Here is a 211,439-nt window from a genome sequence, read left to right as displayed (position 1 = left end):
CCAACACAAGGCCCCCTGCCAGCAGCTCGAGGCGCCCATGTCCCCTCACAGTAACAGCTCTGGAGGTGGTCGTGGGGACCCCCTGAGCTGCTCCCATGTCACACACGAATAGGGACTCGACAAAAGCTCTGGTGTAATTTGGTGACTGCTTTTATCCCGCTCCCCCTGTGCTCCCTTCACACTGCCCAGCGGCACGCAGGCACACAAGCAGCTTGTGTGGTGTTGGTTGAGGCATGGCCTCTGGCACATGACAGGCCAGTCCTGTCCTCGTCATCGCCTGCTCCTCACCCTTTCCCATTTGTCCCCCGCCCCGTTCTCACTGCTATAATTAAGGGCAAATCAGGTGTTGGCTCGCTCTGCTGGACACAGCCTTTAAAATTCTTGGCATACAGCTTCTCCTTTCAATGCTTGAAGCCAAGCTGTGGAAGATGGGAGGGAACAAGCTTGTCATGGGGTCAGAGCATTCCCCATTTTGCTGCTTGCTTGAAATGGGCTCCATTTCCCCAATACGTGTCTGCCCACCTAAATGTCTTTGTGTCCACCTACATATCTGTGTGCCCACCTATGTGTCTGCGTGCCCACCTAAACATCTGTGTGCCCACCAGGTTGGGCTCACAGCCCTCGAGGCTGGGCATGACCCCTGTGGGGCAACACGAGCGCATCCAAAATCTGATGAGCCTTATCATCACAGACTTGCCTGCAAGACACAACGTTCATCTAATGAAGAACCACCCAATGCCATTTTTATGAAGACCTAACCACTTCCCCACAGCCATTGAACAGCAGAGAAGACATCCAACTTGATCGGTGCAACACAAGGCTCAAGGGGAGGGTTGGAAAAGGGGGCTTGTTCTCCCTTGAAGGGTAGCTAAGAAACAAGAAAAAAGGCAAAACAAAATGAAATAACAACAAAAAAAAATTGGTTGGGAAGGGGAGGAAAGTTGTTAATGATCTCTCAAGTTGCCATGGAGTGGCTGTGGAGCACTGAGGAATCAGGGTCACGCTGCTTGTGGCCAAGTTTCTAGCTCCCATCCCTTGAAGGATCTTTCAGCAGCAGAAAGAGGCCCCATGGAGTGAGATAACTGCACTTCCAGGCCAGCTGAGGCCACCAAAGGCCCCCAAAGCCAAGGTAGTCTCATAGTGATCCTACTGAGGCACAAAGATGCCACCAAATGTTGGCATCGCTTCATTGCAGAGGTTTCTGTGCTGACCTGACAAACCACGGGCCCGTTTGGTGGTTGAAGACCTAGTCCGGGTGGTGACTCCTCCTGTGGGTCTGGTTAATCATCTCAGGAGGATTTTGGTAGCTGACAGACCACCAGAGGTGAGGAGGAGAGGGTTGCTCAGGCCTCTCGTGCTCCACCTGGTCAAGCAGAGCTTGAGTAGACATTTGACTGGCAAGTAATTAGAAACTAAATGTACCTGCAGAAAGACAAGGCGTGCATTGGAGCATGGTGAACCTGGCAGTGAGAAAGCACACAAACCGGTTAAGAACAAGATTAAAGGATTATCAGTTCTCTGGTTTCTCCACCAGTAGACTGTGGGTTTTTCTTCATGAGTCATAGATCTGCAGGAGAACAGAGGCTGGTGGAGGCCTCTGGAGCTGCGACCTCTCCCAGTTGATCCATGTCATGTGCCCTGTGCCGTGTCCTCGGTCCTACCCTTGGGGAGCCACCTGAGAAACTGGGACACGCCACTGGACCCACTGGTTGCTTTTGAATAGTGTCACTGTGAGAGGGTGAGAAAGATCCAACAAAGAGCCATAACCAAAGCTGCTGCTGCTTCCCAAAGCTTCACCATCAACATGGGGCTTCCCAACAGCCCAGTGCCACACCATGCCTTCTTCTGGTAGATGTAACATGTGGTGTGAATGCTGTCTGTGTGAGGTTGTTCTGCAGCAATTTCATAGTAGAGGAATGAGGCATCCCCAGTGAGATCTGGCAGACTCTTGCTGGAACAAAAGCCAGGATGGCCTCAACAAACCTGGAGCCCCAGCTTACTGAGGATGTCCTGCCCCTTCGACCTGCTGCCTCTCACAGTTAGGAGAAACCTGCAAGAGATATTTGGTCCCTGTGTCCCTGCTGTCCCTTTGGGTGCTTATATTTCAGGAGATGTAGGAGGAAGTCAAGAAGTGTCAGCTGCTAAGCCATTTCAAGTGAAGGGTTTGTCATCATTGACTTAGTGCTTTTGGTTTTAGTTCTGCTCATTTGGGGCACGTTGAAGTCTGTAGCAGAAAGGAGAAGATTGTATCTTTATTGCTACGAGGGAGCATGTTTCTCTTCTCTTCTGTGTCTCAGAGTTTCAGCCAAGTTTGTGATCTCCAGGTGAGCCTCCCAGAACCCCCAAAACCACCGCAACATGTGTCGTTTCCATTTCTGTCTTCACAATTTTTGTGGTTGGAAACTGCACTGTGTTTTTCCCCAGCACAGTAACTCCCCACAAAGCCTGCACCGCTCCTTTCCCCATTCTCTGAGGGAACATGGCGGGTTTCATCCTTTTGGTTCTCTTCTGCCCCACACCAGACTTCCCTGCTCACACATGCTTCATCTCAGCTGAAACAAGCTTGTTTCACTAGGAAGACCGCTTAGTAAATCCTCTTAATTAATGCCATGTTTTCTTCCCTTTCTTAGTTACAGAGGAACAAAAGGCTTCAGCTGGAACCCTGGCTTTTAGTTTTCTTTACAGTACTAAATATTCACAAAGAAGCTAAATGAAATGCCAGAAGACAATTTATTTCTAGTGCTTACAGTACATGTAGTGACACATGCAACTTCCCCTGTATCTCCTTTTGGTGCCAAACGCGGAGTCTCAAATTCATTTTAATGACATGTTACCATTGCTCGGGCTTTGCTGGTGGCAACACACATTGTCCCAGAGCCATTCCTTTGCTGTTGGATTCTAAATCTGTCTGTGGAATACAAATCACATTTACTGTTTTGGCAGTTTTTCAAGGAGAGGCTTAACTGTTGGATTGCCCACACTTTTGGTGAGGTCCTGAGGGCCACAGTGGTCCCTCCTCTGGAGCCAGGTGGTGGCTGTACGAGGGGAGGAGAGGACTGCAATGAGACCAGCAAGCAACCCTATATCACAGAGCGGGGCTCTTCTCCCCACCAAAGCTATACAGGAGATCTCCAGCAAAAGTGGGTGAGAGCGACCCATGTTTGCACCTTGAACCTTCTTGAGAAGGTATCACAGTATCTCCCAAGAGAAGGGATCTTCCTTTTTGTGACCAGAAATAGAGACTCCAAAGCTTGTGAGTCCTTTCCATGCTTTTCTGGGCAGCAAGGGAGGGGGCTGCGTCAGCACCCCATTTGCTGAGAGGTGTCATGTCCTGGGAGGAGGCTTGGAGAGGAGCAGTGGCATATTTTCCCCATTACTCAACAATTTCCCGCACGGCAATGTTTTCTTCTGCAGAGGCGGACAGTCCCGGTGCACATATGTTTCGGTTTTCTGCAGCGCTCCCAAGTGATTTGCTGCCTAACATAGTGCGTGAGTAAGAGATGCTAAAACCCAGCCAGGCGCAAATTAGGTCTGTGCTCCACTCCTCATCCTCCATGGCAGGGGAGCCTCTCTCGGGCGGGTCCATCCCTGCCTCCTCTGTCACAGCAGACCCCAGGAAGGCTGCTGAAAGCACAGCCAGCAGCCTCTCCAAAGCCAGCCGCACCACCATGGCCCAAATCTGGGAATGAAAGGTCACAAACATGATGCAAAACCTTTCCATTCCTGGTGCAGTGTTATTAGTACGGGGGCTCCTAAAATCCTCAGTGCAGGTTGTGCAGCTACTAGGGCAGGCACACAACAAGCCCAGGAGAAGTCTTACTCGCCCCAAAAAGCCCCTTATCAAGGGAAAAAAATATAGGGGAGGATTGAAAAGCAGGCCTCCGAGCGTGTGACTGCTGGGCAACGTGGGGCCAGTGGGCAGCCTGAACCACCACCTCAGCACCTGGCAGCGAGACAGCTAAAGCTGCTGAAAGAAAGGACACCCGGGGTCATCTCCAGGTTCCTCACAGCTGCCTTGGGCTGTACTTGTTACTGGGAATGTATAATGTGGTGTGCTCTGAGCTGTGTTTTGCTCCATCAGCATCATCAGCAATAGCATTTGTTATTCTGCAGTTGGGTCCTGATCATACCAAAGTGGGTCCTTCAAAGCCAGTCATCCCACCTCAACCTCACCTGATCTGTCTGAAAGCACTTTTCATTTTTACAGTTTCTATTATATGGTGAAACATAACTGCTACACAACTTTTCTGGAGAAATCCAGAAATAGTCAGAGATGTTTTACAGGCTTATCAAGGGCAATGTGAGGTTGTCTGCTTCAGTGAAGAGGCTTTGGCAGAAATTTCGGTCTAGTTGGTGGAGGAGCTCAAAGCATTCCCTGAACGCAGACTGCATGCAGAAGCCAAATCCTGCAGCTTTCAGTGAAAACCCTGGAAACCGACTCCTTAGGAACAGCAAACAGAGGGTTTTGCCAGCTGGAAGCCTCCAAGAAGGAAAGCAACAAGTTGATGTACTGCTGTGGTGAACATGCTGGGCCACGTTCCCGTGTCAGCGGTGAGGGGACAGCACTGCTGTGGCTGTGAGCCACACAGATGTGACCTGGTGCTGGGTCAGGCAGCAGCTGGAGGCGCTCTGTACGGGCAGCGAGGGCGACCAAGCCAGCCCAACCATTGCCATCTGTTGTACTTGCATTGCCACACTGGGCGTTAAGGCAGGGCATGCCATTCTGCTTCTCTGGGAAGCACAGGGCAAAAAAAGTAGGGAAAAAAAAATGGAAATTTATCTCTTAAAGGAAAATAGACTGAAAAAATCAAGGTCAGAAAGCTGGCATGACCATGCAAGAGGTTAGACTGGCAGATGCTGTGTTTCCACAGGATGTGCTGGTTTTGCCTCCATATGCCACCAGCCATTCACCACATCCCTCCAGCCTGGTGCCAGCTTGTCCTCCAGCCTGGTGGCAATGCAAAGGTGGCTCGGCTCCAGCAGGTGTATGTCACAGTCACACCTTACCTCATCAGCCGGTCACAAGTGGCGAGGAGCTGCAAGTATGTGCAAGGATCCCACACCTCGCGGACTTTGCTTTACTTTATCAGCTTCTCATCCTTTCCCTGGGCCTCTCCCAACATGCGCATTCCTGTGTAGTACTTGCATGACCCTTTTTGTATTCAAGAACTTCCTCCTTTCTGCTGTTCACCTTCTACTGAGGTCAAACAGATGGCACCTGGGAAGCTGCGCCACTTGGCAATTGGATCTTTTAAAGCTGATTTAGGGAGACTTCTGATCAGGTGAGAATAGAGGCAGATCTGGCTTCTGAACACATCGGATGGCTTAAAAAAAAAAATAAATAGGATGCAGTCAGCACATCGCCAGTGAAACCTGGGACAGGGTAAACTTTTTAACTGCTTGGCTCTTCCCTAAAAAAGGCATGATATATCTCTGCCTTTCCCTAATAAGAGAGCAGCTCTAGCATGTTGCCCTTCACCTTCAAGGTTTGTCGACAAGGCTGAGTCATTGCTGCAGCTAATTAGAGCCTTCAAGCTGATTATGAGGATTGCAATAAGTGGAGTTATAAAATCGCTGGGTCTGATACTCGGTAATACAAAAGCCACTTTACTCTGACCTGGCCTTAAAATACACCAGGATAATGTAAAGTGCTCTGTGAGCAAATGGGAGGAATCCGTTTGCGGCCCAAGGGGCCAGCCTGCACATGCTACTGACTGCTGGCATCCGATGAGGCTCTCAGAGGCCTCATCTGCCCTCGACCAAGCTGAAAGTGTCTTTCTCTTAACAGAGGGCCAGGTCTTCCACCAAAAACTTTTATAAAATAAATAAATAAAAATCAGGCAACCACCTGAAGGGCTGACTGTTATCGATCCGACAACTTCTTAAGAGAGATCTTCTTAAGAGAAGGCCTCACTGACTTGGTAGAACTCCTCCCCAGGTCGATTTTACCACATCTGAGCTCTCCCTAAACTTCAGGCATATTTTAAACTCGATATAGACCTGAAAAGAAGAGCTCAACTTTTCTACATCAGTGGCACAGAGAAAGAAAACGACCTGCTGAGTGGTTTTAAAATAACTCAAAACAACTGTGGACACTGTTGTCTGCAGAACAACTTCTGGGAGAGGACCCCACCAGCCCCAGCAGCACGAGAGCTGCTCCATCCCATGTCCCAGGGCGTCCCAGGGTGGAGACCAGGCACACAGCAATAATCTTGGTGGGAAGGGAGCTGCAAAAGGAAGCCTTATCTCCGGGTGAAGTGCAGCTCCAAAAATACGACAATAGTCATGAGACCCGGTGTAAGGTTACAGCTGCAGTGACATTTGGATTACAGCATCATCTGTCACGGCTTTTATTCAGCGACTAGGTGCAACCAAGGGTTTGTGTTTCATTGCCAGTAAAACCATGCAAAATTTGGCAGGGTGCAAGGTTGTTTTTCAGCCAGGCCGGTGCCCCAAACCGTGCTGCGATGAGTGGCGGGAGCAGCACCTCCATTCACCTCAGGCACCACCAAGTCCTGGGTGCCACCATCTGGGTGGGCATGGGATTTTTTGAGGAGAAGCCCAAACTCTCCACACTGCCTCCCACTCACTTCTCAGGGCAGAGGCAACGCTACTTCACCAGGGGAACCCGTGATAGGTGCAAGAATGTGGAAAACCTGGCCAAACCAGTATGCCCAGCTGGCAGTATCAGGAAGAGTGGCTTGACCCTGGCTGGTGGAAACTGGGACTCCATCTCCTTCAGCCCAGACACGTGACCTTTCCCCAGAACCAGTGCTTCGGGCAAGGAGGGGTGCCAAAATCCTCTGTGGTCACCTTTGTGCATTGGTAGATGAGAGGCCTGAGGAAGGACTTTCCTCACGAAATGGGGCGTTTTGCTGGGGGGGCCTGTAAAAGCTGTGGGATAAAATGGAGTGGCAGCCCCACAGCCAGACAGTTAATGGAGGGGACAGGATGAGCGTGGATGCCTCCAACAACAAAGCAACTAGAGCCTGGATCGCAGCCACAGCTCTTTTAGGAGAAATTGTGGGTTCAGTAGGATGAAGCACCAGGTTTCTGCATGGCGAAGAGGTGCTTGTGTATAAATACACACATCCATGTATGTGTGTTTGTGTATAAAAGCATTTCCTGGTTTAGAGATGAATACATGTTTGCATGGCTTGTAATCTCATATTAAAACAAATAAGAAGATATAAAGATTTCTTCATGCCCTGCTGCCCTCACCTGTCTAAGCATCTGGACCGGGAGAGATGCTGCGGAAGGATGCAGGCTGGGTGGACAGGGGTGAAGGAACCTCGCAGCTCAAGCTCAAAACACTTTCTACTGCTGTAGCTGCAACTGAACAGTCACATCCTGGGTGCAGCCAGCACAGAAAAGCACACTGTGCTTTCCTTCTCTGTTTTCCCTGGGCAGCTCCATCCTTTTCATCTGCAAGGTCTCTTCCCTCTCCGTTTCCTTCTCCCAGATCTCTGCTTTATGGGCTGCAGCATGCTTGGCTTTCACACACTGGTGCTGGCCCTGTTGCACCAGTGTGTGGGCAGTGGTGTCAATGTCTTCCTCAGCTGCAGCCCTCTGTGTAACGCAACATTTTGGGGAAGAGCAGAAAAGCCTCCCTCATAGCCCTCGTGCTGGGTGGACTGCACCCTGCAGAGGACAGAAGCCATACCAAGCCCTAAAGCACAGCAGCTGCAAGGTCAGAGAAATGCTACAGCAGCCATCTAAATTCAAATCGCTCTTCTCCCACACATGGGATGCTCAGATCCTGATTTGGAGTTTCTGCTAAAACACGGGTCCAGCTGCTCATTTCTGAGCCACCTCCTCCGAAGCTTGGGAGGGTTTAGATGTTTTATAGACCCGGCACCAAACCAGGAATGGAGGCATATAACAAAAAGTGTGTTAGCGAGCAGAAAATATGGAGACTGAATTTAAAATATCAGGATTTAAGATATCAGATTTATTTATTTTTATTTAAAATACCAGATTTAAAATATCAGAATTTAAAATATCTGCCGCTTCTGTAAAACCTGCAGTTCTGCTGCAATTGCATCAGCAGCACCGGACTTTGTCCCAGCCCTTCAGAGCGTCCCACTCAGCGGCGTGGCCGGAGACCTTCCTCCCAGGCAGCTTGGATGCGATCGGGGAGGACAGAGTTTCAGAGTGGGGGTGCAAGCTGACTTTGCTGCTGGCTCCCAGTGCCAAAGAGCACCTGAGATGCATGTTCCCAGCCTGGACAGGACAATCATAAAGCCGCACCTAACCAAAGCTTCATGTTTTCCAAGGGCATGAGGTGCAGGCTGCCCGGTCCCTCACCAAGAAGATGCATTTGCAGGAGGAACTGCTCCAAAATCCCAGGAGGGAAAGGTCCAAACCAGCCTGGTTTTACACCAGCACAGCAAAGATGGTCAGGGGTAATCCCAAGCACAGGATCCAAGTCCCTTCTGTGGGTAAATTGGTGGCACAGCTCCAAGGGGAATTTTTGCATGTTTGCATCTGCTCCTACAAACATGTATAAATAATGGTAAACCAACATGGAAAAAACATCCAGGGTTGCTAGGCATATTGAAGTTTCAGCACAAACAGCAAATAGAAATTAGCTCAGGGCTCTCACTTTGCGGGGGCATGGGATGCTTCAGAGCTAAATGCCAGACCAGGCAGCAATGCTTGGTGGGAAGGGAAGTTAATGCCCTGTTGTTGTACGAGCGCGGCCAGGCAGGAGGGATGCCAGACAGGGAGGAGTCTGGCAGTGCATCCCTCACATTAAATCTTTCCTGTATGTGTTTTGAGGGGAGCTTTGGCCATCTGAATGTCTCCATACCTTTTTAAATTTATTTTTCCCCCAAGCCTGTGATAACATAATGGCTTACAATTCCTCACACCCCTCTTTCTACATCTTCTTAAAAATATATCCTTGCTGGACTCAGCAGTACGCTGGGATTTAAGTGGAATATTTCCAGTGGCTGTGAGTTGCTGTCCTGTGGTTAAATAATAAACATGACAATAAACCTCTAGCACATTTTCCTAGCGCAGGAGACAGCATGTCTATTGTCATCAGTTCTTAAGAAGTGCTATTTTTAGATCTGGTTTTATCCAGCTGCCTTCTTCAAATACTTTACTGGGGACAGACACTAAATATATGTCAGCAATTCTTACCAGATATTGTTCTTCTGATATTCAGCTGCTGTTAACTTTGCTAACAACTTTTCATTTCCAGATAAATGAAAACAAAATGGCCAGTAATCTCAGTTATAGAGAGCTCATTTCCTAATCTTGTGAATGAGGATATAAGCAACCAACTGAGTCACATTAACAACTGCAGGGACCGAACCCAGTTCCTGCTGTAAAATTCTGAGAAAGTGAGTTATTCCTGCCTGCAAGCATTTGCCATATAGGCGTTACGCATGATGCAAGGACAAAGCTGCGAGCACCAAGAGGAATTCTAGTCCTAACAATGCTGTAGTTTTAAATCTTTTCATTGCCTCTCTGCTCTGTGCGTTCCTGCCAGTCTACTAGGAGTTTTTCCTGCTAAGCACAATATATTTTTCCTGCAATAAAACGACCATCTTGTAAATCCAGCCCATAACGAGACCCACCGAGAGATTTGCCTCTTCCCGTAAGACAGACCTGCAACGCACATCCTCAGACACGTGCCTCTGGGTCTTCATTTCTAAAAGCACCCTGCATCTGCAAGGCTCCACGTTGCTTTTTCTGACTGAAACGTACAGCACGTACCCAGCGTACGGCGACATTTCCTGCCCCCGTAGAGGAGGGGCAGTCATCGGGGCTGTGATTCTAACAGATGCCTGTTTGTCGCTATGACTTCTGCTCAGCCTCCGAGGCTACCACCTCTCCCAAACCACAGTCTGCCCCAGATGGCCGCACACCTAAGACCATGCAGAAATCTCAAGCAGCAGTAATGCAACATCTGCTCATTGCCTGTTCTTGGGTTTGGACGTTGCTCTTGCAAATAGAGTGGCAGCAGAGATGCTGTGGGGCCGAGCAGGAGGAAGGATGAAGGATGTTCACATGTGGGTAGGGGCATGGAAGAGAGGCAGAAGCTTCACAGAGTGAAATGGAACAATAAAATTGATTTGTCGCTTTTTGTCAGCTTCTTGAAAAAGTCCTGTGGGCAACAGCCAAGGCTAAGAGTGCTCATGACCCGTGCTGTGGAGTGGCTTGTCCCTGGACAGTGAGCTTAAAATACAGACTTCCTTGCCATTTTTTCCAGATGTGCCTTTTTACTTGTAATTGGGCAGCCTCCTGACACGATGAGATATCTACAATCATCTAGGTTGGAGAAGACCTTCAAGATCACTAAGCCCCACCTGACCTGCCGAGTCCCATCACTAAAACAGGTCTCTTAGGGCCACCTCCTGCCTCAGCCAAGACTTCATTAACTTGTAATTATCTCAGCACCTCAAATCTCCTCTTTTGTACTTTGTCTGGCACTGCAACTAGTTAAACAGCTCCCTGGGAAAGGGAACAAGCACCAAAAACACCTTCTCCTTTCTGATAACGTCTTCCACTACCTGCCCTCCCTCTTGAAGCCAAGCCAGGTATTTTTGGCAGCGGTGACATCAGGGCGACTTATGACTGCTGGCAGTGCTTTACAAGTGCCTAGGTGGTTGGCTCAGGGCAGGTAGTTTTAGTTTCTCTGTTCTTTTTTAAGAAAACAAGCGAGCTCCACAGGCTTTTACATGGAAAAGTGACTTTATCCCAAGGGGTGGCAGATAGGCGATGCACCTTGCAGCATTGCTGCTTGGGGCTGGAAACGGCAGCATGAGAGGTGCTCGGGCTCACTGCAGTGTAACCCAGGCTGGAGCCTCTGCTGCTGTGCTGGTGAGAGCCCGAGCGGGAACCCAGCCCTTTCAGAACTTCCTTGACCTTTTTTTTTTTTTTTTTTTTTGTCTGTGACAGCAGTGCTGAGCCAATTCAACTTATCAAAGGGACTTTGGTACTTTCTACAGTGTGAGATTTCGTCCTTGACAGGACAGCATGTGCACTCCGTGAATGGATCCCAGTGCATGAGCTCAGGCCTCTGATGTTGCATGTGTCGGCACGCTGGTGAGCCCGTGCCATTAAACATTAACACTTATCTCAATACTCCTGCTTTGCCCTAGGCCCGGTGCAGGCTCCTTCTCCCCAGAGTGCAGTGGCTGAACGGCGTGGAGCTGCTGCAGTGCCCAGTGCTGGGTGTGGGTGAGGCCGTGAGCTCATGCCCTGCTTCTGTTTGGGATGGCCTTAAGAGCGTAATGATGGCATAATTTATAAATAGCATGGCAGCATCCAGCCTTCTCTTCTAGCTCCCATTTAACGCCTCCAGACTGATTTATAGGCTCTTGGTTATTGCTTTTCTTCTCCTCATCTGCTCGGTGACTGCTCGGGAAGGGCTGTCACATGCCTTTGAGTGAAACTGTCCAGGCAGATAGACCCAAACCACTCCTCTCACCGCTGGCAGGATGATTTCAGTTTCTGTATTTGTAATGCTCTTCAGTAAAGCACCGGTTGCAGCTTTTTGTGTAGACAAAATTTTTGATCACCTGCAGAACAGTGAGAGAAATTGTTGGCCTCTTATCTAAAGAGGCAAATTCGGGGTAGTCATTAGAAAACCACAGGAGAAAAAGAAACACCTGGAAAGTGAGGGCTGCACTCACAATACCCCGATAGGCACTGGATGCAATTGCAGCTAATTTCTATCTCCTTTGTATTTGGCAGATCTGTTGAGAAGCGGCGAGCGCGTCAACAGCTCGACTTCAGCAGTGATTACACAGTTACACAAGGATGCCAAAAGACTAACTCTGAGGGGATGAACAGGATTGTGGAAATTCACCCCCTGCATCTTCTGCAGGTTGGTGGAGTCAGGAGAGGTGGGGATGATGGGGATTAATGATTTGCTTCTTTTCCCCTCTCACACAAACGTCAGAAATCTCTGAAGAACTATGCTCATGTACAAAAGCTAACACAAATGTGTGCACTCAAGGGAGTCTGAAAGGGAAACAGCCATTTGGCCAATTTGTCTTTATAATATTGATTCAGTCAAGTGCTATAAATGGAGGAGAAGCCTTTAAGTCTAAGTACCAAAGCGCTGTGCCCATTTGATGTAATGAGCACACTTTCAGGAAACCACCTGCTCTCCAGAATTCTGGGAGGTCAACTCATGGGCTCAGATAAAACTTTTTAGGTGGTAGATGCCTGAAAATTAAAGAAAAGCCTCTTCTTTCAGGTATGCAAATGTGCAGCAGGATGTGGTTTTGCTGTGGGTGAATTTCCAAACAAGCCAGAGCTAGCAGCGGCGGGTCCTTGCTGGGTGCCCAGACGTGTCCCGCCATGATAAGGTCACATTGACATGCCTTAACCAAAAGTGTTGGCTCAGTGGTGGTGGAACTGGAGGTGGAGGAACTGCCCCTTTCATGAGTATTTCACAGAAATTCATAAACTCTGTGCCCTGGATCTCCTCCAAGCTCCACCCCTCCCCAGCTGCCAGTGTCTCCGTCTTGATTTCTGCTCCACATGATTTCCTCCTAAGCCTTTCCTGCAACCTGGCTTTTGCCCTGGCAGTGAAAATCAGAGTTGCCTGAGCAACATTTTTTCTCTGTCCCTGCCTCCTTGCTGCGACTCCAGCAGGGCGAGATAACCCCCCTTACAACCCCCTCCCCCCAGTCAGGCTGGCTGGCTGCCACTCGTGCTCTGCTTTTTGCAGTTATGCTCATTTGCCTCGCCAAAGCAAACACGGCAGAGGCACCTCGTGGCAAAGGCACTTCTCATGCCTCGTGCACTCGCAGCTGTCTGGTCATGGCATTTGCTGAAGCCTGGTCCTCTGCCAGCTTCCTTCAGGCATCAGGCGTGACGGCACTGCCTCAGATCTTGCACCTGCCCAAGTGCTGGGCTGGGTGATGGGATGGACTCCATCCACCCCACGTCTCCAAACACCCAGCTCTTCTCTGCCCTACATCTGCCTCCCACCACCACTTTCTGTCCCTTCTCCCTTCCTGCTTTTTCCTTACTAATCCATCCTTCTTTCTCTGCTGACCTGATTTCTCCCTATTTCTGCCCATATTCCCCTTCTCCCACACTCAGATTCTCCCTCAGAACAGCCTGGCTCTCCTCCCTCTCCTTCTATCACTGCCATTTCATCAGCTCCTCATAAGTTGAGGTGACCTTCACGTCCTCCCTCCCAGCCAGGTTGCTTTTCTACAGCAGTCACACATTTCCTTTTCGCATCTTCTCTTTTTGGTGTTCAGCCACTGTTCTTGTGAGCTTCAGGCTACTGGTTCATTTGGCTCACCTCCTCGTTTTCTCCTGTCTCCCCTCTCTTGACATTCATGCTGTTAATCACTCTTCCTGACTAGTTTCCCTCACTTCACTTCCAAAAAGTAGGTTAGCCTGTGCTAGAGTCAAAAACACACCTTCTGTTGAGAGAAAAAGTTAGGAAAGCTCTTTTTGTTAATAAATGTACACAAAACACAATATTCTCAGTGCTTCCTAAAAGAGAAGGAAAAATAATGGCAAAAGAACATATCTTTCATCTGAAACAATTGGAAGATAATGGCACAGAATGCTAAAAGAAAAGGAAGGCTGAGGAAGGATGCTAGGACTGAAGACGAGAGGTCTCATTACAGCTCTCTTAAAAAATAAGTTATCTGGGCAGAACAATGTCTACCTGCTGGACAGGCAAAAGGTATCTTAAGATGAAGCTCATGAAGTAACCAGGGTAAGATAAATACTTGTCATGATGAAAAATACGTGGTGCTATCAATAGTACATAATGGACTGAAAATAAGGGTGAGAAGAAGCATCGATTTTGTGCCTGGCCATGCTTTTATTGAAGTCCATGACCAAACCCCAGTCAAAATCAATAGCAAAATTCATTGGGAAACCACAAGACAGCTTTGATCAGGTTGCATCTTTGTGGCATTGATTTTCATTTTGAGGTCACTTGACCTTTTTTCTGTTTTCTTGATTTTTTGCAATTAGATCTTCCTAAAAGAGTATCCAGAACTCAGTCTGTGCCATGTTACCCCAACATTTACCTTTCTAGCTCATTTAAATAAAAGAGCCAAGGTAAACTTTGAGTAATCATTTATGGCTTCTTCTGCTACTCTTCTGTTTGTTTAAGTGTGTGCCTGAAGATATACGTGGATGGATGGATCTTCTGCAGTCACTTCCCTGACCGTTTCCTTGTGCCTCCGCAGTGCTGCCCGCATAATGGGCCAAGGAACTCCACGTAGGAGCGCTGTGAGTCAGACTCCAATTTATTTGCCCAGGTATCACTCCCATTGCCTTGGGAGAAAATTTGTGCCCAAGTAGGTGTGGACTTCATCAGCGCCTTTGTGGACCTATCGGGAATCAGGCGGCTCATTACGTGAAAAAATGTAATAAGCCTTATGTCTTTAATGGATAATAAAGGTCCAGAACACAGCAGCCCTTCTCTCACTGCTGACGTATTTGGAGATCTTTTGATTGGTGTTTTCAATAAAGGTATGTAGCGCATGTAAGTAGGTGAACTTTGTAGACAATATTTCCAACATTTCCTTTTTTTTTTTTCCCCCCACAGAATTCAAGCAGTTTTGCCCAAATTGTCTCTATGCCAGGCATAGTTAGGAGTCAGGTATATGGGTAACAGCTGTGTTGATGAATATCTGAATATAGTTTGGGTGCTTCAAGAGGGACACGTGCCAGTTCCCAGGGTTTTGGCAGTGTCATTGATGCTTTGTAACAAGACCACCAGGGATTTGGAAGAGGAGCTGCAGCAACTCTTCAGCCTTGGGTACCTCTGTCTGGCCCACAGCAAATATGGGAGGGCAGTCACCCTGCACACACCATCCAGCTCTGCTTTCGCTGAACACATCGTCAGCAATTTCCATGCCAAATCCCAAGATAAGGGGTTACTCACAGTCCCTCATTGCATGACCAAGGTCATTATCCAGGTTAAAGACCTGGTTAAAAACCCAAGGACTTTATTCAGCATGGGTTACTCAGAGCCATGTCTTAAAGCAGCTAGCTTGTAGGTTTGGAGAGAGGCTTCAGCAGACAGATATTTTTTGGTCAGGTTTTGCTCAGTTTTCCTTCTATCAGCTTTTCTAGTCTGGAAGGGGAAACAGTGCTGAAGAGCATCAACACCAGCCAAAATCTTTGTTATGTTTTAGGATAACAACCTCATTAAATTAATACCAGTAATGGAGGAAGGGCCAGTTAGTGAGGTACGGAAGTGCAGAAACATGAATGCGGCGCCACCATTTTTCCTCCTTTCACCAAAAATAAATTAAATGTCTGGGTTTTTCGTCCAACATCAAAGGCTTCTCTGTGAATCAAAATGAAGCATTTTGTTTCAGTGCTCGGATGAAAAGGAAAAGAAAGGAAGGGCTAGTTTCACATAGTAGCGGTGCTTTAGGTTGTGCCTATCAAGTAGCTCAGAACTTAAAAAAGAGCTCTTGCTTCTGCTGTCCTCTTTGCCTGAGAGGGTTTGAATTGCTCAGGAAGATGCCCAGACTCCTGCATAATTTGGGACACAAAGGGAACCTCTCCTAATCTCACCCTGTAGAAATAGTCATGCAGTTGCAGGAACCTACTCAAAAACACTCAAGACTCATTTACTACAATCTTCATGAGGAGTTAAATAGCCTTACCCCACCTTTTTGCTCTTTGGATCAGAAGAATGGGAACTGTCATGGAAAATTTCTGCACCAAAATGATCACTTTTTGTGAAGTTACTGTTTAGCCAAGAAGCATCATTTCTTCAGATCACTTCCCTGCCTCTGCCTGGCTGCCACCTGGGGAAACCAGGGCTCTGGGAACAGGGGAGGACAAGGCAAATGACACTTCTGCTTTCTCCTGCACCTGTGTTTCACCTACCCTGGTTAGGTGTCCAAGGGAGACTGGAAAAGATTGAGTATTTTTCTCTCCAAGTGAAAGGGAAGCACCATTTCCACCATAATACAAAATGAAAACATTACTCCCCTTAAAAAATAATTTAAAAATCTCTGAAATATCAAGAGGTAGATCTGCATGTCCAACACTGCAGGGCTGAGTTCTCTCCTGTGGCTTCCCTCTGTGTCCTTCCCAAGCCCATGTAGCTGCCCTGTGGGGACACCTCGTGGTTCAAGAGGCACCTCTGGTTTGGGTGCTGTTGGCTGGCTTCAGGGAAACTGCACCTCTTTCTTGGCTCTACAACCTGCACAAAACATTTTAACTGTTGGTTAAAACTGTTGGTCCCATCTGGGAGGAGAAACATGAAGTCAAATTTGGAGGTGGGATCTAAATGGGACAAGTCTGGCCTATAATTTCTGCCAAATGCTTACTCTTCTCCTATTGATTTTTAGCTGCTAACACCCATTTCAGACAAAACCCAGCATGAGAGATTTGGTCTCCCTGAGTATCTGCCACTTTTAGGTCACACCAACAGCCAGTTGATAGAGGGAGGTGATGTTCCACTTTCCTTGGCACTTGTTATCCCACTTCTGAATGCTGCAGCCAGTTTTGGGGCCTCTGAATCAAGATCAATGTTAACGAACTGGAGAGAGCACAGGGGAGACCACCGAGATGGTGTATGAGGAGAGGCTGGGGGACTGAGATTTTTTCTGCTTGGAGAAGAGGAGGCTTGAGGCGAACTTAAAAGTCATCTACCAACACCTATAAGGACGTTCTGAGAAGATAGAGGCAGGTGCTGTCTTCTCATGGATGCACAGCAAGGGCACAAGAGACAACAGACATGAATTGAAACAGGGGAGGTTCTCACAAGGTATTAGGGGAGAAAAAATCACTACCAGATTAATTAAGCACTGGAGGACGTTGCCCAGAGAGGCTGCCCAGTGTCCACCCTTGGTTTCAAGACTCAACAGGATAAAGCTCTGAGCAACCTGGTCTGATCTTGTCATTGACCTTGCTCTGAGCAGGTGTTGTACCAGGCAGGGACCTTTCAAGATCCCTTACAACCTGAGTGATTCTACAGCAATATGGTAAATGGACCTGGTGCTGGATAATAAAGCCATGAATCCATTTTCAAATTCCTAAGGTTTTAAGACACACATGTTTGAGAAATCAGCAGTTAGGCCAGAGAGTATCAAAACCAGACCAGAACACAGGCACTTCATTGATGAGACTTTAATTAAGTTATTTATTCCAACACACGTCTATTAGGCATAGAGGGAAAATTGTTATTTTTCCCTTCACCCTTTTTGTGTCTGTTTAAAAATTCTGCCCATCTTGAAGCTATACCAGCACTCATGTTACCCTTCTGGAAGAAGAAACCTTAATATTTTTCCTACAAAACACATCCCTTTCCTCCAAGGTCTTAGGAGAGGCAGTAGTCCCTCTGGAACCAACAACGTGTGCATGCATCCACAGATATTTTTCCTCTTCTAGAGCTGTGCTTGCCGTGTGTCTGTGGTAAACGCTGGCCTCTGGTTTGTGGTGGTGGCTGGCCGTGGGCAGGGATGTGACAGAATCTGGGTGAAGATCTGTGAGAGACTCACTGTTGTCATGCTGAGTGTGAAAGAAGTCTGGGATGACCTACAGAGGAGAAAATCTGTTTATTTTTTTATACTGGAGAGAGGTGACACGCTATTCATTTCTGGTGCATCTGTCATGCTGGCCTCCTGGTGGAAAGCCCATCTGTCTGATCTCTTCTTGCTGCTTTCTTTAGCACGAGAGAGACTAATCATCTGGGACCGTGTGTTGTTTTTATGAGATGTCTCCGGTGCCTGCACAAAACTTCCTGAGCTACAAAGTCTGCATGGGCATTTTTATCATGGGCATGGTCAGCTCAGGTGCAGTGTGACTTACAGAAGCCTTACTGGCTTCACAGAAGACAAATGGGTCCCAAGCAGGTCCCAGGGGCCTGGTGGACCTCAAGTGCAGTCTTCACACGCCTGCAGCTGATCCATTGTACGCATCCAGAACCCCACTATCAGCCCTCGTTGTCACCAGACCGCTGCCCCAAGCAGGAACCTCTGTCCCTCAGCATGGCTCACCACCTCAGCCTAAGGCAAACAAGCCGTGTGTTTGCTTTGCCAGCACTGTGTTGCAATGCCACCATCTCCCCGTGCGTCACGCAGCTCCAAGGATGTGGCTGAGCCAAGTGACGTGTGTGAACTCGGCCTGTTCGGGGGAAGTCCTGCTCCCTCTCTCTGCGTGACCTCGAGGTCTTTCCGTTCCTGGCATTGCCTATATAATACCATAATTTCTTTCCCCTCAGAGATTTACTAAAACAAATAATCTACTTGGGAAAAAAAAAAAAAAAGGATCTGTTTTTTCTGTGAAGACCTGTTTGCCTAACAGAGGCTGATTTTCCCAAATGCATCAGCAGCTACAATAAAAGACGTTGTCCCTCCCTGCAGTTATCGCTCTGCCTATAATCTTAGGTACTGCCTGGATGCCTGGACATCCACATGGAAAAACAGTAACTATTTTTACATTGTTTACCTTGTTTCTTACGCATATTTATAATGTGTGAGTAACTTAACAGAGTGCTTCTACAGGAACATCCAGAAATGATCTCCTCACCAAGGTGACAAGGCGGCCACGTGGCTAATGGCAAGAAGGGCCCAGAAAAGGCAAAAGCAGGGTGTGGTGAGGACTTGCTTCCCTCCCCTGCCGTAACAAAGACTGAGGGCAAGCAGCTTGGGCCTTTTCTGTCCAGTGAAGATAACCTCTGGCAGATACGTGGTGGAGATGAGGAGCGGGTCTGCCTTACCAGCCTCCCCCACAGCTCCGGCCCTCCGCCATTTTCTTTCACCACAGGTGTGACAGGCCTGCGCCCTGTTTTGCACAAAGGCTCCCTCAGTTGTCGGTGCAAAGTGGGCTCAAGAACCATAAGGTTTACATTTCCAAAATGCAGGAGAACAGATGACTCTGGAAAGGTCCTCTTCCCTCACCGCTAGCTCTCCCAGCCAGGCCCCAACCAGCAAGCCAGGAAAGCTCCATAGGGTTAGTAGAGAACATAATTTCTTCTGGTCTACTGCTCACCAGCTGGAGGGGGAAGGTTGAAGTGGGGTGGAGGGACAAAAAGAAGGCTGCAGGTCTTTCCAAGCCCACCTCCTTCATCGTCTCCCTGTGTCTGATGGTGCTTCTGGCTCGTGGAGCACCTGAGAAAGTGGAGGAAATGTGGAAGGGCCCAGATCCAGGCATGGTGGCCAAAGCAACACCCAGCTTGTGTGGCAAAGCCCCCGAGATGGCCCAACAGACGCCAGCAGACCAAGTGAATCAGCAAGCATCTGAAAGAAAAGCTTCATCTTCTTTGGCTCAAATTCTTGACTGGAGTATTATAGAGAAAACATGAGTGCCAGACCCACACATGTGGCAGGCAACATGAAAACAGCGTGTGTGTGTGCGTGGGATGACAGAAAGACAAACAGATACACGGCACCCTGCTGTTAAAGAAAACAAAGCTCTGAGAGCCAGAGCTTGGGAACCTGAGTGAGAGGAAAGAGATGGGAGGCTGGCGAGGGAGAAGAAAGCCTCGAAAAAACCACCCTGATGCCTGACGTGCTGCTTTCCCAAGGTACTGCAAATCAAAGAGGATTTCTTCTGGGAAGAACATGCTGAGCAGAAAGTCAGATCCTTCTAGCAAAAACAGTCACAGCAGTCCAGGAAAGCCTTCACTTTCCAGGTGAGTGGCAAAGGCAACCCTGGCTAGTGACTCCTTGTGCAAAATTTTCTGTTTTCCTAAGCAGAGATCCTGAACATGATCAAAATACGTGAACTTTACCACTTACAAAGACTCTTGCAGGTAAGTAGGTGTTTCTGCTTTATAACAAAATGGTACAGACTAGAAAATCAGGGAAATGTTGCACACTACAGTTGCAGTTAAAACATTCATTCAGACAACCACAAACCAGCTCCCTCAAACAAGGCTCACAATAGCAATCGGGTTTGGATGCTGCCATCTGATGCCCAGATACTTGCACATACATGCATGTGTGTCCATTTGTCCTTTCCCACATTTTATTTTTGCCACACAACCTCTGCAGCGTTGCTGGCAGACAGTCCCAGAGCTGGAGTGGGAAGAAGAAAGAAGCAGGTGTTTACTCAGCAATGGTTACACACCCCGAGCTCTGACAGATAAGCCTAGGCAGCTAAAGAGGGACTATTGCCTCCTGTAAATCTTTGAAGAAAAAGAACATGTTTTGCAGGGAGGATACTGAGGTCTGCTCTTCCAGGACAACATGAGTGTTGTTACAGCTTCAAGATGGGTAGGAGCTCCAACACAAGCAGAAAATTGACAAAAACAGGGGGATAACATCGTGAGCTGGCACAGCTTAGTCCACCAGGCTGTCCTAGACACTCGCCACTACTGCAGGAGCCTGACGACGGCAAAGCCACATGCCTTGCCTCCAGCAAAGGGCACGTGTGCCTAGATGATGACATAGGTCTCTTTCCTCCTCTCCACCACGAGAGAGAAGGATATAAAGGTGACAGAGGAAGGGATGGTATTTTAGAGACTGTGCACTTCTTGTCGTATGTGTCCAGTGTTGAAGCAGAGCAGAAGGCAATGTCGGTTTTGCTGTGCAGAAGTACAATATCCTCTTCCCAGCACACCTCCAAACTCCAGCAGTGCCAGGGAGATGTCCACTTATGCTGTGCTGGACAGAGATAAAGAAACAGAGATAGAAGCAAGCATGCCATTATTACACACTTTAGTGAACAACTGGCTGCTGACAAGCAATGTGACAATATACAATCATTGTATTTTTATAATGGCAAACAAATTTATAAAAGCAATGAAAGTCGCATGCATGAATTCAGAAATACTGCTACAGAGCTCTTCACGCTTCAGAAAACTTGTGATGATCTGCCAGAATATGATCCTAATCTTTATTTTGAAATATTCATGTGGATTTCAGGTTGGTTACATAAATTTCAGATGCATTTTGCATGGACATCGAATATGGAATTTAAATCAGAATAACTGTAGAATGCGTATGTGACAGAAGCCTTCCTAAGGGAACAATAATTGGCTGAGCTGAAATCCCCAAATTTTCAGGTGGAGAGGTGTGCCCCCTGCCACCAGCCCAGCAATGGTGCTGCGGGGGGTTCAGTTATGGGGAGCACCGGGCACTCGGGGGAATTGCTTTGTAGCAGCTGCTGCAAATGAAATGTTTGCTTGGATTTTACTGTTATCAGACTGAGTGCTCAAGAGAAACTTAATTTATCCCATGCCCAGTTTTGCAGTGATGGATAGTGCTAGACAGCAGCATTGCTTATGTGGAGCCTGTATTAATTATTTCTCTATTTGTGCAAAACACAGATGAATCACTTTCCAAAAAAGCCAACCTCATCTCCTGCGGCTGTACAGAGAGAAATGGGAATGGCTGGAAACACACCAGGTGCCTCCCCCCATCCTCTGGGTATTTCAGTGCAGCAATATCACCAGGACCCAGCCCTGCAGAGGTGGCCCATGGCCGTTTCTGAGGTGAGCTTTTCACGTGGGCCCTCTCCTCCTGCTGCTACAGGAAGGCACTTTATTATTATTATTATTATTGTTATTGTTATTGTTATTATTGTTATTATTGTTGTTGTTGTTATTGTTATTATTGTTATTGTTATTTATTTTTTCCTTAAAAGCCTGGAAAAGTAACATAGCCATCTTCACCATCTTCACCTGTATTTAACTTCTCCATATTTCTTTCTCTCTGTATAGCTCTTATGTCAGTGTTACCTGGTGCACAGCCACCCTGTCTCCTCCAAAGTCTTTAGAAGGAAACTGACAACACTCTTAATAACATCCTGCAGCTGAGGATTTCAGCTCATTTTGCAAATATCAGCTAACTTTTAGATACAGTTCACCCCATGTTATCATCTTGGTTTGGGAAAAGGAACTGAGGGGCAAAGACAGGTTATCTGGCTGCTGGTGGAGAGGATGTCTCCTGCAGACTCAGGAGCAGAAATAATTTCCTGAATTTATAACCTAATCTCAAGTACTATTCCTGCTTGGGAATGGAAGGGAGGGTCACCAGTACGAGTAACACACACACACACACTCACGCACACACACAATTTGTCTATCACAAAGTGTGTCTGAGTTTTATTCTTCTTGCCCAAGAGAATCTGCACCTCGTGCAGACTTGTCCTCCCTTGGCTGGAGGTAGGTGTCCAACCAGTGTGGACTTGGCACGGGCCTCTTCATGGTGGGGACACGGGGTAACTGATACCTCCCCTCTCCTGCTGAGTGTTTCCTGGCTGCCCCAGACCCGTAACTACAGAAGTGGAAGAAGATCTGCCTTTTTATTTTTCCTTGGTCAAGTATTTGAATTCTTCAGGCTCATGGATTGAGGGGGAAAAGTCCTCCCAGTGTAACTCCCTCTCTACTAGCTCCACCTGGAGGCTCCATAAAAATCTGATTTTTTTCATTTATTTATTTACCCGTTTATTTAGTTTTTTGGATTCAAGGCTGCCTTGGTGTTGAAAAACACTACTGCCAAAAAGCTTAATGCCCAGTCTTCAGCATACCCAGGTCCCAAGACTAACCAGACAAGAGGAGCAGCCCTGGCCAGAGGGGTTGTGGAACAAGGAGTCACAACTGGCTGACACAACCTTCTGGGATAAGAGCATTTGCTCTAGAAGTCTGGTGTCACTCCGGGGATGTGCCATTTGAGCATCCCTGGAAAAGGTGTTGCGTTGGAGGTTTGCTCTCATTACCAAAACAGCGTTGTCGCTTCTGCTCTGTGAACGGAGCAGGCGAGATCTCCTGAATCTTCATGCATAAAAATCATGTTGGTGAGAAGTGTACGTGCATCTAAACAAGCTCCAGAAGCTGTCTCTGCTGCTGTCTGATCCATGAAGCAGAGCTAGAAGCACTGTCTCCCATGCAGCTCAAAAATCCATGTTAAAATTGCTTTCCTCGACTCTATCCTGGCATAAATACCAGATTGCTTAATCACAAATTGTTTTTAGAGTAAAATCATATCAGGGACACATACACTGCCCTTCTCCAGAGCAGTCACTGATAATATCAAAGTGAGGAGGGCAGGGACCGTGCCAGACCAGCTGAGAGCAGAAGCAGCCCCTCCACGGTCCCTCTTTCTCCAAGGTTTTCCTGCTTAGGAACCACCTGCACAACCACCCGCAGCCTGTGGAGTTGTGCTTCTCACCAGGCAAAATGCTTAAGATGCATTGTGACTGATGGCCAGTACTGATGGCGAGAGAGCACCAGAAAGAGGGGATAAAGAAGGACCCTCCTGTCAATAAGGAATGACAATTCTGAATTAGAACATCATCCCAAAAGCTGGATGCGATGACCCACTCAGCCAGAGTAGCACCAGAGCGCTGTGTAACATACCCAGCGTGCTCCTAAGTCAGCTGCCAAATTTATTTTTTCTCCTCTAGCTGATAACGAATCCATGCTGGAAGCTCGTGCCCAACCCCGCTGCTCTTGAACTCTGAGTCTGCAAACAGCTGTGCGGTGACAAGTCTGTTAGTTTAGGCTATTTTGGGAAACAACCTGCCTTTTTTTTAGTCATGAAGCACGTGAAAGGCACAATGGCAAAATTTGGATGCAGTAAAATCACATCTTGAAATCGCCTAGACCTGCACTCCTTATCTTTTCCTGTCCTGTCGCAATGACACGGTGTAACCAGAAGCAGCACCCCTTTGGAGGCTCCCTGACCCCTGTTACAGCTTGAACTGCAAGCTGTCCTCCGCTGACCTCCTGCACATCCTCCTGGGACTCAGGCTTCCAGCTGGACTGCAAGGCTGGTGACCACTCTCCTCCTGCTGCAGCTTCCACTTCTTTACAAAGCTGGAGAGCAGCTATCAGTCCAGAGATGTGCTCCCCTTCTGGGGCCCTCACCTGAGGTACAGGGAAACCAATAGAAGAAGCGTATGTCCCTGAGAGGACCACCTGCTGATTTAGAAAGCAGAAACTTGGAAGAATCTTACCTTTTACTTCCTACTAAGCTATTTTTCCTGGTTTTCTCCCCAGTAGACCTGTATATTTTGAATCACCTAATATGTGCTGCCCTTCTCCATCCTTGTCCTGACTGACACCCCCATGTCCCTGGGGGATATGTGCACAACGTGGCTGTGCCCGGACGTGGCCTACGTTTATTTTGGAGTGAATTTTCGCTTTAACGTCAGAGATAAATTTAACTTTGCCTCTTGGACATTTCTTTTCAACTTAGATAAAACCTTTGAGAGTTTAAATTCTCTTCTACGTCCTCCTTGTTGCTGATTAAACCTCATTCTTTCCCCACCTTACTGTGCTCTTTGCCTTTCTGGACCAAACAATCTCCACAGCCAAAGAGGTGAGGTTTGGCCATCATCATGCGAAGGGAACACACGATGTGATCATGGACTAGATGCCGCACATACCATTTGCCATGCTCCTCCGCAAAGCTGACGCTTCAAAACTGTCAGAATGTTTTTCAACCAAAGTGGGTATTTAACACAAAATAGTTATTTGCATTTTGAGCTGCAAATAGTTATATTTACAGAAGTTCCACTTTCCTTTCGTCTGAGCAGTAGTCATACTTTGGGATTTGCTATTTCAAATGTAAAATGTCTCTATTGAAACAAACAAACCAAACAAAAACATTGGCAGCAAGGGGAAAAAATATTGCTAATAAACTCTTTTCAGTAGAATTGTCCTGATTTTTGTAAAATTAGGTACTTTGAGAGCATGCTGCATCTGTTTTACTTGCCAGAGTTCTTTTGCCTTACCTTATGTGAGATTCAAATCATGTTGCTTTACTATGACACGATGCCTTATTTATAAGCCCAACGTGTGAATCTTTATGGCAAGCATCAGCATAATGTTTAGATTCATTTATATGAGATAGAGTTTCTAGCTTCACCTGCAGTCACTGTAAAAAATAGCAAGAGGAGAAAAACAACAATGCAAGAAAAACTGAAAATCAGTTTTTTTGTTCATTGGGGAACAGTTTTATTTCTTCTCTCAAATAATTCTTGCTGGGAATGGAAAACTGTCAAGAAAGCACACACGAAGATCAGCTTTGCAGAACTGTCTTGATAAGCTTTCAATAGCACAGAAGGAAGATTTGGGATCCGCAAGGCTTTCCAGGTTCTTCTCATGCCAAACATCCAGGGACTTCACGACAAAGCATGCCAGTTATGCAGAACAGCTTCCTCTCCTCCCTGGGAGCCTTTCTGCTGATGCATGAGCTCAGCCAGCAGCCCTGATGTTCTTAGCTGCTCTATCTAGAAACCTTCCAGGAGTGGGTTTTGCAATTCAAATCTTGATTTCCCCTGGGGTTCGATTCTCAAGGAAGATTTATGAGTCCTCATCTTGGAGTTGCTGCTTGGAGCCCTAACTTTTGTTCTCTCGGGGAAGTAACCAAGCTAATAAAGTGGAAGTGAGATTCCTTGCTACCCAGGAACTCTGTGTTTACTGAAAGTACCCTCCTTGCTAACTGAAGAATGCCTTTTAACACTTACCCACTTAGAGTTGTTTAGAAGATGGAGGGGGTGTCTAAGGCTCAGTGGCTTTCATAGACTCATAGGTCAGAAGTCACCCAGCCCAAACTCCCGCTGAACGCAAGGCCAACCTGTACCCGTCTGCCCAAGGCTACGTCCAAGCTTCCACAACACCTCTGGTTGCTCCAGTACTTGATCATCCTCAGACTTGATTAAACAGTTTCTGGTGTTCCAGCTTGAATCTGTTGCCTCTTGACCCTCCACTACATGCTGCTGAGAGATCTGGCTCTGCTTTCTCTGCACCTTCCGTTTTAGTAGCTGTTGACAGTAACATCTCCTGAGCCTTTCCTTCTCCGGACTGAACAACCCCAGCCCCTTCTCATACATCATGTCCTCCAGCACATTACTACTCAAAAATATAATCCCAGAATAGGAATATTTCAATGAAAAGCAAGATGCAAGTTTCCTCTTGTACTAGAAAGCTGTAACAGCCTCTAGGCTCGAAGGAAAAGGGATGGCTACTACTCCTGGTTTCATCTGCGTATTTTCATGTGTCTGCTACTACAAGAGCAAAGCTGCCTGCAGAAACAATGCACTTCTTGTGGCTTTTGTCACTTTGCACAAGACATAGCTAACCATAGAGGGAGGAATCTCCCAGAAATCTAAAAACTAGAGAAAGTAGAACGAATGCAAACAATATCCGCCACTCACTAGTTTGAGAGCTTTTAGGTAGTAGGCTGGTAGTTAAGCATGTGGTCAATAAGAATTAGTAAGATTTCTGAATTATTTCACAGAAGTATGGAAGAAACACAAACAGTGCTTAAAACTCGTAACATGAGATCAATCAATTTAGGTAGCGTTAACTTGAGAGGGTATGATCAGATAGTCCATCAAGTACTGAGGTCAATTATGCATCTGTTCTGATGCACCAAGTGTTGTAAGCATCACTTTACGTGAATAAGTTTTCACCTGGAAAAGGCTGCTTTAAAACAACCAACCAAAAAAACACAACCTAGAAAGCCAGATCTTCCCTTTCTTTAAAAAAAAGTCTCCCCATATTGTAATAATTCTGTAGGTATGGCACAAAACATACTGCAAGATTTATCACCTCTTATTTATGATATTGAGGCACAGATCTGTACTTTTGCCTTTCATTATCCCATAGCCTTTTCAAGCAGAGTTGTGCAAAGTGTAGCTGTCCCCTGTAACATTTACTGTAAAACCTGTAAAACACACTGCCTTAAAACAAGATGCATCATGATAATTACTGGCATGAACACCTTTGATCCCTTGACTCACATTGAAATGAAATTTCAGTGACTGTGTATGGAGCACCAGAAGGCACTCATCACATTGGCAGCTTTCCTTACTTCCCTAATTCCTGCAGGAGTTCCCAAATTGTCATGAAAAGAGATGTATGAAATTTGCTTCTCATCTTTGCTCCATTTTCTGAAATGCTTGTTTTTTTTATTCCTTTTCAACTGATTATGTTTAGTACTTCTTTGCAACATACTGTCATTTTATTTAACAACTACAGTGGTGTTACAAGAGCAACTTATTTTAAGGATTAGCTTACTGGTGTTTGCTGACTTATTTCATATTCTAATTAATAAATCCTCAAAGAAGCCACTTCTTTTGCTTAGAATACATAAAGGCTTTTAGGTCTGGTATTTTTTCCTTCCCTCTCTAAAATGGTTATTTCTTCAATCCTTTTCTTGGTTTGTTGTCCTTAACTGATGGAAATGAGATGAATCCAGCTGTGACAGACTCAAGATTTACTTTAGTACAAGACAGATATTGGAACAGGGCAGAAAAAAATTAACACCAACATTGTTTAAGCAAAAATCCCATTACCATGAGAGTTTGTTCTCTGCAGCCATGGTGGGATGTACTTAGTGCTCAGAAAACAAGTAGAACGCATAGCACATCTAAGAAATTCCCTGAACAAACCTAGTCCAAGTCTTGTAATACATAAGGTGGGCTACTGTACTAGATACAGACAAAACAGGAGTCTAGAAGAGTTGCAGAAACATGCACTTGTGATTGCAAAGGAATAATTACAGTTCAATATATTTGAAAGAGCTTCCTGCAGTGAAGTGGTTGGAGGCTGCAGTAAGAATTCTCAAGCATATGTATTAACCTTTCTTGCCCTTAACCAAGCGAGGTTCTTGTCTCCTGGGACAAAAGGCTCTGATTGCCTTTGAAGCCACAACCAAATTAGTACTGAGCTACAGTACTAAAACTGCTTTTGAGCTGTAGTGCTGGAGTATAAATCTGCCTTCAGGCTTTCATGTCTGATGTTGATATACAGTAATTTTGCCTGGGAGAGACAAATGGAAGCGTGAGTTAACAAAGTTCTCATAACTAGCTTAAAAAATAAAATTTAATAACCTATTTTAGAAAGGAAAGTTGTACTATTAAATTCTTCTACCTACACAATTAAAAGATGCAAATAAAGTCCAACAGACTACTCTTAGACATTATGTGATTAAGCATTTTTTAATATTTTTATTGACAAACATTGTAAGCATGACCAGAGTGAACAGTATATATTTGGAGTATGTCCAGTGATAGACTTGTCACTGAACTACCAGTTCAAGAAAACCTATTGGCATTTTAATTTCCTTCCCAGCTGAGCCATAGAATGCTGAAGTGATGATAGACCAGGATATGTTCCAATAGTGCCAAATTCTAATCAAAACTGAAGTTGTGCGTTACTAGCCAAGGCAGAGGCAAACAATTACTCAATTATTTTATCATACACAGAAAGCAACTAGTATTGAACAGACAAAGTTTGGTCAACAAACTAGTTTCACTTATTTAATAATCTTTTTCGCTAATAACTCAATAGGCACAACAGTACCAGTGAGCATATGAACTTTAAAATGCACAATTGCCACAGACAGTTGACTTGAATACAGTAATAGTGTTGGTAGCAGACTTAGAGACGACTTTTAGATTCTGCCATTGTCAAGTGATCTTGTATTTCTGGATCACCTAGTCATGCACTAGAGAGGAATTCCACAGCAGTCTCCTTCTCTTCAGTTAACTCCTTAGCAGTCAGATCCATCTTCTCACGAGAAAAATCGTTAATAGGAAGACCTTCAACAAACTTCCAGGTCTTGTCCTGTTTGGGGAAAAAGAAAAGCCCTCCACGTGAGAACAAGCTTCACTCAGTGTGCACAAAGGAAACTTTACAGTCTATGAACTACAGAGAACTAAATGTCACCTTTGAGGAGAATTTTCAAATTGGCTAATTTAAAACTAGCTTGCTCTTAATGATGTACAACACTGAGTTTGTACCTTAGTAAAGGTGGTAAGCATTGTTCACAGCTAAATGAAAAACCCTATTTTCCTGCTGTTGGATAAAGATCTGACCTTGTAAAAGAATCGAGTAAGACTGCTTTTTCAAACATGATCTATGCAGTCAGAAAAAGTTTACAACAAGTAGAAGTGAATTTTGTTTTCAGACAAAGAATACTTCCAGAAGTATCTAGTCATGTCAGATTGCTTTGCTGTACTTATTTGACAACTACTTCCAAAACAGTGAACAACAGTCCTCTCTGTGACAGACTGCTAAAACCCTCAAGTCCCAGCCACTGCAGTTCCATACCAAAAGCACTGCTGTTAAAGCAGCTCCTATGACAACTTAGCTAGGACTTGCAGAAAACGCTTAGATGTAAATACAGACGAGTTACCTTGATCACAACAGGGAATGAGTATAGCAAGTCTTCAGGAACACCGTAAGAATTGCCATCAGAAATGACTCCCATGGAAACAAATTCCCCCTGAAAGAGAGAACAAAAATAATTTTTTCACTGCTAAAAGTAAGGGAAATTTTAACTTCCAATATATTGCACCTCCTGACACAGACTAGAAGAGAGTTTGATTATTCCCCTTCTCAACACACATAGATGCCTGAGTTCAAAGACACTGGCATGTAATCAAAGCATCAGGCAAACAAGGACTTACTCAAGAGTTACATCTTACCGCTGGAGTGCCAAACCAGATGTCCCTCACATGATCACAGATAGCTTTGGCAGCTGACATTGCACTGGACAGCTTCCTAGCCTTTATAACAGCTGCTCCACGTTGCTGAACAGTCTGCAATTAAGAAAATAAATAAATTATAAGCAGCAAAATCACGGTTTGGTCTAACTGTTGCTAGTGAATGCCATACGGAAAGTCCGCCTTCCAAGCGTGATTTAATTTCATCAGTCAAGATGCTGTTCTATCAGTAAACGAACATGGCATACAATGCAGAAATACTATTAGAGTTTTGCTAAGACAAGAACACGATGGAATATTTTAAAGGCTTACTCACTTCTTTATACCTGCTTTACTGTTAGCAGCCCACTAACTTCTCTTACTAACCAGATCTTTCAAGCTTTTACCACCGAGAGACTTCAAGCATGTCAATAGTAACAGATTTCTTAGAGCCTCATTGGGAATTTGGGTTTTTAGCTGAATGCCAACATGAACTATTTGATGGTCTCAACCCTATGGTACTTAATGCATAAAATTCATGTAGTCCCTGAAGATTCCTTCAGCCCCTCCTTATCTTAGCCAAACTATACTAGCACAGATCAGCATTACAATGTACCTAGAATGCAAAACCAGTATCTTGCTGTACTTTGCATGGCCAAGACAGGATCAAGGACATGTCAATGAGAAACTCCTGTAACAGGTTTCTGCTTACACACTGGCTCATGAACCTTGGTTGCTAGCATACAATCATTTTTTCTTTATCAGCAAGCATGGAGTAGAGTAAGTTGTATCCAAATCAAGATAGGACAGAGCACAGTCATATGACAAAACACACCCCAAGCCCCATACTAAACGTGTCTTGGCTAAGAAGTAGAATTTGGCTGTCAACATACCAGTAACACTGCAATACCAACCAATGGACATCTGCTTGGAGTCATGTTGAAAGGTTTTAGTAATTCTCTTCCACTTTATATTGCAGTTAGGTAGACTGTTCTCTGTCTATTACTACCATTATTTTGTTTTAATACCTTCATTTATTACTAACCCACATTAAAAGACTTGCATGTTTTCCTTTTTTTTTTTTTTCCAGATTTTTGAGAAACGTTGATGATGAGGCCGTAGATTATGATTTGCGGGAGGGGGGAACAGAGTGCACCACACACACAGTAGGGAGGGCTGCTAGGTTTTTTTGGTGGCTGGGCGGGAAGCAGCCTGCTTCATCCACAAAGCCACTACAGTGCGCTGCCAACAATGCTTGTGTGTCAGATGAGTTGCACCTAAGTTATGACCAAATTTTTTTTTTTGTTGAATCATTTGAGCAATCTAAGTGGATTTTTCTAGCAGTGTTTACACAAGTTTCATAACGGCTTGAATTTTCAAGAGCAAATAACTGATTAAGACAAGCTGTCCGAAGATGATTTACTCTAGATGAATGGATGTTCTGACACAGGAAGAGCTTGGTGGACTAAGTCAGTTAGGTATATAGTTTACAGTTTTGCGTGAAGTTCGGAGAAAGCAGAAGCACAGAAGGTTCTTTTTAAAAAATAAAATCAAGATCTTACCAGGATAAAGTCTCCCTTCAGCCAGCTGTCATCTTTTATCGCTTCATAAACTCCAACTTCCTTCCCTTTCACATTTACCTTCGCATGGTTAACATCTGGATATTGAGTGGAGGAGTGGTTGCCCCAGATGATGACATTCTTCACATCATTAGAAGTCACACCAAGTTTGAGAGCAATCTAATTGGAAATTAAAGACATCCACTGTATTAGCTTAAACTTCTCAATTCACAAACCTCTTTGAAAGCACTGCTCTGTTTGTATTTAGCAGACACAACAGAAAGCATTCTACTTTGAAAAGGTTCTTTTTACCTGAGATTTAGCTCTGTTGTGATCCAAACGAGTCAAGCAACTGAAGTTCTCCTTTGGTATTGATGGGGCTGACTTTGATGCAATCAGGCAGTTGGTATTTGCTGGATTCCCAACTACCACAACCTTAAAAAAAAAAAAGGGAAGGAGAATTATAAAATGATGAAGCATCAAAAAAATATACTTAGTCAGAAATACTATTTTTGCAAAACAACTCCTTCAAGTGAAATACAAAAACACTGTATATAGGAAATGGCTTTGCCTTTGACACAACAATCTCTTGGTTGTGTCCAACAAGATTGTTTTATAAGTGTTGTTCATTGTCACTGAGTCTTCTGTATGCGCACAGAAAAAAATTCTAGCTAGGTATTTCCTTTACAGTTCGACAAATGTGAAAGAACAAGACTTCCAGAGAGATCTGCACATTGACTCACAGCCTGGATTCAAATTCCATGCTACTGGATTCATGAAAGCCACGATATATAGATACCAGTCAGCCAACAGGAAATTCACTATCACCTTAAAAACTGTTCCTAGACTGGCTGTCACTGCTTTATATAATTGCTTTATAATTAGAAAGTCAGAACAGTTGCTTATCTCAATGTTCATAGGCAGAAGTAAAATATTGCCTGAACTTAGATCGATTTATTACAATGGGAAAACCGATTTTTATGCACCCTTCATCTACTAATATGCCTCAAATGATTAACGTCTAGCTCCATATAATCTCAATCACACAAGCTAATCCACAAACCTTCCTTTGTATTTCCCCCTTTTGAAAATAAGTTCAGTAAATTTTCCATTACTCTGCAATAGTTATATTGATAGTTTTTATTCCAACTGTATAAAGCAGCAAACAAGTCTTTAGAAGCAGTAGGAAGTTCATCAGCAGAGGAAGTAGACATTAAAAAGTCAGTTACAAAGCACAGTTGGAGTCTGGGTCCGAGATTAAGAGCAGTAGGAGAGCAGCCACATGATCCCATTAACTGTGCTGAAGCGATCTGAGAGAGAACAATTAAAAGCTTCCAATGCTCCAAAGACCAAGTCACAAACAACTAAAATAAAGCCAATTTTTTGTGCAACTGTAATTCCATATTGACACTGAAGTTAAGGGTCATTATGTTAAAGCCACAGATGGATACAAAGTAGGCAGCTGCATGCCGATAATACAGTTCTCCCAGAGAAGAGAGAACAAGCAGAACACTTTTTTTTTTTTTTAAATATAGGCTTTTATTTATTAATTAAAGAATTGCTGGTAACCACTCCAGAGTATGTGTGGAATATAGCGATACATTCTAAGACTTACCTTTTCCACTGAATGAATTAAGAACTAAGTCATCTACCTATTTAACATACCATATCTCAAACCTTGACTGTGGTATATTCTCCACGGCTTAAGAAAAGGAATGTGTTCACTGAATAGGCTCCACCTTGCACAGTATCATTTTACAATGTATTTAGATCTCTAAATAACTCACTAAAGAGTTAATTTTTAAAATTCAGTTTCTGTATTTACCTTGACAGTCTTTTTGGCATACTTGTCCAAAGCTGCACCCTGAGACTTGAAAATTTTCACATTAGCTTTGAGTAAATCCTTCCTCTCCATGCCCTCTCTCCTTGGCATGGAGCCAACCAAAATTGCTATGTCAAGGTCTTTGAATGCAACTTCCTCCTTGTCTGTTGGAATGACCTCTAAAAAAAGGAAAGGGGAAAACAAAAATCTGAGTAAGATAAATACTTATGGCAAAGCATTAATTGGATTATTCCTCAGTTCATAAATAATATGTAATGCAATCTGAAAACAGCAGCACCTTTCCTTTCCAAAAATACCAATACAGTAATTTGGCCTTAAAGCCAAAGATTAAAGACATGCTAGTCAACAGTTACTATATACAAATATTTAAAACTATAAATTCTAAGTACAGGAGAAAGATGTATGTCAAAAGATACCTTTTGTTTCTCTCTAAATACATACGTGTATACATATTTATAAATACATATATATGTTGCTCTTCACTGTTGCCAAAATAATTAATTTACAATGTAAAGTACCAAGTACCAACATAAATGAGGTTTTCCTTTACCTTTAACAACAATTCAAACTGAAGAAGGTTTGATTTGTACAAGAGCTGGAAGGCACATGTTCTTCAACTAAGTACTGCAATAATTACTATAGCATCTACTGGCTCCCTTTCTTCTGCTTGTTTAGAACAGATGAACTTAACTTGCTTATGTGACTTGAGGAGCAATTTCTCAGTTTGTCTCTTTATGAAGAAGGTATTTCTAAAGAAAAGCTTTTTCATTTGGTAGAAGCACGTAGCCATAGCCAAAGATTCAAAGTTATTTCACCTTTAGGCCAGAATGCAATGTATATGTAGAGGTTACTGATGATTTGTTGTACATGCTAACTACCAAGGTTTAGATTACGTAAACCAAAACTCAGATATCTACTTAGTCAATTGATGCACTTCATGACACTCTTTCTAGCATGCCGCCTAAGTCAAATGAATATAACTTCCACAAAACATAAAACCAAGAAAAGGATCGTCCAAATATTTCTTCTGGTTATCACCATTTAAAGAAACTTATAAATCCAGTAGCTATGTTAGAACATCTTGTTAAGTATACGAAGATATAAGAAAAACTTGTTTTGTCCACCTCTCAGCAGTGGCAAGGCACAGTCTTGCAGCTCCATCACTACACCTTCCAGAACAGTCATCATGGGGGTGATATCCAGCAGCACAAGCACAAGCGGCTGTAAAGGAACAATTGAATGTGAATTGGTCAGTCACCTACTTTGAAGATTAAGTTTCTAGCAGATAACAGGACAAATTATCTAGTGCAAGGGGTATCAACTTCAAATCCATTTACACAAGCTGAAAAACTTCTCCACAAACAATTACATAAGCTTGCCTAACAGAGCAGGACTCATTTTTCCTAAAGAATAAAGTGCTAGCATATTGGTAAAACAGAGTGCCTACAAAAAAAAAAAGCCTCTGACAGCTCTGCAGAACTCTGTAGTTTTGACATTATTCATTAGTGCACAGCAGAGAGGAGTGAAAATTCAGTTGACGTTTACCTGTTCTTTGCCAAAGACATCTCCCTTGGCAATACTGTAGAGCAGCGAGTAAGCAATCTGCCCAGCGGCTCCAGTCACCAGGACTCTGATAGGTTCACCCTGGAAGAAAGTTGGGAAGACTTATCCACAGCCACACAGTGCAGGCTCACACCACCTCAGAGCAGTAAAAATTAAGTTACTACAGAAATAAGGTTAAGATTATTTAACCTGGATGATATCATGTGCCTAAATGTGGATCAAGGCCAGCTCCTGGGATCACACTGGAACCACCAGCAACTTCTCTACCTGCCTTTACAGAAACAAACCACGCTTTCAAAAATATCTCCAAGAAGAAATGCTCCTGGAAAAGCTCCTAAAACGCCAGGAATGACAGTCTGAAAAACTCTGTATGCCTTTTAACAGTGCTATTTTTTTTAGCATAAGGTGTTTGCAACACGTACCCACTCATTAGACTACCCACTTGCACTTTAACCTCACTGCAGAAATTTCATAAGCTGTTGCACTTTGCCAGTTTTCAGATTCTTACAATACTGAGGGTTGATTTTATTAAGCATTTTGAATGCTTACTTGCAACCAAAGACTTGCTGAATGCCATAAGCCAAGGGATCTGTTGGACTTATAACTAATGCCTCTCTAAACTGTTACGCAGCAATTTAACAAATCCACAGACAAAAGCTACATTATGGACAAATAAAGACATTAATATCCATGATATAACTGTCCATTATCAAAGTAACCACAAACTCCACAAAGACTGGGAGAACACTGTGCCAACATGCTGCTATATTGTAACTAAGAACAACAACAAACAACAACCAGAAGGCTTACTCAGCAGCAAAAGTCCATTTTGTTAATCAGAACCAGAACACTGGGAACTCCAGAGGCTAGTTAATACTGAAAAGGCAAAACCTGCCAAAGGCTGTTGTTCATAATCTGATATTCTTTAAGCCTGCTTTTTGCATCTCCCTTTTTCCCTATAGGCATTACGGCTGGGGTAGACTACGCTAAGACAGGAACAAGCAGACTCTGACCAGTCTGCTGGAATTACACACTCAATTTTTTTCAAATAATTAAAAGATGATCGTTCAAGTTACAGACAAATCACTTTACACATTTAATTATGTCTGAAGCGATTTAGTTGCATACTGGGTTACATTACAAAGTACAGCTTGCAGACTACAGGCAGTTGTTTCGCTTAGCACTGGAGAAGCTGCAGCTAAAATACCAAATCCAGTTTGGGGGCCCTGAATTTTAGAGGAATGCCGAAAACCAGGCAGGGTCCAGGCAAGCGTGACTTGGATGGCTGGAGCCCAGCTCTCACGTGCTGTAAGATGATGCTGAGGAAGCTGCACATAGTCTGGAAAGGTAGAGGACACAGGGTGCTCCAACAGCAGCCTAGCATTGCTTCGAGGAAGGCTACAAAAATAACACTGCCAAATGCTTCTTCGTAATGGCAGATGGCAGAAAAGGAGGCCACAAATTGCAGGTTGGACAGCGTGGACATTACGAGAAAAATTCTTGGCTAAGGGGGTACTGCTGCACTGGAACAAGGTACCCGGAGAGTTTGTGCAAACTTCACCCTCGGTGGCTTTCAAGATTCAGATGAAAAAGCCATGCAAGGCCCAATTTAGCAGCAGCAAAACGGATTTGCTGTCGGGCTGCAGTGGACAACCTCAGAGCAAGGCAGAGGTCAGACTGGATGACCTCTAGACATCCTTCCCAACAACATTTCTGCTATGAATATTTATAGGGAGATAATTTAGGGATTTAAGTATATACTCTCTGCAGTAGTTACCAGCCAAGCACAGCTGCATCAAGCTAGCATTAGATAACCACAAAGATGAGGCCACCCAGCAGCCATCCCATTCTACCCCATAATAGATAAAACGAGAGCAGAAGTGATGAAGTTACTACTACTGAACACACAGATGTAGAACTCAACGTGACTTCACCTTTGTTTTGCATTACACTCTTCAAATATTTAGTTAAATAGCTGCCAGCTAAGGTGTTGAACTGCATTATTTTCTTTTGAGCCTGTCCTACTGGGAGACCTCACCTCAGACCTCACCAAAATGATGCGGAGAGAGAGGAAGAAAGCTGAAAATCAATTCTTCCCATTTTAAAATCTCAAAATTAGTTTCAGTGCACTGTTCTAGAGTAGGGAAGTTATACCCTACAAATGTACTATAATGTCTGAATGATGACGGGCAGCACAGACTAAGCAGGTTTAGCTGCCAACATTTCCAGGTGTTTTTAAGGAGAACCTACATTTTATTTAACCAAATGGAACAATGAACGCCGTTGTAAGGCAGCTAATCATATCAGTTTAGAAAATAAGTACTGGAAAAATTACTGCATTGCAAGAACTTGGCCTGGTAAAATCCTGTCTCAGTAGCATATAAAAACAGATCCTGTGTTACACGTTCTACGCCAGAACTCAGGGCAAAAACTGCCGAACGCATTTTCTTGGTGTTACATGGTAACTTAAATCAACATTGAATTTGACATGAGAATTTCTGCTGAAATAGAAGACTAAGAAGTTAGGCTCTTTCTCCTTCACAAACTGTGAGCCAATCTACACTGGTGTCACAAAAGGTGAACAAATTCAACAAAAATTTTTTCCACTATATGCTTTCCACTTTATATGTTAATGGGATTTAAACATTAAAAATTTCAATAAATCTACTAACATTATGGTGTATATTTAGCACAGCAACAGAACAGGAAGATAAAAATGCCAGAGGTAGGTCTATTTTTTCCTGGGACAGACTTAGCATTTAGCCTTGTTAAAAAAACCCTCAGTCTGACGCAGATCCACCCTCTCAAAAAATAATGCTTGTTACCATCCTTCCTGTTGTCCTCCCTCTATTTTGGGCTGGAAGAAATGCGACAGCTAACAAAGTGAGGAGTATTTCCTATTTATTTTTTTCTCTCCAAGCCCTCAGTATGTTGGATTAACAAGGTTAAGTATGTTGGATTAATAAGAGTTAACTCTTCCTAGAAAACTTAATGTCACATCACATCTAAGAACTGGTAGCACTGAGCATCTGAGGCTACTTTTGGAGTAGGGAGCTTAGAGAAGAATGCAGCTCTCGAGCTGACAGCTTCTCTGCATGGCAGTTGTAGGTGCCACACATTTGTGTTCAGGCACTTTAATCCGTGACTTGGCTCCTGCGCTGGGCTCCAACAAGAATACTTTCATGCTTTGGTAACTGCAGAGGTGACCTTTATTCACTCTCAGGTAGACATGAGCTAGAGAAAAAAATATAACAAATCTAACTGAGCTATTTAATTCCAAAGTTTTTTCCACTCTGCGTAAATCAGATATGTAATTTAAGAGTTTTAAGAAACAGAAAGAGAACAATCATAAGGAAGCAAAAAAGTGTAAATATTGCAACCCTAGATACGTTTGTCCTAATGTTCTAGTTCAACAATCATGTAGGATCCCCCTGCCTCCAAATCATCACAGATCAAAGTGAAGATTCTGTTACCAAATGATGAAACTGTGGGTTTAACACCTCTCCCAATCCAACTTTGGCTTAAGAACTCTATGCCTAAATTATCTTTGTGATTACTGCTGATATCAGCAGACCTAAAATATCAGTGCCATACATGACAATAGCACTACAGTGCAAAACAGATCAGCAGGTTACAAAGTTTGGTTGAAGAGCAATATTAAATAGCCCACTATATACCAGGTGTGGAAATGAGAAAAATCTATGGCCTGTTTACACTACTCGTGGACTTTGCATTACTAATTGCAATTACTAAAGAACTGAATAAGCATTATTGCTGCTAAACTTTACTTTCTGTAACACGCCACCAACTTTGCATTATTCCTGACTGTCAATGCCAACGAAGCTATCCCACCTTGCTTGACAAGAATGCTTCAAGTGTACCAGTGAGCTTAACTAACCACACTGCCTTAGAAACCTGGGGCCTCCCTTTGTGCCCCCAATGCAGCAGGGGAGCACTCACAATAAATCTGTCTGGAAATGCGGCAGAAGGAATCAAGATAGCCGTGTACTTTAGTAACCCAGCAGCGCTGTGGTTCACGGACAGAGTTCCAAAGGAATTCTTTCCTTCCCAAGTGACCTTCAGGAAGGTGCCCTTAAAAATTTTTTCCGTTTCATTTAGCTAACAGCGGTTGCATCAATAGAAGATTTTGTTTCAGAGGTTTGAAGCCTTTGCCCAACAGCAGAAGAATACCTAGAATGCTGAAAGAAAGAATGAAAACAGCAATACTCTGAAGGGTCTGAGCACCAAAGGAACATCTTCAACTAGGAGATCCTCTGGAGACCAACAACCTCATGGCAGCCAGCGTTTTGAAAGCTCAAGTGCAAAACAGAACATTTTGACTTGAGGTCACTCCTGACAACCCATACATTGAATAATAATAAAAAAAAAGGTAGAATAGACAAAGTTTACAGGCTTATGTAATCTTAGGATATAGCTGGAAAAAAAAAAGGCAAGTTTCAGGTCACGCAGACATCTTTTTTGTAGATAAATACTAAAATTAAACGTTTGAACGAGAAGATATAATGGCTAGGCGAAAAAGCAAAAAGAAATACTTTCAAGATTCTAAAGGAAAGCCAGGTCTCTGTACAAGATGCATGCACACGCATGTGCACGTACATACAAACCCAAGCACTCCCGTTCATCCATGCACCCTCAGAGCAGAGCTGGAGAAGCTCCTTGACAACTTGCAGAGCCTAGCGAACCCCTGGACCTCTGACAGCACGCAGGGCCGAGACCCGAGAGGCAAACACCTCGCCGGCATTTCTCCTTGAGAAGACAACCGCAGCGGCCCCTCGGACGCCCCACAAAACCGGCAAACGCTCACAGGCTTTGGAAGCGAACGCGGGGCCCGAGCCAAGGCGAGGGCTTTGGGGAAGCTCCGGGGACCCGCGGGGTGCCATTCCGCGACCACCTCCGCCTGAAGGAGCCAACGGCCCCTCAAAGGCCCCTCAACGGCCCCTCAACGGCCCCTCAACGGCCCCCCAACGGCCCCCCAACGGCCCCCCAACGGCACCGACCATGGCTGTGAGCGGCGGGCCCGGCAACTTCGAGGTCACCTCTACGGCGCGACTGCGACCGCCAGCAGCGCCGCGCTGAGGTACAGCGGCAAGGGGCGGGGCGCGCTGCCCCGCGCAGCCGCCTGGGGAATGTAGTCTCGCGTCCCTCCGCCTTCCGCGGGTGGCTGCCGGGGAGAAACTACAACTCCCAGCGTGCCTCGGGGCACGCGCGCCAGGCCCCCCGAAGCTATTGGCCCACCGGGCCCGTTCATTGAGGCGACGCAGCTCCGGGGCAGCAGGCGGCGACTGCGCATGCGCTCCGGAGAGAAGCGGGACGGGGGCTAGGGCAGCGCGGGCGGAGATTTGCGCATGCGCCAGGCTTGGGGGTGGGACGTGAGGTATGCCGGGAAATCCCCGGCCTGGAAGGAGGGGGGACGCAGTCACCGCGCGTGCGCAGGCAGCGGGGCTTCGGTGGTTGCTAGGTGACGAGCGCGCGCGAGAGAGACCCCGGGGCTGCCCACCCCCCTCCCCTCAGTCACCTCAGAACCCCCCCCCCTTCCCTCACAGCCAGGGCCCCGTCACCGGGCTGCGGGGAGTTAAAATAATAAAACCATAAAACAATCGGCGTGGTCGTGCTTTGTTTGGGGAGGGGGAGAGGATCCAGCCTTCCGTCCGTGCCCGCAGCCGGGCCGGCGGTGGCACAATTGATGTTCTCGTCCCTGGGTCCCCACAGGGCTCCTCAGAGGACAAATCCCATAATTCAGCCCAGGCTCGCTCGTCCCAACGCTTTGCGGCAGGATTATGTGTTAATCCTATTCCAGGCTTCGTAGGTGATTTGGTTTCTAATACTCCAGGCAGCGCGCAGGCTGACATCCGTCAGTTTCCCCCCAGGGAGCAGTAAATTGCTCCTCCAGGGCAGCGGGTGTAAAATGGAAATGTTTGTGCTAGTCGGGCAAAGTGTGCTCATTTTTAGCAAGTCTCATCGCTAATTGTCCTTATGCCACAATTCCAGGCTTCCTGTGGCTTGGCCGAGACTTTAGCTGAACCTCTGGCAGCTTCTGACGTACAGAAAACTGCGGTGTCAGAGTTGGAAAGGTATAGTTATGCTCAGTTTTATTTTAAATACCAAACTCCTCAACACTGTACTAACTTGTACCCGTTATTAACCATACGCTTTTACCATGAATGAAGTTTATACCCAAGTTCTGGGGGTGAATTTCAAAGCTAAATAGCTGCAAGCAAAGCTGGGCTCTGGCTTGCTGTGAAACGCAGAGAAGCCTGTTATGTAGAAGGGCCCCTAGTTTCAAAACATATTTCCAGAGCTTCCTAAGATGCTTTACACTAGTGGCTCTAATCTTTTTTTGCACCCAGACATTGTACAGACTTAATTATCGCTATTTAAGATTATTTAAGATATAAATTTACATAAAAGCTGGTGTGGACCCACATAAGGTAATTTCCACTTGCTATAATGAGTTCATTTTAAGTTGATTCCTTACCAATTTTCAGTTAAATCAATGTAAGCATGCTGTAAACTGATTTGCTTGTCAATGTGGCAGATTATATTGGTTTAATGGATTTCAGTTAAGCTAATTAAAATTTCTTCTGTACGTAAGGATCTGTTTTCATTCTCTGTCCTCTTCTGTCCAAGCTTGTGCTCCTTGGCTTATTTGTTAATAAAGGTAACATACGTAGTGTTAAAACTGATTTGTCAGAGATGTGTATATCAGTTTATTTTAAATCTGTTCCTTTTATAATTAGTCCCAGATAGTGCAGTCTTAAGCCAATTTAACTCTGTCTTTTGTGCTGACTTAACTGAAGGTATGTTAAAGTTTTGCCTTTTGTGAATGTGGTGTAATTTTCCTAGTTAGCAACATATAACAATTCTGCAATTTCCTTTTTTCTTGGCTTAAATTTGTTTTATATTTGCTAGGCTTTTATGTCTTCCAAGCAAAACGTAACTGCACTAAACTAAATGAGAGAAATGCGAGATGCTTCCTTCTTCTCCATCTGTTTTTTACACCTTTTTTTTCCTGATATTTATTAATTTTTAAAATCCTCTGCTTGTGGATAGAAACCTTTCTGGCGTTCTTGCCAGGAAATGTTGGTTCTTGGTTGTGTTCCTATTGCATTTAGCTCATGTCATCATCTTCAGATTGTTGTCACTGCAGGAATCTATGAACATACAGTGTTTGAGTTTCTGCATCCCATTCTTCCAAATCTGTGTGCTCTTTATCTTCAAGAGCTGTGATGTATTTGATTTCTTTTTGTTGATTTATTAGTCTTAACACCTTTTCAATATTTCAGATATTTTCACTCAAAATTTAATACAGTTTTTCTGGATCAATTTTGTTACAGTATTCAGATTTCCTCCAATTTGTTACTGTCTCATAGTTTTCTTGCCACTGTTTCATCTTCTATTTTTTGAGATGGTGAGATGTTCATGTAATTCTTTAAAAATTCTTCAGTGTGTCCCCCGTGTTTTATTAATGTATATCTCTTAAGTAGCGCTTTCAGACAATGAGCGGTGTAAATGCAAAAAATTAAGTGCAAAAGAAGTAATGGAACTTCAGCATGCGCACAGATTGGACTCTAAGCTGATTCTTGAAATGTATTTTACAGTTTTTGCACTCAGTAGAATTGAATTATGTGGAAATTGGTGTAATTAAACAATGCAATTAATACTCAAGATGTTTTAGTCTCCATCTTGTGAGGATTAAGTATTATTTCTCAACGTAACTACTAGTTTTGAAGGATACTCTTCCAGAATTCTATCTGTTTTATTTATATAAGTACACATATATATATTTCAATATTTTAAAATAAATTATTCTCTGTTAACAGGCGGCTGTGTTCTTTATATTTTGGATCAGATTTTCTTTTTCTTCATTACCATCTATAGAAATTATTGAATTATTTTGGGTAAGTTTTTACATTCATTTCCAATAATTTGTGAAGTTATCTATTTATTTTCTCCATTTAGAATACAGTTATTCTTTTACCTAATGCACTTGCTTACAATTTTTATACAGAAATGTGTCTCAGGTAGCTAAACCTATGTGATATAAGTAATTCCTCAATTGTTTAAGACTAAGTAAAAAAAAACCAAAACTATATAATTGCTGCTTTCAATCCTAGAAATAATAGTAGAATTTGAACAATTTTGGAAACCTACTCTCCATTATGATCCAAGGGAATAGTAAAGGATTTTTCAGAAATAAAGTGTTAAAAAAATAGTGAAAGGAGATTAAGAGGATCAAAACCTGTTTTTTTAAAATTATGAGAAATCTGTAAGTTTTTAAAAAAGATAAACATGTAGATATAAGCAAGAACAATAAAGATCTTAGCTTAGAAAATGAAAATAGATAAGTTGCATAAAGAACTGATGTTTTTATACAAGATTTTTTTTTTTATTCCCAACTCGAATGTCCGATTCTTCCTTTTTAACTGTTCATTTCTAACCTTCAGTTATGTGATACTGCATAGGTATTAAATGGTGTGAAGAAAGTCAAGTATCTAGACATTCTTCTAATAACCCTGACTTTATTTTATATATTTTTGCTGTGGTTCAGAAAACTTTCTTAAGAAGTTTTACTTTCTATCTATGGAACCGGTTTGTTTCATCCTGTAGCTTCATTTTTACTTAATAGTTTGGGTGTGCTTTTACGTAATTAGAGGTAATCGAACATTCATTAAGTTATTTATAAAGCTTCCAGTATGTTTTTAGTAGGTGGATAGGATGCCATATAACATTCTGTACTCATGTGCCTAGTGTGAAGAGACAAATGATGTATAACACACTTGTAACATCTATCAGTAATATTTATGAGCTATTCATGAGTTAAATCTTAACACAAATTATGACCAGAATGTTCTTTTTTGTTGCTTATTTCTGTGTACACCACCAGTACAAACACCTGCTACACATTTGACAAATAGTCTTCCTGGTTTCACTCCTTTCACGTAGCAGAAATCTGTATTTTTCTTGATTGTGCAGAAACTATGTATCAGCAGCACGGATTTTCTGCTCACTAAGGCTGACATGTGGAGGTTGACTGTGCTTTGTAACTTGGGTGAATTAGGTACTTCGTCCCATAGTCGGTGAGCTGTGGTGGTAGAGGTTTTTGCAAACCATTGGGAGATGGGAAATGGAAGGAAGGGAAGAGTAAGAGCATCCTTTGCAAGCAGGAGAATGGCATGAGTATGGCAGAAGTCGCTTTTCTGTATTTGTGGTCTGGCTCTCTCTGTCAAGCAGTTTTCCAGAGCACAGAAGCTAACTGTACATTAGTGACAAAAACTGCAAGTCCATAGTCGGGACATCATGGATTCTATTAGCTATTTGAAATGCTTGCAGTAAAGAGCATCTATTTTTTTTTGCTGTACAGATTTATGAGCATAATAAAGCAACTTCATTTGGAAATGTGATTTCCCAATTAAAATCTAACGAGAAGAATGTCAGATTAGGGATTCACGTTTAAAAAAAAAAAAGCTACTTAGGCATTTATCACAATAAGTGGTACATTTCCTTGTGTCATTTTGTTTTTTGTGTTATGAAATTGTTGTGTTTATGTAGTGGGCTTCCAAGGCATATCCATAGCATCAACGTTTTTGAGACATTTGAATGAAGATTATTACACCATCTTTTCCTTTGCTATTATACATTGCTATTCAGTAAAACTAACAGGTTAACATGCTACCTGAAAGCATATGAGTAATTGTAAATCTGTTGCGGTTGTTTTTATATAAATATTGGAAAACTATTGCTATTATACGAAAGTTTTTTCATTCTCTTTCCTCTAGTTTTATAAAACATAGTAAAACTGTTGATGTGTTTTAAATCCAATCAGAAGAGTAGGTTGGTTTTCCATGGAATAAATTATCTGAGTGACAACTGAAGTTGTGCAAAATCAAGCATGATACTCTTAAATTAATTTATTACAACAGCTTTAAAAACAAACAAACAAACAAAAAAATCCCACATTAAACCTCAACATTAAGCTGGTGTCCATGTAGTTTTTTTTCAAACAACATAAATATTTAATCAAGTGGTAAAACAGGTTCTACTGAAAATCAGTGCTTAATTTTTCTCATAGTGATTTTCTTTGGCATTTGTTCATGATAACCTGATAATCAAAGAATAACTTTTGATACAAAAAGTTACCAGCCATAATGGTTACTTCCCATTTTTTAGACTCAGTGCAGGTGGGTGAGTCCATTGGCTTTGTTTATCCATCCCATCCAAATGACTGATGGATGCTTTTCTATGTTGAACTGTTCTCATTATTTCCGTGAATTATGAACACAGTGTTTATTTAAAATATTTCAGCTTGTTATACAATATCCCTTTGTATTTGTTTCTGTATTTGCACAGAATTAAGTTATTAATAGCTATCATTATGCAGATTGAATTTCCCTCTTTTAAGAAATATTTTAAGTAAAATATCAAAAGAAGTATCGGGGAAGGGAGAATGATGGCTTATGCTATTGACTCTTAAAAGTTATTTTTTTTTTAAATCAACCCTTTACATAAGGGAAATACCAACAAATGTTAAAGGAAATAACCATAGTCAATATTTTTATCTTAATGACACTTTTTCTGTGTAAAACATAACTTTTAAAACAAGAGTTGATCAGTAAGAAGCGTAAGAGCAAGTTAAACTCTTTGTTTCCTGTATGGATGTTTTTTTCTGCAGCTTCATACATCCATTTTACTATCTGGCCTACTTTTGGAACCTTACCAAATTGATTTGTAAACAGCAGCAGAGCCTATGGATGGCTTTAGTGTTGCTCTTAGTAGTGTCCTTATTCAGAGTTTTAAATGATGTGTGAAGAAAGAAAGAAGAAATTGTATTTATTCATTCTGCTCACGTAAACCCAAGTACTCAGTTTCTGCACATGCTTGCCTACGATCAGTTGCACACTGTAAGGCTGAACTGCCTCCATCTCGTGATAAAAGTGAAAAGCGCTTGGATCCAGCTATGTGGCACCTAGTGGCTATACCCATGCTGCATAACTTCAGGTTTCCCATGGCTCTGAAACATGCAATATACATTGTTGTTGTTGGTGGTTTTTTTTTTTTTCAGTTCAGAGTGTCAAAAGGGGCTGTGCTGGACCCCATTAGAGTGGATTTCTTATAGCGTGAGGCTGAGGATCAATGTTACAAACTCTTGAGCATATCACAAAGGCAATTAGAATTGCGTTATCTTGCAGGGATGGTGTTGAGGAATTATTTCATATGAACTTGTGGTAGTCATGCTTTCTGAAGCAGTGTTGTGAACCATTTTGAGGGGAATTAAAAACCTTGCTATAGGAGAGCCAAGGAGTGAATCAGTGTGTGCCCAGGATGAATGATAAGGGATCCATGGCCCTGGAACAAAATCAAGAGCATCCTGCACATCATAGTGTGGACACAAATGATGGAAAAGAAAGTAACCTCATCTTTGGGTGAAGAAAGCTTCTCCATGAAGCAATCAAGCAAAGGGAATCATGATTCTGGTTAATTTTTTTCTAGTTTGTTTCTAGAGTGATACAGCTACATCTTTTTCTTAGCCTTAATTTGCAGCCTACCCTTAGCTCCTGAGCAGCCCTGGTAATTCACTAACACATGTATGGTGAAAAAGTTGTAACTTAACTGGATAAAAGCCTTTTGAATATTTTGAGTCCTATTGGGAAGATGTTACTCTTTCAGGATGTACTTCTATATACTTTTAATATAGGCAAAACCATGTACATTTATTTCATGGCAGGTAATCCCATTTATTTACAATAATGGGCCAGCTACTGTTTCAGTTGCATTCTGCCTGACTTAAAAGAATATAAAGTATTGCTATGCAATGGCCTTTTCCTTTTATAGCTGTCTGACATCCAGGGTCTAGCCTCAGTGTATTAGGCAAGGCAGCTAGAAATATGCTACAGTTAAATTATGGGTTTGAATCTCCAGGTGGTGCTTGAATTCAGGGTTGAAGACTGTAGAAATTAATTTTGCTAAAGCAAGAAACAACAGGACATTAAGCTACTATGCCAGCTTTAGATGTACGCTTCAAAAATTTTTTGCTGCTCAGCATTATTCAGTAATCTTTAACTCAAATTGCAGGAAATATTTGAAATTCCATTCTAACAATATCCAACAGAGAATATTAAAGAAGCATTAAATTTCAAATGCCTGAGGGAAAATGTTCTTTTGCAACACCATGGGCATTTGGATCTCACTAGTATATGCAGTATTATAGTCTAATATTATGCTTTGCTTGGTATAAAATGAAAGCCCAATTTTAATTCTATCTCCAAAAGCTTGGCATACTGCAGTGAAAAATACTTTATTTGAATGTTGTTTTTTAATACATTGCAACCAACTTTAAAGCTTCCTTATATAAGCCTCCCGCTATGGCTTTTTGTAATCTAACTCTTCATTAAAACTTCAAATGTACTCCCAGAGACTTATCTCAATGCTTTCCTTGTTAATTTAGAAGTTGTGAGATCCCAAAGTTACCGCAGAAGTTTTCCCTCATTGTATGCGATTTTTCTCTTAAGACAAAAGTTTAGTATTTTATAGTATCCGTGTAAATATATAAAATTCCCAGAGGATGAATACGCTCCTAAGGGACGGGTAATATTCAAATACAAAATGTAGTTTAATGATGCATCTACACAGTTCTGGGCGGGTTAATTTGTCAAACCTGTTTGTGAACTTAACTAAAAAGGTGCTGATTAAACCTTTAGGTTTTTATAGTTCACATATGCCATGTTTGATTGCAAAGCTATTTTGGCAATGAGTTCCCAGCTTGCAAATTCCCTGGGAGAGAGCAGAAGAGTAATTCCAAAACCTTTAGAGAATTTCTAACATAAATATATTTCTTATCCTATGTTTTAAGTATCTCAGTATTTGGCAGAGTAAGAAAGTGTTTCATTTCTGCTGGAAATTTAAGATCTATGCTCTTTGGAGAAATAGTGGTTTGTTTTGGTTTGGTTTGTTTTCTTACCTGTAGGTGACTTTTTTCCTGTTAGTACTTTTGACTGACGTACACATGAGCAGTGTCCATGCAAATGTCAATATTGTGATATTTCATATCTGCTCAGAGTTTCATGATAAGCAGGTTTTTTTAAACAATAGTCGACCAGTTGCCTGTGAAGTTGTAGCATTACGCCTTGCCTAATAAACCAGATGGGAGGAGAGGGGAACTTGTTTTAAAGGCTTAGAGACTGCCGAGAGAATTTGAAAGAAGAGTGTCCTCCAGGTGGTTTAAGATGCACGATAAATGCAGTTTAATAAACTTGCCTTTCATCATGTGGATGCTGTGACTGTGGGTACAGGTGTACACGTATATCATGTATACATAACATATTTGTACAATGAAGCTATGCGGGACATGAATTAGTGGAACTTCGTTCATGTTACCATTAGGCTAATTGTAATACTAGACTGCACTCTTGCCAAATTAATCATGCTTTTTTGTAACAAAAGCTACTGGAATACTGCAGCCCTGCTGCGAGATCTGCTCTCACTGCTGGGGCTCCGTGGCAATACTGGTGGACACCGTGTGCCTGCTGAGCTCTTGTTCTTGGGCTCTGAACAACCACGTACATTTTCATGGCAGCTGAGGCCCGCTGGAGGATGATGGACTGTTTTTCCATCACAGTTGGTCTCATGCAGTTGTACCCAAACTTCTGTGCCACTAGAGTGAGACTCTGTCTTGCAGATGCAGTTCCATTGTACGAAGTCTGAGAGAGACTTATCTGCTTGAATTCACCTCCTAGAAGACAAGAACATCCACCTCGGGGCAATAAAACCTGAGTACTCTCTAGCTTTTCATGGAAATGACCAAACTCTTAAAAAATGCACTTTTAGAGAATATTCAGCTTTTTTGGAGGAAAGCTAGATGGTTCTTTAAATGTTGAGCGTGCCTTCCCTGACAAATGGAAGGCTTGTAAAATGCAGTAGAAATTATTTTGAGAGAGTAAGTCTACGTGGACTTCAAAATAGGTCATATTACATGGTTTTATTTCCAATTTTATTGCCTTTTTTTTCTTTGTGATTGTATTTCTTTGCCAATGGTTATATGAAGTGACTGCTCTTAAATAATAGCATAAAGAAAAACAGAAGCAAACGTGAAGCTTAATGTGTGCACGAAGCTATTTCAGCACTTTCCTACCTGAGCTGCTATTTCAGTGGGTGCTTACCAATTCATCGTTCTGCCATCTTAGCTCTGATGGCTTGGCCAGCTTGTCCCACGAAGCAGAATGGTGGACAGTCTGTAATATCATGACATGTGAAGAAGCTGGCACCTTTTTTTAAGTATTGGTAACATTTAGGTACTTCAAGGAGTTGCATTCCTTTGTAAATAGCATTAATACATTCAAATTGAAACAAAATTCTTTGTGATGTAATGGCAGTGAAAGAGGTACAGCTTGAGACAGAATTTATGTGAAAGCTCAGATTGTTTGTTAGCGCTGTGCTGGCAAAGCTCCATACCTGTTGGGAGTCCTGTTAACTTCATTACAGTTTCAGGTGGCTGCAAAGGTCTCTTCATGTGGAATTCAGTGTAAGATTAGTACTGGAAAATTCATAACACAATGACATTCATGTGGTAAAATACAAAATTCAGACTGATAATGAAACAGTGGCGTCAGTGGCAGCTTCTCTGGAAAAATACTTAAGTAGTAAGTGGAACATATTCCTCAGGGGATTATTTGATTTCAGAATAACTTGATTACCTGACATTTCATCAAAGGGAAAACTGAGTATTGAGATTCCGTAAAGAACTAGCTGGACTACCTTCTTTAGCATCCGTCAGTGATGTTGTTTGACGGTATCACCTTTTTTTCACAAATTTTTTTTTGTTTGCCTTTTTTTTTTCTGGGTAGAGTTTTTTTTGGTTTTTTTTTTTGGTCTCTCTCCTTTGCAGTATATCAAGGTGTATCCCTTTTCAGTGCATGACTTAGCAAATTAACTGCACTGCTGTCATGCTTGTTTTCTGAATCTGATTGGCAAATCTGTGCAGTACATTCACTTCTGGTGCACAACTGAAATTAATTGTGGTGATCTTGAAATTATGCAAAATATGCAAGTAGTCGAACATTCCTTAAAAATCAACCTAGAGAACACACCACCTGTAATGCCAGTGAGTAAATGACAACTTTGGCATGAATTTTCTTTTAAAGTATGGGCTGTGCTGAGGTTACTAGTCAATCTGAATTCAAGGTGATGAGAGTGCCAACATTGCATAGAGCTGCAGGAGTGGCATACCTGTGAAGGTGCTGCTGCTTGATTTTCAGAAGATGACATTCTGTGAATTTTAAAACCCCCCAGTCATGGTTGAACTGTAGTAAATGTCGTTTTGTAATTGAGGCCATGTAAGTTAGTTATTCTACTTTTATTACTAACTTCATTTAAAAAAAAAACTCTTAAAAATTCTTTGCTGGGATCAAAGAAATGTAATTGCCATGAAAGGAAATACAATATTTGGTGAATGGGACAAGGAAGCAGAAGAATTAAAGCTCTGCATCTCTTTCTCATGTATGTAGTAATCATCATCTGTTTCATGGATTAGTATGGAGATTATGATGTTGGCCTTCTTTTGAGGACAGGAATAGTGACAATGGTGAAAATACTGCTGCCTCTCTTAACGTGTGAAGGTGGGTGAAAAGGAAGCATCATCACACGGAAGTGTAGCAGCAGACATAACTTTGAGCGACCTCAACTCAGACAAAGATTTTGAGAAAAGAAATCCGCAGGTAAGAGTGAGAAGGCCTAATGCTATATCAGTCATAAAAGATTTTTGTAAAATAAAGACTTATATACAAATACAGAAATCACTTAGCTCTGCTTCCCACAGCTGAAGCCATTTAATGGTTTGGTTTTGCACTGACAGTACTGTGGAAGATTAAACTTGTGTGTATGAGTTAATTTAATCATTTATTTTATAGGTATAGAAATAGAAATAAATAAATGTTGCAGCTAAATAGGCAGGTCAGTTAGGGCTCTCATTTGAGAGAAAAATCATTCCAAATTAATGGGAATTCCAGAATTCATGCATTTTTAACAATGTCCTTAATAAGCTAAAATGATTCTATGATTCTAAGTCTTTGAACTGATTAAAAATGGCAATTATGATCTTTCGTCATGAAATATCATACTCCAAATATTGTGAGTGATAAAAAAATTCTTGGGAATATATGGATTTACAGAATTACAAACACAAGGACAAAGACTTGAGAGTTGATACAGTTTTTATTTTTATTTGAATTTTTCTCACTTTTCTATTTTTTTTTCTTTTCCTTTGGAAACTCTGCAAGATCAAGAATTTTGCAAGTGGTTGGCTGATCCTGTAAAGGCATCCTTACACAGCTAGCTGCAGAACTACTGTCATGTAACAGGGGGTTTGCACAGTACCATTGTTTCCATTATTTTGCCACTTACCTTTGTTGTAAGTTGGAGTCAAATGAGAAATGGGTTGGTAGGGAGAGCGGATCAAACTGTGAAATGATTGGTAATTAAAGGATATGCATGATGCAGAGAGCAAACTTGGAAGCCATGAACACACCACTTGCACTTTTAAAAATTCTGTCTGATTCCTTTCATTTCAATTTTCCTTTTTGCGTGATGTTAAGGTATAGTCAAGCTGCTTTGAAAGCTCAGGTACTGTCTTCAGGGAAGGGAAGAGAAAGAGCATGTACCATTTTGAGGGTTGTTGATAATTTGGGGCTGCCAAACCAATGCTATTCACACTGACATCCTGTCTTTTCAGACAATGAAGTAATATATTGGGGTAATTAAAGACAATTGCTTGTAATAACAGAAAATTGCTATAATTGTTTTGTTTTCTAGATAACAAAGCATGTTTATAATTTCTGTGACTGCATCCAGAGTTTTACTACTAGAATTCACAGAGAAACCATAAACAGTCATTGTTCCGTTATAGTCTATGTCAGTGATAAGAATTTAACTCTATTTTATTTAGAAGTCAGCCAGGCCAGGTTTCATCCTTACATCAAACTGGTCGTATGTATTAATCACAGGAGAATCTTTCTAATAAATGTGCCTTATTTTAAGCGAGGTTATTATTTCAAGTGGACTGAAGATGTCTGTAATGGTCTGATTCCTCTCACCCCTTGTTTTTTCATGTTTTTTCATGTTTTTTCATGTTTTTTCACATCTGCTGATTGCAAATCATTACTTTTACTCATTACTTATGATTTTATATTACTTCTAAAATTTAAAACAATCTTTCCACAATTTCTTTTGAAATCTAGACAGGGTGTGATGCAACCAAGAGGCGCATTGGATTTTTAGTAACCTTGAAAGTTCTAACAAAATGTGCAACTTTGCCTCTACCATCGGATTGCCGTTCCTTTAGGCTTCCTTTTTCACTGAAAAGGTTCATCAGTGTAAATAGCTGTCATTCTTACAGAGGAGATTCATATCTGTGTTTGCTGATCTTTGATGCTTTTATTGGTTTAGAGATCACACATAGTGAAGTTATATACACACTTGATGGAGAATTAATAGTGATAATCCTGATATTGTTCGTGCTAATTGTACCACGACCAGTTTCCTTGTTATGTTACGGACTTGTTCTTTTCCTCTGTACTGTTGCAAGCTTTGTCAGTGTCATTTTGGGGTTTGTACATAATATTTATTATTTTTAAAACATTTCACTCATTGCTTTAAAAACATAAATATTTTACATTACATAACAATTTCTGTTTAATTGCAGCTTTTTATTTAAAGCATTTTAACCATCTCTAGTTTTGCCTGTTAGCAAGGTCTTTTTTATCTTAAGAAACTAAAAGTGAAAGACAAGTAAATGGCTCAAGATTAGGTGAATAATGATGTTAATGGTCATGAAATGGAACTTGAGGAATCTAAAATTTGTGATGCAGGAGTATCAAGATTGTTTTTTAAATGCTGAAGCTTGAGATTGGCTTGGATAGGACATGCAGTGTTATGACTAGTGAGATTTACAGCCTCTTGGAGTTCATTCTCTGACTTAAGCAGAAGCTTAACATATTTTGAGGATCTGAAGTTGTTTACTATTGCCTATATAGGCCTGATGTGTATGTATATGTGTATACAAGTCGTAGTCTTGATCTCCAGGGACAGTGCAGATCTCTGTCTGCAAAGGACCTGTGTTTGAAGTATGAAGACGTTCTCATTCCTGAGCTTCTGCCCCTGGTGAGGAAGCTGCTTCTCTGAACTCATCTCTCAAGTTTGTGGTGGGTTAGCAGAATGTGCCATTCATAGGGCTGTGTACTTGAGTTTGGGTCTTGACAGTAAGCAACTGTGGCATGGACATTCTCAGCCTGTGTTTCTTTTAAGGTTATACCAGCAGGTACAGAATCCACTTGTAAAAGGCATATGGACAAAGTGGATGCTCTTTCACAACTTTATTGCTAGAGGAAAACACATCGCACAAAAGCACCAGGGATGTATATCACAGGTGTCTATTGCATTAACATCAAGATGCACTAGAGGGCCCAGCCAGCATGTAACCATTTTCCAAGAAGAAAAATATAGTAAACTGAAGGAACTTCTGAGAAATTACTGCAAAATTAGGAGACAGGAGAAGTAACAGAAGCCAACAGGGCTCAAAATAGGACTGAATGTAGGGAAAGGTGATAGACTGAGAAATGCATTCAACCTGAAAATGTAATCAGACAAGTATGTTCCCCTGCTGGAGAAGGGATTTAGCAACTCTGAACTTGAAATCTTGTGATTTCTTCCTCCTCCTGGCTAGATTAAAGAGGGGAGTGATGTTTTTAATATTATATCATGCTTAACAAACCATTGTGTGCTGTGTCAAGTTCATTTTCACTATCAGCTCTGGCTAAAAACCATTGCTATCTGTAGTCTAGCCTGAAGGTGACAAGAGATTTGAAACATTGTAATTAGACACTCATCATACTGCAAAAAGATACAGCTATCTTGATGAATCAGTACAGAGAAAAAAAAAAAAGTGTGTTTTTTTTTTGTTTGTTTGGTGGCTTGGTTTTTTGTTTGTTTTGTTTTGTTTGTTTTTTGGTTTGGTTTGGTTTTAACTGTAGTTGCTGCCTGGGAATGTAAAAGTAGAAATGAGCTCAGCAAGAACTGAGATAGTTTCCTCAACGTGACAACTATTGTCCATTTCTCCAGAACTATTAATGGGCTTTACCCCTCCAAGTCCTGTTGACACCTTCAAGTGTTCTTGGGCCTTGCCCAGGTTTTACTTGACACACATTTTCACGAGTCCCGCTTCTTTCTGATTTTGAGAAGTACATGAGAATTCACTGTCCACACCCGAGGAAGAGGTATGAAATGAGTTATTGTTTGCCTTTCAGAGCTGTAGCTCCAGGGCACGCTTTTGTATGAAGTGCAAGTGATGAAAAAGTGGATCTGCCCAGCAAAGTCAGGATTGTGGTTGGATATGCCGGAAACTGGGTATAAGGAACTTTATCCCTCTGGGGAAAGGCATTTCCATGCACCCCAAAATGTATTTTTTCATGACCCCTATTACAGCTGCATTGTATTAATAATTAGGGTTTGTTTTCATTTTTTCCCACATTTTAGAAAAAGTGCAGAAAACATTCCTGAAATCCATTTGGCTGTCACCAGGTAAAGGTGCCTTGCAATTTTTACCTTTTCTTTCAGAGAAGAATGAGTTATTCTTCATGCTTTTTTTCTGAAGATACATTACTTTGTCTTATCACTCATCCATGCATCTTTCCTCAGAGCTTGGCTAACATTCCTTTTGATTATTAAAACGTTAAATTGTTCAAAACTGAATCGGAGAATGGCATTTACTGCCCAGTTGCATGTTTGCTCTGCAGTGGAGTCTTGTTATAACCACAGAGTGCTTGAATTCAGGGTCCTAATGCCAATTTATCAGTGCTCTAGATTTCAGAAGTCAGCTGCAAGTCCGGATTTATATACTTACATTGAGCAGTGGCAGGTGAAATGTGGTAATGTACTTTGGGAGGGGGGCAGTGAGTGACTTAACTTACAGCGATCATTGAGCCTTTAAGGAAGGATGGTTTTAATGAGTTTGTTGTATAGTTTTATAAACATATTTTAAAACTGCAATTTTCATAGTTAATGTTAACGGTAAGCAGATTTGGAATGTATGAAAATAGATTTCAAGCTGTAAAAATTACTTTTCTGGAATGAGTAAATACTAGTCCTGTTGGTCACAGAAACTTTGTCTCTATTGAGATTCGGGTTTAAATCAGTTAATCTGCAATGCCGAAGTATTAGAATGGGTTTGGGTGTCACAACGCTATTTAACAAGAAGTGTGAGAGTTTTCCTGTCTTCAAATTATGACTTAGAAGTAGAGTTAGTGCTTAGCTCAAGTAACAGCTGTAATTTCCAGGGAGACAACAGATGCAGGTATATTCGGAACAGTGTTGTTTCCCCTTTTTTAATGCCTTGACTACTGTAAGCAAAAACTGCTGAGTAAAGGGACAGCATTTTTCTTTGGTTACCTAAAGAGAGACAGACTGCTTTTCTGTTCCCTCACATATATTTTTGGAGCTTGTTGGCCCATTCCAGTGACAGATAAAGTAGAGGTCTGAAAAGCTCCAAATGCATGTTTTGTGAAAATCCAAGGACATCCAGATTAGAGTTGACTCCTCAGTAAAGGCCTGCAACCTGGGCTCAAAGATTTCTTCTGTTCAGCCTCCGAGATCAATATTTAAGTACATACTTACTGCTTGCTGAGAAGGTCTGTAGGTCTGGGCCAGCCGCAGCCTGCTGCTTCGTGCTTGGTTGCGTCAAGTGGCAGGGGAGGGGATGGGAAAAGGAATTGAAGTGCACGGCCAGGAAGAAGTGAATGAGCTGGAAGCAATGTGGAAAGAATTTGGGAAACTTGAGGGAAATGCAAGGAGCATAATGTGGAGGTTTGGGAGATAAAGAGGACATAGTAATGACACTGTAGATCACCAATCTATAGAAAATCGGGCAAGTTACAGTGTTGCTCATTATATATCTTTTAAATTACAACCTGTATGTATTGAGGCATACAAGCACATGGAAAATAAAATTTTAAGTACAGTGTAATACATGCTGCCTTTTTTTTTTTTTTTTTTTTTTTTAGTTTGATCGCTTACTCATCACAGGCAATGTTTTCCGTGTTTTCTGCTGACAGAAAAATGCTTCCCTGTTCTTACATGTTGATATATTGCTTCGTTTAAGGGAAAGTGTTGGTGTTGCCTTTAGCACAAATGATGTATGCATTTGCATTTCTGGAACACTCTCAGAGTTTCCCGTTTACTTTTATCTTCTCCACAGGATGAGAATCTGTTTTCTAGTTTTATCTTTTCTGAAGATCAGTATAGATTGTTGATTAAATACTGTAATAAATTAACTTGTCGACTTATGCCACATTTCATGTATATATTATATATCTGAATAACATTGAAGATTTATAGAAGACTTTAGAAATTAGTCCAGGACACACATGTTTGAGAACAAAAGCTTTTTTTTTTTTTATCTGACTTATTTCTAAAAATCTGCTATGTAAAACTGCACGCCTCTTTCTAAAACCAGCTTTGTATTTTAATTGTTCAAGGTTTTTTTTTTGTTTGTTTTTTGTTTTTTTTCCAGTGATTTACCAGGCTTCTGACTTTGTGTGGAAGTGAAAGTAAATCCTTGTGAAATTAGAAACTATAGTCATCTTTACTTGCCAAAAACAGATTAAAAAAAAAGAGAGAGAGAATTTGAAAATACGGAGGTTATTAAGTTAAAAATTTCAGGTTTTGTTGTTTTGTGTTATTAGCCTGCTTGTTTAAAAAAAAATTACTTCCAAATTGCTGTCTTGCAAAGTAGACTCAAAACTTTCCTGTAGCCATAACTGAATTCTAGATTAATTTGTTATCTGAATTTGTAAATTATGCTTTTTCAACAGAATTGGCTGAATGACTCTCTGTCCTATCCTGTGGGTAGCACACTGTTTTGTTTTCCAGTTACAATAAATAGGAACAGTTTAGTTCTTACCTCTTATCTGTTTTGGTATCTTAACCAGAACTAACATTGTGGACACGCCAGTATTTTGAGCTGGAAATATTACCTTAACTAAACATTTTACATACGCAAACCCTCAAGTTTGCCTCTTAACATAGTACTTGCTGTGTTCTTGTGGGCTTAAAGTGTACAAGCCAGAAGGTAATGGAAATGGGCCAAGTGCTTGCACAAGAAGAAAATACCCATTTTTCATTGTCAGTGACAGTCCTCCTTCAGCGTTATCCAGGCAGCGTTGGCCTGCTCAGAAGGTATCTGCTGTTTGTCTGTTCTGGACTGACAGAAAACACACAACAAATGCAAGAAACTTTTGTTTCTTTGGGCTTGCTAAAAATTTTTGACCACTTCATCGATGTTTTTCTTCTGGTTATTGGAGTAGTTCAGGACAGACTGAGGATCACACAGGTTATCGTATCTCCAAAGCATAAATCTGTCATCACATTTACATTTGTGTTGGGATACATGTAATGCATAACACGCACAACATGTCTGTGCAATAAAGAGCAGATCATTCCTTTACAAAAACATGTGAGCATCTTATTTGTTTTTGCCTGTGAGGCGGTTACATTATTCACACATCATATCTCTGTTGCTTCTGCAGACTGCTGGATGATGCAATGCCCAGGGCCTCTCGGTCTGCAGCGGAGTGCCATCTTCGGGCTTTTCCAGGCTGCTTTTACATGCTCTTTGTGAAGGGAATCAGTCCAACCACTACCATGAACTTTCTCCAAAGCAGTCTTTTCTGGTAGTTGGCTTGATATTTTGCAGTATGGAATGCTGGATGAAAAAAAAAAAAAAGAATTACTCTTTAAGTGTTGATAAATGTATCTGTATTAAGTAGCAGCTGCTTAGCATCTTAAATACGACTGACTTCTCAGAAAACATACTTGGTGGCTTCTTCAGAGAGGTTGGTTTGTAGAGATACCTTAGGATAAATGCATTGATTTTTGTCTGCAGTGGACTGTCAGAAGAGGAATCCTGACTTTCTCTACGTTATGTAAGTGACAATTACGTGCCGTACAAAGTTTGAGATGATGAGAACATCTGAAAACAGCTGTGCAAATAATCGTTGCACATGTCATTGGGTTAGTTTCTCCATTTCAGTACAGCAGACGGTTGGGAGGGATGTTTCTCTCCTAATCACCCTGACCCCTTGCCAAAACTAGCAGGGCAGAGAGAGACTTGGCCTCCTGTTAAGGTCTTCGTGTCTGTTTTTTTTTGAGGGGATGTTGCAACATTTCTTTATGCGGCTGTTTTTCTGATGCCTGGTACTGTGGGGTTTTGGTGGGCTCGCAGGAATTTGTATCTAGTGCCTGAACTGCCTTCCTTGCAGAGCACTCTGAATTCGGATATATCCAAATATATATCCAAGTATATCCTGAATTTGCAGTGCTCAAGGCACTCTGTATTGAGGAATAATATTTTGGAGATACTGATATTTAGCCAAATAGGGCTTTGTCTAAAATTAATATGCTTCTTATTTTAGAGGTCCTCATCATGACAATAGTGGAGCAAAGCAATTCTGTTTATTTTTGAAACAGACCTTTAAATTTAAAATAAACAGGAGTGTTAGATCATACCTCATGGCAATGTGGAAACAAACTGCCTAAGTCTTTCTCTAAGACTAGCTAGGTAATTTATCTTCTACTTAATTATAACATATGAATGCCAAGTGTTTCCACAGGTTTTTTGGAGTGAACTCCGAAATTCCACAAAAAGAAAACTAGGCCAACTTCTTTTAACAGGCAAGTTTTGTTTCTCCTAAACAATAAACCAACTCCAGTCAAGCCACCTGTTTTCCTCTTTTGTAAAGTCTTGGTCTGAGGGCTCGGAGAAAAAAAGTCCAAGGAAATGTTTTCAGGGTTCAAAGGAGCACAAAGTGATTAAAGAAACAACAACAACAACAACAAAAGGCTTGTAATTCATATGTCCTTTTTTCCCCCCATTGGTTTGTTATATCTACGATTTCACTGATGCCCTTTCAGATTTTAATAGATTCCAAGATAACTTTTTCTTGGTCTCTGCTAAGGAGATGCAGAACCTCTACCAAAAATCAGACACCATGGCTATGTGGGTGACTTTGGAATGATTTTATGAGAGGAAGCGTAAGGTCTCTTCTTCTGTTCCTCACCCGCCCCACTGCCTTCCCCCTCCCCAAACATTACCTTTCTTTTGGTCTTGGGCAGTTTTTTCCCAATTCCTTTACCCTATAAACTTGATAATAAGTCACTAGATGCAATTTAAGGGATCCCTAGACAAAAGATAGGGCAAGCCTAAAAAAGGAAGAGGATTACTGCTCCTTGGGAATGAGTTTGGAAGTTTGCCTATGTACATTCAAGGTAATTTTTATCTCTTTCAAAGGCGGCATTTTTTTCTGTGTGTAGTTTTTTCCATTTGTCCTGGAGTGTTCACCCCTAAGGGTCTCATAAGTTTCTTTGTTGAAATTGAAAGAGCTCCTCTGGTTGCATTTTCTCTGCCAGTGGTGGCTCTTTCCACGTGACTCCTTGTTTTGTAGAATTTGTCTTGAATTCAGACAGTTTTTCAGATATAAATAAATACCTCTTTTATATGTTTTTTAGGGGGTTGATATACTATAAACTATCAAAATACTTGAGTTTAGTGTGTGTTAATGATGTAAACTGAAAATTCAGTCTGTTTGGAACTGCGGCTTTCGAGAAATGCAACAGGGAGATGGGGAAGCATGGTCTCGAGCAGAGGAAAATTTCCACAGCTTGTTTTACTATAAGGTAAGATGTGACTCTTCTGTTTGTTTCATGTCTAAAGGCTCATTTAAAACTGAACAAAATTAGTTCTGCGCCATCTCTGTCAGTCTGCTAGCAGTTGCCTTTAACGTAAGCGATGTCTTACCAGAGACTGAAGAGCACCGTGTGTAAGTGGTTTGTGGCACTCTGCTTACCACCTGCAGAGCCGCTCTCGAGGTGACAAGTTGACATTCCCAGAATCAGTACAGACCCTCCAAAAGAGCAGGGGGGAGCGTGCTGTTGTTGAAGAGACATGTTTCAGAACTGCTTAATTACTTCTTCCCTTCTGATACCAAATGCCTGCTTCATCAAAGGCAGAAAGAGTGCTTTCATACTAGTTCACGTTTCAAGTGATAGTGGTTATTGTTGATATTTTACCAGTTGCACTGCCCAAGTTAAACTTAGAATGGGCGACATCTTTTCCGGCCACATTGCCAGCACAGGAACTATTTTGTGTTGTGACAAATAAATTTCTCTTTTAGTATACAGTGACATCCAGACTGTGTTTTATGGTTACCAGTGGGTGGGTGATTTCTGAGCCTGGAAGCAGAATACAGAGCCTGTTCTGTCTTGGGCTCTGCATCACTTTTGTCAGTGATGGAAGCATCCAAACTTGCTATTACTTGGTGACCTGTAAGAAATGGATGTGGTGGTCTTGGTATCATTTCTATTTTGCATGTGTTAAACAGAGCAAGCAAGGAAATGAACAAAACCCACTCAAATATTAACAAATAAAAATGGTTTGCATTATGGGTCTCCTCAGTAAGCCTTGTACAGTGGAAGCACACATGCATGAGAATTCTCAATGCATTGAAGATTTGATGCATGCATTGCATGTTAAGAATTGAAAAGCCGTAGGAAGTGTCACAAGTTTCAAAAAGAATGGTAGAAGTACCGATACATTTTTATTTTTTTAATGGCATGTGGTAACTCAGGTTGAGCAATAACAAGGACTTGGAGGAGAAAGTTGCACATTCCTTTACAAGGTAATGGACATTTTTTCTATTTTCCAACATGTAAATTCTAAATGTTCTTAAATCTTCTTAGGATTATCTTGAGAACAAATAAGCTAGGTTATTCCTGATGGCTTTTATGTTTTTGTTTGTTTGTTTGTTTGTTTGTTTTCAGTATCATATTCTTGTACTTCATGCAGCTCCTCTGTAATTATTGTGAACGAACATCCATGATCAGTTTTAGCGAAGTTTATACAATTGTGGGGTGGTGTAGGGTGGGGTGTGGTGGTGTAGACCCCACTGTCCTTGAGGTGAGAGTCACTCTGTATTGCAAGTCCATCAATTGCAGCATCCTCTTTGGGACATTGCTTACTAAGTGCACTCCTAACTCTTTGTCCTCAGCATGACAAACCATTCATGGCAATCTTTGTTCTCCGAATGTTATGACATGAGAAGCCTTCGCAAAGGTAGTGCTATCTCTTTTCCACCAAAGTTGGTTTGGAGGGGCTTCCTTCCCCTCTGTCTGCTGATCTTCATCGTGTTTTCTCCCTGTTCCACACATGCTCAGTAAGCAAAAGGAGGAGTTGAGCCCTATGGAGAAGAGATCATGTTGAACTGACTGGAAGTAAGAATAGACATTTACATTTACAATGTATGTTTTCTGGCATGGGACAACATCCTGGAAGTTCCCTGTATCCACGTGTTTGCTGGCATATGTAGCAAGTTAGCTTAAAAAATAGTAATAAAATAAAACTTCCTTATGAATTTCCTTTCACTTAAAGTAAGCTTCGGTGATATTGGTATTCTTGCTCTTGTGTTCATGGCAACAATATTAATATTAATGTCATTAATATAAGTGGCTATGGAATATTGATTGTATTGGAACACATTTTAAAGTCATCTTTGTGTTGTGAAAAATTCTATTTAAATTGCATAAAAGACATTCTTTTGCTTAATTGTAACTTGAAGACAGAAAAAAAAATAATTGAGACAGCCTTGAAAGAACGGTCTGTTGGAGGGCCAACTAAATCAGTTTGTGATTAGATGCATTGTCGTGAATTTATTAATAGGACCACTAAGAACAGTATTGCCGTAGCAATACTGAATTTAATCTTTTCTTTCTCTGTTCTTACTGGGCAAATAATTATCTTTGATGATTTGAAAATGGGAACTTCACCACACAACTTTGTTTTGTATAAATATGAAAGCATACATGTATTTAAAGGCGAGAGAATTGGTACCACTTGGTCTCCATATAAAACTCTGGTTTATGAGAGATGTATCAAGAACTGAGCTGTATAAACGGGTGCTGTGAGGCTTAAGCCGAAACCAAGCAAAAATGTGCAGCCTGCCTCTTTTGCCTATAATAGGGTCAATGTTGGGATCCGTGATTCCTTTGATCTTTACATAAAACAGATGAAAATGCATAAATTGCTTCTAATCAGAGATGAATTAAAGGAAAATAGCCTCCCGGAGGACAAAGCACCCCAGGCACCCATCAACAGCCTTACCAAATGACAGACCTGGAGGAGACTTCAAAGCTGCAAACACAACTGCCAGTGAAATCCACCAAGAATCTATATGCTGTTAAAAAAAAAAAAAATCACAGTTTACAAGTGCCCAGAACTCTCTCTTTAAGAAAAAGTGACAGAGACACACAACAAGGACTTTTTTAAGCTGCTAAATATTCTTTTTCTTTTAGAAGAGTTGATAAGGCAAGACATGCTTGTTTAATTCAGTCGAAAAATGTGTTTAGGCATGACAAGCATTGGTAATTTTTGTGTCAGGTAGGGTTTACTCAATTTGAGTGGCACGGGGTTTTGAAGCTGAAGTCTATATTTCTAGTGGAGGCAGATCAGACATTTATTGTAATTGCTTCCTTGGTTGTCATCCGTGTTTGTCACTATGAACACAAACATGGTTAACGTTCCTCAAGCTGCAGAAGAAAATGTAATGAATTATCAGGCTTGATTTTGGAGGTGAGGGGAGATTTGAGGGAAAAATTTTATTACGAAGCATTTTTTTCTTTGTGGGAAAAAAGTTTACTTTTTCCCAAGTTAAATCAGATTTCAGATACTTTTCTAGCTCATGTAACTTATTTTAATACTGTGTAGATATTAATACCAGTAATGTTAAATTAACTGTCGAGGGAAAATAACCCAAACAAAAATTTTGCTTTTTTGTCAGCATTCTCCTAGTGAAAAGATACCAAAACTGCATTTAACATTTTTAAAGATAGAGAATGAACACACTTTAGTGGACTACTAAAATACAGCTTTTAATAGAGACTATTGCAGTCCCTGTGAAATAAATGCTCTATTAGGAAGGATTTCACCTGCTGCCAACTGCAGACTTTGCCTGGGATTTGTTTACAGCATAACATTTATTTCCAAACCCACATAAATTTGAGAATCACTTAGGCACACGTAAGCAACAAATGACATGCCTAAATGCATAACTATATATGAAATTGTTCAGTGGACTGAATGATTTGCTGTAGGTGAGGTCAGAAAGGTTGCCTAATTCTTTGTTGTAAGAACTTACTTTCAGTTGCTTCTGACTTTAATTGCTGTAACTGCAGTGAATGTTATGAGTCTGTCTTGGGCTCTTGTTTTTTGGAAGAAGAAAGCAAAAAGATTTTGCCAGTCTAATGGGGGAGCTACAAAAAATTGCTGAGCATTTTCTCTTCAAAATTTGTAATGTTTTTCCTACATCCTGAGGTCACTGATACCTCTGTTCTTTGGAGCAGGAATTGTAAATTTTGAGAAAATTGAGTCTGCCAATTGAGTCTGCCTTACATCTTGTCAGACCTTCAAATTCAACAGTTGGCTTTCCATAGCTCATGTTCGCTAAACATGCTTGTCTCACTTTTGGGCCACTGACCAGGCTGCACATGAACTGAGCGGAGATTCACGCACCCAAGGGACACAGCTGGACTTTCTACATAAAGCCAGATCCTGACTAATCCTATCAATAGCTGGATTGATACAGCATTAGGCTCTCAGGCAGAGCAGGGAGTCTTATTCTGTCAGGTGGGGTGAGAGGTGGAGAGAGAGGCAAGTGGAGTTTGAAACTGGAGAAAAATCAGATGTTTTGAATAAAACTTGATGACCCATGACGGTGCAGAGCAACAGACTCTGATTGTTGACTTCCTTCTAGCATTAAAAAAAAGAGGTCTTTGCCACAATGTGCACAGGAAATCATCCCCATAGCTTTTGCACTAACACTGTTTTTCTGCCTAAGAGCCAAACTTTCCCTAATACTGAGTCATACTTCAGCAGCATACAAAGCCTAAAACCAAAGTCAGCTACTCTTTCTCTGAGTGCCTGGAAAATCGTTGCAGATGCCATGCTTCAGCACGGTCGTTTGGTTCTCCTCTCTTTCAGTTTTAATCACAGAGGATCCTCTGAATTAGGCTGGGCCTCATGTTGTTGGGACTTCCATGGGTATCACTCCCTTGTCTAAGAGACATCCAGAGGCCTAATGTCTTCGTTCTATACGACAGCAAGTAACGCAGGTACAAATTGATTACTACTAGGCAACACAACAGCTTTACGTGTGTTTTGTTTTAAGAAGTAAAGGAGCTCATTTTCTCCAATTGTCTTTCTGGATGCAAGGAAATTTTGGCTATACATATTTGCTATGTAACTCTACTTGGAAAAGGAAGATGATGCATGACCATCTGCTTTAAGCAATCAGCATGATAGACTCATCAAGCTCTCAGTGATATCTTCAGGCTTTTCTTGAGGTGGGAGTATGCATTAATCAACCAGACAGTGCCAAGTGCTTCTGCTCCTAAATGAGGTCTCACAGGGGCACGAGGTGCCTTGGGGTTCTGATTCACAATCCGAAATGGTTTACTTTGGGATGACTGTTCGGGTTAGTGCTCTGCCTCTGCTTCAGGGACAATTCAGTTGCTTATGTAGCAGCTCCTGCGCTGCTACAAATTACAGGTTGGCAAGCGAAGGAAAATTGAAATTGGTGCCAGTGTGCCATTGCAACCAAGCTGTGCCTTGCATCAGTTCAGAACTGTGAAACACTCATTTCACAAGGAGCTGAGCCACCCTGCAGCAGGGTGAGTACCCCTTGCCCCCAAGAAAAAGAGGATTAGGTGGGCAGCTGAAAGGAGAGCTGCTGCATCTGTCCTGTGATAATCTGCCCCGTTCAAGTATTGTAGCCCCGAACTCCACAGTGATCTTGTCCTTTGTCTTCTCCCTCATTCTTTCAGTGTCCAATCCCTCAAAAGCAAAGTGGGTGAGGGAAAAACAATTTCATCCTGGTGTGATGTCATGAGATCTTCCTTAGCCAGTCAGAGATGTCAAGTTCACCACCAAGATCCATTATCCAGCAACAAAAATGCTTTTAAAAGGGAATTTTTTACAGTGTTCCTCTACTTGTATGGAAATTAGTGTTTGTGCAATCAGAAGATGTTTCTGCCTATGAAGGACCCAAACAAGGACGTGCAGTTCTCAGAAACTTTTGAATGTCTTCAGATTTTATTAGGTTATTTGTGTTGGATGGCACTCATTGCTCTGACATGTATGCAAATGCACGTGCATTTTGCATGCAATGACAGTTCTCTCCAGTTACAAAATTTGATCAGGAATGTGTATTTGGTCATTCTGCTGTTTCATGTTTAGTCTGGGAATTGAATAGTGGCAGTCTCATGTGAAAGGCCTTCATCCCAGTGGGGATTTCAGCATAGTCCCTGCCATGCTTCCAAGTTTCACTGTGCAAGCCCAAGCTTGAACAGCCTTCAGTATGTCCGCTTTTCAAAATACCCTTCTCTATCATTGTCTTCATCACCTTTGTAAAGTATCTGTCACCTTTACGGCCCTTCAGTCCCCAGAGATGGAGTTAGAATGTGGTCTTATGTTCATTTGTGCCTAAATTTGCCTTTGTTTTTCATCTATCACAGTATATCTCATTTTCCTAGGCTGTGACCAACCAGTACAGGGAAACTAAATTTTGAAATTGCCTATAATTCCATTTTATTTAGAAAGAACAAAAACATTTGTCACAGTCTGCGTTTTGTTTGTGCCTTTCCCTTCAGCAGCTGAGCTGATAGCCTTCGTTGCTCTGCCTCTAGCTTCCTTTTCTTCAGAAAGGGGGAAAAAGGAGAAAAAGCTTCTGTTTACATGCCTATAACTCAGTACAGGATATATGAGGCTTGCTCATGTGCTGCTACTGCATTTCTCATTTTTATCCCTTTCTTATCCTGTAATCTGATCCATTTACCCTTCAGAAAAAACAGGTTATTTGCCCTCCCGGAGGAAGCGGCATGCAGAAAAGGTTGTTTTTCCCCCTCCTGCCATATGGAGGAGAGAATCTGAGAATAATGCTTGTAAGTACGGCTCAGCTTTTGAAGAAACATCTTCCTGTGAGATGGCTGTAGTTGTTCCAGATTATGCTGCTTATAAAAACAAGTGGAATTGTCCCAGATTAGTCCACTGCACTCATGTAAACTGTGACTGATTTTGGTTTCTCGTTGCATGCCAGGCTGTAGGCTGTGGTTGCTCAGAAGCTCTTACACAATGCCTGTGGGTATTGCAGCGCAGGGGAATGAGCAGCGGGTGAAAAGAACGAGGACAGATGTCTTGGGGTAAATCATTTCTGCCCAGTCAAAACTTTCAGATAATAAATACAAGATAGGCTCGCTTGGTGACACTGCCCGTCCTCAACTTCTGCTGATCTGCTGGGAAGCAAAAGCAGAGCTGTTGCTGTCACCTTCAAAGGTATCCTCTCCTTCTGGAGCTATTATGTCCAGCTGTCTGCAGCTGAAAACACCTTGTAGATGTCAGCGGTTCACATTATCTCTCTCCTGAGAATGCAGTTTCAAGAGGCATCTTTTTGGCAGCCCTGCCAGCTGACACAGCTCTTGTTTTACTCTTGCATCACTGCCATAATTGTGCTGGTAAATTATTTGTAGGGATGCCTGATGAGCTGGTTCAGGGAATTGAACTGGTTTTAAATCAAACATTTTCCTTGTATGGCCTTACAAAATGGTTGTAGGAGCACAACTGAGGGAGGATCAGCAGTTCTCTGTGTCTTTCTTTACAAGCTTCTTTCTCGGGACTGTCTGTGCTGGGGATCTGAGGGTAGCAGCACAGTTGCTGGTGGATCAGTTCTGTGCTTTCCCATACTGAACAAGGTAATGTTGTTATTCTTAAGGTTGAGAAGGTTTTCCAATTTAAAGAACATGTTGGGCTACAGGGTATCCCAACCTCTGTCCATTGAACAGCCTTTATTAGGAATCTATTCTGGAATTTTGGAGATGCCCGTAATGAACCCCATTCCTACCCAGCATCACCTTTTAAAAGTAAAATCAGCAATGACTTTTTGCCCTCCTATATACGCAACGCACCCCCATTCCCACATTGCTCTGCCCCCTGAAGCTCCCATGAGACTCTAATGCTAAAAAAAATTGGCAAAAGTTTTGCAAAGACTATGTGTAGAAGGTTTGCCCAGAAGGTTTTTAGATAGCTGGTGTTTTCATCATATTGGTGACTCGAGGGAATGTGGGACCGCTAAACTAGGAGGTCTCAGACGCTATGCAACTGAATCCTTTGTAAATGCATGGGAAATAATGTAGGTATTTTTGATAAATTTGCCTTTATTTATATTGAACAAATGTAACTTGAGTATAGCTAGTAATTTAAAAGGAAACTGTATTTGAAAATAACACAAATGCTTGCAGGAGGTAAAGAAGAGATTAGCAGGTGGAAGAGTAGAACAGAGAGGGACTGAGGCTGAAGCAAGGGTTAGGTGTGCAAGGAGGAACACAGGAGTATAGATAATAAGCGTTTAGATTGGGGAAATTAGGTGGGGTTGATGTGATGGGAATATTTCTGCAGTGCTAAGCCTTCAGTATTACAAGAAGGGCAGAGGATTTCTGAGCTGTATGTTAGGTTGGGGCGTTGAAGAAGAGAGGTTTTTTAATGTGGCTCAGGTTGCTGTAACCACCGAGTAATTAAATAAAAATTCATGGATAGAGACCATATCTGTGCGTTCTTTCAGTAGCACTATGTGTTTCAAAACACACCTGCCACCTAAAACATGGTACCTGAGGAGTGTGCTTGGGATCAGCTGTGCCAGTAATGGAGAGAAAGTAGCTGTTGGGGCTTGGGGATGCTCGGTTGGGTCCTTGTTCTGCCGCGGGCTTCTGGAGCAGTCTCAGCCTCAAGCAAAATGGGAAGGTTACTCTGAATCACTGCATCTCCGGTGTGTGTTGGACTCAGCCCATATGGAAATAAAACGGTGTTTTTATTTGAAATGCAGGAGTTTGAGGAGCGTGGTGCATAGTCCTTAGCCAGCACTAAGAACTGGGAGACTGGAGCATCCCAAGCATCCCATTTTGGACCTTACTTGCTAAAACTAAATTTTTTTACTGAGCTGTTGTGAACAACATGGTGTTTTTTTCCACTGGAGGTCAGAGATATTTTTCTAAGGTCCAGCAGAGGTATGGTGTGAGCTGTATTTCTAAAATAAAGTGCAGTGCTGCCAAATTTGAAGTTGTTTTAAAGAAAAAGGCAGCAGAATTTTAAGGAACTGAGACGCTTTTGCTGAAATGTTACCTCACCTGCAGAAAAGGAAAGTCATCAACCTAGTGAAGATATATGTGAGTACTTCAGCTCACACCGATGAAGATTTGCAAAGTTATTGAAAACTTTAAGTAAACTTGTAAAAGTAGTAACATGATTTGACACTTGTAAATAGCAAGGCTGCCAGCTTGCCCATGACAATAAAAGACAAGTCTGGGCACTGAACGATGCATTTTTCTGATCTGATAGCACCTGCTTTTAATCTTTTAAGTAAACATTTTTTCAAGATGTAAATTTTTATGGGATATTTACCAAAATCGATTTGAAATACATCGAGGTATAGTCTTATTTCCGCTTAACCAACCAGTGTAAATCTGCCTTAGAGACAATGATATTGACTTTAATCACAAAACAGGTCTTCCTCCAGTACGTGAATGTTTCTTTCAAATGAAAACCGAGTAGAAATTAAAATAAGAATATGCTCGCTGAGGTCACGTTGTGGGCAGTTCGGATAGAAAAGCACAAATGCAAACTGGTAGAAAGGCAGGTGAGCCTCGTTTGAAGAGGAGATGTGCTCTCTAATTGTAAAGTTAAGTTTTTCGTCAAATGTGATTGAAAGTAAAGCATTTGAGGTCAGTGTAAAGATTGAAAATGGGTGTTTTAAACACTAGGTGGTGCCATTGTGTAAAGTTGCCTTTCCTGACGACAGCGAAGGTGAAAACGATGTTATGAAAACTCGGGAGTAAGAAAGCGTACAGAGAAGTTGGCAGTTTCAAATCAAGGGTTTGTGGCACAGGACGAGTGGTTTTGTAATATGCAGATGGAGAACGAATAGCCTGGCAGAGAGAGCTGTATAAGTTTGATTATGTTAACCTTAGGTCTGCTTGAAAGTATTTGCCTTTTTTTATTTTATTATTATTTCACATGGGAATAGAGAACTTAACTCATACTATGTGAATCTACGAGCCATCTCCTAGCAGCTTTATATAGTGAATATATCAAAACAAGCTTCCCTTGTGTTACTTCAAATACACCCTAAAATGCCTTAGGATTAAAGCAATCATCTGTAATACAATATCTGTGGCTCATTGTTGATTGGCTCAAAACATGAAATACAGCTTTTTTTTTCTTTTCTTGGAAGAGCCTATGTGCTTCCTTCATTGTCTACTTCACCAAAATTCTGCATTCCTTGTCTAATCCTGAGATATTAAAATAATTAAGTGGGATAGTCACAGTTTCACTTAATGAAGCATAATTGGGGGTTGGGATACTTTGATATTAAAATCAAAAAGAAAACACAAAAAAATGGCTTCCCTGAGCATACGCAGCTTTATTTCTATTTATTGCTACCTGTTTTAAGCAGCAAACGGGGAGCTTGCTTGCCTAAGGACAGTTGGACTGTCCTGCTAACAACTCTTTTAGCGTGCTAATCTTTATCACAGAACGTGTGCAACCCTGTTTTATTGGACCCGTGAGAAGAGTTAGCTCTGACCAAAGTGATCATTATAATTTCAAGATGTGTAAATTTGATTACATCTATGTTTATTCTTTTAGTTAAAGTGGTTAAAAGAAAATCAAAGTTTCGCAATCACCATTCAGATAGAGTTGCTATATGTAAATGATGTATTATTAATTAACTTGTTGGGAGAAATGTGTTTAACTTTATCCAGCAAATGGCATAGAATGATTGTTCTTATTGAGTCAGATAAAATACGATTTCATGTGCTTTGTTATTTAAATATATAAGGTCCTAATAACAATTTATGTGACCTAGAAAACACCAAAGAGTTGGCATCAATTTTTAAATTACTTCTTTCTTTCCAACCAAGAACCCTGTTCTGTAATAATATCTTACACACAGGGTTGCCTTATTATAGATGTTGCATGTACTTTAACTGCTGTGCAAAGCACCTCTCCCATGTAATTACACAAACATATTCTTAATTAATATGACTCGTGTTAGCGTGATCGAGCAATGGAATATTTTTTTGGTGTGTTTTGCAACTCTGAAAGAAGGCTGACAAATGAGGAATGTGGTTACTAAATATCGCACATCTCATGAAGAAATCCTCAGAAAGGACAAGGCCGGGACACCTGTACTGACTTTATTGTGATGAATTGCCTTAAAAAGCCCTAGAACATGTGTTGGTGCAGGAATTGCAGTATCCTGTGCTCTTCTTGATCCTTAAGGATCTGTATAGAAAAGTGTTGTCAGATACAAAGAGCGCTTGGGGCAACTGGAATCGTTTGTTTCAATGTGGAACAGCTTGACTATATCAAACTGGGACCCCACTGTATGCTAAGGTAACACTTTTTGTGTTCCCTACATCTGTGATTTAACCACCGGCTACCCTGGCGATAGGACCTGTAGCGTGCTATTATGCTGCTCAGCTCTGTGCTTTGGATCAGTTGCTTTTTTATATGTTCATGCATTTTTCCATCTGCTTATGCCTGGAATACATGCAGGAATTTTAGGACTGGGAATGAAGCTAGGAAATGGATATGGCTCCTCTCCCTATGTCCAGTAATTTTGCCACTCCATTTGGAACTGCTGTAAGACAGCACAGAGGATATATCACGATCGTGATAATCATTAATGCAAATAAGATTGTGCACGTGCGTGTGTAGTCATGTAGAGAGATGATTTTGGCGCTGTGATTTCATAAAGCTTTTGAAGTTGTGGCCATACAGCTAATGAAGGAGGAGGAGTGGGTAGATTAAAAATAGCGTAGTTACTTCCCCAGGACATTTAGCTGAAGCAGCTTGATTTGGTAGAGTGCCACTTGAGAGGTAGATCAGCTAGCTGCATGTAGGGAAGCAGGGTAATGATGTGCAACTTGCACAACCAGTTCTGGAAGCAAAAATGAAGTGAGGCATAGGCCACTGTCCATCTCCAAACTCCCTCCATAATATATAGACGGGGGAGTTCGTGGCAGTGCCAGCAGGCATTTTGCCATACCTTCTGGAAGCTCATTACGCTCACTTGATGCCAGTCAGTTGCAAACTAGTTGAACATTGAGAAATCTGTTGGGACTGTTGTGGAAATTTCCAATGATTTTAGGGAGGAAAATGAAGCAGTTTCATAAATAGTGCCCATCCTCTCTCCCCTTCCCCATTACCCAATGTGAACAAAAATGTTGGTGAGAAAGAATACTTTTTAGGATGCCACAAGCAGACAGTGTCACATGTGGGCAAGTGGAGTCGAGCCCTCCAAGCTACTATTGCCAAGCGTATCAATCGGAGAGCAGGCAAGAGGAGAACAGATGCCAGCAATTTGGTCACTACAAGTAAAAGCCCTGTAAGGTGCATTGATGCTGGAGTGTGTTATCCTGAGGCAGATTTGGAAAACCATTGGACACACCAAGAGGAGATGGCAGTGCTGCTGGTTACCAGGATGGCAACTCTGTCTGGGGATGTGGTGGTGGAAAGGGAACTCTTAACCCACAAACCTTTGGGAAGGACGTGCTAGATCAGGCGGCAGGCATGCCAAACTCATGCCTTGTCTTCACCTTTATTCTCTCAGGATCTGTAGATATGAGGATGGCATGGCTGCTGCAATGGCTGTGTTTCTCACCATACTGAAAAGAGACATTTCTGGTCACCTTTCAGGGCTTTAAATAGAGAGGTTTCAGCTGGTCAAGACAGTCCTGGAGCTGTGGGGGGCACACAGGTATGCAGACAGGACCTGCTCAGATGTGAAGCAGTGCAGTGAGGGTGAAAAGTGACAAAAAGCCTGACGAATAGGTAGGGATGTGTCTGTGTAAAGCCAGGAAACCAACAAACGGCCTCTATAAAATTCTTCCCTTGCCAATAAAGATTATTTAAGGTGACATAAAACATCAAAAATTCAGCTCAATTAGAGCCTGAGGACATCACTTCGGGGAGGTCAGCTTAACTGCCCTATCTGCTTGAATGTCTTTTTTTAGACAAGCCCTGTGTTCTGGTGATTGCCCTTCCTCCTAGATGTATGGCTCCACTAGAGCCATACTCATTTGACTGTTTTCCCATGACTGCTCAATAATAGTACAGAGGGAAACCCACAGAGAATTAATCCAGTCATGGTTGTGCTAATTTCCAAAGAAGCAAGTGAAAATAAGGGGAGTTTGTAATAAATGCAATATAAAACCTGTTTACACGACCGATTCTTATCCCCACCCCCAGCACCCTGGCCTTACCTCATTCCAGATTCCTGATTGTAGCTGAAAGCATTTCTGTGCTTTCCTGTACCAGAAAAATTCCCTTTTTTATCTTGGCTATGAAAGACTTGTATGAAAGACCTTTCAGTGGAAAGAGGGAATCAGTCTAAATGTGTTGCTATTGAAAGAGGATGGGTTTATGGTCACGTAGTTTGGTGTTCTTAAGAGGACTATACATTTAATCTTTGATCTAGAAATGGTTTTAAGAGTCTGCACATAAGCTAAAAGAAGTCCTGTCTAAATGTGCCATCTTCAGCTCCAGGCGTAACTGGAAGGATTGGGGTCTTTTCTGAGTGAGTTTTCTCAGATACGATTTCACTACATAATTTCAGGGGGCTTTCTCTATCTTCATTTAGCTGGTATATCATTTTCAGAGAAAACAATTTGATTTTTCAGTTCTGTATTCAGGGACGAAGTAGATTGTCCTCTTTGAGGTTATAGTGTCTGTTTAGTTATTTCTAGGGATGATGCGGACAGTTGGGTATTCAGACTTCTTCCAATCTGATCTCTGGAAATAGTAATTTTAAGAAAGGCTAGGTAAATCTTTGCGTATGAAAAGAATGTTACTGAAGAAGTATTTACCAAATTTTAGAAAATTAATATGGTTTGAAGCAGTTCTCTGACTCGAGGGATTGAGTCACCTCTGAAATGCATTGGAAGCCTGAAAAAGTCTCAGTATATTGAAAGGTCAGCATCATTTTATGTCTTTATGGGCAGTAGCAGACCTCAGATAAATAAAGCATTTAAGCATGTTTAGTACCAGTGAAGCCAAAAATTTATAAACGTGAATTTTAGAAGAAAGAAGCGTTTAGAGCAAAGAAGTCATTTTGGCACTTTTTTAAAAACCGAACATTGACCTTGAAATGATATACTAATCTAGGCAAGTGGGCATCTACATTGAAACCTGAAAAATAGCAAGGGCATATTCTTGCAAGTGAGAGTTGAAGAGATGACAGAAACAAGTCCCCATTATCCCCCCCCACTTTTCAAAAATGGAGGGCAGTTTCTCTTTGTGGTCCTGGAAGCACTTCCCAGCTTCATTTTTTCCTGGTTAGTGTAACAAGCATCCTCCACCACTTGCCTCTGCCACTGCTTGCAGAGGCTTATATTACCCTACTTGTTTTGCCTTTCTGTAGGGATATATGGTTCCCATATATATAAGAATCCAGTATATATTCCAATTCTGTCAGACTAATGAGTTTCCTAAATACTGGCTTTTCATCAGAAATGTACCTACGAATACATGCTGTTCTTGCAACATGGAGTATTGTTCAACCTGTGCATTGTGTATTTAACTATGAGAGAAGTCTGACTCAATATATGTATTATTTTTGTAAAATAGACAATTAACTAAACTCGGTCTTTATGCAGTAAACATGCACTTTGGATAATCTTTTCAAAGTGAATAATGCAGACATTATACCAATTCTGATATGTGGAAGATGATCCATAGGGGAAAAAGATACATGTGCACGAGTCAATTATTTGAGAATAAAGCCCTTAATTTCTTCAGGCTCTATAAAAAGAATTTGGGCATCTGGACATATTTATTTTAGAGATATAGGGGTAAATCTTCAGCACAGAGCATAGGGAGTTAACCATGGAACATTCATTAACGTTAATGGGATTTCTATGGCTAATTCCCCACACACTGGCTGAAAATTTAGCCCAAAGAGATTTGAAAAGTGATGTTGGGAAGCAAGTTGGTCGGTTAGCCTGATTACTTTCATGTTATTAACTGCTCTATCTGCCACTGGCTTTGCATGAGCACTGAGATATACTTAACAGTTACTAATAAAGGACTGTATACTAGATACTGATTCTCATATGGTGGTACAGTAATGTAGTTATATGAGCAAATTTTAGAATACTCCTTTGGGGTATTTTCAGAAAAAAAAACACACCAACAACCAAACACAGCAAAGCCACAGAATAAAAAGAAATGTATATATATTAAGGCATGTTTTTAGACAGCAGAACTGGTTTATATTTCTGGTATCTTTAGTATAGCTTTAGCATAAATAGAAAGTATAACTTAAAAAAATAAAATGAATGCTGTATTACTAGGATCTAAATTCAGAGTTGACCAACTCTGAGCAGGGAGTTGGACCAAAAGACTTCCAAGTTCCTTCTAACCTAAATTATTTTATGATTTAGATTTAATGATGCACTTTTCTTAATGCCTTTTTGGACTAGTTTTCTTTAGTAGAAGATGAGACAGGAAAGTCAGTTTCTGTTTATTGTAAAATTTTGAAGAATGGTTGAAAGCTAGGCAAACTTAAAATATTTCATGTACTAAATTAATAATATTGTTTCAAAAGGAAATGCAGACTAATTATAAAGGTTTATCAGATTTCTGTTCCTGTTTTTTGCTGTGTTAAGAACATGCAACAGAGATTGTGCGTGAAATGTGAATGTGGGCATGCATTCATATGTATGTTCACATTTCTATTTCTCTTGTGCGTTAGCATAGGGGAGCTATTCCATTCCTTTTGCAGTTATTATTTAGAGCAATCAGTAGTCAGCCATTAGAGGGTGCTTCTGCACCAAGGAGCACGCTCTTCTTAAAACCTTATTTGCTAAACTTTAAGTGAAGAGTCATTTTATGTATCCCAGAATTACCCAATTTCTTCTTTAATTCGCCTGGTGCCATTCTTGGAATTCAGAGGATTAAAATGGGGATAACTATAGGTGATTCAGAGAGGGTGGAATGACTCAGAGCAGTTAATTACTACATTTTGTAATTGTTTATGTAAAAACAAAAAAAAATTTATATAGACCCCATGCAATTGAAAAATGATACAGATGAACATCTGTACTGTATAGCACTTGCTTACAATATTACTGCCCCTTTTAGAAATGGGCTCATTCATTGTAACTCCACTGAATGCAGTTGCAGTAGGAATAGTAAAATAGATATAATTCATAAGTTTTTGCTATTGCTAGAAAAGTTAAAACTCTTTAAGGAGGATAAATAGGTTTTCTGTCTTGAATTCTCATGACCCCACATTCAACAGCAAACTTAGAAATGATACATCTGTGCTGGAAGATAGCAGAACTGGGACCTGGTTTTATAACCATTTGTCCCAGGAATACCATTTTAAAGTTAGCGCTTCTGAACCTTTGAACATTGGTACAAAGTGAGGGAAGGAAAATGGAGGTAGGAAAATTTCTAAAAGAAAATTCTGCCATTGCAGAATTAATTCCCAAGACTGAATAAAAGTCACTACACTTCAAAAGTGGTCCATACAACAAAGCAGTACCTCTCAGTTATATGCCCAATAATGTTTAGATGATGAGTGCTCAGCAAAGAAATCTACCACCTGCAAATCTTTGTGAAAGCCAGTCCCCAGAGATGGTGACTGAAAATACTCCTGAAATACTGAAAATACTCCTCCCAGAGAACGTGGCTCTCCAGGGGACATCTTTGCACAAATTTCCAGATAGCATAGCTAAGCATTTCTGATATCCAACTGCTTTTGAAAGCTGACAAAACTTCCAAAGACCTTCTCTAGTAAAATGTACCCACCTCAGAAGGTGGGTAGAGACAGAAGTCTTTTTCAAGAGCTTCTTAAGAAGCCATATGTCCTCCTAAGACTTAAACATAAAAGGTAGCAAAATATCCCTTCAGGCGTAAGTATCCAGGTTTTTGTTGTACCTGTGTCTATTGCTGTGTTTGTGGTACCATCTCCGTGTCAAAGGCTGTGGGTCTTGCTGTCTCCAGCGTTTGGAGATTTTGTTCGATCAGTAAACATTCTGACATTAGCAAGACCTGTTTCATAATACTTTTTTCAACAAGTAGCATAAATCCATCAGTTAATGATGGGAGTAGAGCTACTAAGCTTAGTCATGAAAAGCAAGAACAGATGATAAAATATATTGGATATCTTAACTCATGAGCAAAAACACAAGGATGCACATATTTTGATTATGTCAATCTCATCTCCTTTAAATCTGTCCACTAGGAAAACAAAGCAAACTCTGTATTACAGCTGGAAAAGTAAGGCAGTAAGCCTGAAGCCAGATAGCACATCACCAACATCATCTAAAAAAGTAGATTGTCATTTTTATGGAGAACTACTTTACACTCCTCTCTGTAATTCAAGTACACATGGGGAAGATGCTGCAAGGTAGTTGGTTGTTTCTGAAGTATCAGGAGTTGACAAAAGTCCATTTTATATTTAATGAAGGTAACAAAATGTAAAATATATAAATTCCACAAATGCGTGTTCTTACAGAAATCAAGGAGAACTACTAGCCTACAGAGTCATATGCATGCTTTCAAGACATGAAACTGGGGCTGGTGAAAGAAACTACCTGTATGTCAGTATCAACATCTGGCACATCAAATAAAGATACTGTAATTCTCAGCTTTTTGAGGTGGGTGAAGCTGGTCATAATATCAGATCTACCAGTTTTTATCCAGGGGTGACTGTATTACTAGCCAGAGGAAAATCTTCCATAGGAAGCGTTGGATGATATCCTGGAACTCAATTCATCTTTACCATAAATACTCAAATTTATAGGGATGGTTTGGACTGTTACTAAATCTATTGTCATTTTGTTGTATGACAGGTTTGAGACTGCAACAGTTGCAATTACTAGGCAAAGGCAGCTCCGGGTATCTCATTAACAGCTTGTCTTACTCTGCTCCCATAATAGGTAGAATGATGTTGGACTGAGCTTTTGGCCCTTGAACTACTTATATTAATGTAGTTACTTCGGATCCTCTGCATAGTCAATGGAAAGAGGTTGATTGAGCCCATCAGTTTTTTCTGTCATGCGTGTGTTCCTGGACAACACTTAACGCTGCAATAGCCAAACGCCGTCATGTTTCTGTCCATCTTACAGAGAGCAGTCTGTAAGGGAAGCTCACACGGTGAGAAAACTGGTGAATAAACCAAGCATCTCTGGTTCATTCTGTTTGGCAGGAAATGTTCCTTTTGGTTTTGGTAACTGGATTCCTAAAATCATCATTTGTTGTCAAAAACACATGGCTTGGCTTGATCTTTCTCTTCTCTCCGTCTTTCCCTTCTGCCCCACCTTGCTGTTAGTGTCTCATACCATGCACTTGACCTGTTTTGTTTGTGTTTTTTTAATAAGGTAAATTTCTGAAACTGGCTCTACCTACGAAACAAGTATTTTACTCTCATGGCTCAATTTCCTCTCTCCTAAAAGTAATAGAATAGTTCCTAGTTCACTATTAAAATCTGTACCTTTTATTTTGTATATGACCCCACTGCTCAACGTATTCAAATGTGATTATGAAAATGTTTAAACAAATGCATTTTCTCTTCAAAGTTATTTTCTCTAATGCATATCTGTGTAATTAAAACATAACATAAACTATACTGTAGCATTACAATCAGAAATTAATTATTGTAACATGAAATTTTCGTTTTTTGTCTTACTGCAAAGGTGAGTATGGCTTAAAATTGAAAAATATTAGTCCTTTTCATAGAAACCTGTTTGAAGATCATAAGGGAGTACAAAAGAAGAAAAGCTTTTTGTTTGTGTTTGCAATCAAATCTTTCTTAAAAGGAAGTCTGACACATAGGCATTGTAGTGTTTTTTTTTTAATATTACATTGAAGAAAGCAAGATACAAGTCTCACTGGATTAGCTGGAATTCAAGTATAGCAGAAAAGCCATTTTTAAAAATAAATGCATTGAGCAAACAAGAATCTCAATGAGCCTCACAAATGGCTATTCAAAGGTAATTTTCAAATATTAGCAAAGCTTACTTTATTGCTGGCAACAAACAAAAACAGAAGAAAATGTCAACATAAAGAAGCTACTGTAAATTATTTAATTGGCAAAACATTCTGAAAAAGAATACCAAAAACATATGTAAGTATACTGTCGATCTAAATATAATCAATGTTTGTTCTAGTAAATTTATTCAGCTCATACAATGTACTTAGAAATTATATTTCTATTTTTAAAGACAGCTTGCAAATTTTCATGATTTGTATATCAAATCAATGTGTTTGCCGATGTTCTTTTGAAAAATTCTTGAAATAAATACTCATTATGCACATTATAAAATGTTAAAGGCAAGAGCTGTACAGGTCAGTGAGAAAATTGTTGGTACATCACATAATTAAAAGGAAAACTAAATAGATGTTCATGCTACATTTTCAGTGCTGCACTTATAAAACTTGACTGATGCCCTCACAGATCTGGTTAGTAGTTTGATAGCTAAACCTGAAGTACTGCATAAAAGTATGTAAGAACCTTATTTGTTTAGATGTAAGTACAGTTAAAATTCAGATTGCACTATGGTTAACTCATTGCTTTGGACTTAACTATTGCTCTGATCCTTGTTGTTGACAGTAGCAGCACATGCTGCATGACCAGGTGATGAACTAAAATACTTGTTACTAATTTCTAATTTGAACTGATGTTCACATTTTAAAGATCCACTGTTATAAATCTCCTTCCTTCCTTCTGTATAGTAGTTGCAGCAATGGTAGGGCAATGGAGCAAGGACTTTGCCTGTACTTGGATAATGTGCAGGTCCTTTCACCTATTGATACTCATTTCTGCTTAGCTTAAAAAAGAAATTTTATTATCTTTTCTTTCAGTTTGCAGTAAGAAATCACTACTGTGAGATTTTGTGACCTACTGACCTTTAGTCCTGAAAAAATGGTTTATTTACAACAACAATCACTATCTTAAAGAATAGTGTAAAACAGTTTGACATTTAATACTTCTGTAATTACCTTATGTCATGTGTCAGCCCTGGATATCTGTGGTTTGGATCACTTATCTACTATCTAGTTTATATAAAGGCCTTCAGGGTCTTTATCAAAATGTGTATATGAACTTTTCACTCTATGAAGTAAAAACCTGGGTCAATTATATCTATTTTCTGTGACCTTCTTAACTTTTCACACCCACTCTGTCAGAGTTGTTATAGATTGTAATACTTGCAGCAGTATCAATTGGAGAATGATTGCTAGCTTCATTAATGCTGTCAGAGGTGTGGCTGATACATAAACTAAATATCTTCTTGACAAATGGCATTACCTCCCTCAAATTCATTCTGTTTGGCTGTTGTTAATCTTATCTGTTCACTTAGTCAATAGCTGTCTTTCCAAAGAGACTACCAATAATATATATTGGAAGTCTGTTCCTGAAGGGAGGAGAGTCAGTAGAGTGGTTTGGGCAGTAGGCTAGAATTTACCAAATAAGAATTTAGTTTCTGTTCCTGTTATCATCATCTTGGGTGGCAACTCAGCAAAAATTGTGCCTAGGTTTTAACACATGAGCAAGCAATTAGAGGGAACAAGTTATCCCCATATAGATTTCCTGTAGTGTTTCTGCACATGTCCTTGAACTTCCACACCCTCTATCTAGTAAGTACAAAATGATTTTTGAATTTCCAGCTCAGAGAGTGAACATGACAGCTGTCTCTCATCCAGCAATTCACATCCTGAGCAATGACCTGCATGGCTTTTTGGCCATGTACAACTAATCTGTTTCAAATATATAGTAAGTACTAGTCTTTCAGATATTATGTCTGGCTACATTTTTTTATGGTAACTGTCTATGGACATGGTCCTACTATGAGTTTTGCTGAGGTGGCAAGCGCAAAACCAGTTGCAAGATCAGGGCCTCAATGCTTTGAATGCAATTAAAACAGATGAGTATGTGTTAAGCCCAAGATAATTGTGTTAAAAGTAATCTTAACTGATAACAACTGAAAATGAAATGTTTGTGTTTTTTTTCCAGCATTTACAGAATTTCAGTGTGTTAGCATATGTCAAATAGTCTTAATGTTCTTAAGGAGCTATGCAGATGTCTTGAATTATGAAAACTCTGTAAATGTAACTAACTGTCATTGCAAAAAAGGATTATTTTCAGACTTGTAAAACAGTAGAACAGACCTCATAAAAAAGTAATTCAGTGGAGCATGCTACAACTTCACAGCCTATGGGAATAAGTTTACAATGTATAATTTTCATGCCAGAATTCTTGAGTTATCAGATAATGTATTTCCTTTCAATGATTATTCTGTAAACCATATTTAGGCCTTTCTTATAATAGAAGCCTCACTGTGTGAGTCAATACAGAATGTTCCGTGTGTTGTTCACAAAACAGTTTTCTTATTTAGGTTGGGGAAGTTAGAATAAGGGAAAAATATTGCTTCATTCGTGTGTTTGGAATAAACATTCTCAGTCATCAAAGTCTGCTGCCTTAGAGAGAAAGGAAGTACCAACAGTAAATATTTGCGTTGAACTTAAGATTTATGATAACTGAACAACCTGTTATTTGTATAAGCTAAAAATATTCTTAAACCAATATTGTAATATGAATTATTAGCCACTGAGAAGATTTATAAGAGCATGTCTGTATTTCTACTTAAAATCAGAGGTTGGGCTTATGAGCAGAGGACCTGATTTTCATTTATACTACAAAATCTGCACTTCTTTTCTCAGTGGAAAAGGGATTTAAAGGAGAAGTAAATAAACATAAGAATAAAGCCCATTATGCTGCTAAAGAGAGTGAAGAACTCAGGCAAGGAGTTTCAGTGCCCGGTTCTGGAGATTGCAGTGGTGAGGAGTGGTTGGCCCAGGCTCAGAAAAAGCAGCAGCAGGCAAGGAAGTGTCTGGGTTCAACAAGCACCTAAGAAAGAGAAAAGACAAAGGTGACCCAGGTCTGCTCCAAGGGGGAAGGTGACATACTGAACTTAGGACCTGTACGTAAAAAAATCGGGGAGCAGAGAGCAGTGGCTGAGGTACCAGTGGGCCAGCTGCAAGGAGTCTGGTCATGGGTGTCAACACAGCGGAAAGGATGGAGACTACCAAAGCCAGCTTGAAGTTGCCATTAGAGAAGAATTGGTAACCCATTTGATCCAAATTTTATCAGATGTAAGCATTTACTTTGTGTAGCTATGGCGTTTTTGGTCTGGTCTTGAATGAGCAGCGTTCACTGTTGTGGTTAACCACAATCTTATTGTAAACAGGCCTCTGACCCTGACTGTCATTTATTCTGCACTGCAAAGTTCCTATTTACAATACACACATCTCGGGCTTTGCCAGTGCAAAGTGAAAAATGAAGACTAGAATATCTGCTTGTCAGAAAATGCAGTTAAGTTTCCACAATGAAATGAAAGAAACATTCAAGAATGAAATGAGAACAGCTCATTTTCTGCACAGGTGATACAATTTCTGACCTATGAAATCCAAAGGCAGGCTTGCACCAGGTGAAGACGTGTCAGAATGCCATCTTTGCAGGTGTTGAACTTCCAGCCAAACTAACTCTGCAATTTTGTGCTGTTTCTACAACGTCTTAAATCCAAACTTTTGTGAAATTTAAAAGTGCCGTGGCTAAAAATTCTGTGCTGATCTTACCAATGGACCCATGGAGCCAGGGCCTTAAAACCTCACTGGATTCCTCCCAACATCACTGGATTTCTACACAGGGACAAGAAACCAGTGACACTTACCTATTTGCACCATCTGCTCTGAACATTTGGGCCAGTGTCACAGATGAGAAGAACCTGAATTAGTTCTGCTTAATGCCAGAATACAGACTGAAGGTTTACAAATTCTGACTTCATTTCTGAATGTGTTTATATATCAAACAGGCTTCAGCTTCATATATCTGGAAAAAAGAAGAAATCTATCTTGTAAGATTGGAAGGCCATTTTGCAATTATCATCGATGGAAACTTGACTGAGCAAGGAGCTTTTAGTGGTTTATTTTTAAAGGAATAATCACTGTAAATTTTAATATAGCTAAAAATGTAAAAGTTTAGTGTGTTTAAAATTTTATTTTACATGCTTTACACAAAGAAATTTTATCTACTCAAAGTGTACAGCAAGTAGCTACTCATTTAATGTACATTTCTGGAAAAAAAAAAAAAGACCCCACAACATAAAAGCAAGCTGGAGTAGGACAAAGGTTGGATGTGTTGCTTAGTTTAGTGGGCGACATTGGTAGTAGGGGTATGGTTGGACCAGATGATCTTGGAGGTCTTTTCCAACCTTAAAGGTTCTATGAAAACAAAAGGGTGTCCTATGCTGACTCTTACAAAATAATTCCTACTATAGCTTTATAGCTTTATATAGTTTTTTTGTTTGTTTGTTTTTTCAAAAAAGGAAAAAGAGAAGTAAGTCTGTGGAAATGGATTTAGTAGCATTTTCTTTTATTTGGGAATTCTGTCCTGTAACATCTGCCCAAGCGCAAATCTGAAGCACCTAGTCCAGGATGCATACACACACGATACTGCAATAGATTAGTAACCTTGCTATGGCACAGAGGTACCCGCTTTCTGACTAGCTTTCTGTTTTACCTTGTTTCTGCTCCTAGGAGTGTGTCCCCTAATCTATAGAGATATTTTGGAGGAGACCCCCTGTGTTTCTCTTCCTTTTGCTAGGAGCACTGGATTTCTGGCAGCGCCTTGGCCCAGCTTCACTGGAACAGACACGTGGTTTTCAAAGCCCATCCCGTAGCCCGGACATGCAGCATTTGCTGTTAGAGCGGGGCTTGGGACCATGTTGGGGTGCTGAGCCATGCCTCCAGCACATAAATGACAAAGTTCAGATAACCCGTTGTCGTCAGCATTTCCTATTCTCTGGGTGGCTCCTCACAAGTTTTTGGAGGCCCATGTTCTTGGGATGCACTCGTGTTGGGAGCTGGGCATTGCCTTTCACAGGCACCCCACTGTGCCAGGTAAACCTACAGGAGGGAGAAATACAGTACCAGTGCTCTGAATCTCTCGCATAGGGCAGAGTTCTTAATTATTTGGCACAATAGCAGTTAAATTGAAGGTGTCAGAGCGGACCCTAGATATCAATTTCAGCATTTGTTGATGTCAGAAAGTGGCCAAATAGTTATTTTCTGTATCAGCGGCTAAACAAAGATTTACTAAACTGAGCATTTTTCTTTTTTAAACAAAGCACTCTGAGCACAGATACTGAAGCAGGCTAACCATTGCAGAACATCTCCATTTGTCAGTAAGCTTTCTACAGCCACCAAAATATCCCTGCCTATTGTTTGTGGAGATACTGTGAAGGCAGACAGCCAGTGTTGCGTGAGCCAGAGAAAGAACTAGCTATTAAATTGAATTCCAGTGTTACCTTAACAATAGAGTTATTTTAACCTATTTTTCCCAAATTCTACTCAGTTTTAAAGAAGGGACATGGATTCCTTTTATATGTTTTCATGCTGAACTTTTTGCAGTAGCAAACAACTCACATAGTTAAAGGAAGTCTGTGAATTCTGAGAGGCACTTTCTGAAGACAGATCCCTCTGCCGTTGTTGTCATCATTCCATTGTGTAGGAATATAGGGATGTGATAAATGGTGAGATGTGATTGCATAACTCTGAAAGTTGACCTGTATTCCTTCAAATGGAACTACTAAAAAAATTAATCTGAACAAAATATTCAGACTTTAAAATGCCATATTTTGTTACAGAGCAAATTATCTGTAGGCTATAACTAAAAAGTATTTCAGATTAGGCTATTGATAGGCTGGACTGGTATTTTGGGGGCAGACGGCTATTTTCACTGGCCCAACAGCAACCAGCATTCAAATAATTAGCAGATTTGGGGATGCTCAGAGCCCAAAGAAAGCGGGAAGCAAAAAGCTAAACTCAAGGGTAGATTATTTGACAAAATCTCTTTTACCTCATTAGAGATGCAGAGAATTTTGCTTCATCTGGGTTGTTCAGTACAGAACTGAAATACAGTTTTTAGGAAGTCTCTCTTTTTTTTTTTTTTTTTTTTTTTTTTACATTTACATACAAAGCTGTCTTTTTAATTTTTGGTTGCATTTTTTTTAAAGTGTCTGTCTGGGAAGAATGAATATGTAGTGCCTATTTGAAAGCTTCCCTCTCTTTTTGGAAGGTTCGCCCTGTATCTTTGACATTCAGTGAAAGAAATAGGCCTTGAAGATTTTCTGGAGAACACGATTGAAAAAGCTTGTGGTGACTACATACGACAGCTTTGCAGTCATTTTGGGAAGTTATGTTTGGTTATTTGTCATGCTAAAGTCTCCTAGTCTTCTTACCTTGACTTCTGGAAAGATATGCCTTCTCTCCAGCTGAACAGATCGTCTGCCAATCAAAGGGTTTTTTTTTCTATTTTTTTAGTCAAACCATGATAGGATTTTGAGAAGTTCACTCAATTCAGTGACTTCCTATTAGTGAGAGATCTAATCTAGGATCTCTGGGCCTTGGGGAATGCAAGTTTTGTTTCACTTGCTAAAGTAAGAAAGGAAAGAAAGTGGAATCAAATAAGAAAATTATAATATACAATCTCCTTTTATGGTAGTCCACATGGAAAATGAGGGTCTGCCCTCATCCATATTTATACCAAAAGTGGTTCCCATGTTCAACAGACCACCATACTACTAATCTCTTTGCATTTTTTTTTCCAAACCTCATTCTCACCCAAGGTGAGAGTATATTCCATTTACTAGATGTGCATTGTGAGCTTTTTTTTTTTTTTTTTTTTTTTTTTTTAGAGGACTATGGGATTTAGTAAGTCAGCAAGACTTTTTGTACGTTTGGGGATCAGTGTAAAGAAAATGCTATTTCCACTTGGTGCTATTTCAGTGGATTAGGCGGTGCATCAAAACATACATATTAGCTTCGGTGATAATACCTCGAGGTCTCATAGATTTGCTGGGACTATGATGGTTTCCTTGATGCTACCTGAGATTCTTGCACATATTTCTCATCATAGCACTCTTGACATAAACATCTGATAGTCTTTATGTGATGGGAATTCTGCAGTCGTATTCTAATTGGTGCATCCCCTCAACAACTGGACATTATCTAGGTCGCACTAATGGAAAGGGAATGAAAAGTCCACTTGCAAAAATAAAGTTCGAGTGTAGTACCATACCAATAGTGGCTCTGAAGTGTGTTGTATCTGTGTAAAGTCCCCTTCAGAGTCCAGCTTTCCTGGGCTTAGCGAAAGGAACGGAAGTAAGTGGTCTAGTGGCCCACTTATAACTATAGCCGTACAGGAAACTACACCAGCAAGTCTCTTGGTTATTGTGTCTCAGAAGATTTGAAATGTTCCTTTGAAATAAAACACATCCTCTAATGGGAATGTTCAGATGGATTGTTCAAAAAAGCAGAGCAAACATTTTATAATTGTAGTCTGTATACATAATATTTCAATTCATATATTTTGCTTCACATTGCCGTTTTGTCAGTTTTAATTGATGTAATATGCTGTGTTTTTATTTAGAAAGGCATCTTTTTTTCTATGTAGCATTATAACTAATGTCTGCAAATATCATGTGTTCAAGACTGTTTCGTGACAATATTGACATTTTCCGATGTACAGAGTTTAAAAAAATTAGTCCTGAAATTCAGATTTTCATGTCTAAGCCAGATCTTTAAGTAGGGGCTAAACTTTTTGCATGTGTCAAGGTAATAACTACAGTGAAAATAGCTTATAATATGTATATGAGAAGCATCACTCACAAAGTTGTTCACTGTGGTAAGAGCAGCTCTAAATTCAAGCAAGTATTGATTTCTTTCTATATACAATGGATATATGGAGATATATCCTTTTCTTATTCTATTATTTCCCATGCATCATTCGTTTTGTTGCAGTTGAAAACTACAACTTAACTACAACAAAATAGCACCAGTGGTAGGTTCTTCCAGGCTTAGTTTCCAAAATACTTGCAGTTTCAGTGGTGATAGAGGGTAATTAATTTGTTCATGCAGTTTCTTTCCTTCTTTTGATAGTGCTAAGGCGCCCATCTGCCATCAGATGACTTTCTTCCTGACTGAGATGCACCTGTGGTCTTTGAAGACTACCTTACATATTAGAGGTGAGCTGTTACCTGTTAATAAAAGAAGACAGCAAAACCTGTTGATGAATATTAAATTGATATAAAATTCCGCATAACCAAATTAAGTGTTTTTTGTACTTATGAGAAAGAAAATTGGACAGCATGATGATGTTTGAACTTGGTCAGCGTCTTTGCTTATCTCATCATCATAGAACTGGAGTATCCTTTCAACTTAGAAATGTTAAGATTATATTTAATTGGATGCATTTTCCCTTTTAGGAAGCTATGCTTCACTTGACTGTAAGCTTCAGTGTAATGACTAGTTTGGGTGAATGAAGATCAATAGTCTTCTTGATTTGTAGAGGCATTATGATTTGTACTTAGTATGAAAATTTTAAAAATGTTGCATGTTCTGGGTATTTTGCATGATTACTTGAAATTTTGTATGTGCAGGGACATATTTATCTTATTAATTGATCATTCCAGGAGACAAATGACTAATTACCAGCCATTCATTCATCTTCCCTTGCTATTACTAAAGTAAAATAGGAAAAAATAAACAAACAAAAACCACTGATCAAACACAAAAACTCAAACCACTGGTTTCTAAATGGATCATATAAAAATATAGTTTATGATGCTTCATGTCAATTGCAGTGTACTGTACTTTTGTTGAAAAACAATGCTAGTTTATTATTATTATTATTATTCAAATATTGACTCAGTATGCCATAGCAACCTATCTGTGTGTAAGAACTGGTCTGTTCAGTAACAAAAATAATATTAAAAACAGCAATAATATTTTAAAAAGTTGTATTTCATGGAAAAGTGTGATGGTTTAAGTAAACACATAGTTGTGGTTTGTTGTAATTGAAGGTGTACTGTGCCTATTTTCCACCTTTCACCTTCTTGCTTCCTCTATGACCATTTATGCATGGTCCACACGCCTCATTATGAAATCCTGAGGCAGAAGAGAGGACTGCTATCTTATTTTAAAAGCTACCTGCCACTGCATTGCCTTCCTACATTTCTCCAAATGAATTTTTCCCTGTAATATCTTTGTCTGAGTTTAGAATGAGACACATGCAGTGTCAAACTAATTATTTTGAAACAGTGCAACCTTAAATCAGACAGACCTACTTGGTGGAGCTTGCCATGGTCCACCTAAGCATTTACCAGACAGCCATGTCAGGAGCTGGCTCACAGTCCCACTGTAGCCCAAGCATCCAAATTTCTTTGCCATGGGACCAGGACAACAGAGCTGTGTGTGTGTGGTATACACTTGGGATTCATATAGATTCATATAGATTAAGAATATGGGATCCTTTGGAAGAGCAGCTTGACAGAGCTCATGAATGTTAAAAAGTAACCGTTGTCTTCAGCTTGGCTCAGAAGACATTTTAAATTATTCTCAGGTACAGCCTTTGTTGTGTTCTGTACCATTTTTCTTGTGAAAGAATAAAAAATATGATCATTAGGAAGGTGGTCAAAACATTTTTGCATGTTGGCAGCTGGAAAAGAAACAAAGCCTACATGAAGAAAATGGCAGCAACAAATAAATAGAGGACCTGTCACATACTCCTTCAGCCCTTGCTAGCTGGTTCTTGAAAGTCCTACAGGTATTCAGACTACATACAGTATTTTTTTACTCTGGCTTGCATTTTAACACCTAAGACTCTGCTCCAGCTAGCAAAAATCGTAATGCTGGACTTTGCTTGCTAAGTTGTGTTTTTGTTTCCAGTGTCACACCCATAATTAACTACATTTCTATTCAATTGCATAGATGAAGATATTGGGATTCACCAGTACTATGACAAGAAAGAACCAGGTAAAATATGTATAACTATAACTAAAACTAAACAAAACTTCCAAATGTTCAGTCTACTTTGACACAGACTGTTTGCTCTGAAAATATGCAACTCGAATTTCTTGCTAATGTATGCCTCTATTTCTATAGAGTAAGGAAGCACAGAAAGAGATTTTCTTTCCCAAGCTACATCAGAGTATTTAAAATCTCTCTATTCCACAGGGAAAAAAGAAAGATTTGGGGAAATAGTTACATAAAAAGTTACTGCATGTAACTTAATATCTCCTCAGTACAAACAAAATTATAAAATGAGCTTTGTGTCGTTAAAACCTCATTGAGATTTTCTATTTTTATTTTATATTCCGATTCTCTGTTCCTTTTGCCTGCTGCAGAGTACTAAACCACTACAAGGGACTGCTGCTCAGGCGGATGCTGGCTGTTGCAGGGTTTGCTGGCATCCCAGCAGAGGGCATCGTGGACGCGCGAGTGTGTGCCCAGCCTCCTGCAGCCCCAACTGCTATCTGAAATAGCCATTTCAGAGTGAATGATCAATTTTCTTTATCTGATTAATCCTGTTAATCCTAGAAGTTTCATGATGGGCCAAAAGGTCTGCTCGGCTAGAGTTGCTTCCTGTTTGCGGCCAGGTTGGAGCGGAGGCTTGTGTGGGCATCCCGTGGGCTTGGCTTGGCGGTTCGTGTGCTGTCCCCAGGGCTCTGCTGACAGACTGACTCAGCTTCTCTTCTGGGTTCAGTTGCAGCTCACTTCACTATCTGATGAGATTGGAGGCTCAGGAATACTGTCCCACCTGTTGAGCTCCATAAGCCTTTCTTTCACTGCAAATTTAAGATATCTGACTTACGAGGTGAAAACATCAGGGCTGTCTTAATTTTTTTGTAAATTTCTGTGTTTTATCAAAATGTATGACTCTTCTCTCTAATATTAATATTTGCTGACAGCAGTTGTAAGGATTATCATTCACCTTTTCATCTGTTCTTTCCTCTAGCGTCGCAGATGAAGCATGGTTACTTAGAAGACAAGCAAAAGCTAGCAGAATGTAAGGACATTTTCTCAGTTTCTTGTTATAGTAAGATGGAATTATTATTATTTTGAATTGGTGATGCCCCTGGAAAAACATTAAAATAATCTCAGACTTCTTCCAGAGTAACTTTCTGCACATGCCCTTTACAAAAAGACAGGCTGTCACAGAACTACAAAGCACAAAACAGTTGTGAAGTTGTACTTCGTCCTTCCTGGTATATTCGCAACTGTGTCATTAAAGATAGTACTGAATATTGCTTCTCAAATCCATTGCCAAGAGGAGTCACAAAAATAAGCATAATCCAGAGTTTTCCTTAGGACATTTACCCAGCAGATGAGCAATAAACATTTCCCACTCAGCTCCTGCATTGAAATACTAACTGCCTCAAAACTGAAATTTATAACTAAAATACTTTCATCCAAAATCAAATTACAGGTTAATAATCAGCTGCCTTCTTAGAACATTTTTAGCTTTCAAACATTGTACACTGTTCCTGCATTATCTGGTTAAAAGCAATTTCAGCCTATACTATCACATAGTAGTACTGTGACAGTTAAAAATTTTTATATTAGTACAACTTTTCTTAGCTCAAGTTTTACAGTTCCTGCATATTTATTATTGCTCAGTGTATGTGTTCACGTTCAAACATTATTACATGACCACTCTGAGAAATCAAACTGATTTTTAGAAGACTTCACAAAGTAATACATATGCTGTGAGAATTGCCTTAACATTTCATGTTACCATAATGTAAATTTGTGTGGGGTTGTGCATGTGTTTGAAGGCAGAACATGATCCAGAAGGACATGTTATTTGCAGCACCATAAGGTGTGTGTGGAGCAGGATGGAGCCCTGCTGGGGATGGGTGTAGAGGTGCACACAGCCACGGGGTAAATCTACACCTGCTGCAGAGGGTTGTGTTGTCAGAATCAATACAGCTTTGCAGAGGTAGGGAGGTGAGAAAGGGTTTTAAGTAGGGAGGAGCACGATGGATTTACATCCCTTGTGCTCCATGTAGCATTATGGTAGAGGTGCTGCCTGTATCAAAAGAGAAGCAGGCCCAGATAAACAGTTATACAGAAGCCCTGACTGTTATCTTTTATGCGTGTGGCATGCAGCAGAAACATAAGCTGCTGCACCTTGTGGCTGTAAATATTGGGGTAGCCTAGGCAGAAAACACCGTATAGTACGTTTCTTAAAGAGGAATACTGCATAACTTTATTCACAGCTGCTGATTGGTATATATAGTTTGGTATCTGTACAGGCAATTTCCCATTTTGCACATGTGGATAAATATTCCAGTATTTATGAAGGCATCCATTGAAAATGTGATCTTACATGCCTAATTAATATTATCATAACAGTTCCACCAACACTGGCTTTGGTCCAATAAAATACAAAGAGAAGTTGTATGTTGGTGTGCTCCTTTGTTGATATATGAAATCCTTCATTTTTTTTCACTCTATAGCACTTCTATTGTAAGCTCCTTTTTGCAGGGGGGTTTAAACACAACTGTTAAGTCATTCAGTCTGGAAGTTGGCATACAAACTGACAGCTCAGAGCTCAAAACTTTTCATCAGGTTTCCTTTAAATAGACTAGATTTTAAAAGACCATGTGTTCTAGTTTTTCATAGTTTTTTATTGTATACTTACGAACAGAAAACTGCTCACTTTTAAATGATGAAATTTCACAAGCTATTAGAGAGCCTCATTCTCAGCAATGAAACAAGCCAATTACTAAGCAACTCCAGAAGAAGCTTTGCCTCCTGGTTTCAGAGAAAAAATCCTATAAATCAAGTGTATTCTATAATATAAGTTATAGTGTTCACAATTGCCTGTTGTTAATACCTCTATATATGCATATATTCATGCATATATATTTTGCAGACACGTTAGTGCCTGCTTTTTGAAACTGGGCAATGAAATGTTAGTTCAAAAGATTAGTATCTGTTTAGGATTTGATAACTTGAATCTGAGTTAACATACTGAATATGAGATGCTTTCTCATTGCAAATGCTTAGCAGCTGGGTAGGATATTCCATCCTGAGAGCTTTGTGCACAATTGCCATGGTGAAGTCATGGTCAGTGTGGATATTTCATGCAAATGGTTCCTACAACAGAGTTTTTCAAAAGGATATCATTTGACAATAGAAAACATAGCCATTTCCTTCCAATTACAGGTATGTTTTATGTTTAAGGTAACTCCTAGAAATCTTAGGTTTGTGTTTCCAATGCAAAAGAAGCTCAAGTTGAAGAACTTTTTTTTGTTATATTTAATGTATGTTTGCACACACACACATATATACATACACATATGTACTCACTTATATATACTTTTTTTTTTTTGACATTTTTTCCCCACTTTTATTTGCCAGCTCGAGATTATCCTTGGATACTTAAAAACAAACGGCCAGAAAAACTGCGAGGTACTCTCAAGGAGGTAGAGGTACGTTTCGGGAAGTTTCAAGAACAGCAACAAATAATCCAGTTTTCAAACCTCTTTCAACAACTTTAATTCTCATAAAGATTCAACTCTCCCTGTGTTGATAAATGTGCTTTTGTCTGGTGGGTTGTTCCAAAACAGCTGCATCTTTGTGTGGCATGCTTCATCTATAAACTTGAAAATCAGAAGTATGTTAACTGATAGTGACAATGTGTACTGCCAACTCTACTCTCTGTTCTGTTTTCTGTTGTCCTTTAGGACTTAATGCAAAACAGTCAATGTGTGCTGAGCAAATGGAAGAACAAACGTATCTGTCAGGTAAAATGTTTTGACAAGCTCTTGCAATGTTCAGTCAGTGGAGCCGAACAGCCATTCAGTGATTGATATGATAGTGTTAAAATGTTAACTAATACTGAAGATCATTGTGTTTTTTTTTTAATGTACGGGGCTCTTATTACTTAGATTGTATTTATTTAAATTACTAATCTGCAGTAGATACTATGAGACAAAAGTCTGTTTTTTATCCACAAGAAAAATTATATAAAAGGGGCCTGATTCTCTGAGAGAATTATTTTGGGGGGAAACATCCTGAAAGCATCCTGAAAGCAGGCTCAGGGAGTGGTTGCAGTATATAGACATGTCTGGAATTTATGTTATATTACATTTTTATATCTTAATTATTGACATCTCTGTCACAAATCTTTTTACTTTATGCTTATGTAATATGTGAGGGAGACTATAAACCTAAGCTAGCTAAATCATAAATCAAGTCACGGAACAAAAGATATTGTGACATTCAGCACACATGTAGCTATGTTCTCTGTCTGTATAACTTCCATATATTGTATACAAAAAACAGCTTTTCACATCATCATCAACACAGAACAGTAAGGGAGGTGGGAGATCTGAGCACGAAGCATGTGCTCCAGCTCCTTAATCAAGAGCTTGTTCTGAAAAATGTGTAATGTATTTTATAAGTTTCTATAGTCTTCATTGTTCATGAGGAATGTGTATCGTATTTAAAGCTGGCTTGGCATAGGAAATACTTGTAAGTGTTATTAATATTGTTTCTAAAAAGAAATTATGTTCTAATTTCTATGCTTTTTCAGTTTCATAACTTTTTTTCTTCTAATCGAGGTAGTACCGAATGGGCGTCAGCTGGATGAATATTAAGTATTTGAACAATATACAGCTGAAATTTCAGAAACGTCTTTAGGAATAGCAAGTTTTTTCTAAACACCTGATACACCAAACACTATAAAGTCTTTTTGTATCAATAATAAAAATATTATTGTCTAAGTCTATCAGATTGTATTTGCCTATCAGATCTTATCACTAACAAGTGTATATCATTCATGTACAGATTACATAGTATTACTCTGTGAATGTTAATCTTCTAGAACTGATTTAAATATTAATTGGACACTAATTTAGAGGACTCATTTTTTCTGTTGTTATTGTTCTGATTAGGAAAGGAATTTGGTTAAGAAATACTGAGTCAGTTAGCCATGAGAGTGTTCATTTGCTTCCCAGTTTGTTCTCTTCATTTGCTTTCCCAGTCTCTTCTCCCTCTATCATTTTTCTTCCCCTCCCATCGGTATCTGCGTACACGTGCATTCCTTACCAATTCATGCTTTGGAACAGTGGACTTCTTGCCAAAATTTGATTGTCCTGCTTTTATAACACTTCTATTTGACAATCAATTGTGTTTTAAACACTTTTTGGTTTCACTTAGCGTCCTCTCAGTAGTTTCAGGCTTACGTAAACAGAAATGGGACAATACGAATTAATTCATTTCTTGTACAAGATGGGAAAGAAAAGAGATGGCTGTTTTTATCTTAGCATATTTGGTTAGGTCTGACTCTGTATTGGATTGAATCATATAAAGGGATAACTTGATAAATTAAATATATTTTTAGTGTTTTTTAGATGGCTTATATAGAAGGAAGCCAGAGTTGAAGTTATAGATAAAAAATCACAGTCATCTCTCCTTAAATTCTGCTTTTGGTTTCTGAATCGCAAAACAAATTATTTTTATATAATAATGGCTGATACCTGAAATTACCAGTGGGTTTATAATGTTCTGCCAAAATAATTGTTATTCCACTTTGTCTTCCTCAAAATATAAGCTGTCCAAGAAATGAAAATAAAACAGAAAAATGAATAGTTTGCAAGAGTCTAGATTAGAAAACCTGCCTTGTATCAATTTTCATGTTAAACAATTTATTTTTCTGCTGCTTGTGTCTCTGAGTATTTTGCAGGAGTATCTGGACTCCCTTTTTGATACAAATGTTCTGAACTTCTGAAAAAGAGGTTGTCCACTTTTTAATTTAAAATGGGAAGCTAATTATCTGTTTCAGCAGGTGTTTAGCCCATAATGGTGTGATCTGTGCCACAGCACAACTGCATTCACATGCTACTCTGGATAGATAGCAGAGCAGCAGTCAGTGGGAAAATGAGAGGCCATGTTTGCATTAACTTTCAAGCACAGTGGAAAGCATGAGCTGAATTATCCTGACTGTCATAATTTTCACCAATTTGGGCTAAATCTGAGTATATGGCTGTATTATAGTGTCTTCAGTTTTTAGCTCTTCATTTTGTAATAGCAGTGCAATGCCAAATAAATTCAATTATAGAAATGTATATATTTAACTCAACAACCATGTTACTTTTTAATAAATGTTCTATGTATCTGAATCTGCCATAGCTTTAGCTGAGCCAGGAGGAGTTCCCTTTCTTTTGTAAAAACAATGTGTTACATGAAAACTCAATGTCAGTTGTATCTTTAGCAAGACAGAATGAATAGAAAAAAAATATCTGACAGGAGATACAATGATAACAATACTATTATCTAAAAGAGTAACAGATTTCCCTCAGATTGTGTGAGAAACAAGCATAGGACTGCAGTTAGTGTGCTTTCTGAAACCTAAAAATCACTATTCCTAATCCCTCAGTGCCTCTTCCAAATCTCCCAGCTTCTAAATAGCCTGCAGGCAAAAATTAGGGGCTATAAATTTAAATGTGCATCTGCTAAAAATATGTGTGCTGTCATGTTAACTGTTTGTGTGCAAATGACCAATTAGACTTCATGCATATACCTCACTGACAGATCTAGTTAGTTTGCATGCAGGTTATCTTGTCCATTGTATGCATGTGTTTCTCAGAATTGGTTCTTGTAGATGAGATGAGTTTGGCGAGATCTACTGTAATGCTGGCTCAGCTTTCTACCTTTCTTAATGTGTCACTTTATGCATCAAAATTTCTCCTATTACTTTTTTTTTTTTTTACACAGTGCATTAGAAGTTTCATATTTACTTCCTTGTAATTTGCCAAAAAAAATCTGTTGACCTTTATTTTTGAGGTCCTAAGCTCTAGTACTGCTTACAGCTTCCGAAATAGAAGATATGCCAGTTCATATAAACATAACCTAGACTGTACAGAGATTTTTTTCAAGGAATTTGCTCTCCTGTTTAAAAGAGCTTAGTTGAGCCCTAAAGGACTGAGCTCTTTTCTCTAACCATGTTCCTAGTTCCAGAAGGACTTGAATGCACACTATTTCTATAAGGTATTTCTGAACCCCAATTTTGATGACCTGTGATGAGCTGCTGAAATAATCCTGTAATCTTCTGTTAGCTGGCGTCAAAAGAAAATACACAGACCATGAAAGAAGTATGAAGGAAAAAAGACAAGAAGTCTTTACAATAAAAGGCCGCTGAATTGTTTATAATTAAATTGGTTTTCTCTGTCTGGAAGCAATAATCTAAGGAATTACCTTTATCAATATTTTAGTTTACTACGAAGAAGCTCTGGCTTCTTCCCTTCCTCTGGTCTCCTTCTCTAATTCTTTGGAATGCTTTTAAGTTTTGCCACAAAATCATGAAATCAATCCTATGAAACGATGCCATTGGTTCAGGTTTGGTTTTACACTATAGGTTAGTAACATTAATGAGATGTAGCTGAAACATTTGATTTCCAACTTTTTTTTTTATTATTATTTTTACATTTGCATTACGGTGTAGAATTGAGCACATGCCAACACTGAATTATTTTGTTTTATAAATGCCAAGCACTGGATTTGAATCATATCTGTTACCTGCCAGTGTAAAAGATTTATATATTCTGTGCTTAATTACTTTGATTTAACTTGATTTGTGTTGCAATTTACATATGTATGTGAACAGTTTTTATGTTACCATCATTGACATGCTTAGAACTGGATCCTGAATTGAGATACACAGCAATATGTGCTGACATGGCTTGTTATATCGGCTACTGTGCCCATAAGCAAACTGATTTAGCAAGATATGTGGTGACATACAGGAGCACATCTGATATCAAAATCAAGACATTTGAGCTAGAATACATGAGAAGCCAGTATCCATCACTGGTTACTAAGAGGAACGCTGCCCTCATATTAAATTCTTTTGGTTGCTTTTGATCACAACCGTTAATGGGTTGTGTGGTTTGAGGGATTTGGAGCTAGAAGTACAAATGCATTGATTATTGTGAAACAGTAACGTGTAACAACAGTAACTTCATTTGTAATAAGGCGTGCAACAGAGTAATTACGGTAGGGTGGCTAAGAAAGCAATCTGGAATGAAGAGGTGGGGAAAAACCCTGGGAACCTGCTTGAACAAGAAATGCTTTGCAATTCTCTTCTCCTTTTGCATATTCCTTTGTCAGTTGGGATCTGTAAGGGAAAACAGTTTGCAGCAATATTTTTTACAGGCATATTTTCCTTCTCTTCCAATTTTAATCAGATAGAGGAAAATCCTGGCTTTGCTCTGGAGGTATCTTTTTGGTAGAAGGGCTGATAAGCAGCTAAGCTGCATGAATGGGGAGTCAAAGGCTAATGCTTCCGAGGATAAAGGAATCTGCTTAAATACATGCTTAAGTTCTACTGTTGTCCATAAGTTTGGAGCATGTACATTTTGGCACACAAAGTACATAATGACCTCTACCAAAATCTTCACATTCAGCTCACAGAAACTCAGTGACCCTTCCTTTCCCGTGTGTGATTTTACTCATACCAAACATTTTACTTGTACCATGTTCAAGCATAAAGACTATTCTTCCAATAGGTATGAAGCCAAGCTCTCATTTTTTGTTTAGGAACACCTTGAGACTCTTAAAGCTGTAGAGGTGTCTTTTCTGGTTTCCATTTTTCACACCATGGTATTTCAGTCTGAAAAATGTTGATGTATTGCATTACTGTGGGTTTCTTTTCCTAATTTGATATCTCACAGATGGAATGACTTTGTGCCTTGTGTAAATAACGCCTCTGACATTTGCTTTTATTCCTTAGTAATGATGGGCAATTCCCCTGAGCAGTACTTTTTGGAGTTGGATCACTGTGTATCTGTGTTCAAGCCAAGTTTGCAATCTTTAACATTTCCTCTGTATTCATTCATGCTTATCATTGGACTGCTCCCATCCACTAAAATATGAGCTTAACTGTGCAAGCATATGTACAACAGCACCTAAATCTTATTATCATCTTTCAGTCTTTGCATAGACTACACAGTGTGTAAGCATTTGAAATAGTGGAGTTTCAGTGTGAACAGATAAATATTTTGTTTTACAAAATATTGTTGATAAAAGATAATGTGTTTGTGCTTTCTTTAAATATCTGCTTGTATCTCATGGTAAACTTTAAGAAGTATTTTTAAAATATATATTTATTATCTGCACAGTATCATTTTAATCTCAGGCCTTTTCTACTAAATATTTGTTTTTCCTTTTAATTCCATTTCCCAGTGCTGTTTATCTTGTAAAAAAAACTTTGGTGTTCCTTGGTAATGTCACATTTATTTATTGTAAAATCCAGTTGAAATTGTTATGGTTTCATCTGAGAAAAGTTGAAGGGAGGGTTGTGCTGCACCTAACCATTTTCTTAAGATATACACAAATTCTGAACTTACCACTTTCTCTCATGCCACCGTCTACACTTGGAATAGACTCAGTCCTGAATTCCAGCTGATCATCTTGCAATATTGAAAATACATAACATTGGTTCGATGACTAGTTTCATACATGTAAAACGAAGGACATTCATTAATACAGCAATTTTCTGTTTATGTAACAGGTGTGCTTTATGTCATTAGAAGGAAATGAACAGATAGGCAGAAAGCAAATTTACACTCTGAAACACATTAAGACTTAAAGTAACCTAACCTTGTATTTATTTGTTGCTATCAAGCCAGGGGTTTGCAAGCATCTCTCTGCACAGCATATAGGATGGACGTATTAAATGTCAGCAGAATTATAAGCATATGGCCTCATTCCATAATGCAGTCATTCAATAATATATTGGCTATCTACAAATCAAAACACTTCTTTTTTCCAGGCTTTACCTGGAGAGGGGCAGTGTATATCCCTACTCTGTTAGGTAATCCAAGAGGCTACAGACAGACTTCTGATTCTCTTAGGTTATTCTCCCAGGTTAACTCCAGGATACTTTTCTCACTCTCTGCAAGGAAAAGAAGCATGAGACCAACCCTACCATTAGTGATGCTTTCTGCAGGAAGGGCATAGGTCCCAAGGAAAGGTGGTGTGGAAGAGGCGAGGTGGAAGGTTTATTTTAGTGACTGCACCAGCTCTCTTGTTGGTGCCTAACACTGAAAGATTTAGGATGGTGTTTTCCTTCTCTGGCTGGCTGATATTCACTGAGAAATTTAGAACTCCTTTTCCTAGAGTATTTATGTAATTTTCCTTGATAAATATGTTACTGCACAGTAGCTCGTCAACTTCTGTGTTTCGACCCTCACTTTTTCAACTAGGCTCTTTGGACAATTATAGCTAACCATAGTCAAGCCTTGCTGGACTTCCATTATCAAGTTGGAAATAAATTGTGATTTTATCTAATCTAACTTCAACATGAGGATAAATGGAAGTTTTGAAAGATTGTAATAAGAGCTGCATGAGTGTAACTGTGTCTAACATTTTTACTAGGACAAAAACTTAGAGGACATCTGTAAAGACAGGGAATACTGAAACACTGAATTTATGTGTTTTACAAACTAATGCATAATTAGATTTTATTGGGATGCGAAAAGATCAGTTGTTCTTTACTAATTAATTTCATGTCACGGCTGGTTTTGGCTTCTATTTCAGATATCAGTAGAATTTATTTGCAAACTACTGTGAGTTGATAGGAATATAGACTGGAAAAATATTGGTTAAAAATAGTAGTCAGGGCAAGAAGGTAATTTAAATAAACATATTTGTCCTGTTCTTTGGTACAGAGAGTGCAGAACTGTAGTAATACAGCAAAATATGTGTAACTGACAATTTTCATAGGTAAATTATTGGGAGCAGAACATTGAACAAGAAGCAGCTCAGTTAGATCACTACATTTTGGTTCCCAGCACTAGCGTTACTTTAGCACTGTCATACAATGGTTTTGTCCTCTTGACTTTGAAAAAGAAGCATGTAAAACAAAGAGAAAGTGAATAATATATCCACAAAAATAAAGGAGAATCAGAGAAATTATATTATGTCTGTGATGTGTATGAAAAAGAGAGAAGAGGTGTGGGGTCTTACCTAATTAATCTTACTACCAGCTCAGGATTGCTCCCAAAATTACATCTTCTTGTGCTTGTGCAATTTGTTTTAAAAGACTACCAAAACTGTGTTCCTGCCACTTTCTCTGGAGATCTATTTTACAGTCTAGTAGATCTCTCTGCAAGGAAGCTCTCCCGGTGTTTACACACTGTTGTGCTGTGCTAAAAAGCATATTGCAATCATGTTTGTCTCCCAGCTGTAGCATAAAGTAGACAGGGATTTTTATGCCAAATTCAACTGCAAGAGTAACTATTTGTCTGGCAGCAAGTACAGAGTGGTGTTAATAGTACAGAGATTTTGTTTAAAATCTGTTTTTAGGTGAGAGCTGGAGGCCCAGATTTCTGGCCTTTGGTGAGTCCTTGCTATGTTTCTTCTGTGGTCCTCCCACTGAGCATTCCTTGAGCAAAAAAGATTGTTCAAGTATAAGGCTAGCATAGCCTCTGATGAAGCGATGATTTTTATTATTATTGTTGTTATTTTTTACCAATTAGAGGGAAACAAACCTAGCTGCCAGGATGAGTCCTTCAGGATTCCTACCATGTAGAAGGAATTTGTTCTGGTCTGAAACATCTTTAACTTCCATGCTGAGGTCATTTAGTCAAGCAGCTTGCAGGATCAGAGGTGGAACTGGAAGACGAATTAAAATACGCAAGTGTTTTATGTTTTGCTAATGTAGATCAAAGTCACACTAGTGAATTTTTCATTGTTTTTACATCCAGGTTTTTGTAGAATCCAACTTTGGAAATGATTTAAACAATTATATGGTCAGGGTTTTTGTTTGTTTATTTATTTTTTAAGATAATAGCTTTTTTTTAGTAACGGTTTTTGTATACTCCTGCTACTGGAGTAACTTGGCAAAGTGAGGTCAACTCAAAAGGGAATGGGGAAATAGAAGTGTTTTGGTTGTTTGTTTTCTGAATTGTTTTGTAGTAGTAGTTGCATTCAGAAAGTTACTAAATTTAATGACTTAATTATGCAAAAAACAATGGTTTTCATGACTCTTCCCACCAAGTGGTATCTCTCTTATGCAAGATATGGCATTAGGAATAGCTGGTAAGTATTGTAACTTAGTCTTTGAGATTATATGTATCATTTAATTGAGATTAATTTGGCAAAAATACTTGGTTAACTCTGAAATAAGCACCTGACTATTCTGTCCAATAGTTTATATTTCTTCTTTCTAAGAGGAACATCTATGATGATATGTCAAGGAGTATCTGAATTTGTTAGGAGCTCAGAGTTATCATTGTGGTGAGGCACCATTATTTAAATTAAACAATATATGAATGATCAGAAATAACTGGGCTAGCAAAAAAGTGCTCTCTTTAATCTCTGAAAATAACAGAAAATTACATGAAGCACAACTTTATATGCTTTTTTATCCGGGCTATCCAGTTATATTTTTTAAAGAAAAATAAAGTGATGACAGGCACAGTATAAACACATCAGAAAAAAATGACACTCTGAAGGTCTGTAGATGACTTTCAAATTCATGTCCTTTTAAAGTGTCTGACGTTCAATAGCCAAAACCTGCAGTGTAACAAACATTACTAGACATATCGGAAATTCTTGACTCAGTGTCCACATACAGAAGCATTTAAATAACAGAAGACTGACTTGGCTGAGTTTTTTAATGATGCAGAAGAAGTAATAGCAGGAAATGTAATATAAATTATTTTTTGACAATTAAGGGTGAGCAGCATCATTCCCTTAATCATTCCGGACAGAATTTTAATTAAAAAAAAAATCAGTACATTTTATTCAACATTTGGGGACTTAGCATGCATCATCTTCACTTGTTCATCATTTGTAATTCTTGTAACCACATAATTCTGTGTCATATTACACCTCTCTTTTTCATTGGAAAAGCTTTCTAAGTCATTATAAGACATCTTCACATCTAAGATAAAAGTCTTTTTCGTAATTTTGAAAATTAAATTAGTAAGTAACAGACAGCCACTAATATGTACCTTGGAACGTTTCATATTATTAATGATTCCTGATGTCTTGTTTTTTCGCTTTTTGGATTTAGCTCCTCTTTCATTCAGGAATATTGGTGTCCCTAAGCCTTTCTGGGCCACAGCTGGAGAAAGTGGTGATTGACAGGACCCTGGTGGGGAAGCTCATCTCCAACACCATCAGTGATGGTAATTACACCCACGTGCAAATCAATTGCCTTACATTAACAATGGAGTAGAGAAACAGTATGTCAACAGGTAGACTAATTATTGCCACTGGGGACTTGCAAACACAACAAGTAATTGCATGTAATGCCATAGTTACAACCCTTAGGACTAAGAACACTTTAAGAATAATATTTAACATCAAAGTTTTCAGGCTTGTCAAATATTGAATAGGTTTCTAAAATTCAGTTTCTTATGCGTTTCAATCACTGGGAACATGCCATTTGAACTTGTGTTTATTTCATAACTGGGAAAATGGGACAGAAACAAACATTAGCCAACTGATTAATTACATGGGATAGTTATTATTAAAATATTTTCTTATTAGAACACTAGGTATGTGGAGGTGCTCTGATTTAGTTTCTAGATTTCCAGCATCTCACAAGCATGATTAACTAGTGACTAACTACAAAGATCTTGTTTAATGTAGAGGAAAACTTAAGTAAATATACCTGTCTTCAATAGTTTTATAGAATGGCAATAGCTTCTTCAGCTTGTCCCTACTTAGTTCCACTGAGCCTAACCAACTGTCACCATCTTGGCATCTGCATGATCAAGAATAAGAAAATTCAGTGTGAGCCACACTATGTGTGCACTGTCTTCCAAATTCTTAAAAAGTAGACCCAAATTACATCCTTTTGATATGCTTATATGCTAGGTTTAGCTTTGATCTTTAATGATTTATTTTTGTACATACCCATGCATCTATTGAATATTGGCCTGGTTATTTCAGAAAGCTGCAATGCCGTGTCCCTTTCATCTTTTCTTATCATCTTAAGTTTAGTCCTGCAAAATAAAATTAATAAAATTATGTCAGTAGAATCTTTAGTATCAAAAAATTTAACTAACTTCATTTGTTGTATCAACTAATTACAGAGTGAACACATTTAGCATCTTGACTCCTTTTTTTCACTCTTTGCCAAAGTTACTGCTAAGACTACAAATTCCAACTCAGATTTTTTCCCTTTGTTTCCAGGGGGAGGTTTTTGTAACTAGAGGTGACAAGAAGTAGGAAAGCATGGAAGCTAGGGTTATGCCCAAACTGAAATTGTTTGTAGAACTTATTTAGCATACACTGTCTTTTATTTTTTTCATAAAAAATAAATAAATTATACATATGTTGCATTATATTCCCTTAGTATGTTACATAAATACAACTTTAAAAAATATTTTTATCTAATAAAATTTACAACTAAAACAATAGTAGAGCAACAAATATGTTTTCCTTCAGTTATATATTCAAACTGCTATAAATGAGGTTATGTAATCATTTATCCTTGTATTCACTTATTCAAGAATTTCTTTTGCCTCTATGTTTGTTAATGTGCATGTCTGAAGGTGAAACAGGGCAGCTTCTGTTCAGTAAAAGCAAAACCACCAAATACTTGTCACTGTAATATATATTTTTATGGACAGCAAAAGAAGATAGTTTTGCTACCTACACAGTAGTGTTAAAATATATATATATATATATATATATATTGAACTAAGCATACTGAGAACCAAGACATAGTACTGTCCTAGAATAAATTAACTGTAATCCAACAAAATTGCACGTCCTTCCAAATCTAGGTTGGAATCTGGGTTGTGATGTTAATGTTGGCCAAAAAGAACTTGATATTTAATACAAGAGGTCTGTATAAAAATAATAGTTTGTTTTTTTAAAAAACAAATATGAAAGTGTGGTTAAAGGTTACAATCTGCCACAATTACCTCTGTAATGTTGTAATTCTAATTATAACTCAGAGTAGCATGCCCTCTTAACATGTGGAATAATAAAGGTCAGATTGCATGCACAAAATACAGAATGAAGATTGCTTTTGTAAACCACATGCCTCTTATAAAACACTGTTAATTTTTATTATTATATAGGTAAAATTTTAAAAACGTTTAATTGGAAAAGATAGAAAAATTGCCTTCTTAAAAGACAGTGGCATTTCTCATTTTGTAAATTAATTTGTGGCACTGAGGACTTGTGGCAGGAGTATGTAGGATATAATTTGCACTGCCCATCTCTTTAGGGTAGTCTGACCCTGCAGCATATGGGTTCTCTTCAGGGCACCTCTCCGAATAGTGGTATAACTGCCCATAGTTACATTCAAGTAGATTTAGTTGGCATCAGAGTTTCTAGGTTTGCTCTTCAGATGGGCGTATATTTCAATTATGGTTAGAGTCTGTTTTAGCTTCTAACTCACCATGTCAGATACTTTATCACCATTTATTTATTTTTTTCTCCCAAAGCTAGTGTTAATGTTACATTTCAAAGGCAATTATTTGGCTTTAAATTTTACCCTTTAGCATTTGCATACCAGATACTTCAGAGCTGTGCCAGTACATGACTATTGGAAAATGCAACTAGTTGTAAAACAGACTAAATCAAAGCAAAGCTGAATAGCCAGTTTTCACTGCTTATGTGCAAGACTCAACTGTCGACAGAAACTACTTAAGGATATTAAAAATACATTTAAGAATCTAGGACATTAGTCACAAATGCAATTTTTTGTTGTTTTTAAGGGGTTGTTCTGCAGGATTATTTTATTTTTTTAAATCCAGTTCCAATTTTCTTGTCATGTTTCTTTTAGCAGAGGTTTCTGAGTTTACTTTCTGAAAACAGCTTGCTAGCTTTACTTTAAACCTGATTCTCATTAGCAATTCTTCAGTGATCTGGTACTGGTTACCCCGATGCCTCATCTTGTTCTCAGACATCTCTTTAAATGTAGGCACTGTTTCAATAACTGGATAAGAAAACACTTGGGAAAAATCCTAGCTAGCACTGTCTAATTAATTTTCATTGTCAAATTAGTTAATCAGTTTTATATTGAACTATTTTGGTCTGTTAATCAGTTTTATATTGAACCATTCTACTGCACTTTCCCAGACTTCAAGGGAGTCTGTTCCGTCTTGGTTTTCTGTATTGCTTGAGTACCCACAAGTTAAGCTTTCAACAAGTTCATAACCCCTCTAACGCATAATTCCGTACGTAACAGCCACCCAGAGTCTTACGATGTCAGAATTCCAGATACACCTCATGTACTAATTTTCATTTATCATGCTCAATACCAGCAATGCTGTATGAGGTGCACTTCCAGAATTCCAAAATATGACGGATGCTACTGTAAGAAAAAAACCCCGAAGTCTGAAGCAAGATGAAAATGGATGTGGAAGGGCACGTATTTGAATGTAGTGGTAACTTGATACGAGATAATTTATTCAGGTTTATGTAATCTGAGTACTCCCTAAGCTTTATTTCTCACTTCCAAGAAGGTCCAGGCAGAATGACACATTGATGTCTTTTAGGAGATTACAGAGGCTTCAGTGTAATATTTAAGACACTGTCTCGAAAAAATTGCTTTTTGCAATGTCTCAGTGGAGAGTTCAGAAATTTGTTTTCTTACTAGAAACAGGTATTACAGTGGTGACTGTTTTTTTTCCAGCTGTTCTTGCAGACAATTTCATCATCTTGTCATTTGAGGACCATAACAAACTATGCTTCATTCAGTTTACAAAGAAGATGGGTTCTCCTGATGTAAACAGAAGGCTGGAAAAACTCTCTTGTTTGGATTTTAAGGTATAGCTGTCAATCGTGACTGTAAAGGCTATGGTATCTTTATATTACAAATCACTGGCACTCATGGATTCTTTATAGAAGTATAATTTAAAAACCTTTGTATAACTGATCAGAACAGCTCGAATTCTAAAAATGACAGTTATTGAAAAGTCAAGAAAAATGACATGGCATTCTGAGCTAATGAGTTAAAAATACTGTGCCAAGAGGGATCCAATTTTCTTCTGTATTTAGGTTGAGGGCTCAGACACACAGTTAAGTTACCTGCTTAACAGATTACCTTGTGTCAGTTGAGCAGCAGTAACTTTGCACATTCTCAGCATCTAACAAGCATGAAGTAAAATCTGCAATGGTAAACCTCAGTGTAAAAGATTAAAGCTAATGTGTTTTGCCTTTTGTTTGCTGTGGGCTAAAAATGCACGCATGGTCAATTACTATGGCTCAACCGATATACACGAACTTGTGAAGCTATGATAATTCAGTCATCTGTCTGAGTTCTAAGACTCTTGTAACTCCTTGCAGAAATGTTAATTTTCCCTCTAGTTACAGTAATCATATTGTTGGGAGAGTTGGTTTTACAATTAAGTCACAGAGCTAGGACTCAAGATACGGAAGCTGAGTTTCTCACCACTGCACAACTATGTGTATGATCTTAGGCAAGTGATTTGGTGCCTCTATATCTCAATTCCCCACTTATATCATATTGATTAAAATACTCCCTTTTTGCAGCATTTTATGTAGGGGTATGTCTATAGCACAGTCACAGCAGTAGCAAAAAGGTAGTTTACAGATCGTTGAGCTAGTTTTAAACTGACTGGCTTGGATGTCAGTAGAAACGAGTTCATCTCAAGCTAAATTATGCTGCATCTTGAGTGGGTTTGTCTATGTAGACATAACCTATTTGCACCACAAGCTCTTTGGCTTCAGGACGGTGTAACTCTGACCTTAGGTGGAAGTGCTTGGCACTACAACAGTATAACAAAATAATCAGCCAAAGGCAATTATCTTTAAACAGGTAGAGGAGGAAAAGGGCCAAGCTCAATCACTTCAAGAAAGAAGCAGAGGCAAGCCTTTACCTAAGAAAGGTAGAAAGATGTAGTGAGCAAAAGAGATAGTTTGTATTTATTTCAAATTGAATAAATGTTAAGGAAAACAATCTTGTGCTAGCAAATATTTTTCCCTTGACAACCCCTTAGTAATTTGCTTCCTCACGTAAGGGAATGTGCAACTTCAAGGCAAGCTTTTTAAGGAAGTGTTTAATTTAAGTTTTGCCATAGTACGTTTTAACTTGCTTGGTAGAAATACTTTCTGCTAGGATGAATATCTAATACATTTTCCAGGCTGTTTCAGTTCAGGGCCTCTTTTCAGCAATGACTTGTGTTTGCGAGATTGATCCAACCTCTATAACGTGGATTTGAGACAGTTCACTGTTCACCAGGAACTGAGCTGATACGTAGTTTACTTTAAAATGATGTGCACTTGTGCCTGCCCTATGGTGTTTGTTGTGCTTTAGAAGCAAGGTTGGTGGGTGGTGGTGGTTTTTGTTGTTGTTGTTTGTTTTTTTTTAACAGCACTAAACTCTAAGAAACTGTGGTGAGCTGAAGATTGCCTTCATTAAATTGTAAGGGCCATAGCTTCTTGCTTCATTTAGGTTTGGAAAATATGTTTTCATTGTAGGTATTGCTGTGCACATTTTGGATCTAATGGTTATGGCATTTTTTCTTGGGAAAAAAGAAAGCCTAATCCATAGAAAACTGTCTCTGCCGTAGTAAACCAGAAATATCTGCTGGACTCCTTAATAGGGTTGTTACGTTCAGTTCTTTGCTGACACAGCTGAGCTTCTAGAAACACCTCCAATGTTAACTTTGCTTTCTCTTGAAATCAGTGGGAATCACTATGGATTATTTCTTTACCAGCCAAAAAAAAAAAAAAAAGGCATTTGCATTTTTTAATTGAATATTCTTTTGTGTGAAGCTTGCTAGTTAGGCAGCTAAATATAATTTTTATTATCTTCAGAATAGCACTAGTGTGAGCCAGCAGAAACTATTATTCACTACTGCAATAATGTTATGTCAGCTCTCTGCATTGAATTAGAGTTCTTCATGGCTGTTCTTGGTCAAGCTTACAAAAGCTAAAAAATCACAGACAAAGTCAACAGTAGTGTTGCTACCAGTAGTAACAAAAGAAACAAAAGATATTCCTTAATTGCAAATGTGCAAACAATATACACTTAAAACAAAAACAGTTCCTTAGTTTTGATTATTTTTTTCCAAGAGAATTTGAATTAAAAGGTGGCTTGCACTGGTACAGAACTACCATGGGATTGAAATAGAGAGCAAAGATTCAGGAAATGTGAGTGTAGCCTTCGTCTCAGCCTCTGACATTCAGGGTAGCCTTGAAAAATGTACGTAGTATTTGAGTTTTAATTTCTGTTTCTAAAAATGAGGAAAATGCTTGCTTACAATCATATGTAACGATATAATTAAATTTCTCTCTTATTTAGATAGTAATTTCTTTGATATGTGGACAGATGCATGTTCACATTGTTCAGTGTCCAGCCGAATGACGGGCAAAATTGGCAGGGAAGTCTAGGTGGTACTGGACTACCAGAGTGCCGTTAATAATGAGAAAAGTCAACCATGCTTCTCTCATCACAGGTTGATATTTATCCAAAAGTTAATATTATACACTATACATACCTGAATAGAAGAATTTCTTTCTTTATCCTCTTCTTTTCTAAGTGATACCACCTTGAATTTTATTTACACTTTGAAAAAAGTAAGAATTATTGTGTGAACCACTGCAGTCTTAAAGTACAGCAAAATAAAAACACAACTATTATCATTTGCCTTTTCTCAGTGGCATTAGTCCATGTTTGAAAGTGTAGTGTCTAATGCAAGAGGTAAAGTTATACGCAAAGATTATTGTCTGTTACTAGATGTGAAATTGTTACCAACAGTTAACACTGCAGTACAGCACTAATTAATATCTGTGAAAGTATTTCTGGTTTTCCACCCTAAGAACATGTTGCTACCAAATTCACTATTTGTACGTAGTTTTAATTCAAATAGAAGTTACTTGTTCACTTTTATGTGTGCTTTATACTTTTAAATAGAATTTTGACAAGTAAAACAGGATATTCTGAAAATATTGGTCTTTTGCAAGTTTTTCACATCTGTGTTTTTTAATCCATTTCAATTTACTGAAGGAGACAGTACAAGGAGTTAAATGTTTACCATGAGAGAACAACATTGTTAATTACTTTGATTTCAGTTCCTTTTGATGTGTATTCAGGGGTTGAAGAGGTCAATAATATTATGACCATGCAAATAGAAAAGGGTTCTTTTTGACCATATAAAAAACAGAAAAGGATTATTAAAGCATTAACCTTGATTTTAATGGCCTTGGTTGAGTGGTGAGATCACAATTTGGATGAGCCTGATTATTTACTAAATACAATACATAAATGCAACGGGTTCTTAACACCCATTGCACTCTGGCATTATCGCATTACTGCCATCCTTTGTTGCCTTGCAGACAGGAATATGAAAGCAATCTGTCATGTAGTGAGACTGGCTCCAGAAGCATTTCTCTGATAAGAAGACCCCCTGCCCTTTGCTAGTGTCTGGTCCAGTAGGCTTAGCCATGCGCTTAATCCCCAGAAAGTGGTTCGATTATTGCTGACCAGCAATGGCAAGATAGTTTTTTTTTCCCCTAGCTATCAACCTTCCATTAATTCCTTAAGCAGAAATGCGGTGCAATCTATATTTCCTTGGCATGTGTCACCCAGATGGTGCACTGCTCATGTTTTCAAATAACCATGCTCCAAAATAACGGAGTTTGAATAATAAATTCCACAAATCCTTCCTGAGAAAGAGGCACAATTCTCAAGAGCTGCATACACTTTACGCATGATGCTGTAGCTCATCCACATTATGCAGAAAAGTATATATTCTCTTGCAAAGCAGATATTTGTATCTGGATTCCTTAATTTAGGGAGGAAAAAGAAAGATATACGTTTGCTCGAACACTGTAGAATATATTTAATATTCGATTATGTCTTAAACACTATCCTTAGTTCCCTGGTCAGCTTCGAAGAACTTGTCATTTAATATGGCTAAGCTTAAATCCTGTGTGTAGGTCGATGCTGTCAAGCAACCATGACTGTACATTTTGGTATTGATTGGAGTCATTGCAGTAAATTCCTTCTTAACTCACATTCCTTTCCTTCCCAATCCCCTCCCCATAGATAAAAGTGTGAGCATGTCTCTTTCTGTCTGAGGAGATATTTTTCACATTTACAGACAGCCTATATGGAGATATATGTACACAGTCCTCTGTGTATATATAGATTCTCTTTCACACATCCAAAGTAAACACTCTCAATTGCTCCTACTGTGCTATTTTATCACCATAAATATTTCCTGCTTTTTTTTTTATTCCGTCAGATTTCTTATATTGATATACCTGGACCAGAAGGTAGAAGGATGAAACGTCACCTGGCAATAAACTGTATGCAAGACATGATCATTTGCTGGTGGTCAGCAGCTAGTGACGGAGCATGGCCTTGGTCTCCTATTTCCTCTGAGAGGGACAGAGCCAACCTTTTGCTATTAGGCTGTGCACATGGCAAACTGGAGGTAAAGTTCTCAACTCTCTTGTTACATGATTTTACAGACTTGCTAAAGAAATAACTATTCAAATTAAATGCATTTTCTGGTAGACAAAAAGAAACAGTTTAAGATGTTAAGAGAGGAAGAGAGGAAAAATTAAGAGAGGAAGATCAGCCATCCTGATCTTAAAACAGAAGTTCATTATTTAATTGAAAAAACACATTATTTACTATGTTTAATATTTTCACATCAAAATTGGCAATCTGAGAAATGAAGCACGAAAATTAGGTCTTTAAAACAGAATAGCTTTGGAGCTGCTACCACTAAACACACTTTAACGTGGTTTATAAGCTGTATCTGTTGCATGTTGTTCCCCAATGCAATTATTTTACGTTATCTGCAATGTTAACTGATAGGTATTTCTTAATCTACTTCAAATGTTTTATTACAAACTTTAAGCTACACCCAGATGCTGCTTAAATTGTTGTGATGGGTATTAATCAAATTAGGGAATGTTTACTTGGAGAAAAAGTCAAAATTCCCCAACTACAGGTGGAAATGTAAGCTATGGGTTAGAACAGGGCTACAGGCTGACCCTCCTCCTGACACTTGCTTAGCTTACATTTTTGGGCAGATCTTCCCATTTCATCTATTTCATTTTTATTTCACATGTTTAAGAATCTGCTATTTGAATCCATTTTTTTATGTTAAGTAAAAACTTTTAAATGAAGATATCTGGGCATATTTTGAAAAGAACTGTAGCTTAAATTTAAACTGAATAAGCTGTTTTGGACTAACTTCTTATATAGATGCTCCTATATTTAGAATTTTATTTTCAGTTTAGTTTAAGCCAATTCTAGTATGGAGTAAAAAGGCACTGATTGTGGGAGAAGAGCACAAACTGGAGGATCAGCTGTGGAATAGCTGTTCTGTGGTAGCTATTATAGGCTGTTTCCCTGTACAGAAAAACCCAAAGTAACACTTTAGAATAAGCTGCACTTATAAACAACATTCTGTGCTCTTTAATTTGGGAAAATGTAAATGTTTTAATGTCTTGGAATTATTACTTTGATAACTAATATTAATTTTAGTGAGTTTTTTTTTCCCTTGGGATTTTCTATATATGTTGAAAGCAAAAGAGAAAAGGTAGTTGAGACAGCTTTTCTTATTTCTGTCATTAATCACTGTAGAATTTAAGTTTAAATTACCTCCAGTCCTGCCTTCTTTATTTCTTTTCAATTGACCTCTCTCCACTAGTGGTCATCTTTGACTCATCTTTCTTTTCTGCCTGATACACACCTGCAGTTCTCAATTTCCCCTGCAGCTGTGCCCAATCACATATAAAAATAACTCTGGTAGTTAAAACATGCATCTGTACTTTGTAAGCTTTTGCAGCCTAGTCTCCTGTGTGAGTTTCATATTATGAAACGTCATCCTACTAACAGCTTGTTCTAATTTCTTACTGTAACATCCATATGTCCTGGTTCTAACAGCAACATTCCCATGCCATTCATTTCCTTGCCGTATCTCTGTATGTTCTTCCAGGATGCTCCCTAATTTCAACATACCATTTTGAGATCTCTATTTTCTGAGATTTTTTTTTAAGACTCGTTTCTTCTATGAAATTCACAGAAACTACCCATCTGGTTTAAAGCTTTCTCCATTTTATATGTTAAAAGGAGATTCCAAATCACAGCATCACTCTGCATCTTTCAGTGCACTTTATCCTTTTCTGATTTACGCTTTAAGTTGCTCAGGGCTCAGTCTGTCTAGTGTAGTCCCAAGCACATCACTAGTGCTTAACACAATAAGGGTAATAAGCATTCACTGAGCCTTTAGGCCTAAACTCATAATCCTTTTAATTTAGCCCATATTGTAATATAAATATAAGAAAATTATTTTAAAAAGCAGAACAGCCAAATTTAACTGTTCCGTTGCTTTCCTTTTTCTCATCCTTTGTTTGCACTTGTCTGTTTTAATTCTAAACTCTTCAGGTGAAATTTCTTTTCCCATGTTTGTCAACAAAATACTAAGTACTATACCACTGGTATGGAAAATTCAGTCACATATAAATAATTATTTTTTTCTTTTCTTGCTGGTTGTAGATTAGTCTGTCCCACATATTTATTTCTTGAATGCTCAAGACACTCTGCCTATATGCTTTTCCTATATATCCATGACATGCAAACTATAGTACTGTGTGTTTTTTTTTTCTTTTTTTTTTCATTGATTTCTCTAGTATCCTTTATAGGTGGTAGTAACATTCCCCTTCACAGACCAGGGGATGTTGTAACCCAGCAGCTCTAGAAATAGCATCAATCCCCAAACTGCAATTAACTTAAGTACATCTTTACCCTCCAGAGTCTTAGAGGGGAATTTTAACTTCAGACCTTTAACTTCTGAGCATCATGAAATAGCTTAAACACGAGCAAAAATACAGTTAGTATTTTCAGATAGCTTCTGAACAGTTACTCTCTAGGTCAGGTAACACAAAAAATACAGTGTTTCTGTAAACATGATTATTTGCGTCTCTTTTCCTCTACTATCTTACCATTTATAGTGTTTTTCAGATACAGACCTGGAATAAAATCCTGTCATGCCATTGTTATGCCTTAAAGTACATCCATATTTATCATATTTTGACCATTATTATGAGTTTTCTCCCAGTAAATGATTATTGTCAACAAAAGAATGAGAAGAAGAATGAACTGATTCAATGTGGGGAATTTATCAAAAAGAAGCCCATAAATGTCTAGCTGTTTGGGGTTATGAAAAAGAAAACCAAGCCTGAGGAAATGAATGGGTGCTACCCACAGCCTTTCTACAGCACAATAGTTCTGACCTACAAAAACCACAAAAAGATCTGCCAGGTACTGACACTTATTGTTGTGGCAGAGCAAATGTAAATGATACTGCTTCCTCCCTGGAAGAATTTTCTGAGTGGTATTTGCTGTCCACCCCAAGACTGCTTGTTAGGAGGAGGACAGGAATAGCCCTGGGACAAGACAACCCAACCCCCTTGTCATGATAATATCCTCTAACTACACATTATGCACTGGAGTGATTCACATTCGCTTACAGTATTTGGGGTATGGTGTACTTAAGCAGCATTTCAACTTAATGGGGGAAATCCATTTTACATTTTAAATACCCTATAAATGTGTTTGGAATTGTGCTGTATGGCCTCATGTCTTAACATTTGCTACTATTAGGCTAAAATTAGACATCCCCTTAAGAACAGAAACAACTTTTTCCTTGCAAATCTTGACTTCTTTTACTTTTTTTTTTTTTTTTTTTTTTTTCCCCCGAGATCAGTATTTGCTCTGTTAAATGCTATAGGATTTGGTTAGGAATCTTCCCCTGAAGACATAGTAACATTTTTCTGGTTAGCATATGACTGCCGTGGTGTGTGATGTATGTTGTGCATGCACTCATGTTGCTGCAGGAGTATTTGTTTGTTGAACCTTTGTCTGCTTTCATGCGTGTATTGGTTTCCTCTGGTAAACCTATCCATTCTCCAATTTATTTATATAATTGTTTGTTTCTTCTTTGTCGAAGTACCAGTGATCAAGGACGTTATTTAAATTGTCTCCCTGTAGAGATAATGCTGGTATTTTGATTTTGAAAGCAGAAGAGGAATCTTCCAGAAACCATTTCAAACAATTTGCTGTGAATAAATAAGATCGGATCTGAAATCATCCTTGGATTAAATGCTTTGAGAGAAAGCCATGTAAAAATCAACTTGAACAGCAAACATAAATTAATAGGAGGTGATGATGCCAAGGCTCAGTTACTGTAGTAGTTTGCATTTGTCTTTACCATGTTTATTTTCACTCCATTTAGTGCTAGTACAAATCACTGAAATAATACTTCAATCTTGCGGAAAAAATAATTTTCCTGAGAGAGAACATTATTTTTCTTTCTCCCACGAGGCAACATATAATAGTTATTTCCTCCACACTATGCCACAAACATGTGAAATACACACAGCAGACCTTTTATGAGTGGGCTATCCTACAGATCCAGTACTACTCAGAAAAACATCTACCAGGTGACTGAATAGCTGAAATACCTCTCACACACATAGAGCAGAGAATGTAAAATCCTTGATGTCACATTGGGTTAAAGGTTTAATGAGTAATACAGGATGAATATTATGATGATAACTTTTGAAAGAAAATAAAACTAAACGTTGGCTGAAGATCTAAATAATAAGAATACATGTGGGACTGTAAATGCAATGCAGCCAAGTAAGTTGGAGTAGGAGCCTTGCATTTTTATTTTATAAGAGTTTAAAAATAGGGTGTTTTTTCTTCCTCCTTCACAGTGCTGTCTTTAAAATTATTTTACTCTACTGTGCACTACACTTCGCACTTTACATTTCTAATTAAAGAGTTTGTTGTTATTTGCAGCCTCACTGTGTGAAATTAAACAAGCATTTTTTTAGCATCCATAAAATAAATCAAACATTTTTCTCATCTGAAAGACACACAATCCAGTCACAGCAAGCTTATTTCTGTTTCTTTTGTTTTCTTCTTTTTTTTTTTTTAATCTTCTCGGTAAGCCAATTTTCTGCTTAAGAACTACTGCTTAAAACTCATATTTGTTTTGATATGTGGGTTTTATCCTCTCCCAGTACTCTATGCAAAATACTTCAATTTTAAGTGTTCAAAGATTTGCACTAAAGAGAGCGATACTGCTTACACAAGCTAGTGCTATTATTTCTTTCACACATAAAAAGAAAGAAGGTATGTTAACTAGCATAATTCAGGCCTGTTAGTTACAAAAATTAACAGATTCCTTGACTTGGATTATTACGACTTCTGGGTTGGGTTTGAGAACTTGGCATGTATAGCTGCTGATTACTGCAAGGGGAAAATGATATAAATGTGCAGTAGCGATGCTTGACTGCTGCATTGGTAAGGGAAATGTGCATAAATTATGTGGACAGTATTTAAATACATTTACTGCACTTTTGTAATGTACATGTCACAAAACTAAACAGCACTTTTTAAAAATGTATTTATTTTACAGAAAGTAATTGGTTTTACTTCGTGCAAAGTACTTCCAGAAACGTTCATTTGAAATCCAAGGCTAAGTGCTTGGTCCAAGATTTATGGAAAGCACTTAACATTGAATAGGATTATATGTGTCACTGTGCGGTATTATGGCTTTGTCTTTTTCGATCCACTGCCCTGTCCCCTGCTCCACGATTCTGACAGTTGTCCTACCCACTGCTGAGGGAAGTCCTCCAGTTTTGCCTTCCCATTCCTCACAAAAATGTTTGGTTTGTTAACTGAAGGATATATTGTGATTTTAATGTTCCCCTCTTGAGTTCCAGGGAGTTCAGAACTACTGCTTGCCAGGAAGGAATCCCAGTGGATTCCTTCAGATGGACTACTAAAGCATTATGTATGTTACGTTTACTAGCATGTAGCTACTTACCAGATAGGTAAACAATTGGCAGGTAATGGCATACCATCTTCTTGGAAAAAAAAAAAAAAGTTGTTTTGATTGCTAGTCTGTGTTTCACAGAATCATAGAATGATTTGGGTTGGAAGGGACCTTAAGGATCATCTAGTTCCAACCCCTCTGCCATGGGCAGGGACACCTCCCACTAGCTCAGGCTGCCCAAAGCCCCATCCAGCCTGGCCTTGAACACCTCCAGGGATGGGGCAGCCACAACTTTTCTGGGCAACCTGTGCCAGTGCCTCATCATCATCACAGTAAAGAATTTCTTCCTTATATCTAAGTCTACCCTCTTTTAAATTAAAGCCATTCACCCTTGTCCTATCACTACACACCATGATAAAGAGTCCCTCTCCAGCTTCCAGCTGGAAGGAATGCTTTTTTCAGAAGTGTTATCTTAGCCTCATTAACATGGTTCTGTAGTGGCATGTCTCTGCTTTAGTTCTTCAGTTAGTGGCATGAAGAATTATTAATAAAAGTAATTCCTGTCAAAGAAACTCAAATCTTCCCTCTCAGATGAAAGAATATCCATTTTTCCCCCTCAGAGTGCCAAATACCAGTTACATTCAGCAAAACAGGAAACCAGAACAAAGAGGTCTCTAGGCTTGCAACTCTTCCTCCAAGAGACAAATGAGGCCACTGATGCATGAGAAGCACTTTATTGGTCCAATCTAGGAAAAGTGTTTCTCTTGTTTTCAGCCAGAATATGAACAGTAGTCTCTAGAAAACTTTCATTTACGCCTTATTTGTTTAAACAGTATGTTAAAACATCTGTTTTAATATACAGCAAATAGTCTTCCTCTCCTCTCAGGAACATTTCTGTACTATACAGTTTCTCTACATAGAACAATCAGTCCTACCCAAGATTTCATTTCAAGAATCTGCTTTCAAAATTACGTGCAGGTAGGAAGCTTCTCATCTCAAGGTTCGTTAAATTAGGCCTTTCAAAAAATATAAGGTTTTCCTTTCTTTTAAATTCAAGGTAGTGAGCAACATTTTGTCCCTCTATTGCTCTAACATGGCAGAACAAAAGTATTAATTGGATTCTGTTTGGTTGCTGACTCTCAAATGATCAGATAACATCATTTATTTTTCTGTTACTATTTCCATTGCTGTTTTCCAGTAGTCACTCCTATGGAGTTGAAAAATCCACGATTCCCATGTTTTCTTCTGTGTTGTCTTAAGCTTCAAGACCAGTTTCTCTTCAGAATTGAATAGTGCTTTCAGTCTTTCATCTCTCGTGTGCTTGATTATTGTGTGTATCTTCATGATTTTCTTGTCGCTTGTGAGGAGATGTTCAGGGAAGAGCACTGGTTTGGGATCAAAATGTGTAGGTGAATAATGCAGTGCATTGAAACCTGCCACAGGAAGACAGAAATCTGAGTCCCAGAGGGCCTCAAGGCTCATTTCACTGAAGTTATGGAAGCTTTGAAGACTTGCTTGGGCAAGACTTCCATTTCACATATTTGAAAGGCAGCTATCTGGGTCTCTGTGCATAGTCTTAGGGAAAACTGCAGAACAAATAACACTTCACCTTGTCTTTATTTGGGGTTACAGAGCTCTGTGGTCACAGTAATCCTCTGTCCACAATAACCTCTTTTACAGGTTGCCTTGCTATGCAATTTAACACCCTAATAAGCTACACATTTCAAGCCGTTCTAACACCAAACCGCTGCACAGTAGCCACTCCACGTTTTGTGGGCTTAAATGGCTAGCTGCAGCGGCTAATTCATTGGTGAACGAATGGAGCAGATGAGAAAAGGGTTTTCAGCCTATATAACTGCTTTCATCTTTTATTTCCTTTTTGATATATATTTTATTGATCCCTACTCTTGTTTGAAATCAGCTCACTTTTTTTTTCACAAGATGGGTGCATTGGCTTCTATATTAGATGCTTTCACATCCAATTTTTTGTTTCTTGCCTATTAAGTAGTTCTTACTATGTCCCTAACTACACATCTTATACTAAGACTTCTGTATTAACAAGTATCTGGTTTGCAGCCACAGAACGGCAACAATCCTTTTTTCTTGCTGCTTCTTGCAAAAGAAACCCTTTTACTCACAAAATAAGTAAACTGTCAGAACGAAACACCCTAATCAGTCTGATCAGCATCCCAAATAACTTGCTTATAAATTCATTATGTACTTCTGAAGTAATGGGTGGTATGCCAAAAAACTTCATTTCTTATTCTTCTTCTTTGCAAGATGAAAGGCTAAATTGTATGTTCAGTTGGTCTAGTGATCTGTGGAAATCAACTTTAAACTGCCTAAGTATTATGTGTGCATTTCTGTTTTCAACCTGAAATTTCCAGATTTCCTCCATCTCCCTTTTTGTTACCACTTCCTGTGTAAACAGTACTTGCATAGCACTTGGTCCCAAAAGTAGGAGCTTTAGTGGCAGGTCAGCAGCTTTAATTTATAGTGTGAATAATGCTATTGGTATACCTGAGGGTGGGGTTTGGCTACGTTTGACATTTTCCTTTCACTGTTTCCTTCTGCATGAACAAACACCACCATGCTTCTGACCAACTTCCACTACTCTGTCTTCTAGAGACATTGTTTTCCTCTCTCTCTTTCAGAGAAATAGCTTTTTATAAGCCAATTTGTAACTTTTTTTTTTTTACCACTAGTACTTCAACACTTTCCCTGCTCCAGTCCTGTACAATACCTCTCTCAAACACACATATTGTAGACCATGAAACTTCATTGGACTCCACTGTTGCCTCCATCATTTTATGGCATTTTGCATGCTTCCACACTACAAATTCTTGTTCTTTGCTAGCTGCTGTCTTTGGTTCATATTCCACCTTTGTGTTCTTCCATTTTGTTCAGCCTTCAAGTACCCCTAAATTGTCCCCATTTTCTACTATCACAAATTCATTCTATGGCACCAAAGAGCATCTACCACCTGCTCGTTTGGCAATGTACAGTGCACATTGTTTAAACATGCCATTGTTGCTACCACTACAGTATAATATTTTCAGTTATCGTGGCCCAGAGCAAATGATAAAAAATGCTCTACATGTGATGCTCACAGTAACCTATTAGAAACTTTTCCAGAAATTTGAGGATTTCCCCCCCATCCTCCTTGTGAATAATCAGCTTTCTTTGATATGTCAGCTGCTCATTTCTCCTCCAGTAGGACTGCTAGGACCATCCTTCTTTAATCTTCTATTCTACTAACCTGTTGTGTTCTCTGAGCAAACAAATATGGCTCAAACTATATGACAAAAAGTAACCTTTGAAAAAACCTCACAACTCTATAACGTGTGCTTGTTTTAGCTTACTGAGCAAAGAGAAAATGTGTTTTCAGCAGTCTGTTTTTTAAACCGTCAAAGTCAAGAATAAACTGTTACAAACTACTACCAAAGTGTTTTGGATTTTTTACAGGTTCAGAGTTACGTCCGTACGGAATGGGATCCACTCGATGCTAGCTTCAGCACCAAGGAGCCTTATCGGGTTCACATAGTCGAGCACTCCATCTCCGCAGACAAAGAGCCCATGGCTGACAGCTGCGTCTACGATTGTGCTAGGAACAAAATTCAGTGTGTGGCAGTCACCAGAATACCACTGCCATCAAAGGCCATCAGCTGTTGCAGAAATGTTACAGAAGACAAACTAGTCCTGGGTTGTGAAGATTCATCAGTAATTCTGTATGACGCCTACAACCAAGTGACTCTGTTAGCCCAAGCAAAACTATTGCCTGCATTAATGACTTACCACCCTTCTGGGGCCATATTCGTGGTTGGCAGCTCTCAAGGGGAGCTGCAGCTTTTTGACACAGCACTGTCCCCAGTTAAAATTCAGCTGCTGGCAGAAGAGTTTTCACCTGAGGCAACTTTGCAATTCAGCAAACACTTTGATGCGTCTAGCAGCCTCGTCCAGATCCACTGGGCTGCTGCTCAAGGTGCATCTCCCTGCACTGATGGCACAGATATCCATGATCTTTTGTTGGTTAGATTTGACAAAGGACCCTTAGGAGTACTTCACTTTAAACTAGGTAAGTTACTGAGCACATTTATTGAACCTTAGGCTCTCGAGGAAACATTTGTATCTCACAAGTTTTTGGTAGCTTGAAAACATCCTCATTTTAGATATATGGTACCAAAGCGTTGAAAGCACACAATTCCAATGATGTCTGAAGATGTGAACCAAGGACTCCATTACATTTAACAATTATTTAGTATCTGTTCTTGTGGGGTCTGACAGAGTAGGATCCTGATTTCTTGTATTAGGGTCCTGTTATGTTCCCTGCTACTCTAATAATGTGTAACAATTTATCATATTGAAAATTATTTTCATCTGTACTATGCAATTGTAAGAATTGTATTCGTTCTCTAGTAATACCTGTAACATACCAAAATAAGCCATATGTCATAATAGGATAGTAATGCTATCTCTTTAACAAATGAATTATTGTTTTGTATGATGCAACTGTCTTTTCCATTACAATGTGTATTTGTCCCAGTACTCTGTTATTTCTGACTTTAGTACATGAAGTTACACCATTTTTTCACTTTAAGACGTCACACAAGAAGGAAAGTTTTCATAACCTTCAGAGAAGTTTGGTCTCTCAGTTAATTTACCAGTTGTGAATAAATGAAAAAGTAATAATACACAACTTAGAATTTATGTAGCACTTCTCATTTTAGGTGTAAGGAGGCTTTAAGGAGTAAAAGCGTAACTAACTCGTAATTTACAAACAGAATAACAAGAGTGAAGGAAAGCTGAAAGGCTTTTTAAGAGTTACACAAGGAGTCAGTGCTTGAACTAACAATAAAACCCCTGTTGTTCATCATCAGTGAGAACCGTATTCATTCCATTCAAGTCAAGCAAGTTACAGGGGTGCAGACCCAGTGTGAGAGTGAAAAAAACAATCATGCTTAAATCTTCTGACTACCAAGCCAGTGTTTCACCGTGGCAGACAGCCATTTCGAATATACTCATCCTGAAAAATTTCAGCATTTTGCACATTGTCTGTCCAAGAAAACAGAATTGCCTTTGTAGATATTTACAGGAGGTTTTTATGACTATTTTGTATAAAGCTATTGAGATTAGGAAGAAACCCATTTTTTAAAAAACTAGGTGACGGTGAAGTATGAAACTCTACTTTTTTTTTTTTTTTTACTGTTTAAGTCATGAATGCGCTGTTGTCTGGGCAAAATGTCATCTAAAAGCAATGCAGACCTAAATATTTGAAAGTCTGATTTTACAAAACCTTAACTACATACGCCAGTGCAAAAAGATAAATCATTATAATAGGATGTCACCAACAAAAACATTGGGCTGGTTTACAGTTATACAGTTTTAAACAGAGCTGAACCAGATTGTTGCTGTTATCCGAAATTACTATTAAAGCAACTGTTTACAAATTACCATTTATTTTGAGATAATTCAGCTGCATTGTGTTCAATGACAGATTTAATAGTTGCAGAGCACCCCAGAACACTAATTAAAACAGCTATTTGATGTTTTTGTGCATGTTGGCCATTAAAAAACAACAACTCTAAATTACCTCTTACCTGTCAAGCAGAAGGCACTCTACCCACATCTACCTTGCTTTTCTTCAGTCCTCCCTTGTGGGGTTTACTCACAACAGCTTTCCAGAAAGCACAGCTTTTCCCTTGCTATCTTTAGCACATTTATGTTCTTATGGAGGCAAGCAGGCTCTCAGTGCAGGGATTTAGAGGCCTTTCCTGCTAATTGCCAGCTTGTAAACTTAATTGGACTGTCTCCCTGGGCACCGTTCCTAAATCAATTAGGCAGTGAGTTGGCTGTCACCTCTTTTTCCTAAGTAGGTTGCCCGGAAGCGCACCACCCAAGAGAAGTCAAGCATCCAAATGGGAAGATGTTGACCTCTACAGTTGAAAGTTATCATGGTTGAAAATTCATTCTGTATAATTACAGTAAAATCTCTTCTAGGAAGAAGGCAAAGCCCTCCCTGTCCATCCCTCCCTCCCTCCCTCCTCCTCTGTAGCCCACTGCGCAAAAACGTGCTGTTCTCTATTGCATCCTGATTTTCAGCTTTACCACTCAGTTTTCCACACTACCAAGGTAATGCTATGTCAAACAGTCAGCCCCTCTTCCCAACCTCAGCAGTTTTTAGATCTCCGCTACTGAAGAAATAATGCAAATATAAATTATACTGAAAATTTAGGGATCCATGACAGAAAAATTCAGGCACTCAGGACTGAAATCAAATCTGTAATTAACTCATGGCTATGCAGTGTAGCTCTTGTGCCTCATGCTGCAGTAGAGCATTCAACGCATAAGGCAGCCCAGCTAAGTAACTTCGGTCAACAGAATAGGTCAAAAGTGGATTTGAGGCTGTGAACGTGCTTAAAATTTGGCTTCCCTTAAGGGGTACTGCTGAATCAGCACATATGTCTTACATTTGGCCTCTAATTTTGTGAATAGGGTAGAATTGCTGCTATGGTATTTTTTGTTTTGTTTTGTTTGTTGTTGTTGTTTTTGTTATTTTTTAAACGTATTGTTCTGTTAATAGAATTACATACTAATACACAGAAAATTTTCAAGTCAATACTGTAGAGTTTTTGAATGTTTGTTTTTTGTATATAGTAATCAGCTACTTTTTTTAGAATAAACTGTTCTTACTGGCACCTGGAACACCTCTGGTTTTGCTGTTCCAAAAAAAAAAAATTTTTTTTGGATCCTACAGATATTGCATCATACATAGCATTTTCTGTAATTCCTTCAAGCAAAGAAAGATCTCCCAGAAAATACAGCTGAAAACAAGCCATGTAATTGATTCTGAACTGCATATTTTTACTAAATCACTATGTATGTCTGGCACTCCAGGTAATGTCTGTTCTCTTGGATTCATGGAGTTCTAGTGCTTTGTTTTTATCAGTTATAAATTACATCAACATTATTTGAATTGTTTCCCATTAAAGTCTGTTACCTATATCAATGAGAATAGGCAAATAATTTTTTAATTTCCAGCAGCCATTTTAAGATCTTGGACAAGATTTGTGAATCTTGTGTTGTGCTGTCTAGTTAGATTTATTTCAGGAACAGATTCGTGTTAAATTTACCCTCAAACATTAATGGCAAATATTTTTGGTGTTTAATGCCAAACTCATTTTTAAAAGCACTGCAGCTTCTTGTCATTGATGTCAACCCAGCCCTTGGATAACGCCAAAGTTGGTACTACTGCCAGTGGTTCAGCGCTGCTGGCCTAGAAAGATATTTTAAATATAATGCTATATTTAATTAGCATGCAAATAAGTATTTTCATCTTCACTTAGTGATTAATGTGAAGATTTCCCAACTTATATAGTGCTTTAAAAGCATGAAACGTTTAAGACAAATAAATTCTACTGTAACAATTAGATGTTATCACAGATGTGCACTCATTAAACATAGCTATTACACAGTATAAAGTCCATAGACTTTAATATATGCAAATATTAAGTGAAATACAGTAGACAAACATATCTTTTCTTTAATAGTGCTACAAAATTAAATATTTCTCTATTACAAATGTGTATATGTGTGTGTATGTATACAAGTGTTTTTTTCCCCCAAAGCATCAGATCCGTATTTGCAAGTTCTCAGCAGATTGCCTCACCTCGAGCTATAGTCAGATGTTTTTCCTGCACTTTTTTCCCTCTATTTTTATTTTCTGTCACAAACAATATTCACAACAACGTTTACAAAAATTCTCTGAGATCTCTTTTCTATATACCATGTCTGCTTTTCTCTGTCACCAGACTTTTTTCCCCATCCATCCTATGGCTCCAAAATTCATTTTGAAAATCAGCTTGTTGCCTTTCTCATCATATTTTTTCCTTGAAATTAATTTTGACAAACACCATCAGAATGTAGATTGAGATTTATTTCTACTTCTTTTTTTAAATGTTTTTAATTAGTGAGAGGGAAACAGTAGGTTTATTCTGGTCTCGTTCTAATATCTGGAGCAGTAGCAATAAATAATATGCTAGCACAGTGATACAAAGCAAGAAAGAATTACTAAAATGCCATGCAAGGCCTATGGCACATGATCATCTAGATAGTCAGAGACGATAAAAACCTTACTCTCTGCAATTTTTCAGTCACCTTTTCTGTTCAGAAGCTGAGACCAGCAAGTCAAAAAATCTGTGAATCTGTTTTAGTTAATACTTGCATTTAGTTAATACTTGCATTAATACAGAATGCTGTAAATCATGCTCTCATGGAGTGGGCAATCTGTCACTTTTTTTTTTCTGTTATGGCAAGCAAGACCATGGTTTCATGTGTACAAGTTCAAAGGTTCCTAGTTGTTAATATCTTTCATGATATCAACATATCAGAAGAAATACCTCCCTTAGAGAATGTTGCCAGGTTAGAAGTTAGTTCTAGAGCAATTGCAATATAGGGAGTAGAAGAGTTCTTTGAGGTCTGAACTGCTGTAAACTTGTATACATTGGTAAATCTGTGTGAGACTGCTGCTATTGTTTTTTCTACTGTTGTCCAGCAGTATTTCTCTACAAGAAAGTGGTACTAGGAACAGGAATTTATTACCTCCCACACAACAATAGCAGACTGAGAATAAGCTTTTTCTAACGTGTTTAAAACAAACTTCATTACATTGTTTTCACTAGTGGGTATTGGCCACATTCACCCTATCCTCCATGCGTGAAGTTCACTGATAGTTTTCCTCTGCTGTCCAAAGCACCCTAAATCTAAATAAACTAAGATAATAAGGAGCTATATCACATAAAAATTTAATAGTGAAAATCATTAACTTAAGCTTTCTGATTTTAACCAACACCAATTATTTTTAGCTGTGCTGAAAAGTAGTCAGCTATTGTTTTACACTACTCATAACACAGTCTTTGGTTTTCCTATAAAAGGTGTGATCATGAGAGGACAGCTGGGCCTTGTGGAAATCATCCACCAGTACATTCAGTATGATGAGATACACGAGGCAATTAATGTCCTGAACACCATGAACTGGAACACGATGGGTCATCAGTGTTACATATGCTTGAGTGCCATTGTCAATCACCTTCTTAAACAAAAGCTTACACCAGACAGAGAAGGTAAGGGACTGATTATATTTTTAATGTATTTTTGTGGAGTCTTTGTAATTCTTGTGTGGATTATGATGATATATTTATTTACTTTATAAAGAAGACAATAGAGATAATCCAGACAATCGTTTGATCATGGTACTCCATAATTAAATGTCATATGTAGAGAAATAATTTCAGTAAAGTCTAGATCAATGTGTTGATTCCATCTTAGTTCACGTTTCTATCAGTAGTGAAAGTAAAATAATGCATATTTTAACATATATAGGATAGGCATGAGTTAATATGTATAGCGCTATCTTATATGTGTTATAACTTTATAAATTAGTTATAACTTTATAAATTAAATTATAAATTTTATAAATTATTATAAATTTATAAATTTATATAACGTTATAAATTTAGCTTACTTCAGGCTAGTGTTAGTTAATACAGGCTTCAATGTTTGTTTTATAATCATACTGAGACAGCACTGGCTTAAGGAGGGACACTTGCCTGTAGCAGGGACAAGAGATTTTAGTATGGTTTCTAAGGTGCTTATGAAGGGTCATTCTTTCACTACAAGATCCAAAAAGCTTTGAATACACTATCCTCTGCTGCCTCCTTTAGGATTACAGCTTTTGTCCTCACTGTAATCTTCTGGCCCCCTGCAGTAGTAGCTGGGGTCCCTCACGAGAAATGATGAATTTTAGGCTCAGCCTCGTTTCTGCTGAAGCCTTGTGTCATGCCTTCCTCTTGATTTGCTGTGTATCTTGAAACTCAATAGACTTCAAGATTTGAAGTGCCTTGATTTAGCGAAGGTGTTATCCTCCAGTCTAGCAGGCAGACAGCTGGGGACCAGGCATCTTTTGTGGCAAGAAAGAATACTTAGGGTTCTGGTGTGTTTGATGATAGAAAAACTCCAAGGTGTCCTATGTCGCTGCCAAACCATCAGCTATCGCATTTTGGGGGATCTGATTAAAAAATCCCTGTATTGCAAATATAGCATATCAATTCTAAATAAAACATGCTTTTAAAAGAACCTATTAAAAAAAAACAAACTGATTTTAACACTCTTGTAAAAATATGCACATTATAAATAGATGTCTGTGTGTTTCCCCCATGCGGCTTCCTAACGCTGCTTACAGCAGATGGAATTTTATTCTGTCCGGGAGTTATTCTACATGAAGCTAACAAATTTGGCATAGTAATTTGTTTTCTTTTTTTATTAGCAAAAACCCAGTGAGGCCTTTTATTTATAGCGATGTGGCAGTTATCTTTGAGATCTTTATTCTGCCTTCAACATCAAGCTGGGCTATCTAATGAATGTGTAACTGTGCTAGTAGTTGCTCGTATTCCATGTAGGTTGGAATATTTCTGAAGTACAAAACATGCTGTCAAGAAAACAGCAATGGCAAGAGCATACGGCTTGTTTTCGCGAGGTACCACTGTATTCAATTTAATCTAAATTGACTGCTGCTTTGAAAGAAAATACCTTTAAAGTTCAGCTTATCTTACTGTCTAGATTTAAGATAACACAGAACCTAATTTACTAACAGTTTGCCTGTGTTCCTAACACAGTACTATTAGCACATTTAGTGCAATCAAGCCTAATAAAATAAAATGTAACTGTGCTTGGAAATAAAGAACCTTTATCACTAAATACAGAAATGGCTAGTTCAAACAAACGCTAATAACAGAAAATCAATGAGATATTGTCTGCCTAATGAGACAATAGGTTGGTTGTATTTTGGTTTTCAAGCCCCCACAAAATTCTGATGAGCAGCAGTGATTTGCACATCCACCTTGAAAGGAAAACCTGTGCTGGTATAGCAAATTCTCCCTGTGCCTTCAGAGTGAGCAAGACTTCTGTCAGTCGTTTTGTTTGGACTGTGTGACTTCTGGATGTGTTGACTGTCAAGCAGAAGTCATATAGCATAAATATTATCGATCATTAAATTTCTTCTCAGCTAAGCATGTGGGATGTGAATGCCTAGTGTGTATTTTCCTACATTGCTTGTAATTTTGTATTAAAAACATGTAGCAAAATGGCTCAGAGCTAAGGCTGTGGAGTACACCAGTCAGAAAGTATTTAAAGAGAAGACAACTTCTGTAACAAAAGGGCTTTATTTTATTGATTACAAGGGAGGTTATTCTGTTTCCAACCACTACACGCTGTAGGAGAGCCAAGCCCTTAGGGTTTCTAGACCCTTTTATTTAAAGTTTGTAAAGAACTATTGGCTGAAGGAGGTTCCTTAGACCTCAAGGCCATCACAAGAAAGGTTCTGTCACCTGCTGACCTAACACATAAGAATAATCCCTGAAAAACTGAAGTTCATTGTTGTCTGCCTAAGAGGACTTAGAAAATTTGAGCTAACAGAGTTGATCTCTACTGGACAAACTTGTTCAAACTGTATTTTTCTTATGACTCACTTTTAATTGTATGCTTCTGGTGAGAACTAGATGTGTTATAAACTTTTTCATCTTTTTGACAGCTTTTGTTGCTCAAAGTCATTGTCAGCTCTGCCTCAAAGTGAAAGTTTATATGCACATTTGTGTTTGTACAAGCTGTCATATTTTAATTTCATCTGTCCTGCAACAACATCACATTGCATCAGTGTTTGAGGAATTTGACTGACTGCAAACATGAGCAACCTGTTGTAATTGAAACCGTTTCACTTGTTTCATTGCTGCTGTGTTTGAACTCTACAGCACAGCTTGAGGCAAGCCTTGGAACCTTTTATGCTCCAACAAGACCCCTCTTGGATACAACCGTGCTGGAGTACAGGGACCCCATCAGCAGATATGCGAGAAGGTTCTTCCACCACCTCCTCAGGTGAATGACAGTTTCAACTTCTATCGACTCAAAATTAATTGCATATTTCAATAACTACCTACTTTAATGTGGTTAACATTTTCCAAGAGGACCACCCCTGAAAAAAATGCATTCATTGTTACTGTTTGTTTAACTTGCACTTCGTTCCTTTCAACTATGGTATTGCAGATAAAATGTTATTCAGAGCTCTTCTATCATCAGTATACATAAAATGATTCACTCTTTCCCTTTTAGCTTGATAGAAAAAAAGATAGCATGCATCTGAGAGATTTATATTCACCAACTGCTTGCAGGTTAACTATTGAAACAGCTTACAAACTTGGAGAAAATCTTGAGTTTAAATAGATGCTAAATTGCAAATGAACAGTATCATGCAAGACGTTTTTGGTTTTGCACCCTTGAAATCTGAGCAGTTGGTTATTGTCACCTTCAGAGTGACATTTTCCAGCCACTTTCAGTACACTTTAAGGTCTAGAAGTCTTCACCATTAAAATACAAGAAAATGAAATGTTGCTTTCATCTGTAAATTGTATGATGTTAGAAAATTCATAATACCAAATTCAGCTAGAATTTATATTACATTGATATATGACTATATATGTGTAATACATTAATAGCCTAAATTTCAATCTGTTGTAAATATCAATATAAGCAGTTCAACCTGTTCATGTGTTCAACCACAAATACAACTGAAGCATTCCCTCTGATAATTATCCAGTCAGTGAAAAGAAAGAGAAATTATCTTCTGAATGATAACCCAAATGTTTGTAATGACTTGTTGAGGACATGCTGAGGAGACTTGCAACGTGCCCTTTTTCTGTGTTCCATCCAGATTGTATACGTTGTCCACATATGCAAAGTTAGGAACTGCAAGCTTCTTTGATGGTACAGTGTGTGCTTCTTTGATGGTACACTGTGTGCTTCTTACAAATCTAAAAGAGAAATTATTTATACTGTCTTCTAAATTTTGAGTCTGAACAGGATCACCTTTCTGCTAAACGGGTCCGTACCAATGCGGTAATTATTCTAAGTAGAAGAATGCGCCAAATATCTGCATAATGTGTACCAGCTTTTACTGGAGTTTTCTTGATAGATTTGGCCACAGTACAGGGTACAAGCTCTGCTTTTGCCTTTCTCCTAGAAACCAGCAGGGGAGATCTGTTGCTGCAGTGGCCAACTGTAGTGGCTGTGGGCCAGTTGCCTGCAGAGGACAGATGCGGAAAGAATGCCTCAGAGATTGCTGAGGTGTAATAGCTATAGCGCTCTTACATCTGCTAGAGAAAGGTGTATTCCCTCTGACTCAGGATTTGCTTCCAAATGCTAGCAGGCATGCAGAGGCATGGGGCCCTGGCTGAGCTTTCAGCCCTTGGGGCTGCTGAACACAGCTGAAATACTGACTCAATCCCCCTAGCAAACATGAAGCTTCAGTGTCAGAACTCTGCCTGGACAGCATGGGGCACAGATGGGAGGGGTGCAGGAGGGTCTCCTCATGTGTTTTACCTCCACTGTAATGTGGCCCTTGAACAATCTACTGTTGTGGCAGTTTCTTGAAAGAAATGAATGTTGTTTTGCTATTTCCCTATTGTCAAAGGGATTTGTATTCAACTGAATCAAAGTGATAGGATCATGTGATTGCTGCAGAACAGATGGTAATGCTTAAAGCTTATCTGAGAAGACATAATCTAAGTAGAAAACGAAATGTTCAAAAATGGGAGATTTATCTGATAGAAAGCAAGAAAATGATGTCCAGAGCTGATCTTTATTGTATTAAAGTGTCTGTGCCTTAATTGCTGTTTATTTCCTTTTAGATGTTTTCTGAAGTGACTAGAATGATTTGAATGTAGGCTAAAAAGCAAGTGCTACAGATTTGCTGGAGGAATGGTAAACCAGCTGGATGGTTCTGGGTGAGAGAAAGCCATCTAGGCATGCTGCAATGTCTGGGAGAATCTCAGCAAGGCACAAAGCTCACTAATTCGTCCAGGCATGCAGAAGTTGCAGCCTCTGCTGTTACGTCCCTCTGTAAGGAGCCAGCAAGGCCAGCCACATCTGCCAACCTGCATTTATGAATGTGGGTTCAAAACAGGAAGAAAAGTCTGCTCTTGCCTTTTTGGATCAACCTATTATACTCATCAGGTACTGGAAATGGAATAGTCTTCCCACTACCTGTTTGTCAGAGATGACAACTTTATCTGGATGTCAGGAAGGCTGCATTTAAAGTCAGTTTTATGCTGTCTGTCTCAACCCTTGTTATTTGATTCATTCCTTTTTTATTTTTTTATTAATGTAGCACTAAATACTTGCAAGCTAGTTACAAATAGTTAATGAATCTCTTCACAGTGAATCTGTGCTTCCACAGATGTGTATATAGGACCAAAGAAAATAATTGCAAGAAGACAAATGCAAATGCACTGTAAACTGTCAATGCCAACTTGACACAGCACTAGGGTATGTTTGTTACTCTCTTGTGAGCAAGAGGAGACAAAAGCAAAATAATCACTTTGTTCCCTATTGCAACAAGAAGCAGAGGAAACACAGAGTTTCTTAAGTTGCATGCACTGTAAGTATGGCTGGTATTCAAAAAATATCCCCTGGAATATAGTAAGGACTTCTGCAATTCCTTTGGGCTTCAGAGAAAGCAAAAAGCATATGCACAGGAGGCAAATGTAGGTGACAGTGAGCTGAAAGACACTGGGAGCCAGAAATTCAAACGTGGGGTAGGAAGAGAGAGGAATGTGGCTTAGAAACATAAGCGAAAAACAAGGAAATGAGAGCAAAGGACTAAAGAGAGGGATAGAGACATGCAGAATAATACAAAAGGGTAGAGTAGGAGTACAGAGCGAAAACAGACAACCGTGTAGGATGTGTGTGGTGGGCTATAGAGGAGACCAGAAGCATAAGGGGTGGACAGAGAAGGGCGGAGTCTTTCATGCAAGATTAAAACATTAAAAAGCTTAAATGTTTCTAGATCTACATCTGAAAAATATTCATATAAACAAAATTCTTCACCCCCACCTCCCTGCCCCCCCAGCTTTCCTTTGAATGCCCCACCAATCTGCCTTAAGCCTTTTCTAGAAGGACCCACTCTTGGGAGAGAAATATTAATTCATTCTACATGCTGAGACAATCTTTGACCTGCCTGCTGAGTCTGCCAAAAAGGTGCCAGTTATTGTTGTACTTTTTAAGATTTGAGTGTCTGTGTTTACTAGAATTGAGAAATGCAGTCACCTTTTCAGAAAGGCTATCCTCACCTTGTAATAATCATGTGCCAATGATTTTAATCTTTACTGCAGGCGGAAAGGTTTTATATCCAGTTGCACATAACTGGAGACATCCATTTTCACATTATCAGTGAGATTATAGGCTAAGTATTTTTCTGCCATCAAAAAGATCAGTTTCCAGAAAAAAAATAGTGTTGTGATGGTAGGTTCCCTCATTTAGGTATTGGGCACTTTAGAAAGAAGGTGCTCTGTAACAACAGAGCTGTATTGCAAGTATGGGTTAGAAAATGGTGCAGCAACCTGAATAGGCCAAGAAACACTGAGGGCACAACTGAAATGTGTTGCATTTAGAAGGAAGGAAACCATCTTGCACCATATTTAACAGAGCCACGTTATTTGTATGTTTCATTACAAAAGCTAAGTTTTTCTATTTGTAATCCGTGCAGCATCTTCAGGTTTCCACTAACATAGAGGCACAGAGTTTTGCAGGTATAGGCCCTGAATAAAGAATATGGAATACCTCCAAAAACAGGCATTCAGTATACAAAATTAAAATTAAAGGCCTCTTAATTATATGCCAGGGATCCATTACAACAGTATTTATGGAATGAATAATTATTTTCACTTTAAATTCTTATCTATAATTAAAAAATACTGGAACTGAATTACAAGTATAAAAATATATCTTCGGTGTTCCTTGCCACTTGAGCAGCACTCCTGTATTTTATTATGATGTCACTACTTATAATAATATAATGCATTATATCATTATGTAAAATGTTGAGCAGAGGCGGATTTATTAGGAAGCCTTGGGGAGCTGTAACCTCCTTGCCCCCACCCTTTTGTTAAGTGCTGCCTACGAAGTGTATTTGTGTAATGGGGGAGTGGCTGCACAACCTCCTGCCTCTGGATAACAGCCTCATCTAGCCGTGCACAGAACATGGAATGGGATGGAATAGTTTTTCACTCGTTAACTACGGCATCGCTGACTCATGGCTTTGCTTCCCTCTGATCAAGCATTCGTAAATTGGACTTGTCATATTTTCTAATGCATGAAATTATCTTGTTTGTTTGACACACTCAAGCACAAACATGCGCTGGCTCTATTTCATTGAAACTTTTCTCTCCTTCTCAGAAAGACAGTGAGGAAGAAACATGGCATGAGCTGGAAGCGAAGGCAGGGTTGGAAAGTGAAGTCTGAAATGCGTCTGAGGATCTGTGGAATTAGAATGCAGGCCCAGCTCCATGCTTCTGCTGTGCCCTTTCCTCCTTTGTAGTTCTCTTCTTGTGCTTCTCAATGCACAATTTAAGGATCTTTCTTGTTTTGTTTTGTTTTGTTTTGTTTGCTGTGGAAAAACACTAAGATTCAAAACCATGTGGACCTTCCCATCTGGTAATTCCATCGTCCATCCCCTTTCTACCAGCTCCAAGTACAAATATGTTTCCCTACGAAGCAAAGCTCTGTTCTAAATACCAGGACGGTTCATTTGCCTCTTTCAAGAGAAAAGCACAGCTCTGATCATATCCACTCAGAGAGTTTTGAATGGATTCACAGAAGTATTCTGCTTTGTACAAGTCCAAAAATGAAAGCTATGTATTTTTGCTGTTACTGTTTTTATGCTTCACCCCAGAAGTGTCATGTACTCTTCCAGTGTCCAGTGTAAGATTCTGTTGGTTTAAAGCAAAGAAGAATTTAGATACATGTTAGGCAGAACATTCATGATGTAGTACAAATTTATACACACAGCTTGACTTAGGTCTTTTTTAAATAAAAACTAGTAAAGGAGATGAGAAAGTAGGTGATCCTTAGCATCAGGGGAGATCTGTTTCCAGCCAGTACGGTTTCTTATCAATCACTTCACTATTTGAGAGTTGTGAAGTGTACTGCTATGCAGCCTGACATGATTCCTTGACACAGTTACCGCTTACCTCCAAGACAACCTTTGAAAAGCTAAAATAAAGCTCTTTCACCCTGCAGCGACATCACTTATGCAGTTCTAACTAACCCTTGGTAAGCAGGTTCTTGTATCGCTACAGTGCAGTCTGCAAAGTAGATGTGCACCGTGACTATTCCATCCTAAACAGGACCCTAAATCAAAGGTGAGAAAATGCCTCAACACCATAATAGTTCCCAATCCGATTTGCTCCCAACTGTATGGAACTAAGGGACAAAGTGAGCAAAGAGCTTTTATGATCCTTTTAAAGAGCACCCTAAAAGTAGAATCTATAATTATATTGGTACATAGTGTGTCACAAAATACGTATAAACATTAATGATGACATGGTTCAGGACTGAGAATGTCTTTTATATTCATAAGGTAACCTATTAGGCATTAAATTATGCCTTCAGATAAAATGACCGCTGATGTCAGTCAGGTTCTCTATGGTGGCCACATGAACAGAATTCATCTCTACGGGAGTAAGTTCAGTAGCAGCATTCTGACTAAAGTAGCACCTTCTGGAGAGGACTTTGAAGAGTCATTTTTTGTCATCTTGTAAGAACGATCAAAACCAAAGGTTTTCATATAGCCATGGCACTGATAAATGAGAATTTCAATTGCTGTGATGGAACTGCACATGAAAAGATCCCCTGGTCATGCTTCTTGACCTGTTTTAGAAACAAGAAATAAAGGCACCTATTCAATGGAACTAGATTATTTTTTCATTTAAAGAGATATTTAAATCTCAGGAAAAGTTTAGAATGTCTTTGCTTCAGTCCTATATTGCTAATGAGTTTTTTCTTAAACCAGCTTCCAATTTCAGGCAGATGCTTTGATGCCACAGGAGTAGCTCCAGGATTTAATTCTCTAGGGACGAACACAATGTACGAAATACTGAGCAAAATATTAGGAAAAAAAAAAAGAGGAATAACACAACATAATTGCTTGAGAATAAAATCCCGTGAAGATAAAGCACAAGAAGTCTCTGACAGAGATTTGGGCAAGACTTTCTGCTGAAACTAATGGGAGACATTGCTTGAAGCATGGGAAAGACGTCCCCTCCCACACACTTAGGGCAGTCCCAGAGCTGCTCTGCTGTGGTACAACTTCCCACAGCCACCGACGGCTGGCTGCTTGGTGGCCCAGAGTGCCATACCTCCTCCAGTTCTCTGCTACGTCTCTACCCATGGGACCACACTTTTAAAGAGGAAAACGGAATAGCCATGCCAGACTAATGTTCTTTGTGCCAAGGCTATCCCCCCTATGCTGGTTAATCTTTGATATTAGTACTTTTAGAAGCTGAGCCCAAATGGAAACCATTGTTGTGTTGTGTTGTGCTACGTAACTGATAATCTGCCCTCAGAAAGTCATGTTTCCTTCTGTACCAGCTCTGCAAATCCAAAGGACTTTGGGCATACGTCAAGTGCAGAAACAGCACAAAAATATACCATATTCATGGATGAAACCAGGAGAAAAAATTCTTAACATATCTTCATATTTAAGCTGCTGTGGTAAGTCAGTCAGCTTTCCTTTGCGTGTCATCGGGTACTCCCTACTTATCAACTTCACCTTGTCACTATTGGTGTCTCCTTCTGGAGTGGCCACATCAGGGCCTCGATACGGCTGCTCGGGAGGACACTTTCACAACCAGCGCCCCCCATGAGCAGCTGCTCTTGTCCATGGGCTACGGCTCTGGCCCAGAGTCTGCACCTGTGAGGGCTCTCCACAGCCACCTTCAGGCCATATGCCATCCACCTGGGATCTCCACAGGCTTCAGGGGGACAACCTGGTCCACCAGGGTCCTGTTCATGGGCAGCAGGGGAACTTCTGCTCCAGAGCCTGGAGCACCTCCTCCTCCTCCTTCCTCACTGACCTCGATGTCTTCAGGATTCTTTCTCTCCCATTTTCTCACTCCTTTCTCCCAGCCGCTGTTGCACAGTGTTTTTTCCCTTTCTTAAATTTGCTCCCCCAGGGGCACAACCAGTGTTGCTCATTGGTTTAGCCTTGGCCAGCAGAGGGTCCCTTTTGGAGATCGCTGGAACTGGCTTTTATCTAACGTGGGGCAGCTTCCAGGCTCTTCTCACAGAGGACATCTCTGCAGCTCCCTGCTACCAAAACCTTGCCTTGTAAACCCAATACATCTCTTTACCAAGATACTTTTCCTCCATTCATTTTCGGAATCTTCCTGAGCCCTACCATCACACCTCACTTTCCTGTATGTGGGCCATCTGACAGTTCTGTCATGAACGCCATTCATCAGATCAGAACAGAACAGGACCTGGCAATTTGTAATCTGTTATGTACAAAAATGGTCTGTTTTCTTCCCTAAAAGAGCTTAAATTTTCTGACTTTTCTCCCTTTCCATCCAATGTCTTCCAGGAATAGCTAACTGGTCAGGCAGCCCTAGGCTTCCTGTCTTCAAATGCAGAGCTCCCTTTTGTGGTTCTTCACAGCTGAAAAGCCTGTTAAGGGAAGTATGTGATAAGTAAAATTTAGAACAAGTCAGCAATAGTCAATTGTTCAATAACTGGATATAATGTCTTGGGGTTGCACCTCACCTCTCCTGACTTAATAATGTAGAATTTAGATGTCCTACACATTCATCTGGGCTGCCTCTGCAGTTAGTAGAAGGATGTGGGCACCCAAAGGATGAGTAATCCTATTGAAGGGGGATTTCTATGATAAGTGTGAAGAATCAAATGTCAGTGCCTATCCCTATCAATTAACTATAAAGGGAACCTATCTGATTAGCTTAAATTAGCCATGTAAAAATGAGCTGTTTGAAGATAAATTGGATGATTTGCACTGGAAATGGCTAGCTCCTATATCCCATTATTACTGTCCAGTTAACAGAAAGATCTTAGGTGCTCAAATATAGTTTCTGACTAGCAAACATATTTGAAGAAAGGTTTACAGAGAGACACAAAAATCAGATGGACATAAAAGACCTCTTAAGAAATCCTCTTTTGTCTAGTTGACCAGGGTAGGAGAGGATGGGGGCACTTCTTAGTTTGCACTGTTAAGTGTTGAAATATGAGTAAAATGGGTTACAATCTAGGTAGATAAGCAATAATATATGAACAACGCTAGATAAAATTCTTTGAGAATTTCTAAAGGATGTCAAGCATAAAATAGCTTAGCTACATCCTGTGGTGTGTAACCTCTTATTTCAAATGATGTTAGCACCTAAACACAAGAATATGGGAAATATCATCTGTTTTTAAAATACATTCTGGAGAGACCTAAAGAACTATAGTCCTGTAAGTCTAGCCTCTGTACCAGTCAAATTAGTAGAAACTAATATTTTAATAAGATGACGAATATGTACCTGGGGAGAATCAGCAGTATTGTCAAATCGTGTCTCATAAAACTCTGGATTCTTTGATACCAGTAGTGATGGTCAGTAAAGGATATCCTGCTGCTGTTGAGGAAAGTTCGACCATAGAAGACCTTTTTGGAAGGTATCTCACCAAAATGTCTTAAAGAAACTAAGCTGCCATAGGATAAGAGGGAAGATCCGCTTTTGCAGATAAGGAATTTTTTAGAAGGTAAGAAACAGTAAAAGATCAGATGTCTGGCTGAGTGGAGGTCACCAAATTGTAACTACAGCAGATCTATACTCATAAGTAATGTGGAAAAGGAGCAAACAGTGAGGTGCCAGCATTTGCTAATGACACTAAATCATTCAGATTAGTAAAGATAAGGACCTTATGTGAAGAATAGCAAAAGGACTTCACAGGTTCAGTGACATAATGTCAAAATTGATAATAAAATTCAATGTAAGTAAATCCAAAGTGAAGCAGGTAGCAGGGTGTGACTCAACTTCATGTATAAAATGGTGGAGTCGGAGCTCATAATTATTCAGGAAGAAGAATTTGGTCATATAACTGGTAGTCAGTTCAGTGCTCAGTACAAGTACAAAAACCCATTGAATGCCAGGAATTGTTAGAAAAGGAACAGAAAACAAAACAATGAAGTTCAGTTCACCTGAATTGTGAATATTGTGTGTAGTTTTGGAGTCCCATGATCTGTAAAAGGATATAGTAGTACTCAAAAAGCTTTATGAAGGACAGCTGGGATGATTAAGGGCATGAAACAGCTTTACTGAAAGGAATGACTAAGTAGCGTAGAACTCCTCAACCTATAGAAGAGGCAACTGAGATAGAGATCTATTAAATCATGTGTGTTAGGGAGAAAGAGGACAGTAAATGACTGTTTGTTGCTTCTTCTAATACAAAAGCTAGGGGTCATCAAGCAAAGCTAGCACGTGGCAGGTTCAAAATAAAGTGATTCTTTACATAGCATATAATTAACATATAAAGCTTCTTACCACAGGATGTTGTGGATGATAGAATTGTATATGAGTTCAAAGGGAAGACTGAGGGAAGAGAAATTCACTGAGGAATACCAGCATAGAAACCACCTCTGGCTCAGCAAATCCCTGAACCACAAATTGCTGGAGACTAGGAGACTACCTAGGAAAGCATCACCATATGCTTGCCTTATTGTTATATTCTTTCCTAGGTGCCTAGCTATTGGTAAGATGTTGGGTTAGATGTACCTTTACTCTGAGCAAACAGTCATTCGTACTTTGACATTCTTACATATAATAACCTGCAGCAAAAGCATAAAGCGCTCATTAATTTTATATTTGTTCCCCCCAAAATGTCCCAAAATTCACATGACAAAACTTCTAGAGACTATATTTGCTGTAATGGAGTTGTTATGTGTGGAGATTGTATGGGCATTACCACTGCATTATTTTAATATGAACAAAGAAGCTTGCTATTGACAAACCTAAACAGTATAAGTATACTGGAAATATAACTCAACAAGTGGTTCAAAATTTGGCCCTGCACCATGATTTTGTGATTAGATGTTTATCTTCAGGCAGCCAATTTTTAGAAAATATTGAGCTAACATATTTTCCCTGAGAAGTCTTAGCACTAAAAAACTGCATTTTATCCAATGTCAGGCATGAGGGAGAATTGGCCCTATACTTCATGGAAAGTCAAGGAGGAAAGGAGTCTGTTCATGTTAACTTTAATACCAAATTTCCGTCTGCCCCAGTTTGAAATTGCAGAGATATCACATGTATACAATAGGGATTTATAATAGAGGCAGCAACTCATCCTTAACCATAGTGATGATACTGGGCCTCTGTTATAGAGCTGTCTTTAGTGTGTAGACATGCTGATATGTTTGCTCAATAAAATACAGCTTTCAAGACATACAGTTAAGTTTACATGATCACCAGCGTGAGAGGGATAAAGCTGGAATAGAAGAAAAGCAAGAAGAGAATTAATGCAATAAAGGCTAGGATTTAACAGACAGGGTTGAGTAAAATAAATGTAAAACAACAGGTGTCATTGACTCTTATCAGCATTTTTAATTAACATCTGTTTTTAGCCCAGAGTAGTTTGGAAGAGTATGTTGGAGTGTGTCTGTATTTAAAGATAAAGATAGGCTGTTGAGAAGTTTCTGAGTAGTAAGAGGTTGGGGGAATGGAGAGATCTGGGGACAAGGGCTGTCTGGGTTGGTGTTAGGTACAGTTTAGAGGAACCCAAAGAAAAAATTCTATAATAAAATTGCAATGTAGGGAAATACTACTATGGCAACAAAATATTTTCTCTTGAACGAAAATGAGTATGAAAAAAGAAATACAGAGTGTGGGAAATTCAAAGGACGTACACATTACAAGAAGAGAAAAGACTGAATATAGTTTAGAAAGAAAGAAACCATCAGAGTTTCAATTTATATAATAATAATTTATAACAGTAATAAATTGCTGTTCTTCAGACTTCTATAGCAACTAGTATTAAAAATCTCAGTGCACTTGACAGGCATGAAGGAATTATGCTACATGTAGTAAAACATTGCTGTTTCTCCCAACAGTCATCAGTCATCAGTCATTAACAGTCCCAACAGTCATTAACAGTGGTTAACCCCCTTCTGCAAAAACCCAGGCTCACGTGACTGACCAACATCGAATGAGAAGTGTATGGCATAAATGTTCACAAAATCAGAATCTGTTAACTAATATTTCTTTGGTTTAGACACAGGACAGTTCTATAGTTTTAAAGTACTCCTCTCTTGTAGTTAATTGAGCATGGGGCAAGAAATAAATGTTGTAGCTTTTCTTTCTGTAGCTAAAACCACTAAGTTTTCTAGAATATTTTGTATGTCTTGACTATTTTTTACTAAATATGTATTTTAAAATTTTCAATGCTGCCTTCTTAATAAACTACCTTGGTTCACCTGAGAATCTGACTCAAAAATGCCTGAACAGCTTTTCTTTAATCATTGAAGTCTGTTCTGAGAAGTGTCTATGCTTAACAGAGTCATCTCAATCATTTCACACAAGAACACATTTAGGTTTCCTAGGGCTGAATCCTACAAGATAGGGATCACATGGTAAGATTTTTTTATTTTTTTTTTCAGGTTGGGAATGTCTTCAAGATTCACAGCCTGTTACAGCCCTCCAGGGTTTTCTCTGGCCAGGGAGTCATGCTGTCTGGCTCCCCTTATTAACTTTCTCTTTCCTCCTATTTTTTTAATTTGGTTTGTTTGTTTGTTTCCTTGCTTCATACCAGAGGGTACCCTTTGATGTGAAGGGCATTCGGGTTTACACCCAACAATCTATAAAGTTATAGGTGTACTTCCTTAAGTTCGGAGATACCTAATTTGACAGTATGGTTCAAGTGACAGAGACTTTTGGGTGGCTTGAAATATTTGTGCCCATTTGAAATTTTCTCAGAGTTATTCATGAATTTTCACTTGAGACATGTTCATGTGTAACCTTTAAAGGGCTCCATAAGGGATTTTTTTAAAACAAGTCACTCAGGCCCCAAATCCAATACTTCACTTAACATGCCTATATTTAGGACCCATAGAAAATTGTAGGTCGTAAACCCATGCATTAATGGTTTGGTAAATTTGGGCCTAAAGGGATGTATAGATTATACCTGGACAACCTTCAGAGATTCAACGTCCACAATACAATTTAGAAGATTATGCCTTTGGCTCTTATACATACAGACCTGTTGGCTGTTTCTCCATTGCCCTTTTGGTGGGCTCTGCAGCACTTTCTCTTTATCAGTACTACTAGAGTATCTTAGAAAGCAACAAGGTTGTGGACCCCACTCTGAGGCTTATGTATCCTTTCCTAAAAAGCTCATAATCCAAAAAAAATAGAAGCATAATAGCATGAGGCTGGCAAAACCATACCACTAGCATCTCAGAGGTCGTAAGTAACAAATGCCTCCATTGATTCTTCCATTAGTTCCCCACTAACTTTAAGAATCATTGACGAATCTCAACCAAGCCTTACAGAGGATAGAAGTTTCAGCAGTAAGCAAATGCCTACCAGTTTTGAGCATATCAGCAGCCAGTTAGCATTAAATAAGATAAAGTAAATGATCTCCATCCCAAAAGGCTAAGCAAAAGTTCAGCAGGTATACATTCTGCAATTCAACAAATGCACTGCATAAAACCACACAGTCTACACTGATTCTTGCCCAAACCATCATTGGGAGGGAGGGAGCTCAGTATACCGTGCTGGAGCATATTTAGGCAAAGCACATAGGGAACAAGTAGAGTTCCTGTGTTGAGCCCTATATAGGAGGAATCATAAGAAGCTAACTAAAAGTAGTCTTTGCTGCTAACAGTATAGTTTCTTTTAAAAAACGACAGTCATGGTTTCAATTTCTGGTTGTCTCACATGAAACTTCTGTTATGTTTGCACATACTGTGGTGTTGAACAACAAGAAATAATAATCTAGCTGCAGTTAACTAACATCCAGCAATTAATTGAATTTTGCCAAAGGAACTTAGTGGTATTGGGAATAGTCTATTTTTGAGATAGGACATTATCCAAATGAATAATATCAGAATACCAAGTAAATACAAAAATTAAGAGACTGAGTCCCCCAGATCATGACATTGTGAAATGCAAAAATCACAGTTTGGTGGGAGAGGAAAAGGTAGGTTCTTTGGAGCATTCCTGTGTTGGGCTGCTTTCAGTGGTCTCATTTTCTCTGCAACTATCTAATTTAAAATAGGGTGTTCTGCTGAACTCCTGTGGGTAAAATTGGATCAGTTTTTGGTTGTCTTTTTTTTTTTTTTTAAAGTGTGGTGGTTTTCTTTTGTTTGCTTTTGTTTGTGTGTTTCTTTTTAAATGAAATTTAAGATCTTAATATATTTATTCCTCTCCAGCAACCCTGAGTATCGGAATTACAACATTCACTATAAAATGAAGGATATAAGTCTTTGGCAAATACTGTATTTTATAGATGAAAAGTTACATAGCAATCTGTGTCTTCAGAGTTTACTGAAATTTGACTTTAAAATATTTGCTTGAAGGTCAATAGAATTTCAGGGTTGTAATAGTAAGGATGCATTGAAGTTACACTATCTATACCTGTTTTGCTTTGTTTTGTTTTGTTTTTAAAAGGGGGTTTAAGAGGTATTCTAAAATACAGCTACGACTCTAAATCATTTTCCTTATATTCAACAATTGGTTGGAAACCAAGCCATCCCTATTTAAAATCAACCACGTAGCAACCTAGCCACACACTTTTTACATTCTTTAACCTGATAATCTCTAATTATTCTGGCTCAGAATTCCATTGAAATGGGGTCCAGAGTCATTTTACAGACATCATTCTTTATTTTAATATTGTCTAATTTAAAAGGAAAAAAAAAATCAGATAATAACAACATTTTTAAGGCGAAAAAAAAAGCATGAAAACCATTTCTGTTCCAAAAATTGCTGATATGAGAACTTATGGGAAACAGCGCCTTTTATGAATAATTATTATTATTGTGTTTAAGAAATGGGCAAGATGCCTAGAAATTGAATGAAAGAATGAGCTATTAAATTGAAATATTAAATGAAATAACTGAATTAAAAGTGATCATGTAAACCCTGCGGTAAATGTTGGGAGCTGTAGCTGATTGAACATATTTTCATCATCTGTTTTGTATGCTTAAATACAATTGCTTGATGTAAGTAAACACTTGATTGATATTCTGAATACTTTAAAATCTGCATATGCATCACAGAATACACAATCACATCACAATTAAAACTTAATTTCAGTGTAGTTTGATTGCATGTAAATTATTTCAATATTCATTTTTTTCCTGTTCTGTTTGCTCTGTGCATATTTAATATTCACTTTTTGAATGCATATCACCCTTGATTGGACTGTGAGATGAGGAGGACTCTGAAATTCCTTCCATTAAAAAGGATTGCCTTATAAATGTTATTTGTGCCACAGCTCTTCCCCTGCAGATTATTTTCTAAATGTTGTGTACCCTTATTGAAGACAAGGAAAAAAAAACTGCTGCAACCCTCCTTTATCAGCCTAGCACATGGAATATGCTTACATGGTCGATGGGCATGTCTAAGAAGGCTTGTTGGTTGTAACTAGTCCCTAAAGAAATGTTTCCATCTTTCCTGCACTGTATTTCTCTCTTGCTTGCATGATCTCTCTCTCTTCCCTTCCTCCTCCCTTCAAACGATTTTTTTCTTGTTCCTGGCCTTCTTATTAGGTTCTTTAATATTGTGGATAAATATTTTTTAAGTTGACTGTTTTGGGCTTGAAAACTGTATCTTTAAGTGATCACATTCAATTTCAGTGCTGTGGAATACAGTTGACAAAATTCTGCTTTTGATATATTTGCAGAACTTCTTATAAAAACTCAATAGGCATCTTTTCCCATCACCCCAGGTCCCAATCTGTGCACGTGATTTTGATCTATGGTGTTTCAAATCACCTTATCTCTGAACATTTACAGGATAAGAGGAAACCCGGGACATTTTTTTTATTATTTTTATTTATGCTGGTGAGAATCAAAAATAGTCTTTCTGAAGTCAATGATAGAATAATATTTTTTATATTTTTTAAAAATATTTAATTTTTAAAAATAAATATTTGTGGCTTTCCCAACGTCTTTTCAGTTAATCACATTCTCAAAATGCAAGTAGGCAGCAGGTCTGCCACTCCACCAGAAGGCAAGTCAGGGCTCTTCCCTGTCTTGACTATTTTGACCTGAATTATTCTTGTCATATCACTCACATTTCCCCTTTGTTTCCTTGTCCATAAAATAGATGCACTAATAGCCATCTTTTTAGAGTTTTGTAGGAAAGGTAGAAAGATCACATACAAGTGTCTACTAACAGTATTATTTTATTTTATGGGAATTTAACCTTAATATTGTATGTGCTCAACAGCTCACAGAGAAATGTTTTCCTATCTGACCTGTATAGTTAATCGCAGTTTGAGGGTTTTAATCTTGAAGGTCATATTTATGTTGGCTATCACTTTGACCAAACAAGTGGCTGAACTTCATGGTTTACAGGCAGATTTTCTTATCTCTCGTTTTCAAGAGACATATAAGTCTTGATTGCTGGAGTTATTGTGAAGCAAGCAATAAGTAACAAGGTGGAGGAGGGGGGGGAGGACATTCACTTCACGACCAGTACCCTGTAGGTGCCATTTCAGAAAGCAGATATTTTACCTTGTATTTGTAGCATGGGAACAAAAGGGATAGTATTTTGATGTGAGGATTTTTTGGTTTGACGAGCTGATAAACTGTAAGTGAAATATGCGAGCAATAGCAATAAAGCTTCCCACAACAAAATGTGTTTGTAAAAGAGGTATTATTAGTTTGTTATTAGTTCTCTCCTGCTGTACAGGGCTCTCTCTAATTGTTTCTGTAGAACAAAAGCAACACGACTTCCATGCAAAAAAAAAAAAATCAAAATAGTAATTTTTTTCTAATGAAGCTTTTAAAAATACTAGACATTCTTGACTTATTTAATACTGTTTACCTAAGAAATGCAAACTTGTTACCCTTGTTTGAAACTTCCTCCTTACTGTAAAGCAATTCCATGTATAATATGGATTATATGCAATAATTTATGAAGTATCTGTGATCGCTATTTGCAGCTGTGTTGGTTAGTGAAGAGCATTTATTGGGTACTATTTTTTTCTTTGTCACCCTCAATATAGCTCTGAAAATAACGAGCCAACTTCACAGTTTTATGAATAGGGGCCATAATGAGACAAAAGTATATGTGTCAATTAAAGGAAAAAAAGATGAAACCTTTGTGAAACAGCAAAGAACTGACAGCTTTTGGTCCATGGTCCCATTCTGCAGGGCAATCACAAGAAAAAGTTACTTCACGGTTTTTTGGTTACAATCATTTTTGCTTTGCTAAAGCAAATATCATTCAAATAGTCTGTATAGTTCTAACTTTGGAAAAAACAAATCATGATGCAGATTTTTTTTTTAGCTGCTCATAAAGTCTGTTCGTCTGTTTCTGTTTGGTTTCCAATTTCGCCTCTAAGTACTAAGAATGTATATTTAATCCATAATTGAGAAGAAAAATGTGCCAGAAGAAGATAAACATGATAGCTATTCAAGATACACATATTTTAACATGTACTTATTTGTCTTAATTAAAGCAAAGCCTTAGAAGCAGCATTGCAACACAATGCATTTTAATGGAAAGTCCTTCACAGAAAGCACGTTGAAAAGCTTCAGAAACATAGATGTGCATGATAAAACAACGGGGCGCTGCTCATTCCCCAGCGATCAAGAGGTTAACCTTACATCATCTCTTCCCCTCCCTTAAACAGGTTCTGTGAGGAGGGCTGCAAATTAGCGCTTGGAAAACACAGCAGGGAGGTTAGCTTTAGGGAGGAAAGGACTCCCCACTTCAGGTGTTAGGAACCTCACCTGGAAAGTGTATTTCCTTTTCTACTTAAGCTAACATATTAGGCCTTCTTGTCAAGAATTCTATTCCTTGAGAAGTCCTCAATGACTGTGTCTGATGACCTGCTGAATCCTTCCAAGTGTGCAGTGGAAGAGAAGAGAGCAATTCGGCTGTGGTAGCAAGAAGGAGGCAGAAAACTGCTTAGGCTTTGGGCAGAAACACAGAATGGTACATCATATGAAACTCATTCACCTACCAAGGGGAAGGAGGATTCCTGTGTCTCTTCTGCATTCACGCCAGCCTTAGGAAGAGCTACAGCATTTCCTAAGATAGCTGCAAGGTGCAGAACTGTATAAGCACTGGCATCTGTATGGTGCTGACAATAACGCTTCCTCACAATGAAAAATTACAATGCTGCTTTTTCCCCACCGGGGTTCAGGAGCCATCTCCTTTCCAGGCTTCAAGTATCTACAGCTGATTTATTTATGAAACTGTGAACAGGAGAAAAGGGAAAACTTTACCAGTAACAGGAAAATATAGAAATCATTCTACATAGAATCAATCATTTGCTTCGCAACTGAAATAAGACAAGGGTGTTGTGTTGTTTCCCAAATCCAAAATTAATCTCACCAAATCCATTTTCTGTGGGGATTTTTAAACCATTTAAAACATGCGGTGGGAGAAAATGTGTACAAATAGAATCACTTTCTCCCAGTGTCGAGTGGTTGTCATAGACTGGTTATGTACATCTAGTATAATAGAGATGTTGGCCCAGTACGATGCTGTATACATTCTCAGAAAGCTCCTGATGGGTGGCTTTTTTTCTGCTGCTTCAGTAGGTATTCTAAAGATTGTATGCGAGAGGATATATACAGCCTTCAACGGTATCTCCTTCCCATGTAGGTATTTGCTCTAATTGCCAGGAGATAATGAGTGGTCACTGGGTAGGAAGAAGGTGGCAGTCTATGTCATTACAAATGGAAGGAGCTGTTGTTCAGTGAGCCTTCAACCCACCAAAATGATGTGATAAATCATTTGATGTGTCTCAGTATAACATGAAAAAACTCTCCTGGGTCCATAGTAAAGGGGAAGTTCTACGTTCACACTGCTCCATTCCTACTCTACTGCATCTCCAGGAGATACTGATGAAGAGGGTTAATGGCAGTCACTGTGGTACCTTATTGTTCTGCAACCCCAGTATGAGTATACTGATTTTCCCCAGTAAAGCTTTGGCATCACTTTTGATGAGAACTGAAGAATTTCCTCTGTCCATTAACAAACTTTGATGCAGCTCTTGCATTGCCCTCAGCAAGTGACTTATTTCTTTTTCTTACAGGTATCAGAGATTTGAGAAAGCATTTCTGCTAGCTGTTGACATAGGTGCTCGGGACCTGTTTATGGTGAGTCCTTTCTGTTGTCAGGATGTTAGATGTCAGCTTTTGTGCACATTTAAAAGGATCTGTGTCATTTGCAGTCTTAGAAACATACTGGACAGAATTATTTTACCTCGTTTGCCCCTTGCCATCATAAAATTTGTCAATGGGAACTGAGTATTTTTAGAGTCATTGACATTTTCCCTAGCATGGCCTAAAGGCTACTCTTTATTTTTGAGGAATTAATGTATATGTTTCTGAACTTTCACCTTCTTCATCTGTCCTGATGTGGGTGAATGTCATCTTTCACTCTAATAAGCTTATACGTTTCTAATCCGTTCCTTTAAGAAGTACAACTGCTGAGTCCAGGACACAAGAGCTGGCCATATCCTGGGGATCCTGAATGCTCTTAGTTTGTCTCTTAGGGTTTTGTGAAAAGTGACAAATTATGAACGCTTCTACAGGTACTTTTAAAACAACAAAGCTCAGCAGCATCAACCCAAGGGTTTTTACATTTCATGCACTCTCTGCCCCCTCCCATTTAATTAGCTACAAAAGTAAAATTAACCAGCTCTTAAAAGGTCCTCTGTGTGAGCTCTGCAGGAGGCTCTTGTTTTATAAGATCTTGCACCACAATGTCACAGTGAGGTCAGATGGACAAAGCCAATCATGCTTTCCTAGTCTCTCAGCATGTTGCTGCTCCACAGCTGATTTCATTGTTTTCAAAGAAACAATAGAAAAGGGGCTTGTTTAAAAAAAGGCCCTTTGAACGATTCGTTTGCTTGACTCTTTTGCATAATGAAGACATTCTGTTGTTTAAATTAAGCTTTGACACTAGATGTTAATATCATTTATCCCATTAAGTCACTTGCCCTGCTAGTTTGATCTTGATATTTAAATTGTATGTTAAATTACACAATTAAATCCTGCTTTTATGGGTTATGAAAATTCCCTTCTAATTATATAAAAAGTTGTGTGAACCTTTTGATGTTTTTTTCACGGCTCTAATCATCTGGCTTGTTCCATCTAATTAGAAAGATGTGAATACTGCGATAAACTTTTCTAAGTATGCGTCAAACGAAAGTGATGGAAATGTCAGACTTTTAGGAAATTCATTACATGTTTTATATTTACTCTCCTTGATTTTTCATCCTTTTAGCTCAGCCTTTTCCTTTTCTCTTTTTATTTCATTTTTATTAAATGTAACTTTGTCAATGCAAATTTTATACCCAATCAAGATGAGCACTGCAGCCATTTATAAATTTCAGACTGTAAACTGTCTGCAGCAGGATACATCTTTCTGTCAGGGGGCTCTCCCACTACTCAGATAATAAATCCTCCCAGAGTAATGACAGCCATTCTGGCAGAACAAATGACCCAGTATTTGGCCAGCCATCTCAAGGGCCCTCTCTTATATGGGCTAAGAGCATTTTCTGCACAATCTTTTTCTCTTTCCTTTCCTCTGCTGATGACAGCACTGAGAGAACACCTCTGTCCCAAGGTGGGAAACACCAGCGTTGGGTCAGGAGGTGGGTGCAAAGCTGCTAACGTGGGAGAGGGCCTGCCAACACGTGGCTCCAAAGTGGTAATGTATCCTCCTCTGAACAAAAAGTTTCCCTAGCTTTCTTCTGGAGGAGGCTCAAGGCTAACAGAGAAATTGGCTCCATCCTTTCCAACTCTTCTTCATTTTCCCTCTTCTCTCAGCACCTCCTCTCCCCATCCCATCTCACCAATGCTCTTAAACAAGCATAAATATAAATGCCCATTTAGTTCCTCCTGACTTACATTATTGTGAGATGAAAACCAGTTCCACGTTCTCCTTGTTTTCCTTGCATTACCTTTGAGATTCCTCATAGTTTCCTGCAATTTATGCAACAAGCAGCACACACGCCTGCCTCTTCAAATCCTCTGTCGACTCTCTCCCTCCTCTGGGGAAATGTCCTTTTGCTAATTCATCACCTAAGTGAGGTGCTAATGAACAAACTTTACAATTAACTAACAAAGGCACTGCTGCAGGACTACTAAGTACAAGACTCAAGAAGTTTAAAGGTGCATAGCTCGTAAAAAGTATTTATTTGTGCCACAGGAATTTCCAGGGAATTGGTCTTTATTGCACTAAATACAGTGTAAAATTAAGTAATCTGCTCCCTAAAAACTTATAGTCCTTCTAGGTACTAGAATAATAATACCATTGCATAGCAAGATTTGTGCATCCTTCACTTCTGCTTAACACTGAATAATTTGTATATATTGTTTATATAGGTCAAAATGCAATTAATAACATACAACTTGACTTTACCTATATTTAAAGTATTTATAATTATGTGGAGTACGAATAACTAATATATAGGTCAATTATTTGTACTGTCATTTTACACAACAACCAAATCCGTTTATAAAACCTCAGCTGGCTCTAGGAGTGACGCCACCTTATTCCTAGTTAATTTAATGGGATTTCAAGAAGAAATAGTAGGCTAAGGAAGATACCTGATGACATAAGGAAAATGAGAGAGAAAAAAAAAGTTATTTATTAAAGGGAAACAGAGAAGGATCAAAAACAAAGAAAGGATCCAGAAGAGCAGATATAACAGAGACTGGAGAGGATCCACACTTTGAATCTAAGGAAATGTCCTGTATCTTGGAGAAATTATCCCGAGCCAAAGTTGTTTTCACAAAAGAGAGCTCTGTAGCCTTCCCGATACTTGTTTTGAGAATGCAAAGAAGTTTGAGGAAGTGCTATCTCAGGCCTAATTTATTTCATAAAAATGAAAAAGAAACAAAAAAAGGCTTAAAAGTTACTCCTATAGCTATAGCGTCACTGGTATGATGCCATAACAAGACACACGGGCACTGCTGTGTCTCCCCATAAGCTTTACCCTCACGTCACATCTAAGTCCCTCAATTATTATCATCTCCTACAAAGTTCAATAAAAAAATAAAACTGAAAAGGACATAATATCATGAACAACAGCTACATTTATTGGACAGTGACTGATCCAATCTGTGACAGAAAAGATCAAGCAGTAGAAAGGTTGTTAGCTTTAAATCCTTTTGTAGTATGCTCCAGCTCTCAGCTGCTGAAAATTCAAAAGGCCATCCCACGTACCAAAGGTAGCAAAAATGCAAGGAAAAGACACTTTAATAAAAGTGTCAGATCTTGGGTGATACACTGATGAGGAAAGTGCGTGTTTCGAAGAAGTGTTGGAATTTTGCCCAGAAATATCCTATAGACAAATGTGCATCGATGTTTCAAATGACTTCTGTTCACCTAGGGCCAGCTCTGTGAGTCACAAAGATGAGGGTAAAAAGGAAGTAGTCCAAAAAGTAATCAAACTGTTAAATGATAAAATACAGCCTTTCAGCAAACTCCTGATAAGCAGCTGAAAATTGTGTTTATTATCACCATTGTTTTTGAAAGGGACATGATATTTGACCTGATAAATTCTTAGATAAGTGCGTGAAAAAATCTGTAACAAATATTCAGCTAATTTAATTCTTTAAATTTTCCTGTCATTCTTTAAGGCACCCTGTAATGTAGTGTTTTTCCTTTTTCTTTTATTTATCTTCTGGTTGTATCCTACTCAGAGAGTTATAAATTCTTATAAAATTCCATTTTGCTGGCTAATTTGAGTGAGGACCACCTAAATTTGATCCAAAATTGTCTAACCAGTAGTTTTTATTTAAAAAAAATGTATTTTTTTTCTTTCTAAAGCTCATTTAGAGATAGAGAAAAGTCTTTCTTTTTTTCTTTTTTCTTTTTCTTTTTTAATTCTTTATGGCAGAAACTTGAGGAACCACACAGAAAGCCACTGACTGCTACATCTCCGTTTCTTGCAAAGCCCACATTAGTTAGTGATGGATATGTCTTCAAAACAGAGAACATAGCCAAGACCAAGATCTGAAAGTATCAGATGTTTTGAAACACAAGGTGTGCACATCTTCTTCACTGAAAGCACTTTGTCATTTTCTGCAATTGTTTCCATCACCTCCCCAAGTTTATTATTTAAAAATGCATTGAAATATACAATACCTTAGTTTAAACTACAAAAAGAGAGACATTAATCATTGTCAGAATACATTTTAAATAGGTGAACATAATCTGCCTATACATTCAAATCTTTGTAAGCTCAGACTTGTTGGAGAGCCCTTAGGTTTTCTATTGTTATCTAAATAAGCTGACAATATCTACTGTTTAATCTTCATAGAAATCATACCTTGCTACTCAGGCCCTTTTCTCTGACAACCATGTTAGACTTACAAAGAGAGGAAGTACAGAGTTCGCAACAAGTTCGTAAGTCATTACTTCGCCTCAAGACACTTGCACATTTTTTAAGTCACACCTGTATTTGTAATTAGAAAATGTTGCTGTCTGCTTTGGACTGTGAGGATCCTGCAAGCCAGTGCCATGTTTCCCTGTGTAATCAGTCTCAGTTTCCCTAGTATTCTGTTTGCTGCTTCTTTTTTTTTTTTTTTTTTTAATTAAATGAGGGGAGAATACAGGCGGCATCTTTTTCTGCTTTCTGCCACCATTAGTCTCATTTTTCTGTCTGTCTTCTCCTTCTAGAGTAAGGTCACTTTTTTTCTCCAAGAGTTTTCCTCATGTTGATAAAAGTGTCAGTAAACTCACACTGAGAAGGACAGTTTCACTTGAAATCTTCTGCATTACTGAGAATATAGTTGCTTTTATGGTATGTAGGGGGTCAATGTTTCCAGCAAGTACTTCTTTTCCCTTTAAATTCCTGCATGTGGATAGTGTGCAGAACAATGGCCAGGAATAACTTAAATCTTTGGATACTGATTGCCATCTTCAATGAAGAAGTGGGGAAAAAAAAAACTTTGTCAGTTGTTCTTGGTTGTCCTTCTTACTTCATCTATCCCAATTCATGCACAGAACAGTCTGTGGCTCTGATGCCGAAGGAGAAAGGGTTTAATTGTGTCTTCATTAATGGGATGAATGGACAAAACTTTTTACTTCACATTTCAAAGGACCAAAACCCAAGGGCAGTGAGATTGTAATTTATCAGCAGGAAAATATTATCCTGCAAATTGTACTGCATGTAATACAGGTGATTTTTACCTCAAAGGTTAACACACAATTAAAAGACTTGCAGTTCAGCATGTAATGATAAACCCTGCTGCAGCCCTCTGATTTTTATCCCTAGATTAAGGATTAGATCCAGAGTATTGGCAACTATTCATGCTAGACAACAACATTTTTGGAAAGCCCCTCATGTATTTGTGGTCAGGAGACCCAAGAGTGACTCAGGAATCATGTCACCTGTGTCAAGGTTAAAACCTTTGAGAAAGCATCGTTGTTCATATTATGTCCAATATCAGCACAAGGACAACCACATTTTACTCAAAGGACAGTAAGTGTATCATGACAACCTCCAAACAAAAACTAGTCCTCAAATAGCTTTGCCACAAAACTCATGTACTAGGTGGAAGCATTAAAACTTCACCTGGGGACTGTGAGTCAGAAGAGTTCCAGTATTTTAGTTTTGGTTACTGAGACCCTCTTTCTAGCAACCCTCTTTTAATTCTTTTTGTGCCAACCAAAATTTCCTTTAAAGCATACAGATTGGTTTCATTCATATGCTGAGTCAACAGCTTCACTTTTATTGATGCATGGTTGGTCGGTGCTTTATTCATTGTTAACGAGAAATGCTGTATTAACAGCACAAGTAAGATAATAAATGGGCATTGGGAGAGAATTAAAACGTAATGCTAGGTTCATCGGTTCCATCTGTGTTTGTGATCTAAATAATAAAAGAACCTCTTTCTTTCAAATTCTCTTTTGTTACACCTATGAGATTCATTTTAGATTAATCTTTTATTTTTCTTTTATTTCCAAAGGACATCCATTACTTTGCATTAGATAAGGGTGAATTGGCACTAGCTGAAGTGGCAAAGAAAAAGGCTAATGACATTGATGCAGAATCAATAACTACTGGAATTGGTAAGAATTAATGGTGTTTAAAAAGCCCTTTTTGTTTCAATCAATACTTGTCCTGTACAACACTGTGTTATATTTGTTGGGGGTTATTGGTTCAATTGTATTGTTTTCTTTGAAAGCGAGACAGTATTTTTATTTGTAGCTGAAGAGGGAAGCTTATAAAAATGACAGCTTTGCCTTTCAGTACCCACGTGAGGATTGTGTCAATGCAATAGCTACAGAACAAAAAAGATTAGCATACTATGGCTCTATAGAAAAGTTCAGGCTGTGCAAACTGAACTCAGATTCCCCTCAGGTAAGGAACTGAACCGGAAAATCTTTGTTCATGCTAATGTTAAAGGCCAGGTATGGCAATCTCATTCACCTATTTGCTCGTATATACAGTCCCAATAACTGGAGTAACATCGTGATTACATTGGAAGCATTTGGAGGAAACTTTTACTGATGTAAATAACATAAGCTCAGATCCTGGCTTTAACGTAACTGCTTCATACTCAGTGGGATTCTTGCAGTTCCATAAGGTGTATTGATGCAAAAATTGTGGGATTAGACTAACAGCTCAAACACAAACATCTTTTCAGACAGGGGAACTTACAACTCGTTCATTTTCTCCTTGTGTTTCCTTTGAATTGTCATGAAGAGATGTGTACAAATATGTAGATTGTTCTGATTATTCAGACCTGTAACATGAACCAAGCAGCAAGTGTCTACAAGAGTCTAGAAAGCTGACCTCCTGTGGAGAGAAAGTAGACAGAGAGAAAAAAATAAAGAAAAGAACGCGAAATGTTTGTGTAAAATATGCACAGCATTGTTTTGCTTATCTTGATGCATCTTTGAATATTAGAAAAAATCACTGGGCTTCTGTCCTTGCCCCATGCTAAAAAAGCAGAATATGACTGGAACTCAGAAGGAGTCAGAAAAACTTTGAGATTTTGAATAATGTAGAATTCTTTTAGGACCAAAAAATAAGAACTGAACATCCAAGAGTTCACCCAGAGCGTAAAATCAAATACCATTCAAATATGTGGAAATGCAGAGGTGTGGTATGTGAGTTCATGTGGCTGTTTCTATATATGTAGATACAAATCCCTGACTTTCAAGGTTATGCAGTACAGTATCATGTCCTTCCCTCTCCAGCAGAACAGAAATCAAGCAGCGGCTGTCCTGAATGCTTTTCTTCAGATCTTTCATTTTCAAACCTAAGTCTCTTCCAGCATTTTTTGCACCACAGCTGTGCCTTTGAGCAAGCTCTTTGACCACTAGAATTGCCAAAAATGGCATTTGTTTAGGTCATCTGTTACCAGGTGCTCTTTAAAGTGTACAATTGCATCTTCCTTGCTTTCTGTTCTCTTATTCGTAGAGAGGTGTCCTCTGCACCTAATATAACTAAGATACTGAAAGGTCGTCTCTGATCATTATCTATTCTCTTAGTTTATTAGTCTTGAAAAATTGCCTTAATCCAGAAAAATTAAGCCTTAAACTGTGTCTTCATTTAATTCCTTGCAAACTAACACTATTATTAGATTTCTGAAGCTAGGCTATTTTCAAGCTTACTGAGAGCCTTGTACCATGTTAGAGACACAAAGAGAGGGATAGGGAAGAAACCTGAGTTGATTCCAAGTGCCTTACTAGCCTATCAGAGGTAATAAATGTGTTACTGCAGCTCTGTTACAAATGTGCAGGCACACAGTCTTCCCCTCCTTCAGAGCAGTCCTACGGTTACCTTTGGAATGCCCCATAAGCATAAATTATTAAAGTCATTTTATATGATAAAGTCTTTAAAGTGTTCTCATTTGCTGAATAATTAACTATCAGGATGATTTAAAATACTTAGTAAATTCAATGCCCCTGGGACAAACTGTCAGTGAGATTCAGTCTATTAACAGTAATGAATTTGCATCCAATTCATTTTATATGAAAACAAACATAGGAGTCTCCCATGAGTTTGTTTCATTGCAGATCAGATCTCACCTTAAACACTTGAAAATCTCAGCCACAGGTTTTGTTTTATTACACTTTGTTCCAAGGTCCTTTCTTTTTGATTTTTTTTTTTAATTTCAGAAACTGTTGTTAGCAAAAAAAGTGTCACAGAGTGTGGATTTTTTGAACACAATGAAAACAGAAGAGAACTAACAAGTGCTTTAAATGTAAATTATTGCATTTATCTAACATTTTGAGAAAGGGAACAAAAATCATGCCGGTGCCAAAAGCTTTAAAATGCACTTTGCAACAAGTCTTTGTCCCCTAACCATCTCCTAAGCCAAGTCCTCATGATCTAGGCCCTGCTTTCTTCAAGTCAATTTGCCAATGGTCACATTTCCTAGAACAACCCCAAAACTCCTTGAATGCCCACTTCAGGCTCCTACAAGAAGGCAGCAACCTAAGCAAATGAGACTACAAGGTGCAATCAGTACTGCTGGGTCCCAGTTATAGTGAACACTGCCTTAGGGAATATCTGGTCTCTATGTCCTAAACCATACAAATGTGAACCTACATCCACATCTGGTGATATTTCCTAAGCTAGCCCATCCCCAAAACTCAGCTCACTGCTACTTGAAAATAACATGAGTCAGTGCTTCTGGTCAATTCCCAAGCTGCTGAGAGTGCTCCGTCTTGCCTTGGATATATATTTAATTTGTCAGAATATTTCTGTGTACAGGGCTTACTTCAAACATAATATATTTTGAACTCAGACTGTTGGAAAAGTTTCAAATTCCTCCAAATAATGTAAAATGGCAATATAATTTCAACTTAAATTTATAGATGTCATCCAGAGTTCTGTAATCACTGGTGGATTCCTCACGTATATTAAATCAAGATTTGTGTCAAGATAAAGCTAAGAATAGATTTATTATTTCAAAATTTTCTGAATTTTAGCTCTTCTCAGTTCCACACTTGATCATGGTTTGCTATACACTGTTTCCAAGAAGTCGCCATCAAAGTGAATAACAACTGTGTGCATTGGTAAAAACTACTATAGACCTTCAGAGCATAGTAGTTTTTTTTGAGAATATTGCTGAGCAAGATGAAGTGTCAAGTGAGCTCGCTGCTATTCCCTGCCTATGTTTTTGGCAGAATCAGATATTTTGTTCAACTGATTAAAATCTGCTTAAGAAAATTATTCTCATACAATTTTATGTTTGACAGCCTGTGAAAATGCATCTTGAGGCACGAGAAGATTAGGGTAATGGTATCGTACATCTCTGAGAATACAAAAGCAGTCTCCTCTTTCCCCACTCCCATTTCATCGGCAGACCAGTGGCCACACTTGTCGTTACCTCTGCCAAAGCTTTCCCATTGAATTATTTCTGTAGTAGACCTACGAGTTCCTTAATGAGGTCAGGGAGTTCTCATTTAGCCCTGCCTAAGCTATATTCCGTGCACCTCATTTCACTGTATTAAAACAGAGAGGACTTTCTGCCATATTGACAATATTTGCGGGCTTACTAATGAATTCTGTTCATGGGTGTAGCCTTGCATGTTTGCTCCAGAAGTAACCGCGTATAATGTTGTCCATGCTAGCAGACTGCATGGTCTTGGTGCTGTAAACTGTAGGTTGCAAATGTAAAACTTGAGTTGCAAAGAACTGACATGGCACAGCCTGTTAAGAAATGCCAAAACTAATAATGATCAGGGAGGTGTAGAACTCAGCCTTTCAGACATCATTGCTCAATGAATATCCAATGAAGAGCATATGTAGTCTGTGTCAGAAAGTTTCCCAAGGCCAACTTCCAACAAATTACATTAGGGCCTAGCAAGATGATTTTAACCTTCAAATCAATAGCTTTTACCCAAAAGGGATTCATGTTGTGACAAGACAGATAACTGCTGCATAGTTCAAAAGCAAATTGGGAAACCCTGTATTTCTACTTAGAATTAAATTCAGAATATTAGTAGCACTAATGTTTAGGCAACATTTCTAACAGAGGTATCGTAATAAAAACACTGATGTTGAGATAATAGCATTGTTCTGAAAGGCTAGATGAGACTGACTAACATTTTGGTGGTTCAGTAACGTCTCGTGAAAGTGCTTGAGGTTTTTCCACTTAAAATAGAATTTTAAAATGCTTCTGGAAATATTCCATAATACTTGCAAGTGAGATAGGATATCTTATCAGTTCTCACAAAGATTGAGGTCTAATTTCCCACACAGTACATAAAATGACATTCAAAATATAGGGGCCCTAAATGTTTCACCTTACTGGCAAGGAATGTCACCAGGTTGAACCTTAAGTGGAGAATGTTCATTTCTTCTCAGTTCTCTGACAGTATTTTACACTGAATGGCTTACACGTTCTTTCTGATTGTTCGTAATTACACATGCCACAGTGTTTTGTCTTCACACAGTATGTCTGAAACACCAGTCTGGCCTCACATACGTTCTGCTACCTCCAAATTGCTTGTGTTTTACTCAGGTCTTCACCTGATCCCAATAGTCCACCTGAACACACCTGCGTTTCAAAACAACATTTAGAATTGTCCTCCTGTTTTTGTAACCTTCCCAGTCCCTGCATTAGCCTAGTTGGTACCAGTTGTTCCTCTTCTGATCCATAATTACTTCTTTCGTCTATCAAGCAATAGAGTTCTTCCTTACCCTCATATACCCTTTCTGATACTGATGACAAAACCTTCTTAATTTCCTACTCTCCCTTGACACACACATCTTTCTGTTTCTATCAAATTCCAAGTAAACTAAGAATCCTAGCCTTTTATTTCATGGCATGATTTTTATTTCACTGCATAATATTTTTATGACTTGTTTAAAAGGTATTACCCAGTATATAGATGAAATGGGATCTGGGAAGACTTGGGGGACACCTGTTGATGCTACAGTTTTCTGGAACTCTGTTGCCTTCAGTTTCAGCATTAGATCTCCTGCTTATTTATTTAGATTTTCAGTTGAAGTTGGTCAAAACCTATGGCATCAAATCCTTTGCTTTTAGTTTTCTAGTAATATGACTTTTTCTCCAGAGAGCCAGAAAAATGTTTTTAATGAAACATTCCTTTTACGTGTAATCAGCCAATAAACCTATGGCAAGAAATGAGTTTCACCACAAGCACTTTTTGAATTTTATACCACAGAAAATGAGAGTCTTTGAAGATCCATAGTAATTTTAAATGATTAAACTGTGTTCATGTGTACTTTCTCCTGCATGTATCAAAGCACACACAGCACTTGATACAGAACCCACTAAAAACAATGAAAAGGTTTCCACCATCTTCAGTAGGCTTTGGATGTTAGCAAGTAACAAACTCAGGTATAGGCCTGGCATTACCTGAACTGCTGTCCTCTGCAAAAAAAAAATGACAAAGAGCCTGGTCTGGAAGGATGCTCTACTTGATGTGTCAACTATTTGTGTCCCCTGGTTTCAAGAGGAGCTGGTGGCACCCAGTTCTCACAGCACACAAACCTGTTGCAGTGGCAGTTCTGAACTCACAGTTTAGCCTACCAGCCTCACTGGGGGGGTGACAATGTGTTCCTGTATATCTAAGTGGATCTGCTTAATCTTCTTTATTTTCTTTTTGTTAGCTATATTTTTTAATTTTCAAACTACTAGTGAGGCTTTTAATATATTGAGAGGCACTGATTGTTCTCTTCCTCGTGTTCTTTTTGAGAAGTAGAGTTGTTTGTTTTACATAAGGTCTATAGTAATGCCAAACTATTTTTGGCTCCACCTCATCTCACCCCTTTGCTTGCTTGTGTCATGATGTCAGTTTTGATCTATACCTTCCCATTGCTAGACAGCTTTGCCTAAAGACATAATCCTCAGCCCCTAATAATTATAAGTACATCAAAGCCTAGCTGGTTTGCTTAGCTGCAGAGGTCTACACAAAGATCTGTCTATCTTCACTTGAAAGAGATTTATGGTTTTATGTCAAGCTTTAGAATAATTGTGGCATTCCTTTTTTTTTTCTCCTTTATCATGACATATCCATGCCCACTGCAGAACCTGATTTAAAACACACCATTATATGTCTGAAATGAAGACAATATTCTCCTTAGTATTTTAATTTTAGTGATTCCCATATTTGTAATATCTGTCAACGGTAAAATTATGCCCCATTTAACATGAAAAAAATCTTAACAAGGCCTCATAGATTAACAAGATTTTGCCTTCATTTTAAATGATGTGTTGAGTAGAAAAAAAGAAAAATCAGTAACTGAAAGAGACAGTTTTAGGGCATTCATTTTTTTGTTTATAGCCACATGCTGTGACTCTTTTATAAACAAAAAATTACACGATTTCCAAATTCTAGAAATTGAAAGGAGTTGTCTGTGTCTGATCCGTATTTGTTGTGCTTACAATTAGGTTATTGCAAGGTACATCTCTCATCACAGATCATTTCTAGCTTATCCCTCCAGCAAAGTTGGTGCACATAAACAACAGAGAGTAGATGACACTAATTACCAAGTAAACAACTTATTTTCCATGGCAACCTATCAAGAAGTAACTTACAAAAGTGAAAACAATTCACAGAGATATTCCTTGAGTGAGGATGTTACATGACAAAAAATGGTTCAACGTAAAAGATCTTGAAGGGATGCCGGCGGCATGGCATTGCAATAAAGACAAGTGAATACTCAAGCAGTAATTTATTGTATAGCTAGGAATTTAAATAGTATATTTCCATAGTTATCTACTTCAGAATAAACATAGAAATAGATTGTATGTATAGAGATGCATTACAAGTGAAAAGTCTAAAGTCATTAGAAGATATATTTTTTAAAAAAACATGGCATTAATGCTTGTATCCAGCCAAAATTTCTGTATGGATAACTACATTTTGCCTACCAGGGTTATATTCTTTGTTGCCATTCCAGTCAGAATTCAATGTTCCTTACTTCCCAACTCTGACACTATGGAGTGTTGCCCTCCACTCAACAAACAACACACTCCATGAAGCTCTGTCTATGTGCATGACCATATACATGAAAATAAAAAAAAACTTGCTGTTCTGTAAGTTCTGCAGGCACTAGTCATCACCCTCACAAGAGTGAGCAGTTGGAGAAATTTGTATGTGCCACTCCCAAAAATATAATCCTCAATAAACTAGGATTATCAACCAGTTTAGGAAGTGATTTTGAAAACTTTGAAGTGAAATGTGATGCATGGGGGGATCATTTTATTAATGCTATTTATTTTCCTACTGCTTTCTTAACATTAGCTAAATGCCAAGTATTTGGGCATCAGCTATTATGATGAGTTGTTCAGACAAGCTGTAGAATACCAAAAGTAGAATTAGGCTACTTCTTTATGGTAACCACATTTGAAAAGGCTCAAGCTTTGGTAAAGCATATAGAAATTATGTCAGGATATGGTTAAAACAGATGATTGCTGGCAAACATTTCTATATGTCAGTAACTTTTGTCACACCTGAGGAAACACTTTTACAAGATCGACCCCCTGTTTTTTCTTGCTAGCTACAAAGAATGGAAAAAGGACATTTGGGGTATTAGGAATTTGAGTTCTCAGTGCTGACTCCATAGGCTGAAGTCAATTTAAATAAAAAGCACAGGTAGTTAAAGTAACTGTTGAAACAAGCTATCAAAGAAATTGATGCATGGAAGGTGTCTTTGCATGGAGACTAAATGAATACCTTTCTGGGAAATAGGTTTTAACCAAATACAATTTATGCATTAGTCAAACACAAGTTTTTCTGGCTCAGTGTAGGATACCTAGATGAAATTTAATGACCTGTAATTCACCGTAGGTCAAACTAGATGATTTACACTGTATCATTATAGTATAATATTCATATGTTTTGGATTCCTGTCTTGCCTACAGCTCTGTGAAAAAGCCCCTGGTAAATCTCCCATTAGCTTCAAAAGGCCCACATGTAGGCTGAAAGACTGCAGTTAAAAGCCACATAATGTATATTCACACATCTCATAGTATGCACGTGTGTGTGTACATAAGTGGGTGTTATATTTACACATATGCAGCCAAAATGTGTCCAGTCATAAAAATAGCTCCAAATCTGAACACAAACGCTAGATTGATTAATACGTATTTATATTTTGCTTCATGACATCAGCAGCTGCAGAATCAATCCTCTGCTGCTTTTTTTTTTTTTTGGAAAGAAGAAGAAATGATCACAGCTGGAGGTGCTTTCATAATTGCTGTAGCTGGCTGAGAGCAGAGTATCTGTATATTCACAGTGTGTCAGAGGCATGTTTGTCTCACACACCCTAGAGCCATCCTCAAGCCTCTAGTTTTCCAACAGGGAACTTGCCAGTTGCATTTCCATGCACCGAAAAGAGTTGGCAAACACATATTTGCATGGCAGTTGGTATGTGTTTTGTCCTGTTTGTTCTGTGTAACGTAACGTGATGTGACAGGCTGCAATTCATCACATCGGTGGCATGACAGCAGAGGAATTGGAAAAGAGGTATAATGGTGGGCTGATGCAAGGTGTCAGCTTGACATTAGGTTTTAATATCTCTACATTAAGTCTTTTTATAATGGTCTACCAACTAATTATCAGCAAACATTCCCCATGCAGGTGAGTTTAAGAAGCAGTGATCAGATATAGCATAGTTAAACACCAGGAGAGGTCTGTAGATATGCTTTTGGAAATACCAACTCTTGTAAATATGAGATACTTTGCACATCTGTTTTCCAATCAAACAAACAAACAAAAACATTGAAGGACTTCTTATTTATTACATCCTCTCTCACTACCTTCCCAACCACACCACAGGCACTTTCTTACATGGGGATGCTGTGGAATCGCCAATGGCAAAATCAGAGGTTGGAGCTGTTTTCCTCCAAAGACAAGAGACTGCTTAACAGTTCATCCCCAAAACACTCCCAGATCAAAAGTGAAGGTGTTCAATGACCTGATCTCAGCTCTTGTTGAATGCTTTCGGCCCATCAAAACCAAGTGACCTGATAAAAGCCTGTCTTGGGGCTGCTGGCATTCTGCTCTGGATATCGCTGTTGAAAGCTATCCATAAAATGCTCAGCTGGGTCCAACGGTAAGCTGTGCACCCATCACTGTTGTCCATCTTGCACTTTCTAAAGCACCAAACTTGCCCAGAAGAAGAAACAAAGCAGGTTGTTAGAGATAAAGCATTGATGGAAAACTGATGAACAGTGCTTAATACAAAGCAGCGAGTACATTTAGAATAAATGACATTTTTTTCCGTAGTATACCTCATCAAATGTATTTATTTTCAGCTATTTTAAATATATTTTCCTTAACTATTCTTCCTGTTGGTTAGTCTGCACTGAAACTTCTTCAGATCTCAGTGCAGTGAGACTGCTGCAACTCCTGAACTCATGCATGCATAATATCTGCCCTTCAATAACATTCTTCACAGCATTCGTGGCACCAGAAGGTCCTGAATGGTGCTGGATCTCAAACTGTAAATTTTAGTCTTAAAAACAGATCATGAGGCAACATTGGTTATCTCTGCATTATTGGTATGATGAAATGGCAAAATATTATAATAAGATGAAAAGATATCGTTAATAATAGCTTAAGCATGTATGGTGATCATTATAATTAGTTATTTACTGCAGGTACACAGCCAGTGTCCCACCTTTTCATCTTTATGATTAACCAAAGATGTAACCGCCACTTGATTTCTGCCTCTTGCCCTCGCAGCCAAGAGCCAGGCTGCAGCGACCACCTCCCCTGGCACTCGGGCTCCCCGTGTCCTTGCTTCTCCCCTGCCCTTCGGGGAGACCACAGCCCCCCTCCTCTTGTCCATTTTAAACTGCTACCTTATCCTTTTTGCTCGAGGTAACCTGCCTTCTGGTACCTCATACTGTGGTTATTCACGTGCCTCTGCATTGGGTGAAGAGCAGATTTTGGGGCCATCCCAAGACCTTGCAGAAAGACCTCATGATTTCCCCTTGCACCACCTGGAAGCATTGCTGCGCACGCACCATCAGGAGCCTGACAAGTGCTCACCCTCTGCCTGCACCATGTGAAAGGAAGGGTTTAGGACCCAGTCTAAATTTCTCTTGAATCATCACTTCCAGTTCATTGCTAAATTTCACCGCACCTCTGCCTAAATAATACAAATTTTTAATAACCAGATGGAAGATTATGGGTACAAATAATTTTTTTTTTTTTTTAACTACGTGGGACACATCATGGCCAAAGGAAAACAGCCACAAAGTGTTTACCTTAGGCCCTTGCTTTTTGCCTCTAAATGGTGAGGCGCCTAGCTCACAGCCCTGGACATGGAGCCTGTGTGGCCATAGTCTTCTGCAGCAAAAAAAAGCCCCGGTGGTCCTGCCAACTGTGCTGCCCTTGCCTTTTAGGCACATCAGGGAAGAATGAGGTCTGCAGCACTCCCACTGTGAACACTGGAATAAACAGAATTTTATTAGGAAAGCATTCCTGAAAAACTCCCGATTTCCTCCAAAACTCCTGGAAGAAGGACGAGCTTTGTTATTATTATCAGCTACACTGCCTCAACCGATCCCCTTGTGTGTGGGGGAGCTTTGCTGCTCGCTTGTTGGGACCAGAAACAACCCAGCAGGTCAGCGACGGGGTGAAGGTAGTCCTTTCCAGCCACCACCAACTTTCGGGGTGACTTTGGCCAGCTCAACTTAGCCTTCGGTGCTCTTGTTTCCCTTTGGGGACTCCATGAGCCCCCTGTGATGTGTGCTCACGGGTGCACCCCATCCTTCCTGCAGCATCCCCCACGGCTCCTCGCTCTTTGTCCTGCGAACTCATCACCGCGTCCCCTGGCTTTTCTCCTCCAGCACCTTCTTACCAGCAGTACCCTCCCAGAGGATAACCGCACAGCCAGTGGAAGTCCATTTTCTAAGTTTGCTTATTTTCTATAAATTGAAGGATTTTTTTTCAGCAGAGTGTAGAACACGCCCCTGGGAAATGAACCATAATACTGTAGTTCCTAGCTGCCATTAGGTGTCAGTGTGACAACAACCATGATGCACAAAGGCTGTTGCAGGGCCAAGGCACGCCACCCCATCCAAAAACTTCTAAAATCAGGGAAAATACAACATTCAACCGAGAGGAAGGGGAAGGGAGAAGAAAGCCAGAAACATTTTATTTCAGGTTTTCCCACATCTGATTGAAGTTTTTTACAAACAGATAAGCCTGTTTGCATTTCACTCAGCGTGTCTCAGGCTCCCAGTGCTGCAGTTGTCAAAGAGGTGTAATATTTAGAAAATCAGGAGAGCTCCTGCACACACTGCCCCTACACCCCATTTGGGGGAAAAAGAAACAGTCAATGCTATTAGTAATTTGAAATCTGCAGGAGGTCAGTGGCTTTGCTGTTAAATTATTCCTGTAAGCTGATGCGTGCCAGTGTTGATGGTTATAGATGGGTCCTGCACAAGTTGGCTAAAATGTTGTATTAGAAAAATAACCAGGAGTTCCACTCTTTCAGAAGAAAAGAATATAAAAAAAAAAAGAAAAAAAACCTTTTTGCACATTAAATAATCCATTATTTCAGTGAATCGGTGGTATGCTTGATAATTAGTAAAAACATGATATATGTTGAGGAATTTGCAATTGTTTGTAAACCAAGTTTCAAGCGCTTTCCAAAATGAGATGACAAAGGGAGCAAACAATTTTTGTTTACATGGGAGTTTTGAAAGTTAGTACAGTAAAAAAAATATTTTCAGAAGAAAATTAATTTCAAAAATATTCTCCTGTTGTCTCTAGTGTTGAGAATACCTCAAGTACTTGTAGGATGACATTTTTGCCCCTAACTTTTGGAACTGGAGATGTCTCCACTATTGACTTGGACCAGATTTAGGTCAGGCTAAATCAACTTGGCCTTCCCAAGGATCAGGGAATCTGTTGTGCAAGAAAATCCTTTGGATGCAGCTTTGCCTTGCTCTTTCCTCCTTTGAGATAGAAGAGATTGTGAGCATCACTTGAGTTTGTTTGTTTATTTGTTTGCTTCGTATTGGTAGATTAAATCTTGAGCCGCACCATGCTGCTATGATAAACATCTGAGAGTGCAGGCTTTTCTTTTAGCTACTTGCAGTTCTCCAAAAACTGCACGACACAGGAGCGGTTAGTGATGAGCGTCAGCTGCACAGCGCGGCATAATCCCAGCTAGAGCAGGGTCCTGGGGATACCATCTTTCGTACATTTCCCTGAGTTGCATATCTGTGGTTCTCTGCACGAGGGCAAAGACTTTCCAAATGTTGTACCCCTGCCCCACTTCAAGTTGGGGATGGGGCACAAAGAGCCTCATATGCCAATCTGACCTTGTCCTTCTGATAGATAATTACAGGCATTAGAAGATGCCAGGTTAAATGGCTCCGGCCACCTGCCAAAACAAAATTGTGAAGTAATCCCGGACCATTTTCATAGTAAAAGTTGCCACGATGATGTTCTCCCACTCCTTATGCTACGCAGCTTACTTAGAAAGTCATCTCCTGTACTCCAGTTTATCTGCACCTTCTCTCTCTTTCCCTTTGTACTATCTTAAATGGTAATAGTTGGTCTTAATGGTCTTAAAAGTTATTAAAACTTTCTTTATACCAGTACTCTTGTGGGCTTGAAAGTTCCTGCTATTCTACACATCTGTTTTGATTTCCAGATTAAAGTTCAGAAATAATAGTTTCAGAGCTCCTTATTTTTACGTGTGGTTTAAGACCAGGTTTGTCTTCTTGTTTGTGGTACAAAGGGGGCAGGTGGAAACGTCAGCTGGGCCAGCAGTTCAGACAGCTCTCTTAGCAGATCAGAAAGGATGGTGGTGGTGCTTTCCCTCTGACTGATCCCTTCTCCGTGCAGTGGGCTGAGTCCCCACCTGCCGTCTAAAACAGCTTGAAATTGTCCCACAAAACGTGAGGTGGGAGGAAGAGTTTCCACCCTAAAATGGGGCGAGGCAGAAGAAGCAGAATCAGGCTGTAAGGAAGGACTGCGAGGATATAGCCATAGCCTGGCAGATAGCAAACACCTCTGGGTGATGCATGTCTGCGTGAGAAGGGCTGGTGGTGGCATGTAAGGAAAGGAAAAGCTCGCTACGGTAATGCAGGAATGTGGAAAGATGCTTTGTAAGGGCAAACTTTCCCTATTGAACCTTAATTGCTTTCCGTGGATACAAAACGCACTTTAAGTGATGAAAGGAGTGGCTGACAAGCAACGCTGTATTCAACAGGTATCAGAGAATGTGTTCTAGGTTAATTACCTTCTCATAAAAAAAAAAAAAAATTATTTCTCTAAAAAGGTGAGCATCTGTCCGAGACACAATCTTATCTCCAAGCTCCTGTTGTGCACTTCAGTGAGAAGAGGAGCAAGACAGAGAATGAAACAGGGCTGGGGGGAGCCTGTAGGGGCCACGGGGATTTTTTTCTCGGTGATTTTTTTTTTTCTCAGCACCAGGCATGGGCTCTTTGCTTCGCTTCCCATCCACCTTCCTCCCGGTTGCCTTCAGAAGCAGGAGCAAGGCCAGGTGATGCCCGCAACTCCCTCTGGGGCTCTGAGCTTCCTAGCCACTGCTCCTGCTGACGGAGTTTATTTAAATAGGCAGGGAGAGAGCAGCCGTGTTTGCAGAAGGCAGTGCGTCGTGTAAACTACCTCCATGAGTGTTTTTTTTTTAAAAACAAAACCCAAACTACCCTGGTATTTACGCCAGCCTATAATTGAGGGACACCAGGCAGAGGAAGATCTTCCCAGGGAGTGGAAGGAAGAGGCTGGGAATGAAAAGCTGCTCTTTGTACAAGAACATATTTCCCCATCCAAAGGCCATACAAAGCACAGCATGCCCCCCTTCCAAAGCTTTGCGTTTTCCTTCTAAATGGTTCCCTTTTCTAACAGCGAGGCTCGGGAAGGAAAACGTCCACTTGTTAGTGTGAGATTTCAGATGCCGGTACAGTCACCTTGGCTTTTAAGGCCTTTGGGCACCCAAACCAGGGAATGTGCTGGTGGTTATCAGCAAGCCCGTGCAGCGAAGCCCTGTGCGGGTGAGTGACAGCCCATAAATGCCTATCAGGGAGGATATATATCTCCTTATATCTGCTTCAGTGGCTTGATTAGCCACACCTTTCTTGTAAATTGTCAAGTGTCAATCAGGGTGCTCCAGAGATGGTTAAAACAAGGCGTGCTCTAATACCCCAACTTCTTTTATGTCCCAGTGCCTTAAGGTGCTTTTAGAAAATGCGTCCAAGTTTTATCTCATATTGTAGGATTTAGCCAAGAGACATAGAACAGAGCACCGTATAAGTGTCATTAAGAGCTGAGCAACAGGATGTCAGCATGTATATTGTGCACATATATATATATGCATGTGTGTGCAAACACACAACTTGCATATGTGCACATCACAATATATTTTTGTACCAGGTGGGTTTAAAATAACGTTAGTACCAAATGCATAGCAAGTTTTGTATACATTGCACCAGTGCTGCTGATTTTCTATGCACAAACACACAGACCCATAAAAACTTGGCCCTTGTTTTATGGAACCTTATCCAAGAAATTCAAAGCTTGATATCCTTATTCTTAAGGCACAAGAAGTTTTATAGAAAGTCATTGTTTTTGAATGGAATGAAAAAACATGTAAGCATTTTTAATTTTGGTACATGGTACATGGCATTATGCATGTTGATATTGGAGTAAGCTTAGTCTATACAGCCTTCCAGCATAAATGACATTTTTTTCCATGAGACCCACTGACTATGAGTACATTTGCCTGCCAGAAGCCAGAAAGCACTACTGATTAATTATTGTTTATAGATGGTATTCCCATTTTTTTTCCTGTTACTTTTGTTAGGGAACTAACTGGTCCCAACTTTTTCTTCACTAAAAGAAAAACTCCTTTTAATAAGTGTGCGCTTTGCACTTTCAAACTTCAATGGCATAGAATTTTTCACTTGATCAGAAAACTGATTTAATTTGCTGCTAGGTTAAATGTTAAAGGTTTCAGTCTTATGACCATGAATTCTCAAATTAAATTTGGTGCATTGCTTAAATTTCTAGCTGCAGTGCATTTAGCCTAATTGCTTTGGTAAGTTGGATGCTTAGTAACTACCACTCTTCTGAATTTTAGTCTTTAAAGGAGAGCAGTGAAATAAGCCTGAGGGGCACAGGTGGGCTAGCCTGCACTTTGGGACTCGACTGTGGGGTCTTTGGATATCTCTTCCAGTCTGACCACATCCTCAGACCATGCCTGATGAGGCTGTTCTGCTGACAAGGGAGAGAATTTAAACACCTGTAGGTTTTAGCTATTTAAACCCAAATCAGTTTTGAAGCAACAAGAAAGGCTGAGCAAAATGGTTCAGATTTCAGTCAGTTGTCAGCTAAATGTGTGCACTGGGCCTTCAACTATTTGGCCAGACACATCTTGATTGCTTAGCTTTTGTTTTCGCCCTTGGAAAGTCAGCTGGATAATACCCCCTAGCCAAAGTCTATTCTATGGTGCTATAAGCGGGCAGGGGTGGGGGGAAGTGGGAGAATTCACCAAAAAAAAAGACAGAGTTATCCTGATTTTTGTCAGCCAAGATATTTGCTCTCTTTTGCACTTTCCTTACGATATTAACTGTAAAAAATCATCAGGTCTTGAGTTTATCCCCATTGATGTAATCATTAAAGTGGGCTCTTCCCCTCGGGAAGGAGTCGCAGTGCAGACACAGGGGTGATGGAAGCGGCAGAGGAAACCTCCCCTGGCTGCACCACGGGGGCAAGCCCCGAGTATCTAGCTTTTTCCTCTTTGTTTACGGCATTTTTAAGGCTTTTAGTTCTCACGCAACGTATATGTCATTAAATGGCTGATGCCTCTTTGCACACATTGTTGTGATGGCCTGTGGCAACCTGAATTAATTGTTTCAGTAGTTGGTGGTGGTTACTAGCAGTAATTATTATAATTTGCATTTATAAAAACACCTTTCATCTAAGGATCTCAAAATGCGTTTGCGCACATTTAATTAAGCTTCACAACATCCTGTGAGGTAAGTGTCAAGAGTGTTGTTATATCCATTTTTACGCAGGATTCTCCAAGAAAACAAGGTCAGTCCCTAACGTGTCTGGTATTTGGTTCACATCACACTTGCACAGGACGGAGCAACTAGCACAGCTGCAGGAATTAGGGGAGCCGATCTAGGTCACTTTGCATCTCCCACATAGCTCTCGCTGCCGCCACGCTGTGTGGACAGACACGTTGAGCCACCACGTATGCAGTCAGAGCAGCTTCAGCCCAGATTTCCAGCCTGAGAGGGGCCCTTGCTTCCTACGAGCATGCCAGCCGCAGAAAAGTCTTGGGAAGCAAAACAGACCAGCATGTGTTGCACAAGGCAACAAACCATGCTGCAAAGATCTCTTCCCTTGATCGTTTTCTACATTAATATTTAAGCCCCTCTTTGCAATCTGCAAGGCATTGCTAACGCAACCAAAGCCAAGAAACGAGGTGCAAGCAATGTGAAGTTACCCGTGAGGAGTCACTTGCTTGTCCTAGAAGAGGTTGCATGCTCTTCATCTCCAGCCTTAGATCAAACCTTGTGGGCAGTCAGCACTTCGGAGATCAACTGAGCCCTAGACTACCACTTCACCATGGTATTTAAAGGTGAGGACCAACTCAAGCAGGAGACAGCTTTGAAAAGCCCATTTCTTCTTCAACAATTTGCCAGTGTTGTTTGAATTGGAGCTGGCTTCCTGTAAGCTCCGTTGATCACTGTATTAGCCCTGAGGAAGACAGGTGTACGTAAGTGCTTGCAAATTGAGTAAGAAGTCCAGGGCCATACCCTCACGAGTTCTTCACCATCCCCATCATTTTATAAGGGCTTGTTTACATATGGCAATGACCAGATTAGCTGTTTTGAAAGAACTTTGCCTGTGGATGCACTTATTCCAAAATAAAAGCCACTTTGCTCTTCTAAATTAAGTGGACTTACAGGTAGGGAATGATTATTCTGAATAACACGAGAAAGAAAATAATTTCTTTCCTCAATGGATCATTCAGCCAGCATATTCTGAAGCCTGGCTCACGTCTCACACTGCTGCTTTTTAAGGCAGTGGCACAGTCACAGATTCATCAACAACCAATTTTGGTTTCAGCTCGTCCTTTTTCCAAAGAGGGAGTGCCGGATGCCAGGTGAGAGGCAGGTTGTCTTTGTCAAAGGTGACAGAGCTCTCTGTCTTTACCTGACGTTATTTCTGGTTTACCTGACAGCTTGAAATAATTCCTGAAAATGTTCTTGCTTTTTAATAGCACCAAAAAGCACAAATGGTAGAGACTTCAGTGCGTCCCACCCCACACACAGGAGATGCCAGTAGCAGCAAGGGCTTTGTCCTGGTTTCTTTGCAGGAGCACCCCAGAGACATCCCAGGAAAGTTGTTCCTGCTCCCCAGCTTAAGCATGCCTGGAGCATCCTCCCAGGGATGAGGTGTTGCTTACCCCCAAATCTTTCTGGTTCCCCTGAGTCAACGCACAGGATTTATTCTGTTTCTGTGTTTCTCTTGTTGGGGAGGAAACGCCTGGCATCCAGAGGAGAAGGTCTGGCATAACAACATATGTCATTTCATGTCATCTGGTGTCATCTACTTCACTCTTAGCGGAAGGGAAGGACAGTCATTGGGCTAAGCATGCCTTTTTACTGAAGGTCTTCCTGTGGTCCAAACGTGTTCATCTCTACTGCTGCATAGGAAGAAAAGGAAAGAGAGGAACGGAGAGGAGAGGAGAGGAGGGAGAGGAGGGAGAGGAGAGGAGAGGAGAGGAGAGGAGAGGAGAGGAGAGGAGAGGAGAGGAGAGGAGAGGAGAGGAGAGGAGAGGAGAGAGAGGAGAGGAGAGGAAGAAAGGAAAGGAAAGGAAAGGAAAGGAAAGGAAAGGAAAGGAAAGGAAAGGAAAGGAAAGGAAAGGAAAGGAAAGGAAAGGAAAGGAAAGGAAAGAGGGAAAGGGAAAGGGAAAGGGAAAGGGAAAGGGAAAGGGAAAGGGAAAGGGAAAGGGAAAGGGAAAAGGAAAAGGAAAGGAAAAGGGAAAAGAAAAGGGAAAGGAAAAGGAAAGAAAAGGGAAAGGAAAAGGGAAAGGAAAAGGAAAAGGAAAAGGAAAAGGAAAAGGAAAAGGAAAAGGAAAAGGAAGGAAAAGGAAGGAGGAAGAGGAAGAGGAAGAAGAGGAAGAAAGAAAGAAAGAAAAAAGAAGAAAAGAAAAGAAAAGAAAAGAAAAGAAAAAAAGAAAAGAACGAAAAGAAAAGAAAAGAAAAGAAAGGAAAGAAAAAAGAAAAGAAAGAAAAGAAAGAAAAGAAAAGAAAAGAAAAGAAAAGAAAAGAAAAGAAAAGAAAAGAAAAAAGAAAAAAGAAAAGAAAAGGAAAAGAAAGAAAGAAAAGAAAGAAAGAAAAGAAAAGAAAAGAAAAGAAAAGGAAAGAAAAGGAAAGAAAAGAAAGGAAAGAAAGAAAAAGAAAAAGAAGAAAGAAAAAGAAAGAAAAGAAAGAAAAGAAAAGAAAAGAAAAAAAAAGAAAAGAAAAGAAAAGAAAAGAAAAGAAAAGAAAAGAAAAGAAAAGAAAAGAAAAGAAAAAGAAAGAAAAGAAAGAAAAAGAAAAGAAAAGAAAAGAAAAGAAAAGAAAGGAAAGAAAAGGAAAAAGAAAGGAAAAGAAAGGAAAAAGAAAGGAAAGGAAAAGAAGGAAAGGAAAGAAGGAAAGGAAGGAAAGGAAAGAAAAGAAAAGAAAAGAAAAAAAAGAAAAGAAAAGAAAAGAAAAGAAAAGAAAAGAAAAGAAAAGAAAAGAAAAGAAAATGAAAATGCAGGAGTGACCTGGGGCTTGCCAGAATGCATTGCCATGGGAATCACAGCACCAGGCCCACAGAGGGTCTTGTTGCTGCTACCAGAAAACTGTGGCACTAACTCAAAATCAGTACTTTGAGGATTTGTTTCTTTTCGGGGGGAGTTAAAAAAATCTGCTCGAGTCGTCTCATATTGCAGAAATGACTTGATAGGTGCTATATTATCCTCTCTGGACCTCAGTCGTTCCCAAAAATTCAAGATGAACTCTGCCTGCCCAGGCACCAGAGTCAATGCCCTGGGGAATTTCTTCATATCTAAGGGATACGCAGGATGTGTACTCGCATGCCCTTGCTGCCTCTCAACACCAGCTGTACATGCAGTTTTGCTTTCGGAACCTGTACCTCCAGTATTGCAATATCTCTTTCAGTCTCTGTCATCAAGAGTTTAAATACAGTTCAGATCAGTGTTAGTGGCCCAGCTCCAGCGGAGGAGAATTGCTGCAATTCGTTATCTTGACAAATTAACTAGTCTGAGGCAATTCCTTTTTGAGAGAGATACAATTAGCTAACTCTTGAACTCTAGCCTTGCTCCAGTGCTGTGGCATAGCTATGCACCTGCTCGAAAAGTTCTGATAACACAGCTAAGGCTTTTCCACCTGTAAATGTATTCCTGCACCAAGAGCCATCGTGTGGTGTGGCCTTGCCTTGCTGTCCTTGCGGTGCACTCGTGCCCTCTGTAGATGATGCACACCTCTCTTGTAAAGGACTCTGACCTCAGCCGATTGAAGAAAGGGCTGTATGAAGACCAAGGTGGTCTTGTTGAAGAGCACCTAGGGGATGGAGCTGGTTGTGATCCCTCGGTCCTTATATACCTGGCAAAAGCTGGGTTGCCACCAGGTACAGGAGCTGATGCTCCAGTTTCCCTCGCCCTGGTTTCCCTCACCTCCTGTCCTGGAGGAGCAGCTCCTTTCTGTCTCTTCCTACCAAGCAGTGGAAACATGTCCACATCCTTCCTCCAGCCCTGTGTGCGCAGATGCAGTTCTTATCCATCTCCCTGTGCAAAGCAGCTCCTTCTGCCCCTCAGCAGCATCTCACCCTTGGGCATCGTCTTCCTTGCACAAGCACTCCCAGATGCTAAAAGATATCCCTTAACCATTCATCCAAGCCTTTTGGAAACTGTGTGGGCTAAAGCTGTCCAGCAGAAGGCTTGTGTCTGCCTGGAGCCTCTTTGTATGGACTTAGTGGCTGGGAGGTTCCTTGAGCTCCTCTTTGAACTCCAAGCCTTCAGCATCCGAAACATTTAACCCTCAATTTCTTTTCCACTTTATCAGTTAGGCCAACTTCCAGCTGGCAGCATTTGCTTGCAGACTTCCATCCTGCGTCTCGTGCTTGCAGATGCCTCTCTGTCTCAATTAACCCCCCGAGATGGTTTTCTTCTCCCCTGAGCCGACCTCCCTCTCGTCTGGCCGGCACATCCCCTTCCTGCTCCCAGAGGGCAGAAGCCAGGAGGGGAGAAGCTCGGTCCTTGGGCTGGAGGTGCCAGGCAGAGGGTGTGCCTCATGGATGGGCGTCACGAGGAGCAGCCAAAGGAACATGCAAGCTCGGCAGCGCCTGCTTCGCCCGCTGTGGGTTGGGGCTTGCAGTGCCGGAGGCGTTTGTGCCTCCATGGAGTCTCCAGAGCATCATTTGTGAAAAATCAGGGCTTCCCTGAAAGCTTTCACCGGGGTGCTCTGGAGCATGCACCCACATTTCCACTACTGCAACCTGCACCCCGAGCAGTGGGGATATCCGTGCTCACCAGCAGCTTTTGCCCAGCTTTCCTCCAAAACTAGAGTTTCTAGAGAGTCACTTAAAATGGGGAAAAAAAAAAAAAAAGAAAAAAAAAAAAGAAGAAGAAAAAAAGAAAAGGTCTAAAGTACCTCTTACCGAACAAAGAAAATGCCTAGTCACCAGGAATGTCCTCCCTCCTATGCCTGCTGTAATTACCCAACAATAGCAGCCTTAGGTTGCTGGGGCTGAGCCTTGGCACTCCGGCATGTTCACATGCATCAGCCGCCGAGAGGAGAGCTGCTTGCCTGCTGCCAAGATTACGAGGCAAACTTCACATGGTTTGGGCAACCCGATAAAATCTAGAGGTGCGAGCTCTCGATTGCTGGGACACCAGTCAAGCCTTTGAAGTGAAAGGGCCTGGAATCAGAGCAAATCCTCGGTTGTTCAGACTCTTTCAGCTGGCGACCCATCACAGCTTGGTGCTACCACATCTGGATCATCCTGTAAGACACACCTTTTTTTTTTTTTTTTTTTTAAATTAAATAACATTGGCACTGCTAGCATAGTTCCTAAGGAACCTGACTACCTAGGCTCCAGGGAGACATAAAGTGAGCTGTTCAGCCTATATAGTGGTTAACTTAATCTCGTGTATGATTCTAGCAGAGCAAATGAGTAGTAAAGATTGAAATCTCTGTCAGAGCTAGTGAAGACTTGGCATTTCCATTTGAAGGAAGTTTTAACGCCAGGTCTCACTGCAAGCTGCACGAGACTGCTAACTGCCATATAACTGCCTAGCCCACCGAAAAAAAAAAAATGTTTATAAATGTTAACTGCTTCTTTACTTTTATCACATAACTTTTATTTAAATTATTACATTTCCTGGCACACCCACTGAAACAGTTTTGCTGCTGCTAATGTGCCTAATATCCAACTAGTGAAATAATGACATGTTATGCTAGCATTAAGGGCTGCTTCTACTTAGTAGTGATTGAAGTGCCTTATCTTCTCAAGTATCAAATTGTTAAATTACAACACAAATGGGAGATATTCTGATTTAATATACCTTTTCCAGCTCTCTCAGCAGCAGCAGCTGTTCTCAGTGAGTTCTAAAAGTATTGTGAAAACAGTATTTCAGCAAGGAATTTTTGTCAAATGAAGATATGTCAGCTCTGGAAATTAACAAAATAATTTAAAAAATAATCTAAAAATGAGAAGCCATAGAAAACTAGACCAAAACAAGCAGAGACGTGTATATTTTTCCCACAAACAAAGCTGGTTGTTCTTAAGTGGTTTCTCTGCAGGAATTTGTTGAAACTAAACAATTTCAATAGATTCTGTTTATTTAGAAAGGCATTTTAGGAAAACAATTGTAGCCAGAAAAAAAAAAAAGAGCTGCCCCCACTCAAGTCAACAATGGAAGTTTCCACTACTTTCAGTACCTGAAGAATGTTACCCATTGGCTTTAGAAATACCTTCACGTGTGTTTTAGAAAGCCAGGGATAGCGTTAAGATGGAGCAACCTGTTAATGAGTGAGATCATGCTTAACCTGATGCCTTCTGTTGCAGTTACTTTCCTTCAAAAAAAAAAAAATCTAACTCACAAAAATGTGAGAGCTGGGTTTCAACATGCCAAAATAATGATAAAAAAATAGATAGAGAAATGCATCCGTAATACAAGCAGATAAGAATTTATTTGCATGGAAATAACTATTCATGTTAAAAAGTGAATTTTGTTTTAACACCTAAAAAAAAAAAGTGTGATTGTTCAGGTTATTCCCAAACTAGAGTGTTTTACAGCACTCACTTTGCTTATCCATTTGTATTACTTCAGATCCTTGATTTGTTTCTTTCCAGAAAACCTACTATTTACTTCTTTTTCTTAGAAGTATGTCTGAAGTCGGCATGGTTCACTGGGAGTTCATTGGGATATATTTGCAACTCCTGAAGCAAAAACCTGATATTTTATCTTTAGCAGGAGTTACATTTTTTGAACTTATTGAATTTTTCAAAGATCAGCATGAAGAGTTCTGATCAAATGCTTGCTTCAGCGTTTTAAAGGCTCCTTGTGTCCCCGTTGCCTAAGGAGGTCGTACATTATGATTGCTCTGTAAACATCAGATTGTGCAGAATTGGTTCTGCATACCATGCCGAGCACACAAAGAAGAAGTCAAATGGCTTATCTCTCACATATCAACTAGTTTATTTTTCATGCCAAAAGAGGTTGTATTTTTACAAGAGCAGCTGCTGCTTTGTAAATAATTTAATGGCGTCTGTTAAGTAGAGCTGTCAGTTTTGCAAGCAATATTCAAAGACGATTTTCATTTTGCCATGGGACTGCATGTTTTAAAATGTTTTTTGTTGTTGGTTTTTTTTTTATTATCCCTGAAAGCCCAGTGGAGGAGAATGGAGAATGGAAACAGCTCCTGATTTGCAGACACAAATCCAATAGAGAATAGACACAGTTAAATAACGGCACATACATGAGCAGGGAAGGCATGAGATCTCATCACCTGCATACCATGTTCAGAGAGTGTCCTGCTCATTGCAGTGTAGGAAAACTTTCGGTGGGCTTATAAAGAAATGTGCTGAGCTCTTTCCGTCAGATGCTAGATGGAGCCGTACATCAGCAAATTTTGGAAATGCAGAATGTGCATTGTGTGGTTGTGCTGGTATAATATCAATGGCAACAAATGGGATTTTTGTAGATAAAGATTTTGGTGTGATACGATTCATATTATTGCATCTGATAAATGACTTAAATGATGAAAAAACAATGTTAGCCAAGATACCAACTCTCAAGTTTTTAAAATTCAAATTCAGATTCAAATTCCCAGATCGTATCATGATAAGCAAGTACTAGGTTAGAATTAAAAGTAGAAGGTGTTTATTGTGCAATATGCTCAAGATAACCTGAGGTGACATTTGTGAGTCCTCCAAAGCCAGCACCAAGTCAGGTCTTCACCTCGCACCCATCTGGATGTAAGGACCACCACCCTCACCCATCTCTGTTGTGCTGTTGCCAGAATTCTTCCTTTTTTTAATTAAATGTGGCATATGTTGCCCCTGGTTTGGGAAGGGTGGTGTTTTTTAAATAGTGCTCCTTGCACGTTTGTTTTTCCTGCCATAGCAATTCTCACTGGGAATGCAGGCTGCTGTCCCACAACAAAAATATCTATTGCCTTACAGTAAAATGCTCATATCAGATGGTTTTGTGGCTTTGAACCACTGGTGGCATCTGATCTTGCCTACTGTCACACTACAAGTCTGCAGCCCTACACCCAGAGAGAATACCTTAAGGTTACTAACATCGAACCCCTTCTTCTCTTGGCTGCTCACTGCAACAGGCTTCAAGAAGAGACCTTAAGAGGAACATACTTTACTTGTCCCAGAGTTTCCCAGATGTAGAGCATTGCTCATACACATTTTTTCTCCCCTCCTTTCTTTTTTCTCTTTGGATTTTTCTTTTATTCAAAATAGAGGAGAAATTGCACCAAGGCCAGTTTATTATTCAAGGCAAGTCTATTATTTATTTATTGCAGCGTTATGTGCCTGCTTGGAGGTATGTTGCCCCTGACTGAGTTCCCTGCATTATTCCACCTTTGGAAAACAGCAGTGCAGAGAATATCCGTTACTGGAGAAAGCCCAGCCAGTTGCCACACTTTACCCACTCTGACACCGCAGATGCTAATGATATCTAGGTAGCACGGAGACTAGAAATAGTCTGCAGCAATCTGATGGTGTTAGCTTTTTAGGACTGAGAGATTCAGAAACACTTACAAGTAGATTTGCCCTCCTAAGCTGGTGAGCATCCTGGGTCTTTGGCCAAAATGTTAACTAGTGGTATAGCAATGCTTACAAGAGCATAATCTTCTCCGCACTGCCCATGGTGTTGCCATGGGTATCGTGCAGATTAGCTTATACAGGATCCAGGAAGGCAGAGAACAAGGGGAGAAAAACAGGATTCAAAGAGAAAAAAGAAACACAAAAGGGTCTGATGATTTCGAGAAAAAAAAAAATCTTTTAAAGTCTTTATCTGTAACAGGATTTTTCTGTAATCCGAACTCTGCTAGACTGGGGTTTGGTTATTTTATTTATTAATTTATTTTAATCATTACACCTTGAATATGCAGTTCCTCCTCTCTATTTCCAAGCAGTTTGGCCATTTTCAAACAATTTCCTTCCCCACAGGGCTCAGACTGGAACTTGGGAATGGGAGGCCCTCCTTTAGCATGTCTGAAGGCTTTGGGTCGTGATCATTAACCAAAATATTTTGAAAGAAAGATAAGGCAGGTTTTTATTTTTGAAGGAAGGAGTTACACATGCATGGGGGATTGGTCCAATTGCTAAGATTTGGATCTGTATGGCAACAGTGAAATACTCCCATGCAGCAGCCTTTGGCAGCCAGCTAGGCCTTCTGTAGCTGACAATTTAGGAGGCATTTCCTCCTTGCTAGCTAAAGCCAACACATACTCGCTCTCTTCTGAAAGCTCTTGGGCATGTTATTGTTGCTGGTAGTTGGCTACTTGGCCTCCTTTTCAAAGGAGAAGAGTCAGGGGTGAAAGCATGTAGTTTTCCACTGGATTCGATCCATTACAAGAAGGCGCTCTTGTCCTTATTGACACCTCAGGCGAACAGCTTGCAGCTTGCTTGGTACTTTCTCATTAAGTAAGCCTGATACCACAACTTGATCCATCTTGACAGGACTTCTGGGGCAGTCAGAAGAAGAAGACACGCCACGCGAAGCTTTTGTCGACCGGCCTCCAGCGCATGGAGGAGAGCACGACGTGCCCGCTCCTGGCCCGTCCACCAGCCCACCGGCACGGAGCTGCTCCCGCAGGTGAGCCATGCAGACTGCTCTCTTCTGCTTCTGTCACCAGTGTCTCACAGGGCTGGGAAAGTCCTGTAGTTCCATAACAGAAAATATAAGGGTGGGAACAATTAACTAAAATACTTTTTAAATGTATGTTTTGATGTTCTGAACTTTCCTGACAACCCCATCCGCATCTGATTGTAAGTGCGATACAACATTAAGAGCTAGGCAGGAACCAAGACAAACCTGGAAGCCAGGAGGATGTGGGCTGGACACAAAGCAACCTCCAGAAACATGGATAGTTTGCAAGTATTTCACATGCACTAGCACAACCATTTTTGAATTAAAACGTTTGGGCAGATGCCGCCTACTTTGATGAATATGCAGAAGAAAGAATGGGATGGAACAACGGAACCGCTGTGCTCAGCAGGCACAGGTAGTGAGCAGCACTTTTAAAAATCAAAAATGATCTTTACGTGGGTCTATAATCTCATCGCTAGCCTGTGATCAAAATCCCTGGGATGATTATTCGAGAGTGCACTTCTTCCAAAGTTGAATGAAACCTGGAGCTTACCTACTAGGAGAGAAACTGTGGGCCTGGCCTCTGTTTATTCTAGAAGCACACATACGCTTTTGTTGCTGATGAGCAGCACAGCACCTTGCAACAGGTGGGAAATTACAATGAAACAGCTATTCTGTAAAGGTTTAAAAAGCATTTTTTCTCTTATTTTTCTTGATTATTATTGATAGAAAAGAAACCATATTCCCAATGATTATATAGATGCATTTATTTTCATTTTCTGTCCTTGTTATATGTAGGAACACTTAATAAATCTAGCGTGAGTAAAACATTGAACAACCATATTGGCATCCTAAGTATTTGTGTGCAATTGTGCTGAATACATTTTTGTGTGGGCAAGAATCAAATGTCTTTCTCCTTCTGGAAATCAGTGTATTGCCTAGTTTTATTTCTTCTCTCACATGAAGAGATTGAGGTTTTTCAGTATTAGATAATATCCATTATACCTTCTGCACACCACTGGTGAAATACTTATAAGTAGTCTACAGTTTTTAGGATACAGAGTGCCATCCAAGGCTTTCAGAGAGACCTAAAAGATTTGGATATGGGACCTGGTTTTAAAAATACTGTGTACAGCTATTCCATCTTAACTCTGAGGATGGAGATAGCACTGGTGATATGGGCAAATAAAGACAGTAAGGTTGTGCTGAAGATGGTATTTACTACAGAGGACTTCATAAGTGCCCTGGTGAAAGGAGTTCCTTTAACAGAGTCCTCGAGCAGCAGCTAATCCCAAGACGCCTCTGATCCGAAGGTATAAACACGCTGTCCTCCATCAGCTTGCCTTTTCCCTCTTGGAGTTTGCTGTGACTCACACTTCCCTGGCAGTGTCACGTCTGCCTTCCCTGGGTTTTTTGGGAGCGAGATGCCAGAGTTCAACTTCACTCCTACTCCCCGGCTTCCCAACTTGACCTGTGCCAGCCCAGGTGGGTCACCAAAAGCTGCTGAGCCTCACGAGCAGCCCTTTGCAATCGCTGGAGCTGCACAAACTGCTTGGATTTCCCAAGGCTCTTGTTTGCCTCCTGCCAAGCTGGTGAGTACAAAGAAAGCTTCCCACCCACGCGGCCAGCTCCTCCGCCTGTTCACGCCTCCCCCAGGAGAGCCCTGAGGTTTTGCTTGCCTCCTGCAGAGCAGTGCAAGAAGACTTCTCGTGGCTCCCCAGGCTGGCTGCAGCCCCATGAGGCCTGCCAATTCTAATTTGAGTTTTAAAGGCACTCCCTGTGACAACATGGACTGGCTGGGAAGGTCACCTGCTATGGCACAGGTGGCCCCAACAAACCTCTTCTCTGTGCTTATAAAACCACAACTGGTTACAGGCACGTGACTGTGGCTTGTGTTCTGCCTCCAGTTCCATGTAGAAGGGAATTTATTTTCTGTCTGCTGCCACCTCTGCATCAGGCTTCTTCATGTACAGAAATCTGTGTAGAGTGGAAGGTCCAGAGTGATAGGAGCCTACAAAAAGAGGGACCTTCTCAGTTCTGCAGTCATTGCAGTGGTTCATCTTTCTGGCCAAGATACTCCAGCGTTGCTAGAGATTTGGCTGCTTGATCTGAGCCATCAGGAGACAACATGGTTTATAATGGACGGATGGTTAAGCAGCACTTTACGAAATTTCTTTAAATTGATTCAACATAGGAACCCAAAATTAAATCGTATTTGCTTTCTGTTGCCTTGGTGAACTCACCTGAAAAATGGCATCAATAATGCCTTTCTAAAATAAAGTGAAGTTTGTGAAACCACAGCTGTAGAGTGCCTTGCAGCTTAGTGTCTTAGGAAGTGCACAGCAACATTATTATTCTAACTGATTTCTCACATCACAAATTCATATCTGACATTTCCACTGTCCACTTCTTCTCAGCCTCCAACCACTACCTGCAGTTTCCAAATCAATAACCGGGACACATTCCCCCTCCTGTAAAGGCCCTTCATTCTTCGTTAGCTTGGTCATTTTTTTGTATCGTTATTGACTTTCTCCATTTCTCATGCTGTTTAACGCTAGTCTTCAATGTTTATGTATTCTGCTCAACAGTGAGATAAATGTACATCCTGAATCATTTCCTATTTATTTCTCAATTCTTTCCCCTCAAGAAAGAAAAAAAAATGAAGAAGAAAATTCCATTTTTGTAATAGATTTACTACTGTTCTTCTCTGTTCCCTAATCCCATGCACCACACAGCCTCCTGTCTTGGCCAAGTCACTTCAGCCCTGCTCTGGATGTTTTACTATGGGCATTCTTGTTGCTTTATCTCCTCAGCATCACTGATATCCATGAGACATTGTCTTGAAGGACTTGATTTGTAGTCTGGGGAGCAAAGTTAGTCTATCACTTTTGTTTGCTTAATTCCCCTGCACATTAGTGTCCCATGATGTCCTAAAACAAATGCGCCTTCTGGGAATGTGACAAGATTCAGAGTGGAACGTTGCTGCAAGTTTAGGGAGAGGAAACATATTGCTGCTCTCATGCTGAGCCTTCCAGTGTTCGCCAAAGCCAGTGGTTCATTTCTGTTGTCATCCTTCACTAGTCCCCGCTGGGTCACAGACCTGGAGCTGAAGCAACATCGAAGCTGGATCTGATTTAACAGCTGAATCTGCTTCGAGAAGAGGATTGGGCCGGATGACCTCCAGAGCTCTCCTCCAACCTAAAAGTCCCTCTGTTATTTGCAAGTCAAGCATCAGTGTTTAGTCATTGATCCTGCAATGAAACCTCCACAACCTCATCTTTTCACATAAATCAGAAGTCTCACAAAGCCAATAGCACTGCTCACATACACTTGGCATGCATAAACTCAAGTGTACCTGACTGGAGTCCCAAGCCCTGCTGTCTTCTGGATAGCAGCAGTCCCCCAAAGAAGTGGTAAGACACCACAGCAAGACTTTGGGTGTTGAGCAAGAACAGGGCTCGATGGATGCTCTTTCTTCTTTCCCTGAGTCTTTTATTCGTCTGCCTTGGCTTTTTGTCATTGTAACACCGAGACACATCCAAAACCATGAAATCAATTGACACACATGACTGCGTTTCTAACACTACCACCCCTGTCTGACCCAGATACTGCCCCAAGTCTGTATCTCACCCAGGTTTCTGGAAGCTCATCTCTAGCACATACCTCGACTTCTTCCCTTCCTGTATTTCAGCTTGGACAGCAGCTTTGTTTTGGGACAGCTGAGACGTTATCTCTTGAACTACACCTATGCAAAGGCCCTGGGCGGTCTGTGGAGGCCAGCAGAAGACTTTCTATTTAACCTGCTTAATAAACCTTGCTCCTGACACCCTTCAGGGAGCATATCTGTAACAGAAGCCCAGTTTTCAGGCTGCTTGATTAACAAATCACTTCTATTAACTCTTAACATCATCATCTCCCTTCCGGCTCTGCCTAACAAGGAAAGCTGTAGCCTGGGCAGAAGCGGGAACAGAAAAGACCAGAACCAAAATGATTGCTAATAAAATAGTCTCAAGGGTTTATTTTGAGAACTTATTCTAGGCCAAGCCTAGCTGCTCATTTTGCCTTAACAATCAGAAAGCAGAGAACTTAGTTTGAGACTCAAATAGGTTTTACAGATGACAGAGAAAATTGGAGTAACTCCATGACATTTTATGGAAGCAGCAGCAGCATTGCTGTCAGTGGAGAGCTGTAATCAACTTTCTGAACAGTGCGCACACACACACATGGAGTTATGGGCAATCAAGATTGCTGGACAATGCTGCAGGTAGAGGCACTGTATTTGCTGTGTGTTTTTTTTCACTATATTACAGACAGGCCAGCTAAATACCAGCCAACAATGCACAGTCCAGTGAATAATTTTACAAGTCACAGGTCTCGTCACTGGCTTACGTGTTTGCCATTGACCATTGCCACTCTGTCCTTCCCAATGGCAGATATTTTACAGTCTAGCAATTCTTGTTCTTTCTCCTTATTATTATTTTTTTCTATTTATGGAAGTGTTTGGACCAGCATAAGTCTTTAAATGCCTGTAAATAATGAAAATATTTTTAAAAGATGTGAACAGTGTTGTTCAGAGTACCCAGGTAGCTTACTGATCCTCTCCACGACATGTTAGAGGAATTGATTGACTCCCTGGGGGCCAGCTTATTTTGGACAAGTCACCTAGTGACTGCCTGCGACCGTGCCAGAGTCCAGCACCTAAGAATCAACACAAAACTGGGGCTGTCCCTGCTCCTCTGCCATTGTTACTGGTAACTGTGGCGTGATTTTCTTCCCTGTCTGTGTTTCAGTCTTTTCCTTTACCGTAATGCATGCTGGGTTTAAATAGCTTGTGTTTATTTGTGGTGGCAGGATGTGTATGAAGCTGTTTCATCTTGTTATCCGTCTACTCCCTCCCCACCCCCATAGAACTACTCCGATTTCAATTAGGTTCTGATTTTAATACAGGCGATTAGGATAGAAGGCAGAAGTGTGTCTCATCACAGTGACTTTTGTCACAAAACTTTTGCCTTGCGTTTTCTGTACTGAAAAATAGACATATTTCTACTCCTCCACCAGCTTCCTACTCTAAGCTCAGAAGCGTGCTTGCACGTTTTGAACCTGTAGCACCACCCAGCACGGCCTGCCATGGGTCCCCGCATAATCCTACAAGCTGCTGTCTCCGTCCTAGCAATTTTCGGTTCCAAAGTAAATCTATTAGAGGCGAGCTGCGGGGAAGCGGCGATGGGGTGTAGGAAATTCGTCAGAGAGGTGGGATCCAGCAGCACAGCAGTGCTAATCCTGCCCCATGTCTGCAGCCTCCCCTCATTTTTGCCTTTGCTCAGCCCCGGTGAAGGCAACAGGAGTTTCACATGCATCAAGAATGTGACAGCAGGCAAACAGACGTGGTGCACTGGGCAAATTAATTAGTTAGTGTGCATACAGCACCTTGAAATTTAAAAATTAACTCTTATTAGCCAGTATGTACTCGAGATGCATCGAGGTGTGCTGTATGGCCTCTTGATTCCAGACAAAGGTCCTCTTGATTAAATTAGATTGCTAACGTGTTGCCACATTAGCTCACTTGAAGAAAGAAAAGTTTGAAAAAGCAATTTGGCTTCGTCACATGAGCGGCGCGTAGACTTAATGGAAATTTTTCCAGCATTCACAAAACAAAGAAAAATCAATAACATGTCTGCCAACTGTTCCACTGAAAACATTCTATAATCTATAGCGCCGAGAATCCCAAGCCAAGATAAACCACCATCACTGTCAGAAAATACTGACAATTATTTTACGTTGATTCAATTTGGCCCAGCCCGGACTGACCTTGTTTATTCATCTCAGTCTCTTAATTCATATTAACTTGGCATCCGAACGGGACATGTGGCATGTGGGCTGAAGACCCATTTCTGTATCTTAGACTCAGATAAACGTAGCGCATTGAGTACTTCCAGTGCCTTGAGCTCTTAGGTAGATTTATATGCATTAGACAGAACTGGTTAAGTTCCTTTTATCCCCGCTGGGCTTTTCACATCTGTTGACTGTAAAACTAGAAGCTCGGTAGAAGTAACATCTTCTTCTAAGCCTTCGGATAGACATGAAATCCTCCCAGCACTGGTCAATTTTAAAGACACGTCCAAAGAGGATGGACGGCTTTAAGCTCTTTTAGAACACAAAAATAGAAGGGTTATGGCAATTTGGCAGCCAAAAAAGCAATTTACGGGTCTCGGCAGAATCCAAGGCTGTGTGTTAGAAAGCTGATCAAGATACTACAGAGGAGATAATGGGATCGAACAGCAGAAGAATCCCTCCGTTTTTGCAGCTGGCATAATCTGGTCTCCAACGAAGTTTCTTAGTTTCTTTTGCAGAACCAATAAAGCTTAGCGCGATGGCAGAGGTGCATTACTGCAGCTTAAACACAGCTCGGGAAAGCTGATGAGGAGCGTCGCTTTCAGTGGCTTGATAGATGACCAGCTGCTTGCATAGCTATCGCCCGACGGGTAGGGGGAAGACAAAGAGATGGAGAAAATCTGAGCTTTTTCTTTAATTATTTACGTTCTTGTCAGTAGTAAAGGGCTTTTTGTGCTGGGAACATATTGTTTGTGCTTTCAAAGCCCAGCGAGATTTCGCATGGTGGCAGGTGACAAATCGGGTGCCACACAGAAGCACTCACATTTTCCTTCTCACAACTTCACTGCTGTTGTATCTCAAAGCCACCTTTGAGGACCTGCAGCCTTGAAAAACAAGCAAACAAACAACACACGGTGCAATTGCACCCCTACATATGGTAGCGTGATAGAGTAAACATGACTCTGTCCACAGAGGGGGAAAATCCACCCAAACGAGGGCCAAGGGCTCTCCAGTTGGTCTGGCTTGAGAGGCTCACTTTGTTTTCTCTGCTCAGCTGGTCCTTGCTGGAGGAAAAGCTCCCCCGGACTTTGCAGGGCATTTCTGGACAGCGGGATGAGCAGCGAGCAGGCAAGGCAAGACGGCCTCCAGATTTCCAGTTCCACTGCTTTGGGAATGGATTGCCTTTCCGCGTGCTTACCCAAGCAGAGATTAATGATGCGTGAAGAAAATGAAACTAGAAACATAAATAAATAAATAAATATGTAAATAAGTCCATCCTCATTTTGTATGGCACAGAGCTGGTGTGTTCCTCCCTGCAGCTCCTTCGCAATGTGGATTTCAGTGCATTTTGGCTGATGGGACAGTCCTGGAGTGACTGCGAGGCCAAGCAAGTGCTGCTGGTGATGCTCGATCAGCAGACCTACTAGCACCTGATTAAAAAAAAAAAAAAAGAGCTGCAATTTGTCACCAGGCAATTATGCAGGCTGCTGTGTGCTTGATAAGATATGAAACAAACAAAACCACTTTGCTCGGCTATGCAGCTTCTCCCCAGCTCTTCATCCTTTGTTCCCTCCCCTCCTATCACTTCTGTTTTGTTTTTAAAGACCCGCTGGCAGCAGACAAGCAGAGGACAGGGATGGGAGGTCTGGAGCCGGTGACCATGCCACCTCCCTGGTGGAGAAGCCCTTTCCTGGGAGCCAGGAAGGTAAGCAAACAAGTTGTTTTTGAATATACACAGGACGGAGCTAGGAAAGTAATGGGGATTGGTATCTTGACAAAGAACTTGAATTTGGGAAGAGAAATAAGCCTCGAGCTTGCTTTGCGTGTACTTAGCAGGGAGGGGAACGAGGCCACGGCTCCTGTAGCAGCCATCAGGTCCCAGCTGGAGCTCCTCGTCCCAGCTCTTGGGACATAAAATAAATCACCTGATCTCGTGAAACTCCTTACCTTGCAGTGCTGTTCATGATTCAGTGTGGACGCAAGATGTGAGAAGTGTTCATTAGTTTGGGTTGATGTTGTTTGGCGTGTGGTGGCCAGGTCCTCCAGCAGCAGAGCTTTGGCTATGGCAGGGTTTGTGCAGCAGCATCTCCCACTGCTTCTGCACGGGGTTCTGGAGCAAACAGATATGGCTGTCTTGCTTCAGCAGTGTTTGATACCTCGGTGGAGACAGCAGATTCAACATAGCACAGCAGGGCAAGAGAGGAGTGCTCCAGCAGGAGAAAGTCACAGCTAAAGAGTCACCCTGCAACACCAGCCAGGCAGGAGGACCTAAGGGTCTTTGCACAAGGAGGTTTTTGTCTTCTGCCTTGCCCTGGTGTCCCATCACTTGTACAATCAGGTATGTAGGAAGTGAGCAAGGCCCTTACCCTTCCTTCAGGCTCTGTCCCCTGAGCCAAAAGCCTTGCCCGGGGACCACAGGACACGGCAGGCAGCGCCAACGAGGGGCAGAGGCGTGGTGCCTGCAGCAGGACTTCTCTCTGACGTGGGCAGCTGTTAGCTCAGCTCAAGCCGTAACACGAAGACGCCTCATCCCCAAGCACCTCCAGCAGCAAACCTGACAGCACGCGGGCTGCAAAACCCTCTCGAGACACCAGAGGAGTGCCCGGGCAGGCAGCCCGCACCCAGACCCACCACCCTATGGCTACCTCGGGCTTGCCCCCAGCACGAGAGGTGAGCTGCGGCCATGGCTGCGTTGCAGTGTGAGCATCCCACTCGTGCAGCAGCACCCACCAAGTGAGGAGGACGTGGGGACATGCACCCACCACTGGCTTCACGTCTCCACGCTGCCCTAGCCGCAAAAAATCACTGTTGCTTTAACCCGGCGTAGTGTTTGAGGGAATATACGTGTCCTACATGTATAAACTTGCAGAAGCCATGTATTAAATATTTTAATTCAGCCATTGAATAACAGGATATAAAATAGCTGTGTCCTATCAAAAACATGAAAGAGTTACCTAATACCTTGCCCTTGTTTGTTTGGGTTTTTCAGCAAGTTCAATGGAATGTAAATAACACGGTGATCTTCTGTGTTGTTTTTTTTTAAGGAAATTTGAGAGCAGTTCCTACAGAGCAGGTAAAGCATTTCTCATTTATTTTTTTTTATTTCTGCTTATTATTATTTACTCTATTTTGCAGCTTCCTGAAACTTCCAGAGCCTGCCCCTGCAAGCTGTCTGCCTGCAGGGCTCTCACTAAAATTGGTAGAAATGCTGCCTATACCGTGCTGCTAGGATGGGCTTCGTCCGTGGCGCTGAGCTGATCACAGCGCGTGGAAGTCAAAAATCATTATTAGCCAGTGGCTGCTGGATGGGACGTAAGAAAGGACTCCTTGTCCTCGCTCCACATTCATCTTACTCGAGCTAGCTGGTGCGCATATTGGCGCTTTCAACAGCGAGCCCAGGGTAGAGAGGCGTGAAATCCTACCTTGGGGTTTCACGATCACTTTAAGCTGATTTAACTGCTAGGTGCTGCCAAAAAAAAAGGTGGCCCAGCCCTTTCTCCCCCCCATCAGCCTCCAGCCTTACATTCTCCTCCTCTCCTGCACTGCTGTGGGTGCTTGTGCACCACAAGAAGCCCACCAGAGCAGAGGGGAGAGGACCCCATGCAGGTAGGGAGACGGTGCCCCCATCCCCAGACCCTGCACACCACACCATCTCCCCAGGGACCTACCCTGGGCCAGTGCCCCGGGGGGGTTGGTGTTGGTGCTTACAGAGCACATACGTGGGGCTGGTGAGTCAGCAGCGTGCAGCACTGACGCACTCCTCCAGTCCTCGTTTACGGGGGAAAAAAATACATAAAACACGAGCTGTGTCACGGCAGGACGGATAAGGGTAGAAGGCTGCCTATATTGTAGCCTCCTCTGTTGAAACTTTTATTTTCGAGGCCAAAGCATTCAATGTTTGGCCACGGTACAAACAGATCGTTTAAAAGAAAAAAAAAAAAGAGAGAGAGAAAGAAAGAAAGGAAACTCTTCAACCTCCCAGCGGAGCAGGATGGCACTTCTTTCTTTCTTTCGTTACGAAGCCGTGCCAAGAGAAATCGTGCTAAGAGCTGTTCTACCAGTCCCAAAGCGCTGGAGCACAGCACGCGCCGGCCCCACCTGTGCAGCCTCCCGCGGGCCCCAGCGCACGTGGGCCGGGTGGAGGATGGGGACGGGCTGTGGGCGGGTGACGGTGGCGTGGTGGTGGCAGGGAGGTCCCCATGCTCGGAGGAGGTCCCCGGCTGACCTTTGGTGGCTCGGTGGCCCTGGGGACGTGGTGAGGAGTAAAATGGAGCTGCAGGGATGGTGAAGAGGTTGGTGGCTGGCAGCCCAGCTGGCCAGCAGCTCGCTGCTCCTGCCATGAGCTGGATGTAAGATAGGAGCAGCTGAATTAATTAATGAACTCAAAACCTCGTTTGAAAGCCCTGGGTTGACACCATATGAAAGCCACGAGCACAAACGCGTAGGCTGTGTAATGTGAGCGATAGTAAGAAAAAGCACTTAGCCGTCATGTAATTAAGGACTTAAAGCATGCTTCAGGTCCAAAAAATTAACGCAAGTTAATTTCTGAATTCTGGTGGGACACCAGTCCGGGTGCCCCAACCTCACCATTCGTTGCAGAGCCACTAGCTGGTGAGTTGGGTCTCCACCCCTCTGGTCTGCTGGCTTTGGCAGGGCTGAGGGACGGGAGGCAGCAGCTGAGACCAGCATCTGGAAACAATGGAAGCGACGTGCTGAGGATGCCCTTTGTGAGCTCCAGCGGTTTGGAGTAGAAGAGCCATACACACAGCATTAACTTCGTGCATCTGGGGCCACGTTACAGCACTCGTCTGCCCTGACTTGTACCGGCGTATGGAAATCTGTGTCCTGCAGCAGCTGGGGACCAGCGCAGAAACCAGCACCTGGCTCCTTCCTAGCCAGCTAACTGGGCTGGCCGCTGCCTTTAGTGCGACCCATCCCAAATTCACCCCAAACCCACGTTCATTGTCAGCTCTGGACCCAGGCCCTGCAGCACTGGTTGGACCTGGCTCTCAATGGCAAGTCCCCATGCTACCATTTCATGTTGCCCCCCCCCCCCCCCCACCAGGGCAGGGCCAGGGCGCCCATCCCCGAAGCCCCCCAGGTCCCTGAGGTCCCCGAGGCTTTCACCCTGCTGCTCCCCGTCCTGGCGTCCCTCCACCGCCACTTCCCACACGTTGCTTCAGAGGAAGCCCTCACAATACCGGGCTCGGTGCCACGCACGGGGAGCACACCCAAAGCCCAGCCCTTCTTGCACAGGCAGCGCTGCAGGAGGAGCGCTGCAGCTGCAACCCGGGGGGAGGGTTTTGTGTCCCCCGTCGCGGTTCCCTGGCAAGATGCTGAAGTGACCTGGTGCAGATGGAGGCTTTGGTGAAGGTGTGGACAACACGGACCTGAGCTTTCACGGGTATGTGGCAGCGCACAGCCTCGCTCACTGCTGCTCAGCTATGAGGAAGCCTCTCCTCCCTGAAACTGCAAAGAGCGGGCGACAAAACCTCCCCAGCGCCTGCCCGCGCAGCCGGCCAAGCAGCACCCGAGCAGTCGGACGAGGTTTGGTGTCTAGAGGCAACCCACGGCCCTGCGGGAGGCTGCAAAGAGGCAGGACCCTCTTTGTGCTGGGGCACCCGCGTCCCCTCGGTGCATGGGTGCAGCAGGAGGATTCGGCGCTTGTGTCCAGCCTGTTTTCCAGGAACGTCTGGAGATGGGACAGGGGAGGCCTTGAGGGCCACGCTGCTTGAGGCCCAGCCTGTGCCTGGCAAGGGGCTGGGCCTGGTGATCCCCAGAGGTCCCTCCCGGCCTGCGTCACGCTGTGAGCTGATCGTCTTGAGCAAACTATCTAGGTCAGGTCAGAGAGGCTCTGTGCGGCAGCACCCAGCCATAAATAAGTGAGACAAGGCCGCCAAGCACCCTGTCATCGGCCTGAGCACCTGCTGGGCCCTTTGGAAAATGGGATCCACGACTCTGCTGCTTCTGGACTGGACACGGCTCCTGCTTCTGGACTGGACACGGCTGCTGCTTGGTTGCAGGAAAATCATGAAGTCAACGGGGCCTGGTGGTAGTTATTTAGCTGAGTGATAATATGGCAAAACGACCAGCCAGAAAGGTTTTATGTGGTGCCACCCAAGGGAAACGAGGAGGCATGCCCAGTGAAAAGGAGCAGGATCTGACAGGATGCGTGTCCTTCCACAGAGCCACATCTGTGGGCTGGGACCGGGCAGCCTCAGCCTGGAAAAACAGGAGGGAGCTTTACAACAAGGAGCCCCTGGGACCTTACTTGTGCTCCCCTCTCCCCCTCTCCTCCCTTCCCACCTTCACCATGCCCTTGAGACTCATCCCCAGCAGAAGAAGCGGTGCCTGCTGGGAGCGGGCCCAAGGACGAGGTTTCTCCCTGCTTCCTGCTCCAGGAGGATGAAGGGCTCCTCGTCTCCACCCCAGACCCGGGGAGACCAAGCAGAGCAAACCACCGCCTCCATCCTCCCACCCCTGCGGGCCCGAGGTGGCTTTAGTGGCTTCTCGATTACAGGGTGCATCCTCCCGCCCCGCTCCTCCCTTCGCCCGCTGGAGCAGGCCCGGATCATTGCCATGCAAAGCCCCACGAGCCGAACTCTGCAGGGCACAAGCGGACGCTCTCCTGTCAGGATGTTCGTGTTTTACTTCCCTGGGTGACGAGCTGCTCCTTACTGCAGGCAGCTCCTTGCACTGGCTTCCCCCGTTCCTGGACAGCCCTCTGCCCACACCATGGAGATACGCTCTTGTCAGACTATTACAGCTTTTTATTGCCAGGCTGCTACTTCAGGAGAGGTGCAGATGTCAGGCGAGAGCTCCCGTCAGTATTGCTCCTCATCCTTTGATTCACGTCTGCGAGCTCGATGCCACATCACAGGCTTCCCACACGACACCGCCAGGTCTGCCTTGTTGCCACCAGATAGGTTTACAAATGGGTTTGCGAAGAGCACTCAGGCAAAAACGGCACAGCCAGGCATGTTTGCAGAGCCCAGAGTGTGTGGGACGAGGGCTTTTGGTAAGCTCCCCCCAGAGAGCAGCAGAAATCACCCAAACAAAACCCCACATCTGACGATCTCCGTCTGAGGTGCTCAGGACACCGAGACGCCAAGAACAAGGCCCCACCAAGCGGCCTTGGACTCGAGGTGGCCACACAGGGCTTTGTTCTCCAGCCCACCTTCCCCTGCCCTTGGCCCACAGAGCTTCAGGCACCGAAAGGCAGTCACGTCCCCTCCTGAGCCTGCCCCGTCCCAGCAGTGGGACACCAGCAAAACCCCTCTGCTGACTGGGCACTGACCCAGCTCTGGGTGCTGGGATGACCTGGTGAAGGGGTCTAGGGCACAAGGCATGTCATGGCCACCTCCACGCAGGGACAACACCGAGCTGGGGATGAAACTCAGCATGTCCAGCCATTGTGTCTTCACCCCCACATCCCAGCAAGAGTGCTCCTTTTGGAGGGGACCATGCTGTGAGGTGGGGCTGCTGCTCTGGTCATGGTTCCTTCGCCATCTGCAGGAATGAGAGGAAGGGTTTTGGGTTTTTTTTTGTTTTTTTTTTTGCTTCCACCCCCTGGGGCCATGCCACCCCCTCTGCCCTTCAGCCAGCTCTGATGCTCGGGGACGGGACAAGCACACGTTCCCCTTTGTGCCCAGCTCCACACCCAGCGTTCTCTGCATCGCGAGGAGCCAGCTTGCTGTGAGTCAAAGGAAAGCAATGACTCACGGGGCTGCAGCTCTTCCCAAGGCAAAGTATTTCATGCACTTTGCAGGCACGCTAACCCACGTTATGAAATAACCTCTATCTGTGACACACATTGCCGTGTCCCGTACAAAAACACAGAGCTCGGTTTGCCATCACACACCGATCGCCGACAGACATGCATGTAGTTGTGCTCACAGCACTGCTTGCCTCCCATTAGGAATGCAAAAACACCTTTCCCGCGTAAAACTCCAAAAACCTGGCTGGCTGCTTGCTGGCGTCAGCCCAGGGTTGTGGTGCTGGAGGTATGTTTTAATTAAAAGGTTAAGAAAAATATAAAGTTTCGCTTTTGCCATTGCTAGAGAAGGGGGCTCATGGGCAGGCTTGGCCCCGGCTCCCAGAACAAAATGGGGAGAAGGTAAAAATGGGGTGACGGAGGGGAGCAGTGCCCTGCACCACAAGGCAGCCCCCACACCTCAGGGCATTCCTCTAGGCACCGGACTGGGGCTGTTCTTGGGAACCGTCCCTTTTCCCTGGCTTGGGGTGGCATTTGGGTCACCACTGTGAAGTCTCCGTCTCTGGTTGCTTCTCCCCATGCCTGTCTCACCCCATTTGTCCTCTCCCCGCAGGGATCAGGAGGCAGCAGCTCACTGCACCTCGTGCACCTGGGGCTGGTGTGACCACCCGTGGACCACCTTGGCTGTCAAAGCATGGCAGGGAGCACCTCACTGGTGAAGCTCATGGCAAGTCCTTCGGAGAACTTCCAGCCAGCCCGGACCAGGAGGTGAAGCCCCAGTGAAGAAGGAGACCTCCCATTGAGCCCTGACTTTCTGTCAGCGTGTCCTTGCCCGGATTGCCCCACACATCCTCGTGGAGGACTCTGTGGTGGCATCACCCCCGGGTCCTTCACAGGCATTAAAAATAAGAGTAACTGTGGCTCCCTGCTTATGGTGTGACACTGAAAGGTTTGGGTTGGTTTCATTGAGCAAATCATAAAACTTCTTGGGAGAAATTCTGGAGGTCTGGCTGCATTATATGTTTTAGCAATCTTCACTCAGAAGCAGATTTGAATTTCCACTTCAGGCTCTGAAAAACCGCTCCATTGAGATACCAGCAGATAACATCTCCACTCAGGATGCCTCTGTGAAAGAGCAGCCTTTCACAGTCGGCAGCATTTTTCTAAGAATGCTCTCAATTTTCATATCTAGATGTATCATCTCAGCTGAATAACCATTATTTTGCCTTTTAAAAAAAAAAAAAAAAAAAAGACACGGAGCCTCTTAAGCGTCATCCCATCGGAGTCCAGATCCTAATCTGCCTCCCCTAACCGCGACCTGCCGCATCCCTGCGGGCTTTTTGGGGTGGTTAAACGCGAGGTGGGCACGGCCACAGGGCTTCATCCCACTCCAGGTCCCGTGCCTTGTGCCCAGTTTGTACAGCCCGGCACCGGCCATCCTCTCGAAACTGGGTTTTGGCCTGAAAAAAAAAAAATAGAAAACAATGTACATTTTTGTGCCCGGCGCTGCGCGGGCGCCGAGGTGCAGCCGCCCAGCTGAACCGCAGCCACGCTCCTGTCAGCACAAGTGGCGGTCTGCGCGAGGGATTAATCTGACACCAGACAGCGATGCTTAATCCTCCAGTATATCATAATCTATTTACTTTGCATGCTAAGAGGATTTCAGCTTAAAAATATACAGGAAGTGGTAATAGAAATGTACATAGGATCCAGAATGCCATTTCCTAAAATCTCGCTTTTTTGCCCTAAAAAAGCATTCCATGCCTTCCTTGTGGAAGTCCTGGCTGCCTGCGGTGGCAGGGCCCGGGGCTGGGCAGCACCAGGACGGGGCAGAGCGGTGGTGCCGCGCGTCCCCAGCCGGAGAGAGCTGCACCGTGGCTGCTGCCTGGGAAATCCAGGGGTTGGGACCGACGTGGGATTTCCACCACGCGCTCACTGCTACCCGAATTAGCAGCCACTGGATAACGCGGAGGTCAGAGCAGGGGACGGAGGGGGACGCCCGTAGGTGCTGTGAGCCCCGCAGCACGTGCTGGTGCCCGGCCGAGGCATTGCCGGCGTGGTTTTGGGGCAGGAGCTGGGATGTGGGATGCAGGCAGGTTCAGAGCAATAAGGCTACCAAGGCTACCAAATATCGGGCTCTGGGCTGACGCATAGCTTCAGCTTGCACAACGAGGGATGGAACAACTTTTTGGGGCATAAAAGAGGGTTTTAGGGTTTGGGAAGTGCAGTGCAGGGGCACCAGGCACCAAGCACCACCAGCAGAAGAGCTCCGCATCGGCACATAGGTGTTATTTTGGACACACCAGGTGGCACAGGACACTGGGTGCCCATGTCACCCGTGGGTGACACCTCCACCTGCGTGCCCTGGGGAGGATGGACACAAAAATGCCCAAACCCTCCCCAAAACATCCGTCCATAACATGTCAGCGCCTTGGTACCTTCCCCCCCACACCCTCCCCCCAGGGATGGGGGCACATTGGGGTCCCGGCTGCCGCAGGCACTAATACACGACCACGGGGAGCAGGACAGAGATTTGGGGGTGTTTCAAAATCTCCCCCCCCCAAAAAAAAACACAAACCAATGTGGAAATGCCCCAAGCACCTTGACAAAGTGGGAAGGAGCAGCAGCAGCGGCGGTCCCCCCGCCCCGGCCCCCAGCAGCTGCGGGGAGAGGATGGGAAAGAAATGGGGGCGAGGGAGGGCGGGGGGGGGGGCAGGTGAGCAATGACGCCCCCCCCCCCCCCGAGTCCCGACCAAACGCAGCCGGCGGCGGACACGGAGGGAAACGCCGGGAGCCGGGGCTGAAGTCGCGGTGCCGAGCATCTCTGGCGCACCTGCCGCTCCGCCTGTCCGTCTGTCTGCGTGTCCGTGCGTCCGGTGGGATGCCCCCGTGCACCCCTGCCCCCCCAACAGGCCTGCCCCTGGGCCCCGGCGTGCCAGGTTTGGGCATTTCGGGCAGCGCTCACCCAACCCCAGCCCCAGCCCCGTCCCCATCCCGCAGAGGTGAGCGCGGAGGGCAATGAGTGGCCGGGGGGCAATGAGTGGGGAACCAATTAACGGCGGTAATTAAAGGAGCCCGGAGCCCACACAACTGCAGGGGGGCGGGGGGAAGCTCCCTCACACCCCGTCCTTGCACCTCAGTCCTGCCGGGACCCTCCTGGGGGAAGAGGAGGCACGGGGAGGAAGGATGGGGCAGCACCGGCTGCCTCACGCTGGGCTTTGTTTGGGGACGCGGGGTGGTCCCCAAAACCAGACAGGGAGGTGGGGGGGGGGTGACAGGCTGAGGACCCCCCTGCACTCACCCCCTTTGCCCATGGGGCAAAGCTGCCAGGGGGGCAAACAAAAATCCAGTCCCCCCCGCCACTCACCCCGCCACAGAGCTGCTGCCCTCACCACCCCAAACACCAAACCACAGCAATCAAAACCCAAAGCCGTTTCTTGTTTTCCTCCTGTTTTTCTTTTTATTATTTTTTTAAATTTTTTCAAAAAGTTTTTCTTTTTTTGGTCTGCGGGTCACGGATCAGCCGAGCAGCCCTTCCCACCCCTTCCTCCTTCTCCTCCACTGTGGCCCCCCCAGCTGCTGCCCCCTGCTCCAGGACGAGGCTGGACCTCATCGCCCCGGCCCCGCGGGGACAGACGGACGGATGGACAGAGGATGTGGGACCCCTGCTGCCCCAGGGTGGGGTGGGGGCCAGAATCACCTTTAGGGGGAAAAAAAATAAAAAATAAAATTTAATAATAATAAAAAAAAATAGTTTAAAGTTTTGTTTTTTGTGTTAGGCTCGTGATAAAACGCCAACCCGAGAGCGTCAACTAAAAACGACGACGGTCCCTGCAACGGAGCCGAGTATTTACAGCGAGCCCGGCGTGCCCGGGACCATGGGCTCCCGCACAGGGGGGCACCAAGGGACCCCCCCTGCCAGGGGGCAGGAGCCAGCCCGGGCCCCGGGGAGACAGCAGGCATTTAGTTTCTATTTTTTTTTTCCTCCTTTTTTTTTTTTTTTTTAAATTTTTAATTATTTTTGTTAAAAGTCCTCTTCTTCTTCTGTTCCATTTAAAAAAATAATAATTATAATAAACCCGCCGGAGGGGTGCGGGAAGCAAATAAATATCAGTCAGGAGAGACGGGGGCCCCTCGGCACCGCTCACCGAGGGGGGGAGGACGAGACGGAGCCGCGGCCCGGCGGGACGCCCGGGGCAGGGGGTCCGAGGCAGGGGGCGACCCCTCACAAGACCTGGAAGCGCCAGGACGCCTGGTCCTTGTAGTCGAGGCAGTCGGGGGAGTTGAAGTTGAGCTTCCAGGAGGCGGCGGCGGCGGGCTCCTTGTAGTCCAGGCAGTCGGAGGAGTTGAAGGGCAGCGCGGTGCCGCCGTAGCCCTGGTGGTGGTGGTGATGGTGGTGGTGGTGGTGGCCCGAGCTCTGGCTCAGCGGGTGGTGGTGGTGGTGGCCCGGCACCGAGGAGGGCCCCATGGGGCTGAGCTGGTGGGGGTGGTGGTGGGAGTGCATGGGGGCCAGGTAGGAGCTGCAATCCACACCCCCGAAATAGGACGAGGAGGGCGGCGCAGGGTAGCCCTGCCCGTACCCCCCGCCTTGGCCGTAGGACACCGGGTAGCTGGCGGAGGCGGTGGGGCCGGCGCGTTGCATGCAGGAGGCGCCAGCCGGCGGCAGGGGCTCAGGCACCGTCACCCCCGCCGGGGCAGCGCCGGGAGAGATGGAGGCCGGACTCCAGATGGATGAGGCCGGGGTGCTGAGGGAGGCCGGGGCGCCGCCGGCTGCCGCTGCCGCCGAGGAGGCCGAGCTGGAGGAGGAGGAGGAGGCCGAGGAGCTGGAGGCGGCCGCCGGCGGCGTGAACTGCCCGCTGCTCTCCGAGCCCGAGCTCTCGCGGGCCGGGGACGACTTCTTCTTGGCCGGGCGGCTCTTGGCCCCGCCGCCGCTCTGCTGCTGCTGCCGGCACTTGGCGCGGCGGTTCTTGAACCAGACCTTGCGGGGGGGGGGGAAAACAGGGGGGCTGTGAGCAATGGGGCAAGGAGGGGACAAGCGGGGGGACCTCTGGTGCCCTCGCTTGTCCCCCATCCCCTCTTCGCCCTGAGCACACCCATCCCCACAGCCGACCTCACTCCAAGCACCCGCACCCTGCCATTACACTGCACACCCCTGCACCCCAAAACCACTCTGCCTGCACCCCGACAGGTGCCCGGCCACCCCATGTAACCCCCCAAAAAAACAAGGCTGCCAACAGCGGGCGGCTGGGAACGGGGCGTCCTGCCTTGCGCTTCCCACGGACAGACAAAGTTCACAGGGGTGTACGCCAGAGTTGCGCTCACAAGTTCGTAAGCCTGGCTTGCACCCCTCAGCCAAAAGACCTCTGTCCCCCCAAACCTGGGGAAGGGGGAAGGATCCTGCTCACACATCCCACCCCACCAAGCATCCCTCCCCAGGGAGCAGCACGCCGAGCCTGGTGGGGTGCACCGGAGGGAGCACGCGGGCTGCTAACCCCCGGCAGTAGGCAGGGGGGAAATTAAATTCAGGACTGAAAATATATAAAAATAAGGTAAATAAAGTGAATATTTTTATATTTTATAGCCCCTTCCCCAAGGCAGCACCATGGCAGGACAGCCAAGCCGCCAGGAGCCTGCATGCGACCCGAGGCAGCAGTGCTGAGCACGGCAGCAAGCTCAGGGCTGGGCGATCCAGGGCACCCCCCGCAGCCCCCCTCTCCCCACGGGTACCTGGACTCGTGACTCGGGCAGGTTGATCTTGAGGGCGACCTCCTCCCGCATGAAGATGTCGGGGTAGCGGGTCTTGGCAAAAAGCGCCTCCAGCACGTCCAGCTGCGAGCGGGTGAAGGTGGTGCGCTCCCGCCGCTGCTTCCGCGGGGTGGCTGGGGGCAAGCACCACCACGCACCTGGTCACCACCGACCCCTTGCATGCACCGGACCCCCCCTGTGCACGGCAGGAGCCCCAACCCTCCCGGGGAAGGGGCCTGGGGATCACCCCCCCCATCCTGTCCCACCACCACCCCACAAAGCAGCTCCCCAGCCCCAAGAGCGCTGCCTGATGGGGCCAGATCCCGTCCCGCTGCAGGCAGGGCGAGCGGCGAAATGCTGGGGAAGGGTCGGGTTCAGCCCCAGCAGGGGGCACGGGGAGATTTCGTTGTGGGGAAATAAAATCATTGTCAGTAGTCGTAGCTCTTTTTTTTTTTTTAAAAAAAAAAAAAAAGATTGTTTAAAATTAAAAATCCCCACGGGAGCAAACGGAATCTTGGGGAACGGGGTGGGGGGAACGTGGCTGCCGAAGGTGCCGCCAGCCTGGGGCGCGCGCAGAGGGGGCTCGGGGGGGACTCACCCGGGTACCCCACGGAGGGGTGCAGCAGGTCCATGGCCGGGCCCGTCAGCCCCAGCCCGTTCATGCCGTAGGGGGGCTGTTTGAGGTAAGACATCATGCTAAAAGCCGGGCGGGTTCCCTCCAACGTCCCGCGGGAAGAAAAAAAAAATGTAAAAACGGTAATAAAAAAAGCAGTAATAATTAAAAAAAAAAGACAAGGGAAAAAAAAAATAAAACACAACAAAAAATAAAAAACCACAAACGAATGCGTGGAGTCGGGGGGGAAATAAAAAAGACCAAAAAATAACCAAACGAAAAAGCACGAAAACTCGGGCGAGGGGGAAATAAGCGCTGAGCGCCGCCGAGGCCGGGCGGTGTGGGGCGCTGGCTCCGTCCGTGGGTCCCGGCCCGTCCCGTGCGGGTCCCCGCGGGGTGCCCGGGCTGGGGGTCTCCGGGTTGGGTTCCCCCGGGCCGGGGGTCGCCGCTCGCAGGCTGGGGGCTGCGGGGGGGGTCCCGGCGGCGCCGGGCGAGGCCGCAGCTCCTGGGGAGAAAGCAGAGAGCGGCGTCAGGGGCCGCGCAGCCCGGCTCGGGGCTCCTCGGGATGGGGAGAGATAAAGCAATTATTTAGCGGGGTAATTGGATTAGGAACCCGAAGGAGGGAGCGGAGGAGGGAAGGATAATTAAGTGAAAAGCGAGCGGCCGGGGACGTTTTAATTGGAAGCGGCCGAGAGTTGGGAAAAGAAGGGAGGGAAAAGGGGAGAGGGGCGCGGGAGCCCGAGCGGGCGGCGGGGAGGGGGGGCCCTGGGGGGGGCCGGGCTGGGGTCTCCCCGCGGAGCCCCGGGGGGGGCGGCAGAGGCCGGGACCCCCCGGGCCGCAGGTGGGGCCGGCGCCGCGCGAAGGCAAGGAGCCGGGACGGGGCTGGGGGGAATTAAAGCGGGTCCGCCCCCCCCGGCACCCCCTCCCTCCGACGGCTCCGGGGCCGCGGTTGCGGAGGGGCCGTCGGGGGCTGCGCGCAGGGCGGGGAGGAAGGGGGGGGGGGGGGGGGAGGGGGGGAAGAAAGGAGGGGGGGGGGTCACCGCGGGGGGGGGGGGGGTCCGGGGCGGGGGGGGGGGTGAGAGGCGGGCTTGGGGGGGGGGGGGGCGATGCCCGGGGCCTCGCAGCCCCCGGCCGGCTCGGGGGGCCGCGACGCCCCGCGTTACCTGGCGGCCGGGCCGCGCTGTCGGGGCGCCGGAGCCGCGGCCCTGCGGAGGATGGAGCCCCTGCCCGCCGCCCTAGCCTTGTATGTGCGCGCAAAGCGAGTGCGTAACCAGCCCGGCGCCAATCCCCGGCCGCTCCCCGCCTGACTGACAGCAGCCCGGGCAATGGCAGAGCAGGGCGACGGCCCCCCCCGCCCCCCCAAATCAACCCCCCCCCCCAACCTTCCCCGCTCCGCGCTCCCCCGCGCACCCGCACCGCGCCCCGGCCCCTGCCCCCGGGCAGCGCCGGGCTCTGCGCGCCCCTTCCGCACCTTTCCCCCCCCCTTTTCTCACCTTCCTCCCCCCCCCCCCCCCCCCCACCTTCCTCCCCCCTTCCTCCTCCTCCTCCCGTCCCTCCGAGCCCCCCCGAGCCGCTCGCGGAAAGTTTTCGCCCCCCGCGCAGCGCCTGGCACCCGGGGAAGGAGGCGCGGGGGGGACCCGCGGGGATCCCAAACTTTTGGGTTTCGAAGGCAAAAAGCGAGCCAAGAGCCGCGGCACCGCCGAGCCGCCGCTCCTCCGGGCGGGACAGGGCCGGCGGGGGGCGAAGGGGGGGGATCGGGGGGGGCTTTTTTTTGGGGGGGGGGGGGGCAAACTCAGCCCCGCTCGCTGCGGGGGAGCCGCTGGTGCGCAAAGGCGCTGACCGCCGGCCGCGGCCAAGTCGCGCTTCTCCTTCTGCTCCCACCCCCCCGCTCTTCTTTTTTTTTTTATTTTTCTTAATTCTTCTTATTTTTTCCTTTTTTTTTCTTTCCTTTTTATTTTTATTTTTTATTTTTTTTCCTTTTCCCGGGCCGAGCTCCTGGAGGCGGGGGGGTCCGGGCAGGTTCCCCAGAGCCCCGCTCGCCCCCCGAAGGCACCGGCACCTCTCCCCGCAACAAAGGCGCCGCGGCCCATTCACAGAAAGAAAAGGAAGGAGGAGGAGGAGAGGAGGAGGAGGAGGAGGAGGAGGAAGGCCCGGGGGGGGGGGCACTGCCCCCCCTTCCACCCCCCGGCCCCGTTTTGCCCCGCTCCCGCCGGGGCCGTTCCCAGTGCCCGGCCCGGCCGCGCTCGCCTCACCGCCCCTTCCCCACCCCTCGCCCCGCCACCGCCCCCGGCCTGAGGGGGGTTCCCCGCGCCCCCCCCCGCCTCCCCTCGGCCCCCCAATTCCGCCCCGGAGCCCCCCGGAGCCCCCTCCCGCCGCGCCCAGGTGAGCTGGGGAAGGGCAGGGGCCGGGGGGCAGCGCGGTGAGGGAGGGGAGGGAACGGGCCGGGGGGGGGTTTGGAGCCCCCCCCCCCCAGCTTTGGGACCGCGGTTTTTGGCGAGGGCCCCGCGGCGCCGGCCCGCTCCGCGCATCCTCCGCGGCTTGACGCGGGGCAGCCCCGGCTCCTTCCTACTTCTTTTTATTATTTTCATCATTCATTTTATATATATTTTTTTTTACTTTTTTTGGGGGTGGGAGCGGGCTGCACCCTGCGCCGGGGGGCTCCCCCCCTCTTCCTCCTTCCCCCCCCCCCCCCCCTCCCCAAATAAAGGGCCGCAGCGTCCCGGCCGCGCACCGGCCCCAGCGGGACCTTCCCCGCCGGGAGCAGCCCCGAAACTTTTTGGGTTTTATTCCTTTTATTTATTTTATTCCCCCCCCCCCCCCCGGCACCCCCCCCTCGGCGCCCCCCGCCCCCCGGCCCCGCAGGTAAGGAAGGAGGCGAGCAGCGGTCACGGTAAGAAAGATTCGGCTTTTATTGCAAACTGTGTCACGGCTCGGGGCTGTAATAAATAACCGGGGCGAGCTCCACCGAGGGACGTGGGACACGCGTGGGGGCACACGCGGGGGCAGGGGGGGGGCCGGGGTTTTACCGCCCGGGCGCAATAAATAAAAACGAGGCTGGGGGGGGGGGGGTGACGGGACACAGCGGGACACGGGGGCGATGGCATCGGGGGGGCCCGACCCCGGCGGCTGAGGATGATGATGGTGGTGGCTGTTCCCCCCCTCCCACCCCCCTCTCTAACCCTAGGACGACAAAAAGCCGCGTTCAGCGGGCCCCCCCCCCGGGGATGGGAACCCAAAAAAAAAAGGGAGAATTAAAAAAAAAAACAAAACACCCAAAACCCCACAACGGGACGGGGCCCGGTGCAGCCTAGCTCTGGCCTAAGAAAACGTAAAGAAAGAGGAAAAAGTTTACAATTTCGTTTTCCAAACCTTTTTTTTTTTTTTTTTTCTCTTTTTTTTTTTGTCCGTCCCCCCTCCCCCCCCCCCCCCCCCCCCCCCCCCTCCCCAGCCGGCATTTTGAAGCCGTCTGAAAAAGCCGCGCTGCGCCGCGGGCGGGCCGCTCACTGGAGGAGGCATTTCTCTTCCTTCTTGGCCATCTTGCCTTTGTTTTGCTCCAGGGTCCTCTCCAAATGCTCGTCCTCTTCCTCGGCCCTGCGGAGAGAGGCGGCGGGAGGGAGGAGGAGGAGAAGGAGGAGGATGGGGGGGGGGGGGGGGGGGGAAGGCGCCGCGGGGGTGCCCCCCCGGCCCCGCACTCACTGCTTCTCCTGGGCGTCCAGGTCCCGCACCAGCGCGTCCCGTTTGTTAACGAGAAGAACGAGTTCGTCCAGCAGCAGCTGCTCTCGCCTCTTCTGCGCCTCGGTCTTTTGCCAGTCTGAGGACAGGGACGACAGAAAAAAAAAACAAAACAAAACAAAAAAATACAAAGGAAAAAAAAAAACACAAAACCCAGCGGTGAGCAGCCCGCTGCGCTGGGGTCCCCCCCCGTCCTCCTCCGGCCCCGTTCTGTGCGCACCTGCTGGGGCAGCGCCGGGCACGGAGTCGGCGGGCAGCCCCCGGCTGCTTCCCCTTTATTTGTATTTTACTTATTTTCTTTTCTTTTCCCCCAATTCGTTTCGTTTCTTTCCCCCCCTCGGTGCCGGCCGGGGCCTCGTTTCCCCGCTAATTCCCTGGGCGCCCTCGGGGGGAGGCAGCCGCTGCTCGCCGCCCCCTTGGGGACCCCAAAACCGGGCAGCACCGAGGGGACCCCTCGGGGACAGCCCCGGGGCTTCTCCCCCGGCCCGGCCCGGCCCGGCCCGGCTCCGGGGGCTCGGGCCGTGCGCTGTCAGTCACGCCGCAGCCATCCCCGCCTCCCTCATTACGGAGGTAAACAATGAGAGAGGGAGCAGGAGATGCCGAGGGAGATAGCAGGGCGAGCGAGGAGGGAAAGAGGGCACCGGCTCCGAAATTAGGAGAAAAAAAGGGAAAAAAAAGGAAAAAGGACCAGCCGCCTCCTCCCGCAGCTTCGCGCCCCGGAGCCCCGCTCGGCCGCCCCCGGGGTACCCGCGGCACCACTCGGCCTCGCCTCTACCACCGAAAAATAACAAACAAACAAAAAAAAACACCAAAAAACCCCGCGGGGCACGGACACAACTTTTTTTCTTTTTCTTTTTTTAACCCGGCCCGACTTTTGGGTTAAGTTTCCCCCGTTTCCGTCAAGGAGCTGGAGGAGGCGATTTTGAGCGCTTTCGGTTAGCCGAAAAACTCTGCTTTTTGGAGCCACTCCCTTTCTTTCTTTTTTCCTTTCTCCTTTTTTTTTGCCTCCCCTCGGCTCCCCACTTTCCTCGGCAGTTTCAGCTCTCGGGAGAGCAGACGCCCAGCGAGACATTTTGGTGCTCAGCCCTTCGCTGCCGATTTTCCTGCTATTTTCCCTCCCCAAGAAGAGGCACTTTTTGTTGTCCAGCCCCGTGGGCTCAACACCACCACACTTCACGGGACAAAACTGCTTTTTGTTTCTTTTTTTTTCCCCTCACTTTCTGCGCTCATTGGTTACTAGCGGCTGAGATACAACCCGGCAGCAGGAATATTCACCCAGGGCTTTACTTGGTGTCCTGGAAAAGGAGCCGGACCCCCCTCCTCTCGGCCAGAAAGTCACCTGGCAGTAGGGTAGGAGAGGAGCAAAGTGTTGGAGTAGGAGCTCTCAGGCGAGCTCGGTGTGTCCAACAAGGCGGCGTTTTGGGGCAGCATCCCTGCGTGCAAAAATCCCCGAGTCCGACTCCTACCTGTTGTGCCTCCCGAGCCCGGGTCGCCCACGCCGCCGGTCACGCACGGCCACGGCGAGGCACAAACCCCGGCTAACCTGAAGGTTTCCCAGTCGGACTGGTGGAAAAGCCACGCTCCGGACAAAAATGGGATTAGAGATCCGAGGCGGGCTGCAAGCTAAAAGCGCTGGAAGCCGGAGCCCCTGCACCACACGGTTTGAAATTGCGGAGTTTGTTAAATTCACGTCGAAAGCAGAAATGTTTTCAACTATTCATCTTCGTTGACTTCATATTGTCTTTTTTAAATTTTTTTTCCCCCACTGCTTAAACTGATAATTACTCGGAGCAAACGGCCGGCCGGTTCCCATAGAAATGGTCGAAAGTTCTCGTAGTGAAACCTTCAGCCCCGCCACTCTAATAAATAAGCCCAGCACTTTGATGAAAATTAACACTAGTTTTGTAAAGAGCACATTGGGGGATTGCAGTCAAGTCTTATCTTTAGTTCCAGTCAACTAGCAATCCTGAAAGAGTTTGCATCATCATCAGAGCAGGCCATTTGATAGGATTCTGCTGCTGAACCTAATCAATCTATGGAATACTGTGGCTGTGCGGTGTAACAAAGCTAAAATAGATTTACAAATGGGGTTTTAGAGGATAAGCTCCTCCACAGGATTACATATTGATTTTAAATATAAAAAGCTTATCATATAAACCATAACTACAAAAATAGTGAACCTATGCATAAATCCTTTTAGAAGAGCACCCACTTCAAACTATAAGCCAAGAATAAATCAAGATGTACAAAATCCTAAAGAAGATCCATTTCTTGGGCAGAAAATGAACACGCTACCCCAAGGTGTGCAAAAATGAACTTATCTTTTCTAAGGAGGCATTAAATCTTGAATTTAAAAAAAAAAAAAAAGAAAAGGAGGGGAGGAGGGGGAAGAAGCCAGAGGAAAGGTGGCTGCAAGCGAGGCACTGCTCGGCCGCCGTGGGCCTGGAAGCGGGGCTGGGAAAGTCGTGCCCGCGGCAGCCTGCCGGCCTCCAGGAAGGCAGGAGGAGCACCTCGCTGCCCACACGTGTCCGGGCAAACCCCGTGCCCTCTGGTTTTTGTGGCCTGGCACCCAGGCATGGCGGGTCCTCCTCGGCTGGAGCTCCCGGCTGAAGCCCCCAGCGCTCCGCGACCCCATGAAGGCAGCGCTCCGCTCGCCCTCCCTTATCTCTGCGGCTGAGTGGGAGGGAAAAAAAAAAAAGAAGAAAAAGAAGAAGTCCGACTCTTTTTTTTTTTTTTTAATTTTACCCCCCCTCGCTGGCCGTCCTCAGCCTGCTGTGCCTCCGTTTTAGCAGCTGGACGAGAGGACACCGGCTCCACATCCCCGCGCCCCGCAGCTCCCAGTGCCTCCGGCCGGCGCTGCCCGCACGCTGCCGGGGCCAGCGCCGAGCCTTTATCTGCCTCCTGCCAGGCTGCTGCCTCTCTTTTTCTTCCTTCTTGTTCTTTTTTTTTCCCCCCCCTCCCCGTCATCGGCCAGCTAAGTAAACGGGTTGATGGATTTTTAAACAGCACAGTCACGCGTGGAAGAGTTAGAGCAATTTAGCAAAACAGTAATTATTACCTTTCAAAGGCTTTTTTTTTTAGATATTATTATTATTTTTTAAGTTCCAGTTTGGGTTGGTGCGTTCTGCCTTACAATCCTTTCTTTTAGACAAACAAACCGACCAGTCCCGTCCTGTTATTTTATTTTCTGTCTCTCTCTCTCTCTCTCTTTCTTCCCTGCCCATACATTTTAGGGTTGGACTCGGTGCCGGCAAAAGTGCGATCTGTCCTTTCAACTCTTTCCCGGAGCCCAACTGCTCATTAGCAATCGGCTAAATGGCCTCTGAGCGCAGAGCCTGTGCTGCTGGGGCAGCCAATTCTTCTTCGGGGAAAGCTCATTGTAAATGGCGTGTTTGCACTTGGCGCTTCCAAAAAAGTGCATCTTTGCACTCAAGCATATGTCAGACTCGGAAAGCAATACCGCACTGACACACGCATCTCAGGCAAGGTGTCACCAGCATGTATTTTGACATTTCACAGTCGTTAGGAGAGTTTCTCCTTTAATAGGTTTTTAGGTAAAAGCAGAGAGCTGCTAAAACTTCTAGCAGGATAATAACCTCTTTTAAGGCTTAAAACGCTAAGCACAGACTTTGTTGCACAAATAAAATACAAAACCAAAATTCACCAGCACCTACACGTTTTCTCCCTAAGCCCCTGTTTACCATATCGCCAGTAGCAAAAAAAAAAAAAAAAAGGGGGGGGGAAGAGAAAAGAAAAGAAAAGAAAAGAAAAGAAAAGAAAAGAAAAGAAAAGAAAAGAAAAGAAAAGAAAAGAAAAGAAAAGAAAAGAAAAGAAAAGAGAAAAGAAAAGAAAAGAAAAGAAAAGAAAAGAAAAAAGAAGAAAAAAAGAAAAACGGAAAAAAAACTAAGACTTTTCTGGGTTTTGGCATCTCTCTGAACTTGCAAAAAAGAAAGATTTTTGTTCAAGCCAGTACGCGAATGGCACAGGCTGCTAGACACTCACAGGCTGCTGCTATGACATCCCAAGACAGAAGCACGTGTAAGAGGCAATTAAGCATTTAAATTTAAGATTTAAATCCAGTATCTCTCAACTCCTCTTTGGTTTTAGAGTATTTTACGTTTTAAATATTTCATTAGAATGATTCCCAATTAATCTGGCTTTTCTCTGCTGAAAGCAATGCATGTGTTTATGACTCAAGTTTATCCACGAATACAGTGAGGGTAGTTCTTATGCAAAAATATAACCACAGATGGATAGATAGCAAAAAGCTACCTGAAACCTGATGCTTTTTTGCTACAAACTTATGCTTCCAGTGAAGTCTCCAAACTAATTAGAATTGATTTATTATGGATCAGGTACCTTATCAGGTGAAGAAAGAAATTACCATGGACAGTCAAAGGGTTAAGAGGTCAATACAGAATAGCAAAATCAATTTGCATTGATTAGACAAAAGGTCCATTTTACAGAGCCCAAAGGATTAACTTTTGAGCAAACATCTTTGAACTGTATGACAGCATTTGTGACTGAGAGGTATAAGCAGTACAGCATTATAAAACACTTAAGATATTTAAATAAGAAAATAATGCAAGCAATGGTTTAAGCTATCTGGATGTTTATTTTTTATTATGAATCATCCCTAGGATTATTGTACAATTCACTTGAAAGCCCTATGGAAAGTTTGCAATTGTTTCATTTATCCCGTGTGTCAATCTTCCCATAAGTTTTCATTCAGGTAAGGTGACTAAACTCTGGAGAGTTGCAGAGAATGGAGAAAATAAGTGCAAAGGATTGCACTAATCCTGAGGTTGCCTCTGATGAAATGTTTACTTGGCAAACGTAGTGTTTTGCCACAAGAAAACGACAAGACTTTTTTTTCCCCAATGAGACAAACTCATCATTCATCTCCTACTAAACTTATCCAAAATGTGGTTGTGAGACTTAGCCAACGTGCAGAAGTAAGGATTGCCCCTTCCCATTTCTGTGGTACAAAAAGCAGCACGATGCTGCAGGAAAGCCGGGAGACCATTACCGCACCGAAAACAACGAACCCCTTACCCTCCTCATCACTTTTCTCCAAGTTTATTCCGAAGAGACTGTATTTTTTACCACACATCTTTGATTTCTTTTTTCCCCCGGAATAAAAATTTAGGATGGGATTGGAGACCCCGTCCGTGTACCTGTTGCGTGCTATCAGTCAGAGTTATGTAAATACCAGCATTAATTCTCAACCAGGCTCCGACGCAGCCTGCCCGGTTGGCAATTTTGGGCAGCCACCTTCGTCAGCAAGTGCTTTCTTTCCCTCAACACCCAGTGCTGCTCTTACCTTCAATAGCAAGCATTGCTCTCAACTCCCGGTTCAGCAGTTCGTAGCGCCTTTCTAGGTCATGTTCTTTTTCCCTAGGCAAGTTGCAAAAGTTCATCAATATGTTAATTACTAAATCATTAAACACTTAAAAGAACCTTTAACTTACATTGATTTTAGGACTCGTAACTGACTTTTCTCTTTAACTTTAAGCTACTCCAAACAAATGATACACAAACTTAAAACCTTGCTCAGGTGGCATATTCAGTATCAGGGCCTTTTCATTTTCTCCATCGTCGGCTCTAATTCCATCAGTTTAACTCTATTGCACTACAGGACATAATTATTTCATATTCATCCTTGGAGCAGCTGTTGTGGAATGTCCTAAGCATAAAACATTCCCCCGGATCTAATGAACAAATTCCAGCATCAGCCTATTCACCAAGATAATATAACGCTGGAAGTATTATCCTACATACGTTCTGCCCTAATGAATAATGAAAATTAGACACAGGATTAGAAAGCTTAATATTTTGAGGTAGAATCCTCTGTCAAGTTCAGACACGGCAGGAAATTTGTGATCACGGACTCTTTCCAAGGAAGTACGCAGGCATCTACACTAGGTGGCACACTGAAAGAAACAGAATCGCTCAACTGAAGGAAGCTGGAGAAGAAACGCCGACGGCAGAGTGCCTCTGCAACCCAGCGCTGTCTTCTCCCTTCCTCTCCTGTGCTAGAGAAAAAAAGTTTATTCGTCCTCCCTGTACCTGTCTCGCTTCGCAGGACTGGCGGTACCACCACACCGTGACCGATGCGCTAATATCCCTTCAGCAGTCCGGCGCTGCTCAACGAGGGATGCAATTTAGTATTTCTGCGGAGCAGGTACAGACTCTCATTTTGCGCTCTCTCAGAACAGTCTTCATGTGTCACATCTGAGGCACAATAAAAATCTATTTGCCTATTTCTAAAATGTAATTTTATTCTGCTGTAGGGCCTTTGAAAATGTAACTACGCTTAATATTTCAGATTTTTTTCACAGCCCTGGCTAATCTCGTGTCATTGCACGCTTTCCATTGTCAAGTTTGAAATATGAGAAAAACAAGTTACTTGACGTGCTCCACAAATCCCCCACACCGCTTGTTTGCGAGGAAACATTTTGAAGTCTGACGGGGAGAAAGCAAAAAACTTTTGCGTCTATCTGCTGGGTAAATATTGCTGTAAATCAGCCTTCTGTAACTACACGTAACCATCCGTACTTACAGGAGAGAAAGCTGGTTCATTCGTCTTATTAAAGCGTTCTTCTTATTAACCAGCATGAACCACTCCTGCATCATAGCTTCCTCTTCTTCTGTGTTTCTTCCTGCAATAGAAGGAATTTCATTACTTAGGTGGCATTTCACAAGTTGAGCCATGTATTTCGATTCAGTTGCTGAAGTACCCGTCTCTAATATCACTGAACATTACAAGGTGTGTTCTCAAATGGTAAAATATCCCAAGACTACAATGCAAGAACTGAAGCCTAATGCTTATAGCTCCATAAATAAAACTTTGAAAGCAGACACTCTGCAGCATATGTTTTAGTCTTCTTTACCATGCTGACAGACTCACCTAAACAAGCACCTTTTAGAAAGTACTGTATCTTAAATTCTTCTGAAAGAATGCTATTGTTGCTATGCTCCCAATAAAAAGTCCTGCTGCTGCTAAAAGACGCTCGGACATCAGAGACATCCAAACACAAAAAGCAACCCTTGTGGGCAAGATCCGCTCTACCCAAGCAAACCCAGGGCAGTAAGGATTATGCGGTGGGGATCAGCATAGCTGCAGAGGAGATCATAATCGTGAACCCTTGGCCAAGGCGCGGGTCCCTGCTTGACTTCGTTGAGCCTATGGCTACTCTTCCAGACCATGAGCTGGAAAGAGTTGCTCCTGTCCTCACCCATAGTCAAAGTGAGTACCCAGGGTCCAGCTGTCTAAGGAGCCCCCCGTGCATACACATGGGCTAGTGGCCCCTTCCCCGACCTGTGCCCATCCGGGTAGGATCAAGGAGACTCCACAGCCTGCCTGGACTCTGCATTTGTAAGAGTCCACGTTGCCACCTCTGCACCATCACACAATGGAGGGGAAAGGCAGACCCAGGAGGTCCGTGGCTGTCCTTTTGGTGTAGCTGGGTCACTTGGCCAACGGGGTGACCCAGCCAGGGGACTGGGAGGAAACTCCTCCAAGTCCATCGTGGAGACTGCACGTTTGTAGTGACCTCCCTTTCTCATCTCTCAGGTCGATGAGCAAAAACGACACGGGCCTTGTTGAATTATGAAACTCACACATTTCTTAGGGTTCAAATTAACCTGGGAAGAAACCCAGGTTCAAATTAACCCTGGGAAGAAACAGTGGTGAACGAACACAAGCTGGGACTTCTGAGTACTTCTCCCAGCTTCCACATTGATTCACCAGGAGACAGACCGTGGGCACATCTCTGCATTTAAGCAGCTTGTGCGTAATATAAAGATAACCACCCGTACCTAGCTTGCGAAGGTGATAAAAGTTAATTCTTTGATGCTTGCAAGGCATTTTGAAATCTCTGATGCAAGGTGCTGTACAGTCAGGGAACTGCAGGATCCCTAGGTGCAGAGATGTAGTTTCCAGCATCAGAAGTTGGAAAGACACCAGAAAAAATACTGGTTTTCTCTGAGAGAAAGCTTTCAGCTTCTGGATGGGGGCATTTGAAATGCGTGCACATACGTGCCCTGCCGCGCACATGTTCACACCCGTGTGCAATGGCAGCGTGCACACACAGACCTGCACAGAGCCACCTCCTCAGCCAGCCTGCTTTCACCCTGTGGCCTCTCCGGGCTTGGAGCATCCCCACGGGGGAAGGAAAAGGAGATTACGAGTGAAGTGGGTCCATTTGGAGTGGAGCTGGTGGGCCCAAGTGCTAGATGAAGTCGCACCATTTGGCACGTTCTTCTTCCAAGCAGGAGCAGCAGTGGCCAGGCTCTGCCGGAGCGATGTGGGGAGGAATTTGCCCTGTAGAAACACTCTGCACCCAAGACCTCCACTTCTGGTTTCATGCAGAAAAGATTATGTCACACTCGCCCAGCACTTACAATCATATTCTGCAGTTCAGCACTGCCCTGAAGAGGATTAAGACCTATAGGTATAGTTTGCTGTTAAGTTGCAGATCAAAGGAATCGCTGTATCGGTCCAACTAATGGGGTCTGCTTTTAGAAGCAGATGATAATCGATAGTATCAAGCTTTCACTGACGTGCACCAACTAGCTGGAATTTATTTGGGGGTGTCAAGAAAGAGGAGAGAGATTGTTGCTTTATCCTCGCAAAGCGATCAGTTTATTTTGTGACACACGAGATTGCCACGCTGCAGGTGAAAACAAGTTCTCACAACAGAATTGTGTGGCCGTAGTAACATTTTCATCAATTTATGGCACCAAATTTGCTGTTCCTAGGGATGGTCTGGGATCTCCAGATACAAGATGCACTCTGAATGCAAGCCCTTGCTGCATTTCATTTTGCAAACCTTTACAAATAGACACACAGAGATGGGACAGAAAAGTTTTGAACCTCATTTCTACCAGCTGAGGATCTGAACTTTAATTTCCCGACACGCAGTCTCAGGAGTAGGACATAAACCTAAGAGAAAAACTTTTTTCTCTTAAGACGTTCCTCCTAAGTTGGCTGCAATGCATAACGAGAAAAGATGAGAAAAGATGTAGGTAAAGCTCACAGACCTTACCAGGTGCGTTATTTTGATATTTCTACGCTGCCAGTAAAGCCTGTGGAATATCCTCTGACGAGGCTGTTTTAAAGCAAGTTAACAAAGTCTGTATTGTTTTACAGAATTTTTAATCTTTTCGGGTAGCTGTTTTTGTATTCACTTTGGCCCATGTGATGCCCTGACACCAGTCATGTGATAGTGGCTGCGATAGGCACAAATCCCTGGGCAGCAACAAAAGAAGAAAGAGGAAAAAGAAAAAGCTGAGAAAAAGCTTGCAATTTGGAAAAAGGCCAATTGTACCCTGGTGAAGGCCTTTTTGATCAGTGAAATGACACATGTGTGCAATATTAATAGCAGTAGATTGTGATATTTCCTTTTTTTGTTGTTGCTGTTGACCAAGAGCTTTTAAATTCTTGTGCACAGAGCTGAAACAGATTTTTCCCAGGCAAGCAAAATAAAGATGAACTGCCATACATATAATTTTTAAATAACTGTTTTCAGCAAATCCGGTGCCATTAGCTAATTTACTCCCCCCCCCCCAAACCCCCCTTTGGTGGAAGGATGCACGCAAAACACTTTCAACAAAGAAAAACTCGGTGTTATTTCAACAGCCGTATTGCAAGCTAAACTCAAGTTTGCACTTTCTAAATCAACATACACAAAAAAAGCCTTTCCCCCACCTCATTTCACATTTGCACCCTGTAAAACCACGCTGCTGCAGCGGTCATTTTTGTTTCCGCTTTCCAAGTGTAAAACAAGGATTTAATTTACTTGCTGAAAAGGTTTGCAAATTAAAATTGGAATAATATCTGTCTTATTCTCCGAAAAGAAAAATACTGTACAGACTATTCAAATGAAGCGAAAAACATGTTTGAGGACAAATCAATACCTGCATGCAAACCCCTTATCTGAGCCAGGACAAGAGGATGAAAATCTATAAATAGCCCACGGATCTTAAACTTAAATTTTGGTCCATAATACATGCATTACACTATTGTTTTGGATAAAAAACAACAACAACAACAACAACAACAAAACCCTTTTAAAGCTAGTAAGTTGGACCATTACAAATTAATCCTGACTTTAATAACTGGTTAAAGACCCCTTCAGCTTTATAAGTAACAAAAAATATTAAAGCCTGTGATCACAGCGAGCTTTTCTCATTTCTCCTCTAACCATTTGTTATTTAATCCAATACTAGTAATCCAATTTGTCCATCAGACTTTTAAAGGGCAGAATGCAACTTCCCCAGCTTAGACACTTTTCAAAGTACAATATATTTTTCAAATGAATGCTGGATGTTTCATTTTTTCCCCAACTGTTCCTAGCTCTAATGTATGAGGCAAAAAAGAACAAGATGAACATTGTTCGTACTGATTAAGTAAGAGCTCATTAAAGAGCTGTCAGTGCCGTACTTTGAATATGCATGAAGCATATAATCAGATCTAGTACCGTCACTAGAGGAGAATACGGTAAGTACAAAGGATTGATTTAATTACTTAGAGTGGGCTGTGGTGGTAAAGCAGTCTTGTTAGCGCGAAAAGAAAAGGAGGTTGTATTCTGGCACCGTTAGGGGAAAAAGGCAGTTTTAGCTTCTGCCACAATACTTAATCTCAGGATAAAGCACTTTACATTGTAGCTTAAAATGAAGACTGTCAGTTTTCTAAAAAGACCAGAATTCATCTTATCTTGTTTAACCTCACCTGGTTAACTATCTAGCAGAGCAGATTCATTCTCTTTAACACATAATTACGATTACACCTTTTTATCCCATAGCTCAATAATGACTTCTGAAAGCAGTCTTCAAATAAGACTGGTTAGCGCCGCAACCATCCTTTGCACGCACAAGGCACGGTAAGAGATTTGAGAAAGGCTGAACCAGAAACTGAGGCGAAACAGTAAGTACACACGTCCTTATGTAAACAGACAATACAGCCTTTGATGTTGTGCTTTATTACTAGATATGTTCTGAGGCGAATTCTGGCAAGGTTTCTCTAATTTAGTTTTTGTCTTTTTTCTTCCTCCGCTCTTCCTTCCTTCCTTTTTTTTTTTTTTTGTTTTTGTTTTGGTTTGTTTTTTTTTTGTTTTAAATCAATACACTCTGGTTTTATTCTTCCTCTAGGAATCCAGGGGAATTCTCTCACACCAACTCTCAGTGCCATTTTCTAATTTCATTGTCTGGCTTGAGTGGTGAAGGATGCGTGCTCTATTCTTCCCTTCACTTGACATCTACCAGAACCCTCCTCGGCGATTAGGAGCGAGCCCAACACCAAGCCCACACTAGCCCAGGACACTAAATTCTGCCCTCGGATCCAAGAAACTCCCACTGGCTTCAGAGGTGTGGATCCACGCTTCAACAGCTCCTGCGCAGGCTTCAAGCAAGGCTGCAGCATGCAGTTTGGTGATTTTGTCCTAGGAAGCCCGAATTTTAATAATAGGCAAACAAACAACAACAACAACACAGCCTCCCCTCCCCAACTTTGTTTTCTCCTGGGGTTAATCACACGTATTCAAATTGTATTTTTGTGACTGTGATTCAGTTACAACTTGAGCAATTTTCATCTTCAGTGCTCAAGAATTACAAGCATGTTTGTATGTTACCAGGTTTTTCTTGAGAACAATACGAGGGACTAGCTTATTTTAGTGCTGCACAGCTTCCAGGCAGTCTTTATAAAATACCTTTCCCCTTTGCTTTCTCCAGGATTTACAAATGGATTTCTGTTTGAACTGTAAGCTAATTTTTTGTTAAATATTTAAATAAGGAGCGTTTGGACAAATGGCTGTCCCGAACTAATTTGAAAGAGAGATTGCTTTTTTGTTTTTCTTTCCTGCTGAAAATACTTCCCAGCACACCCCTTGTGATCAGCCAGCTATCAGTACGTGTATGTGCCATTAGATCCATTATTTTTAAGCCTTTTGGGCAGCAAGTCATTAGATAAACCAAATATGGATTAACATAGCAAAACTGTACATTGCTAAGAAAACAGAGAATAAAGTGCTACAAAACACTGTGAATACCACTTAAAAGGAAGAAAAAGCAGCAACATGCAGGGACAAGATTAGTTTACAGTGTAAATGGATGAACACAGTAACTCCTCTACACTTTATACCATCGTAAATCTGTCAAGATAAGCCAATAGATTCATATTTAAAAAAAAATCCTTAAATGTAAATGTATTTAGCTGTTGTGCAAAAATGAATTACAACCTACAGAAGATAAATAATAAAGGCTTTCTATCAGCATCCCAAACCAGCCCAT

General features: G+C 41.6%; 4 protein-coding genes and 1 long non-coding RNA gene across 32 annotated transcripts in view; 1 reads left to right on the top strand and 4 right to left on the bottom strand.

Moving 5' to 3' along the window:
• Positions 1–7,941: 7,941 nt before the first annotated feature.
• LOC121068431 lies at positions 7,942–10,084 on the bottom strand. The gene is made up of 2 exons (XR_005818867.1): positions 9,588–10,084; positions 7,942–8,493 (listed from the first exon to the last, which is right to left on the bottom strand). It is a non-coding gene; the product is annotated as an uncharacterized LOC121068431 (long non-coding RNA).
• Positions 10,085–27,845: 17,761 nt separating this feature from the next.
• On the bottom strand, positions 27,846–39,482 carry MDH1 (malate dehydrogenase 1). Its single transcript, XM_040551832.1, has 9 exons — positions 39,333–39,482; positions 34,297–34,395; positions 33,876–33,972; positions 32,734–32,909; positions 31,221–31,343; positions 30,912–31,088; positions 29,353–29,466; positions 29,061–29,150; positions 27,846–28,489 (listed from the first exon to the last, which is right to left on the bottom strand). Exons 1-9 carry the CDS (start codon positions 39,333–39,335, stop codon positions 28,364–28,366), a joined length of 1,005 nt encoding a protein of 334 aa, XP_040407766.1. The 5' UTR covers positions 39,336–39,482; the 3' UTR covers positions 27,846–28,363.
• Positions 39,483–39,614: 132 nt separating this feature from the next.
• Positions 39,615–190,045, top strand: LOC121067393 (WD repeat containing planar cell polarity effector). 3 transcript variants are annotated; one of them, XM_040551830.1, is made up of 20 exons: positions 39,615–39,709; positions 40,324–40,406; positions 42,156–42,233; positions 85,472–85,557; positions 87,302–87,346; positions 88,329–88,379; positions 90,740–90,810; positions 91,066–91,125; positions 100,404–100,518; positions 103,989–104,122; positions 108,568–108,759; positions 117,592–118,201; positions 123,057–123,245; positions 125,928–126,051; positions 144,271–144,334; positions 150,164–150,266; positions 175,383–175,518; positions 182,949–183,049; positions 184,389–184,417; positions 189,672–190,045. In XM_040551830.1, exons 4-20 carry the CDS (start codon positions 85,497–85,499, stop codon positions 189,720–189,722), a joined length of 2,136 nt encoding a protein of 711 aa, XP_040407764.1. In that variant the 5' UTR covers positions 39,615–39,709; positions 40,324–40,406; positions 42,156–42,233; positions 85,472–85,496; the 3' UTR covers positions 189,723–190,045. The 3 variants fall into 3 exon arrangements, with proteins under 3 accessions (XP_040407764.1, XP_040407762.1, XP_040407763.1); XM_040551828.1 differs by lacking the exon at positions 39,615–39,709 and adding an exon at positions 39,710–39,793; XM_040551829.1 differs by lacking the exon at positions 39,615–39,709 and adding an exon at positions 39,817–40,141.
• Positions 190,046–192,495: 2,450 nt separating this feature from the next.
• Positions 192,496–196,651, bottom strand: OTX1 (orthodenticle homeobox 1). The gene is made up of 4 exons (XM_040553397.1): positions 196,580–196,651; positions 195,402–195,921; positions 194,786–194,937; positions 192,496–194,036 (listed from the first exon to the last, which is right to left on the bottom strand). The coding sequence occupies exons 2-4, from the start codon at positions 195,496–195,498 to the stop codon at positions 193,284–193,286; spliced, it is 1,002 nt and encodes a 333-aa protein (XP_040409331.1). The 5' UTR covers positions 195,499–195,921; positions 196,580–196,651; the 3' UTR covers positions 192,496–193,283.
• A 1,650-nt stretch (positions 196,652–198,301) lies between these two features.
• Positions 198,302–211,439, bottom strand: part of EHBP1 (EH domain binding protein 1) — a 213,215-nt gene continuing 200,077 nt past the window's right edge. For 13 of the 26 annotated variants that reach the window (XM_040554143.1, XM_040554145.1, XM_040554146.1 and 10 more), the window contains 4 exons: positions 205,711–205,810; positions 204,472–204,545; positions 199,113–199,227; positions 198,847–199,007 (listed from right to left, as the gene is read on the bottom strand). In XM_040554143.1, the coding sequence (XP_040410077.1) occupies positions 198,917–199,007; positions 199,113–199,227; positions 204,472–204,545; positions 205,711–205,810 (380 nt within the window). In that variant the 3' untranslated portion in view covers positions 198,847–198,916. Of the gene's footprint in view, positions 199,008–199,112; positions 199,228–204,471; positions 204,546–205,710; positions 205,811–210,539; positions 210,593–211,439 lie in introns of those variants that run through there. The other 13 variants (XM_040554138.1, XM_040554140.1, XM_040554150.1 and 10 more) reach the window with 3 other exon arrangements.

Source organism: Cygnus olor, chromosome 3, assembly GCF_009769625.2.
Source record: "Cygnus olor isolate bCygOlo1 chromosome 3, bCygOlo1.pri.v2, whole genome shotgun sequence".
In the NCBI taxonomy this organism is placed as follows: Eukaryota; Metazoa; Chordata; class Aves; order Anseriformes; family Anatidae; genus Cygnus; species Cygnus olor.
Note: the sequence above shows the minus strand (reverse complement) of the source record. Positions and strands in the feature narration are given on the sequence as shown.

Bases quoted from the DNA above. Each gene is read 5' to 3' on its own strand.
- MDH1 (XM_040551832.1), bottom strand. The intron at 29,467-30,911 runs GTAAGATCTTGA...TCTTAATTGCAG, and splicing joins TGAAGGGAGACTTTATCCTG to ACTGTTCAGCAACGTGGAGC. The intron at 28,490-29,060 runs GTAACTCGTCTG...TTCCCCAAACAG, and splicing joins CATTCCCTGTTGTGATCAAG to GACAAGACCTGGAAGTTTGT.
- LOC121067393 (XM_040551830.1), top strand. From the start codon at position 85,497: ATGACTTTCTTCCTGACTGAGATGCACCTGTGGTCTTTGAAGACTACC. The intron at 85,558-87,301 runs GTGAGCTGTTAC...TCAATTGCATAG, and splicing joins GACTACCTTACATATTAGAG to ATGAAGATATTGGGATTCAC. The intron at 175,519-182,948 runs GTGAGCCATGCA...TTGTTTTTAAAG, and splicing joins GCACGGAGCTGCTCCCGCAG to ACCCGCTGGCAGCAGACAAG.
- OTX1 (XM_040553397.1), bottom strand. From the start codon at position 195,498: ATGATGTCTTACCTCAAACAGCCCCCCTACGGCATGAACGGGCTGGGG. The intron at 194,938-195,401 runs GTGAGTCCCCCC...GCTTGCCCCCAG, and splicing joins CCCCTCCGTGGGGTACCCGG to CCACCCCGCGGAAGCAGCGG. The intron at 194,037-194,785 runs GTACCCGTGGGG...CCCCCCCGCAAG, and splicing joins TGCCCGAGTCACGAGTCCAG to GTCTGGTTCAAGAACCGCCG.